General features: G+C 39.2%; 10 protein-coding genes across 12 annotated transcripts in view; 3 read left to right on the forward strand and 7 right to left on the reverse strand.

The window, feature by feature from the left end:
• The window catches only part of gbe1b (glucan (1,4-alpha-), branching enzyme 1b), a 77,631-nt gene extending 29,376 nt beyond the window's left edge, over window positions 1-48,255 (reverse strand). The window contains exons 1-12 of the mRNA XM_034113146.1: window positions 47,977-48,255; window positions 38,382-38,551; window positions 35,864-35,979; window positions 33,562-33,687; window positions 32,192-32,327; window positions 29,564-29,654; window positions 27,699-27,908; window positions 16,925-17,040; window positions 15,743-15,870; window positions 14,463-14,561; window positions 4,707-4,817; window positions 4,455-4,626 (exon numbers count right to left, since the gene is read on the reverse strand). Of these exons, the coding sequence (XP_033969037.1) occupies window positions 4,455-4,626; window positions 4,707-4,817; window positions 14,463-14,561; window positions 15,743-15,870; window positions 16,925-17,040; window positions 27,699-27,908; window positions 29,564-29,654; window positions 32,192-32,327; window positions 33,562-33,687; window positions 35,864-35,979; window positions 38,382-38,551; window positions 47,977-48,074 (1,573 nt within the window). The 5' untranslated portion in view covers window positions 48,075-48,255. The remainder of the gene's footprint in view (window positions 1-4,454; window positions 4,627-4,706; window positions 4,818-14,462; window positions 14,562-15,742; window positions 15,871-16,924; window positions 17,041-27,698; window positions 27,909-29,563; window positions 29,655-32,191; window positions 32,328-33,561; window positions 33,688-35,863; window positions 35,980-38,381; window positions 38,552-47,976) is intronic.
• Window positions 48,256-86,131: 37,876 nt separating this feature from the next.
• On the forward strand, window positions 86,132-212,514 carry cadm2b (cell adhesion molecule 2b). The gene is made up of 11 exons (XM_034112967.1): window positions 86,132-86,413; window positions 173,183-173,209; window positions 187,644-187,793; window positions 196,700-196,852; window positions 197,414-197,551; window positions 203,865-204,023; window positions 204,316-204,406; window positions 204,588-204,766; window positions 209,028-209,054; window positions 210,914-211,036; window positions 211,145-212,514. The coding sequence occupies exons 1-11, from the start codon at window positions 86,353-86,355 to the stop codon at window positions 211,261-211,263; spliced, it is 1,227 nt and encodes a 408-aa protein (XP_033968858.1). The 5' UTR covers window positions 86,132-86,352; the 3' UTR covers window positions 211,264-212,514.
• Window positions 212,515-223,500: 10,986 nt separating this feature from the next.
• Window positions 223,501-227,744, reverse strand: rwdd2b (RWD domain containing 2B). 2 transcript variants are annotated; one of them, XM_034112964.1, is made up of 5 exons: window positions 227,551-227,744; window positions 225,581-225,833; window positions 225,421-225,488; window positions 224,132-224,506; window positions 223,501-224,032 (listed from the first exon to the last, which is right to left on the reverse strand). In XM_034112964.1, exons 2-5 carry the CDS (start codon window positions 225,791-225,793, stop codon window positions 223,780-223,782), a joined length of 909 nt encoding a protein of 302 aa, XP_033968855.1. In that variant the 5' UTR covers window positions 225,794-225,833; window positions 227,551-227,744; the 3' UTR covers window positions 223,501-223,779. The 2 variants fall into 2 exon arrangements, with proteins under 2 accessions (XP_033968855.1, XP_033968854.1); XM_034112963.1 differs by having other exon boundaries at window positions 225,581-225,825; window positions 227,543-227,744.
• Window positions 227,745-227,810: 66 nt separating this feature from the next.
• usp16 (ubiquitin specific peptidase 16) lies at window positions 227,811-234,225 on the forward strand. Its single transcript, XM_034113060.1, has 18 exons — window positions 227,811-228,079; window positions 228,206-228,272; window positions 228,376-228,581; window positions 228,652-228,755; window positions 228,842-228,954; window positions 229,054-229,295; window positions 229,377-229,472; window positions 229,580-229,710; window positions 229,798-229,885; window positions 230,116-230,197; window positions 230,319-230,410; window positions 230,501-230,554; window positions 230,647-230,814; window positions 230,909-231,614; window positions 231,807-231,901; window positions 232,070-232,156; window positions 232,272-232,419; window positions 232,510-234,225. The coding sequence occupies exons 2-18, from the start codon at window positions 228,212-228,214 to the stop codon at window positions 232,620-232,622; spliced, it is 2,586 nt and encodes an 861-aa protein (XP_033968951.1). The 5' UTR covers window positions 227,811-228,079; window positions 228,206-228,211; the 3' UTR covers window positions 232,623-234,225.
• Window positions 233,117-238,633, forward strand: LOC117468786 (transcription regulator protein BACH1-like). 2 transcript variants are annotated; one of them, XM_034113061.1, is made up of 5 exons: window positions 233,117-233,222; window positions 234,329-234,586; window positions 235,359-236,516; window positions 236,601-236,807; window positions 237,437-238,633. In XM_034113061.1, exons 2-5 carry the CDS (start codon window positions 234,347-234,349, stop codon window positions 237,818-237,820), a joined length of 1,989 nt encoding a protein of 662 aa, XP_033968952.1. In that variant the 5' UTR covers window positions 233,117-233,222; window positions 234,329-234,346; the 3' UTR covers window positions 237,821-238,633. The 2 variants fall into 2 exon arrangements, with proteins under 2 accessions (XP_033968952.1, XP_033968953.1); XM_034113062.1 differs by having other exon boundaries at window positions 237,442-237,750.
• A 6,087-nt stretch (window positions 238,634-244,720) lies between these two features.
• Window positions 244,721-269,383, reverse strand: LOC117468692 (glutamate receptor ionotropic, kainate 1). The gene is made up of 15 exons (XM_034112917.1): window positions 269,010-269,383; window positions 257,998-258,165; window positions 257,615-257,872; window positions 254,403-254,584; window positions 253,801-253,854; window positions 253,237-253,410; window positions 252,350-252,493; window positions 249,151-249,258; window positions 248,164-248,277; window positions 247,874-248,077; window positions 247,554-247,777; window positions 247,101-247,219; window positions 246,656-246,873; window positions 245,938-246,163; window positions 244,721-245,798 (listed from the first exon to the last, which is right to left on the reverse strand). Exons 1-15 carry the CDS (start codon window positions 269,092-269,094, stop codon window positions 245,509-245,511), a joined length of 2,568 nt encoding a protein of 855 aa, XP_033968808.1. The 5' UTR covers window positions 269,095-269,383; the 3' UTR covers window positions 244,721-245,508.
• Window positions 269,384-271,683: 2,300 nt separating this feature from the next.
• Window positions 271,684-273,724, reverse strand: LOC117468890 (claudin-8-like). Its single transcript, XM_034113258.1, has one exon. The coding sequence runs from the start codon at window positions 273,445-273,447 to the stop codon at window positions 272,356-272,358; it is 1,092 nt and encodes a 363-aa protein (XP_033969149.1). The 5' UTR covers window positions 273,448-273,724; the 3' UTR covers window positions 271,684-272,355.
• Window positions 273,725-273,799: 75 nt separating this feature from the next.
• On the reverse strand, window positions 273,800-276,118 carry cldn8 (claudin 8). The gene has a single exon (XM_034113259.1). It carries the CDS (start codon window positions 276,040-276,042, stop codon window positions 275,269-275,271), a length of 774 nt encoding a protein of 257 aa, XP_033969150.1. The 5' UTR covers window positions 276,043-276,118; the 3' UTR covers window positions 273,800-275,268.
• A 705-nt stretch (window positions 276,119-276,823) lies between these two features.
• zgc:110333 (uncharacterized protein LOC550497 homolog) lies at window positions 276,824-278,296 on the reverse strand. Its single transcript, XM_034113144.1, has one exon. The coding sequence runs from the start codon at window positions 278,224-278,226 to the stop codon at window positions 277,327-277,329; it is 900 nt and encodes a 299-aa protein (XP_033969035.1). The 5' UTR covers window positions 278,227-278,296; the 3' UTR covers window positions 276,824-277,326.
• Window positions 278,297-279,748: 1,452 nt separating this feature from the next.
• LOC117468830 (claudin-17-like) lies at window positions 279,749-281,483 on the reverse strand. The gene has a single exon (XM_034113145.1). The coding sequence runs from the start codon at window positions 281,181-281,183 to the stop codon at window positions 280,497-280,499; it is 687 nt and encodes a 228-aa protein (XP_033969036.1). The 5' UTR covers window positions 281,184-281,483; the 3' UTR covers window positions 279,749-280,496.
• Window positions 281,484-286,285: the final 4,802 nt, after the last annotated feature.

A 286,285-nucleotide genomic window follows, 5' to 3' on the forward strand; every position in this document is an offset into this window, starting at 1 on the left:
TCATCAACAAAAAGTTAGCATTGAGCTCAAATCACATTTGTGCCTATATCTCACACAGCAGCTAGGTTGGCTTTTTTTTGGTTTAATAAATAAATAAAATAAAATAAAAATTGGTTATTACTATAGAAAATAAGCACTTTTCTTAATAGTAGAGATTATATATAAGGGCTTGATAAAAGGAGCATTTTAATAATAACCTGTATGATCTTTAAAATGCATGTTGCCCTGTTGGTCTCTGTCCTTAAGATGTGACCACATTCCCTGATTTCAGTAATTAAGGTGTTCAATTGATTTATATCATAACCAATGATAAAGGCTATCTGAAATACAAAAAAAAAGGTTATGGCATTTATTTTAATTTTGTTGCACTTTCTATAGATTGATCATCCATGGTAAAGGGTGAAACAGTAACTACAGTAAATGTGTGTTGGAAAACATTGATGCTTAAATGTATGGTGCTTCCAATAAAGATATGATTAATGGGGGGAAACCATGTTTACACAAGGTTATGTCAGACAGATTTTCAGCAGGCACATCCCATTACTCTCTACACAGCCCTGCATCAGATAAGGGCCCGACAGTGGACACAGTCCCCTCAGTAATTAGCAGCACAAGAAGGAGCCAAGGATCAATTTGTTTTCCATTGAAGGGATTTTGGCAAAAGAAGATCAATGACGGAATCAGAGGGGAAGGGAAGGAGAGAGTAACAGGTTTCAGGGGAGTGCAAGGAAAAGAAAACACATAAAGCTGCAAACGTGATGCAATGATTATTTGCACTTGCTTGATTGATTTCTTGTTACTGTGTTAATGTACTCTCCCGCTCACAGTTTGCACATTAAATAAGCATTACTGGTCAAACAGCAGTGGTGGGAATGCCTTTTTCATCTAACACCACAAGCCTGAAAGCACAGTAAGCTCTCAGTGAAATTATCCATTTGAAATGTATGAGGACGAAGCGCTGGTTTTCAATTCATTGGCCAAGGCTGCAGTATAATGGCTGCCTGTTGCATTGTAGCAATCCATGAATACAGAGTGCAGGGAGAAGTTTTTTAGCACAATGATTTAGACTGTAAATCTGCAAGGTTATCTTAAGTCTCTGTGAGCCCTGAAAGTCAGGAAGTGCGAGCGCTTCCATTCTGTCCCTGCTGATGTAATGATAAAACCACTGAGGCGTTTCATTACTGCCACGCCACTTGGTGCTTTAATGTCATTGACACTCCAACATCCTTTACAGTATCCATCTCTCAGCAACTCAAATAAGGATGCTCCCTCTGTCCTCTCACTTGGTGGTGGTCATGAGTAAATAAATGGGTTTTTCTAGGCAAGGCACTTCAAATTGAACGATTTGCTCTTGCTCAGCACTGACTAAATGACTCCGTCGTCATTGATCCATTGACACGGCATGTCATCTCAGATCGCCTTGATTGTCTATTTCCCTAATGCTTGCCCAATGGCCTGGACACAGGGATGAACTCCAGGGCGCTGCGACTTTGTCGATTTTTAAACTTTTTTTCCAGCTCCCTGATTTTGTGTTCTTCAGAGAAAAGCTTTTAACTTTCATCCTTTATTACCGTTATCAAAATATGATAGCGCCATTCTCTTTGTCAGCTAGACAGCAATTCTCGAAAAAGAACAATATTCCTCCTTAATAATAATACCGGTCACCTGTACATAGCTGCTGTTCAAACCACTGAGAATAACCTGAAAGAACCAGACAAACTCGCAATTCAACTTTAATTTAAAGACTGATCTGCGAGTTAATTTGTCTGAGTAATTCTGACAGCTTTGATTTGAGGTAATGGAGCACAATTAGGTGTAATTGTTAAGTAATTATTTTTAAAAGGCTGATTTAATTGTATTTTCTTTGAGTTCTTTTCATACTACAGAGAACTTTGAATTGACTATGATACAAACAGCTACACACAATAACTGAAAGACTTGATGCATGAGATGTTTCTACAAAAGTAAAAATGGAAAGTTGTAATTGTCTGTTTGAATAAAAATCATAATTGAATTAAATAATTATTTACATCGCCACTTTAAAGAAATGAAAATAACAGAGGGAGTGGAGGAAGAAGCATGTGTCATACAGTATCTTGAAATACAAATTGGTAATAAAAGGCTTGCTGTTCAGACTGGGGAAACTGCATGACGCAGGATCCTTAACATCTTCCTGTGTTTCATTTTAACCTCTCTATTTGTACTTAATTTACAGGATAATACACATAAAGGTCTGATTAAAAAAACGCAAATGAAAGTATTTACAAATTTGAGGCCAATGAGAAGTTTGAACAAATGTGCTACTACTTAGACAATACTTTGACAATAATTATTCTGGTTACAAAGCTGATGTAGCCTTGCAAGAGAAAATGCTACTACTGAACATTAAGCAACTGAACCTCAGCTAAGCTTAATAAAGGCATTGAGATTTTATAATGAGTTAAGTACCTTTATCACGCTCTATGATTATTGCCTTATTTAGCCATATTGAAGCATTTTAATATGTTATTGACAGGTTCAAGGCCCTTTCTAATGTGTCTCTCTCTAAGTAAGTCATCAATTCAGACCATTGATACTATATACATGTATGTTGATTGACTACATGTAATAAAACAGCTAATGTGATCAAACGATGAAAAAACGAAATATGGATTTAACAACAAATAAGTGTATGACTATGATATTGTTATTAAATTGACATTTTCTGTAATGTTTTCAATTACTCCACCAACTGTTGAGGATTCTGATTGGCTGCGAGTCAATGTGGCTCCGAATCCATGAGACACGAACCACCAAGATTACAGCAGAGTGTTCCTTTAAGCTATACACAGCCAGAGAATCAGATATAATTATGATCGACTGTCCAACTGCCCACATGGGGTCTCTGACATCCTGTTCATTATGAGCTGCCCTGTTATGATTGTCCATCGAGTACAGCTGCTTTGATTGTATCCCTCCTACCCACACACACACTGAGCAGAAATTCAAAGTGTGCTTCATACTTTTTCATCAAATAAGGCTGGACATTTGTGAATACTGAATGATAATGAATCCAAAGAGGCAGCACAGGCATTGTAGCAAATATTTCATTGTTTGGACTCAGATCACCTAGTCACCAGGTGGAGCTAAAATGCTGTATATCAGAGTGGCTCCTCCGAGGAAATACGTTCCATCAACCAAAGTCAACTTAATTAATTTTATTATCTTTACCGGCAGGCCTCCATAAAGCATAGCACAGATGATGTGTTGAAAATGAGAAGCATCTCAACAGAAACTGAGAATAGGGATCAATTTGAGGAGAAAAATAAAATGAACACATCAGATCTTTGACTTAGCTGTCTGTATTTCACCATCAGCTCTGGAAAGTGAGTAGCCTACTAATGTCAACCTCACTTCAAATGGTTCCTTTGATGCTTAACATCAGCCTTGACGCATTGGTCGCAAGCTACTCCAGAGATATATCCATTAAATACAAATATAACAACTGAACCAAATAGAAAATTAGTGACAAGGTGTATTCAAGCCTTTTTGAATGAGGATACATTTATTATTGCTGAGTCTTACCCTGAAGCTGATATGAATAAAGATACACGTCAACATGGCACAAAAGATAACACCACTAACAGTAGTGCAAATGAACACAGTAGGGCTAGCTCATCAATTCAACATTTAAAGTGAAGCCTGTTCCTGCCGGTTGCCTGTGGAGGACGTGGATGGACAGGAGAATAAATGCGCATTTATATCTGTTCTGTGAACACTTAGGTTTATTTTTGTTTCTGCCTGAGGGGAGAGAATCAAATTCAGGAAGAATATATTACATGAGAGGGATCTGAAATGAACACTTTTAACAAAAATGCACCGAACAGGAAGATCATACCTGTTTCTAAACCGCTCAATGTCACGCACAATGATATATTATCACTTGATCACAACATTTGAATATACATGGCATATGTATATATACATACATACTGTATACACAGCATATGACACACAATGTGAGAGCTGAACAACACAGACACAGTATGTATATTTTAAGATAAATTGGAATTGCAATGTCTGTTTATAAAGTTCCTCTATGCAAAAACGTAATTACAGTATATAATGTATACGGTATATTTTTACTACAGGCTTATCTTTTAATCATTATTTAAAATAATATATTTGTTTTTAAAACATAAAATTACATAATTTACAATTACAAATAAGAGTGAAAAGAAGCAATTCGTCACATTTTTGCTTTCCATGTAATTCAAATAAGTAATACATAGTTATGGATTATCTTTTGTCAATGGATTAATTGTCTTAACACAGAAATGTCCCTCAGGACTTCTTTACCTGCACTGGAGAAGGACAATGATATGTTTTTAATAGACTGCTAAATTATGTATTCTATATGGTATACCTTTAGGTAGTGGTAAGGTTATTTTCTGTGTGTTTCCATGATCACTCACCTATGAAGTTGAGGTAGCCTTCTCCTCCCAGACCATGAGTGAGGAGGCGGATCATTTTGTGCAGCTGTATGCCGCGGTCGATGATGGGTGTCATGGGAGTCAGGGAGCTCATGTTGGTGTACATCTCCTTGTCCATCAACCAGAAGGCCAGAGTCTTATCCCCAACCAGAGCCTGGAGAGGAGGGAAATGTTTTATGACCCACAGCAAGATAATCCACACTATGAAGTGGGATCTTGTAGAAAATACCTTACCTGATCATGACTTTCTGCGTAGGCTATGCATTTCTCTCCATAGCGCCTGTTGGTCAGTGTGTGGACGATATTGCCAATATCCCAGTCCTCATCCTTACACTCCTTCAGGATCTACACAGTGACAGAGAGGGTTTATTGAAAAGGCCATGATAGATGTGTAGCTGAGAGATCCATTCAGGCTCTGACGGATGTCTAAAGCTTAGTATTTCAGTTCTGGCACTCTTTCTACCTTTCTTAAGTTTTCTCGGGGTTACACTTCTTTCTCAGATCAATCTCTGCTTTGACATCTCTATATCCGCACTGTGAGTTATGTCTACCTTTGAATGGTGGTAATGGAGTTTTTAATAACTTCACTACAGCCTATGGGTAGTAAGGCATCAGCCCTCTCCACCTGAGATGGGCAAGGTCAAAGCCTCTCATCCAAACGGAGGGATTCAACAATAAATTCAACCATGGAATCAATGCCCTGCCAGTGGACCGCCTACATGCACACTTCCTGCCACGGGAGGCATTTGTACAGGTCAGAAAATAACAGGGGCCACCTAAACCAGCATCTTGAGCACACAGTGCTGCTATACAGTCCTGATCACTCAAAGTTAAACAAGCAAATAAGAGCACAGGGCACAGTAAAGGTAACCACACGGAGATGATTTAATATGTGAGAGATCAGAGTATCAATATCATTCCTGAATGGAAAAAAACAGAGTTTATGCCCTCCAAGAACCACTGATGATTGACATGCTGGTTGGTGGGGGAGTTGGAGAGCACATCTCAGTGACAGGCCTAGAGTCTGCTCAGTGGAATTTGTTGTGACAGTTGATTGACATGGCAGGAAACCTTTATATTACTCTATAGAGCCATAATCCTCTGAGGAAAGAAGGTAATTGTCGATCAATATGTCTGAGATGAACTGGCTGGTCCACCTAAATGGAGGCTCTCCCGCTCTATATATCACCATCTGTTCACATTCACTCTGCCTAACCTTAGCCTTGTGTGGCCATATTAGTCATTGCCAATGCCACCAGACAACCTCAGCGAGGCACATCTCATCTACATGTGCTGCAAATTCTCGGACCTTTTAACTCCGTCTGAGCCAAGGACGTGACCAGGGCCAGGCTGTTTTACCCAGAGCAACAACCATTCGCCCTAGATAAGCTGGAAAGTTCCATTTTTGCTTTTTTGATGGCATAAAGTTAAGCCAAATTAAAACATTATATAATTGAAAATGTTTTGAAAAGTGTGCCTCTTATTGTGCTTTTTCCCTCTCTTTTGGGCAAATGAATAACACTTGAATATTAATGTAGGCTTTTTTATCCCAATTTTGGTGGTCACTACAAATGTTATGTTAAATACAGATGCTAAGGCCCCGGCTCCACGAGGACGGAAACTGGTTGAATCCGCATATTTCTCATGCGTATAGCCCTCTAAGCTCCACGACGCCGTAAGGGAAACGTAGAAACAGACCCCGCAAACGACAACGGGTCCAAAGGTGGATCGATCTGGGAACTGAGCGCTCTGGGGGGTCCAACGGGGCCGTGGAGTCGCCTATACGGTCATTCGTTTTCATAGCCCCGCCTCTCCCTGCCTCTCCCCCGCGGGGTTGCTATCGTGCTCCAGTCGCTACTGACCATGCTACAGTTCTTTGTGCATACATCTACAGGAGCTCCTCCTTGAATTCAGATTATTTATCTTTATCTCGATATGGACATAAACGCGAGTGAAGTCTAATCTGACAGGACGGAGACACGCAGCTTCCTGCCGCTGTGATGCAGCGGGAGCAAAACACACACTTCAAGTCAGATCATCACCCTTAGCTATTTTAATTACCTCTCAAAACTACCTAAACTAGTTATAAATATGTTCATTTTTACTGTCGGGTCACTCATTACAGGATCAGCCTGCTGCATGAGACAGACACTGACGCTGTCAGAAGAGAGGAAAAAGAGATGTATTTGATGATTATATATCATTATATCGTCGTTATTCATTTGTTTTAAAGCTCAATAAATAACAATGAAGACCTTTGACCGGCACTTTTATAATTTGTCCCGAAGATTTAAACTTTAACACACGCTGACCGGCGAAAAACTCTGCCCGGTTCTGTCGGCCCCACCGCGGAGAATACACAGAAGTGCAGCCATGACAACCATTCTTCTTCGCTGCTTTTGTGAGGAGTTGCTGCTTTTGTGGAGGAAGTTACAGCGCCACGTACAGGTTCGGCATATGTACTGCAGCTTTTCCCGCGTTTGGATGTAAACGGAGCCGTCTCGTGGAGCTTGACACAATCCGGTGTATATTGCGTGGGGACGGAAGGTTTTTTGCGGTTGCATTTGCGTTACTCCGATGCGTTTTGCCGTATTTGTCCTCGTGGAGCCGGGGCCGTTTGACGCTTAATTTTAAGCACAAATTCAGACAGTAAATACATACAATAAACCAAATGTAAAGCATGACAATAGCAAAGGGGAGTTATGTAAAATATTTCCCAAGAAGATAGTAACAATGTAATGTACATAGATCAAATAAAAAAACAATATAGTATTTATTGAAAAGGTAAAATACTTAGCATATAAGTAAGTTAAAGTGGACCTATCATGCTATATTTGAATATTATAAAACGGACAAGTAAAATCAAGCAATCTGATTGGTTCTTAGCCGTGGTATACTGAGCGTATACCACGGGTAGAATTGTAAGTTACTTTTCACAACAATGGGGGGTTGGGGGGGGGGTTGTCGACCCTCCGCTTCGCGTCGGGCCGAACCACGCCCCTTAGCTGTGATATAATGAGCATATACCACGGCCTGTCGTGAGCTATTGCTTAAATATAGTGTAGGACCATACCTATATAAGGCATATTTATACTTTTTTTTTTCAAAATACCAATTTTTTTTTTGAGATTTGGGTATGGAGGAAATAGAGGGTTGTGTTTTCTGACACTTGGTGAGTTCCCTGGAACACCGGGGACACATATTCATGTATAAAAGACGTACAAAAGTGCATTTTGCATGATAGGTCCCCTTTAAATGTGTTAAAAAAATAGAAAAATAATATTTTACAGTTAAAACTCTATATTAAATGTTAATATTGGTAAAGGGCCGTACTACAGAGAGGTCAATAAAAGTCTTTGCATATCTAGTGAAATATGAGTCAAGGTTGGAAAATCGATTGAAAAAATGATAGAAAAACGTAGGAGAGATAATAAAGTAGCTACTAGATACACATAACCCAAAGATGGTGGAATAATATCACTGGGAATAGTATGAATTAATAATCAAGGCCAGATGGGTTGAGAGGTTTCTATTCTCAAGACAATTCAAAATGAATAGTATTGTGTTAAGGTAGACTCAGTTAATATGAGGATATGATGGACCATCTATTCATATAACAGTAAACATGTGCATACATTGAAAGTGTTTATTTCCTGCAGATCAACTGAAAATGCTACAATACTGTAGCTGAAAAATAAATAAATCCTCTAAATGCTGCCTCCTATTTTCCCCAGCAGCTCCAATATAAAAGCCAAACAACTGAATCTGCAGGCTATACCCCGGAGATCATCCCCGCCGCCTCCACATCCACGTACAATCAGACACTTTACACTTCCTTATGAATCATTACAATTCAATTCAACCGCAAAAGTGGTCTGGGAGCAATTAATCTAGGAGTGGGACTGTCGGAGCGAAGACAAGAGTGACTGGGTTGACGACTTCCCTACCAGCAGCTCACCCACATCAGCCCCGACCAGCCGAGCTCCCTGGCACCACTGACACTCCACTTCATCAATGATAATGAGCAGTGCACAAATCTTACTTTACAAGCCTGCTGTCAGGAGCCAACCAGAGTGCCGGGATTAATTAGGCAGAGCCAGAAATAAAATAAGAAAAAAATCTGGCGGAGCTGGATGAGGTCATGTCGCTGCCACTGACATGCTGTGGCTGCTTGAAGAGCCTATCTCTGAACATCACGTGGTGCTGGGAAGGATTCAGAGGCTGTTTGGTGTAAAGCTCTTGTTTTACATTCGGTGGCTGGCCCCGAGCATCCTTCCTCTCCTGTCTTTGCAAACACAAGTACAGGTGCTTTGTTTGCATTGCTATGGGGACATCCTCTTTTCACATATACGGTACTGACCCCAGAGATGGGCAGTGGGCGATCCTCAATCCCACGGATCAAGATAATGTCTCCCTATATTTATATTTTCAAAGGCTTCTTTGGAAATGAATGAAAACCCTGACCATGCAGATGTCTCCGCCGGAGGCTAAAAGTCACTCCTTAGCTCACCTCACAATTTTCCTGTAAAGAGTCTAAATCCCGCAGTTCGAGTTAAGAGCATACACGGAAGGTTTCAGAGTGCAATTAGCTAATAAAAATAAAGCGTGATGAAAACTGAAATGCTGCCTTTACAGGAGTCGAGGGGAGGGTGACTTTGGCCGAGGGGGGTCAAAAAGAGTGGGCGAGCCTCAAAGGCTGCCGATGAAGCCGCCTAGTTGTTGACATAAACAAGCTGGAGTCCATCATTGCCTGCCCGCAGCCTGAATTTTATTAAGTCATGTTAATTGAAAGTGTTTCCAGTATGATGGACAGAGCAAGTGTGCGGACCAGAAATTGATTCCCCCCCCCCTAAAACTAATAAGGAGAGAGCTGTGCAGACTGATATTCTCATTCAATTAAAAATAAATGGAGGAACAGAAACACAAATCGGGACAATTGACTCGGAGGTCAAGTTGAAGACAGAAGCGGAGAGATACCGGAGAACTCTCGGCATCGCCTTCTCCTGTCCTTGCCGCGACCAGCGAGCCCTCTACTTCCTCCTACTCTAATTGTTTCAATTACATCTCAATCTATTGTAGCTGGAGGGAAGGGTGCTTGTTAAATTAGAGGGCTTTTGTAACATTATCCATTAGGAGTGACAGCATTTTATGGTCATATCAGATCGAATCATCCAAACGTGTGCTCTACGCCTTATCTGGTCCTCATTAGGATATCTTAATTTCTCACAGCCTGTTGTTCCTAACAGCCTTCTGCAGCCAGCAAATTAGTCATATCAATCAGTCATGCTGGGGACCAAACACAGCGTGAGGCCCTGCTTGAGGAAATGGGAGAGATTCATCGGTGCACACATGTGGATCTATAAATAAGCACACATCCATGTTGCTCTTTCTCTTTCCTTCTGTTTCTTTCCTGCCTGTCTGTCTTCTTGGAAGCCTTTCCCTTCTGGCTCCATGTCTCCTTTTCTGCAACAGACCTCTCACTGGAGGCTCCACTTCAGCCCATTCAAATCCCTCCCTAATTGACACTCTGAGAGAAGAGGCAAGGCTAGTTCTGAGTGCACTTCACTGACTACGCCAAGGCATGTTCATACGAATGCTCCCCTGCACGGAAATACATGCATTTTTCAACCTCTAGCTCGCCGTCCCTCCAGCCTTACAGTTTATGTGACGTCATGTTTCCGCAGGGAGTCCACACATGTAATTGAAAAAGAAAACCTGGGACGACGGGAAGTATCTAAACGAATATTGCATAGCAGGCAATATTGTTTGAAAAAGTAAAAGCAGCAATCTCTCCAGAGGCGTCCCGAGGATAATCCTGTGAAACCTCTGGATATGGTGGAGGAGGGCTGCGTCTCACAGCTTTCGCAGGCAACACAGAGGAAGGTCAAGTCTGGGACTATGCCTCCCTCTCCACCTCTCCTTCCTCTGCCCCTCTCCTCTCCTCCCTTCATCCTCGCTGCCGAGTAAAAACCACCGCTGTGAGAGACAGACTTGATTAACGATGCATAGACATCCCCCATCGAGAAACACAAGAAACTGTAGTGCAAGAGGATGCACGCGGCGCCGAGGTCACACACTCTGCTTTCTCACAAAAATAATCAGTAAATATAACTTTTAATATGGGGCTAGTGTATAAAAAAAAAAGGCAGAGCTTTATGTAAATCGTAGAGAAGATAACCTATTTAGGGCCTTCTACAAAGAGTATTTCCCCTCAATATCAAACAACAAAAGTCCTCTACTTGCTCTACACATACACAGACAACACACACGAAAAAACATTCCACTTTCCAGCCAGCCCAAACAGACAGACACATCTCCAGAGATAACCTGCTGCTTGCCTGCTTTGCTACAAATGTGCTCTCTAAAGTATTACTTGCTTATTTTATAAAACCACAAAAGCGTTTGGCAACGAATGTGTGACATTTTTACTAATACAGGCTTTGGGGAAACACCAAGGGGATCAAGAAAATAAATTAGGAGTTGAACCGATCCAGAGCACAGCAAATCCATGGAGTTCTCCAATAGAGGCAAACATTGCTCCAAAACAAGGTCGGAAAGAAGCTCTGCTCATGTACGGCATGGTGTTGTGCCATTAGACATTACAAGCAAGTTTCAGATAAGGAAATACATGTTTATATTCTTTATTTATTTCTGCATATATGGCTCAGTATGAATGCACTTATGTCTGTGCTACTCCTCGAATCAGCATCACACAAGGTATGGACTTTCATATCTGGTGGCTGCGCAGTTATCAACAATGTTTTCCCATTGTGGGCCATTAAATACTTTCACAGTGGCAGTTTGGGCTGAAGAGCGAGCTAAAGGGGTGCTTCAACTGTTGTTGTTGAAGGACGGAGAATATTTGGCGCCCAGAATTTCCCATCTAGTCTGAAGCAGCGGTGGATATTAACGCATCACTGATATTAAATATTCAAGTTTTTCTTGCTGTTAAAAAATAAATGTATTTGTACTATTGTCTTACATTAATACTGCATGATACTGGGACCGCCATGTAAATGTTCTAAAAATCTCTCAGGTATTTAGATATTTTATATGTACGTATATACCCCTTGTTTACATTTAATCTGAAATAGAGCGGAGTAAAGAGCTGATAACTGATGTTAACCTTGAACAAACAGAGAAAAATTGACAGTTAATAAAACTGGTCAGCCCAAATTCCCAAAACAGCATTTACCTACAATACTTCACTCTTCCAAACAGGTTTGTCCTAAGTACATAGTATACAATATAAGTTAAACTCAAGGTAAAAGACCATGTTATTAATATGTCAAACAGTTATGACTCTACTGCTATAGTATAGGACAAACACAACTAAATTGAAGCAAATAAAAACAACGATAAGGTAATTTAAGAGAGCAAAAAGAATAAAAGCAATAAAAAGCAGACTTCACATTATATTCTCGTAAAAGCTTGTCCATTTCAGCTTTATGTACTGCTATGATGTATCTTCGTAGATCAAACTAACAAAACTCCATTCACACTGAGGTGAACACAGACTGTAAAGCTCCATAAAATTAGCACATATGTTCGGTATAATAACCCCTTCACAAATAACACTGTAAACATTGATAAGTTGAAGCCACTAAATGAATGTCTGGATTTTAGGACTATAAACTGTCATTCTCAATTGCCATTGAATATAATATATTGCTGCAGGTCTCCATTGAAAAAGAGATCAATGATCTCAATGGGATTTCATCTGGATAAATAAAGGTTTTGAATTGAATTGAATTGAATGTCAAATTCATAATGTTTCAATTTAAAATAACATTTTCCAAATTTCTCCACAGCTTACTGTGCCCGCTGTTAGAGTGGAAAAGTTGACCCTTTATTCTTGAATTTCATTATAGCTCAAATGATCCTCTCTACTTGTGAATGAGTGGAGTCTGATAAACGTTCAGGGAGGTTGTTGTGGAGAGTGTCCCTGATCCTCAGCTGTTCTGATTGTCTAACTGGTTGGGAACAATTAACAGAGCATTGAATTCAAACAGAATAATGACTTTTGCTTCTCCATTATGTAAAGCCACCCCAAGGACAGACATTACAGACGGAAATGTGAATCAAAGTGAAATGTAAAAGGTGAATGTCAGCCTATTCAAATCCTACACAAAGAAAACATTAATTTCATCTTGGAAGAGTGACTAGATGACCTTTAAGTTAACATGGGAGGGCTTGTCTTTCTTTTACTGCTTTTATTTTTAATAACAATTGTGTCTCTTCCATCATTTATTCATAACTCTGTGTCTGAAGGGATACATAATGACCTTCCCATTGCATACACAGCAGGTAGGATTAAGAAGGGGAAACAAGAAAAATAAATTAGCACTGCTTTAGAAAAAGCACAAAGACCTTCCTCAGTTTGATTTAAAACAAGAAAGAGAAAAGCAATAAACCACTTTCTATTTAATAGCTAAAGATGTCAAGGAAATAAATGTGGCCTGTCTATATTTGTGATATGATTAACTGTGAATGTGGCATTATGACTGTAGAACTAAAGGTATTTTTACACGTTTCTTTGAAATGGAATTTTGTTAGCTCCAAAAAATATAGATATATATCACCACTTTTTTCATAGTCCTTGTAGTCAATATGAATCGGTTTGGACTTGTATTTATATATAACCTTTTTTTAATTATTATTCTACTCTTAATATTATATTTTTTATATGCGTTTTTTAACATACTTTTTTTTAAATAATAACTTATTACTTAAATATTATTAATGTGAAGCCCATTGAGCAGTTGAGGCAGGTACAAGAAAATGAAAGTTTTATATTATAGAACATCAGAGTTTAACAAGGCAGTCCACAAATATTATAAAATAGGCGTGTGGCACAGTGGACTAGTGCGTTGGTGTTTGGATCAGGAGAGCACAGGTTCAAACCCCACTGCAGTCAGCATGTCGTTGGGGACACTTCACCCCAAATTGCTCCTCTGGGGATTGTCCACAGTATTGAGTATGGAAGTCGCTTTGGATAAAAGTAACATATATAATAGTTTTATATATAATAAGAAAATAATTAAATCTAATATGTTATACAGTATCTTTATTATTGAACCAAAGGAATTAATTTCAGTACAGCAAGCAATCTATGCCCAGTACTATCAATGTTTAAATGTAGTGAACGCTAAATAAAGTCAAACACCTTAATATAATATTATAATATAAAATATATATATTTCTTTGGCAAAGCGTAAACACAAAATGAATATTATAAGCTTCACAAAGATGGTCCATGATTGTACCATTCAATAATCAATTCAGATTATTATGCAATTTAGTCCATTGTGCAGGTTGTTGTAGTTTCTTGTCAATGACTGTATTGTGCAGGTGTAAAGAAGAACCTTTCTAAGGATAGAAGCACTTACAGTGAGCTCCTATTTGAACTACAGTATATGTTAAATTGAGTTTCTATGTGTATTCAGGCAAGCACAACAGCGTACAAACACAGGGCAACCTCCTCCTGTCACTATATTCCTAGACATGTTATGCTCTTGATAGCTTCTTAAAAAGGCTCAAAAGCTTAGCAACTGGCTCAGTTGTAATATAGCACAAGAGTGTTTAATGCCTCCTAACATGCCCTGTCATTGACTTTGTCTTTCATCCCCGTTTACAGCCTCCAGTTTCTTCCCTGCGGTATAAAATGTTTTGATTCCTTTCATCGGTGGCCCTTTACGGACTTAAGGAATAGAAATACTTGAAGAATGGACACATATTTGAACTTAAAAGACCCCTTCAAAGGTAGGGAGACACCACTTTTTTCTTCTTGTTTACTATGTCATTAATCTGAACCAGTTACTTTGCTGCGTAAAATAAACTGAATGATTGAATTGAGGAGAATCTAACCAGTGTGACGGTATTGACAAAAGTTATATGGAGCCCAAAAGTTGACGGTATGTCTGTATTTATGAAACATTTTTTTAGATATTAAATAAACTTGGAGCCTGAATAAGAAGTAAATCATGTTACCTGAATCCACTTGTCAGGAATGGCCATAGCCAGTCGGTAATCAAAGCCAAGTCCTCCCTCCTCCACTCCCCTGCAGAGAGCAGGCATTCCCGACACATCCTGCAGAGAAGTCACACTATTTGATTTCACATCCTCCCTTTATGTGCACACGTTTTTTTCCCCCCATAAGTCTGCCAAGATCACACCAACACCACTCTAAAACTCACACATTAGAGGGCAACAAATCCTACATCACAGGCCAAAAAAAGAGGGACATCCCATTTTATTTTGCTTTACTTCTTAATTACACCTAAGCATAAGTAAGTAATCTATGCCTAACTACTAAGTAGGGATGGGAACGATTAATCAAATAATCGAAATTATTCAGGTAGTCCAATATGAGAATATGAGTTATGAATATTTTTATTGTAATTTTGGTTTGTTTTTGTTTTGGGAGGGGTGCCTAAGTTGATTACATATGATCAAATGTAATAATTCAATGTATACGACAGTGCCATAGCTAAGTGTGTTAGGTCTAAAGGTGTGTTTAGCTCCGCTCACCGGTCCCTCACAGCGGGCAGAGCTGCAGGTGCTGATCTCTCTCTCTCTCAGGTCCGGTTATACTTCACTCTCGTTTATGTCCAAATCCATCAGATCTAGCTAGTTCTAGCTAATGATATGGCTGCTGCCCCTCCCTATACGCAGATCACGCAGACTCAAACCTCATCTTATGCCCAAATTCCAGCTGAGAGGGTCTTCTCTACAGCTGGCCTGATTGTGAATCGCCTCCGCACCCGCCTCTCCCCTGAGCATGTAGACATGCTCATATTCTTAAACAAGAATGAGTATTGAATAGCTGCATTCTGTGCATAGGCCCTGTTATAGGTTGTTGATCTCTGTTGTAATAGGGTTACGTTACCCTAACCCGTTATGTTGTTCGTGTATGATCCATCTTTCATTTAAAAACCAAGTTAAGTTTTAAGCATGAAAGCTGTAGGCCTATAGCTGTCAACTGTTCAAACTGTGATCACCAGTTCAATACATTTGACAAATTCGACTTGGTTTCTATACTTATTTGGACATGTATTTATTTATTTTTCTAAATAAAATTCTTTTTTTCTTTTTCTTTTTTTTATAGGATATGTACATTTCGATTAATCGGTTAACAGTTTTTTGGGGGTCGAATATTCGAATATACATTTGCTTTCAAATTCCCATCCCTACTAATAAGTGCTCTTAATTAAGAGTAGCTTTGGGCAGTGTCATTGCAAAGTAAGTGGATGCTGAAGGTGTGTTTTTACCTCTGCAACAGTGATGCAGTCGGGATACAGGGTATGAAGTATGTGATTGGCAAGCATCAGGTAGACCAAAGCGTCTTCATCCACCTGTAGGCCAAAGTACTCGCTATAGTCCCCTGAGAAGCCTGCGCCTGAGGAGTAAACACCCACACATTCAACACTCATCATGTTTTCCACTTCTAAAAAACCTTCATTCTTTTTTTTTTTAAGTGTTGATACTGTTTTACTTTCTTTCTAAAAAGTCCTCAACAATAAATCATAAAAGTACTGTAATGCTCTTTCAGTTTAGAAACTATGCGTTGATTCACTCTCCTCTCAAGTGCTGCACAGTAAGATGCCACTTTAGAGGTTGTAAGCACAAATACCAGTACTGGTAAGCAAATACAAGTACTTGTAGGATATTAAAAGAGAGTTATGATAATTTTTTTTACATAAAACCTTGAGGATTATTTCAGGTGTTTTTGTCCCTTTTTATATATCTGTTGCTCCCAGAACAAGAATTCAAAATGTATGCAATCACCACAATGCATTAGGTGCATCAAGAAGGCCTGACATACATGCTTAATGCATTTCCTTGCAAACAAATTCATAATAAAAGTTGAACATGTATTATATATACTTGAATCCATGTTAACATTAACAAGTTGTCTTGATTGATTCATCCTTTTGCTGGGACATTGCTATGCCAACAACTGTTCATCCTTTTAAAAACATGAAATCATCGCTTCATTTGATTGGCTTTCCTCAATGAATAATTGCTAGAAATCTGTCAATCAGACAGCATTGTAGCAGAAGAAATGGCACACTTCAGTCAGAAAATTAACTCTATTCAAAAAACTTTTTAGGAACATGTTTTGTCGACAAGGCTCTCGTGGCTGTTCTGCCTAGTTTATTTGTATTTTTTTCACTGAACTGCATTTATATATAAAATATAACTTGGAAAATGTTTTTAACCGTGGTTAATTCATGGGGCAAGAGTTACACTTTTGTGACCTTTTATTTTTTTATTGAAGCAAGATTTTCAGACATGATGTCTGGGAACTGTCAAACCTCTCAACAAAACTCCTTATTCTTAAGTCTCTGTCTCTGGTACATACGACACTGCATGTTTCAAAAGAGAGGATGATGACATGCTTTACACACACTTCAGTCCTGAAATACAAGATGCAAACAAACCAAACTTACCCATGCCATGGTGATGGTACAGCATAGAAGTAACACCATCAAATCTGAAGCCGTCAAAGCCGTACTCATCCATCCACCATCGCAGGTTTGACAGAAGGAACCGCAGCACTTCCCAGCTAGCAAAACACACAAACAGGCACACACACACACACACACAAACACTCAAGGTCAGATCAACAAGAAGCTGTGAATTATTCACACATCTCATCATGCACTTTACACACCAGAAATTAATTTTCACCGCTACAGGACATTCCCATATTGATATCCAAAGCTCCATTATGTTGGAGATGGAGTGTCAGTGACAGGAGATGGTGTTTTCATTAACTACACCATAGAGAGGGCGCCATCTGTCACGTATCCCGTTGTCAGGATTAGTAAATCAGTGGCTTATATTTCAAGTTTCCCCGATTTCCATCAGACCACTCGCATGACCACTGGGCAAGCATTTAGTATAACCCGGCCCATCCTGAGGTATTTGAATTGATAGGATTTCATGCCACAGTTGGGTAAACACCATGCAGGGGATTTGAGTTCCCTGTCCTGAGGATGAAATAAATCAGATGCTTACATTCCCTTTGGCAGAGATGGCAAAAGTACACGCACCCTTTATTCAAGTAGAAGTACAGATACTCATTTAAAAAGATACACTGGTAAAAGTAGAAGTACTGACTAAACGTCTTTACTCAAGTAAAAGTAAAGAAGTATGGGCTTCGTAATGTACTTAAATAAAAAGTACCCATAACTACCAGCTGTTTTATAGAGTAACTGACCTCACTTTATATTAATAGAACAATAATGTCATTGTTAGCTAATGCATTAATGAATGCTGAACAACGGCAAAATGCAATCAATAGGCACGCAGTGACTCTAAATAATAATGATCACGCCACCAAACACAGATTAAAACTAAAGTAACAAACCTGTTGTAAATAAAAATGGTATTGGTAGAAAAATAAGTAGTGGAGTAAAGTACTGATACCAGAAAAATGTACTTAAGTACAGTAACGAAGTATTTGTACTCTGCCGTTTGGCAACCATCTTCAATGTATGACGAGCTCCTCTGTCCTTCAAGAGAGAGCGCAAATGCTCCAACAAACCAGAACAAGCTACCTTAATATGAGAGCGTAATTTCATCTGGGGTTTCTATGGCCCATGGTGTTCTAAAAATCATGAAAATGTTCTCTGCGCCTGTTGGCTGAGCAGCGCTGGAGGAGGCTGGAGGAGGTGGATTCCATAAATGGCCCTGGCCCCCGTTTCTGAGCAATGGGAGAGTCATCGGGATGTGAGCAGCCACTCAAGGCAAAGTACACTACGCACCTCACCTCTTCCCACTTTAGTGGTGGGTTGCCATGGAAACACCATTTAAAACTTAAGATTTGGTTGTCTCTCTGCAGTGTGCGTAATGAGCACCAAATTAACATTGTACACATGGACGCCGTGCTGGAAAGCAGCAGCGAGGCACAGTGGTTTCAGGCCAATGACACATGCATGACACTGATTAAATGTGAACTGTGCTCTCCGTACACTCAGCTCTAACCATGGCTGTAATGATGTGTGTCTGGTGTACCTGGATGTATCGAAATACATTTTCTATTTTTGTGAGAAGATGCTATCCATGGCATTTCTATGAAATAAATAAAGGATCAGTTAAAGCAATACAGGACTTGGACCCTTAAAGGTAGGGTAGGTAAGTTTGAGAAACCGGCTCGAGATCGCTAGAATTTGAAAATACACAACCGGAGAAAATCTGCCACTTCCTTATAGAGCCCCTCCTCCAACACACACGAACGCGCACATGACCAATGAGGGCACGAGATAAGTTTGGGCACAGATGGAAGGCTGACAGGCAGGTAGGCCATCCAGTTATTTTAGCCGGGCCGGCTAAAATGATTGGTCGTGCTTTTTACAGTACTACAGCTTCCACAGATGACATTTTTTAATGGATTTTTGTCAAAGCACTTAAGATATTCATTGCTATCGGGATGTTAAGAGCATTCCATGGAATATAACACAAAGTGTATCTCGAGCCAGTTTCTCAAACTTACCTACCCTACCTTTAAGTTATTTCTCACAATTTATTTTTGATGTGATTCTAAAAAATATAAAAAAGAATACAAAACATCAAAACGACAAGTCAAGTTGAGGTCTTTCTTGGAATTGCCTTATAGGAAATTGTGAAAACTATTTGTAATATGTACTCTCCCTGCGTAGATATAATGGAGGGGTCCACAAAATGATGCTGTTGACAAAAGGCTGAATTTGAATGATTTGCATAATTTTAAATGTAAATTGATAATGAATGATTTTTTCTTGCTTCTTGAATGTAATTGTAGCAATTTACAAACCTCATTCAGACCCTAAATTACAAAAGTTAGACACTGAATGTTATTTAGGTTTATTTGTTTCAGTTGTGACACCACACTGAGGGGCAATCCAACATGTTTTGCTTCAATGATGCAATTTCATCATGTCAGAAAGTCGGTGAAGCAGCGAGGAGTCCCAGATTCATGCTTCAACAACGCTTCAATAACATCTCAAAGTACAAAAATCCATCCAAACACTACACAATCCTCGCTCTCAACAACACCTCCTCTTTAAATCGGATAATTGATTCCCCCCTCTGAATGCTCCGACACTAAATGCTAAAGATTACATTCTCTATGGCAAAAGACAAAATCCCATGTATTTTTGGCCGAGTAAGCCGTGACACAAAAATAGTAATACATATGAATGCTTTGTCTCCTGTGCTCCATTCCTCAGGGATGACCAACCTCAGCACTGTTTGACAGGTGTGAAGCTGCATGTTACATTGGCGCTTCCTCCTTCCCTTGAGGAAGAGCACAAGGGAGCCTGCTATGATCCGATATAGCAGCCTGGCTGGGTGGTCACGCAGACCCTGTGATAAATAGATTAGGTCCTCCACTCCACTGCGCAGAGCCAACAAAGGCTCAGACACAATGTATCCTCATGGGATGGAGATAATAGCCAGTGAGAGCCAGAGGCCCAGGATGAAACCATACTGCCACATTAGGACCCACAATGCCATTCATCATCAAGTACAATTACAGTGGGAAAGTTAGATCTTTATACTCGATGCAATACGCTGCTTATCTATGCAGCTCAATGAAGTTATGATTCGGCCTGTGGTGTCGATACAAAATCAAATTGTATCTTACACTGTCCTCATGCTAAAGCACAGCAATGACAGTGCAACCCGGTTAGGGAGCTCTAATATTGCTGCTTGTAGAGTAAAATAAGGTAATCTATCATATGTGTCGTTGTTTTTTTACTGCAAGTACACACTACTACAAAAGCCCCTGACAAGTCAATACAAATAACAGGTTTTTTTCACCTCACCTTCATGCTTAGTTGCTCCTTATCAGAGCTCATTTCCGCCTCCAGCTGAACATGACTGTGACCCATATTGTGGTATTTGTGTTCTGTTGCAGCAGAGCAGATATGGAAGCATTCTGCCTTTCCACATTTCAATTTTGCATAAGGGGTCAAGGCATTTGTCATGATGGCAGAGAAAAAGATTTAAGTCCCTGTTTTCACAACATCACAGGTAACTGCAGATAAGACCAAATAATTTAAAGAAGCTGACAGGTCATTCCACAAGAAATGTGATGCTCAAACAACGATGCTCGACAGCCAGATGGATGGTGTGCATTTGTTGCACCAAAAAGGACAAATAAGGTGCCTCATTTAAGGCATTACAAACTTTTCTCCAATCCCTGAAGCCATTAATGCATCCAGGACAGAGAAATTGACAGGAGCGACACCTGAAATGAATTCACATTTATTGGTTGAGGTTTGAATTATTTATTTATTCAGTCATGGAATAATTCATCCAGCTTGTGGTGGGTACATTAAATACACATATGCCGCACCGCAGGTCCTTGAAGGATATGACTTGCTGATGTTGTATTATGTATTTTCTATTACTTTTGTGAATAAAGGTAGACATTTTGAATCGTGTTAGGTGTCACATATCCTTCCTTTAAATCGGCCTTAGTCTGGTAAAACAGGGTTCCTTCATCCTATCAGCAACTTGTGTGTCTTAAATACAAATATGTATAAGAAAAACAGCTTTATACGGCTGTATCACATAAGCAGTGCTGTAGGCAGTCTGGTGATGCTGGCTGCCTGGCAGGGTAAACTCTCATCTAGCTTCCTGACAGACTGTCCCTGTATTGCAGTGCTTTGTGTCAGATATCTGCCATTTGTCTGGCATTCTTAAGGCTGCCTGGCATCTAGTTGCTTTCGCTCGGCATCCTGGGATATTCTGCTGCCTGTGAGACTGTTTGTTTAGCAACCTGTAATTAGTATCACCTTGTACTTGCTGCCTTCAGAATTCAATTGCAGTGTGGCAGGCCAATTCTGCCCCCACAGAGTTTTCCCTGGAGGGCCATGTTTTAGTTTTGGAGGATATCTTTCAAGGTGGATGTTCTCAAAAAACCATCTCTTTTGAAAAGGAATGACCACTTTTTGATATAATAATCGGTATGTATCCAAAATTATAACTGGACATTTAGTTAGCTGGATATAAGAGGTTGTCCCGAAGTATTTTATCCCCTGTGCAATACATTTATAAAAGCAAAATAATGGCATCGGGAATCACTTGCGGTTTATACATGTATGTGCTTTCTTTAATTATTTATTCGATTTATTGGCTTTACCTGCCCATTCAACTTTTGTATCTTGTATTCTGTATATTTGTATTTTTTGTGTATTGTGCCTTTGCTGTACCTGAGCAAGGGGTACAACAATCCCTCCGTATTTTCCCCAAAAACTTGACTAAAGCTGAGATTTGATTAGCTATAGCCAAATAAAACAATAAATAGTGATTGTTATGAATTCTAGTGTTGCCCACATATAAGCATTAGTATGTATAGAACACATATTTTATGGCTGTTGGACAGTAATGGATTATTATTTTGACTACCCCCACCATGGCCACATGACCAGACCCACCATGCAACTCCCCGGTCCCAAATTTAACTCATTCTCATCTGGTCACCCTATGGCTGGCTAACACCACCATCTCAAGTTGCAATATGCCAACAATTTGCTTAATTACAAAAATAGATGGATCAAAACCTTCTGGTCATGTGGGCGGGTGCAGCCTTACAGGCTCAGCTGAGGGAGTAACAGCCCCCAGGGTTGGTGAAATAGAAGAGCCACAGCAGATGACATTTCAGTTTTAGTGGTTAGTATGGGATTTGAGGCCAATTGAAGTCTGCTTGCTTTCTAGCTTCATTATTTGGAAATAAAACATTCACTAGCCAGATTTCGCAAAGCTTGAAAACCATGTAAAAATTATTTCTCAGTATGATGCGAAATAAATGAGAAAATTACTGATTCAACTTTGGCTCTTATTTAACATCTCTCTCCACTGAAAATTAATCTTATTTAAGGTCATTGCCTTGTGATTAAAATTGCAGTTAGCACTTAAACATGTCTTTATTGAAAATATAAAATGTATTTTCAAGAGGTAGTTCATTTAATCTCAAACGCTGACTGCAGAAAGGTTTTTGCACATATTACTGCATGGTACTTTTTTGCTATTTATCACATAGTTTTAGAGGGCTGAGGGGCATGAAGGTGCAAAGCTGCTATATGTTCCTATCCACTGGCTCCATCCAGCACCTAGTGGAAGCACCACAGGGAGCTCCAAGCAGCCACCATGCACACCTCCAGCTAAGCTGAGCTCATTAGCTGGAGCTCACCAGAGGGGAAAAACAGATTTTCTCCTTGCTGTGTGACTTGATGGGGCAGGGGGAATAACTCATGGGTACTAAATACTCAAATGACTGAATTTGGACTGAGTTGACATTTCAAATGTGAGTTTATTGACCGATGAGACAGCAGCCTGGCCACAACTACAGTCCAAAGTTGGCCCAAGTATGGAAGGTCCAAAGGGAGGATGCGATCAATTTTCTTTAAAATGAAATCCTGACATTTATCATTTCGAAGATTCTTTGCTTTCCTAAATGACTTTACTGGTTCAGTTTTATTATTTCTATCTATCTAAAGACTATTTATCTGGCACACTGTAGGCCCAAAATCTAAGAATAAAAAAAGAAATAGTTCTCACACTGTTAAAAGTCATGCCAATGAAGAAATATCTGCTCCATAATTTGTTCTAGTTAAAGTGGACCTATCATGCTATATTTAAATGATATATTGTAGGGCCATACCTATATAAGGTATATTTATACGTTTCTGTTTTCAAAATACCAAACAGATCATGCATTTTAGCCATGCCTCATTTCGCTCTATGTGCTGTTTGCTGTCTACTGGGCTGATTCTGTGAGCTGCAGCTGACCACGCCCCCCTGCAGGAGAGGGTAGCCGTGCTCTGATCAAGTCAAGAGGGGGAGGAAAAAAAGATCTCCGTCCTCCGTGTTTTATTATATTGTTATAGGCCTATAGAGTCGTTATTCATTTGTTTTAAAGCTCAATAAATAACAAAGAAGACCTTTGACCGGCACTTTTCTAATTTTGTCCGGAAGATTTAAACTTTAACGGACATCTTGACCGGCAAAAGAAACTGAAACTCTGCCGCACGGTCCCCTCGTTCCTTGGAAGAGGCGGAGAGGTGAGTGTTTGTCATCTGCTGGTAGACTAACCGGAGAGAATTACAGTGCTTGCCTCGACGGGGAGGGATTGCATTGAATTAAAGCAGCGGGAGCAAACGCTTGCCTCGGGGAGGGAGAAAAAGAGCCACAGCGGAGAATAAACAGAAGGGTAACCATGGTAACTCCGGGCGGGAAGTCTTCTTTGCTGCTTTTGTGGCAGACTACAGCGCCACTTACAGGCCTGGCATATGTACTACAGCGTCTCCAGCGCTTTCGAGCGGCAATGGCCGGCAGTGGCCCAACCCCACATTCCCCTGATAGGTGGAGAGTTGGCCCAATAGCCGTAGCGCCACTTTACTGACGTCAGTAAAGTGTTCAAATCTGGATCAGTTTTTATCAGATCCGTTGCAGCCCCTTTTTTAGAGATTTGGGTATGGAGGAAAATAGAGAGGGTTGTGTTTTCTGACACTTGGTGAGTTCCCTGGAACACCGGGGACACATATTCATGATAGGTCCCCTTTAAGATAAGTGTTATTGTACTGTAAAACAAAGACTACAATATTATACATGACTAGCTTTTCATAATGAAATGTATACCCCGGGATAAGATCCTTTTTATAGGAGTGAGAGTAGGGTTACATAGATACAAAAATGTACTATGATCAACGGATTTAGCACAATATCATACATGAGAGAACATAAATAATTTGATTCTGCTTTATTTGAGCCCTCATACAGTATAACATACTTTCAATCCAAGCAGTGCTAATCTCATTCAGTGAGTGTCTATAAACTATCTTTTGTCCTCATTCATTTAAAATCAAAGGCAGCACAGACTCACAGAAATATTCACTATCTATAATGCCCCATCCCCACATCATTAACAAATATTTGAACGTAATAAAAAGACACGCATAGAATAATCTTGTCAAAGAGAGAATTATTGCTCCTTGGTCCTCAAACTCAGAGCTGATGTGTCAGCATGAGAACACGGAGAAGAGTTAAGAAGAGGTTTTTGTTTTTTTAAAGCCTGGCCCTGGGCCTATTTTTCATATCTTAAGAATTCACACAAAGATTGATGAAAAATGGATGCAAATGATCCTGAGAGAGGTGGGGGGATTACAGAACAAGCCCACATCAAGCTTTTTAGAACTCACACATCTGAAGGCCCTGAGCTGCAGAAAGGCTCGGCTCCTCTGGCTGCCAACCCCCCGAACACGCTGAATCAACCACTGGCTCCATTCACTCGGTCACCGTTTCAAGGTGACTTTGACATCTTTGAAAAGGTTTATGAAGGAAAAAGGTGCCAACAAATAGTGAAAATACCCATCTGTTTGTTTTGAGCACATCCTCATACGGAAATAAAAAAGTATTTATCCAATGGCCAATTGATTTACAAGTAAAATACCCTATTATGTTTCAAGGACATTTTTCAGCTGAAATGCTCCAAACTAATAATGTAATACTGTACCTATTCCTCCATTATACCAAATGATTCATCCATTTAAACTATTTAGTTAGCGGACACAAATGCTCCTTATGCCTAGAACCTCCTGACAAACACCAACCAAAATGGCAGCAAGGGTAAACGGCTGCAGTACGTGTCCTAAAATGCAGACACATTTCACTCAGGCAACTCCAGGTACCAGTTGGATAGCAGGTCTCTATCTAAACAGCATTCTCTACAGAGTGAGCTGAATGTTTTATGAGGCAAAGTTGAAGAGAAACACATACAAACTAAACAAGAAAAAAGGCTCTCCTTGATAAAGATGCAGAAGTGAAAGTGGAGCAGAAGAGGCAGCATCTTCGCCTCGATAGCCAGTATCAGTAAGCTTCTGTCAACCTAATAAGAACATCATGGTCGGACTGTGATGGCTGATAGCGCTGCTGCTTGATTAAAAGCAGCCTGTGTTTCACACTAGGATCAGGGCTAGCCTCTGAGTTTCATTTCCTTCCAGAGGGGGTAGCAGAAAATCTTGACACGAACGACACGACCAAACAAGCGGTGGTGAGAGGCAGAGAAGACAAATGAACCGGCTGTGACATTGCAGCGCCCCTTTGGGCTTTTACAAATGACTCTTCATATGCCTCCCAGTCGCGGCACATGTCTGCTCCGTATCTAATGAGTGCTTCGGATATGAGGAGAGTTCAATAAGTAATGAAAGAAGAACCTTGTTCTCTTATTATAGCCCCCTTGCCTGACACTAAACATTGTATAATGTATTAGAAATTGCTGCACCACGACACGCGCTTATTAAAAGCGAGCTTGAAAAGAGGCATTTGATACACTCAACAGTGGCTGTTCCTCTTTAATGTGCGCTGGGATCATATTCTGGGTACAGAGGCAAGAGAAGAGACGCTTAATTAACAGGGCCTACAACAACACCAATCAATATGTTTGGTGTACACTAAGCACCAGCAGAGCCTGCAGACTTAAGGCCTTTCAAGTTTTCCCTCACACTTTTCTAATTAGCTGAAAATATGAGCTTTGCCAAAGACTGCCAACACTGAAACATCAAACCATTACTCATAATGCATTAAAATTCAACACCTGTCTGGCCCAATGTGTAACAGGTAAAATCAAGAGCATTTGAGGAAACTTACATTCACCATTAATAACCCATTCTACGCCTTAGGAATATCAGATTAACAGCGAATCTGACTGCATGGCCATTTTGGTGAGCGATGTAATCTGTCATTTTTAGATCATGTCTCGCTTTTGACCTTGAACACATCACGCTTTATCAGATAGTCTGAGTGAATACAAAGAGTGGTATGTCATCTCCTATTTGGCCTCATTTATCAATCTCTTCATATGTTGCTAATACATTTTTATTATAAATTGTGAAGCCCCTAAATATTAGGGCTCATTCATCAGCCTTGTTTTCAAAGGTAAACATATCTGATGCAGCAACGGTGGCTTTTTAAGTCTCTTTCATGAGTTTAGTATCATATGTAACATTTAAATGCAGCTTTTAATCCCCACAGTATAATGTGGAGTTGAAATTGCTGTAATCAGTGGGCAGTTTCCTGGCTTTTATATTCTGGACCCCACTAAAAGGCTCTGAAAAAAACTGAATGTCGGATTTAATTGCAATAAAATTAGAGTAGCATCAAGTCAAATACAAAAGGAAAGAAGTCCCGCCGTGCTGGTGTAATGAAGGTGTACAGTGACTAACACAAAATAAACAGCAGGTACGTTAGAACTGCTACTGTGAAGCAGGAAGAAATTAGAATGTGATTTTTTTTTACATAGCACAACTTTCTGTATTACAAAAGAGCTTATGTAATAAGAAACTTCTATAAAAGACTTCATGATGAGTTGTTATTGCTCAACTTAAATTGCGGTTTGCAATACTAATGCCATAAATACACTTCATGCAAGTTTAAACCATATGCTTTGATTCAAATCACCAAACCTATCCATGCACAACATGTTTTGATGCAGATACCTAATACTAAAACTAACAGTTGGTGTTGATTATACATCTTAATGTGAAGTATTACATGCATAAATGTCTTATTACATTTTGACCAACATATCTCATATAAGTTTATTTTAAAGTTCAACCTTTTAAAGGTCCCCTATTATACTGTTTTTCTTCAATATATTATAGGTCTCAGATATATACAAACATGTCTCTGAAGTGTTTGGCTGAAATACCAAACAGATCATGCATTGCAGCATCCCATAAACCCCTCTGTTTCAGCCCTGTTTCAAAAGTGCTGATTCTGTGTCTGTTACTTTAGGAGGAGGAAGGAGCCACTCCCCACTCCCCACGCCCCTCTGCGTTTAAAAGAACAAAATGGTGCTCTAGGTGGAGATTCAGGTGATAAGGTGGGGGGGTGTTACCTTGGTTGGTTATTGGCTAATGGTTACACAAGCCAAAAAATCGTTATGACATCATAAAGTGGCCAAAATCTGACAGGTTTTTATATAAATGGATCAGGACAAAAAGTGAGCGAATATTTTTTCCTGAAACGTTCAGAATCTCTTTACACAGAGGGGACACATGTTTATGTAGAAGAGACATGAAAAAGTGGATTTTGCATAATAGGTGACCTTTAAGGACTGAACCATCTCGTGCATGCAAACCAAAGCCATACATACTGTACGGTACACTGCAGGGATGCATTTAAACAAACCTAAAGATGACGTCACAGTAAACTGTTGAATCAGACGGTGGGTACCTTGAGTAGTTGAAGAGGCGGCTGTCCCACAGCTTGTGCTCCCCCCTGGGTGGAGAGTGGAAGAAACACGAGTCGGAGCCGTCAAAGCGGTTCAGGCCGTCCTCCGTGTTCTGTGAGGCGTGGCTGTGAACGACATCCAGCAGCACCACGATGCCCATCGAGTGGGCCACATCTATCATCTGCTTTAGCTCCTCCGGGGTGCCGTAGCGACTACAGATACACACATACACAGATTTGTATTAGTCCTTAAACCCTCTCCATTTCTTGGCCTTAACCTCAAACATACCTCTAATCCTTATCTTGACCCTATATCAGAATCTTCATGTCAGAGTTACCCTTAGAGGACGAATAACTTCCTGACAACACTTAACCACTCAATCTATTTATAAAGCCTAACCAAAATACTAGACCAAAATACCTCACCTGTCTCCTAAAATAAACCTGGTTTGTCACTTGTGCAAGGTGATGACCTACACATATGTCCTTGGCTTTGAGTTTATTTGTCATTACATTTGCATCACAGTGACAACAGGCCAACACTATTGGATAAAATGCACCCACTTGATTTACATTTCGTCATTAATATGCATATTTTCCCTGAATGTGGATTCAAATGTCCAGATGTCTATCTATATTCAAACAGAATATTATTCTGCAAATATGATCTTCCTTTTAAATCATTTTTTCATTATCATTATCCATTCTTTCATCATCATTTTCAAAATGTGTAGATCTTATGTTGTAATAATCATCAATTCAACTTTTTGATTCAGTTTACATAGTGCTTTTATAATGTGTACAGATTATATATGTTCTTATATGGCATTGCACGGCTCTACGTGCATCTGCTAATTGCCTAACTGGGAATACGATTAAATTAAATTATAACAACAGTAAGCATTTTATGGATTTTGAATAATTGGATATCACTTCTATAGCATTTAAATACTATTTACAGTGTCATAAGAAACACACTATTGAATTCACAATACACTCCACAGAGTAACAGTATGTATGTATATTCACCTCCATATACTAACCTACATATCTTTGTGTACACTGCTCATATTGTCCAAAAAAAGTAGGTCTGTCATTCCGACAATCATTATATCAGCCTTCTTGCAAAACAGGACACAGCGACAGTATTACCCCGCTTCCCGGTATTTGGCTGCTCGGGTTTTAAATGACACTGAGAGATCGATCATGGGTGAAATTACACTATATACATTACACTCTGGGTTTAGGCTCGACTCTAAGCAAGGGAGGAGCAATCTCTGAGAGAAGATAAATACTCAGACTAGTCCACCTTTATCTACTCCTTCCACTCTCTGGATTAACAGCAAATGTATTTACAGAGAGATTATTGCTGGTGTCAGACTTCCTAACCTTGATTTGAGGTGACTATTTTCTATAAAGTTGGAAGTTGCTCGCTCAGTTTTTAAACCTCACAATAACACACCCATTTCTCTGTAACCATTTCTATTAAAGGGCATTTACTGCAGGTAACAGATGTTCTGCATAATTATAGTCCTGGTTAAGATGAACGGAATCATCTCGTTACGTTGTTTCAATAAAGAAGACCAGAAACGATGTCTCCCGGCACGGTAGCACTGAACTCCTGATGGAATGTTGCCTTTCGTATAATTTAAAATGCACAATGGCTAAAATGTACATGCATTGTTTCTTCTGAATCTCTCGATTGTGGTGAAGGAATGGCGGACTTCACCACAAGTGTTGAAAACTATAACTTAGACTTGAATGGCTCACGCTGAAAGAAAGCTTTACACATTTTATTTGTACATAACAACTTTGCAATCAAGAGTGAACAAAATATATTAATCATACAGAATTGTACACACAGTTACCTGGAAGCAGCAAAGAAACTTGTGATCTGATAGCCAAAGCTTGCATAGTAGGCGTGCTCCATGATAGCCATCATCTGAATACAGTTGTAACCTGCAAACAGAGTGAGGAGGGACATTACAAAAATATTCTTATTCGTCTAAGACTTCCCTACTAGAATATTGTGACCTGACTTTGTCTAACTTATTGAAACATTCAGATATTACCCATGGCTAACCAACTAAATGATCATAAAAGATGTGTTCACAACGTGTGGCAGCATGATACAATGTAGACATCTTGGTGTTTTTTGTTTGTTATTTAAAGCATTGTATCCTTTCTATTTGGATAACCTTATTTCCTTTATTAACTGGAGGGAGTGTTATTCTCATCATCTTCTCTTTACTTAAGATTTTTCTTAGAAGTAGATGGGGCCCACCCCCACAAAGGCAGTACTCACAACAGGAAAATATTGCATGTTTCCGCCCCTTTGATTCAGATTCCCTGCAAACGTTTGTCTCTTCCCACAAGTTTGATCAAAATCAGGTCATTAGTACATCAAGTACGCTGTTGGTTAGACACAAAAGCTAAACAAATAAGAGCAATCTGTTTATGAAAGAAATCGGTTCTGATGTGATTTGTCTCATTAATATGATACAACCAGCATGTGGTAACCGTAGGACTCAATACTATTTGACCAGTGTCAGTCATACTGTATAAGTGAGCTCCAGGTGTCCTTTTTTGACACAAGCTCTAGTATCCTAAATACAAGCAGCAGCTACAGGGAAACACCAGCTATCAGAGTCAGGAGGTCATGTACAACATTTCAAACAACCCACCAAAACTGCTTCTATGAATAAGAGAACAACAGGCTTTTAAACTCTCACTGAGCACTCCATAGGGAGGCCCTGCGGTTCTTCCCTGTTGTGTGGAGCACATTTATTTATTTATATCGCATCTTCTTTTCAGGCTGGAGAGACAGAGAGAAAGAAACGCTGGCTTCTGAAATGGTGTGACAAAGCACTGGGGTGAGCTGAAGTTTTTTATATTTATATATACGCTCTCTCCACAGTGGAGAAAATGAAAAGGCAGGCAGAGGCAGCCGTCACGAGAGACAGTTGAGTTTAGCCTCCTGGAGAATCCTATTGTGCAGATTCGCTCAGCTGCTGCAGGTGGATGTTTCGACAGAATTTACTCTGGCAGTTCTCTTTCCCACAAAACAGGATGACACTGCCAAGGAAACAGCGTTTATCAGATTGCTCCTGGTTTGCTATCTTTACCTTTTAATAATGTGTGTACAGCAGGCTGCTTTAAACGCTAAATAATGCCACATCTCATAAGAGCAGGATTGCAAAGCAAAACAGGGATATTTTCCTTAAGGCTGAATTCACATTTAAATCTTGAGCTTTAAGGAAGTTGAGTAGGTATTAAGAAAATTGATCACACATCAATTGTTTTACTCCAAGTCAAGTTTAAGTACATTTATTGATTTAGAGTTAACTATTTTAATCTGCAGGATGCAATATGGAGCCTATCATTGAAAATGTAGTAAAGTATTTTTGTTCAGTCAAATCTTAAACATTCTGTCTTCAAAACAGTTTAAAAAAATGAATAGCAAGACAAGCTCACAATTATGTTAACATTTTAAGTATAATTATAGCAGCAGCACGTTTCCAATTCAAGCATAATTTCAATCCGTTTATTAATGCATGTTCTCCATATATTATAATTTAACAAAGATGAGATAAATATTATCTTGAAGAAATATGAAGGAAAATGTTTATTTAGTTGAGTTTATGTTCACAATCACCTCATAATAGTTGTTTTTCATCAGATAAAATTCAACTGAGTCAAATGGCAACATTCGATAAACGGAATTTGACATTAAACTGAGAACAGCTGTAACTGTCAGTCATTGACATATTTAACAGATGTTACACCAAACAATAGGCTCAAAGTTAAGTCCAGACAGCCAACATCTCTGAAGGCTACACTGAACTAAAGCAGATAAAGAAAATATATATATATATATATATATATATATATATATATTAACATGCAAATTGATTACAAAAGGATTATGATTTTTTTTTTTCAGTCACATTTTCCAGCCCTAAGTACAAGTCTAAATGATGCGCTCTTCTCTTGGAAGATGGAAAGTAGACAGATTATAAATAATAACTTTGGTTTGGTTCTTTAAAAAAACATTGTCCAATCATCAGTGAGCCCTTCAGGTCATGCGAGTAAAAAGGATGTTGACTTGCTGTTGTGGCATTGTGGGAATGTGACAGCTCTACCACAGAAAATACAACTACAGGATAAACAGCTAAGGACCAGTGTTGACAAAGATGGCACAGGACACTGGTAGTTATACAAAAAATGGCTCTCAAACTACATTGCTGGCTCTGATTTAATATGTACGGAGGAATACACAAACACCTTTATGGTTCACTTACTCTTCGCACTTGACTTGAGAAAGTATAAAATGTTCTCAAGTTGAGTAAAAAGAAAAAGCTCTGGCTGACACTTACAGTATATGAAGGGGATCAGAGCAGGATGATATTCTTGCAGTTTTTAAGGACTTGAGTATCCAACTAAATAATAGGGAAGTCAAAGGGAAGAGAGTAATCTCAGGTGGTCTTATGTCTTACCGGCGTCTCTTATATGAGGCAGCACGTTGGTTGTGAAGTTGGTGTACGTGGCAACCTTTCCCTCGGGTGAAGCGATGCCCACGTGAGCCTCATAGATTCTCAGGCCCTTGGGCTTCTTTGGCCGAGGGTGGATTTGCTGGAGAGGGAATCAAAATCATGACAGCCATTTTCCTAAAAGTACCTTGAAATACAGTCCATTTTATGAGTAATTATGAGCAAAAAGGTCAAAGACACAGTGTGGGTTTTCTGGGTCTCATCCCACCACAGGGGCTGGAAATGGTTGTGCCCATGTTCAAATGTCTATGATTCAGCCTGTCTCTGTTACACAATAGGAAAAGGATTTGTTTTATACATAGACCAAATGTCCTGATGGCTACCCACCAGACCTTGTGAACAGGCTATTTGAAGTACATGATTGAGCCACTTGTAAATAAAAGGGAATAAACACCCAGTAAGAGGGCTTCTCTAATTAAAATGGTGCCAAATAACAAGCGATAAAGAAAGTAAATAGCCTCTTATTATTTTGCTTGTCGACACTTGTGATGAGGGCATCTAGTAGCATTGAGTCACATTCAGACCCTCTCAGCATCAAGCAGCCCCATTAAAGTAATACTTTAACCACAAATAACCTTTTGTCTATCAATTACTCACCCTTTGTTACCTAGAAAACTGGAAGAAAGCGCTTTTCATGCACTTATCCGGAGAATGTTATGCACACTAAGCGGAGGAGTCTTGATGAATGGAAGTGAATAGGGTCCGCGTTTAACAGTAGCACATTTGTATCAAATCAACCCTTTTAGTATGATCCAATTGTGATTTATTCAGTATTATGGTCAATACTTTCAACACATGTTTGCTAAAATCTTTTGCATACAGTACACAGGCATTCGGATACACGTTTTCTTTAAGAATTCAGGGTATCAAAGGGTTAGTAAATAATAAACAAATGGTCATTTTAGGGATGAAGTATTCCTTTAAGAAAAGGCAACAACAGTATATGATATATAATGCTGATTTTAATGTTTAAAGTGTTTGTTCCACACTGTAAGAAATTAATTGATTTAACGTTTTTACCATCAAACCAAGAAAGTTTTGATGAGGTTTTTAAAATGAAGCCTCAATGTTTTCACCCCCCAAAAAATCTGCTCAAATTGTTTTCAATGCTGGCAGCTCAGAATGCTCCTACTAACAAAACATGAAAAATAAACCAATCGCTCTAAGATTGATTGCACAGCACTGGTGTTTTTCAAATTCAGAATTTCCCCCAGGGGTTTATATTTTTTAGTTTGTTCTTTTCAGAATAAAAAAAATTGAAATATGAATAGAAATTTTAAACGAAAAACATAAAAAACATTCAAATCAAAACTCACAGTGTAGGGATTAGGTGGATCCCAGTGAACCCAGTCGTAGATGACAGTTTTCTCATCTCTGGTCACATATTTAGCCCAGGGCGAGATGCGGTACAGACGTTCATCTTCCTCAGTGTGAACCACCACCTGGGAAAAGTAGACAAATTAGTTTTATGTTATGGCAAGGGCACTTAAACAATGACAGAGAGAGGGGACACTTTACATAAGAGGAAGGTCACACACACGTTGTCTAATAAGCAGAAAGGATAGGGTCCGCAATAACCATCATAAAGAATGGAGGACTAAATAAAAATAGCATTCAACTGAAAAAATATGATTGCAATAATGCTAAAAATGTATCATCATTGCAAACTGGGGGAGTTTGCAAAAAATACCATCTAGTTTAAGAGGCCTAGCCACAAATCAACAGACGCTGCAATGTCTTCTGGGTCTCCTGTGTGTTTCAGTCCCCGGACATTTGCGATTTTAAAGTCAGCATTTATTTACATCTTCCAGCCATGAAATGCTTACATCATAAAACTGTGCTGCTCCTCCCCATCCATTACACAGAAAATATGGTGCAGATCGCTCAACCAATAAACCAAACATCTTTCAAAAGTGCCAACATGAAAACCACCCGTCTTCCAGGAAGCTGCTCCCTGCTCTCCAATGCAAAGCTCAAACCTATTATGCTCCCATAGAGCACCGAAGACGTAATATGGTGTAGAGGACAAAAGGCTACAGTATTGACCAGAACAGTTGTTGTGGTGAATCTGGATTCAATTGTAATTATGGATTGTTTTCTTTTTTTCCCGTTGGTTTTAACACAGTCGGGGAGCCAGGAAGCAATTTGAAAATCTAAATCATTATCCTTTGCCTCTCATCTATTATGTCTGCAATTTAGGATTGGAAGGGGTTCAAATAAGAATAGTTTGTACATCTAACTAAAAAGTTACTTTCCCTCCATCAGTCAAATAAGAAAGGAGAAAGCCAGCATGAGAGTTGGAAATATCCGGCTAGAAATCGATCCTGCAGTGTTACCCACAGTATGTGTTCGCCCTGATTGGTCCCCTGCAGAAACAGGCATTAGAACACAACTAATTCTGGCCATACCATTGTAAAGTAATGACCGCTCCAATGCCAGACCCCCCTCTGGGGTTTTTTCATTATGGTCAGGCCACCTGGGGTTTAGCTGCCTGGCTCCCCTTATGACATGCTTCACAGTTTATAGGATTAAGAAAAGATAGTTGGATAAATGGACTGGCAAAAAGCCGGACAGAGTGGTGGTCCTTCAGGCAAATTGACCAGCATTAGGAATATTAAAAGACAAAAGAGACTGGTGGGCAGGCAAGGGGGGGGGTGCTTGAATAGGAAGAGCCAAGCAATATGCGAGAAGTAAGGTGTGAATTTAAAAAAATAACAAAAGGGAGCGAATTGTTTAGATAACACCTCGGATCTCTAAAATCTTGCACGCTCTCAACAAAAGTAGCTCATTGTTAATACTGTACCTAGACAAATGCTTGTGTATGGAGATAAATTGGACCCTGAACAAAGGGGGATAGAAGGGCAAGCTGCTCTACATGAGAGTGATTGGAGCTAGGCTTGTGCTTCCACGAGGGAGTGCTGTGGAACTAATTCTAAAGTGGAGCTCACAGCAAGACAGCCATTCACAGGCAGCGGGGGTGCACAAGGAAAGGCCAGGTGCCAGCTTTTCCATCTGCTTCTTATCGTCCTCAGACTGACCTCCGCTGACAATGGGAGCCGGGCAGCCTGTCCAGGGCGCAGAGGAGCGCCAACGATGACCCGGTCCCAAGGAGACTGGTGCCACGGTGCCACGGTGCCATCCATCCCACGCCTGGCAACGCATGTCAGGATTAATTCTCATGCACACCGTTTGCTTTGGAGACAATGCATAATGGGGAGGTGTATCTTTTGCATTTTACCCTGATGAATTATTTACAAGAGCTAAAAACCAATCATGTACCCCCACAGCGGGGGGAGTGTTCTGCTCAGACCAACGTGGCACGATGTCCTGAGGGATACCTGCCGCAGACAGGAGATGAAATAACTGCCATACGTCGGGCTCCTCAGGTGTATCTACCCTCCACTGTGCACATTGTGTACATACAGTCTTCTCCCCTGTGCGCGCTGTAAGTATGACATGCTGTTGACGGCGACCTGCCAGGTTTTCACTTGGTGCATAAGACACCGTACATAACAGGGAATCTCCCTCGCACATTGCGATGACAATCCCCGTCCCACCACGGCAAGATGACACCCTCTGAGTGTGTGAAACTAGGCACAAAGATGTTCACTTCTCTACCTTCAGTTTGGAGTTGTGATCCACAGCTGGAGAGTTGTCATGCTTCGGAGGTAGAATCAGTTCCCACTTGCCAAATTCTTGCTTGGTGTAGGGGTGGGTGAATTTCTCCCAGGCATCTGTAGGGGAACACAGCAAGGAATTAATCACAGTGAATGTATTGGTTTACAACTTTGCCTATCATCAATTAGCTCTAAACTGATCAAAGAAATCACTAGGATTATTGATGGCAGAGCAGACTAAGCCAGTGCATGGATACCTTGTGTCCCTTTGGTATCCTTATAGGAAATAATCACAGACATTTTTTGATAATTAGTTGTTTTTTTCTATCTTGTTTATTACCTTGCGAGTCATGAGGTCTTGACCCCAGGATGAAAACAACAATTTCTTGTCTCAGTTTTGTACTGCTAATTTGCTCATAAGCCTGGCATACTTTGTATATAAAAACAACAGCTGTGCTGTGGGCAAAATACAATATTTTGGCATCAAAAGCATTTTTATTTTTAAGTCTGTAGTCTGAATAGTGTTGACCAATAACAATTGAGCATATTTTGTTTGCATGTCATACGATTTAGCTTTTTTGGTCAACAGTTCTAGTCACCACAGTGGCTCTATTTCAATATTCTCCTGTGGGCCTCTTTATTTTTCTGACCTCTACACTCTGTCTTTACACAATGTCTCCCTCTCTCTCTCACATGTTGTTTTTGTAGTTTTGCAACAGCAAGTAAAGCACTAGGCTCACTCATCGAAAATTCAAACTTAGATGATCATTGAATTGTATCTCTGAGGGAATAAACGAATGGTTTGCATTCATAACCTGCTGATACTGCATTACCCATTTTGATTAACTGACAGGAATATATCAGACATTAAAGCAGACGGCTTGGCATGACAATTTAGGACGCCATTTTTTTCCGCCAGCCATATCTGTTTGCTATTCATGAGCAAAAACAACAGCAGGACAGAAAATGAATCACAGGAGATGCTCCAGGAGTGACCGGGCACAACACTTTTTACAGGCAGGCCAAGTCATATTTCTTCACAATTTATTTATCTCCCTTTGCTTAAACTCCTCTAAAAAAAACAGTGCATTATGCATCCAACTTGCACCATATTCATGAATAGGGCTGCTGGGCTGTTTCCACATTTACTATGAAATTGAAATCAAATAATATGACTGAGCCGTGTCAAAATGTAATCTCTCGCAGAATTGAATGTTGGAATTGAGCTGCTGCCCAAGGTCCTCGGAAGATAATTAAAAAGGGAAAAGGAACAGGAGAAATATGGAAAGAGGGAATGGCAGCAACAGAACTAACTAGCACAAAAATGTGTAGGGACAATAAACAAATTGACAAATCTCCGGTTTGCACACAGTATCAATCTGAAGGTATTACTATTAGCATTTGCTTTCCTTTATCATCACCTGCAGGGCGCCAGTTCAGAAGGGATGTGGCACAGAGGCAAGTGTTTGTGCGCTGCTGTGGCATGGCCAATGGAATCTGAGTTATGTGCACAGCTCTGAATTATTTCACCAGCCTCTTGTTATTCTTTTTTTTGCTATTATACATTTGTTTTGTTATTGTTGTTTCTCTGTTGAGGGTAAAATATTACTAGTGGCATGTGTAATAGATGCATTAATATATTTGATAAAGGAAATACATGACACCGAGGGCTTGTATTACCTGGTACAGTATATATATATTTGATATATGAGGGCAGGTCTCATTTAATCTTGGTAATGACGACAAAAATAAATGATCTTGCTGCATTTTCACCGCCGATATTAACTGGAAATAACACTCAAAAGACTATTAACCTGAAATTACTTTCAAAGTCGGGGCCGAAGGGAATAAAGATTTCAGTGCAAACTCAGAGGTTGCACTCTCTCAACAACTTTGCAGGCGATGATGAAATAACCAGCTACTAAAATATTAAAAAACACATTCAAAAAGAACCCCCTTCAGTATGCAAGTTTATCCTTAGTAATCAATATTTTCCACATTTTCTACTCCCAGGTTGGTTCATCAAAAGGGCTGATAGCCTTGCACCAGGGCCTTTTCTTAATTTTTTGCCCCTTTGTGTTCAAGAGTTTAGAAATTTCCCATTTCCTATTTAGTGCACTGTGAAGATATGCAACTTTCCTGTTCGCACTGAAATGTCTTTGTCCATTTTGGTCCCAACAGCGTATGTAGCTCTATATTAAAGTGTCATTTCCTTTTTAGTTATCCGATTCAACTCTGCAATTTGATTGCTATTATGCAATAAGGCATATTTATGATCTATTAGCTTGCTGCATGCTTGTTTTAAAAACACTTGCTGTGCCAAAAACAAATTTCTTCAAGAAAAATAATCACTATTTTCTAAAAAATTAACTGAAGAAAATATCTGTGGGAGGTTTAAGCTTTAGTTTTAGGGTGTTATCAACAACACATTTTGAAGGAAGTTTAACTTCAACCAAAGAAAATGCAGCCAACAGCTGACATGTTGTTCAGGAGCCAACAGCTCTTCTCAGGATACTTACTGAAGTCCCCGGTTAGGAAAAGGGCCTCTGCAGCCGGAGCCCACTCCCTAAAATGCAGGCTGTTGTCCGGCTGCCGCTGCACACCGAAGGTCTTGTAGCTTTGTGTGAACTGGTCATAGCCTCCTTCTGTCTCCTCCAGCTTGGAAAGCTGCTTCTGAAGCTGCTCATACCTTCAAACCACAGGGAAAACACACACATTATGAGTTACATGGAAAAGCCACAGGTGAATACACAATCTGTACAATGAAGTCTAATTGATTTAAGGTGGGGTAGGTACGTTTGAGAAACCGGCTCGAGATACACTTTTTGTTATATTCCATGGAACGCTCTTAACATCCCGATAGCAATGAATATCTTAAGTGCTTTGACAAAAAATCCATAAAAAAAAATGTCATCTGTGGAAGCCGTAGTACTGTAAAAAGTACGACCAATCATTTTAGTCGGCCCGGCTAAAGTAACTGGATGGCCTACCTGCCTGTCAGCCTTCCATCTCGTGCACAAACTTATCTCGTGCCCTCATTGGTCATGTGTGCGTTCGTGTGTGTTGGAGGAGGGGCTCTATAAGGAAGTGGCAGATTTTTTCCGGTTGTGTATTTTCAAATTCTAGCGCACTCGAGCTGGTTTCTCCAAAATTACCTACCCCACCTTTAAGTAAATGGCTTTTTGATGACCCCTGAAGAACCTATATTGCATTTAGGTCTGTCTGTTACACATGGGGGGGGGGGGGGTTGAATTAATAAAAAATTTAGACAAGTAGTTTACACAGCTTTCTTTCCAAACTGACTGTTACAGTATATATCAGGGTAAGGACAGTGGGTTCAGGATTTGATTTATTTATTATCAAAAACCTTTATAACTTTAAATAAAGATGATATAATATTGTGAACTATTAATAAAGTGTAATAGCTCACATCTACACACATGGTACACCAATGGCGTTTGCCTCTTAATAATTGTTAATGTAAATTATAAGTATATTGTTGGACACACACACACACACACACACACACACACACACACACACACACACACACACACACACACACACACACACCACACACACACACACACACACACACACACACACACACACACACACACACACACACACACACACACACACACACACACACACACACACACACACACACACACACACACACACACACACACACACACACACACACACACACACACACACACACACACACACACACACACACACACACACACACACACACACACACACACACACACACACACACACACACACACACACACACACACACACACACACACACACACACACACACACACACACACACACACACACACACACACACACACACACACACACACACACACAGGGAAGAAGATGTTCATCAGTTATTACCAGTAATGCTACCAGAAGCCGCCCCTCTATTCTGCCCTGTCAGTGTTATCACTTATCACCCATTAACAGCTATTCATAACAATACAGTTAGTGGTGAAAGCAATTTTCAAGATCATTGGTCACACTACCATGTCATTCCAACACAATCAGAAATCTATTTCACCGAGTGATTCATTATTTACACTCATTTCTGTGTCATTAACTGTGTTAAATTGAAGGGCTTGCCCATTTTTTTTAAATAGTTATGACATTTTATAGTAGAGTTTTCTTTTAAGGCAATAACTAATAATCAATAAAAGTTATTTGTCTTCAATAATGATGATTGGAGCAGGCTTTCTAAACTGAATGGCTAAATATTATTATAAATAAGCAAGTTTCTGATAAATGTAGTATTTGTGTTTCATAATAAATAAGTCACAAAGATTTTGAAACAAATTCAACTGTATTTGTTTTCTTTTTGCCCGTGTTGGAAAATGGTTCTTAGTTTGCACACATTTAAAACGTTTCCAGAACTTTGATGCACATTCGGTGAAGCAGTGTTTGGTAATGTGTCCACACTAACGTTATCTCTAGGAGGTCCTTCCTCGGGATGCAAACCTGCCTCATTCCCTCAAGAACGTGTGGCTACAGGCCTATCCTGAGAGATAAACCTCTGTCTGTTACCTTCAACTGAGAAGGATAGACTAACTACTTTGCAATTTATCTCACTTAAGTTCCTGCAGCCAGCTGGTGTCCATATCAGATTCCCCCAGGCACAGAAAGCCTCTTTCTGCCAGCTGAGTTAAGTGCACTCTCTCCCCTATAGCCCTGAAGCCAAGCTCAGACTGGCCTGTGAATGCCCTGGGGCTGGTGATGATGGGCTGAAGTAACAGCGCCATTTCTCAGCAGCTGCTCCCTGTGTCGAGCATAGTGGATACAGACAGAACTTGCCAAATGTAAACCTTTAAAGTCCAACCAATGGTGCCACATGCTTCCTTTGCCACTCTGTCACCATTTCAAGAATATGCTGAAAGGAAGGACAGTGGGAGGATGCGCATAAGGGCAAAACACCGCTGCCACAATATTAATAGGCATGAAAGTCATGCCTATGATTATAACAAGTGAGTTCCAGAAGGTTGGACCACTGGGAATAGTGAGACAATTCCTGTAAAGCTGCAGCAAGCAGGCAGGATGAGACCACACATCAATTGTGCCAACAAGAAATATCATCATTATGATAACAATGTTAGTTGAAAAGGAAGTATCAGTAGGAAACTGCACTTTAAACAGCAACTAGTATTGCCTTTTGTGTTCAGTTAAATTTTGAATTTGTTCAATGAAAGAATATGTTAACAACATCAATTTGATGTATTTAAGAGTGCAGCAGAAAGGTAGAACATAATATACTTAAATATCTGTTTCTTTATTTCAAAAATACCTGTTGCAATACCTTTTGCTTTTTTTCCTAATTTAGCGCAGCCCAGAAGCTATTCATTTCAGGGGGGGTGACTTGACCAGTTAAAGCACATCATAGTCTAAACTTTGATTTATTTTCTAATTATTGATGATCGGACAGAATCTGTCTTCAAGTACACTTTCCTGTGCCTATATTTTGATTTTTTTATTATGATGAAGTTGTCACTTATTTCTTTCCTCCATGCCTGCACTCTGAGTTTACGTTTTTCAACAATATCAAGCGTGGCACTGCACATGGTATCCATAGGCAACCTTTGGCTGTAAAACACTCTCCCATCAAGCTGCAGAGAGCAGAGTCTCAGAGTGTGACCATTTCATCACATATGGCAGGCCTTTTTTCTCAAGCGCTGGCCCTGAATACCTAATAGAAGCAGGACAATGTTAGAATAGAATAGCAGAACAGGAACTCAATACATACCTGTTCTCTTGAGTTAGAGAAGAATAGAAGGCAACATGCACACCACAACAACATTTTTCTCACTAAAAGTTGTGTTTTTGTCTGACTTCAACTCCTGAAGAAAAAATATTTGCACTTTAGCAAAATGAGTCACTCTGTTAACCGGCTTGTTGCTACCTGTGTCTGTCTGTCGTTTGGAGCTGGGTCAGAAGCCTAAAGTTGGTTCATCAGAGTTTTTGTTGAAAATAGCTGCCTGCTGTGGCTATAAACAACACTGCAGAAAAACTTTACCAGAAGAATACAGTTGCGGGCTGTAAAACCAAACAATCTATAACATTCCTTAGATCTGAAAGGAACATCACTACAAGCTACTCCAAATGTTCTTAATGGCAGATTTATGAAATACACAAACGTATAAGATCATGACCCAATGTTTGAAAATAATGTTCTTATCCCCACTTCTTTATGGAACAAAGCAATTATTTCAGTTTCACTAAAAACACTGCTGCTCATCGTCAGGGAATTCACGACAAGAGACCCAAACAATCCATGTAGCCAAAAATTACAATATAGTCTCGTCCTGTTCCCTTTTCAGTGGTAATAGAGCGGCAGGAGATTATAGATGTGACTCACAGATAACAGTCCTGGCTCTCTTATCTCCAGGTTTGGAAAACTGTTCATTATCAATGAAGATAGAACAAATATCATATGGCAGAAATAAGATATTACCCTTACAGATATTATTAGAAACAGATCAATTGTAAGTGACATAACATCTAGAAACATTTCTGCTTCTTCTCAAACTATCAAGGTAGCCCAATATTCCTTGTAAATTGAAGACAGTTCATGTTTATAATACACCATTTTTTTTACTTCTGTTTGTTCCAGACATATAAGATAAGGAGAAGTGACTAAAAGTGGGACTTGTGGAGAAAGCTCAGGTGACACTATTGAGAAAGCTATTTAGTTAGCAAAAGCTCTCCTGAAAAATCAAAGCTTGGGATGGGGAGGTGCTTGGGAGGGATGGTTAGTAAAGATCTCATTGATGATGAGAAAGCTGAGGCTCAGGAGGGGGCTCAAGATAGCAACTCAGCTGGGGGACACCCTTTGGAATAAGAGAAATAAGGCTCAGTAACAGCTGGAGTTCTAACTTCAGTTCTGAAGCACGGTGAAGAGCAGAAGAAGATCCGACAAACAAACTCTGCAGGAGACAGAGCTGGAGAGAGAAAAGAGGATCAACATGACGTCCAAGCTCTTTCCATGCCTGGACCTGGCAGTAGAAAACCAGAAGTACTTTCCATCCCTAACCTTCAGTGGCAGTAGGATCTGTGTTTTCATCCAAGATCTTTTGTAGATTACAAGTAGTGTTCGTTGGGGAGTTTTTCTTTCCCATGATTCTTACAAAACATGGGCTGGGTTGAGCATCTTCATTCAATGGATGTCTTTAAAATTGGATAAAAAACATTCTTGACTTAGCCTACAGTCATTTGTCTTAAAGTGCATCTATCGTGCTATTTTAAGGGATATATTATGGGTCTCAGATATATATATAAATATATATAAAAACATGTCTATGATGTGTTTTGGTCAAAGTACAAACAGATCATGCATTTTAGACATCCCTCATATCCCTCTATTCCAGCAATGTTAGAGAAACGCAGACTTTGGGTCCTTAGCTTGAAAAAAATAAAGAAAAGGAGGCGGAGCTAATGCCTGATCAGAATTCTAGAGATAAAGTTAAATTCTGCTGTGATAAAATTCCATCCTGTTCTAAACCACATCAAGGATTATTTCTGAAACAGTATGGAGCTCAAATGCTTTTTCTCTTGCGGGTTTATCACAAGGTGAGTTCCTTTTTTTAATTTCCTGCTTTTTAAACACATGTGCTCTCCAGTACAGGTTAGCTTTGAGTGTTAGCGAGGCTTGCTAATGTAAACAAAGACGAGATTACGTCCAAAACACGTCAGGCATTGTTTCTGATAGCAACTTTCTGTGAGTCCACCATCTGAAATTACGTCATATCGGCAGCAAATTTGTATCCGCTCGTTGTACCCCCGTTTTTTAAAGATTTGGGTACGGAGGAAAAGAGAAAGGGTTTTATCTTCTGACGCTGCGTGAGTTCCCCGACACACCGGGGACACATATTTATGTATACTATAAAGACATCAAAAAGTGCATTTTGCATGATAGTTCCCCTTTAAATCAAATAATGCCTGCATATCATTTCCTACATTGTTACTGAAAAGTGCAAAGGCTGATGTATGGAGGGAAACTATGAAACTGTGGTGATTAGGAGCAAATAAATATAAGGTGTTGCTGCACTACAGAATATAAGCATGTTATATTTCTAAGCTAATACAATACATAATCGAACACAATGAGGCAAAACACCAACTCAGATTTTTCATCCACTGTAAAACTATGTCCGAAGAAACTTTTGATTTGCATGGAATTCCTCAGGTCAACACAAGTTCACGGAATACAGACTGGTCAGTTTCAGCCAATTCATTGGGATGCCACTCAAACTTCAGCCAAAAGGGATGTTTTTCTTCCTTTTTCACAAAGTTCATCTTATCTTCAACAGATGTGAAAGGAAACATTTTTGTTTTCTTTTACATAGCTTAGTTATATAACATTTGGTTATGGTTTACAACTGGTAATGAGAGGAGATAGACATCAAAAGTGAGTCCAATAGAACTTTCAAGGTCACTGTACATTTTGCAAACTAGATGAGAAACACTTGTATGGAAATGTTTAAGCTTTTGAAATTCTTGTTGTGGTCTAAGAGGGACCGCATTAATCAAATAGATGGATTTGAATTAGAACAGGTGGACAAATCAGAGAATATTTGTGTCTGTCCATGTTTATATCTTTCAACTTTAACTCTTCAACAGCATGTTTTCAGTTCATGAAAGTTAATTGTAACTTTCAATTGGTTTCCATTAAATGTATTTTTCAGTGTTGGGTTGTAATTGGCTCCACCTTGTCCTGTCACCTCTAGTTCCAAAAAAACGAAATGTTGACAGCCAAAACGCCAAACCTGAGTCAAATAGATGACGTCAAGTTGACCAATATAATACAAAAGAAATATCAAATGTGTATGTGTATATGAAATGTGAATATTAAAAATAGTGCTGATATTTCTCTTTAATTTTGTTTTATATACCGACCTTATCCACTATTTAAAATTCCTCCCACATAGCATTTGAACTTTGTAAGCTGTTTCTACACTAAGTGTTAGACAATCGGGCATCTATATTTAGAGTAGGGTTCAGGTCTGTTGCTTTGTGTGTGACTGAGGGTGACAGCTGAAGCACAGCTGTACGACAAAGTTTCTCTCTCTCAGTTCTCAGCTTGCCAAAAGGGTTTCTGCATGACCTAACAACAAGGTGACTTTCAATTAATGCCATTAATGTCCTTCATTAATGATGCTAACGAGGGTACTAAACATTGAGGTTAAAAGATGAAAAGCTAAAATTCCCTGCTAACCTTCAATATTTGTTGACCCTCAAGCAAGGCGACAGGAAGATTCATACGGCCAAGGCTACCATAAAAGCAGGTTCCTCCTATGAAGGAAATGTAAAATACTTTTTCTACTTATCTTGAATTCCTGTATTTTAGCTTGTTACTTGTCAGAGCATGTATGGGCAGTCATCATTTCCAAGTCAGTAATCAGTTTTGCTTAAAATATATTGCATCACCTTCATGACTCAGACCTATTGCTGTAAGTTTACTTTGAAATGAGTTGTGATGACATACTCAAATCTTTGCTAAGAAAACTCTATTTGCAGTAATAAGGGGCAGTCTCAACTCTCACTTTTTTCATTTGGTCCAATTTAGGAGATACACGGTGCCATAAACTGCAAAATCCTAGCAGCACTTCCTGCAGTTTGCGCAACAGGAAGGGTAAATAATGAAGCATGTCAACAGAGCACTGCTCTATGGGGCTGTAACCTGCGTTCAGCGAAAAAGGGTTGTTTTCCATTTCAATCTGAAACTACCATCCTGATGAAATAAAATAAGGGATGTCTACAATCATGCAATAATTTATTAGAATGGGAGGCTTTCAACATATGCTGGAATCATTTCAACAGTCCGTCCATACCGGCTATATATGGTCCGAACCAAAGTTCAACAAACCTGAGATGCGGGCAGCCTTGAGCAATGACATGGCGGTTAAACCTAAATAATCTTTCTTTTTGGTCAGAGGTCTCTTTCTGATAGGCCAGCTGAATTCTTAACACTGTGCAGCTCGGCGAGGGGACTCAGTGTGGCACCTTAGCCTGAGAAAGCTCACGATTACCATGCCTGTGTTGGTGGTGTGGTGTTGTGGTTGGGCCTGAGGACACTGGGGGCTTATCAAGAATTAACCTTCACACAGCAGTGCTCCTATATGTAAAATAATTGATGTGCAACTTTCATCAGCGTGACAGGTGTTTGAGACACGTCTGAGGCTCTGTGAAGCCCAGCGATCCCAAGCTGTGTCTGAGTTGGAACTGACACGCTAATCTCTCTGGAAGACTAGAGCCCTGCTCACATGCTTCAAATACAAAGCAGGTGGTCCCTTACCTGCAACATTAGAGATAAGATCTGACATGGTAATGCAAGTCAATGGAACGATATGGCCCCTGGGCAGAGCTTTTTTAGGCCTTGATTTGGGGGCTGCCCAACAGTGACCAGATACTGTAAAAACTCTAGCAATGTGGGCTGTAGATCATTATAACTACCTTTTTTTTTTTAATGTTTAATGTGATATAAAACTGAAAAAAACTGATAATCGAATAATCATTGGAGCTTTTTTTTAAGGGCACTCCTTGACTTTGTATCAGGTTAAAACAACAATTTACAAAAATGAAAAAGACCAAAGAACCAAAGAGATAGTATGAATAAAAAAAACTGCACAATCTATTGACTTAGAGTGTTTATTTACTTTAGGTGATTAGACAATAGAGGTCAATACAGTTAAGGACATGCGTCAGGTCTTTTTAGGTCTCTGTAAGGTGCTGCACTGATTTAAGCATATTTGCATTTCAAATGTGTTTCAATGTTCATAATAAGTAGGCAAACTTTCCATACCTAGTTTCTTGTTAATATTCCCTGTATTCATTTGAATACCTTTGTTCTACAGAAAATTAAAGGACTTGAGAAAATCATGTTCACATGTTTAGTTTCTATTAAAAATATTTGAGTAATGGTGGTGAGCCACAATCTCTCTCTACTGTTTTAATATTTAAAAAATCATGTTACTGCACAAACAGGGTTACAAAGAAAACGCTTAAACATGTATAGGACAACTTAATATAAAGGGAATACAATTATATAGGCTCTAACATAAGTCACTTTAAGATACAAGAAGTGTTTTGATCACAATGGTTATCCTCTCAAGTAGGATTTTTGTTCATTCAGGCACTGTGCGGCTCCCACTGACAATAATAAGAGGGCTGTTATATTATTTATCAGAACTTCCCGCTTTGGTTTGTGCATTACTGGCATAAACACTTCACTCAATTAGGAAGATGCATCACGGAAACTTCTGGTCTGGTCATAAAATCTTGGAGCCTACTTCTGCATGTAGTTTGATACCATCAACCATCATTCTTTGGCAACTGCAGAGAAAGTGATTGCAATTTGTGCTGGACATAATCCCAGATTAATAATACCCTAGCCCCATACAAACAGATAAAGTCAGCTACTTAAGACTTCCACCCTAAGAATGAATTTGTATGGAGGCCAAATAAAGGCTGAAAACATATTTTAGTATAACTGATGCCACGATAACAACCACGCACAACGGAAAACTCATTATAATGAAGACCAGAAGGCAAAAGGCTGTTGTGATGCTGGACCACCGCAGTGCACAGGCTCCAGCATCCCAAAATACAACAGGCGTGGATCAGACTGCGTTTCAGCACAAAGCAGCATCTCGCGACGCACCGTACACGTCATCTGACTGCGAAACACATGGCCTACTCCTGAACTGTCAAACGCAGGAAGTTGAGACCACACGATTTGACTCTTCAGCAACTTGTAACATAAAATGGTAGCGGTTCATTAATGTTGCATAAACTGAACGTCCGCCCAACACTTGTTATGCAGAAGGCAGGAAACAGGGAGGCAGTGCATGAGAGGGGAAACGCAGCTTCAAATGCGACCTGTCCTCATACAATGTCAAACCTGAATCCAGAGGGCGGCTGTCTGTTGTGTTGCAAAAAACATCGCTTTGTATCTGTTAGTTGTGTGTTTTTAGTTAAAGACACGAGTGCTAGCGTAAACATTGCTTCTGCTAGCTTTAGCAGGGACTGATTTGGGGACAAGCCGTGCAGAAAAGCGCCGTTTAAGCCGTGTTTTACCTCCTCTTGAAGTCCTTCTCGAACGGTTTTAGATAGGGATCCATTTGGACTAGGTTGCTGAACTCAGGAATTGCAACATTATCCTCTAGTTCTGCCATCGTTCCTCCAGACCAAACCAATCGAGCACCGACTGCTGCTGGCTCTGGCGCTCTGTGTCATGAACAGAGGACACTGGAGCTCGGTGCGACCTTTTATTGTCGGGAGACAACAAGGACTCAGGCTGCTCTGTGTCAAGCCCGTCCCATCATAAAATGCTTTGTTTCCAGTGGGTTAGGGATAATAAAAAGAGTCGGGCATTGCTGTGATACAGTGTAACTTTAAGATGACAGCAGAGAAGCATCTGGCGCGTCAGAGGAAGATGACTTGGATTTGAAGATGTGCCGATTTCCAAAACTCTGCTGCCAGGATTTAAATTTGGGCTAGGAAACATGATCACATTACACCGATTACTTACGATGGCATCCTGTTGCCTTTGAATTGATTTCAAGATATTATTGATTTCTCAAGTCAAGTTATTTTTCAGATCTTCGTTCCTGCACCGTGAGATCCTCGAATAGTGTTCATTATTATTAATATATTAATGGATTTTCAATAATAGGTGAATTATTAGATACCTTACACTCATATTGCATCTTGTATAGGGCTAATTTCATTACATTTAGAACACCGTTAGGTAGTTTTATACTTGCCAGAAGGGTTACTATAGTGTCATTTTATCTTAAACTGGACATAAAATATAATAATAATAATGTAATTGTTTATCATAATATGAAGTATTTACCTGAATCAATAAAGTAATTAAGAACTAAATAAATAAATGTAAGATCAAAACTGTCTTTGATCGACAGCCTGGTCCATGACCTACAGTAACCTGAGACTCACTGGCTAAAATGTTGTGAACTATAAATACTCACAGTCCCATGATGATAAATTATGATGATGTTAAATTGACTGCAACTTCACTCTCCTAAGGGGATAACCCTTTTTGATTAGAATGACCACTTAGCTGTTCATCTTGTGCTTCCCACAGGACCTTTTCAGCCCATCTGTTAAGTCTCTAAAAAATTAATTTAAATTAATTATTCATTCAGTGTCAGTTTAAAATTAAACACATGGCTTACTACAAAACTAGTCTCATAGTTATATTTAAAAACCTTTTATAGGATAGACGAATGTAAATCAATGATTGAAAACATGACTTGAATGTGCAATAGAGAATTGTTATCAGAAAAAACTGCATTGATTTATGTATCTTGTTATTCAGTAAAAAAAGAACTTTGGTAATACACGAGGGGAAACAGACGTCATGAAGCAAGACCCCATTGATTCGAGCAAAGTTTAATTCAGACAAAGTTTGTTTAATGTCAAGGCCTGCTGTCTGTTACTCAACTGGATGAAGCTGCCTTTATCACTGAAGCAGACTGTGTGTGTGTGTGTGTGTGTGTGTGTGTGTGTGTGTGTGTGTGTGTGTGTGTGTGTGTGTGTGTGTGTGTGTGTGTGTGTGTGTGTGTGTGTGTGTGTGTGTGTGTGTGTGTGTGTGTGTGTGTGTGTGTGTGTGTGTGTGTGTTTGCGTGCGACAGGCTTCATTCCTTTCAATATACACGTCTGTCTAAAATTCAATGCTTTGATCTTATTATCTTCTTCACCGCAGTGGCAGAAAGAAACTAACTTTCCTTCTTCTTTTTTAAAGTTTTTATTGGTGACAAATGAAAACCCTCAATAAACAAAGAGCCCTGTTTACAAGTATGTTTTTTTTTTACATTTTCTTTTTCCCACCCACCCTTCTGGCAGAACTAACTAAATGGCTTGGAGAAGGATAACCTTGCTTACATTTAGATTGAATCCCTCCTGGTAAAGGCTGATAAATATTCATGCTGACTGAAGGAAGTGTGGGGCTCTTGAAAGGGTTGTCCTTGTCAAAAAATAAAACTGTCCCAGACAAAGGTCACAAAGAGATTGTCATTCTAAAGAGCCATCTGTTGGTAATAGATGAAACAAGTGTGTTACCAGAAGGTTATGTCAATAAATGCTGTCTCTGTGATTCACAGCTAAATAACAAAAGGGGTGTGTGGAAAGACAATGCCCAATGACAAATGCTGACAAAATACATTTCATTTAATCTAAAGACTGTTATTCATCTAATGAGCTGAAGGAAGTAGTTTGTTGTGTTTATCTCTTAGCAATAAGGAAAAATGAGCAGCAACTACAATTTATATTACCCAGTCAATCTGTTTTATTCAGTTAAACCATCTCCTCAGCTATAATGCATGACATTCAGCAGTATTATAGATATTTGTTTACATGCCAGAGGTCAAAGACAGACCATTAAATCACACCGCTTGTCAAGTTCATATAATATCCTCGCTTTACAGTTGTTGTAGATTATCAATCAGTCCCTAAAAGTTAAGATCCCTCTGAAATTACTCTGGCTAAAATATATTAGACTCAAAAATCTACACAAGGCAGTTTAGCTGTCAATTAGTCAATTAAGGGCTCATTCACACTTCCCTGATGGTACATATAAGTGACTGCATAGTTAACTCAACTATAGGCTAACAGTTTTAGTTAAGTTGCCTACACCATTCTCAATGTAATTTACAACAGGCAACGCTTCATGATATATCACAAAAACATACACAGATACAAAGATGGATAATATAATATTGAAGGCAACATATAGCTATAAAAGAGGTCAGGCAATATGATCTTCATGTTGTCAGAAAATAGATTTCAAAATGGAAAAAAAAATATTTACACTGTCAACTGGAACTGAGCAATAGAGGTGCTTGTTTTTCTTGATGTTATTTTGTCGACCACCTAAAATTGCTCGGTCAAAGATCGCTTGTAAGCTTAAAACTCTTTTGAAACAGCGACTGAATCAAACTGAGATTTGCAGCTATTAATAATACAACCTGTGAAATCATTACAGATTTATGTGCCAAGCCTCCATTCCTCCCACCCTATTCACCCAAATCTCACCCCTACAAATTCTGCCTTTTCTCTGTTTCCTTTTCCCAAGACACCATGGTTACAGCCAAGGCTGTAATTTATTCATTCAGAAGAGTTTTGGATGATGTTGATGATGATGAAGTTTTAAGCATCTCTCCCTGTGGTACTGAACCTTATGTTCCATCTGCAAAATCCTGTTATACTTACAAAGACTATGACAGATGCAAAACACAATTGAAATGCAAGTTTCAACTGCCAGTGTGACTTTAATTTAAGCCGACACAAACAAGCTTCTCTTAGAACTAAATTGATCCAAGGATACAGTCGTGCTACACTGATATTGTGTAATGAATAAATACAATTAGTATTTCAATACCTGTGATAATTATTCATCAAAGGATTATAATGCATCCAGGCTGAGAAAATAACTTCCCAGAATGTTCAATCACCTTGATACACCTCCAAGGCAAAGAAAAGGCAGGTGTAAGATAAAGGAAAGCATAAGTTGATGAATACTAAAACTGTGGTTCTAAAAATGTTTATGAGGAACATAGTGTCATATGAAAAGACAAAGAATGGTGAAAAGCAACGTACTGCATACATCTCAGCAGCACTTTATTCTAGATGCAGTGGCTCCAACATTGACTCCATGCAATCGTATACTGAAGCTGGGCAAATCCCAAAAAGAGCATATTCAATTAATGAATCAATCAAAGTTTATTTATATAGCCCAATATCACAAATGTTACATTTGTTTCAGTTGACTTTACAATTTGTACAGAATATGACTACGACCTGTCCTTGGACCCTCACATCGGAAAAGGCAAAGCTTCCAAAGAAACCCCACAGTTAATGAGGAAAATGGGAGAAACCTCAGGGAGAGCAACAGATCAGACGTGCAATAGATGTAGTGTATACATTTAAAAGATAATACATTTACAACATAGGTAGTCTAAATGCTTGAAGATGTATCAAGGTGGATTTCAACAATACTGTGGGAGCCATCACATTCCCTCTGCAGTAACTGGATAAATACAAAGGAAGATGGAAAATTACAAAACTAATATGTTTTAAGTACAAGAAAACAAATAATGATGTTGACGATGATGATCATGATGATGATGAAGCTTTGAACTTTTCACATATTTTTGTGGTGGAGAAATGATTAAATGTTGAACTTATTGTCTTGCTGCATGTGAAATGTGTTGCACACTTTTTTTCCATGTTGTTTTTTGAAAACTTAGCAAGACAAATATCTCATTAATTTTGAAAATATGCCTTTTATGTATTATTCACATGCTCTTAGATTTTTGCTTTTCAAAATATCTTTGCAACTGGGAAACTGACAGGTTGATGTTGAAGTGAAATGCTTAATCATGTGCAATATTATTTAGAGTAATTCGAAGAAAATGTAATAGGCAAGCAAATGAGAAAATAAAAATAAAACCTCAAAATAATTTAAAAATTAGACCAGCAGTTATACTGTAAGACCCTGATATGTGTTAATGTATTTATAAGATAAAATAAGTGAGAGCCATCAGTTGTTGTAACAACAACACAATCTATTTCCAAACATCATGGTCACATGTCAAAGCAAAGATGGTAGATCAATATGATGTCGATATCCATGAATAGTGGACACCTCAGTCTCTCATTTGAATTCATACCAATTTGATTCCCTGGTAGAACAACATGCTCTGAGGATTGCAACAGTGATTCTGTATGCATAGTACTTTGAGTTTAGGTTGATGTATTTTTGGTCAGGGAACAACCAGTTTTAATGCAACAGTGGACACTGCGTCACAGCAGTAAGTACTGAGGAAAGATAATTTCAGAGGCAGCTTTTTAAAACAACAGACATCTCCCAGTTGTCAGACAGGAGTAGACTCAGTTCTTCTCTTTGTGAATTGAAAAAGGAGGATTTATTTACATCAATGCAAAATAGATCAATCAAACCAAACAAAAGCATCAAGCAATAGTTCTAAAACTGCATCCATCCAACAGCATAATTAGTATACATTACCTGTGTCCCAAATTGCTCTCGATTTTCGAGTCTGTGAAAACGAATTTTACCTAATTCCTCATCAGACAATTAGGTTCAGAGAGTTGAGCGGTTTATAGTCCATTACACCTTAAAATATGCACTTCACGATGCGCTTTCTTTGGCACCAATTCCTCTAAAATTGAGCTATATAAATGAAACTGCAACTGTAACAGGTTTCAGTGACACAAATGGAAATGTATGATAATTGAAATATATTAAATTAGGTATAGCAACATGATCCAGGGACAACCTCTTTCTGTTGGAGTTCAAATTATATGTCAAGGATAAGTGTGCTGAAATATTGCAACTCATATAATTCCTCTGACAGAAGGACATCACTTCTCAATGAATGCTACCAAGTGAGAAGGTTAACACTGGCAATAAAGGGAGCCAGACAGAATGGGAATGAAGCTAATGAGAGGCGATAAGATTCACTCCAGCCTTCAATTTCAAGGATGGAGGAGCTGGGATCTCGGAAAGGACCAGAGACTGACACACGAGAGAGATCTTTAATGAGAGACATTAGAGAAGGCGGAAGCAGTGATATCAGTCTGCATGTGTGCGGCAGAACACATAGTGTGCTGACTAAGCCTACCACCAGGTAGATAAATCGTCTTTATAGAGTTTAGATTTCAACATGTCATTGTAGCTCTATCATGACTCCTGGTATACAAATACCTATGTGTACTGAAACTGAATTATTCAAAGATTCAACAGCTGGTAAACGCCAGGCAAAGGACTCGAATGCATGACTCAGGATTTTGGTAAAAGGTCACACTCTTTACTGGCCAAAACAGAATTCGGTACACAGGTGGTCAATCAGAGAAAAGGCAATCAAAATTCAGCAGGGATATGATAAAGACAAGGTCCGGTAAACAGGGAAGATAAAAAAAATATATACACATAGACAGAAGGAAAATGTTCAGGTATTTTCGAAAAAAGTGTTTTTTCTCTTTCATTCTTGTGAGAAAAAAGCTGTTTACACAGGCCCTGTCAAAAATAAATTACCATCCAAATTAATTTGCAAAAACATAGTTAAAGCTTTACTTTATTTAAAAGGGTTGAGCCAAACACACACAGGTCTAACCCCAAATGATGGCGGGGTCTGTATCCTGCGAGTATTGTATTCCCCCGTGCACAAATGAGTGCGATGAAAAAAGAATCCTGTCATGTTGTTAGAAGCATCATTATGTTGGCCATGTCTGCCATTGCACAGACTGTCGCCTCATTTGTGACGCAACACAAAGGATATAACAAAGCACATGTCTCAAGCCAAAAACATGGCCACACAGTCAGTTGTGAGCAATTACATATAGAAACATTCTTGTTATAACTAATTACAGCCGCCAACCATTTCAACACATAGGAGGAAGTGTGTATCTAATAATGGACAAGAGGGATAGGCTTATGCTCATTCTTCAGCAAATGTAAGTAAAAGTACAAATACATCCTTAATAAAGCTTCTCACAACAAGGTTTGTGGATTGTAACTAGCTAAGATTTCTGGAAAAAATCCTTGCGGTTTAGATTTTCTAATTTCAAAACAGATTCCAAGTGCCAGTGCCAGCATAGGTAAGAGGTATCCCGTAAGGTGCTTACGTAGGTTGAGGACACGAGGAAGTAGAACCTTTATTGCCACACTCAGGCATTCCAGGAATACTAATTTATGAATTTCAGACTTGTCAGCCCCTTCAGAAGTGGTGGATTGTTAACACCTGACCTCACCATATAACAGGCCAAATGGTTTAAATCAAGCAGCTGAGGCTCAGGGGACGGCGTCAAAGAAAGAGGGTGAAGAGGGCAAATTTCTGCTGGGAAGTCAAGGCCCTTTTAACAGAAACAAGGAGACGATTGTCAAATAAGGTTAGAGAAAGATAATTACACTGGCCTCTCAATATAAAGTATAATACATATCCTGATGACTAAGTCAGTACCTGCTGTGTTCATTATTAACTTGCAAGGCACACTATGAGAATAAAGTCTCCCTCTTGGCTTCAGTACCTTGACAAACACAATCCTAGCATGTCTGGAACTTGCAGATGGCTACACTGTCTCAGTGTGTTACAAATAAAAAATGCTTTGATCAAGTTTAGTCCTTCTCCTGTAACAATAAAAAGGCCAAGGGGATACGTTAGTGTTATAATAGGCTATACCTAGTTGATATCAGGCTAAAATAACTTAGATAAAGTATATTTGCTCACCAACATTTCAACCCAGTCTCACGGCATTTCATGTTATAGTCACGAAATGTAATCTATTGATTTTTTTCGTGTCACACAGAACGCTTTTAAAAGCAATGTATTTCTATTGGTAGTATGTTTCGTGCCTGCACCACGTCTTTTTGTCCGGTCGGGTCTTGGAAGACCAGAAGCTGTGTGGTTCATAAAAACATTTTATTACTCAATATCAAGCCACGATTATTGTTTTTATATTAAATTCTATAATGTTGGACTTTTTTTGCCGTCCGTGAGGAAAATAAATGGGGCTCAGAGCCTCAGAATACTGAAATATGTATTTTTTCAATCTTTTTGTTCCTTCTAATTTGTTATTCTTTTCTAAATATAAGACAGCCACCCTTTAGTGGCTGGATTTCCAGGGAATATATCGAGAACGAGAGGAGGTATAGTTGCAAACCATCGTGACTTTATTTAGCAAACACCACAAGTATGGGCTCAGAACAGTCTCATAATGCACACATGCACACAGAAGGATTCACACTTGTATTTCATGATCCGCAAAAGGATTCACACTTGTATTTCCGGATCCACACTTGTGTTTTTCAATGCACACACAAATGTGTTCCGTTTCATATACATGTAAATAAAATCCAAATACAGAAAAAAGTTTTACATAATGTATTTTTGATCCTCACATATTTGTCTTCCGTTTAAAACCCCTGCACCTACAAACACAAACCGCTTTCTGTGCATGGATCGCTGTGCATTCGTGTGTGGGTTTTTTGAGACTCCCCTGACGGTCACCCGATTCGTACTTGTAATTTTTTCTATCTATAGCCAATCAGATGTCTCCTCAATTCTAAGCCAATCACATGAGCCGTTCATGACACTTCATATACGCATTTTGCGCTGTCCGGAGCAGGGTTTCCGCGGACAGAATTGAATTTTACCAGACAAATTTGAAACTTACCGGTCATGTTTCAATAATAATAATAATAAGAAGAAGAATTGTGTAGCAGAGTTTCCGATAGCAGGTAATTACCGGACTATAACCGGATATGGCTAATAACACGGGAGTAAGGATCATCTCTTTTCCTCTCTCCCTCCCTCTCTCCTGACAGCCCGTCAGTTTGTCATGCAGCTCGCTAAAACTTCACTCGCGTTTATGTCCATATCGATCAGATCCAGCTCTCCTGATCGGCCTTTATAGAGAGCACCGATCAAACTATTAAGAGTGAATATCGGCCGATAATGACCGGCGGGGCCCCCCCCCCCCGTTGACAGTTCACTGTCTAGCACTGGCTTCGTAGTGCACTGATCGATTAGGCTAAGCTAACCTGTAGCTGCTCCCTCCACACTCACAACAACTTCATACAGACATAAATAAAGCAGCTTTATTCGCCATACAGGAAACACACATTTAAAACGGTTTTGCCTGCCGTTTTTATGTACACAAGCATTCATTAATGGTTCGGAAAGTGGCACTGTACCTTAACAATATAAAGGCTTGTATTTGCGTGCATTTCCTGCTCAGAAAGTGGCAATGTACTGAGAGTGGAAGTGTCCTGAGATTAGCGCCTGCAGGCAGGCTCCATGGACCTGTCAGCTCCGGACAGCGCAACTTGCGTACATGAAGCGCTACGTCATGAACGCAAGAAATCTACCCTCGTGGGGGCGCGCTCATGTGATTGGCTTAGAATTGAGGAGACATCTGATTGGCTATAGATAGAAAAAATTACAAGTACGAATCGGGTCACCGTCAGGGGAGTCTCAAAAAACCCACACACGAATGCACAGCGATCCGTGCACAGAAAGCGGTTTGTGTTTGTAGGTGCAGGGGTTTTAAACGGAAGACAAATATGTGAGGATCAAAAATACATTGAAGTGAATTGTTCTGTGTGCATGTGTGCATTATGAGACTGTTCTGAGCCCATACACAAGAGAACAGCCAGCCAACATGTAGATGTTCACTCCTCTCTGTACAGGTTCACCGCCCTCCTCTGACTGAAGACTGGCTCATTTTATAGAGGTTCTTCAGAGGATTTGATTGGGAGAAACCATTCACAGGTACACTTAATAAATACACATGTCATCATAATGGTTATAACGAATATCTATAATATTCTGTGCATGCATGATTAGTGGTTTATAGCCATCTGTTCATTTAACCCAAAACCCACATTATAACTGACCATAATAAATATAAATACATTCACAACTAAAACAGAAACCCCTACGCCCATCTCGCCACTTGGTTCGTCCCGGAACCTTCTTTGGTCAGTGTTTGTTCCACCCGAGGACCTTTTGGCCGAACACAATGGAACGGACACAGGACGAAACAGCATGGGTAAGCGATGGACGTAAACTTTACACAGTGTTCACTTCTACAATTAATGCAACTTAACATCATGATATATATACACGCTCAAACATATTATTTGCACACAATGATTAATCTCAACCGCTGTCAATCTTACACAATCATAAACACTTTCAGCGCTCTCGTTAACTCCCCTCTCTTTTCAGGTGGAGCCTGGGACCCGACAAGCATCTGCCAGACGACATTCCAATTAATGTTTTCATGTTTTCAATTTTAATCATTTAATAAATACTACATCAATAACTAGTATAAATTATATAAAAATGTGCAAATATGCAATGCCAAACTGTACTGTGCAAATCACGCTAATAAAGTGCAAACTGTTCACTACTAAAGTGCTGAGTGACATTATTACTGTGCAAAAGGAAGTTGTTATATAAAGTGCAAACCCACATGTGCAATATTACAAGGGCCCTCAACAATAACACACAATTATCCTTGTTTGTATTTATTTGTTTAATTCACTGCATGCATGCACGGAGCACCCGTAGCGTGGAGATCATCATATCATTCCGTCTTATATTACTTAAAGGGGACCTATCATGCAAAATGCACTTTTGTACGTCTTTTATACATGAATATGTGTCCCCGGTGTGTCAGGGAACTCACCAAGTGTCAGAAAACACTACCCTCTCTCTTTTCCTCCATACCCAAATCTCTAAAAACGGAGCAGCAACGGAGATGATACAGATTTGAAATTGTTCTGACGTCAGAAACGGGGAGCTCCGCCTATATGGGCAACTATCCACCTATCAGGGGAATGGGGGGTTGGGCCACGGCCACGGCCATTGCCGCTCGAAAGCGCTGGAGACGCTGTAGTACATATGCCAGGCCTGTACGTGGCGCTGTAGTCTGCCACAAAAGCAGCGAAGAAGACTTCTCACAGAATCAACCCTTGCAAAAACAGGGCTGGAAAAGAGCAAATAGAGCGAAATGAGGCATGGCTAAAATGCATGATCTGTTTGGTATTTTGAAAAAAAAAATGCACAGACCTGTTTTATATAGGTACATATATTATTCAAATATAGCATGATAGGTTCACTTTAACAAAAAATAAATAAATGGCTCGTTCGCGGGCGCGAGCCGGCTCCCGTCGTTCACTTAAAAGAGACCGACACATCACTAGAAAGTAGAAGGTCAATGATAGAAAAATAGAATATAAAAAATCAAGAAGATACTGTAAGTGATCTCTACAATAAAACAGTTTAGTGCCGGATGTACAAAGATATTAATAGGAGGATGTGCAAAACAGACAAACTAATTAACCTTTATTTAAACATTATAGAATACTTTAGGTTAAGGTCTTCTTTTAAATAAGAAAAAGGCGTTGGGGGTATCTACAGATAAATATTAAGCCTGACAAAGTACTTAACGTCTAATATATTGCTTTCCTGCAATGTTAACTATGTTGAAGCACTTATTTTAACTGATATTATACATATTAATTATACTCTTATAAGATGTATGTAGATAGTATAAGAAATGTGCAGAATACGACAGTTTAATGGTGGAGGCATACACACATATTGATAGATGTCTTGTAATGCACTGTTGAGGAACCTGCGACCCAAGTTTTCCATTCATTGCATAACTGCACCGTAGTTGTGTATATGATTTGCCAATAAACCTTAGAAAATCTTGAAATCTTGAAAGGGATGTGCAAAATAACCATTATATACAGTTTTTAATTAACTATTAGTAGAGAATAACGAGTAATTAATATACTTTATAGAGATCTGCAGATAAATGTTTAGTCTTTTCAAGCACCAACTATCAAATATCTCGCCTGATTGTTGGCATTTGACAATCACCTTCCCTGAATTTTACTCAGGTGTAACTAAAGTCTGATTTAAGGGTTGTTCATATTTCACATCATTAATCAGAATCTGCAAAGTAACTAAAATAAATGTAGTGGAGTAAAAATACCAAGTTAACCTCTGAATTGTAGTGGAGTAGAATTACAAAGTAACAATAAATTGCATGTTTTACATGCTGCTGTGTATTACTTGGGATCAATAAAGTATATCTTATCTTATCTTATCTTATCTTAAGATGATCGATGGCTATTGCCATATTTGCAAAATGTGCCTCTGAACCTTGACAAGTGCATGTTTCAAGGCTTATCAATTAACAACAGGAGGGGTCACAGACTATTAAATAAAGCTCTTCTGACCTGAGCTGTCATGTGGGTATATATTAATGCTGCCCATTATGGACACAAGCAATTTTCACACATTTATTAATTATATGTTTTAAATTTGATAACACCAATGTGTTTCCTATCCCCTAAACCTCCAGGGGTGTACACAGTTTAATACTGGCAACTTCTACTTCGAAAACGTCTTTTAAAACTACAATTCCCAGTAGAGACGTGCCATAGAACATGTTGCGAAACACAATAGCCAGCATCAGGGCTCTGGCCAGCATGTGCAGTTCTGGGGGGTGGGGGGGTGACTCATTCAAATCCTATTTTGGATAGTCTGCCGTGGTTTCATTCCATTTCAAAGAGCTGTTTGACGCTCGGCATAACCTTGGCGCACTGCCACTCCAACATCCAATCACAGAGACTAATCACCGGGTTTGTCAAGCAAAGACACTGTGGCCGTTTCTCAATCGCGAGGATATTGGCTTCCAAGCCAATATTTCAAGGATGCTACGTCATCGAGTGCCGCCGAAGGACTGTTCCAATCTCCAGCATACTTGGAATTCCACCGAGGCCGCGTCCTTGGTTTGAGGGAAATTTCGAGGCTGCACATGGGTAGACTTTGCATCCTTAAAATCCCCACAATGCTTTGCGCATGGACCAATTTCCCCAAATCTGTGGCGGAAGATGTAACGCGGGGCCTCTCATATGACACACACCTGCACACTTGCTGTTCCACTCTTCGTTTTCCGAATGCCAGGAAGTATTCTTGCCTTGCTTCTGAAGCAAGATGCTCGGCTCGGCTGTGCTACCAAGCCAGCATCCTCACGATTGAGAAACGGCCTGAAGTCCCAAACGATAGCTGAGGATTATGGGTAGAGTTGTCAATGTTGTGTAATTAATACTGATAAACTGATGTTTTTAGTGACAGTGAGGGGAATACTTTTCGGTTTTACTATGAAAACTTCGAGACCGGAAATACTGTTTTCACCCCAAGCTGTTGCAATTTTGTTGATAGTTTATTTTGAAATTCAGTTCCTGACGGACGGCAAAAAAACCAGAGATTATAGAATCAAACAAATAAATAAAAACAAGGATAATTGTGTGTTATTTTTGAGTAAATAACAGTGTGTTATTTAGAAAAGAATAACAAATTAGAAGGAAAAAAAGATTGAAAAAATACAGATTTCAGTATTTTGAGGCTCTGAGCCCCATTTCTTTTCCTCACGGACAGCACAAAAAGTCCGACATTATAGAATTTAAAATAAAAACAATAATCGTGGCTTGATATTGAGTAAGAACATGTTTTTGAGAACCCCACAGCTTCCGGTCTTCCAAGACCCGACCGGACAAAAAGACGTGGTGCAGGCACGAAACATACTGCCAATAGAAATACATTGATTTTAAAATCGTTCTGTGTGACACGAAAAAAAAGGGGAAAATCGTGTTGGTGAACACGAATCAATAGATTAAATGTCGTGACTATAACACGAAATGCCGTGAGACTGGGTTGAACATTTAGACCTTAAACCCTGATGAAAAAGTATATTCGATTATTAAACGTGTCATATTCATAATTTGTTCACAATATAAGTTTGTGTTTACACGACCTTGGAAGATCAAGCCATGAAACAAAAACAAAAATATTTTTTAGGCAAGTGGATCCACACCTCATTATATGGTAGCCAGATGCTTTTAATCAGATCACCAAAAGTAATTAAGTAACAGATCTACATAATTGTTCCTGCATGCTTTCTTTTTGTCTTTTTACAATAAGGACATAAACAGAAACCTTGGTGTGGATGGGTACATACTAATTGGCAGCCTTCTGATCATGTTGATACTCGAAAAATGTTCAACTGTTAATGTGATAATGCAGTACAATTGTTAGGCAGTTTTCCCTTCAAAGTTTCTTTACAAGGTTTTTTTGCTTTAAATGAATTCAAAAATGTAAGAACAAGCACATAATGTCCTCCATTAGGTTGAATGGAGGCTTGATTGCCATGATAATCTTACATCAATTGAGTAGAGTGCCCATAAGAACGCGGCCATTAATATGCTGTATAAACTACTTCATGACCTCTTCAGTTTGAGGCAACTGTTCCGACTCAGAGCATATTACTCCTATAAATAAGGCTCCCTCTACATTTGAATATTTCATATTACCTGCAACACAAAGGGAGAAAATGGTGTATTACCATGATTCAAATGTACCATTAAAGGAAATTAAATAAATAAAAGTCATGCAGATATTCAATTTTCTTGTGGAGAGGGATCAATCAGTTTGAATGAGAACTGCAAAAATGTGCCTTATTGAATGCACATTACAAATCTGCGCCGATTCTCTTCACAATGACATAATATTTTTGGTGTTACTTATTCGCACATAAAAGTAGAGAACTCACTTTTGCTTTTTTAGATTCATTTTGAACCAAGATCAGACATATTTCATATTCATCCATCAGGTCGGTCTGCGTACTGATCATTGGCTGTCGGCTTTGGATTAACAATTTTTATAATTCATGTAATTTATTTTGTAAAGTTGAATGTAAACTACAGTACCATACATGTATCTTCTGTGAGAATTATGCAGTTTTACTTATAGTCAACACTTGAATGACTTTGTTATCAGATTAGCCTACTGTGATGTAGTGGGTTATAATGAAAGGGAAATAAAGTTAAAGGTCCCATGACATGCTTTTCCGGTTATTACCCGTCCCCTTGTGTGTTATGTAGCTTTTTCTGCATGTAAACGGTCTGCAGAGTCACAAACCCTCAAAGTACACCCTGTAGCGAGTAAAACTCTAACACAGAAAAGACCTATCTATGCTGCCCCAGAACGCCTCGTTGGAGATTTTTCTTTTTCCATTTTTCTCTTCCTGAGTATAGTGAAGTAACGATACCCAGGTCCAAATGGACCAATCCGCGAAGCTCCTCACACACACACTCACTCAGCCTTATATTTTCTCAGCCACGGTACTCCGCGGAGCTTCGCCGGCACACACACTCACTCAGCCTTATCTTTTCTCAGCCGCGGCTCTGTGGATCTCCGCACACACACACACTCACAGCCTGGCTGTGAGTGTGTGTGTGTGCTCAGGCTGAGTTCTGTGGTGTCTCGCTGTCTCGCAGAACCCACGCAGCAACCAGGAAACGACACCAGTAATCCAGCTCACACTGTCCGCTCCTCGAGCCTCAAGGGCGGAGCAGCGAGCCCTGCAACGTCCCGTCAATACGGCACCCAGACCCCACGCAGCATTCTCATCTGTTTGTCATTACTGGTGTCATTTTCTGGTTGCTAACAAACGCCATTGTAACACATACACACTGATGTTCCGCTGTAACGGTGGTGGACTCATCAGAACAGAGTGGGCGAGCTGACCAATCAGAGCACAGTGGGCTCATAGGGAGGGGGGGGCAGGAGTTCCAACAAGCCGTTTAGGACAGAGAGTGAACATACTATACAGAGATGCTGTATGAGAAACCAATGTGAGTTTGGAACATTGAACAATGTAAATCTATTCTAGTATACCTCAACAATGGAATTATGATCAGTAGAAATGGCCAAGTCATGGGACCTTTAAAATGATGTGTAATTGTTCCATTATCCAACACAGGATAGAATGATTCATGTTAGAAGTATTGCATTTAAGAAAAAAGGTTTAAATCTTTACTAATTTTAAAAACTGCACTTTTCATGTATGTAGTTTAATATCTTACGTTTATGTTGCTTTAGTAGTAGGCTCCACATTGTTGTATATTTAAACGTACACCTAGCTTCAACGATAGCTGAGGATTATGGGTAGTTCGATGTTTTAGCCTATCAAAACCTCTGAAAAAAGAAATGTGTCTCTCAGAATCGAAAGTGAAAAACCTATGGGAAAAACACAAAAGCATTGTAGACAATTTAAACCAATTAATGTCGTGTAATTAACAAGGCTAAACTGATGTGTTATAGTGGATGAGTACGGCAGATATCACTGTGAAATAATTTGACAGTGAGGGGAATACGGTTTTATTATGAAAACTTCGAGACCGGAAATACTGTTTTCACCCGGTGAGGGTTGACGCTAACTTTACATAGGGGGAAAGACATACACGTTCTCCTGGCAAGACCTCAAATCATCTTCGTATCTATCAAACTATAGATCCTACACATCCACTGGACGTGGATTCTAAAAGTACAATATACACTTCTCGCTAGAAATCTAATCAAAAAGCATTTTAATGGCCAAACTATTCTACAATTTAGGATTTTCCAGAGAGGGTTATTTGTGAATATACGACCCTCCGGAGCGTTTTGCAATTGCCGCAAATTGTTGTTTCTTACACGACCACTAGAGGTGCTAAACTGTAAAATGTGACTATAGGTCGTAATAAGCTGCTGAACAATCAACCTATTTGGTCGTATGAGTTGGAGGACTTGTTGATTTTACTCTTAACCAATAGATTTATGCGAGAGTTCTTTAAATCATAAATGTATAATGCTGAGCTCCTGTTAAGTGTTTTACAAGGTCTATTGTATACACTTAGTTTTACTCATTGATATTGAGCCACACTGATAATGAACTTCTGCTTGTCGAAGTTGATGAGAAGAGACTGTATTGTCATTTCATAATAATGAATAATAGTGAATTTATAATAACTGATTGAGTTGTTTTCTCAGTCCAGTGCTTGTTGGTTGTGATGAGTTTAAGATTTTAATAATAAGCTTGAAGATTATGAAAATATTGTCTTTTTATTTCTTGTTGAGTGCCGTGCTTTCAAATCCTAAGAAATAAGTAAAGGTAACACATTTGTTTTTTGCAGATGTTTCAATACAAATTCATAAGCATGACCCGTCTAATTGAATTCGCTTTTTTTGTTGTAAAATTGTGCTATATTTTTTTTGTTACGCCCTTTTAAAAAAAACAGCAGATGAAACACAAAGAGCTATTCAGCCGGAAAAAACATCAAGAAACCCTCAGTTATATTCTATATAACACACTCTACTTTAAAAGCTTTAGAAGTAATCAAATGGCGACCATAAAACTAACTCAAACAATAACCATCTAAAATAGAAAAGGACATGGAATTATACGTTTTCAGCTTTTTGATCAAAAGAACAAGAACTATAGAGCCTTCAGCCCCATAACCGGCACAGCGGTTGACTATATGATGTATATTTTCCTTTCTTTCTCTCTGAAAAGGCACTTTAATAACTATACATTTAAGTTTAGCTTTTTCACTCCCACTTAAATACCTCACTCTGTGGCCTTTGCCTAAGGAGTGTTAGTTGTCAGCCATTTTCCCTTTGTCTTCCGAATGAAGGATTAACTTGAATTGCCTACAAACATGGAAAGGATTTCCGTTTTGCCATTTTATTTTTTGACAAAGGAAACTAGGTTGCACAAGGCAAAATATGGACTATAAATAAATACACAACTCCTCATTTTGGTTTTCATCAGACGGGAAGCAAAAGAACGAGCAAGACCCATTGCTGGTATAATAACAACCTGGTACTAAGCACACAGGCATCTTGTTAAAGTTATCTTATCTTAGCCAGCGCCATATAGATAGATTATATCTATATTGCGCTGATCTTAGGTATCTGAATGGTGGAGGTAAACAATTGTGACATCACTTACGCGACTCTGGGATTTGTAGTCTTTCTAGTTACGTATTTTTCATAGTCTTATATTTCAACAGTTTTACGACAAACTGTGACTTTTTTGACATGGAAATGATTTTTTAAGATTGACAAACATCATATGTGTAATTCATGGCACAATTCAAACGGGATCGAAAGATAAGTTTTCTCTCCCCATTGACTTCAATGCATAACTTTTCCGGAATAAGGTCCCATACCCCGGAAGTAAGTGGGAGGGACTTCGCCACTCTATACAGTACCTAAAACAAATGAAAATTGATTTTGACATCTCTTCCTATCGTATTGTTTTTTTAAACAACTTTAAGACTCAAAAAGGTGCCAAGACATTCAGATTCAGAAATAAAATATCTCCTACACAACAGGCAAAACCTGAGTTTTGTTCAAAAAAATAATTTTTTAGAAGCTGATTTGGACATGCACTGTTGAGACATTGTAAGGATAACATTACAATTCAGAACTCTACAACAAATCTACATGAATATCTACTACTCACCCTTTGGAGTGTTGCATGTAGAACCCAGCAAGCATTGTGCAAAAAACTGAAACACTCCCTTTACAGGTCACCTGTCAAATTGACAATGGTAAGAAAACTGGAGCAGAAATCCATAAGAAAAACTATAGAGAACAAAACATAAGAGGACATGAGAACCCTAAAATAACATTGTATTGATGCCATTATTGATGTCTTTTATTTAGTTTAGTAGGTTTGATATTAGCTAATGTCTTGTTTAAGTTACTTTACCCCAATAAATAAATACATTGCTTCTGTCTTCCGATAAGGCTTTGTAGTTAAGGTAACCTTGGAGACAAAATGCTTGTTTAGCCATTGCTTATTATTTCTAATATTATCTTTATTTGTTTAAAGCACGTTTAATTGTAATTGGTTATCACTTCCGGCAATTGTCACAGGGGTGTGGTTTATTGGTATTTAGGTCACCTGTTGGATGCCGCATTTGTGTTTGATGCAGAGGGTGAACTGCTCTGACACTTTCTGTTGACCGTGAGGTCCTGACTTGGATATTGTTTACTTTTGTTTCTTTATTAAACATTGTGAACTCTGACTACAGTACGGACTCTTGTATGGAACGCGTCAGTAAAGAGCAAAGTTGAGCCTCTCAGCGGCATAACTCATTGGGAGTTTTGCCGCTACAGTGGTTATTACCTTGACAGTGGGTGAGTTAGTTTGTTTTTCGGTCAGTGCGTCTGTTGGTCATCATAGCTCATTTGTAAGGTCTCATCCTAACATCGTTGGTATTACAAAATAAAACATAAATGTTAGCGATAATGCACCGTCAGTCAAAGACAACAGTTTTCCTGGCAGCCGCTGCATGTGTTATATCCCTAATATTAATATATTAATATAGAATATTAATGTTATCTTAACATCTACAATAACTAGGAATACAATTTAATAAAGTGATCTTGAATGGAAGAACACGATCAAACAAAGGAAGAATAACCATCCTAGGTCTGTTATATGTACATAATATTACTAATAGTTAAACATTGTGACCAATTTTTGATAAAAAGGAAGCTGTTATTTCATAATTTGTGAGAACACTTGTAGGCAAATTAATTATTCATATGGTTGGTTAGGCAAATAATTCAAATGTTATGATTTTTCATATCTAGTATAGTTTGCAAAAAAGGTTTGTCAAAGTTTGATGAATGGATTTTATTTCTTCTTTAATCTTCTTTGTTGTGTACTAGGGCAACTTAGAATAACGTTCTTGCTGCATACAGCATCAGAGATCAAGATCAGAGGAATATCAATAGCTTTTACTGCTACATTTTTATCCCATGAATATTTAAACACCTGTACGCCAGTTTATCAGTAAACTTTGTTCTAGAAGTACATTTTGATAACCTCATTTTCTTTTTTGCACTGTTTTATCAAAAATGTTCTATTATTGTCATTTGTTTTTCATATGCAAACCAAAATTGTCTCTGTCAGATGCGTTGACAGCGTTTGTCAATCATGAGGACTCGGATTTGCGACATCCGTCAATCAAAACTCGATAAGGTTATTTTGTAGAATGCAAAAAGCCTCTCCTACAAACCACTATGCCATGGTCTCTATCAGATATGAAGCAATGATGCAGGAAGTGTCCTGGTGTGTTGTTATTTAGCTTTGTGTTGTATGAAGTTCCTGCAGGTCACAGTTGTTCCAACTGATAAACTAAACAATAGGGTTTTGAAATGTTTTTATTTACTAACAATAGAACTTCTGAATGCAAGTTCATAAATAGAACTTCAGAAGTTTTCTAAATGGTGTAACTTGGAAATAAACACATTTACAGTATGTGATGATGAGAGGTCAAACATTTCATTAAAACAATTAAATTAAACACTTTAGTTGCGTCTTAATAAAAAACAATCAGATCAGTTGAAATCCCTTAAACACTTGTCCGCATATAGACATAGAGGCTGTGTGTGAGTAACTGCTAACAGCGCAATTAAGGGTGATGCCATTGTCCAACAGACGAGGTGAGAGCAGCCCATTAGATGTCAGTCTGACTTTGCCTCCTCCTCGCAGTGCCCTGATAGGGCTCTTTTCTGTGCAGACCTTGTTTTGGAGTAATGCCACAGATGGTGATGAGCCTGTGTAATCCCTGTAGATTTCCACGGTTTATAAACAGCAAGACAAGCAGCAGGTCCCTCCGATCAGAACAAACACTTCTAAATCAGGGCTGTTTATCATGCCTGTTTGGGGTGGAGGTTGTAATTATTGCAAACAAGAGCAAACATGCAAAGAGAAATGGATTTCACAGATCTAATTGATTGGGGGAAAGAGCAGCCGGTTTAGATGCTTGTAGCCCACCCCCCTCCGCGCCACAGTGCTGCATTAGTCTATTAGATTTGTTGTAGTTGATAGCACCTAAAGTATTTATCATATCAATTGAGATGTTTTCAAAGCAATACAGGGTGCATTTCATTTCCTACAGTAGGGCTGAATTTGAGAACCTTAAGCACAGTTGGAAATGGCTCATTGCTATGTACTGCACAGAAAACAACAGATTTCTGGCTCATAATAGCAGAGACCATGAATCTAACCCGGCATGCACAGACAGGCAGAGTATATGGAGATATCTGACAAGTTCCTCTGCTAAATGAAATGCTGTGCACGCTGAAAGCAACATCAGTGTTTTCTCTCTGTCTGGCAAAAGAATCACTGCATTTTGATGTATTGCCTCACCCCTGCACAAGAACACATTCTTTCTGTCAGGTGAATTTCTTCCCAATTTTCCCAGCAACAATTGGAACATAGGGAAATGTGTTTGATCCGTGACATGTTGACATTTCATTTGGAAAAATCAACCAAAATCGGCCAAAAAAAAACCAGCATGAAATGTGTCAAATGCAACTGAGTTTTACGGGAATGGTTTTGGAATATCTATCAAGTAAATGAGATATATCAGAGCGCCACACAAATCACAAGAGAACTAATCAAGTTTTGTTTCCCTTGCACTGTCAGTGAGAGGTAATACCCAGGGGAAATTATTATTATCTGCAAGGCTAGTTGTGTTTTCTGGTGCTTTAATGTGAAACATTTAACTGTACGAAAATACAAATTGGAAAATCTGTTTTGATCGACAGTATGTGACATTAAGAATCCCTTCATTGGCCGTGTATAGCACTAAAATGCAGGTTTTATGGGGTGCTTTTGTTGTTGTGCTCACCTTGTTTTACATGTACAGTCAGCGACTACAGAGTCATCTAAAATTAGCAGCGCAGTTTGAGAAACAGCAGGTAGTGCACCCTACTAATATACTCTAGAGGTGAATTAGCCATTAGCTGAAAAAGGCTTTTTCACCTCTAAAGCAGATGTTTTTGTGAGGGTGAATAAAGTAAATGGAACACTGAGAGGAAAATGTGTTGATTGGACCAGACTGAATCAACAACGGTGTAGTAAAGCCTCTGTTCAATATTTCACTTTTGAGTAAATGTAATGTATATGCCCAGATGTGATAAAGGCATATTTAAGGCGATATAAAAGAGATGAAGTTTGACTTAAAATTGTAAGTCAAGGTGATTTTCTTTCTTTTGATAATTCTCAGTGGGCTTTTTGCCTGGCAGGAAGCCACCCTGTCCTCTCTGGCATTGCGGGCCTGCATGGCCCCTTTCTTCAGTCCAAAGAGGACATATTCAAATACTCTCTTTAAAGAAGTGGTGCAAATACATCCTAATGCTGCTGCCATGACAGCTTTCATGTGTGAACACTGAGCCATAGTTGGCACAAAGCAACAGAACCTGATCACCCGCTGTGGTGTGACATCTAAAAGTTCACTTCAAATTCTGGTATTCTATTAATTTGTCTTCGGGGTAGTTTGCTTGACCAAAAACATCATTATATAACTGAGCCTGAATGCATGTTTGCTATGTACCATCATTTATTCATATCAGTTTATTTTTACTTTGATGTGAGCAAAGCTTGTAATTGCGTATACCTCAGTCATCATGTTTCCTTGATGAACATTTCATCTGTGTATGAATTATGTATTAGTTATGCATAATGCACTGATGGAATCTAACTTTTTCTACAAAACAAAACTTATGAAAGTTCATTTATTTTCAATTGAACTTGTTTGTTACTTCCATATGTGTGATGCTTGTATTTAGCAAACTTACTGAAAGCCTTTTTCATACACCATGATCATATTTGCAAACAACTCTCATTTGAATGTTGCAGAACAAGCAGACCTTTCTGGTAAACGTGTTGACCGCAGTGCATTGCTGCGCCCACATCACTCTGTTTGGGTTGAGATGTTTTACAGCAGTCTTTCACTGGTTTGCAAGTGTGTTAGTCATTCCTTCTGAAAGCCTTAGGCAAGCAGTAGAGTTCTTAATACACAGGAGTGGATACTGGCTCCAGTAGAAAATGTGTGGAGGCCTGTCAAGAAACAGGTACAGTAATGTGCTGTGGGAGAAAAAAAGGTTGTGTTTTAAATTAGACAACATGCAATCTTCTTTTGCACACACAAGAGGAATATTGTGCCTGCTGAGAGAGAAATGTGTTCTCAGCTGTCTACATGGTGCTGAGTTGACACGCATCAGAACTTGGTAATGGCTTTTAGTCAAATTATGATAAACCTGATAAAAAGGGCTTGCGTAGAGCTACATTTTGGGTAGAATCTGGTTTTAACAATAGGCTCTACAGAAAGTAGCACTTATCACTGGCACCATTATTTATTTCCCCTGCATTAAACCGCTCAGTAGTACGATAAAATTGTTTTTTAAAAGGGAAGGCAAAGGAAAATGCTGATCCAGTTTTCTTACTTTGTTACAAATTGATATTTCTGTCTATACAGTCCATACAGTCTTTTCCAGGGACAATGAGTTAATTATCGCATGTTACAGTACATGGTAAATGCAATAATAATAATAATAATAATAATAATAATTAATTACGTTTATTTAGCACTTTTCCAAGTGTTCAAAATGCTTTATATTACATGTGTTTGTTATTCATTATAATTGTTTATTTACTTTTTCATGAAAATCGTATCATGATTATATTATGTCATGTTTAACATTATTTCCAATAGTAAAATAATATAATTTTGAAAATATGATTCATACATCTTAAAGGGTTGTTTTTCCATTATTGCTTTAAAAGCTTATAAATTGTCCTTTTAGATGTATGGTCCAAACAATGTTTAATCATTATTCATGTTCAAGAAAATGAGTTTTCATTTTTACATTACAGTGCCAGATGCCAATTTCTGAACAGTCCAAGATGTGTGACTTAAATCACATACTGCAAATGCCAATGCCATACTGCCATACTTATCAAGACTTCTGTTTTGCAGCTCTATTACACTTCAGAGATGTGTGTGTGTGTGTGTTTGAGAGAGTGTGTGTGAAAGACAGAAGGATGACAGCAACAGAGAGGGAAGGAGAGAGGGAGAATATGATATCAATTCTGAGATTGACTCAGTAGGGAGAGGAAGTAGAGGTAGAAGCTGGCACGCTCAGAAGATTGGCAGCAGGGAACAGATGGTCAGGAGGAGAAAGGAAACATGACCAGGATGTGTAGTTATGCAAAGATAAGCAAAGGAGGTGCCGAGAGTGCTGATGAGCTATGAGACGCTGGCATCATAATTCTGTGTATAACACAGCCATCCAAGTATCAAAACTTTTGCTAGCACTTGCCGTGTCAGACTGCTAAAGAAGTCGTGCAAAGCTTCTCAATGGTGTTACCCATCACTTCTCATTTGGTGTATGATGAATAAAGCTGATAGACACCAGATGTGGTGATTTCTTTTTTGATTGATGGATGGATGGAGCTCTTTAGGTTTCATATATTTGCAAGTAGTGCATCATTATATTTGACAGATTTAACTAACATCAGTAACATTAAGGTTTGTGTTATAACTGCTAAATGTTGTATTTCCTTTCTTTGAAGAATGTGAGGCAATGAAGTGGAATTTTATTTTCTTCAGAAATCATAAGAATCATGATGTCGGAGCTTGAATCTTCAATTGAAAATATGAAATGGCTTTATGGTAATGAGACATTTCTTGTCAGGGAAGCCAAATGACAAAAACGGCAGCAACACGTAACGGAACTGAGACTGGGGTCTTAAAAATCTCACTGTTAATCTTTCCCAAGTCAAAGTGATTCTGGCCCCAATAACCAATTGAGAAATCCACCACGGGCAGCTAAATCCTGAAATCAGCCCATTTTCCATGCAGTGGTCTGTGTGAACACCAGCTGCTGCAGGCTATCGTGGACGTGAGCCCTAACACAAAGCACTCTACTCTGCATAACCAGGGCACCGGGGTTTGTTTGTATCAGCAAGGCGTGAGAGGTGGAGTGAGGAGCGCTTGAATATGCCTCCGTACGGGTCCCAGGGGGCCGGTGTGTGCCCTTGAAGAGATGCCCAGTTTGTAAAGACAAAAGGCCAGCATTATTGAATTATTACAGCTCCAAGCTCTTGGAAGTGTGCGCTAAGGATACAGTAATTACCATGCACTTCGCCTGGCACAACGATGACTCATCTTTTAATAGTAGTAGGAAATAGGGTGGGGGGTTCTGTTTTGTGTCAGTGTTTATTTAACTTTTCATTTGCAATTAATCAGCCATACTTAGGTTCTGCCCGTAGTTCTGTGATGTGAGTAATACAGCAGTGCACTGTGGTTCTGTGCTGGGGAAACTTGTAAGCACTTCCACATTAAATGGTGCTGAAATGTTTTACTCGAGCGCAGAACACCCTCACAACCAGAGCTGTAATATATGGAAGATTACTTGAAAACTGAGGGCATAATAGGGCTGCTAGGGATTATTGTGCAAATATTTATACACCAGTATGGTCCAAGAAAAAATCGCAACTTTCATTATATATTAAAATACCGTTTGAGGTTCCATTTTCAAAAGTGATATTGAGCAGCAGAGCGTTCTGTTATTGTTTGAGTAGAGGACATGGTTGTCCTGGGGGTCTATTTCCACTGACTAAATTACCCAGCTAACTTTCAGACTAAAACCCAGAACAGGTGCTTTTATGGTAGTCCAGATGCCAGAGAGTGATCATGTTTAGGCCTTAGTTTATGATCTGATTTGGGAGTCCTCCTCCTCAAAATGTATTGCACTACAGATTAGATAATTACTAATTAGTTATTTAGCTATAATGTTTTAAACTTATGGAAACACCTACAGCGGAGGATAGCTACTTTGTAATGTAATCAATGACAGGAGTTCTCCTAGACCCATTTGGGACCTACGACCCCCCATGTTAAGTTGTAATTCAGTCACATAGCATATAGAAAAATAACGTATTTTTTTCATTTTTTTTACCTATTATCCATAATAGGATTCAATCTTTAAAGGTAATTTGGGATATCCAAAACGGTATAATGCTTATAGGGTGAACCAGGCCCGGACTGGCCATCGGGAAACCTCCCGGTCCTCCCGATGGCTTGGCCTGTTAAGTGTCCTGCTGGCCTGAGGATTTTTGTTGTTGTTGTATGTATTGTGAACGCAACGCTGCCTCACAGAGGGTGACTGGCTGTCTACATGATGCATACATGCCAACCTTTCCAAATCCAAAAGAGGTAGGTTTGCGCGTGGCAAATGTGCACGCCCAAATTAGGTAATCAGAAGAAATGGAACCACAGTAATTACAGGTATAAACCATGTATATTGCATCACTTTTTGCATTTTTCACAAAAATTGGTCATACAATGTTCAGTCACTTTAGTGCTTGGTATGTAGCAGACTTGGCTTTCTTGAGAAGTTCAGGGTCTGGTTTCCAGTTGCAGCAGGTGAATTCTTTGAAGATGTTTATCTTCCCTGCCAACAGACCTTCGTGTGCTTGATACCTTGATAAACTCGTGATATGCTGTCCACTTGGCTTTAAACACATTGTCCCACCGCTTGGTGGGCTTCTTCTTCTCGGGGGTTCTATTCATCGCGGAATTTCCATATCAAAACCTGTAGCTGTGTGTATTGTTGAACATCTCTGATGTGAATAAACAACACTTGGGCGCCAAGACCGAACACTAATCACATGATGAGCAAATCCAATTTCATTGGATAGGAGCCAAAGTCGAGTCCATCTATGGTGCAGGTGCGCCAAGGGGCATTTTTATTTTTTATAATTTGGGAAGATTGAAATCGGCAGGGAAAGCCAGCTAAATCGGTAGGCGGTAGAAATATGTCAAAAGCGGTAGACTACCGCCCAAATCGGTAGGGTTGGCAGGTATGCATGATGTGGCCTGCCGACACGGCCACTTTCATACAGATCATACACTAAAGCCCTCGATTGGTCTATGTGTGTCATTCAAGCTCGGGAGGGTGTGTGCATGTGTGGCGCAAGCAAGCGAGCGAGAGAGAGAGAGAGCGCGCGCACCGGTTACATGTATTGTTGTTGTTAGCATCTGGTGCTAGCTAGCTGCGCTAATGGATATAAGGAGCTGTTTCAACAACAAGGTGGAGGAGAGTCCTCTCCTGTCAGACTGAGAGACTGATAACTACAGCTCAGGTGAGGTAAAGGACTCTCTGAGTGTTTAGAAAGTTAACTTAGTCTAGGTTATCTCTGTGGGTCTCAAACGGTTTGGTCACCATTTATGTAAACACATATTTCCATTTGAGGGGGGAGTGATTAGTAAAATATGCATGAATAATAATAAAAAAATGTTAACTAGGTGAAAAAAGGTAAGATAAACTTTTAAAACTTGTTGAGAGCTAAAACAAGTCTTTGCTTCTGCCGGAGCAGGAGGGAGAGGAGGGAGACAGGAGAGGCTGATTCAGGAGCCCAGACACACTCACAACTATAAATCAACTAAAAACAAATAAATAAATAAACAAGTTTCAATGTTTTTTCATATTGGATATGGTATGTTATTGGTTATGGCAATGTTCTTATGATTGTATGATTATTTAAATGTATACAGTTCTGTTTCATATGGGTGTTTCCATAGATCTCTTTATTTTCCTCTCAAAATGCACCAAATTGATGCATTTAACTCCAAGATTTAAAAATAAATCTTACCGGGGGAGCATGCCCCCGGACCCCCCTAGAGGATTTGAGGACCACCCCCACTTAAAATATGTTCACATGAATAGGTTCCTAAATAGATTTGCACATTTTTTTTAAATAGTAACCCATGTCCATATGTTTATTTCTGGGTAGTAGATTTAAACTATAGGGCTATCCCTATGGGCAGCAACGCTGTAAATATTGACAAATAAATCCAGAAAAATGGCACAAAAAAAACTGGTAGCGGCCTGGCTGTGTGTATAATTCCCGGCCTGACAAATGGCGCATTTCCACTGCAGTGCGTAGCATGGTTAAAGCGTGCCGTGCCGTTCCCGGCCCGTTTTTTGTTGCGTTTCCACTAGGGGTAGTTCCAGCTAACGGGTACTGTTTCACAGTTTTTCTGGGCCTCCAAAATCGTGGTTCTTTCCGGGCCAACAACCGGGCTGAATATGCTAAACTAGTGAGAGAATCGCTGGCAAGGGGGCTACAACTATAACAAAATGAACATATTTTACGGTGATTTAATTGTAATACACGTTTCAAAATGATAAGCTAACGTTGTATATGCTCCGACCGTCCACACTCACAACAACGGCCTATACAGACATAAATAAACCAGCGACTGTATTCGCCATGACACAGGCAGTCTGTGGTTTGTACTTGTTTAACGTTTGTCTAGTTTCTGAACAGGTATGAGAAGCTGTGAGCTCTGAGTGCTAACAGCTAACGGCTGATGTTGATTTTGTGGTTCGCATTGAAGATGACGTCACGGCTCCGTCGCCTACACTGCGTTACCATAGTTACTGCCACAGCTACTAAACTGTAATGGAAACGCAGCATTTGTTTGTTTGTAGCCTTTATTTAACCAGGTGAAAATCCCATTGAGATCAACGATCTCTTTTTCAAGGGAGACCTGCAGCACATTGGTTACACATAAAACAACAGAAAACAAAAAGGACAACATAATTACAGGGGTATAAATTACAACCTATTCACAATGACAGATATCTAATAACATTTCATCCAGCCGCGCTTTAAAATGATGCAGGGGAACCAAAATGCTCAGTTTCAATTTTCTTTGCATAGTGTTCCAAGCTAGAGGAGCAGCGCACGTACAAGCTTTAGCACCTAAAACAGTCCTAGCACTTGGCACATGTAATAAAAACACATCCCGGGATCTCAGGCAATAGCTACTTGCCACTCTCTGTGAGATCAGAGAGCAGATATAAGTTGGTAGTTTACCCAACATGGCTTTATAGATGAACATGTACCAATGACTGAGCCTCCGTACAGTAAGTGAAGGCAGACCTGCCTTGGCATACAGGGTACAGTGATGAGTAAGTGCTTTACAGTTAGTAACAAATCTCAGAGCACTGTGATAGGCGGCATCTAACTTTTCCAGGCAATGGGCAGGTGCATTCATATAGACCAGATCCCCATAGTCCAGCACAAGTAAAAAGGTCACAGTGACTAGCCTTTTCCTGGCTTCAAATTAGAAACAGGACTTGTTTCTAAAAAAGAAACCTAGTCTAACCCTCAGCTTTTTAAGCAGATTAGTGACCTGAAGTTTAAAAGTAAGACAATCATCAAGCCAGATACCTGGGTATTTATAACAGGTAACCACTTTGAGTACTTGACCTTGCATACAATATCCAAAGCAGTCTCTGGAGTCTTTTTAGCTTTTGAAAAGAGCATTACCTTGGTTTTCTCAACATTTAAAAGAAGCTTAAGCTCAGCGAGCTGAGTCTGAATAATGTTAAAAACAGCCTGTAATTTAACAACCGCCTCCTTAATGGAGGGACCTGCACAGTACATCACGGTATCATCCGCATAAAAATGTAAAGTAGCTTCATCCACATTTTCACCTAAACTGTTGATATATATGGAGAATAAAAGTGGACCTAAAACAGAACCTTGGGGAACACCATTAGCAATGTTCAACCACTCAGAAGACAGCCCATCAAAGTGAACACATTGGGACCTTTCAGAGAAGTAGTTCACAAATCACCCCACTGCATGAATGGATATGCCAATACTGAGTAGCCTCTGCTTTAAGATGCGATGATCGACGGTGTCAAACTCTTTGGAAAGGTCAATAAATAGGGCTGCACAACTCTGCTTATTATCTAAAATACTCGTAATGTCATTCACCACTTTCATTGTCGCAGTGATGGTGCTATGTTTCTTTCTGAAGCCTGACTGATGTTTAGACAGGATATCATTTTTACATAAAAACTCCTTTACTTGTTCACTCACTAGGCGTTCGAGCACCTTCGCCAGAACTGACAATTTAGAGATTGGCCTATAATTATTTAAAATAGTTGCCTCCCCTCCTTTTAGTAAAGGCAAGACATAAGCTGACTTCCATACTTTTGGAATTGCATTTGTGCTGAGGGAGAGGTTAAAAAGAGAAGTAAGAGGTGGAGCAATAAAATCTGCAGCTATCTTTAAAAAGAAAGGTTCTACGTTGTCCGGGCCAGCCGGTTTCTTAGGATCTAACTTAGATAATGCTTCATGAACAACATTAACAGTAAAAGGAGTAAAACTGAAAGGGTTTTACAGACCACATTGTTCAGAGTCACGGATTGGGGTGTTCACAGAAGCAGAGTTAGTCACAGAATCAAACATAGAACCGCAGGACACAAAATGCTTATTAAAGCAATTTAACAAGGTGGCCCTATCCGATATAGAGCCAGATGCTGTGGTAAGGCACAGAGGTAGCTCATTTCGGATCTCACCGGTGGATATCGATTTTATGGTTTTCCAAAATGTCCTAGGATTATTTAGGTTTTCTGTGGTAACTGACAAATAGTACTTCGACTTAGCACTTTTGACATTTGAAGTGAAGCTATTCCTTAGCTGCCTAAAACGCAGCCATTCTACCTCTGAGCCTGATTTCCTAGCCTTTGCCCAGGCCTTGTTTCTCTGCAGGAGACTGGACAGTTCAGCAGAAAACCAAGGATTGTCTCGTCCCTTTACTCTAAATGTACACAGGGGTGCATGTCTATCAATGATCTCCATAAAACCAAGATAAAAATAAGACCATGCAGTTTCTACATCAGCACACAGATCGATCAAAGCCAAACAGATCATGTACAAAACCCTGCTCCACAAAATGTTTTGTGTCTCTCTTAATGACAATACGAGGTTTAACCTTTTGGACCTTAGTGTCCCTAATTGTGGCTACAACACAGTGGTCACTCAAATCATTCGCAAATACTCCCACAGATGAGTATTTATAGGGAACATTAGTTAGAATGAGATCAATTAGGGAGGATTTATTAGGGGACTTAATGTTAGGGCGAGTAGGACTGTCAACAATCTGAGTAACATTCAAAGAGATACACAGGTTTTTTAAATCCTCTGATACTGCAGTTAACCAGTCCCAGTTAAAATCTCCAAGTAGCACTATTTCCTTGTAGTCTAGTTGCGATAAAAGATTTGCTAGCGAAGACAAGGAGTCCTTGCCAGCTGAGGGGGTCTGGCCTACCAAGGCCTAACTATACCGTACAAAGCCGTGCGAGGCCCTGCAGTGGAAATGCGCCATTATTGTCCCAGTCCGGCCCTGGGGTGAACCATGATTAAATCCAATATTTTTACTCACCCTGCTGCCCCACTGCCGGACAACTCGATTGTTTTTTAAATCACTTTGTTGATTCCCCTAAGATTGGCAAAGAGATGCAATAGTCATGGAGTGATGCATTAGCCATAGCCCTAAAACCAAAGTATATCTTTGGGAAGCCCAAATTGTTATAGAGTATATGTGTTTCAAATGATCTGTTAATCAGAGGTATGCTGTATGATGCATTATCATGTGTAAAATGTTCACAGAATCTGTACCTGTTCTAGTTGCTTTGCTTGGAATTTTAATAATGACCTACAAGTCAACGAATTAAACCTTTTCAAAAGGTATTTCTCAGCGGCATTGATATCCTTTATAGAAAAATGCGAATGGTTTCATGAACATCTGATGAAGCCAATTTGAATGCTCCCTGTGTTCTGGCTGTTTAAGGCCTAATGTTACTAAAGAGGCTTTGGTTTGCCTTCAGCTCAGTCTGTGACATTGCCACACAAAGCCGAATCACTTTTGATTTTACTGTCACTCATCCAGCTGACTGATGCCTCAACTTGTTGGCAGCATATGGCTGATATAAAGAACACATTTTTAGTGTAGATAGCAGATCAGATTAGAGGAACATATGGCTTTCAATTTTATTGGAAAGCAGCCGTCGGAACCTGCATGTACAGCAATCATGACATGGCAAACTGCGTGAAGGCTGGTTGTGTATATTCAATGCTGAAAATACAGGAGGTGCATGCATCTCCAGACAACATATTTGAGGAGTTCATAATTGTGCAGCATATACTGACATCCATAGAGTGCTGACTTGCATGATCTTTGGTACAGAAAATCCATTATCAAACGGATAGCACTTCCCAATGTCCCATCAATAAGGCCATAAATGGATGAAATTGTATTCCCATAAGCCGTCAATAGCAAACATTCTTACAGGGATGAGGAAAGAACATAAAGCTCTCATTATAACAGGTTGTTAAAGTTCAAGCTGTACAAAGCTTTAGAGAGCAGGTGTTATTTCCCACTGGAGCACTGACATTTTAAAAGATGTATGTGTCAGAAACACTGGATTTAACTGGCTCGTATGTAGAGTACTACTACCTTCAGTGCAGTGGCGGAAAGGCTCAGTATTACTATTATTACAACCTTAAGTTAAAGTAATTGTGTAAAAAAATGCATGCCATGGCGATCTGCTGTTATACAAGTGATACAGGAAAGATATCATGTATTCAGAGAAATGGTCATAAATGCTCCTTTAAAGCTTTGTCTGCCAGTGTCTTCATCAGCTACACATGCTGCACACATCATTACACAGACGCATGATGCAGAAAAATGACAGTCATTTGGATGTGGACAGACATATTAGGGATTATCTCATTGTGATGAAGTGGTTTAGTGCTTATTAAGATATTCTATCTTTCTTAATGCAGTCATTTGCTTCCTCTTTTACATGATCAGGCACATTAAAGTCATCTTCAAATTAAAGGGATATATTGGCCACAAATGCCACAGTGAACTCGCAGGTAGAATGTTATGCATTTGTGTTAAAACAAAACTTCCTGCAAATATACCTCGTCCCTGTTAAAATTAAAATAGGTTTCACCACAGGGGAGAAGTATTGCTTAAAAATGTGTCTGATGAAAAATAGATTCAAAAGTTATAATCTCAGTGACAGCATTTGCATAATGTATCTATTACCAAGGGATAGGAGGTTGACCAGCCTCTCCCAGTGATAATCTTTGTATTCCTAATGTATAAAACATAACTGAAAGAACCCCTCAAGGTGAGGATCAAACTTCAATCTATTTATGAGTGATATTTTTTATTGAATCTTATAAATGCATTAATAAAGCATCTTTTGGGAGCTCATTAGTAAGAAAACTGAACATTTTAATCTTGGTACTTTTTCATGTTTTTTAATCACAACAACGTGCAAGCATATTGGGAACACTTGGTTTAAAACAGCATTTTAAATTATGCTCAGGACTTTTCCTGTTCAAAGCAGGTGGATTTAAAGTGATCTTTGTCAAGTTGTCCAAGCAGAGCTTGGTGAACTTAAACCCAAAGTTTCCATGTATAATTGGTCTTTGTTTTTCTGTTCTCTGATTAAAACTGAATTTCAAATGGGAATGTGTAACAGCACCGTGAGAGGGTTTAAGCTTTGCTCGTCCAGTGCTTCTGCTCATGAGGAAATGATATTAATTATAGATGTTAGAGCTCAACCATGACTGGATGTTTTTAGGCTGACGCCAATATAAATATGTGAGGGTTCAAAAAGTCAGATAACCATATCAGTCGAACTAACATCTTTTATTTAAAAGGGACCTATCCAGTGTTGTAGTCAAGTCACCAATTCACGAGTCCAAGTCACTCTCGAGTCACCACTCTTCGAGTCCGAGTCCAAGTCCGAGTCACCAAGGGAGAGTCGTAGTTGAGTCCGAGTCCAAGTCCGAGTCACCCAAGGAGTGTCCGAGTCGAGTCCGAGTCCGAGTCATCATTACCTGTGTTCGAGTCCGAGTCCAAGTCCGAGTCACCCAAGGAGTGTCCGAGTCGAGTCCGAGTCCGAGTCATCATTACCTGTGTTCGAGTCCGAGTCCAAGTCCGAGTCACCTAAGAAGAGTCCAAGTCAAGTCCGAGTCACAAGTCTTCATGTATTAATCTTCGTGGATATATGTGTTGAAATGTAGCTGCTCCTCTACATTGCTTTTATCCTGTCATGTTATACTAATCTGTCTATTGAACTGCTGTGAAGCCAGTTTGGCTACAATTCTTGTAATAGGTGCTATACAAATATAAAGCTTATTACTAATATTAATATTATTATTATTATATATAAATAAACTATGTTTAAAATGAGTTACCTTTTAGAGAAGTGATTATATTTGTAAGCCAATATTTTCCTATGGTAAAGTTTTCGTTTTGCACTTTTATTTTGGTAGTAATAAGATCGGGACTCTTATTTTGAAGGAACTTTTACCGGTTAAATCGGTTTACTGATAAAGATTTAGCCCCAGAAAGCACATGGCTACTTAGCATGCAAAATGACGTAATTCTGCATGTTAAGTAGCCATGTGCTTTCGTGTTATCGGCTGAATCTTTATTTATTGATTAGATCACGTTACTCTGATGATAGTGTTCAAGACAGCCTATATGTCTGAACTCGATGTTTAGAGTAATGTGTTACGGAGCCTTCTCTTCAATATTGTTTCCACATAGAGCATTTTGCGCTGCTCTTTTCCAATGTGGAAGCAGAATGTGTGAAAGCATACAGCACGATGCGGGGTGTGTCTCTAGACATCTTTAGACTGGAATAGCGGGGCCCAGTACGTGAACTCGCCTCGCAGCCGGTGCACACGCCAGGATAGAGGACATCAGACTCCATAGAAAACTTGCTCGAGTCCGAGTCCAAGTCGGAGGTCAATGTACAAGTCGAGTCCGAGTCATTGTGGGGGGAAAAATTCACGAGTCCGAGTCCGAGTCCAAGTCAGCGTACGCGATAATTCACGAGTCCGAGTCCGAGTCCAAGTCATCGTGCGCGAGAATTCACGAGTCCAAGTCCGAGTCGCGTCAATCAGTGCGCGAGTCCGAGTCGAGTCACGAGTCCCGAAAATCGGCACTCGAGTCCGACTCGAGTCCGAGTCCAGGACTCGAGTACTCCATCTCTGGACCTATCATGCAAAATGCACTTTTTGATGTCTTTTATACGTGTCCCCGGTGTGTCGGGAAACTCACGCAGCGTCAGAAAATAAAACCCTTTCTCTTTTCCTCCGTACCCACATCTTTTAAAAATGGGGGTACAACGAGCGGATACAGATTTGCTGCCGATATGACGTAATTTCGGATGGTGGACCCACAGAGAGTTGCTATCAGAAACAATGCCTGACGTGTTTTGGACGTAATATGGTATTTTTTTTACATGAGCAAGCATCGCTAACACTCAGAGCTAACCTGTACTGGAGAGCAAATGTGTTTAAAAAGCAGGAAATAAAAAAAGGAACTCACTTTGTGGTAAACCTGTCAGAGAAAAATAATTTGAGCTCCATACTGTTTCAGCAATAATCCTTGATGTGGTTTAGAACATGATGGTGTTTTATCACAGCAGAATTTAACTTTATCTCCGGTAGAATTCTGATCAGGCATTAGCCCCGCCTCCTCTTGTTTTGTTTTTTTAAAGCTAAGGACCCAAAGTCTGCGTTTCTCTAAACAGGGCTGGAATAGAGGGATATGAGGGATGTCTAAAGCCCCGGACACACCAAGCCGATTTTGGCCGTCGATGGATGTCTGGCCGACGATGAGCGTCCTGTCGCCCTACTCAGATTGGTGTGTCCCGCACCGTCGTGTCTTTTTGGCCGTGCCGACACCTTTTTGGCCAAAGGCTGTCGGTCAAATAAATCACTCTGATTGGCTGTTCAGCTAGCGAATCAGTGCATGAGAAGCGAAACGGAAGTGAGGGACCCAAACAAACGATTTCATTTAACTCCGGCTCTCGACACAGGTTCGGGAAAGCCCCATGAGCTTCTCGTTGTAGAGTGAAAATGGAACGCACACGCTATTTGTTGTTTGTTTATATCACGCAGTCTGTTCTTCTTCTCTCGGTGTATCACGCAGTCTGTCTTCCGGTTGTTGCCTCTTTTGAATGACGAATACACACTACCGCCGCCTGCTGGTAAGGAGAGTTATTGCCACTCATGCATGCGCAGTTCGTACGTGCTACTTGGCCGTCGGCTGAAGTCTTTGCGATGTGTTCCAGTGCGACTGTTGGCCAAGACGCAGGAGACGCGAGGCGACACAACAGTCGGGTCCGTCTGTGTCAGTTATTTGGTGTCAGCCTAACAGGGCTGGAATAGAGGGATATGAGGGATGTCTAAAATGCATGATCTGTTTGTATTTTGAGAAAAACACATCATAGACATTTTTTATATATTTGTATATATCTGAGACCCATAATATATGCCTACAAATAGCATGATAGGTGCACTTTAAAGCCTTTATTCTAACCAAATTATCTAAGAATGTCTACCAAGATAAGTACGGATCATAACATTTTGAAATTGAAAGTTAAACTTTTAAATGGTTTCTGATGGACATTCTATCTAATCGAAAAAAAGATATAATTACATTAAATATCTCAGACTAGTGGGTCGACGCATAATGGATTTTTCAATGTTTGAGGCTAATATTTAGAGAGCGGAAGGGCTAAGGCTGATATAAAATAATGATATACTTCTTTGTTTGTTTGTTTGTTTGTTTTATGAAGAAAAGAAAATACCTTTTTTTACCTGGTCTTCCACTATATTCAAAGGTCTGTCAAACATCTATACCGTTAACGGTTATGCATACATGTATTGAAGCCAATTATCTGATGTCTGAGTGATTTATCAATCAGTCTATTTCACAATCTAAGCAGAAGGAAACAGTGCTGCAGGCCATGCACTGTCTCATTGACAACAGGAATTTATATTGTCTTCAAAGTAAGGAAAAGGCAATATCCTGTATTTTTCTCTAAATCTTGATGTTACAAAACATGAGAGGATATATACACTGTACTGTAGCAAGGTTATTATTTTTAAATCATTGTAATTTAGGTTTCATTGTAAGATCGTTAAATGTTGACTCTGAAGATAAATGTTATCCAAAATGTTAAATCTTGTAAGGGGATATGGTATTGTCAACAATATTTATAAACAACAAATAGATTGACACAGCCCATGTACTGATCCAGTGTGCAGCACTTCATCACTCTCCATTTACATAAAGCATTCAGCCTTCACGTCTGCTGTCATTCAGGCCCATCCTGAAATGGATTGTGCACCAAGTTTGTCCGGATGAGTTGTTTTTCAATCAGCAAGGAGGATTAAATGCTATCAGTGACAGGTTAATGCATATTAATGTAATTCACCTAAGCCGAAAGTATTGTCTTTTGCTTTTGTTTGGATTCTTTGTTGGAATTAAACATAGCGTTTTATATTTTAATATCAAGTGGAAACTATTGAAATGATTAATACAATTTAAAAAACTGTACTGTGAATTGTGACCTTGTTAAATTTAACAAAGCACATCATTCGATATTATGACACAGAGCACAGAGTAAAAGAGATAAATGCAAATTATAACATGCTCCTCTGCATTACAGATCGGTGTCATCACCTTTCTGCTGAACCCACATGGTCAATAAATGCTCACTTTTTAAAAGGGACATGAGTGGAATTCTACTCTCAAAGATCTAATGAAAGGATGAGAAAGTGACCTTCATGACACACATGGGATTGATTCTTTAGCACCATCCTCATGGTAATTGGCTTTGTATAGTTCTGCTCTGAATTATAAGTCGGTTTTATTGAGAATGTATGACACACAGAAGTGCTCAGTCCTTCAGGGTTTACAGTTCACAAAGGCAACAAAGGTTTCCCAGGGAATAGAGATGTGTGTTGTTCCAAGTTAAAAGGCTAAAACGCAGCATCAGCATACGAAAGTGAATGAGTGCACGTCTTGGTAAAAGGCCCTCTATTGGACCCATTCTGATTAAAAGCTGTAATGGATTAGAATACGCCGAGAACCGCTGCATTTATTTCTTGGTTGGCAATGAAAATGAGTGATCCAGCTGATTGCTTGTTAATGACCGGCCAAGCTGCACATGTCATTTACATTTATTCCTACAGCGAGAAATCTGGGGGTTTTAGCAGCCTGGAATATATATTTTCAGCAGCACAGCTTTTTCTCAGGTGGTATAGCCAGGTCAGCAATTTGATTTGAAGTGGGAGTGGCGTGGAAGGCCACCATGCTAAATTGAACCAAATTCGACCGGCAGCATGTTAAACCATGTGTAAAATCCCTGCGATGGGCTTAGAAAAAGACCCCTGGCTGCAGCCGCTGCTTTCCCCCCCCACCTCTGTCTTTGATGGTCACACTCATTCCTGTGCACCACTCATAGGAGCCTTTGAAGGAAAAGGGATGTCCAGGAGCCCATTAGCCTCCTCTTGGCCTGTGCACTGATTTCCTGACACACACCCAAACACCAGGTCGCAACCTTTGGAAAAAAGCTTTTTTTTTGTTTTACAAATAATAGCATGTCTTCTGTTTTGCTTATTGTATTTCCAGGTCTCTGAGAAATATACTCAGTGTGTGGATGTAAAATGTTCCAAGTGATAATGAGTGTCAATTTTGCACTGACACTTATTTTAACTTGTCTTGTGTTGACTGCAGGCTCATAAAGCTGTTGCGGTTCTGGGGCGGCTGTTCAAAATTGTCTAAAAGTGTAAAATTAACTCTGCTAGCTGTGGGCATATTTTAATACATTAAATTGCTGTCATGGTTTTTGTTCTGCTCTCTCAGACTCACACTGTCAAATAATATAAAATATCGGAGTAGAGAGCATCATTATTGCTTCATTTTTCAGCCTTGGAGAGGGTTTGTGTTGGGCCCTCATGACCTTTTTATATATTTTATGATATTGTTATGATGGGTTTAAGCTATTATCCTGCAGGGGCATTTTGTTCTGCTGTGACATTTTCTAAATGATCCTCCAAAAACTGATCAGAGAATTATGTTCCCTCTCCAAAATTCTGTTAGAAAGTGTGTGACACGGTGTATTTGTTTTGACAGTTTATCAGAGATCAGAACTATTTCTAGGTGTTCTCCATTGACAAAGCGTCTTCATTAGTCAAAAAGCGTGGGCGGGACTCTTGCTCTCTGCAGCGAGTCAAAGAGAAAGGCAATAAAGGGAGGCAGGAGCTGCACTTTGCCGACGAGCATCTCTGCCGTCCTGCTACACTGGTAACCACTTCCCCTGGATCTGCGAACATACACAGCGACTTCTCTGGAAGAAAAAGGCAGAGTTCATCAATGTAACTCCGGTCTGTCCGAAACTGCGCCGTGTACCTGGATAAGTCCACCCCGAGGAGAAGAGACAGAAAGAGGACAGAAAAAAAAAACCGGAGCGGAGTGTCGACGTAGAATTGTGAAGGAAAAAAGAGAAGAATATGATTTTCAAGCAGCACTTTGTCTTCATCCTTTACAGCCTCTGTGCAAGCGTGTTTAAAGGTGAGCGCTGGGTGATGCTGCTGTGTGGACGGGCGTGGTGCGAGGTGGTGGCTGCGTTAAGTGTAAACATCATATGTGATCATGTCACACGTGAGTCCCAGTGTTCCATAGAAAGAGTGTTGCCCTAAAATGTTGTGCTTTTGGCCGGGGGACAGATGTCAGAGCCGGCTGTGCTGGAATGCCTGGAAGTTGAATTGTGCGGCGCAATGGGCAGCAGAATGCGGCTGCAAGTTTTTGTGTCGGAGACAACTTGAATGATGCCTTTTCTTTGGTATGAAGTGGCAGATAAAACACCAGGCTGCAGATGAGTTCTCCTGTTTGCATGGTCATCCAGTTATGTCCCCTGTAGCGGACACAGGGGTGCACGAGAGGTTACAGCAGCTGGTGGCGTGCGTCTTTTTTATTGTGTGACCGGTCCGGTATCATTGGGTGGATCATTTTAAAGTCATAATGTCTGCTCTATTTTGTCTGTTTAAGTCATTTCACACATTACTTTCAATCAGTGTGATAATCATTATTCGATGGCATCATTTGAGTTGAGCTTTTGTCTTGAGCAGTGTGCGCACTGTGTTTATAAGTGTTGAAATGATCTGTGTGCGCGGACGCATTTTCCAGGACTGTCGGTATGCAAGCCATGCAGTTGCTCATTCAAAGTTGGGCTGCTGCGATCAGACGCAGGTAGGGTTGCGTACAGTATGTGAAGCCTCTCTGCAGCCAGGCATCAGTCCCTTCCTCATGACAACTCCCTCAACTCCACACAGACCGTCCCGCTCTTGGACATGCTTGCGCAGCCACCGCCCTGTAGGCGACCAGTGCGCAGATACATAACGCCTATACAGCAGGGAGATTCCTGGCAGGAAGGAACTACCAAATCAAAGCAGAAACAAAACATCTCTGCTGATTCCAATTTCCCAAGATTTGTGCCAGATGTCATCATGGGAAAACACGTTTTCTCATTGCTGAATCAGTCAACTGTAGAAAGGAGACAATAGTATTGAGAGTGACCTATGACCGGAGTGTTAATGATAATTCTATTGATTGAGAATTCATCTAAAGTGCTTCTGTTGAGGACATGGCTTTCAGAACCTTACACACCATTAAAACCAGTAAGAAGCATACAGGCAGAGTCTCTATGGCTGCTCAAGTTATTCCCATATTCCATCCATAAAATCAGAAATCAACTCTCAAAATAATCCTTTCTTATCAGATTTTCAACCACTTGTTTTTTAATCCGAGTCCGACCATTAGGCCTACTTAATGAAGGAAACTCCAAGTTTAGCTTAACTCAAATGGCAGCTTAATACGATTTAACCTTATGGGATGTTTTTTGAAATCCTATACTTTTCCCCTTTTATGGATGTTGCTTTTGCCTGTCTTGCCAACTATCCCTTTGGTTTCTTTCAACCCGACACATTCATTTCATCTCAATGTGTTGAGCTCAATGAGCAGTATATCCATCTGCGACCTGATGACACATCCATGTGGCGCCATGCCCTCTCAACACGTGCCCCTCTGTGGAGTGGATTGTGGTCAGGGTTAAATTATCAAGCATGTTTAATAGGCTATTAACTATAAACTGTGACGACGTTGCACAACAGCCAATCTTTTGGGGGGTTTTATTTGAAAAGCCCAACATATCTTTTTTTAGAAGATTTCCTACTACATACATTATAAATGAACTTACAAATACATGTTACTTGCATTAAAGATCTTTGGATGCTTTATTCAAGGAACCTCCATTATCTGGGAAAATGATAATTGGACGTGAATATGATTATCACATTATAAGGAAAGACATTAATACAATGGTAAATATAAGTGATGTTAAAAGGATGGGAAGGTAATTTGGCTGCATAACAAGTTTGTTGTTTTGCAGCAGCCCATGAGCCCATCGAAACGTTGCTTCTTTCCTAGCATTACCACACATATATAACAAATAAATGGACTTCATTAAGTCTATGTTTCCAACTGGGTCTGCCCAGATGCTCCATCTCAGTTTTATCTTGACTGAAGAATAAGTTTCCACAATAATGAATGAAATATATAACAAAATGTTATATTTAAATGTCAGATGCAAATCTTGACTTTAGAATGAGAGCAGAAACTTGGAGTCTCCCATCTGTGCAGACTGAAGGTGGCTTGCTCGTAAAATGGACAGCATAGTTTATCGCTGTGCTCAACTAATCCCTTCACCCTCTTTATTCCTTTTAGTGAACATTATAAAATGCTGCATTTAATTCCTCTTTCAACATTTGGCTGTATCAGATGGCTTGCCAAAATGGTGCACTCCTGCTATAAATACTGTAACTTGGACAGCAATAGTTTAAAGTCTGCAATGACTACATGTTTGCTATAATACTAGTAGCATTGTTAGCTAACACAACAGCGTGGAAATGAAATGGACATGCAGTAGAAAGCTTCGTTTCGCAACATATTGACATTCAGGACATCCTGCCAGAGACATGAGGCACAGTGACTTTTACCATTTATTCCGAAAGCTGTGCAAAGATGGTCTCCATTTCAAGGGCAAATTTAAATATTGATGCTATGTGGCTTACGTTTTGACACATTAGGATCACCAGTACCCTTAAATAATGTGTAGCAAGCAGCACACCTCCAACAAGCGTGCACAATCCTTCAAATGTGCTATAAAATGGTCAGAATGCATTACAATCAGGGGCTGCTGCAAAAACACAGAGGTAGAGAATGATTACACATTATGTGCCAGATTACATTTTTTACACAAAGATCAGTAATTTGAGAGAAGCAATGATTTGAGGCCAAATATAATTTTTTTGCAGGGTTTACACCTCCATTTAATAAACTACGGATGCATCTAGATCTATTTGAGATATTGTGTTCACTAACAGACAAACAAACCACCTAATGGGCCTGAAAACATAACCTCCCCGGCGAAGGTAATAAGGTCCATGCGTCTTCGGTGCGATCACAGCCTAATAGACAGTTAAATTGCAGTGTGCAGCATCCCACACTGCAGTGATACTGTAGACAAGACCTCAGCCTCAGCAGCTCTGTTCATGCTCCATAATGCCGAGCGTCATTTCCTGCAGGCTCATCCTTCTTAAAACAACTACACTATTAGTATTTTGCCTAAAAGCAGTGCTGGACTCTTATCTATGGCTGCAGCCTATGGAGCGCTTCATTGCCTACATGTTTAATATGCTGTAGTGACAGAATAGATCTTTTGTTATGTAGAGTTACTGTAAATCTATTTATTGTCTCCTCTCTGAATTGTAATACCCTTAAACCTGGCATGGGCCCCATTTGGAACTCAAGCCCCTGTGTGAGGTGATGATGTTTCCCTGCACCAGAGTCATCACAACATATTTCACCAAAGGCAGCTGATGCTGACACCCGACAGGCTGCCAGAGCCAGTTAACAGGTTAATTGGCAGCAGGCTAGTAATGCTAATTAGCCACGTGGCGGCTACATGTGGTGTGTTTGCAGACCGGTGGGCTGGTTGCATCAGAAATGTAAATGGTATGATCTGTGTTTTTTTCTTTGTTGGCCACAGTGTCTATGGTTTGGTCTGACATTCATTCTACTCAAGTGTTTCATCACCTTCCCTCTTGCGGAGCACAAAAAGCTCCCATAACGCCAAGGGAACTTTTCTTTTGTTTGAGCACGGAGCCTTTCATCATTTCTTATCTCGTCAGACTTTTTGGCAAGTACAACCTGCAGGTGACATTTGAGCATAAGTGTGTGTTTGACCATAACGTGTGGGGGCAGTTATGAGGGCAAAGCTGAGAAAAAACGAAAGTGACTCTTTTTTTATTACAGCATTTAATCTGGTTTCAAAACCAAAGACATCAAAACTACAGACAAAGAGTCAAGGATGTTAAAGATAAATAATTCCCTCCTTCATAATATTCATGAAACATTCTTTCTTGATTAAGGAGGGATTTGAGGGAAGTCATAAAAAATACAAAAGTGCCTTGTGAAATGTTTAATTTTCCTTCAAATATTGGCCCAAAAGTATACCCATTCACTTTTATGGTTAGGACCCTTACTCTGTTTATTAGATTGAATTCCTGAAGGACATTTCTTCATGTGTATGCCCACTGTCGAAGGGTTGTGAAAGCTGAAATATAAAATAGGCTATATGATTTCTGTCCAGGCAAGAAAGCATAACCGAGACACTTTGATTCTTGATTCATGAAAATATTGTAAATGAAACTGTTTAAATGTCATAATAGAAATATGATCAAACAACTGCAATTCATATATATATAATTTTTTTAACAGAAAGTCAATGTTGCAAACACTGATGTGCTGGAATCCTGAAAGGTCTTTCAAAAATAAGTATGCACTATACACGCATGCATATTAATGCATATATATCACACCATACAATGTGTTGCATTATTTAAATGTTTTCATTTGAATTCATCAGGATGTAAATCCCAACAGATTAGCGGAATAAGCTGAATGTATATGAATTCAAACACTTTTTCTGCTCTGTATGCATACGGTTAGCGGATTGTGAATATTATGTGGCAAAATCCAATCAGTTTTCACCAGCATAACAAAAGTTTAAAATTGTCCGAAAGCCTCCTCTAAGCTTTTTAGAGTCTGGCCAGAAACCACATAGCTTATTATGGATTTCACTTTTAGCGTTTTACAACCCTCTGACAGTGGACATAGACATGAAGAAGTGTTTTACCTGCACAGTGGATTTGTCATTTTGAGTGTATTACAGGATGGCAGCTGGTGCCTCCCTGCTCAGTTATTTTATATAAAATTGGAGTTCGGTTTCAGTTTCAATCTGAGTCTATTGAACATTTCTTTAAATGAATACGTATTGCACCAAAGAAAAAACACAAATATCACATATTGGTGAACACAGGGAGCCTGTCAAATCTATGCATGGGTGCCTTTCCTGTGGGTTGGAATAATCAGGCTGCAGGAGCAAGCTGGCAGAGCTGAAGGCAAGGTATGGCAGAGGAAGTTGGTTCACAGTCAAGGATACCCGCTCCTCTCTGCTGAGGGTTAGCTTATCCCTGCAGAGCTTCTCCCAGCTGCCACGTGCAGGCCTGGGTGCTGTGCTGTACACCACTGCAAATAAATAATCCAGTAAAGGGAACAAATGTGCTCCAAAAGAGCCACTGCTGCCCAGCGTGCTTCTGTTGACAGATATACATCTGTAGGGATAAGCCTCAAGCCAGAGGCAAATGTGCTCAGACAAGTGGGGAACGGGCCTATAGATTAGCTTCACGCTGCCCCAACTACTCGCCGTGCTGTCAGTCTCCCTTCGCCATGCTCTTTGTCATAGCTCTCTTACACACCATGCCCCCTCGGAGTGGGTATCAGCTTAGCAATGATGCTGAAAGACTGTGAGGGCAATTACAATATCAAAGATTATATCGACCCGTATGTGAGAAAAAAAGAGGAAGAGATTTTGTTACTTTCCCAGAAGCCTTTCTAAAGATACCCATGATAAGTTTAATGCCAGAATTGGTCACGCTGAGAAGTGGAAGACACTGCTTTAAAGCAGTGCTTACATCAATCTGAGGCTCTGAGGCACCTGTGTTCACACAAGGGGAAATCCACCATAAAACAGAATTTACATGTATTCCTCTGGTCTCGGAAAGCTGAGTCAATATTTACATGAGCTGCCCAAGCTGAAACACACAGAGCCGAGTTAGTTGTTTGTCATCAAGTAGAAACAGAAGACACTTTTTTCTTACATCACAAGGAAAGCTTTTGTTCCGTAAGTTTTGACCTAGCGTGAGACTGAGTTAATAGTTTGGGTAGGATTACATTATTTAATTTTGCAACCACATTGATCCAAATCATCCATGAATGGAGGCTGATTAACATAGTTGGAAATATGTAATGCTGCTAATTGTGAGACTGTTCATGATGAATATATTTTCATGTATTTCAGGACTTTCTATTCTTGTATTTAGTTTGTAGGCGTGCAAACTACAGTATGGTGGGGATAAAAAGGAAAAGAGAATAAAGATAATAAATCATGACTATTGGTAGTTAATTTTCTTAAAGAATAACAAAACATTATTTTATGATTTAAAAAAATAACATTCTTGAAAAAGTATTATTACGTTAATGACAACAACTTACTTCTGTTAATCCTGCAAGTGTACTGTATATGTGACCCGCTCTATCGAAATCAGTCGGAAGTCGCAAAGGCTCATTTCAAAATAAACGTGGATGTGCGTAAAAAAATAGTTGTTCGGGTGTTTTGTTTGATTTTAAATAAACAAAGTCTTGGCTTTCAGAATATTAAACTTGTTTCTGCAAATTCAGATGATAAATACAACTATGAAGCTTGTAACGGCATAATTACAAGCGGAGAACGGAGTAACTTTACGTCACAGCAAGCATAACAACAGCCGGTGTTTCTCGTGAGTGTTTTCCCCGGGAAACAAACACAATACACACAAACGCAAAAATACACAAACACACACACACACACACACTCGCGAGCTTCCCCCAGACCAGTAATCTAAACGAAAATATTTTCCCTCTGTACTACTTTGATAATTTGCTCCGCTAATAATCAATCAGATCGATGGATTCCAGAGAAGAGGAAACTTTGAAGGCCTTTTTCTCAAAATGATGACTCGGTGACAGTCATTATATAATGTGACATATTTTGCTTAATATTTGGAGTACAACAACAATCCTGATATCATCAGAAAGCTAGGAATCTCCTCTTTCCAACAGTGTATACAACTCAAAATGTGTCTTCGGGTCAATGCGACTGATTTCGATAGAGCAGGTCACATATGTGAATAATTGCAGCCATAATTCATTGTGCTTAGAACACAAAACACTGCAGTTGTCTAACGAGTAAAATAAATGGGAATTATATAGATACTTTTATAAATAGCACTTGAGTGAGCCAGAGTTACTCACTGTATTGAACACCATTATGTATCTTTTTGTGTCAGTATTTGTCTGAAAATGTCAAGGGTTTACCATTTACTCTGTCAATCACCTAACTTCTTAACATGTTGATGCAATGTAATACGTAGCCCATCACTTAAGGGTTAAAGGTCATTTAAATAAATCAATAGTCTTTAAATATGCAGTAGAATTGATTCTACTTAGGATGTACTGTTAAGAAATGTAAAACAATCTAGACATGGACGTACAAAATAATATGCAATGAATTAACTAAAAAACATTTCTAATTGAAGTTTGGATGACTGAGATTCAGCTGTGCTGTCGGAAAGGTGGTGGGCGTTTGTACCGTGAGAGGTTTATGCATTGTTTCCTACATTTTGGTATTGTGCCCGAAATGAAGCCTATGCTTCATTTTATGCCCGTTTGCAGAGTTGCCCTTTACCAATCTCTCTTGGCCCTCATCTCTGTTGAAGTGGGCTTTGTGCCCGACTATGGATGAGCCTCTGAATCTCTTTTAGCCTGTGTGATGATCTCCATTTTCTCCTCTTGCTGCAGCCTCTATGAACAAAGTTAATATTTTTTGTTCAGAAATGACAGCCATACACCATTCCCTGACCCAGCGGGCATGTAATCTGTTTGAGTCGTTTTTTCAGAGTGGATGTGTTACCTAGAAGTTATGCCACCTTTTTGTTTTCTGTGTTGTTTCTGGGGAAGTGGAAGGCATCTTCACAGAAGTAGTCCTAATTTTGCTTAGAACAAAACACAAGTTTGCTCAGGCCAGTGAGAGAGGTGTTGAGATTGTAATGTTAAACATGAAATATTGGAGGCAATAGTATGTGTTTACCGTTATAGATGTCATTTTCTGCTTCTGCTGCACGTGTTTGGGAGGTTTCCAAGAAGAATGATCGAATATTGAGGAACGGAAACCAACACCTGGCAGCCTGACCAGGAGTGACTGTGTTGTTTTGAATTATGTCAGGGTCTTTTGCCATTGCACAAACAAAGCTGCAATATTAAGTATAACCCATTAAGCCTTTGTTTAGTGTTGTTTACATTACATTCAGATATGGTATCGACATGCGCTTTCAGTACACACAACCTTTCCTTTCTGTGGTTTTGTCTGTGTGAAGCTTCAGTATTAAGGAACATAATTCCTCAGTGAGAAGGCAGCTGTGGTCAAGCTTTAGAAAATAACACTTGTATAAAAAAGTATTCATAGTTGATACATAATTTAAAATTTTATGAATGTCTTTATGTTTTGTATACACTTGCTCTCCACCAGTTTAAATGCTTTTATGTTTAAGTGTTAACACAGTAGTTCAATCAGTCTCACTCAGGCAATAGATTTTGCATCTCTGGGTTGCTGTGCTCATAAAGGCCCTTCAGTCAGGCTGGACCTCTGAGCTCTAGATAAAGGAGACTCTGTTCATCTTTGGAAATTTGATAGCTTGCTCGAAAAAGTCATGCATTTTCATGGACTTGTAAGAAGCAATTCATGGCAATGTGGTTATTTATTTCTGGGTGTAGTTTGGCATTTATGGCTATGTGATTTGATACATATTTTGCACAAAATGAAAGACCCTAAAAAGAAAACTATAGAACACATTTGACTTGTGAGAAGAGAAGAGATATGTATATATCAATATATATTTTTGAAGATACATCATATTTCTAACTTGCTGAATCCCTCTGAGGGTCATTTGGAGCTGTAGTCTATCCCAGAACACACATTATAGAATGAAGGCAGGTGCACCTGTCACAGAGCCTCATCATCCACAGACTCACAATGACATTCATGTTGTAAGGCAATTCAATGTCTACGGTCCTCAGACTTTAATGTCCCTTAAATGTTAGGAAACCTGCATTAGCTTAGAAAAAATGATGCATACCAGACACAATAAAACTTAACAAACAGGAAGCTCATTTAAAGTGACCTTAACTCTGGCAGAATGTCAGAGTATTTCGTGACATTTGACCATATGCTTATGGTTTTTCTCTATTCCTCAGTGTTGTTAGCACTGCGAAATAAGGAAAGCAACTGTTTATGTGCCTGAGAGCATCCTGGCAACTAAAATAATGCACAAGTCCAACCTGTTTATTTTCTTATAGCAATTATATTTGACAATGGTATCGAGCAAACTTTCTTGTAGTTGTTAGTAGACTAATTCCTACTACATGCGCTGTCTGGAGGCAATAGAAAACACAACTGATTATCTGCATTATTAAAACAGTCCCTGAATGTTTTTGTTGTTGTTGGAACAAAAAATAAAACCTTGTTTTGAGCATCATGGAGCATGGCTACTTTCCACATACTTTGTATCAGAATATGGATGAACTCAATAAACACCTATATTATGCTGGATACACCGGTATATCATGTATTTAAATGTACACACATTTGCAAAAGTAAATGCATTTTCTCGTAAGTGAAGATATAGAGCTTTTGCTTCAATGTAACAACTGGAAAATTATCTGGTTTGCCATAGCCGTCCAGAAAAGAGGTAACTTTGGAATAAAAACACAAAAAGCAAAAACTTAAGCTCATGCGTGTTTGTACCATTTTATTGACTTCCTCTTTAAAGGCTTCCGGTCTCTAAAGCTGGAGTGTAGATACTGAATGCAGGCATATTTGCAAGTGAAGGTGGGGGATAAAAGCATTGAAACTCATGTCCTCATAAAGAGGGATCAGCAGTCTGAACGGGAGCTGCATACCGATGCAAGAGATGCCAGTGCTCAGAGCCAGAGAGCATGCTTTGCTCGACAGAGAAAAAAAAGGCCTTAAAGCCGCTAAGCTGAGAGCAAGTAGGGGAAAGGAAGAGAAGGTGTGAAGCAGGGACGCACACAAACCCTAAGAAGCAGAGGATGCGGGTGTAATGTGAGATATATCTGCCATTTCCTTCACCTGCTAGATGGTAAATGTAAAAGGGGTTAATGCAGCTTTAAAATAAAGGTTAAACCATAACATGTATGATAATAGCACACCGTCTTCTTCACACAGATTTACCTTTTAATTGAAGACATAAATCCAAGTCGCAGTGAGTTCCCTGTGAGAGGATTCATACAATTAGTAAAGATGACCTCCTCTTCAAAGAGACTAAGTGCATTAGGGGTGTTTTTTATGGGAAGGGTTTCACCACCTGCTGACTGCTGCATTAGCGTGACATTCTGAGGGTGTGTTCACACACGGTTTGGATGTGCCGGGCTGTATATTCTAACCTAAGATAATTATTGTTTCAGTTGTGTTTATTATTCTAGGCAAGAACTGTGCCTCTCAACTGCAGGTGTGCAAGTTAAGTAACCACTCTGAGAATTAAGATGCAGTCATAGTACAGCATGATGCCTTGCACATGTTTCCCCCGATTTTTGTGAAGCAGGAAAACGTTTTTATCTTCAAAAAGGAGTCGGAAAGGATTTTACATCCATTATCTTCATTTGATAGGACTTTTCTTAAAGTGTACAATGAAAGAATATGTATCTTTATTTCAGTAAGCACTACAAAAAGCCTAGTGACGTAAACATATGTGTAGGAAAGATAAGTCAGATAGCAGACTTTCCAAATAAGAAAGATTATCTTTCATTTTCCCAGAATTCATCGCAGCATACTATTGATCTACCTGACTGTATATGCGTGCGTGGTTGTTTTGTCAATTGCAGCCTCATGTTCAACAGTATTTAGGGAACATTTGGTCTAACACCCTGGAGACTATAATGATACATTGAATTTACTATGTCCACTGAAATAAAGAATAATGGTTACAGATGGGTTAAATGAATAAGGCCTACTTTAGTTAAAGTGTTTACTGTATGCAGTTAATTAATTGCATATTCTCTGACAGTTTGCATTATGCTAACTTAACCTGCTGATTTCTAAACACAATTTTGTCCGTTAAGTAGGCTACATGAATTGAAAACATTTTGTATAATTAAGGAGGCAATTAGCATCTTGGTTTGGATGTTCAAACTGCAGGGTCAGCGTTTTAAGTGAAATAACTCCAAGCGTTGCTACTTTCTGTTGAAAATATAAAAAAATGCTTCTTCTTTTTTTAGAACATTTGACTTAAAATGACCAAAGATACCCAAAGCCTTTATGGAGAGTATACGAAGAAAACTCATTGTCACAGTCAGACCTGCTAACAACAAGGCAATTCTAATTGATCACTGCCCCGGATAAACATCTGGCACTTTCAAATGTCTCAAGATGCCTGGAACACATACACCACTGGATGAGCAACAACTCCCTCCAACTGAATAGCAGCAAATCAGAGGCCATTCTGATTGGAACACCACATCAAACACAAACAACTGATATCCCATTGATCAGCATCAATGGCCACTCCATTCCCCTCTCCCCACTTGTAACGAGCCTAGGTGTGAAACTGGACTCATCCCTCTCATTCCAAGCACACATAAAGACGGTTTGCCAAGCCTCATACTACCACCTGAGGAACATCTCCAAAATGCGACACTCCCTCACCAAACCGGATGCAGAAAAACTGGTCCATGCCTTCATCACCTCCCGCATTGACTACTGCAATTCTCTGTTTGCAGGCATTCCAGCAAAAAACACTCAGAGACTACAATATGTACAAAAAACTGTGCCGCCCGGATACTCACAAAAACACCCAAATGACATTACATTACATGTTACTTGTTAGATGCTTTTATCCAAAGCGACTTACATACTCAATACTGTGGGCAATCCCCACAGGAGCAATTGGGGGGGAAGTGTCTTGCCCAGGGACACAACGACATGCTGACTGCAGTGGGGTTTGAACCTGTGCTCCCTTGATCCGAACACCAACGCTCTATCCACTGCGCCACACGCCTCCTAAATCAGAGCACATCACCCCCATCCTTCACTCACTCCATTGGCTCCCTGTAACACACCGGATCAACTACGAAGCAGTAGCGTGGCGTGGGGAATAAATGAGGGGAAGCCAATAATACGTCCTTTTGTTGGGGTGGGGGGGTGGTCAATGTAACGCTGTAACCAGATGAGTGATTACAGCGCCCGGTATAATTTGACACACATTTGTATCAGACAGATGCAGGACTTACACACGCCTGCTTTCTAACCGACAGGTCCGCACCAGCCGAAACTCCAATAAGCATTCATTCACAAACTAAATCAGGAGACCTTTAACGTTTTACGTCCAATTTGCTCCTTTATTCCTCGCTGTACACAGCTCCAGTTTGGGCATTGGCCTGTCATCAGATTTAATTTTAGTTGCTGCTGTAGCGGAAGTTTAGTACAATGATTTTTGATTAAATACTCCAAATCTCCATCCTCCATAATTGCACTTGCTTCAGTTGCTTGCTACTTTCTAACGACGGTGAGAGTGGTGCAGTGACGCTATCTATCTATCGATTCGATTTATGATTAGAAAATTATAAAAGTAGGGTAGACATGTGGATATTATCCGGCTGAACAAAACGTGCATTTATCTAACAGGTTCGTTTTCCACAGACCTTATTTCCAGCTCTTTTCCAAAATCCTATGGAGAAATCCCATTGCTTTTTTGTCGAGGGAACCCCATGGAGGGAACGCGAGCGCAGCTTACTTCCGGGTTTTAGGACGTGTCACTGCACCACTAAGTTGATGCGATTTGATTGGATTGTGAGGCAAGGGAAGCCAGCCGCCTCTGGCTTCCCTTGGCATGGCCCTGACTAATCACAGGTTGGCAGGGGCATGACGTGAGCCTTGTCTGATTGGTCAATCCCTCAATTTTTTTTCACCAAGGGAAGCCAATTTCGGCTGGCCTCCTCTCGCAACAGAGAGTGCAATCTACTGTTTTACCATAACATCTAGAGGGGCGCTGTTTCACTATTTGTAAAATACTCAATGAGAATGGGGGGAGATGGGCCGGCAGCAACACACAGCAAAGAAGAAGTTCCGAAACTAAACAAAGTGTTTTTATTTATTTATTAAAATTATAACTACAATCCGAAAAAACAGGAGAAAACGCCACTGCTACGAAGTCCTCATAATGGTCTTCAATGCCATCAACCACACCGGCCCCACCTACCTACAGGAACTGCTAACCCGAAAACATTCCCATACCTCACGCACACTCAGGTCAGACAGCTCCAATCTCCTGGCTGTTCCACGGACAAAACTGGTCAGCATGGGAAACCGTGCTTTCTCCTCCTTAGGTCCACGTCTTTAGAATCAGCTTCCAGAGAACATACGGACCTCGGCATCACTCTCATTTTTTAGGAAATGCCTCAAGACCCACCTGTTCCGCACCGCATTTTACTGACCGTCCTTTATTTTATTATTTTTTTTATTTTTTTTAAACCTCTTATGCTCTTAACCTTTTATTTTTTTTTATATTACCATATTTTTTTCAATATGCTCCTTTAGATATATTTTTATTTTATTTGTTTTATTATTTTCTCCTTATAGCTTTGTGAAGCACCTTGAGATGACGTTGTGCTATATAAATCAAATGTATTATTATTATTATGAATAGTGCTGGTTTCAGGACTAGTTTAAACAATAAGACCACTGAGAAGAGAAGACAGTAGTTTCACTCTCAGTATGAACTCTAAGCCCAATCCTGCCTTCACCAAAGTCAGCTATATGTCTCCTATCTGTTAGAAAATGCCACAGGAAGAGATGTGCTATTTTGGATGGTGCTTCTGAAATAGCAGGATATAGACGTAGGATGGACCCTACAATAAGGTCTTATAATGACCAGGCTGGATAGACCGTGCATTTTGTGGGCTCAGGGATGATTACACATTTAGTATCCTCCAGTACTCCAGGACTGTGAGGACATTCGGTGTGGACCAGGTGACCTTAACAACTGGAGCTGTAGCATCCCCCAGATAATGACCACTCTAAACCCCAGGAGCAGGCCTCATCACCCCATAAATACAGGGACCGTATGGACTCACCGTGGAAAGCTGCCGACAGTCACTTTTCAAATGGACACACACTTGTAGGAAGCCTTTGTGCTGTGAAAAAATACTCTGTTGGCGAGACTGTGATTTGTGGAGGCTGTGGTTTAGTTACAATGGCCAAACGGCAGATGTCTCTGAAAGTGTAATGCAATTTTTCAGTGTGTTCTCATCCTGAAGTAAACAATACAGTCAGATACACTGACTACAGCTTTTGTTGTTGTGAAGTATTAAAGTGCCGGATAAAGTCTTATTTCTATTTTCCAACAAGGTTAACCAATCTGAGTTTGGACACATCTCTCACAAAACTGTGGTAGCAAAGGAGATGTTAGGAGCTACGGTAGCAGAACCACATGACTCATTGGTGTGGGCGTGTTATCTTCCAAAATTATGCGTAGAAGAAAATAACATATTGGACACTATAAAACCATCCATGATTTTCAGAGCTTGGAGATGAAAAAAATGTAGATCCTCTTTCTTCTGAAGTAAAATAAAGTGTATGGAGTGTTATCTATCCATAGATTTAGCCCTGATTCAACAATCACTATGTGTGAAGTAGCTTGATGTAGAAGTAGACTCTCTGGACACAATTGCTTTTTGTGATTTACACCAACCAATTCTGCAATGCTGGTCTTGAAGCACCCGATATGATTCAACCAGGGATTACCAATCTGCAATCTGAAGGTTGCCTCATATCTACAAGGTCCCTGAAGATACCAAGTTCTTTATGATACGAGGTGAATTACAAGGTTTAACATCGATACAATTTGGTGTCTTTTCTTTACTTGCATCAATATCAAGTTTCTACGTTGTTTTCATGTAGGATATTATTACATGACTATCATTCCACCATAATCAATACATACAAAGTTAATAATAAACACTATCTTGACAATCATTAACATTCCTATAATCCACATTTTGGGATCAGTTTATTGAAGGAGTTAATAAAGGACAGAGATAGGAGATACTTCATGTTTGCATGTGTGAGCGTCTACATTGGCATCTGTGTCATTTTGGCTGTGTGTGTTGCAGTTTGTGCATTGTTAGCAACCTGGATAACATCACAGCGACTGTAGTCAAGCTTACATTATTGATGTAACCTTGTGCTCGACTGAACACAATGCAAACTGGATGCAACAGTGCGACAAATACACTCTCTCTGACCTTGTTTACACCTTCATATATCTGGATTATAACATCTGATCACAGTTCTTTGCATTGTACCCCTGGATTAGTGTTATCTAGATTGTGCCTACACTTTGACTAGATTTCAATGGGCAATCAAGGAAGGAGGGGCTTGATAAACATGGTGCGTCCCACTTTTCATGGCTTTGAAATATCTTAAGGGCAACAAGAAAATGGAAAACAATATATTTCATCACTGAGATTTATCAAATGAAAAAAGCAATAATGTGAACAGTGCAAGTGTAACTGATGATAGTTGTAATTGTGTCTGACTTTAAGCCGTTTTCGGTGCTGTACTTTTCTCGTTTTTCAAACACAATCAGTGAAACACAATCAGGATATTTTAAGATATTATTTTTCGAAACTGCACCAGGCTGATCCTGAATTACTTACACATTTGCCAATGGCAATACAGGGAGCAAAAATAGGAAATATGGGTTTTCAAGATATTCTTAGCTCCACAAAGGCTTTATCAAATCCCAGATTGACAGGCTCCAGTGGGATTTCCACATGCAGTAGCAACACTGAAGCTCCAACCCACTGTCATTTCTTCATACGACCAGGGTTAACACAGAACATTTTGTTAATCTGATACACATTGGAGAAACATACGCCTTTCCGAGGCTCATGGAAAGGAAGGTTTGAAATTCAAACACTACTACATAAACAGATGATAATATTGCCTATCTTAAAGCTGAATACAGTCTTTGCACAATCATTTTAAATAGTAATTGAATTTCTAAAGCAAATAAGAAACTCCCTTTTGAATTGTTTCTTAAAAGGTTGGCTTGTTGTCATTGTAAATACTGATCTACAAAACTCAATAGACAAATAAATAGTCCTAGTAAAGTAATGAAAGCAAGCTATATGCTTGGGAGTCCCAGCAGCTTCTACTGAAGCCAGTCCCCAACTCCGGGGACTTCCGGCCGGGGACTTCGGGTGGCAGTATACGCCGTGAAGTGGTTTGCGGCCTGCCAGTAAACCCAAAGCAGACGAAGAAGAAGTGACGTCAGCGGCTTCATTTGCGTAATCTTCCCTCAGGGACTTATTCCGGGGTGAACGCGATCGTCTCTTAGTTCCATGGGGGAACTAAGTGCTGGGAACTAAGTACGGCTAAAGGTACTATTTATTTATAATCTTTGTCATGTCTTTTTTCAAATCCGTACTTCTTGCGACGCCACTTGAACAATATTTGTATCCTTTTCAAATGGCATGCTATTTGAAGCTATTTGATGTAACAATCTTATATACTGTGAGTCCCTTGCCATATCATGAACTCCTTGGAGTAAGATGTTAGAAAGACATTTGTTTAAAAAAAAAAATAATGGTTTGAGGAACACCATTGAGTCGCTTTAGAATTTCACCAAAGAGCAGAGGTAAACATCTAGGGGTTAACCTTAAAGGTCCCATATTATACTATATTTGAACAATATATTATAGGGCCATATCTATACAAAACATGTCTCTGAAGTGTTTTGCTCAAAATAACAAACAAATCACCCATTGTAGCATGTCTCATGACATCAAGTCCGCAGCAAATCTGGATTTTCTTTTTTGAGATGTGGGTAAGGAGGAAAAGAGAGAGGGTTGTATATTCTGACACTTTGTGAGTCTCTGGGACACATATTTATGTATTAAAGACATCAAAAGTGCATTTTGCATAATAGGTGACCTTTAAGTTAAAATATGTTACATTATATTAAGCAGAGTCTTAGATGTAGTAAATACACATACACTTTATGGACATTAAATTGGTACTATCATACTGTTGTTACAGATACAGCTCCACAAGGAGAAAATTGTGTTTGAGATAACTACTTTTCTGTAAAGTTCTTGTTCCTGTTAATTGAATTCCCAGAGCAGAGGCACAACATCAAGACGTCATGGTATTGGTTTTATCCTGCAGTACACACAGCTCCCTGCTGTTTGCCTGGTAATGATGTGACATTTTAGGAGGGAGAATTACATTTAATGCATGGAAAGCAGCTCATTTTGACCTATAGTTCCAAGTAGCAGGGGGTGGTCTATATTGCATTCATATTGTGGCCGTTGCAAATTATGAAAAGCTGTCAAATGTTTTGTTTTAAGAGGGAAATAGAGTTGATGCATTATTGCTGTGAATTAACAGAAACCATGGAAACAGCCCTTGTTAAATGCTGTCATGAAGTAAAAGAGCACAGCTCTTAGAATCCTTTCCAATAATTGGCTTAATACTTCAACATTATAACACATCTCTCCAAAGAACAGAGATCAGCCACAAGCACATCCCTGCTGGAACCAACACACTGTTTGCTTTAACTATTCACTGTACCATTATTTCCACTTAATGGTGTTCTTACATTCATGCCATACTGACCCAATCATGCTTTTAATGAATACAGTAGATTTCATATTATTTGTACGCAGAACTCTCAGTTTCAGTAATTGGAGATGTTGAGCCGTAAGGAGCTTTAAAGAATGGTAAGACTACTAATTTGCATTAAAAGGACATTGACTTTAAAGTGAACTTCTAATGGTTGGAAGGTTTGAAAGAACAGTATAGCAAATAACTGATCAAATCATAAAGCAGAGCTGCAGCAAATTCTCAAAATAAGGAGGATGAAAAAAATACAACAGCCTTTTTCCCACTTCACATTTTACACATATAGCAATAATTAAAATGATGGGTAGACTGTAATGGAAAGGGTATTGAAGTAGAATGTTATTGCACATTGAAAAACAACAGATTGGGGCTGTCATGAAACCACAAACATAAAACAGTTTTTTTGCTCTTTTCGAAATTGACACAGTAAGTAATTGTTCTCTAAGAAGTGTTATATCTTTACATTTATACACCACATTGAGTTAAATGTAGCAGCCTTGGTCTGATGGGCGTTGTGTCGTACCAAATTATACCACACTAGATATACCCCAACATGCCTGATTGAATGAAGAGTTGAATAATGAGTCTTTTCATTTTCTATCAAAACTATTCATTTTGTTCAAGTTATTAACTAGCACTTTATGGTGTGCTTGTCTCAGAAATACAGTGCTTTTGTGAAAATACATGCGCATATAGTGTGCAATTAATTGTCTACAAAGCTACTGATTTCTTTATCATTTCAAAACCTCTTTGTGATGTATTTATTGCTATTTGGTATGAATTACATGTGAATATGAATATTAGATGCCTCACGGGCATGTCTCTCTTGATACGGTTTCTGAATGTTTAAAACACAAGGGCTTTGAGTTTAAAAACAATCCCTTCAATGCGTAGTCAGCAGCATACTATCTGGGATGTGCTTTATGCTTATGATCAAACCTTTTAAAAAAACAAAGCATTTTAAATTACCAGAAAAGTCGAGCTTCCTGTCATAGCAGATGAAATACTGTCAGTACGGGTGTGAGAGAGAGAAATAGCCCCTAAGTCCGAGATGTTTTTATAACTTGTTTTTCGCTTTATCAAATTATCTTTTAATTTACACTAATTTCCCCTGCCTGTGCCAAACACCCTGTAAGAGCTGCAGTGTGCTGCTTTCAACTGCTCAAACTGTAACACCGTATGGAAGCTTTCAGCTGTCATTTGTCTTCCACTTACCAAGAAAATGATTAGTTGTTTATTTTTTTATAAATGTATATTTATATAACCATGCTAAGAAAATTATGTCATGGTTATTCCATGACATTTGACTTATACTCAAGGTAGCCCTTCTCTTTGTGATACATCAGAGGGAAGATTATTATTTGTATCTTTCATTAAAGATAACAAATCCTTCTCTTTTTCCTACTTGTACCGGAATAGCACCTTATACCGTATGGAGTATACTTTTTCAATGTGGGGTGCTCAAATCCTTCTTCAGGTTACATTATAATCTAATCAAGCATGTATTTCTTTTAGTATATCCTTAAGCAAGCTGGCAGGAAGGATTTATTTTCAAAATCTCTTGGCTAGTAATCACGTTACACCTCTCCTTCCATCCATCCTCCATCAGAAACTTTAAAGATAAACTGATTTACCTGGAAGCGCCCCACGTTTTTAAAAATACATTTACAGTAATGCACTCTCTAGTGACTTTTATTCAGCTGCCACTGTGAAGGGGATGTTTTCACTCCAGTAAAGACATCTTCCATCCACAATTAAAGTTGCAACATTTGCAGAAATGCAAATTCTCAAATTGGATTACATCTATTTTCATATCTGCACACAGTAAACGTTCGACTCTGAAAACGATACCTCTGAAAGTTCGGATGATCCTGACTTCGTTCTTACATTTACACTGGCCACCCACATGGCACTTTGGGTCGGGACATTTACTTTCTTATTGGCTTGTTCAGGAACTATCTTACAGTGAAGAGAGAAACCCTGCAAGGAGAAGCAAACTCTGTTGTGGCGAAGCTTTTACAACCAAATAAATGGTTATAAAAGCTTTCCACAATTGTAACATTATTCTTAAAAGTGGGTTTCTTACTGTAAGTGCTTTTCGCTCTGACTTGCATCGTCTCAGAGGCTGCACAGTAGCTGCCTTATAGGCCTGTTTGTGTTCCGCAGTTACGTAATTGGCCTGCATTCACAACAGATTACAGTGGGGTGCTTGCGGTTTTCATTCGAAATCCATCAAAAATGTATGTTAGCCCTAGATGTGGGGATTCATAAGTTATCATAATAGTTAGAATTATAATTCTATGAGGTACTCGAAGGTTTTTCTTATCCCCCGGGGAGAAGTGATGATTAAATGATATGCTTTTATTGTATCATAGACTGATGTTGCTTTTTAGATCTAATTATATAATCTAAACATTAGTGCCCATCACATCATAGCTTTAGACTACTGTACAAGCTAGTTCATTTTGAAGACATATTTTTCTCTTAACTTTCTCTTTCACACTTAGCCAGCGTTCTTCAGAACCTTATATTGAAAACACTTCCAAACAGATCAATGTTAAAATAATGGCCTCATGATTTTTTTATTTTAGATGCCAACTTCCTGTCTCCTCTAACCCACTCTGTGACCACTCGTACAAATACACCCGATCACATCCAGTAATAAAGGATTTGATTACGATTGTTTGTCAGAGCACTCGGCAATAATAAAAAGTGATTTGAGTGACATCTCAGAACCACAGGAAATACTCTTAATCTGGTTGCTGTTTCATGAAGGAGATTTGCAGGCACAATTGCTGCGTCACAATTCACAAACGATTGTCTCTTCTGGAGTTCAGATAGTGTTCTGCTCATGTCTGGCTTGCAGGTATTGCATTTGTTTAAAAAAGTGATAGCAAAGATGAAATGATGTTGCAAAATCGAAACTTGTTAAAATTGAAATGGCCCTTGATTAACAAATGGACACAAATTGTACAAACAACAATAACTAGATGGTGAGTTTGGCTCTAACTTAACACAACCTAGGGAACACTGAATAGCTTGAGTGGACACAATAGGATTTAACTAGATATGATTCTGCAGCACCTGTATCATTGGCCAAAATGTGCTTACCTCATACATGCGGGTAGTATGTTGGCCAATAGGTCAAAAGAGATCATATCCAAACTGTTTGTTAAATGCGTTTATGCTGGACACAGACAGTTTTATATCTAAATTGAATGTTACATAAATTGTATTGAGGGTCTTAGAAATGCTCAGAGCAATACCTGTTCCTATGCTCGTTATTGCGACTCCTCTGAGTTTCATGAGGGTGCTTACGCTTATCAAAGAGTGAATTATCAAGCATGACATAAACAGGCATAATTAGACCATCAATCAAGTAAATTAGTTATGGATTATCTCTGTAATTGACCCCTTGGTATTACCGGGCTCACAGTGAAACCTTGAAGATTGAAAAAGTGAGTTGGGTGGCCATGATTTATAATATATAGTAGAGGTTATCCTTTTGTATATGCTTATTCAAACCCATCAAATGCAATTGTTACCGCATTGTTGGTAATGTGGCTTTAAATGTGGCCAAAGGCTTACAGAATTGCTTGAGAAAGAGAATGGATCAACCCTGGCGCTTAGAAAAATCAATGATGAGATCATGAAAAGGGGAAGGAATCTGTTTTAAGTGATGAATCAAGTGATGAAGACTGTGAGATGTATATGCCAATATGACACTTTCAGGATCCTGGAATGTAAATGCTTTCTGGCCGGGTTTCTCTGAGATTTCTAAATGAACTTGACGTACTGTATCAGAGGAGATAACAACAAAGGAGCTGCCAATGTGCGGAGGCGATTTGCATTGAGGCACTGCTGGGCCTTCTGCTATACCTGAGTGAGCTCTCAGACAGGTTTCCAGACACCCTTTGGTGTAGCAAGCAGCAAGCCAGTGATTGTGATGTCTTGAGATGTTTACTGCAGAGCTGAGCCGGAGAAGGTGGGGTGCTGGTGTGTCTCAACCTTTGTACAGCCGCCATGTGTCTGTGACCACTGTTACTCCAAAAATCACTTGACCACAAAGTTGAGTGAGCAGCATTTTGAGATTTGGGCACCATTTTATTTAAATGTCACTGTGTTTTTCCAGCTGTGGTGGTTGTTGAGGTTTCTGTATATCCCTTGTGCACATTGAATCGACAACACATGTTTTATATCACAATAGGCTACATATGATGATATAAAATAATACAAATAATAATAAAATAAAGCTTTATTTATATAGCACTTTTCATACAGCACGTGCAGCTCAGTGCTTTACAAAATGGCACACATCACAAGTTAAAAACAAACAACAAGAAATTCCCCTCAGATCAGATTAAGACCTTTCAGATACATTCAATAAGCAACTAGATACACCATTTTAACACGTTAAGAGACACATTGTGGTAAAAGATCGTACAAATAAGATACAATAAAATAAATAATGATTCCTCTCACAAGAAAAATACACAATACTAAGTGAATCGACGAAACAATATAAAACCCTATAAGATCAAAGTAAACATATATTTAAAAAAAAGATAATAGTAATAAAATATTCATAATTATAATAAAGGTTAAACAATTAAAAAAAGACCAACTTAAAAATAAATGTTGCTATTAAAACTGTTAAATAAAAGTGCATATACCATACATTTATTTTGTCCAGATCAGTTCATATTTGGGAATCTTTGTTTGACATTTTTCACCTTAAACTGAAATTCTCCTCTAAACCATCTTATTGAATTCACAGCTCAATGCCATTTCACCAGGGAGCAAAACAAATCTAAATTTGGAACACAGAGGTCAGGCCAGAGAGGATTTAAGGTGAGCCAGCAACCATCAGAGTGGAGTTTAACAGCACGAGGCACCTATCAGTCAAGAAAACACGACCCCCGTCACCACTCTTAATGCATTAACTTCTTCAGAAAAGAAAAAAAGGCAAAGTAGAAGAAATGCTATTAGCTATTCAGAGCCTTACTTCTGCAGAAAAAACTGAAAAAACAGTTGACTTTGTACTCAAAGAGATAAGTTGGAAGGTTTCCCGTTCACTTCAACACCGTTTTATTCCGAGCCAGCATCTAGCAGCCATCAGGGAGCTGCATCTTAAGGCACTTCCACATTAATTTCAACATTCATGGTTCCATGGTTGTTGTTGGCGCTCTAGGCTGAGTACGGCATCTGTGGACCTTGGCATTTCTTCTTGTCCTACCACAATTACTGAAAGCCTCAAAGTTTTGTGCTTGGGCAAGATTTTTAAATGAATGCATTGATCATTATTGTTTTTTCCCCCTGAATTTTAGCTGCATTTACATCATTTTTACAGTGGACAATATGCCATATTTGTTTATGCGTTAACCTGGATTTCGAATTTTGGGCTTGAGTTGCATTTGCACAGATGTTCAGTGCATAGAGGAGTAGTTGTTCTTGTGTTTGTTACAAATATTCCCCTGGAATTGTTTCTCTGTATCAGTATGTGGCCTGATAATTGTGTTACTAGAAAATCTACAAATCATATTTAGACGTAACAGTAGCAGCAGGAGCAAAATCAAAAGTAGTGCAAGGCTGCTCCAACATAAGCTTCTTTGTTTTGTTTTCAACAATATGCCTTCGTGTCGGTGTTTTAATTATTGTCATTTGTTTTGCTTGTCATCCTTTAATAAATGCATGCCTAAACAAAACTACTCTATCAATCAGATTTTCAGTGCCATCGGCAAAATCAAGCTCTGTTTTTCAGCATCTGAGACACTGTCTGATATTCAAAACCAAATGGCATGAAGATAACATTTGAAATGTGTTACTCGTCATGATGCATCTGTTTTAGGAAGGTAATGCCGTACATAAATCAGAATGAATGCCTCAATAAAACCCACACTGAACACTTTTCACATCTGTTAAGACTGACCTCAAATAGACAGAAGACAGAACCCAGTAATGACAAGAAGGTCTGACAGATGAACCACGACACAAAACCTATTATTTATATTTCAGACTTTCTTGTTTAAAAGCATTCATTTCAAGGTGTGACCTATTTTCCATTTTTTAACCATTGCATTAATTTGAGGTGATAGTGGACCACCAGTGTCTACAACATTGGATGACTGCTGTCCTGTGTTCCAGTTATCTGCGTAGTGATGTGGTGGAAGGGTGTGTGTGTGTGTGTGTGTGTGTGTGTGTGTGTGTGTGTGTGTGTGTGTGTGTGTGTGTGTGTGTGTGTGTGTGTGTGTGTGTGTGTGTGTGTGTGTGTGTGTGTGTGTGTGTGTGTGTGTGTGTGTGCAGAAGCCTGCAGGGAAGGCCCATGCTGCGGATATCTGTCACTCACGTATTCCAAAGAGCTTATCACAGAGGGAACATTTTCTGCTCCACCAGTTATTTGAATTGAGATTTTTTTTCTGTCCGTCTGCGTCGCACAGATTCTTACAGGATGAAATTGACAGTGTTAATATGCAACCTCATATTGTAAGAGATATTGAATACCAGATGGGTCGTCATTTCAAGTTGAAATACCACACTATTTTAAAACACCTCACATTAGTGAAAAGCATGAATGAGCGGATGATGTCGGCTGACCTAGGCAGGGCAGAAGGGATTCTAATTTTACAGCATAATGAAAATGGCACTTTTCAAAGGTTACAGTATTTATAGAGCTAAATTAATTTTCATTTTTGCCTTCAGTGTAGTTGGCATAGAGTGAAATGCTTTTGATGTTTAGTGTTCTCACAGTGGGCATTAATGTCAAAGCCGGGTGTAGCAGATGGTAAGGAGATGCCTCAAGTGAAAGTCCCTTAAAGGCTTCTGTTAATTGTTTTTAAAGACGTAACACGAGTTGCGGCTCTATGCAGAAGCTTTTACTAAGGGTGACATCTTTCTGAGTTTGATTTGAAAGTAATATGACTTTCTGATTGAACATCACATGCAGTCACCGTAATCCTGTGCATTATAATTCAAGTTTGGACTGTTGTTCTCAGGTGTAAACGTTGACTTTGGGATTCTATTTGACCATGTTTTGATATAATAGTAATTCTTTTTTTTCATTGTCTGTCTGAATATTCCTTTTATTGACCCTAAAACGATATGGCCTGTCTCTTGAAGCCCCCCCCCCCAGTGTTTCCTGTTACTTTGCTTCTGTGCTCTTGCCGTCTCTGCACCACTTTTGCAGCCATGGGAAATGACTGTAGTGACACCTATACAGTATATGTATAGTTATGACTTCACAAACCTTACAAATCTGTTTGACTCTGCCTAGACCTGCTTCCAAAATAAACTAAAAAGGTGGACTGAATGTGTGCTGATACAACAGCATCATGATCCTGATATCATATTAAAGAAGCATGTTGTACATGGTTTACAGGTTCCTAAATGTCCTCTAGTAAAGTACAAATCAACATGGTCATTTCAGTATTATGCTCCCTATGTTATGTGGTCTTAATACAGTATGTTTGTCAGCTTAATATTCTTTCAGCAACAAACCAACTAATTTCAAAATATATAATATCTCTAATATTCACTAAAGTTCATCTGATATTCCTCAAATGCATTTTAACAGTGATGAAATAAGCTGCCTGCAGGTCATCACCCATAAATGCATGAAAGAGGTAAAACGGTGCTGATGTGCAAGGTTCATAGGGTCTGGGCTTTTGAAGAATTGTCAGATATGATGTCTGTCAATGCAATATCAACCCTTACTTGTGAGATATTTTTGGCAAATAACATAAAAGCAGTATCAAATTGCAATCTGACATTCATAATATGTGTATTTTATTTCCCACTGCTGCTTTAATTCATTGCCTGCCACACATTGATTTGGCCTCTGTTTGCACTGGCAAGCCCCATACTAATTCCTCAAGTAAGATATTCAGCCATTGCCCTTTTTAACAGCCCAAAGTTTCCTGACCAACTTCGCGTTAATAACCAATCGGCCCCAGAGTCCAGTGTTGTGTTGTTGTCTGGAATTTATTTGTCCTCCCATAAATTATTCAGTATTTTGCATCGACTAACTGCCATACCTTTAAGGTTGCATACCAAGACCTTGGCACACCTTGCATGTTAATATGGCCAGACTCACAAGGTGAAAGACAATCCCAAAATTACCAACGCTTTAGTAGAGTTATCCAAAGACTCTTGGACAGAAGTTTTGTCAAGCATCCTGATTGTGTGGCAACTTCCTGTCGTGCCAGGAGATCTGTACATCCATTTGTATGTCATGCTCTAAGCCTGTTGCTATCTGAGTCGCTTTGTAACAGCTTGTTTGGCACAACGTCCATTATGGCACTGTGAAAGGATCCTTTGTTGTCAGGCCAACATAGTGTGAGGAATCATGGCCTGTCACCATCAGGAGGTCAATGCAGATCCTCAGTCCATCTGTCTATACACATCTACTGTGAGGACACATCCCATTCCCTCTGACACCCAATGCAATTACAAGCGCCTGGCAGATGAATGGCAGCCAGCAGTCGAGATTAAACAAGCTCCCAGTGAACCATATTGCTTACATTCGATCCCGCTGCTATTCAGGAAATGAAGTTGAACCCGTGCATTGCAGTTGTCATGTTGTTGTGGGCACCTCGGATAACCATCTCAACTTTCCTTTTCTCAAAGGTGCAAGGCTATTATAGTCGCTGAAGAAAAACCTAAGACAGCATCTGTTTTGCTTGAGGAGGAAGTAGACTTTAGTTTATAGAATAGTGCCGTTCTCTTCATGCTTAAAAAAAGAAACATGTACAGTAAAGTGAGTAGGAAGTGTTCATGGCAGCCTTGTAAAATTGATAAAAGTAAATGTTCGTTCTGTGTCTCTCTTGTTCTTTTGTTTTGAGAATTGTTGGAAAGGACACGATTCAAGATTCAATAAGAAGGCTAAATAAAATTCACTAAAAGCCAGCCATCAGAATAACTATTTAGGTGAGTAAAATATTCATTACACAATTACACTGCTACCATTGGATGAAAATAGAAAAACAGCATGGATTTTGTTCACCACAATTTGGATCCTCTAGATTTGACCTGTTCACTCAAACCACAAAATCAATTTGAATCTTGTTCCAGACAGCTGCTGTCACAACAGTACAGCTAAACTATTCCTATTTCAGCAGCTACTAACAGGAAATATTCTAGGTCAGGGTAATATGCAGTCATGTTAGATAAGTGGTAATGAAGACCTTCAAACTTTCAAAAATGTAAATGGCTATCTCCTGCTACCAGAGAGTGCAGTTTTCTATGTGACGTAAAGACCAACCGATCAGCAGGTAAGCAGTGCTTTGGAGTGTTTGCACCTAAGCCATAGCTGTGAATGTACAGTAAGGTGCTGATTGAGTTATTGTACACATGTGTATGTGCTGTACCTTAGGAAGGTGAGGTGATGAGACACTCTGAGTGTAAAGAAATTACGCACACTGCAGTGAATCACAGCAAATTAGGAAAACGCTTGAGTTCAGGCTTTATATTTGTCACACAGTGGGATGTGAAAATGATGTTTTGTGTTTGATAAAGTCTTTCAAAACGTGAAATTACCATCTCTTTTATTTCTATGTGAATTTTCAACAAATAACCAACTTGCTTAGTTGGAAACATTTAACTCTTGTTAATTGTGGCAAATTGTATTGATTATGTGAGATAAAGCAAGACATGGCAAACTATTTGTAAAAGTATTTAGTCAAAGTATTAAAGTTTAGATGAGTTTCTCATATCCAAATTTGATTATGTCGTAACAATAATTACAGGTAACAGTATGGCAGAAATGTGTTAATATAGATTATTGCTTTAGACTGTTGATTTCTCGAGAATAATTACAGCATCCAGTAATTCAGTGAGCTGTGTGAATATACTGGAGAAAAAGGAATCCTCTAACTTTGAGAGCCTTTAAATGGAACTAGTGAAAGAGTATATCTGACTGACCATTTGCAGGCTCAATGTGCTGACATCAGCCATCTTGCTTCTTTAAACTGCCTATTAGCTTAGGTACAGCAGTGCTGAGTTGCAGGCTGCAGGCTTGCAAGTTTTTCAGAGCAGGATTGCAGCTCACGCATACTCACCTCCACTCGCTCCATACCTCAGAATCAAACCACTAAACACCTGGGAGCTGCCCAATACAACTTCAGTCTTAAACTACTGATCACCGAGCAGCTTCTCAGGAGCAGTACAAGGTTACGTGCCTTGCTTAAGGGCAGCTCGAAGGTAATCATTAAGCCGATTTCCCCAAATGATACCTGAATTTCAACCAGTGACCTTCTGCTCATAAATCTGCCGCTGTAGTTTTAACCTAAAATCTTATCCTGTATTTTAACTTGATATTTTCTCATCCTGGAAATTGATGAAGCACAAATATGTTGCTTGGTGAAATGTCATCATATTATCCAAAACACTTTTAAGTGTTATCTAGGTTGCAGTTTACTTCAATAGGATGTAAGGAAGCATTTAGCCGAGACCCTTTTAAAATGTTTGCTGTGATCTCTGGTGCACTCACAATTCCGTTTTGTGTTTATGAACAGAAAAGTATAAGAGATGAAATAGCAAAGGCTGTTGGTGGTGATAAGTGTTGCACTTATTGAAATTCTTACCTTAAGATAGCATTAGATGAAAGGTCAGAGGATCACCAAAGTTACTATGATTCATCCCGAGAGGAACAGGAATACCTCATTGAGATTTTGTGACAATGAGACTGTTATTGCGAATTATGTTTAACCTTGCAGTTAGCTAGCATGGTAAAAACAATGTTATGTTTTTTTCCCAATCCACTTGGTTTATTATCTAATGTCATCAAAATCAGACTACAGCTGGCAAGTCAGAGTCTCTTTTGATGGTGGTACTTAGAGCCTAGTCGTTCCATAAAGCTTTAAAGGGCCAGTTCATTCTTTAAAGACATACATTTCCTTTTATTGCTAGATAGCAGGAATCTTTTACATTCTGGCTGCCACCCCAATACAGTAGAGGTAGACACAGCTCAAAGCATGGGAATACTCAACAACAATGTGTCTTTCTACAATCAGTGTAACGGTAGTTTTCCGTGGGAAAAAGTACGACGGATACAAACTTATTTTCACCTTCACTGTATCTGCATGACTGCATATTGTTGGCGATAACAGAGAAAATAGATGACTTTTGTAATTTAAGGGCGTTTTCTCCGAATTATTTTAACTTTTGCAGATTCATAAATCTCCTGAGGCCTGGATGTGGAGTATAGCTGCAGCTCATAATCCATGTATGTTTGCTTGCCTCTGCATGCCACTGCCAGCTTGTTAAATGTGTTCAACAAGATAACCTACAAGAAATTGCAAATAATCCCCACGGGAGACCAGAACTCGGCAAAGAATCACACTTCCTCAGATAACAGGAAGTGTTGGAGGTGGCAAGCAAAGGGATTATCAATTAAATCTGATCTCTCACGCTCAATCATTACAGCAACATGTTGTGTGTGCATTCTCCTGCACATTGCTTTGTAAGAATCACTTCAACTCAGGAAGAAAGTCATTATTAGACAGTTTGGGCATACAGGCTTTTTATTATTAAAGATGATAAACCATTAGAATGTGACATTTTCAGCAATTAGAAAACGTTGCAACTGATGGAAATGGGGATTTGTAGGTCTTACACGGCCACCCTAACAGGGAAATGTGGGATACAGAAGGATTTACGAACAATTCAGAGAACTTGAGGAACTATAAACTACTCTTTGAACTTTCTAAACAAGTTTGGCACTCCTCTAAACATACTTATCCTCACAAGGTTAAAAACTGGATGGATTCAACGTCAGGCAAAAAGCTGCTTTTGTTTTCTGCAGATGTGATTTTGTCTCCATTATGCAGCACCGGCTGTGAGCTCCGGAGTTTGCTCAAGCAACCTTCAGCACTTTTAAGCTCAAAGTGCCTTCTGTACTCGAAGCGAAGGACAGTTTTTGAACAAAATAGACAGGTCTTAATGTATTCTACCAATAATGATGCAAAGCTGAACTCCAGACATACAGGGTCTGATTAGCTCTTAACCAGCCCTCATTGGGCTCATAAGAGCTGTTTTATCTGTTGTAACTTTGTTCATGCTGCCCTTCTTGGCCAGGTCACTCTTGGAAAAGAGATTTTAATCTAAATGAGTCTTTTACCTGGTTAAATAAAGGATAAAAGTATTAATTGGACTTCCAGTATCCGACTACTGTGTCAAAGAATAAGCATCATATGTATCTATAAACATCTACCTGCAAGACTTGGTCCATTACAGGGGGTTCATATTATGAAGTGATGAGTGTTCATTTGATCAGACTTGAATAATATTTGTAATATATTGTCAATCATTTGGGATTCATTTTGTACACCTCTCGTTGTTTTAATGCGAGAGATGCTGAGTCTAGGAAAAGCCAAAAATACATGACTTGGGGTACAATGTAAATGACCTGAGGATGAAACACTCGATTACCATTTATTTCACCGTTATCAGTTACCAATATTCTAAAATAGCATCATTGCAGTCGACAACAATGGGTTAAAACAATCCTAATGTATTTTTAGTATACCTAGGCTTTGCTATTCATATGATGTACAGCTGAAGAGGAATATGGGAATAAAATATAACGTGTGGAGGTAATATTCAAAACTATGGAAGAACTGTACTCCGGCTTCAAAGTGCGAGAGTGAATAATGCTTCCTGCAGAATGAAAAATGACAGAATCCTACATCTAACAGTTCTATGGACTAAATCATTACGTTACCACTCACAGTACTCATTTTCTAAGCTAAGGTTTCCTCATCATCTCTGGACCAAACAGTCGTTATACACAAATCTAGGATTTTAGGAGTGCACAAAGTTTTCCATTCTGTAACCTTGGCCTCCATCAGCGCCTAAAAATCCCTGTATAATCCCCCAAATTTTACGTTAAAATGCAGTTTTGTTTCAGCAAAAGAATGAGCGTAGTGTGAGTAATGGCTCATCCCAATGCCCAATAGAGCAGTCCCTATTTCCGTTGAAAATAAAAGTCTTGCTACTGTATGCACAATTTCAAATGTGTACTTTATGTCTGAAAGCCCGGTCCCACCCAACAGTGCCAGTCCATATAAATTACACTTCACACTGACAATAAATAGCATTTCATTAGGGCTCAGACATTATCATTAAATATTAAAAGGGAGTTATTCAGTGAGCACAAATGCACTCACAAATCCTGTTACAGGCTCCAAACTGCTGGCAACATAAAATCAACTCCCACACACATACTGTACTGTATAGTCAGTATGAAATGGCTCATAAAAAACTGGTTCAGATGTCAGAGCGGGAGTGAACTCTGTAATTTATATCATTAATTGTCTGCTCTGTTGAAATGTTTTAGTTTGTTTTAATAACTTAAAGCATACATTATTATACAGATGAAGTTTCATCAATACACAGATTTGAAGGTCTATTTGTTATACTTTTGTGGTAGTGCCAGGTTGATAATATCTACAGAGATATGTGAGAAGTAACTTTAAATGATTACAATTTAAAATGAATTTAAAGAAATTGTATTTGGCGTCTTTCTTTGCTCGTCTTACATCAGAGTGTATGACATAGAGCTGTAAACTCAGGTAAGCTTTCTAGGAATATGTATGCTAAAAGCACGGCTGTATAATTAGGTCTCATTAGCATTTTGATTTAATGTAAATGTTGTTATTTTTATAGCTTCCTGTGCATTATACACATCATAATGTAATCACAATAAGTTTTCTTCTGTGATGATGATGACTGATAGCATTGATTAAAAAAGAAACCTTGTATATCAGACATTGCTATGGCAGTGGAATAAAGATGAGATCAGTGTTGTGCTGCGGGTTTATTTAATAGAATGTTTAAAGCTAAAGTTGTCAAAGTCATCATGTTAGTTGACTTTAAAGTGAGTGAATGGATAAATGGATAAATGAATAAAGATGCACTCATGCACCTTTTACTGTGATCAAATAAGAAAAATAACTCAAGTAAATCATTGTAAAAAACAAAACAGGAGGAGCCCAACAATGAAATGTAAAGTGAGGAAAGAGAATGTCAAAATAACATTTGATACACATTATATAAATATCTTAAAACCTAAAATCACATAGGCATCTACAGGACTAACTAACTCAGATAGTAAACCACATCTCACAGTATGCTCTGTATACTCTCCTCTATAAAAACAGCACCTAAAGGTATAGGCTGAGACTGGATAGACAGTTGCACATTCGAGGATGAAGTTCTCTCTTTGTGCTTATTCTACATTTTGGGAGAGACTCTCTAGGCTGCAGAGTTTCAGCTAGTGTGGAATTCTTTGCAAACTTTTCACATTGCTTCAATATTAAACAGTGGTGTGTATTGGGAGTTTCAAAAATGTTACATGAAGCAGTCACTCCCAAGCAGGGAGTTGCCAAACACCACACACTTATTTGAATATTTCACTGTGAGACTGTCAGAAAATATTGCACTTGCAGTAATAATAAGGGTTATGTGCTGAGCTGAACATCAATCCTTAATGCATATGATTAATAAGTCTATAACTATATATATCTATACACATCTGCTGGGAAGAATACATAGCTGTGATGATGAGGCCAATCTATTCATTTGAAATTATAATCTTAACACCTGGTTAAGTCTTCACCAAGTTGTTGCTTCATTAAAAAGGTTAACACTTGAGTTGTTATTCCTGCACATTGTACAATTTACTAATTTCCCACCAGTATCGATTATTTCCTCAGATCAGGTCTGTGCTGATAGCCAAAGCCCAGTTAATAATATCAATATCTGGCCTGACAAAGTGGGATCTGTGCATCCCTAGATACAGTCCTAGTTTCACTAGTTGAAGCCCCCTCCCATAATGCCCCGTTCAGCTGTCAGATAATTGGATAGTAAACTAGATGCGGATAAACAAGATTATTTTTTCTTTTTTAATTTGTCATGCTTCTCTGTGGTCAAAGTCAACTGAACTGTCAGGAACCTATGAGCTCATTTCCATATTGTTTGGAGTTGTATAATGACTCAAAATTAGCTTCTAATTAAATTTGAGGAATTCACACTTCAGTGCAGACTCTGTGTGTGTGTGTGTGTGTGTGTGTGTGTGTGTGTGTGTGTGTGTGTGTGTGTGTGTGTGTGTGTCTGTGTGTGTGTGTGTGTGTGTGTGTGTGTGTGTGTGTGTGTGTGTGTGTGTGTGTGTGTGTGTGCGTGTGTGTGTGTGTGTGTGTGTGTGCAAACGTCTGAGTGTGTGAGGCGTCCACTGAAATTCATTTAGTAGTTCTTCACGGAGGAGGCAGAACATAATGGGTGATACACTCAAGCGAAAACACATCATCAAGGATCAGGTTCACTTTGAGCGAAGGTAAGAGTTGTTTATCAGATAAATATTGAAGCTACAAGAATGATATTATTTGGTTCGGCTGTTTTTTCACAGAACCAGTGACTGATTTTAATGTGATCACAATAACTCTAGGTAATAATTCAATGACACTTTTGTAAGTTTGCCCAAAGCCACCTCTGTCTGACAGTGAAATACATCTCCTACTTATTTGAAAACCAGTTTACAAGTTCGATACAAAGAAACTGTGTAGCCAGGTTTTAGTTGTATCGATTCGGTTGTTTCTACACCCTCGGCATTTCAAATGTGTTTTTTCTCCACTTTGTCATAACATGCCAGCTACTGCGAGGTGCCTGGTCTGAAAGATGACTTGCAAGTTAACAATATCCAAACATGTGGAATGCAGCGAAGTATAGATTTAGTTTGTCTTTTCCTCTCCTCGTCGTTTCTTATATGCAGACTCTAAATTGCATTTTTCACTATTCAACTAGCTTCTGTTGTCCCGTTTTATTTATCTTCTTGTTGATTGTTAGTTGCACTTTAAGCTCATAGGCAGTTTGCTAATTTACTGCACAATGTAAGTGCATTCCTGTAAACTATTCAGCTATTTCGGCTTCACCGAGGCAGATGGTTCCATTTGTATGTGGTCGTTAAACCACATGTCCTCCTCGCCAATCGGTTATTTGAATTTGCATTTAAATGTGTTTGACCTTGAGACTTTGCACACGCCGCCTCCTCTTTGTTGCTTCACACCTTTAATTGGCTAATTATTTTGGGTTTTGTGCTCAGCCCGCTTCATTATACTTTGTGTTTGTTTTTGCTTTCTCACGGGTTGCTGGTGAGAGGTGATTAGGTATGAGATTTGTAAGTGTCGGATTTTCTCCGTAATTGTGTTTTCAAAGATTGCGTGAATTATCTTGAAATTTGGCAAACAAAGTCAGAACTGTAACTTTTGATGAAGTGGTCGGTCTGGTTTTGGCCTGCCCTGCTGTAAAAGTAATCAGGTTGGAAGGTTACCATTGTCTCTAAATTGACAAACTGACTGCAGTTGGGTCTTTTGGAATTAAACAAATATAGTAAAAAGTGTCTTAGAAAGTCTTGAAAGGGCTCACGGCAGATTCGTTTTTGCAGTCGACCACTGATCTCAGCACAAAGACAGAACAGGTTGCAGGTAACAATGTGAGCCAAGACTGAAAATGCTGTGTGAAATTAAACAAATATTGGTGCATTGTTTTAGGCTTTTGAAGGCTTTAGAGGCGGAGGTGCTTTGTTTGCTCATCAACAACTCGAATGTGTCAAATGTTACTCACAGTAATTGACAGTTTGTGAAACATACTCTATTCATTTGGTGATGTAGCTGATGGATGATGACATTTGTCTTGTACATAAGAAGGAATTGCATGTGACAAATCATGCAGGAAGAGCCTGTAATGAAGAAATATGTAGAAATACAGAAAAATACCTTGTAACCTTAAAGCTCAGCATTATAGCATATCTGTCTGAGTTACAAAGATGAAGCCATTTTAAGGGAGGACAAAAGCTTATACTTGTTAACTAGGGCACATGGACAGTGCACTGAATATATAAGATTTAGTTGGATACAACATAATTCCAGGAGTTACACTGCCTGAACATAAATTCACTCCATAATAACGTATAACTGCACCAATGAACAACTGAAAACGTAATTAATTGTAAAAAAACATTGTACCCACCTGTCCTGCGGTTCCCCTAAACAGAAAGACATCCTTTAAATCAGGGGTGTCAAACTAAATTTCATCGCGGGCCACATTCGCATAAAGGTTGCACTCAAAGGGCTGGTTGTAACTATATAAATATATAATATATATATAAAATAATGTATTATATTACATTATTGCCTCTGAATTGGATTATTATCAGATAGGATAATAACTTAGTAATTAACTACGTCTGAAAGCAGAAGTCCAGGGCATATAATTGCAAGTCTCTTCAGTGCGCATGTCACAAAACGAGATGCATTGTGGGACATGTAGTTTATGGGCAACCTGCTTCTGTAAAGTGGCATGTAACCGTATAATAAACTTATTATATTCTTTGCAAGCTCTTGCAGGGCCACATAAATTGAGGTCACGGGCCGGATTTGGCCCCCGGGCCTTGAGTTTGAGACCCCTGCTTTAAATGATTAGCTTGTTGATGCATCTATCAACTATTTTCTGCAACAACGTTTTCATTCCACATCAATCAAGGCTTTTGAGTCACCTTGCAAGCGATCTGCTCCTTCCCATCAGGAACATTAGCATGCGGTGATGATCCCTGCAGCCTTATATGCCTAATGCCATTGAGCTGTCGCATCACAATAACAGTTTGTCATTTTGATCAGCCAGCCTTCCACCTGGCATAAACCATGGCCGCAATGAGAACTGTTTACATCCCAGTAAGCCGAGGACACTGATGAGAAGACGCGTAAGCAATCAGGTTCGTTTTAGGTAACATAAATATTCGAAGCAGATGGAAATTGGCCTCTCGAGGATCAGTGATGAAAGCAGTTGCAATGGCTAAGTGCAGTTCAGGGGGAACAGGTCTCAGTCAGATATAGACTCATTGTATACCCATCATATCTGTCTCTCTCTGAGTAAGATCTGAGCACACAATACTGGTTTGCAGAGCTTTCAATGCATATTTTCTGCTTTTATTGACGCTCATTCCTACTTGATTTAAGGACATACAAACTGGTCTGGGCCGGTTAGTTGACTAATCAATCCAACGTGTCATCTTACTGTTAGTTTGTAGGATCTTTAATCAATTAATGTGAACAGCTTATTCACATGGCTGTTAAAGCCTATGTCTTTTTTATAGATTAAATTGCTCAAGTGTTTTCTGAGTGTGTTTTAGTTTTACACCAGTTAACTAATCTGAATTCAAACTTCTATTGAAACATCAGGGATATGAGTTGTTCCTGCTAACATCCCTTATCTACATGCATGCCCTGTTTCGAATCTTTCATATTTGTGTTCAGGTGTTGGTTAGGATTTCCTGATAAGGTGCTTACATGCTACAGCTTTTGAATTCAGGGTTTACAATAAGAAGGATAGAAGCAAATCCCTGCTCTGTGAAGGGGATCCTTGGAGGCAGCCACAGTTAAACAGCACTCTGCTTGTGTTGTACACACGGGTCAGACTTGACCATTACACAGATATCACGAGGGTATAATATGCATTTAAATATGTTCATTTAGGAATTAAAATGCTAATAAGCAGTCTTTATGGTGGCTAAAGGACAAATGTTAAACCTTCCCCATTATGTGAGGAAAGCCATGGTGAAGAATAACTAAAATTTGAAATGTCAAGGCACCTCTTCATCTTATTTCGGCTTGTATTAGACTTTTATTAGAAAGCCATCTCCTGAAGGATGGCAATTTCCAGCTGCATGGAAAGTCCTCTCAATGTTCTCTTTTAGTTTGCTGCGTTTTGTGTTTATTATTCTGATTGTATAGCACATTGTTGCTTTCTTAAGGCTTTATGCAATACAGACAGGATATCATCATCAAGGTAAGGATGCCTTTGATAGATTGGTTGATGCATTCAGACCGAGTGTTTACTTTCAATGCTTCTCAGTATGGAAGCGAGACCATCTGGTTGTGTGGTAAAACTAAACGGCTTACCTTTCAGCAATGCAGGAAGATTCCAGGAAAAAATAATTACAGCTTTCGGAAATTACTTTTCACAGACAGCTGACTATATTCGAATGTTTCAGATTTTGCTCCTAATTACACCAAATTTTAAATTATGTTTTTACCCCCTGAAATTCAATATTTGAGGTGTATAACCTTCCCAACTTATAAAAGCGAGTTTAGTTACGCTGCAATCTGTTACAAGTGGCACAGTGGAAGATGGCATTTAGTGGCTTTAATATTTAGCGCCTGAGATAAAGTTAAATAGAAGAGGACAGACATCAAATATAATTAGATTCATTGCCTGACTTAAAATCGTGTCTGAATCTTGATTTTGTTCAGTGTTCATGATTGTTTTTATTAATACTCATCCAGTGATATAAATCATTACAGCTACTGGCCCCTGCACTGTCATGCTTAATAATATCACTAGGACTGAATTTCTCTCAAAACAGACATCAGAATGTTCAACACTAAGAACAAGCACTGTGAAGAAATGCAATAACAAAAGAGTGATCGATGTGTAAGCCATGTCACATGTCCACATGACCATGGAGGAGATGCTCGGTGCCTCTTTCTGCACCAGGTACTGTATGAAGAAAACATTATACTTCATTTCAATAGCCTTTGCCCTACCTGCATTTTGGTGTTGTGTTATCGCAACAATAAAAGGTGCAGACCGTTTAACAGAGGGGGGGGCATGACCCTATTCTCAGAGGATCCACATCCACAACATGAAAAAATAATGAGTTCAGCTCCTAAAAAGGCAACCACAGCAGAGTAGCATTATGAAGCTGGGCCCACTATGGATACTGGCTGCTCTTTAAGACCAGCGTCGCCACTCTGAATCCCAGAGCTCTTTATTCAAGTGAATGTAAAGGATTAGCAGATGAACACAGCCATATAATAATGTCCTGATATACACAAAGCCCCCTCTTGTTTATGAGATCAGCTGGTTGTATGAACAGCTGGGTTGTCCTTTTTAAAGAGAGTAGAATCGGACATGAAAAAGATCTTGAAGAATGAATAGAAGAAAAAAGGGGTTAGGAAAAATGTAAGAAATGTTGGAATCAAGATTCATATCATCTAAGATTCTGCAACAATCCATTCACCAATCCACATCTGTGTCAAGCATTTTTTTTTTAACAGTGTTCAGTTTTCTAACCCTAACCCTAACCCTATTATAAAATGCAACTACCCCCCGTCTACTAATTTTTATTTATGTAGCATATTTTTAGCAGTATTACAAGTAATCTAGTAGGTTATCATCAACTGGAATTGTCTGTCTTCTAGATTTTAAAGCAGTACTCAAGCATTACAAAAGCTTTACCAATGTAACTTTTGTTGTATTGCTGTACATGATAAAGAGACACTGAAAACCGCTTGAATTCTTTGTATTATAGTGTCAGAGGTTGATGGCTAGCCGAGTCACAACAGGTACGATGTGTGCTCTGAAATAAATCTGATGTAGCCAAGTGAATTATTGGTTTGAAAAAATGGGGAAATGTATTTTTTTCCCCACATGATATTTCTTTAAGAATGTTCCACAGTGGCTTTTTGTCAAATGGTTCAGAGAAAAATAAAGTGCCGACCTCCATCGTCTCTTGAATTATTTCCTGTTACCGTGTATATTTTTGCACAAGGCGTGCACGTAATTGTATCCTTACAGTATTGATGGATGAGACGCAAGAGTTAAAGTCTTATAGATCTTGTAGGTTTGTGCGGTGTTATTTTAGCACTCTCTTCCGGCTTTCCCTGTTCCTTTGAGTAGACGGATGAAGGTGGGTATGGGCACAGAGAGGCCAATGGAGTGTGGCTTGCCTCAACCCTGTCACTTTGATAGAGTGAATACATTGTGGAAGATAATGGAAACTTTCTATTCAGCGAGGGCTGGAATAAAGAGAGCCTTCCTACTCATTCATCAACATTGATTACTGTACAGCCCATGGCCTGGAAAGAGCATGGGAGCACTACTTCTCACAAAGACTCTGCTGAATTGCAGGTAGAGGAATCAGAAAACAACAAAAGTGCAATACTGGCCTTTTAAGAAACATCACCCCAATTTGTTTTAAGGTGAAACCCAACCAGATCTACGGCTCTGAGCTTTTGGTTTATAAGGTTGTACTGTATAAAGCATTGCGGAACAACCTGTAATCATTATTGCTACAGGTATTTATAGGCAAATATTTTTATTAAATATATCTGCGCAGCACAGGAGGCCAAAGTTCATTTATTGCATGACACCATTAAACACTGATACTATATTATGTTAATAAAGTCACAGAGAACACATTACATGATATTAGCACTTCAAGCCAGTGATAGCTGCTCTGCCTATTCCATCATTGAGATCTTGACAGTATAGTATTCACATTAAGTTTTTAAGATATTCTTGCCCTAGATGACTTGTTACCAACACACATTTGGCACTTTTGCTTGATAAATGACCAGGGTGGATTTGTTTTCTGCAGATCTTTTTGCACCGTTAGTCCCACCAGCAGGTGACACAGTCTAGACATTTTAACTCCCAATGTTTTAAGCCCTTGTCTGAAGGCTCGTGTGCTGCAACCCTTGTGTCTTTCACTTCAGTCGGTCTCCTTTCAAGCAAATTGAATAAGTCGGGTTGCATTCAACTCTTGTAGTGGCGTGTGTGGGGGGCTGGCAATCTGAGCTGCTGAATGTGAAGTACTTAAAGTTTCAAGTGACAATCACAAACAATCTGAGGACATTTTTCTCCTCTGCTGCTTAATGAAGCCAAGGCAGCGGCGATAATTCTCATAACATTTGAGGTGCTTAGTTTTGTCGACACGCTCCATGGTGCTTGCTTGTGAATATTTTCCTCCTCCACCTCCCTGTAGCAAATACTGTTGGTTAGAAGGCTCACCCTATGGCTGAGCCCCCTGTTCCGCACCTAATTTAGAATGTATTCCGTCAGCATTACTCAGGTGTCACGTCATATCAAACTGCGAGCTGGTTATCCCCTAAAAACTGTTTAAGCTAAACAGATGTTGTTTCCTTATTCATTTGTTTGGGGCCCAAGACGACAGAAGCTGACTGCTGGCAAAGCCTGCATCAGTGGGCCGCCCTCTCAACTCCCCCTGGGTGATGTTCTTCAGTCCATATCCTGTTATATTCAGTGGAAGTAGTTGAAAAACATGGAAAAGGAAAGATAATAGCATGTTTATTCACACATTACACAACTAAACCCCTCGGCACACAAGGACTTTAAATTAAAGCATTTCTTTTAGCATACTACAGTCTAAGGAATTGCTATTTTCTATCAAGTGGCAGTTAGTTTGATAACAACCTGGCGTGTTGGCTTAATATAATTTCACCACAGTTGTCTGGAGCATAGTGAAGGCTATTCTCCGCCACGGCTCTATGGCCAGAGGCCTGTGATGCATACTGAACAATTCAGAGAGCAACGCTATTAAAATACAAACAGGAATTCGGGCAGTGCTGTGAATTAAAACAAAAGAAAGAACCACCATCACTCTTCCTTTATTTCAACAGTTAATGTAAAAGGTGCAATATAAAAACTGAATTCAGATGTGAAAACTGTCATATACACGTGTCACATTCATTTTGTCCAGTTTGATAAATGCTTGTCAAACTGTTTCATTATTACAACTCTAGGCTTTGTTTGTGCTGACTCACTTCTTATTGGAGAAATTAAGGTACAGTACTTATGCTTTCAGTATTTAAAGGCTTGTTCACTCTGCATTTACAATGCAAGGCTGGCCTCGACAGATATAATTACACACAGCAGAAACTGACAAGAAAGGATGAAAGAAAGCTACATACATTTCTCCCCCTGATTTACTGCATGGAGTTAAGTTCCAAAGCTCCAGACTCTGCAAGGTAAAAGCTTTCTTGGTGACCCGTGTAATGCCTCTATAATAGTTAACAATCAGAACATTAAGAAAACTTGATGAATAACCTGTTGTGTGTTCAAAGGAGATCAAGACCCGTTTGCTCAACCTGTTGAGCTGAAGTCTCAGCATGATGCTGGTCCATTCGAAAAAAAACTTTCAGTTTTTCCAGGCAATTCTTCAAGATGCTTTCATTGGTTTTCAATTGAGAGGTATGGCAATCTCACAGCAGCATAGTTCAAAAATAACAAAGAACAGTACCAAGTACTATGTACTAAAGAAGCTACAGTACAGTTGCATTATTTTTTATTACATCATTTAACTATTTAAAAAGCATAAATCCATTAAATAAGACCAAGTGGTCGCACATTTATTGAAAAGTTCTTGATTAAAATGTCTCTGAAATATCTGAATAAGGTACAAGCGCAAACCAGCAGGCAGTGCCCTCAGCAAGTAAACAAAACCGTGAAAATGAAAATCAAGAATGATCTCCGTTAACAGCTGGTATTTGCATGCAGTACATGCATCGGCCTGATTGGTTTGACTGTTCAGCATAATGCAAGTACTGCAAGTTGGCAATTCCCCCCTCCATGAAATAGTTTTAGAGGAGATTTTGGCCAGATGTGTCTCACCAAGCATCCTGCATATGCAACGATTTGAATGAGGCTCTGGCAAAGTGGATGTCCGTTTCCTTGCACACAAACACTAAAAAAAAAGAAAAAGCTTTGGCACAAAACCTTTTTTAAGGTTTAAATCTCAAAAACATACCTTTTATTGAGAGCAACACAAGCACTCTCAGCTTGCACGAGTTAAGCCAGATCCCAAATATCTCTCCCTTCGGCACAAGAACACTCTGCCGCTGTAGTTTTTCCTGCCATCCTTGAGATGATGTTGTGATATTAAGGAGCAGAGAGAGATATCTTGCTTCCTGTTCCTCTCTACGGCTCAGGCTGTGATGAACTTATGAAGTCTTATCTGGATCACCGGGATATAGAGATCAACTTGCACTCTCTGGCACGATGACATAAAGAATTGCATTTGACCTTCAACGTGTGGGAATTCTTCTCAATCCAAAATGGAGTCAAATTCATTATAGATCAGTCTTAGTGTTAACTCATACACTGTTTATCTCAACACCAATAACCATTTGAAGTCCTTGTGTGTATCATTGATCTTTATTATTTGATGAAATTGCAATAACAGGCTGCATGATTTCCAATAGCTAGTGAACGGGGGTGCTGCAGTCAAATTTCAGCAGGCTGCTCCGGGCTTATTAAACATGTTAGACACTGGGTGGGTAGACAAATATGTCCTTCACACAGAGGATTAGATATTATCAGCGTGTGTTTCGCACAGGCAGCCCAGCCCACTCAGTGTACACCTCAGACCGCATAGTAAAGCAAACAGAGAAGCCTGGAGTCAGGCGTGGCTGCTGGCAAGCCGATGAGGAAGAGCAACGAGGACGCTGGTATGCAGGTAGAGAGGGCAGGGAATATTCCTGTTTATAGCCTTTTGATTAAGTCCTGTCTCTGTGTGTGTATGTGAGAGAAGGAAACACTTTTAGATCATAGCTGTTGTATTGATTTATTTGTCCCTTATGTGGATCACTACTTAATTATTCATACTGAGTTCCACCTTCATTTTTCGTCAATATCATTATTTACATGCTGCCGTCATGATTTTCTGCCATAACACAGGTTTCTCACTCAAGCAAGATGCCTTAAACAAAAACAATTATACTACTAACAACACAGTCTATAAAGTGCTTCGTTTATGAAGCAGAACGGCAAATGTTTGCAATTTTACAGACGTCACAAGTTACACCTATTATTCCCATTGTTTGTATATGCAACATAAAAAACACACTCTTGCATTTATCTGCTAACATTTATTTCGAGCTAATCACCTGCACTTGAGCCAACCTCACAGTGGATTTCCTGGAATTCGGTTGGCCAGGAAACAAGGGACTGTAATTGATGGAGCAGGTCATCCAATCTGGGTAGCAAGCTGGGCTAGTCTCCATAGATAGCAACATACGGCAAGCGCACTTCAAAGTTAATCATGGCATTGTGGATGAATAAGGTTTGCATGGGCTTGGTAAAGCATTGCTTTGGACATATTTTCAAGGTTTGCAGATAGTACTCCTTATATGTTTTCAAAGGCAATGAACTCTGAGTGAACTATCATTTAATTACAATCACTCATCAGGTATCTAACCAGTCCATTACGAACTGTGAATTGACCTTGCAGTGAACTGGTTATACTGAAGGTTGAGAATGGTTAGGCTTTTACTTTTATATCGCCGTAAGAAAATAAGCAATTAGAATAATCAAATCTGAAAGCTATATTTTACTTCCACCTCTTCAACCAACTACATAATATACAAACAAAAATAATAAGCCTCATTATAAAAATCATTATTCAATATAAAAAAATCCTGTTAAAAAAGCAAATAGCAATAGAATATGAATGATGTATTATTTTGGGAGTCAATATGACAGACCTTTTGTTGTTTTTGTATTGATTTTGATTTAGATGTTTGGCAATGATTCCTTTTTTTGTAACGTGGTTGTTTCAGTGGTGTTGTGAGTACATGCATGATCGGTTAAGAGATCAGAATACCTGAATAATGGTGTGGGTGACAGGTGACAACAAGGCCAAATTCTACTTGAAGTTGATTAATACACTTTTTGTGTCTGCAGGGCAGGAATTACAGAAGGTTCACCGCAGGGCTTTTTTTCTTTCCAATTAAGTTTGTTTGTTGCGGTGGGATCTAGGTCTTGCTTGTCATGACCACCCACTGGAAATGAAACTTGTCATACTCTTTTCAGTTCCACATCCACTTGATGAGATAAAAAAATAGAGTGAACGTAGGTTCAAAGACTTACTAAGATAAATCTGTCTGAACTCTCCCATTATGTGCCAAGTGGGACACAGTGATTAAATCTGCTGTTGACTCGTGGGTTTATCAGCAGTCACATTGCCCTTGGCGAGGCCTCCTGTTGCTTGACTAAAGCATCGCTTGTGGCCATGTTTGTCTTCCTTGAAAATATATTAGCCTCAATAATTGAGATGGCATACAGTTGGCATACAGGCTCCGACGTCCTATTTCAAGGCTATTTCCCAGCACTCCACCAAGCAAATTATATTTATTTCCCAAACTTCATAAGCCCTCAGCTTTCAATCTTGAAAGGTGTGTATTACATACTAATGTATTATAAAATGACACTTACCCGACCAGGTATGGGTTTGTCGGTTGCTGCACGTTTTAGCTTGCCTTCCATCAAGTTTAGACCAGGGGTGTCAAACTCAAGGCCCGGGGGCCAAATCCGGCCCGCGACTTCATTTTATGTGGCCCCACAAGAGCTTGCAAAGAATATAATATGTTTATTATACGGTTACATGATACTTTACAGAAGCACGTTGCCCATAAACGACATGTCCCACAATGCATCTCAAATTTGACTTTTTCTCAGAATTTGACTTTTTTTGTCCAAATATGCCTTTTTTCTTAGAATTAGCCTTTTTCTCATAAATAGATTTTTTTTTCAAAATGTCACTTCTCTTTTTCAAAATGTCACAATCAATGTTTTTCCAGAATGTGGCTTTTCTTTTAAAATCATATTGTGACATTCTTACTGAAGAGACTTGCAATTATTTGCTCTAGACTTCTGCTTTCAGAAGTAGTTAATTATGAAGTTATATTAATTAATGATATAGTCTTAAAGTTACAACCGGCCCTTTGAGTGCAACCATAATGCTGATGTGGCCCGTGATGAAATTGAGTTTGACACCCCTGGTGTAGACAGTCAGTAGTTACATATCAACACTAGCTGCTGATATATTTCCTCTCACAAACAACTCTTGAAAGGTATTCATGATTAAGTTCATCAGTCTGTTTTCACTGGCTTTAGTCATTTAATTGCAGAAATGATTGTTGTTGAGAGTACAACACTGATATAAGGTTGGTGGCAGACAAAATATGACATCTATCTTACCTGATTGTTGGAAGCTTGTTGAACAACCCCATTATAATCAGGGAGATTGAGCAAACTTTAGATTTGTCTTTGCTCTGCTGCTGTAAGCTCTGTCTTTTATTAAGTGTGCAGTTTGACCTGAAAATCACCAAAAATCAGGCTTCGAGGGCTCTCGAAAAGCTCAGGAAAACATGTTTAATTTGAAGAAGGCCGCTTCTCTACAGCTGAGGTAGAGGCGCAGATCTTTATCGACAGAAGAACTGAAAGGAATATGACTTTTGTATACAAATTTAGCTTCACCATTTTCTTCTCTTCATTAAAGCATGTAACACTTTATCACATTGATGGTCATTTTCGCACTCAAAACACAGTAAAATTTGCATTAACATTTTAATAACTTATTTGTACTTAAACTGAATTGTTCATAGTCCATAGTTAAGTTGGAGAAATGGAGATAGATGCAATGGTTACATGATCATTCAAGACAAAGATGTTGTTGTTTTTGTATATTTTGCATCAACAATATATATTTGTTTCATTTAACAAAGACCAGGCTATATTGCACTTACTGGAAATGGGTATACAAAGCTGTGCACTTTTATGCAGTTTTTCCAACACAGTTGATGTAATTAAATGATCTTGTGATGTTCTTCTGTCTTTATTGCTGCTGGGCAGTCTGCTGGCAGTCCAGTGATGAAGCAGACAGTTTTGAGATGATATCACTGTGCAGAACACCACTTTATGTTCTGAATTTAGTTATCCAACTACGGCAACATGACATCGCTAAGGCTCTGCTCTCACAAAGTGGATTATTATCTGTTTTATCTATTTGCCAGTGTCTTAAACATGTGCCAGAGAGTGCATCTGTCTGTGCTGTCTTATATTTGGATCTAGTGGCTGACAGTTTAGTTACAAGGGCACTACAGCAGAGTATCACTGCAACCCTTTTCAGACCAGGCAGATGTCATAAGCCAAAGATTATGCCAACCAGCAGTCTATGAAATGGCAGATGGGTGGAAATGTGTGAGCATCTGATTGGCTATTTGGTATAACTGTTATATTCCTAATTACTTATTCTCTTGGATCATTACAACCTGATGTTACCATTGAGCAAGAGGTGCTATTGATAAATGACTGACTGCTGGAATTGGTGTTTTGTTTTTTAAATGGAACCCGATTTACATAATATTATTACATATTATGACATGAATGAAAAAGTTAATAGTTGGTTGTTTATAGCCTGATATACATCACATTGTCTTAAATTAGACTATTCAAATAAATGTATCAGCATTTAACTGATGTATGTTTGAAACCACTTTTGGATTCCTTATTCAATTATGGCTGAATTGTCGGGGGCTATGAGAGAATGATACTCCACTGATGTTGAATAATTAGATTAAGACAATAATAGGATTCAATATATTTCTTTGTCCTCTGTGGCAGATATTTTAATAGGAGTTGAGACCCTACCAAGCCATTAGCCAGATGGGTGAGAGTAACTTCATCTCCAAACAATGTCTTCAATGAAGCTAATGACCTAATTAGCTTCATAATACAGGACACACCGTACAGTGAGTCACAAATTATATGTTTTATTGCAGTTCTCAATTAAGTGTAATCATACTTTTTTGTGTGACTGCAGTAAAACAGTGACACTTTAATGAGAGGCCAAATGACACATCCTGAACAAAATACACACATTTATGAAATATTGATCTAAACTAGGAGGACTATTCTAGTTGATGGCATTATGATCTGTCCGACAAACTCTGTCAGTAAAGATAAAAGCCTCTAAAATAAACCTCTCAAATTAAATTGTATAAACGATTTCAAAATAAGACTGATTACGAGGTGATACCCTCCTCAGTTAATCTCCCTTCTCTGTGTTAAGTGATTTTGAAAAGGAGCCTTTTCCATAAAGCATCTCGAACCCCCGTTGGTGCCATCATGGAGTTTGCTCATCTGGCGACGTAACATGGATAGTTTGTGTTGAGATACAACTGATTAGCTTTTGTTTACTGAAATGTAGTCTGCTTTGACATGCTGCTCTGTTGATTCAGGAAGTAAAGTGTGATGGGCTTGGCACATGGTGGGAGACGGAAAATAGAGCCTGATGATGTCGAGGTTTTGAAAGAATCACAGTCAAGAATGACTCAAATACAGCCTCAGAGATTTTACAGGTCCAAAAGACTGGCGAGTAGACCAGAGGCCTGTACTACGAAGCCAGTTCAACATACCAAAATCTTTGGTGTATATCTGGCTTAACTAAACCTAACAAACGCTATCTCGCTAAACGGTCCTACGATGCTGGTTATCAGCTCAGTAACTCAAGCCAGGGTTTCTGTTTTCGGCTAAGAGCGCGTTCACATGAAAGGGGCGGGGTTAGCAACATTTGACCAATCAGAAATCTGGAGAAGCGTACTGACAGCATTAACTTAATGTGTTGTTTAAACACTTCTGCTTATTTAGCTGTATCTGGCCGTGCAACACACACCGGAGTCGTGCACTTACAGTTAACCCTTAAGTAACCTCGCTAACCCCAAATCCTGCTTCGCAGTACACGCCTCTGGCTAATAACAAAATATACTCCAACAAATAAACTGGGCTGCCTAAAAAGTGAGTGACTAATAATAGGAACACATGAGCAGGAGGTCGGCTGAGTGCAGGGTTAACGAGGACAGGTGAAACTAATCAGGGCAGAGCAGACAATTAAAACTGGCGGGAAACCACAAAAGGGCAAGAAGAAAGGGGATTGGAAACGATACCAGACGTGAGTAACAAGATAAAACAGAAACACTTAACATGAATGACTGAAGCAAACAAAACATAACCTAAGGGCAGTGCTCATAACAGACAAAATATGCCATAGATGCAGCCATTTGCTGCTTTTGAAAGCAGCCTGAGCATTACTAGTTGTGCTTGATAAACACGCTGGTAAATGGTTGTTTGTGAAGTGTCTGAGATCTAAGTAGAAGAAAAAAAATACAGAACAGACCAAATATCCTATAATATAATGTACTTATTGGTAACAGATTGTTTGATGAAACAGAAATGATCAGAAGGTGAAAAACGGTGTACCTCCAAATGTTCACATAACATGCAGTCTGTTAGTATGATTTTATTGGGGCATTGTTGCCTTTTTTGATATTGTTAAAGCAAACAGGAATCATGGGGGGAAAGAGAGGGGTTAACATGCATCAAGTCCCTGTTTAGACACAAACTGGGAAAGTTTCACGTGTGTCAGGTGCACTAGGTCACAATGGCACTGTTTTTCCCCTTGTTTTATAAGATTATTTACTGGAGAGGAGACTTGGCCTACTGTGTGTTAACGCCTTAATGTGTCCTTGAGTTATACTTGCCACAGCCATTTTAGTCAAATACCTATTTAGAAGCAAACATCCTCAAACAATAACTTACAAACAAACAAAGGGGTGAACAGATGCAGCAATCTTTTTTTCTAGATTATCAAGTGATATACCATCAGGTGTCGTCGGAATGAGCTCAGCTTTAATTGCAGTTATCCAATTAAAACACTGGAGGTGCTGCAGGACGCATCTGTTCTGTACATCTGGAGAAAAAGCAGTAAAGAAGAGATAGTGTGCCTGTGAGTTTTGCAGCTAACAATCAAGCGGCTTACAATGACTGTGATGCTAACTGACAGTGGCTATCTATCCCATTTATGAGCAGAAAGGATTGTGGGAATTACACATCTTTACACTCCCCTAACAAACACCCACAGCCTTGTTTGACATCACCTCGTGCGCCCTGGTGCTAGTTACGAATGAATTGTGTTTAACTGGGGAAATGGCGGTTACATTTGTGAAACATTTGTGTGGAGACATTATTGGGCCTTGCGGGCAACCTGGATGCTCACAGAGTAGGTGTCATTTCCAGTTGAAGCGGCTATTGTGAGATGCTTTTATATCCCTGTGGATGCTTTGTAATATCCCTCTCTGCTTCTGTCTAACAAGAGAACAGCTGCCCAAAAGATATGCTGCAATTAAGAGTTGTTTCTTTATCAAGGTGCTACAAACATGTGCCATAGAAGAGAAAGTTATACAAAGCTGACATAATTGAAGTACTATTTAGGTTTGAGGTTAGTCAGGTTTAAGTCAGGCTTTAGTTAAGATCATTTGTTGCTAGGTGTTCATTTTCCATTTGCTGATCAGAGAAAATTAAGAGTAAATAAATATGTTGTTTCATTGTGTGAAATTTGAAATTCATTTTTCATGAATAATTGCCTGTACCAGACAATGTATCATCATGCTTTGGTATTTCCCTTATATATTGAAAGCACATGCAAGCCACATCCTTTGCCCTTAGGCATAAATATAAAATGATTGTCTGTTGAGGCCCTTTGATTAACTGTTGAGCTGTCCGTCTTGTTTCCCTGCCTTTTGTTTAATGGGTGCGAGGATTGTCCCTGTGACCCTGAATAACAATACGAGGGTGAATGAATTATCTTATTTTATATCATTCATTTTCACATCTGGATGAACCAGCTATGTACAGAGTAAGCGCATTTTGGAAATGATGTATCATCCTCGCAGTGAATGACAGGACCTCCTTTTCAATCCCATTAACCAAAGTCTGTGACTGATGCGTTTGCGGTTGGCAAGTAAGCTTCTTGGATTTGTATCTGTCTTTCGTCCTACTTCATTCTTCAGTGTGCCAAATCTGTTGTTGCTATAAAATGAAATATCTAATTGTATGACAAAAGGCTGTAGAGGTGTTACCTTAAAGGTTCCCTATTATTCTCTTTTTTATCAATATATAAGTCTCAGATATATACAAAACATGTCTCTGAAGTGTTTGGCTCAAAATACCAAACAGATCACCCATTGTAGCATCCCATAAACCCCTCTGTTTCCGCCCTGTTTCAAAAGTGCTGATTCTGTGTCTGTAACTTTAAATGCAAATGAGCTGCCACTCCTCAAGACCCTCTGCAGGAGGAGATTCAGGTGATAAGGTGATAAGGTGGGGGGGGGTTACCTTGATTGGTTATTGGCTAATTGTTGCACAACCCCAAAAAACATTGTGACATCACAAAGTGGTCCAAATCTGATCAGCTCATTTTCATACAGGTTTTTGCAGTGGCTCAGTCAGTAGGGGCTTGGACTGGGAACTGTAGGGTCGCCGGTTCAAGTCCCCGACCAGACCTAAAATATGGAGTGTGGACTGCTACTTGGAGAGGTCCCAGTTCACGTCCTGCCCTGCCGTGGTGCCCTTGAGCAAGGCACCGGACACCCCCCTTCCCCCCACACTCCCATTGCTCCCCGGGTGCTGTACAATAGCTGCCCACTGCTCCTAGTACTAGACTCCTGGTACTAGGATGGGTTAAATGCAGAGGCCAAATTTCACTGTGTGTGCTGTGTGCTCTGCATGTGTGACCATTAAAAGAGGGTTTCATCCCTCCCAATTCTATTCTATAATTATATTCTATTCTATTCTATTCTTCTATTCTATATAAATGGATCAGGACAAAAAGAGAGGGAATATTTTTTCCTGAATCTTTACGACTCTTTTAACACAAAGGGGATATGTATTTATGTTTAAAAGACTTGAACGAATTAATTGTGCATAATAGGTGAACTTTAAAACTGATCCTTCACTACAAACAAAACACAGTTCAGCCCTGACATTAATCATTGTTTTTCTAGGGTCCATTGAATTTGTCTAATTTATATTTTAAAATAATTTATGAATACATTTACATTCTACCCTTCTACAGTGTGAATGTTGTCCCCCTTTTGAAGAGTCATGTAAATGCACACAAAATGAAGCTGTTGAGTGTTATTGCTTAAAGATACTTTGTGTATTTTTTTAATTAAGTGTTAGAGGTTATTTGTATTGTTTGAATGGCTTGAACATCATTATCCTTAAGGTTATTATCTTTGTAATGTATACTCTGCAGTTTGGGATAATGCCATATTTTCTGACTGCCAAAAGCCATTGATGTTTTCTTTCCTTTCACTTTTTGCCCATAAGTAAAATTGCTATGATTGCCCCGCTTATGTCTGTTGAGATGCCACAGTTTTTTTTGTATCAATGTTTGCTCTTTATTCTTTTATTTCAACTATGGATCATAAGTTGTTTGTTTATATATTTATATATTTTGAAAACACGATCTGTTTGTTTTGACAGATGCTTGTTCTGGGGCAGCGGCCAACGCTCAGCGGGATTTTCTGGATTGTCACAGAAGACTTTGTTTATACTTTGTTGTCGGACAAACAAAATATTCATTTGGCACATTGGTGGATATTTATCTCTCCTCAAAGATATGTATTTGTTCGACTTGTGTTGGTTGGGGGGGGATCGCAGGACACTAATTTCTGTCTGGAACAGTGCTTTGGCCTACTTGTTACTTTGGCTGTGGAATAAACCCCAGATGTAGCTCTAGTGCTGTTTTTATGTTGGAAGGCCACTGCAGAAAGATGATTTAACTTTGGATTCCTGGGATGTTTGGATGATATAATAACAGTGGGCATAACTCAAAGATATTGAGGACGTTTTAATTTGCTTTAGGGCGCATTGGTTTAGTTTATGTGTCTGAGCTGATGTTTTGTTTAGAGCAGAAGAATGACTTGTGGGAGATTTAAGCTGGCCGATCAGGAAGAATCCCTTAGGATTTGACAAGTCATGCCCTTCATGCAGGGGCTGTTAATTATGTGTTTAATCATTTAGGATGTCTTTACTTTCAATCTTAATAACTCACCCTTTCCCCTCAAGCACTTAGCAAATGCAGTAGATTAGCAGTCATGTTCAGAGGTATATCTCTAAAGGTGATGGCAATGTCATTTTTCACCGGGCAGAAAAAGATTTTGTGTGGACTTACAATGGAAGCAAAATGCATGCTATTTACAAAGTGCAAAGAAAGGTAGAAACAAATCTATTTAGTGTTGCTGTGACAGCCCCGAGTGACCAGATGTAATCCTCTCAGAGAGCTAATGAGCTTTTATCACAGAAGAGGTTTGTTCCTTTCTTTGTGTGGGGATGGAGCTGCAAACGAGTATGCTGTTCTCCTCACTGACAAGAGTGTGTTCATTCAACTGTTTAACATCCATGCAAAGGTCCTGCCTGCTCTAAAAGCCTCCTCACAGAGCAACTACTCACACATGATGCTGAGTTGATTGAGCCTTAAAATTAGACCGATTGTTATTAATTCCCATTTTCATTATATTTCCGCAATTAATATTACCCTAGGCTTCTCAAGCTAAAATCTGAGTTCATTAGTCAGGGGGTTTATCTTCTTCATACTTTAGTCAAAACTCAAATTTGAAGTTACCCCAGAGAACATCCAGAAAATGTGTTGCAGTGTTGTGTGTTCCCCCTCATTTTCAGACTGAATGCTGCCACATCGTTTGAGCTGTATTTTCTTAGCTTTGATAACGTTCTATTGTAACAAATCTTTTTATCCACGCAGATGTTTGCTGCAGCAGTCAGTAGTTAGCAGTTCACACAGCCCTCCTCCGGCAGCTGGCTTTACCTCTGAGGACTGGTTCAATCACAGGAGGCTTTCATGTGTCAAAGAATTTGAATAGTGACCTCTGTGACTCAGTGGCACGCTGGAGATGTGTTCTGCAGGTTGCAACGCTAATCTTGGCTGAAGTCTAAACAGGGATTTATTAGCATTGCTGAGTACATGCATAACAAATTCCCATCTCAGCCACTTTTTTTTTAAAGCTTTTGAGTATTCTGGAAGTGTCGGGAAGGATATTTGGAGGTGAGTTTAATTAGAGCACAACTCCCCTCTGCAGTGCTGGCAAAAGAATGCATAATAGCTTAAAGACACAAACCTCTTTATAAGCTTGTCATGGTTGTGATTTCTTTACTCTTTACTTCTTTACTGTCCTAGAGGATGTGTGTAGAAGCTCAATTTGTTTTTGTGTTATGAGGAGGACATTTAATAGCCTTTTTCACTTGTAGTATAAGTTCACTTCAGGTCTCCCTCACTGTGTGTGGCTTGTATGTAAATGCAGTGTTCAAATGTGAGTGAAAGCGATTGATTTTTCTTTTCCTCGAGGATTCGGTCAACAAGAGCCTGCAGTCTGACGACTCAAAGGATGGGTAATTGTTGGTCACATATATCTAGCCTAAATGTTGGCACCTCAATCCTCACTTCCATGTAATGGAAGTGGCCAAATAATAATACATTATAATGCAGCTGCCATAGTCATTGCAGCAATGACCTTATGATAATATAGACACATACACATTGCATTTTGAAATGAGTTCAAATAGCAGTAAATGAAACAAGAAAATGTCATTATCTGAACAAGGTTATTACCAGATTAAAGAATAATTAGTGTTCGGTGTGAAAGTAGGTGATAATAAATGTTCCCACCTGTTTTTAGTCACAGTAATTTGCCCAGTCCTCACAGAGCAGCGTTGTTTTAACTCTGAGCTCCACTAAACACCGATAACTGTGGAGATTTAACATGAGCATGGAGAAGACTGTGCAATGAGTGTACCTGTGAGAGAGTGAATGGAAATCATATTCCCAGATTAGTCAGTGAGGATTAGAAGCAATGAGCTCCTTACTGATATATTGAGATGGTAGCAGTGTGTCGGTTAGACAGAACAGTCTATTTCTGCACATCTTGTGTCAAGATACCGACACCATTGTAAGCTCTCTGTCACCGTCCTGATGTGTGGCTCTTTTTAAATAAACAGTGCTGTGAGATTTTCATGATTAGGTGTGAGAATCAAGATGTTCTGGTTACCTCTCGGATTAATAAGATATCACAGCCAAGGACATCATTTTGTTTTGCCACCTCTTCTATTTTAACATATTAATGGTGCATTCAGTGATATTTATTCCAGTGTTCTTGGCTAGGTCTTAAGTCACTAACACTTTTCTGGTAGCTTCTCCTGGTTATGATTTCTTAATTGTTCATTTTTCAGGACTTGCTCAGGTCTCCTCTCCAAAGCAAACGGTGATTAAAACCGTTTACAAAAACCATTGCTGTAACATTTTTAGCAACATTTATATTTCCTTTTATCTGACATGTATAAGTTATATACATCACCTGTAGAAAATATGTTTCTGTCTTATCTCTACTGTAAACAAAATACCTGAGTATGGAAACACAAAGGTGTTTAAATGTCAAATATATTTCTGCACCCACATATATTTATTTTTATTTTCTTCTAAATCTTATGCCTTATGAAGAGAACGGATGCTGTATTGTTTCCTTCATTGTTATTATAGCGATAAAAATGAAATGATAAAAACCGGAATTACATTTTTTTTTCTTTTCTAAATGTATTGTTTGCAGTTTCCCTGGAAACTTAAATGAACTGGTGAACAGTGTGTCACCTTATTTACTTAGCCACATGAGGTAAATATAAATCTAGAGGACCTTTTATTCTCAAGTCCTGTGTTTGACAGGTTTCCAAATGTTTTATGTTACATGTAACTCATTTTGAAGGGGGATTGAGAGCGCTTTTGTCCTCCGAAGTGAAACTCAACATGTAAGCAGAGCAGAAGGGTGACCTCTCTCTTGATGTGACGTTCAGGTATGAATCAGACAGCCAGCTGTGACGGCTGATCATGGAAGCCGTCAGCCAGTGAACTTTTCAAGGCAGTCCAGGTTCATCACCAACTGTTCCAAGCAAGATTGATGCTGGGGCTGCATTGAAGGATTGCTCTCTGGTGCAGTCATTGGGCACAGAGATTGAGGCTCACCCATGGCAGAGCAATGGTGACATGACTCATCACCGGAGAATTATATGGAGAGAAGGGAGATGGAAAACACAAGGCTCCTACTCAATCAATCTGGTTTACTGGAAATGTTTGAATGAGCACCAATGTTGAGAAACAGCGTACAGTAAAACAGGAAGCACCCAGCTGACTTGCTTTTTATTCACAACGCTTCCATTTGTTCTTCTCTAATGTTTTTTTAACTGAACGTAGCTTGATGTGCTGAATTGCATAGCATCCCAGTGGTTCACAAACAAACCAGCAAAAATAAAGGCTTAAACAAGCAACAACAAAGCCGGAATTCCCAATGGATTTGACTATTTTGTCCAACTATGGACGATTGTAAACCCTCGTTACATTCTAGGGATTGAGAAAAACAAGCAACAGGGGCTTGAAAAGATGCCTTTCAGCACAAATGTGGCAGAGTAGCAGAAACAGGATTCGGACACATTTGCTCTCCCCATCAGGCTTGTTTAACAGTGCGTGGTATGTGGTGGAGTGCTGCAATGTCATTGTGCCACAGAGAAATGTCAAATGCCGTGTTAATATTTGGTTATGGTGCATCCATTGTGTGGCTCTTGATAAGAAAGGCATTTGTATTCCCATCCTCAGACTGATAGTTTGTTGTGCGACTTTTATTCAATAACAATCTTTCATGAAAGATAAAGGTGTTGTCATTCTGTACCGGCGTAGTTTAAAAAAAATGGCACAAAGCCATATTCCTAGCTTCATTTATTTATTATTTGATGTTCCATCATTCATTACTTTCATCCCCCTATCGTTTTATTTGACTTCACAAAAGTGCCTCGTACCGAATCATTTTTTTTGAAGTAGAGATGGTCTCTCAAGACAATTATTTTACCAGAGTGAACGATTAGCTCTCTAAACAAATTCCTCTACCTATTCCCACCAAGGACGACTGAAGGTTATCCATCTGTCTGGCTCTATTTTTCCTGTGCTTTGTTGTTGAGTTGCTTTTCCAATATGTGAGGCGAGTCATTCCGTTCAATACACCGCCTGCCCCGGCACTCCTGCTCGGCACAGTGATAAATCACAACACAGAGAAACAGAACTTTATTTGCATTCAGCTTCCATCCACTTCTGAAGACGTGGATTTGGAATTGAATTTTTCCCCCTCCCAGCTCTCTCTTTCTCTTCAGTAAGCGGCTATGATCTCAGAGCTCTGAGCTCTCCAGCTTGTTTTGGGAAACCTGATTCCGCTTGAATCTGTTAAAGCACAGAAAACATTTGCATAGCAATATAAATGCCACTTGCAGGTTACCGTGTTCTCGGCTCAGTGGCAGGAAATCAGTTTTAGTGCAGTAATCTTTCAATCTAGCAAAACATTAGAAAGTGCATGGTCATTTATGTCGCCACAAATTACGGAGATTATTGTAAGAGGAGAGAGCGGCGGGGGCAGGCCTAGAGGATGCAACCCGCCACCAGATTTTGGAAGATAAACAGTGGGGCATGTGGCAGGATGTTGACTGGCTCCCTCCTGGCTTTTCAGAGCTGCAAAGGGAATTTATCACGTCAAAGAGGCCATAGCCTCCAGCACACACCAGATTGCTCCGTCTGCATACGTACTCACACACACATACACACTCTCACAAGTGAGCCTGCTCAAGGGCTGGCCCCTTCCACTTGACCGCTCTCGGTGGCAGAGAGGGTCTACTCCCTGTGACAGTGGCACTCTGTTGTCCTCCTGGAGATGGAGCTCATCCCCTCCAACCTTCCTTTGCTGCAGAGAGCGTGCGCACATCTTGCCTCGTGTGCTGTGACCTTCATGTCATACAAGCAGAGGTGAAAGCTGAGCCATCCTGGCACGACACCTTCCATCAAGCCTTTGGCCGGACGCTGTTTCCTCTATTTGCTTTTCCTGAACGAATTAGAGATCATTTTGCATTCATCTGTGAGTCAAATGAGTGAACGATGTCGCGGGTGTAGAGCCAGGCTAATCTGCTTTGCTCGATCCTGTTTGAAAAAGACTGACAAAGTGCTGATAAAGCCTGAACAGATTCAAAGCAGGTTAATCTGAAGAGGCCGCAATATTGTTCCCACCGGATCACATTTCAGTTTGAGACACCGTTTGGACATGGGAACACTGTGATCCCCGATGTGCTAACCTCTTTCAAACTTACACCAGGACTCATGCAAAGGACATGCCCTTTATTTCTCTAGTTTCATATTCACCCAGCGTCGAAGAAGAACTCAATTATTAAGACTTCATAAATGATTTGAAACATAGAACATATTGCATTATGTTAAATTAAACATCAAGAATAAAAATGGTGAACATTTTAAAAGTGTGGATATATCTCATGCAGACACGTAACTGAGTTGTAGTTATTGCTCTTCATTGTGCCATGTATAAGCTGCAGGGATTTCCCCAAAGCTAGACGTTCTCAAGAGACGTCTAGCTTTGAAACTACACACCTCCGTGGCAGGACTGCACTGTTGGCTGCTGCATGTATTTACATTATATCACCGCAATCAAGGACAGAAAGTTTGGAGCAAAAGTTTAGAGTTACGAATACAGAGGGCTTGAAAGATTGGAGGTAATGCCACACTTTTATGTTCTTGTTTTCTGCACTTTTTGTGGATTTCAATATTGGGTTTTTCACGTGAAAGGAAAAGCATTCAGCTCAGATTGTAAACCATTGGTTGTTTATTTTATTTGGAGTAACACCAGTGGTCGGTGATCATTAGGATTTTTAGATATCCCCTAATTGTCATTTCAACCATTCAGCCAAACTGTCTCTTACACTTACAGCTGCGGCAATTTATGTTGTACGTTGAAGGATGTCAGGATGCTTCACAGAATCATTATAAAGGCATGAAATCAGTCCGACAGAGGAGTTAATGGTTGCAGATCTGCAGTTTGCCTGGCTGTTTGCTGTTTGGTGTAATTACCACTCTGAAAGGTTTCTGGATAGGATTCCCCAGTCTCGGCACAGTAACACTGGTTATAGGACTTAAATCATTAACATCTCCACCTTCAAATACATAGTTGTATGCACTGCTGACCTTAGCACCATTAAATACATTAAGCTAGTCGTGATTAGATCCTGAGTGAAGGCATTATGTGAACAATTGATTTGATCCTTTGAATAATCATTCTGACTCTGTTTAATATAGTCAATACAGTGGGCAGTAATGAGTAGCATGCAGGATTACATTAGAGGTCCTTCGACATTTCACTGGGTCCAAGATTGCTTTGGGCACAGACATCCCTCCTTGCTAGGCCTAATGAAGCATTGTGCACTCCTGTGGCAGCCTACTTAATCTCCCCACCATGGCTGCATTGTTTGAGAAGAAACTCTGTGTTGGGAGGTTGGAGGTGTGAGTGTGAGCCCAAGTTCCCATCAGGAGTCCACAGAGTCAATATTAAGCGCCATCTGTTAAGGTGTTCAGTCAGAGGTGCTTTAGTTGTTTCTGATTGTTGAATTATGTCAATACTTCTCAAACTAGTGCCAGTTTAAAATATGTGAAATGTGTGTGTTTGTTTTCTGCTGCCTAAATGTTATTATTGAAGCATTGATGGTACACAATATGAACAAATATAATTTTGGAAGACTTGATAAGGAGGTACATTTTAAAGATTGTATTTTTAATATTTAACAATTTAACTAAAGTCGTTTTTTCTTGCCATTTTTCAATGAGCAACGTTATTCTTTTTATAAATACTGTATATATATAGTCAAACGCAACTGGATTTGCCTAGATTATCAAAAAGGCAAATCTAGTACGAACACCTCTATTGCCGCTTTAAAAATATGTTACCTCTTCAACCACTAAGACTAGGCAGCACATACATTGAAATAATACAATTTACTTTCAATTTTCTACAATATTTACCAGTTTCTTTGTGTATAGAGAGTACGCTGCAGTGCCAGTTGCAGCACTGCTTGGAGGATAGATGCAACATAGACCCTGAGAAGAAGGAATTTGTATTGATGGCTACCCTTTGTAGGGTTGGATCTGCTCACTTGTCACAGTTTGCCTCATTGGAAGCCAGCAGGACGCATCAAGAAAAAAGTTTGACACCTCCTTTGTCTCTGAAAATGCCGAAGCCTTGACACGGCTGCACAACTACTGGTTTTTCTTCCTCATGATTATAGACTCAGCGAGTGCTTACCCAGATGTCATCACACTGTTCTGTTTATGTTGGCATGTTGAGGGGTGAAACATTGTTATTATAGAAATGCATTACCACCCTTCATTAAACTGAGACCAAGCGCAGGCAGGATTATGTAAATGAACCCCGATATGAGAATCAGTATGCCCAGGACATAAAGCCAGCGGTGCCAAGAAGAGCTGGCTGGGACGCTCTCACTTGGAGCCAAGAGTCTCTGGCTCCAGCAGTGGAGAGCATGTGTTGGTCCCGATGTTGGAGTTACTTTGCATTTTTGCTCCTGACAGTCTTCATCATCCTTTTGGAAATCGTCGGGGTAATTGGAGAATATGTCAGCACAGAGATAAAAAGGTACTCATTAACTTTTCTTGGAGAAAGCCTTTTTTTCTCTCTCATTATTGTTCGACACAATTCAGTGTAATGGTCCCTTTTTTAAGAACAATCACAATTGTAATCAATCAAGTAACGACCTCAGCCAGTGCATCTCCCTGTTCTTTTATCACATCAGACTGGCTGGTTACAATCATTTGGCACACATACATTCAGACACAGAGAGGGAGGGTGACACCCAGTCATTAGCAGCATATTTTTGGATAAATCACTTCTGTTCTGTTTTTGGAACTGTTGCTATTAATCTACACGGCTTGTTATCTCAAAAAGTCTCTGTGATAAGCCGAGCAAAGGGACCTTGAATACATACTTTTAGATGCAGCTGTATTGGACAATTCAAACAGACGTGATACATTTTTTACAATAACATTTAGTGCTCTTCGTACACTGAGAATAATCCCACCAGCTCAGGAAAAGAACAGTACCTTCTCATTAGCTCCAAGAGTCTGCTCACATCCCCACACAATAAAGATGAGACGGCTTCCTAAGTGTGCACCACCAGGCACATTTTTAATATTGTTGCCATAAGGAGGAGCCTTCATAAGAAGCATCAGAATCTCTGAGTTTGTGGCTGCCCAGGGAAGTAAAGCTCCACAGGGCTGAAGGTAATGGCCATATTGCCCGCAGTTCTACCAGGGGAGGGATGAATGTTGCCGGAGGCCACTGTCAGGAGAGGACGGCTGAGCGCAGCACTTGTCACGGCTCTTGTATAAGAACCACTTTGAGATCCCTACACCCAACAGCGAGCTTCCATAAGTATTGGCGGAGGAAAATCCTGCTGATTTTTACCGTTGCCGCCACAAAGCTCTGATGCCTTCTCCGTGAAATGATGATTAGATGACAGCAGCTGGAGACATGCTCCGGTTTGAAAATTAGACCGTATCAATTATTCAAAGATTCACCTGGCTTCTTTGCTTTCCGGGCCCTAAGATTCAGTGACACTCCTTTCAAATCTCTTTGGGATGTTCACAGCGTGGCAGAGGCAGCTTGTATGGATGGCTGTGTAAAACAAGAACAACATTAACTTTGACTGATGTCCCGTGTATCCATAATTAAACCGAACATCATCCCTAGGGCTAGATATATATCAGAAAAGATGAGTCGGGCTATGGGCCTGTGGAACAGCATGAAATAATGCCCTTGGCTGTTAGCACTTTTTCATGGAGCCACAGATCACAATGTGCAGACCCCATGGCACCGCAGACCACCACTGGGCAGTGGACATTATTACGGAAAGGCCTGTGGTTCTAATGCGATATAGAGTTTACCCTGAGGGTGTGCTACACAGACAGAGGAGCTATGTTTCCTTTATGGTCAGTCTGTCAGTGATGTATTGTACATAATTCTAAATGAGAGGAAATGTGTGGCTTTCTTTAATAGCCTTTAGCATCACACAGTGCTTTACTGATGTCTTTTTAAGTGCACAGGCTCTTTCAGTTCCTTTGATATCAAATTGTGTGTTTGCAGGTTTGTGATGAAAGCCAAAATGTATCCCATCACATTTCAAGTCGTTTTGTCTCCGCCACGGTAATGACAGCATGCATTATATTCAATATATTTAGGTTGTTTGCAGGTGGTATTCACAGTCTGTCTTGATGGGGACAAACTCCTTGCCTATAGCATTAGAGAAGGAGAGAAAATGGTTTTGATGGACGCATCACAGAGAGCTCCAGAGTACTGTCTGAGCTCTCTGCGAGGGGATTATACAGAGGTTAGTGTAAGAGGTGCTTCTCTCTTCAGCAAAGCACTTAAGAGACCAAGTAAATGTAGTAGGATGTATGTACATTTTAATCACAGCAATATTGGCCTGCTCTTTTTAGTTTTTGCAATGCCTTTGTCAGATTTCATCGAACCTTCACTCATTATAGCATTAATAAAAGGGCTAGGTTCGAAAATCCCTAGAGTCCTACCATTTATTAATATATTAATGGAGGCATTTGGTATTGAGAATGACAGCTAAATCTAAGGTCAATGAGAAGAAGGAAGGGGAAGCTGTGAATTCGGTGCAGCTGAACACTTATACTCGATGCCAACATATTGGGCAGCTCTGGTTGCTCTTTCTGGAAGTCTCCTGGGCCCCTCCCGGAGAAGAAACATGATCAGATTTATAGGGCAACAGCTGCCACCCTTCTTTCTTCAAGCTACTTGGCTGCAGGGAGATTTGTTAGTATTCACTCTCATCACTGATAATCTGATACCCATCTTTGACCCAGCAGTATAATGATGATAATTCTTAAGAGTGTCAGCTTATCCCTGGCTGCTTCAGTAGACCAGTTAATTTAGGAGTGTGGCTTCCTACCCTCATACAATAGAAAGGCGCACAAGTGTGCAAGAGAATGTGTGGGTGTGTGTGACAGTATGGATATTCGTGATGCAGCAGGAGGATTTGAGTATAGGTGGGTGTAAAAGTGGGGTCACACACCGTAGCAAACTTGAAGCACATTGATTTTTCTCCGCAAGGTTCATTGACTGTACGTTTTTTCACATGTAAGTCTGTTGTTGATTCGGTAGAACTGGGTGGCATTGTGTTTCAGTCAATCCATACACTGTTTTGTCTGTGAAAGGAGATCAGACACTTTCAAAGCAAACTTCACAACGTGTTCCTGAAGCCATCAAGCTTTTCAAGTCCTGTAATGCTACTTCGAAGCCATACTATTTTAGTCTAACTTTAATAAATGTGTGTTTCTACTTTAACTTTCTTGATCGGCTTCTATACTTTTCCCCCCTGCCTCTTGTTGTGTATGCTGTAATTGCAACCATACATTGAAACACTAAACTCTGCCACCATCTCCACCATACAGTATATTGCACTATAGAAAAACATTACACATTTTTTTAAATGTGCATACAGTTTAATTGCCAGCTACAAATACTAGTCTCTTTGCAAATGAAGGGTGTGAAAAAATACAAAACATATTATCACCTTGTCCAATATGATGCATTGCTTTTTTATCCCAGTGTCCAACATTACATGATGTACAAATGTGCCTCTCTAATAATACATCCGACTTACACATTAATCACTTTGTTATAATACGATACGATACGATACGATATACTTTATTGTCCCCGTAAGGAAATTTGTTCTGGACTCCGTCCTGCAGTGCATCCATGTACATATACAAACATAGTGGACATTAAGAGACATACACATATCATCACTCATACACCGTTTGAACAAACACAATACACACACGTACATACTGACAATGGCGACCTATTGCACAACCCTCATGGCCAACATTAAAAAAAAGTACATTTCATTAATCAATCAACTTGTTTTATAATTATGTTATATAACACTCAATTCCAAGTTTGAGAAAGACTGACATAAGGAAAAGATCTCAACACTTCTTGTGGTTGTGCACTTGTTAGTAGAAGTGATTGGACATAGAATAGCAACAATTACAAATCCCTTCAGAAAAGTGCTGTCAGCCTCGCAGAAGGAGGTCTGAGTGTAACCCTCACATAGAAGTACTCTGAGTGGTCTGTATGGTTGGAGAGCTTGAGGACTTGTTGTAGGGAGTCACAGCTGTGAGTCCTGGGAAGCCAAGGCTGGATAGTTTCAGTGAAAGAGAATGTTCACGCTGAGCCGATGTACAGTCGACTGAAACTCCAGCGGTTTCTGTGCTTCTGTCTTCTGCTTCCTTGCCAAAATTGGATACTGTCCTCCTGTCATGAGTCATTGGTTCTTTTCAGAGATGTTAAACCTGTTCAATCTGGCTTCTTCTCGAGTGTGGATGAAATTGAATGAACAGAACATTGGTTTGGCTATAGTGATACTGTAGCTCTACCCGGAATGATATCCTTTTATTGTGAATAGAAAAGTAAAAAAACAGTGTTATTACCCAAATGTTGCTGATTGATTGAAGATAAATAGGTCTTGGACACTTTTAACCTGCCTTGATCCTTTCCCAGTCCCCAAGCCTGCCTACAGCATATCTAAGACACTCATTAGCTCTCCTTTTTTCAGCATGGATCCTGGCCCAGATGCAAATGATGTAGTAGTTCTTTCAGGCTAAGCTGCTGGTGTCAGAAATAATGGTATTGTAGGTGTGTGGGTAAGAATAGTGCGACAAGTGCACTTTCTTTCTCTCCAAAAGAGGAATAATGAAGTACATGGTCCGCGTATCCCAAGGGGGGATGTAATTTCGTTAGCACACCTGACAATCTGTGATGTGCATTCCTTTCTCAGGAGCACAGAACATGATTTATTTGCTCTGCTATTTTTGTCTGACCTAATTGGACATTATTCGCATCACATCAATGACAGGTGTAAATGTATCCAAGGAATTTCAAAGTTAAATATAATTCCCCAAGGGCTGAAAATATAGATGTTAAGGCTTTACAGTATGAAATACTTTATGTTTGCTGTCCTTGGTATGTGTTATATATTGAAGCGCTGTCAGCTAAACCCTGAACACAGAATCATGAATTAAATGTGAGACCACGTACTGTAGATAGAGACAGAGAAATATTGTGAAAAATGTCCTCTCAGCTTTGCACCTTTTGTTGAGCTCGATTACTTGATCCCAGCCCGCTAACCATGACCACATGTGGCCGGATAAACTGATGTTCCGTCACCTGTGGCAACCAATCATTGTAAACTCACAGTCCTCTTTTGATGGTTCCGATGCTGTTCCAACCTTCACTTTTACGTGTAGTTCATGTGTAAAATGTTGTTTGAACAGCAATCTGCGGCCCAATATTTGCTGCCCTGTAAAACCAGAGCAATCTCTCCTTGCAGCTCGGTTATGGGGTCTTCATCTCACAACAGATGTGACAGTAATATGGCCCAGATACGTGAGCTGCTGCTATTATAGGCTGGTACACACTGAGTCCTTGTAAGTCACACTTAACCTCATCGGGGAAATCATCTATTACCAACTCATCTTGTGACAATGATTTAACTTCACTTAGAAAATATATATTATAGGGATAATATATACTCCAAAATAAAAAATATAATTTTTGGTGGAGGTAACGTTGAAGCAACCGCTTGAATTGGGCATGTCTTTGTACTTTGCTAGGTTCACTATTTGTAAAATTGTGTTGGTACTTAAGCCCATCTTAAGCTCCAGTGCTCAAAAAGTGTTTTTCTTTTCAACAAGGAGAAAGTTGCTATCCTATTATGTGCAATACATTCAGCACGAACCACTTGCTCAACAAAAGAATGTCTTTTTATATTTCGAACAGATTTATTACCAGATTGGATGAGTAACATCCCCTTACAGTTTATATTACACTTTTTTTTCTGTGGGTGGCTAGGTTAGTTAAAGCCCCATTAATCATTGCATGTTAACACTGAATCAAATGACATTGTGAATTGAACACTAACAGCCATCCCCTTCACATAACCAAGAGGCTTATCCCCTTATTCCCTTTTTTTTTGGCTCGCACCTTTAGTTTTACACCACATTTGTTGATAGGGTTTAATCTCAACACTCACACGTGTCTTATTTCCCACACATTTCAGCAGCAAGGTGCTAAATATGATAACTGTCAATTTAGCTGTAAAGCAGCCACATAAAGTGTTGATGTAGTCAACACATGATACTCCTCAACAACATAAATGTTCACTCTGTACCAACATAACTTGATAGACTACTTTTAATCAAAATCTACGGATTAAAAAAGGGAAGGTAATCATTTTATACAAATAATGTTGCTCTGTTATCTCAGCTCACCTTAAAACAACAAACTCGTTATATAAATTATTCATACTTGGCCCAATATAAGATGTATCATCTTCAGGATGTTTTTCAAAAAATTTAAATTGTTTTAATTTGTAACCAAGAGCTTACCAGTGTTTCAAACTGGCCTGATTGGAAGAATAACTTCCATTACTCCATTTTGTAATTCGATAGATTTTTCCAATCTGAAAATGCCTGTGAAGTGAATGTTACCTCTTAAATGAAATCAAACATTAACACAATCTATGATGTATCATCAATAATGTATAACAATTGAGACATTTGTGGGGCACTTACTGCTCTTTCTATGCTAGATATCCAGCTTTAGTGTGTATGTGGTTGGTATATGTTCGAGTGCTGAATCCTGGCAGTTACTGCCCTGCTGAAGATGTGAATCCATGCAGACTGCATCCATTAGGAATATAATAGGCTATCATGGAAGAGGCCATCATCAAGTATTGGCATTTATTATATGATACAGATTACATGAAACTCAAGCAGGTGGAGTTTGGCTTGTTTAATTAATACACGATCAGTAGTTAAACTGTATAATAAAACATTGAAGGCCGTCTCAAGGCTGAGACGTGATTATGTTGTGACGTTCTGCTGAATTCCAGTGGAAATTGGCAGCTTTGACATTTGGAAAATAAGAGGGATGAGCTTCTGTTTGACACTTTCCTGTTGTCAAATCATAAAGGAAACTCTAAGTCTGTGAAGTGGAATGCAAATAATCAGAAATGTATTTTATGTTTACCAAGCTTTTTTCCCCCTGTGTTGGTGGTGCTTGGGAGGGGTCGGGGTTACATCATCACTTAGACACTGTAGATTTTAAAGGGGCAATATGAGCCACTTTTTAATCTTACTTTTACAAAAAAAAAGCTTTAAAAAATATAACAAAGTTTATGTGTCGCTATTCTCTTTCTGGTCCTAAAAGGAGTATTAGCATAAATGTTGTAATGTAATAGTTATTTCTTTAAAGAAGCCATATTCACATTTCCAATGGTGTTATCTTGTATTCATGTTTTATTTTAAGTTTGTGAAGTGGCTAATTTTACATCAGAGCGGATTTACATTTAATTTTAAACACATTTTGAACTAATTTGTTCATCTCCAATTAACCTAATTACCTTAAATATTATATTTACCAAATATGGTGTAAGTACCTAACAGATCCAAACTACACTGGACGAAGATACAACCTTACATTTCCAAGCTCACAAGGTTAACCCCTGCCAACTGCGATCAATCCGTCTTTGCGGAGGAAGAGTATTCTGTCTGTCCATCTTGTGAGGAGTGTGATGAAGGGTTTAGCCAGGAACATCACTTAGCCAACACCACACCCCGACTCTGGCCTCTCTACAGAGGCTGAAATGATACTTCAGCAGCCGTGTGTGAACAGCCCCTTCCCACACCATCCATCCATCACTTCAGACACATAGCAATCAAAACACATTAGTCCAAGGGGATTTTATTTTAATTGGGAAGAGGTTGCTTTGAAGGGGGGTTAATAACAGTAGGGTAAATGTCACGGCATGCCTTTTCTTTGTCACATTGTAAACAAACGCATAAAAAATAGCCTGCACCAGGGAGTGTTTTGTTGTCAAGGGCATTCAGTGTGGCTTGACTGGGATGACTGCTGAACTGACAATGCTGAAAAAACTGAAGCTCTTTCTGTCAACATGAGGACATGAACAAATCTGATGATTGCTGGTCTATGAAGGAAGTATCAGCAAGACTGTCATGGATATCAGTTATGACGGTGCAATATTACACGTTGCATAGGAGACAGACAAACGGGTGAAGGAGACACTTGTTTGGACAGGGGGTTCAGATCAGAACATGTTGGTGGTGTTGTCTTGAGGATGTGAGAAGCTTGCCCTGGAAACTTCAGTCAATAGTTATGTATTTCCTGTTTCCTCTGGAGTAAAGAGTAAAGCCATGAATACATAATTAAACAAAGGCGAAATAATCTAGTACAAACAAAACCCCCTGTTAGACCCATTAGTGTGAGCTGCTTGGGAAAACCAGAAAACTAACTGCACTTTCTCTACAATGGTTCTGGATGGAGAATACGATCTGGTGGCAAAATAAAATGCTCCTAAAGCAGAGAGTGGCTTTCTAATAGATACCTTTCTTTAATACTAAAACGTTTCCATGTGAGTGCAATAATGAACATACCAAGCCTTATCTTAAAGCAGTGTCTTCACCCTTAGACTCTAGCAAGTGGTGGATTAGAGAACTATAATTATCGAACATGGTGAGGGAAAATGGTATTTATTGGCATTATCTCAGTTCATGATGTCAGCCTTACTCGATTAACTCCTCGAGTGAAGAGTGAATGAGGTTATGAGCCTTATCAGGTGGGATTGTGCCTGTGAGCTGTTTGCTGTTTGCCTGTTTGCCTTTGTCAGTCATGAAGACCTACTTATTGATGGCTGGGGTCCGGGAGGCTAAACCGATATTACAGTTTTTAATGGCAGCCGTGCAGATAGTGTGCTCCCAGTACAGCGCAGTGAAACCTTTTCTTCTTCTTCTTCCTGCCTCTAAGGCTAAGCAAACATGCATTTAATCAACTTCAAGGCTTAGTGCTGAAGAGTAGCTTTAGTTATCTGTTAATGAAAGCAATGAAAATACACATAACCTGGGTCCATAGGCAAGGACTGACACTTTAACACATTCTAAAAGATGTTTGCAAAGCTATCATCCAAACTACTTATGTCCCCTCTCTAGTGTCGGCATCATCTGAGGTGGACAAGCTGAAATGGAGCAACACAACCCGATGACAGATGAGGTGTTTGTTCTTAGCTGAACATATCTGTGGCCATCTTAGCAAAAACAACAGATTACAAATGATGGATGAACGGAGTTGGATGCCACTTTGAGTGCAGGCTAGCAAAAAGTAGAAAATCCATTTAATAAGGATTCTGGAAAGTGTCTTCTTATCATGGGGTGACATACTATGAAAAGCAATATTGTGTGGAATTTACCTGTATTAGGAATGCTACAACACACCTATGCTGAAGTGATGCATTAGGAAGACACAACTACAAGGGCAAATAAGTACAACACATTTTCAAAGAAAGAATAGATGTTTTGCTGGCGACTCATGTGCAGGACGGTTCATTCCGCAGAATACAGGAATAATAATGACGGCAGATATCTCCCTATAAGGATCCTGTTTGGTGAGAAATAAACAGCTGATCTCAGCTGTTTGATGCCCCGGTTATCTTCATACATATGGATCTCTCAGCTACTTCAGAGAGCATTGTTGTAGCCCATTTGAATCATTGTCAGCCTTTCCTTTCCATGATTGGAACAGTTTTACTCCTGCTGGGAGATAAGAGGAAGTTTAGCTCAGTGTGTGAAAACGTGGTTTGAATAAATAAATCATTTGTTAATCATCAAAATAAATGTAGATGTGTCCTTGCGGTTAGCCAAGAGAAATGTCAGCCTCTTGATCTCATGGGTCATTCCAAACTATATCCTTATACAACTACTTTCAAAGACCTTTCAGTAACTTTAATCTGTGTCATTTCTCTTTCTATTTGCTGTGACATGTTGCAAGACTGGATGCCCTCAGAGCACAACTTCGATGATAGCTTGTGATGGCCTGCCCAGGTGCAAGAATAACATTAGACTTGCCGGACAGGTGGCAACGTGAGAAAGGAGGGCTTGGAGGCTCAATAATGAGGGCTATGCCAGCTAGCCTCCCATCTGTTGCCATGCACAGAAACTCTGATCCATTAAATTGCGGCATACTCAAGTTTTGTCACAGATGAGAAAATGGCTATTCCTCCAAGGTGTGATCTCGGGATTTCTAGTACCTTGAAGCCATTTTAACTCACCTGTTAAAGCACATATTGTAATGGTCCATTTTGTGTCGTTTAGCTGAATAATGTTTGCATTGATAATTGTTGTACCCATGAAGAATACCTTCATTTGAAAGCCTCAGTATTATTTTTAACATAGAGCATATCATTTTGTTCTACCTATACTTGCCCTGCAGGGAAGCTTCTTGAAGATCCCACTCAGCCTGTGTACTCACTAATTAGAATATGTGGCAGTGCTCAGAGGGAAGGTGGCTCATAGGCAATGAAAAGCAATGAAGCAAGAGATAAGAACTCCTTAAAAACACTTCATATCAGTGCTTCTCCTCAAACCCATTTTTCTTCTTAGGATCAGTTCACCCAGGTTGCAACAACCCCATTAACTATGATGCAGGTAATAGGATTTTCTTTTTTGGTGCTCACAGCTTTGGTCTAGCAAAATATTTAGATTATTCTTTTATTTTATTAATATTAAAAAGAAATATCTCTTTTCACACTTAGTTTATTAACCTGTATCAGCATATTTGTAGTTACGAAATGTGCTTTATAAATGAAGTATATTATGTTTAGTATATTATTACTTTTGGTTATCAACAGAAGACTTTTTAAACTGTTTCAACATAATTCAGTAAAGATGCACATGAGAAAGCATATTTCAAACCATCAGCATATACAGTAATACCAAAACGGCATGTCTGCCATTAGGAGAAAATGTCATTTTTTCTCATTTGGATATATTTATATATATATATAAATACTGTATATGGCATATAATAAGAACTGTGTCCAACCAAACTTGTTTCCCAAAAACATAAGAAAAACACAAGATCCTTCTGAAAAAAGCTTGAAAGAAATCCTGCTATGAATTGCCCACCTATAGACGAACATTGACGCGTGTAGGTCACAGGGGGAGATTTTGCACATCATAGTGAATACATCTTTGAGCGGATACATGCTCTGTATACTGCTTTTGTCACTTTGTAAATCTACTTTGACGATTACACTGTGGAAGTGTCATGAATAATCCACTGTATCCATATGGAGGAATGTGGATAAGTACTGCCTTGGTTGAACACAAACAATCTTTTCCTTGAGCGTTCTTGTTTTTTGTTCCATGTTCTTCTCTCTCTGCCTCTGCCTATCTCCGTGTCAAACCGTGTCCTTTTATTGCACTAAATCCAGCAATAAACATAAAAGTGCTGTTACAGCAAAACAAGAGGCTTGTGTTTTCTCTCTTTTGAGGCTCTGCTTAGATATTGTTTTATAAGGAAATGAGAGAGTCTTCTAGGGATTAAGAGTAAAGTGTGGCACTGGGAAATCAGTTAACGGGAATGATCCTGTTTATGGGGATGTTTGAGAGGTGAGCAGTTTCCTTGGATTTCCCACTCTCAGCAAAGTGGTTGCCAGATCTCGAGGTGTGCCTGGTGTCAAAGGAAAAGGAATTCCCAAATACCCTTTATCAAAACCAGCCTGGGCACTGCACTCAGTCCATCTTCTGGCTCATTTCCAGCAGACACATCGTCTTGTCCACAGCAGGGCGTGTCTCTGGTCGCGGTGGTTATTACCCTTCACATCTCCTCTCATCCCTGAGCTGACTCCACCAAGATCTGTGTGGAATGGTCTGTAGCGTGGTGGTTACTTGATTATCCTAAAAAGAAGAGGGAAACACATTTTCTATGTATGTTATCAAAACAGTGACATTATGTCATCATCGCACTTGAGTATTGATCAAACTGCTGCATAATGGACCAGTTTGTGTCACAAGAATAAGTGAAGAGAGTTTCTAAGTCAGTCTCCTAAAGCAACAGTCACATTGGCAGTGACACAAAAGGGGAGATTGAAAAAGAGTAATAAGGCTTCTATAATTAACCAAAATTGCTTTTTTGTTAGCTTAACTCCTCAACTGCTTCAGATATTGGAAATCCCTAAACCATACCATTACTGTTTGGGGTGAATACTAGATATTAGTATTATTATTATTATTTAAATTGCTCCTCGTTTCCACATAATAAACAACAGTTGATTCTTGACAACTTGCTAAATTGAATAAAAGGAACGGGCAGGAAAGGTAATAATTATAAGAAAGAAAACATTAAAAAAAAATGCAACCTCTGACCACAATAATAATTAAATCGTTTTTTCACCAACCTCCAAAATTGATTTTACACTCCCATTAAAGACAAGAAATATGCTGCCTAATTCCCAAATCATATTTAATGTTGTTTTAAGTGAATGTAGAGGAACAGCAGGGATTGAGTCAGAAAAACAACAGAAGCTCAATGTGTTCATGCTTATTCACTTTTATTAGTGAATAATTACAGCACTAAGCAGGAAAATAAACCTATATAGGCTATACTACCTTAGTGTATCTAAAATCATAGGTAACTGTAGACACAAGGACAATTTGATTATTTTAAATACGCAGTTTTGTTTGTTCTTTGGTGATAATGGCTTAATTACTTTAAACTGTGCAAATGTTTGTACAATTATTTGACCCATGTTGTGTGTATGTTCTCACTGCATTGACATACCTGTCATTCACCAATAGCTTATGGAAATATTGTGAAGTAATATTCAATTATAATAATATCAAAATATGTAGTGGCACCATAAGCATGACTAATGGATTTTAGACTGGGGCCACAGTAGCTGTTAATTGCATTACTTAGCCTAATGCCGTAAAGCATTGATATGAATGAAGCCATTAGTTTCACCAGGTTAATTTGTTATGGTGTCGTTGAGAAGCACCATCTTTTTAACAAGGAGGATAACGGCTTATTAGAAATGTCTTCATTCAGAGACACAGATAGCATAACTGGCATGAGGTGAGGAGATGAGGCTTTCTCACCCTCGGACTAGGGCTGCACGATTTGGGGAAATAATCGAATTGCGATTTTTCTGACAAATATTGCGATTGCGATTCAATTTGCGATTTTGTTTTTAAGCGACCCAAAGGAAGTTTATTGTAAAATGCGGCCATATCTCCGGCTAGGAAGGTCGTATCAACGTGCTCCTGTCTCTAGCACCCCCGCAGCCTGAGCTACGAGTGAAAGAACTACACTTACTTGAAACTTCCGTTGGGTTGCTTTAAAGTCAAGCTTCAGTTTAAGATTCACCCTGTAATAGATGTAAAACATGTGATGGAGCATTACTAACCTGAAGAAGCCTGGCTTGGACCCGGAGGACCTCAACAACCACCGGCCGATCTCAAACCTCCCATTCCTGAGCAAGATCTTGGAAAGAGCAGTTGCCGCACAACTGCAACACCACATGACATTTCATGAGCTCTATGAACCCCTCCAGTCTGGCTTCAGACCCCATCACAGTACTGAGACTGCCCTCATTAAAATCACTAATGACCTCCTCATCGCATCTGATTCTGGCCTCATCAGTATTCTCATCCTCCTGGACCTCTCGGCTGCCTTTGACACAATATCCCATAGTATCCTCCTCAGCCGCCTGTCAGACTACCTTGGCCTCAGTCACACAGCTCTTGCCTGGTTCGAGTCCTACCTCTCTAACAGGACTCACTTCGTTACCATCAGTGACTGCAGCTCCCCTCTGGCCCCAGTTAACCAAGGTGTACCTCAAGGCTCTGTGCTTGGACCCCTCCTATTCACCATCTACATGCTCCCACTTGGTCAAATCATCCGCCAACATGGTCTCAGCTTCCACTCGTATGCCGATGACACACAGCTCTATTTCTGCACCAAACCGTCCACACAGCTCCCACCTCTTTCCCTTGTCAACTGCCTCCAGGACATCAAAAACTGGATGTCATCAAACCTGCTAAAAATAAACAGCAACAAAACTGAGTTCATCATTGTGGCTCCCAAGGCGCAGCTCCAGAAGGTTGGTGACCTGCTTCTCACCATTGACGGCTGCTCCATCTCCCCGTCCACTGAAGTCCGCAACCTGGGAGTCATCCTGGACTCCACCCTCTCTTTCCAGGCGCATATCAAATCCATTACCAAATCCGCCTTCTACCATCTCAAAAACATTGCCAGACTCCGCCCCTCACTCTCTGACTCAGTGGCAGAAACACTCATACACGCCTTCCTCACATCCCATCTGGACTACTGCAATGGAGTCCTGTACGGGGTTCCCAGCAAAACCCTGGCCAGGCTCCAATATGTCCAGAACTCTGCCGCCAGGCTTCTCACCCACACTAAGCCATGGCAACACATCACCCCCACCCTCATCCACCTCCACTGGCTGCCGGTCAAGTCCCGGATTCACTATAAAACACTCCTCCTCACGTACAAGTCCCTCCATACCCTCGCCCCCCAGTACTTAACTGACCTCCCCCATCCCTACACCCCCTCTCGGAGTCTGCGGTCCTCAGACACGGGCCTGCTCTCCATCCCCCGCTCTCGCCTTCGTACTGTGGGTGACAGGGCGTTCAGTGTTGCGGCCCCCACCCTCTGGAATGCACTTCCTCCTGAGATCCGGAACGCTGCCTCACTGGACATCTTCAAATCCTCACTAAAAACACACCTGTTCACCGTGGCCTTCGGACCCTAGTCCTTTCCTGGTCCCCTGGCTTCCTTTATTTTATTTTATTTTGTCTTGTTTTGTTTGCTCCTCATTGTCTGTTTTGTTTTGTCTGTCCACCATGTACAGCGACCTTGGGTCCCGTGAAAGGCGCTTTATAAATTCCATTTATTATTATTATTATTATTAACCTGACTCAGATGGTTTGTTTCACCAAACCATCTAGGAAAGCTCCATTGGAAGCCATTTGGAAAGGGCAGGCACTTTCAAAAATACTTGGCAGGTGATTGGATCAATCTGTCTATCACCTTCTATCATGGGCCACTTCTGATTGGTGTGGATGACTGACACACAAGAACAAAAAAAAAAGGACAAAAATAGCAGGCTTTGCGATATGATAATTGCATCATTTCAAATCGTGATTTCGATTTAAAATCGATTAATCGTTCAGCCCTACCTCGGACCACAGAAAACTAGAAATTTGAAAAATAAATCTTTAAATGAATCATCATCATAATGAATATTGTATGTTGTATGAATGCTAACATTCTATAAAGTATCCTCAATACATCCAGAAAACTCTAATTACCTCGTTGGCTTTGTCTTTTTTAGCAAGGGAAAAGCTAATAATAATTATGTCAAAAACTTTGTGAAAAACTAAAATGTTTAAAAATGGGCTTCTAGGTAATTTTACAATTCTGTAGATCCATCAAGTTGATCTAATAAGCATTGCTGGCACCTTTTGCTGAGTTCAATGTAACTTATTTTTAAAACTAGTCGGGGGAATTTCATCTCCGACTTATACAACTCTAAACATGCTTAGCATTCTGTAATATTAGTCCACATCAAAATAATTTTTACTTGAATTAACTTTCATCATGTGTTGCTCAGAGAACAGACATCCATCACTGTCATGGACCTCGTTTCTGTTTCTCCTGCCACCATCCTCTGGCGGGCCACTGGTCCAGCGGCAGCTAAATCTTGTTGTAGCCAGGTGAGACCAGGTAACACGCATCATTGATCCAAACAGCCTCCTAATTTCCTCCAGCTGCAGCTTTTATAGGCTGTGTAAAGAGATTTCAAACGGGCACAAGATGTGCTGAATGATGGACCGTTTGCCTGAGACCTGATGTCAAATCTTATTAGAAAAGTGAAAATGTTTAACTTTAAGATTCATTTAGGTCAGTCCCGAAAAAGAAACATATATATATATATGTTCTAACTGATTTTAAAGCAAAATAAAATCCTGTTGTTTAGGTGTTTGTGTGCTAATCTTAACTGTGAACAGATGATCAGATATTTGGTTTGTTTTTGTCGCCAAAGCCTGGACATAAAGTATTTAATGACTTCCCTTATAATCACACTAAGTTTATATCAAATTAAGAAAACGCTATGCGCCCTTGTGGTCTGCATTAATCACATTAACTAGATATTTAAAATGTGTTTTTTTAATGTTTTCCTATTTGTATTTTGTATGTATATACTGTATACATATATAGGTATATTTATATTTGTTCTATATTTTAATCTTTGGGACGTTGAGAAACTGCATTTACCACACACATTGATAATAAAGTTGACTTTGACTTTGACTAATGCCACTCTTCACATAGCTCCTGTTTTAGTTTAAGTAGTCATTTTTAGTTTAGTAGTGCTTGTTATTACAATTGTGTATGGCTGCGGGCCCTAAAGTATACTATGTGGTTTTATTTTGAAATTGTGGAATTTCTGGAGTCTGGCTTTCGCGGACAGATTCCTTTTTATTGAACATTTTAGTTATACAGCTTAGGATAATAGGTAATGATTCTATATAACCTTTTAGGGTGTTTTGGATGAGAAGTTGTTGTGATCCGTTATCTCAAAACAAATTGCACATTGTTCTTTAGGACCTGGAGAGCAGAGAGCTGTTAGTAGAGAATAGGGATATGAAAAAGAGATAAGAGATTAATGTAGCCTGATAAATATTTTTGCCTGAGCTTGAGTTTTATAGCCATTCCTATAAAATAAAACACAAGTGAGAAAATGTGATGATATTAAGATTTTGGAATAGCTCTGTTACAATGGTGCCAAGTCAATAAAAGGGCCTTTGAGGAGAAAGTCACTGAAGCAACTGCGGGGGATTACATTCCACTTTGCCCAGAGAATGCTCCTGGTCAGCTTCCCTTTCGCCTGGAGCACCCGCCTGCTGGTGCTGCTGGCACCGCCATTGGACAGGTGACCACCTGCCTTAAATCCTTCCCAACAGGCTCTCAGGTTTTCTCCTGCAGTAGGAATGGTTGACATGTGGCCTTAATGCTGAAATGTTGGATATCAGGCACTCTTTGAAAAGCACTTCCCTAATGCGTCTAGCTTGTGTCTTTGAAGGGTTCACACTCAAATTGTTTGAGCGCCAAATAGCAGAGCCCATGTCAATTTGCCCCGAATCAGTTTCTTTAGTCAGTGAGCTACAAAAATGATCAGCAAATGGAAAATAAATGTAATTTTAACTATGCATCACATTTAAGAAAAAGTATGGTTTCTCTCCTAGGGAAGATGCATGAATTAAATTCCATTGGCTTGTTTACTGTACATGTTGGCTACTTCTCCACTAGCAAAACTAAAGCTGTTTGTTTGCAGTATTTCATGGGGCTCTTTTAGTATTTGAAATTCATATGGGAACCTCACATTATATTATTCGCATGTACTCACCAGTGCTGTCATATAGACATTTGTACATCAATGTTTTGAATATGAGCTCTTCCTCGCTAAAACATTCAGTGAGGCATGAGAAGAGGTCAACCCCCCCCCCTCATTATATAGGATATATTGAAATCACTTCCTCCACCCCTGAGCTCCAAATGCTCCTATTCCCAGCCAAGAGTGACAAAAGATTGTTTTTTAAAAAGCTTATTCACTAGGTGGAACAATTTAAATAGAAAGTCAATACTGAAAATGATCAGAAGATTGTCACCGATTAAAAAAAAAACAATTCTTGGATTAAAAATAAATGGTTATGTGATGCATTCATCAAATACTGATGGCGTTTAATGGCAAAACATATTTTTGGTTTCAATAATTGTTATTCTTCTTCAATTCTTAAATGCCACTGTGATATTGTTTGATTCCAATTTGTATTGCCAATGTCAAAAAACAAAGTCATTATTCTGGCCGCAGTTTCAATCTGCATTTCTTTCTTGAAATACTTAAAGTGTTAAGTACCCTTCATTGTAGCATCTCCAACACATCATATTGTCATTCTCAACAAGTTTTACATTCAGGCTGATGTTTCCTAAAGAACAACGGTTTTTGCGAGTGGGGTGATTTATGAAGCATCTATTTCATATTGAGGTGTAAGTCGATGACTTCTAAAGGCTTTAGGGTGACACTTTGAGACTGGGAACAGATTCATCAAAGTGGATTATCTTTGCCGCCCAAAGTACTCTCCAGAGGTTGACCTTCTTTAGAATTCCATCACTGGGACATGGAACACCAGTGTGAGTGTGTTTTGAAAGATAAGGGACTGATATGCCAGGAGGGTGATGAAGTGAGTGTATGTGCAAGTGCTCCTCACATGTGCTTACGTTGTGACATAGCACCATCCTCAAAACATTTGTATGAATACATTTAGTTGAAGGGTTTGTCACAAATGACAACCTGCTCTCTCCCAGCTTTCTGGCATGTAATAACCTTGAGAACGTCAACTCCTCTTCGTTCCTCTTTGCTATCTGTATTTTTTACCTCCAAGGCAGGAGACCTGAAGGCAAGCCTGACACCACACACCAGTGGCCAATCTAAAGTGAACATGCTTGATCCAACAGTTCATTCAATTATGCATTTTTGTTCCCTCAACACAATTTCCATAAATGGCTTCAAACTCACTTTTACTTGGCTAGAATCACTTTATTCAACTAGGTGAGACCAAGCAGTCAGGCTTCCTCCAGGGTTTACACTTCATGTAAACACCTTCAAAAGTAACTAAAGCCCACTTTCACTCTCAGCAAAGTCAGCTATAAGCAAAAGTGGTTATTTCTTTGTTATGTTTGTACAATTATAACATTAATGGATCCGATTATTGATGCACACCACCCACTTTTTGCCTGTATACTTATAGAGTCTTATTTTTCCCCATGAGAGTCTTTTAGTTAAAGCAAACACCCTGCATAATATCATCATACTGTAAGGTCCAATTCAGACTGAATTATCTCTCAGAATCAGTGCATCCCAGTTGTGCACTTCTATAGTCAAAGTTTAGATCGTTTGAATAGTGTTGAGAAATAAAACATGTAATCATATGTGTTTACGTAACCTTTTCCCAACATTAATGTTCCACCTTCATTCTAATATTGGGGTTTGGATCTATCCAGTACCCTTGTGTGTTATTTGAAATCTGACAGTGGCGCCATCATTCTAGACTGAAGCCAGGGGAGTGTGTGTGTGCCATTTTCCTGGGGGTTGGCAGATAAAGACTTGGGAGGTTTGAGTCCTGGATAGCCTTGAGCGGGGACCCTCATCTGCATGCACAGGGCTTCTGCGAGCCAATGGTGCAGCCACATAATGTCAAGCAATTTTCTGTAACACAAGGACATTTGATTTATAGTAGAGCGGGGAGTAGAGATGGACACTCCAAAATCACTTTGAAACATCTGAGTTTAAATCAAATACAGCTCAGCTGGACTGAAGCATATCCTCATGGCATGGTATCATGCACCCTGCAGTGCACACTACACAAACCATCTTACAGGTAATGCCAAGTAATGGAGGAACTGCATGCACTGTGGTTGTCTTTGTTGTGGTGTGTTTCCCTTATCAGGACAGCTATAGAAGTAGGGATTTCATTGGCTAGCATACAGGGTTCGAGTTATAATCTGAGCTTTATGGGAGTCTTTAAAACTAACGCGTGCGCACACACGCGCACGTTCACACACACACACACACACAGTAGCAGCCCTTTACTTACTACAAGCTTAAATATGAAAAGGTTCAACTACGCACACCACATAACACATCATCTCGGTTTGCGCAGCACGCTCACAGGCATAGATTGCGCAATAATGTGTTGCACACCTTGGAGGTAAAGTGCAGGCTGATTCATTCAAGAGAGAATACGATGCCTAGTTATTTTGGAAAACATGTTTTTCTTTTAGCCTATTTACCTCGTTAATGTAAATAATACTCATTACATTGACACATGCATTATTTGTGATTAAAATAATGGCTGTTGGTAATGTATTAGCGACCCCCACAGATGTATGATTTCACTGCTTTCATGGGAGCTCAGACCCCTCCTTATTGGCTCCCACATAACTCGAAACCTGCTAGCATACATGGAACACATTAGTGTAAAATATAACTTCTACCTGATTCGTATGATGGGAAGCTCATGTCTTTTAGTGCGTCCACTTTGAATCGTGCGTCTAAACTTCATATTCATTAGTTTGTTTTATTAGGCTCCTTGAAATGAACAGACACAATATGAAATGTCAGCATCGTTTAGCTTGAAGTACCGACCAGAATTCAGACAATACTGTGTTTACAGGTTGCATTAATCAGATTTGAGCAAAATAGCACTAGTTGTTATGTTAGATAAAAGTAGTTCAGCAGGTTGTTTTTTTATTATGAAAAGCAAAACAGAAGTCAATCAAACACAATGTAAATTGGTGTCATTGTGGTAAATATTTTGGGTATTTTAAAGAAGGCCATTAAGTGAAGTAAATGTACAATTGTTGATATCAGGAAGCAGTTATACAAGAAAAAAGGAAATAACATCTGCCTACAGTTCAGGTTTTACTCACATTATACATTATGTGCGAGGAATGTATGTTACATTTATGTTTTACAAATACCAGTGTGACATGTAGTGTAAGGTCTTATTCATTCACTGCTGCTGCATGTGACAGCAGTGTGAAAACAGGTTTTCTCAATTACTCTGGCTCGCCTTCCTATGTTTGTGTTGCTCTAACAGGAGGGCCACTCGCAGGCTTTCGTTACACGTAGTGCTCCGATGGAAACACAGTAGAGACAAGATGAGAAAATTGAAGAATGAATTGGTTTGGGGCGTTGTCGGGAGGTACACTATTTGTGTGCCTGTAATGTTACCTTTCATAGTGCTCTGGAAGAGTGTTTAAAGTGTGGTGTTCTCATTGGGTCAGCAGCAGAGATGCAGGCCTCTGCTGCTGTGTACGCTGCCAGGAGAACGGAGCGCCTCTGTGTGTGGACGAGTTGGCTCTAAATTGGGTTATTCATTCTGTATTACCTCTGAAAAAACTAACAGCTCAACCTCATCAATAATAGGTTAAACACTGAATAATTAACAGAACTCTGGACACAGTAGAGCAGGCTGTGTCACCTTGTGTTCAACACTTTGAAAGTCTAAAGTTGCTACTTATGAAACCACTTACAGTTTTTTGTTAATCTATTGTGCTGAAACATTTGAAAATATAAAGTCAATCCTCCCTCACACAAAAAGCCTATTTTTCATTCAAGAGCTACGCAAAGTGGAAATAATACTGTTACTCTATTGTAAGTCATATCCTGCACTGGATTTGCACCTCTTTTACTAAAATATAATATTCATATTCTCCCTCTTTGCTCTAATAAAATTCCAGTGTTCACTATATAAATCTTCGGTTATATACATGTATAAGGTTTCGCATCAACGTGATGCTGGAACAATTGTTTAAGCTATTAGTTGTTCAACGGAAAGATAATTAAATGTATTTTGATAATCCATTGGTTGTTCAAATCAAAACAAGCATTTTGAAAAAGTTTAGGGAATTGTGATTTGTTTGCAATGTGTATAACCCGTACAGAGAATAGTAATAAACCCAACAGATTATTAACAGTTTAAGTGATGAAAAAAATAATTGTTAGTCAGCCTATTAGATCAAACATAAACTCCATCTAAAGAGGGCAGATTTTCCTCTTTGAAGCCAACCATTTCAGTTACTTCTGTTTAAGGGCCACCAACATGCACAGCCGCCCCGAGCAGCTATTTAAACTGCCTTGTGACTCCACTTGTGGGTATGTTTGTGTGTGAGCTGAATTTGATGAAGTGCTTCCCTGTCAAAGGGTTACTTACAGCCGGCCTGTCTCAGGAGAGTTAGTTGTGTGACATTGGCAGAGGGAGAGCGCTGACCCCTGTGATGGCCAGCTGAGGGACAGAGGCCAGCTCTCACTGTTAGAGGACAAACGCCTCGGTGGTCGGTTAAACTAATCACCACAGGGACCCGCCAATATTGCTTTGTTACAGGCCTGCATCCCCACTTTAGAAATACGCTTGATAGATAAATGAATGGACTTCACTCTGCTGCACTCTGAGCCTCACACAATGCAAATACAACTAACTAGCAAGCTTATCGACTGCCTTCATTTATACCTCTGGTGGCCAAACTGTCCGAAGTCCCATCTTCATGCCTCGTTGTGTTTCTCTTCTTCTTAATGGTATTGTATCTCATTATCGTTGACATGCGTTTATCCATTTCATTATTTTCTTCCTGCACATATTGCACCCAACCCTGTTTATCGTGCACATGCTGTCTTCCATTTTATCTAAACATGTTCTGCTTGTCTTTACTGAGGTTGTTGGGTAACGCTAGGCCTGCTATTCTTCCCTGGGCTTTGCTTGGTTTGTTATGGAATATTTTGCATTGCCTTCATTTTTTTGTCAGTACATTAAACAGTATTATTGGAAGTATGGTTTGTGAAATCTGGTCACAATGTACAACCTACCTTGACTGGTGTATGTCTGCTAGAGACTGGCTTGTACATATGGTACATTTTCAGAATATGTATCTTACAAGCAGGCTCTCGAGTTATTTCCAGAGTTAACACTGCATTGCATACTCGGGTCATAAGCAAGTGTGTTTTATATCTCAATGAAGGGACAGTGAAGCAGTTTTGTAAAAAGAAAAACTAACATGTGCTTTTATTTAACCTAGGAATGTCAGGTTATTTAGATTAGATCAGTTATTTCAATTACGAAGATATATGAGATCTTAAAATGTAACGAAAAAGTGCAAAACTAATACTAATAATCAATTTGTTTACAATGGAGCAGCCCCAAAGCCTCAACTAAAACACAATTCTAAGAACATCTGAGAGTTCATAAGGCTTATTAAACAAAAAATGTAATATGAGAAACCATTGTTTTTCTCATTCCATTACAATAACGGCTGTTACTTATTGTATTCAGGTCAGGTAATCATAGAGCAAAAACAGGAAGGTGTTTTCAGGTAATTCTACGTAGGGTTGGATTTATTAAATGCACTCATGCATTTAACCATGCGATAAATGTGTTACACACATTGACATTCTCCCAGAGAAGTGTTGTTATGTGCCCTGCTATTGATTTTCAGTGAAAGTCCTCTTACGAATGTCAAAGCGTTATACTTTTCAGATCGAATATATTGATATGCTTGCCATGTGCTTGCAAACATTTCCAGTTCACGGCAAGGAGAATCTTATCATGGTGTCTGACTCTGTCAACACTATTAAATTGAGAGGGAGTCAGAGATTAATAACTTCAACGTAAGGAGAAATAGGAAGAGGCGCAGGCTTGGGAGCAAACAGAATGATTAATGAGTGTCAAAAACAAAGAATTTACAATTATGTTAAAGTGTGGCATACATTACTTGTTAACCCTCACCAGTTTCCCCATTTGATTAGAGCCTGTTGAAGGATCACCAAGTAATAAACCCTATTTTTAAACATAAACATTTTGTTCATTGTGTGGACCTTAGATGAAGTCTGACCTATTCCAAATCAGAGATAGTTTTCCACAAAGCATATTCCCTCCTCAGCTATGGGTGTTGAAATGAGAGGCGTGATCACTATCTTTATCGACTGTTTGGCCTGGCTGTGTAAGAAAAGAAAAGATGTGTAACATGTACAGTTGGTCTTGTGGAGGCTGGTTTATGAGAAAAAAAGACAGATTGCAGGACGATCTTTACCACCAACATGTAAACACACACACACACACACACACACACACACACACACACACACACACACAGAGAGCCTTTCAAATTTCAAAGCCTTCCCTTCAAACATGTCATTATTGTTATGATGGATGCCTAGCATTTCCTAAATATCAGCAGTGTGGAAACATGAATCCAGCATTGATGAGGATGTTGAATACAGATGCAACTTTGAGCACTAGAAAGATGTTAAGAAGCCAACATTTGACAAAAAAACTGAATCAAATGTGGTTTGCATAGTATAATAATAATAATAATACATTTGATTTTTTAGGCGCCTTTCATGACACCCAAGGACACCGTACAATTTGTTAATAAAGAAAACGCTAATAGGCAACAGAACATGATAAAAACACAAACAGGAAATCATGGAGGAGACAATCAAGTGGACACAAATGAAACATATAATGTGAGTAGGCAGATTTGAACAGGTGGGTTTTTAGTTGGGATTTGAATATGGTGATTGTGTCTGACTGTCGGATGTGCGGGGGGAGGGAGTTCCAGAGTCTGGGAGCAGTGCAGGTAAAAGCCCGAGCACCCATGGTGACGAGGCGTGGGGTGGGGACGGTTAGCAGACCAGCAGAGGAGGAGTGGAGGGAGCGAGAGGGGGTGTACTCCTGAAGAAGGTCAGCCAGATAGGGGGGGGGGGGGGGGGGGGGGGCAGGTTATGTAGGGCTTTGTAAGTGAGCACTAGGTTTTTGAAGTTGATACGGGATTGAACAGGGAGCCAGTGGAGTTGGATGAGGATGGGGGTGATGTGTTCTGAGGCCTTGGTATGTCTGTATGCAGTGGCGGCCGGTGGTCTTTTTTTTTGGTGGGGCTCTTGACGTACCGTAAGTGACCTACCCGGGGGGTCCGGGGGGTTTCCCCCCGGAAATTTTTTTTCGAGAAATGACCCCTTAAATGATGACTTCTGGTGATGTTAGAGGGGGGGGGAAAGGAGAAATCGAGGCTTAAAAATATGAGAAGACTGATCAATACCTCCATAATCTTCAGTGTGGAAAATATTATTTATCAACCTGAACATCTACTACTTTACCAGGAATTTGTGTTCTCAGAACTGGTCTGTTTTTTTCTTTCTTAAAACTGTTCATGTTTTATGAACCAACACCTTCACCAAGTAGCTTTACAGTGAACTGCATGTGAGATATAAAATTAATAGCATCTTTTCAGTAGCATTAATTATAAATATTTAAGTGGTTCAATACAAGTCACTACAGCATTTCAAACTGAACTGTGAATAAATGCAATTTAAAAAAAATAACCACAGCACAAAATGTCATAAATTGTGTTTTTTCTTTGTTTCTCTGAGGATTATTTACAAACAGGCTTATTTACATATAGCAATAACTCAGAAATGAAAAAGCTACATCGTCTAACACGAACAACCAGTTAGCATAATGATAATATATGTGTTATGTACAATGTAACTGGCAAGGCTGGAGCAAGAAAGAACATAAAGTTTGCAAAAGGTTTAAATAACTTCAAGTATCTGTCTTCAGATTACGTGGAGGTTTTAGTCCGATGGGAAGCAGATTTTAAGCGACACCGAAGATAAACCAAAAATGTGGTGGAGCTGCAAACCGTGTAGTGTTGCTGGGACAGAACAGGAGCTATAACCGTTGGAAAATACATCACAGACAATGCAACAAACGTGGAGACAGAACAATCACTTCTGTGATAAATGCCCACTTATTAATAAACTTCTAACAACCATGGGAAACCTCCTCTCTACATATAAAGTGATATCCAAGCATGGGAAACAAAAGACAGCATTTACCTGTTTGCATCCAGCTAGCCAAGCCTTTCTTGTGTACCAGCTACTTGTGAAGCCTCGTGTATAAATGTTGTCTTTTTCACGAGATTGCTGCGATATATTCAAATCGGGTTGGTCCGGTCCAAGGTCTTTAAGCAACAATTTATCTGCCAAACTTCTCCTTTCGAAAGGATTGGAGATTAGCTCTTGAACAGAATTAGCCGGGGACCGAGGTCCGGAGACTCCACCTGCACACGAAGCCATCCTCATCAACTACTGCGTCAACCGGATACGAGTCACTGTCCAAACTACTCACAGACTGCACTGGGCGCTGACATTGGCGCCCGGTGACCGTCATCTTTGACGACGCTGATTGGCTGAAATTATATTTTCGCGGCATAGTTTACACGTTACAGATAGCAACAGTCAGCTGCTGGTGGCTGCTGCTGCACTGGTTGAAGGCTCCTCTCTTAGCGCCCAGACGAGAGAAGGTGCATGGGCAAGTCCAGGCAGGAAACATGTGACTTATCAGTAACTTTAGACATCGTAACACAATTTTAAACGAGATTTTATTGTAGATTATACATTTTACTGATACCAATTATATAATATTTACCTTGTTCATTAAAAATAAAAATAAAAACATATATATTTTTTTAAACATATATATTTTTTTTAATTTTAATTTTAATTATTATTATTTTTTTTTTTTTTCAATATGGGAAGAGGTGGGGCGGCGCCCCTAGCGCCCCTATGGACCGGCCGCCACTGTCTGTATGTCACTGGAAGGGTGCGACAGCTTACTGTTAGACATGTCCCACAATAGGCAGGGTATGTTAGCACACAGTGCATTGTAGGCCAGCAGTGGAAGAGAGGTCAATTCTACAAGAGGAACTTATTTCTCAAGGAGCTGACCGGTGCTCTTGTCAGTCAACCTCTGGATCCACAAGAAACAGCAAGTTGTGTGCTTCCTGGTCGGTTCAGATATGGTCAAAATTGTTAAGGAAAATTCCAGTCCTGTTTCTCCTGTCAGACGCTAAAATCGAGGAGTGTAGCCATATACTGGCATTAACGTTAACTATAATAATTAATACATTCAATATTGATACCATGATAATTATATACATATGATTATATTGTGTAAACAATCTATTGCCTCTTTAATCATTCATTTTTCTTCTGTTCTCGCTTCTCTCTTGCCCCTGATTCCTCCTAATGGTCCAAATAAACAAAATGCACAATATATAAAGTTAAAGATACGTTTTTTCTCTTAAGAGTTTGTTTACTCTATATCAATATAGTAACCATATGGTGAATTATGTGCCACTGTTTAGTGTGTGTATGTATTTAGTAGTACTGACATTCTGACATAATCTGAAAAGAATTAACAAATTGTTACAAACATATATTGTATTATATCTGGCAAAAAACAAACAATACAAACGTAATGAAATAAAACAAATAATGGTTTAACTTTAAATCACAACATATACTAGTGTAGATGTATTGAAGGACCATAATACATACACACCAGTTCAACTTTTACAGAGTAATCAGGGGCGTTCAGATGTTATCTGTGATAGACTTAAACTTCCCCTAGTGTGAATGTGTAACATCAGAGGCCTGTACTACGAAGCTGGATTTTCGCTTAGCCGGCTAACTTCAGGGAAATCTCGGGCTTTCCGGTCCTACGACGCTGGTTCTCTTTTTAGCAGGCTAGATTTCCATGGTAACTTATGCTGAGCGGCAAACCTGCTCCGGAGCAGGTTAGGTGGCAGGCTAAGAGATCAACTCAGTGAAAGCACCGCCTGCTGACCAATCAGAGCTCCGTGTGCGGAGTTTAAAGCTATCAAGTCATATTACAGGATAGAGGAAATACAGAAAAACTGCCGTTGCAGGAAAGACGGCCGGCCAAAATCAACTGACTGTGTGAACGTGAAAATTAATAGAATATCCCCTCCCATCTTCAGACCAATCTGACTATTATAATATTAGCGTTAAGAAAGCTTACTTAAATATCTGCCACAACATAAGTAACCGGATCAGAGTAACATTAAGTACAGTCCGCGGCACTGTGAGTGCAGACGTCGATGTGTCCCATTATCATTCATATCATATCACATCATAATGTATCATATATTTCCTTATTTGAGTCAGCTTCTTGAGCCGTATCTGGCCGTGCAACACTCACAGTGTCACATACTGTATGCAGAAGTATTATTTTAAGCAACACATTAAGTTGACGAAACACTCGAGTCAAATGTAATTAAAGTCAGATCCACTCGTGTCTTGGACGGGGCAGTGATTTCATAAACCTGTTAATGTACGCATTCAAACACTTTTTCTTTTACCAGCTGTATTCACCTTGCAGGTGCAGCTATGTGGCTTTTATCCTGGATAAAGTGTTTAAGTCATGGATGTTTAAAGTTTAACTTCTTCATATTTGACTAATATTAAAGTTCACTTTTCATTCAGGAAGTATGACGCTGCGCTGTCAGTACGCTTGTCTGTGTTTGAGATTGGTCGAATGCTCCACATACCACCCCTTTCATGTGAACGCGCACCTAACTAGATAGGACACGGCTGGCTTGAGCGATCCACTTGATAACCAGCGTCGTAGTACAGTTTAGCCAGAGCGCGTATGTTTTGGATTGGGCCAACCGGCTAACTCAAACATATCCAGGTTAGGTTGAACCAGCTTCGTAGTACAGGCCTCTGGAGTAAATGTTGTCAGCTTTGAATAACTTGCATTCCTAAAGAGTTTGATCATGAAGTCTTTAGTGTTTCCATGATTTATTTTTTGTCTGTACAAAAACCAAGACAGAAATATGTCCTCTTTGATGCGGAGGGTGCTTATTTGATTCTCCTCCTCTAATTTTGTAACCTGGGGAAATCAAAATGTCAATGTTGGATTTTGTCTTAGTGTTTAACTTCTTCCTCCTGGTCCGTTGTTTGTTTTGTATTTTTTGTCTTGAGTGAGGCAATACGATAATCTTTCTCCAGATTACAATTTCCTCTTGTGAACAGACACCACGGTTGAAAAGGTTTTTTAGAGTGAGTGCATTCTCTTGGGTATGTCGAGCAACACATACATTTACAATTGTTGTATCCATACAGTCTTGATAAATCACCTCTAGTTTTACACAGGACAAAAACGGCAATCTCCTGGTGCAGTTTTGTTAGACCCAACTAGACTTTTTTCCAACGTGGACTTTCCATGCTCTTTATATTTCTCCGTCAACAATTCTATGGAATAAATACAAATTGATTTTGTGGGATGATCAAGAGTTGAAGCGCAATACAGTTTGCTGGTAGAGGCAATGCAGAACATGTGTGTGTAAAGTATTTTCCATTATGTTTTCCAATAACTATCACCACATTATATTGACTCCAAGCTATAGATGCCTATTTTTAGAATTTAAAGGGGGGGAGGTATGTATTCATGTATTCTTGTCTCATTTGAGTCTTGTGCTGATGCATTTTATATGTCATGACATGGTAATGTATGAATCCTGACTATACTAATCCCATTTCCACGCTTATAACATTTCATATTACACTTCATGTTACCATTGGTTGAACAAATAATTATCATGCTATCAATGTGGATCCTTCATACTGTACTATCTAACCTGCTGTTTCCTTGCTCTACCCCCTCATGCTATCAGTGGCTGGGACAAAAAGCAAAGCGAAAGGTGAGTTATTGCCTCCATTTTCTTGCTACATGATTTATGTTGCACACAGTTCCCAATAAACAATGTTTGGATCGCCCTTTTATCTCCCCCTAGAGCCTGGGAAGCATTAACATACGCTGCTTTTTGGAAAGCTTTTCTGGGCGTTTTTTTTAACCTTTATTTCTCCAGGAGAGGTCCGATGAACATGCTTGATATTTCTCAGATTCAACCTGCTTCTGCTTCACATATGTATAGATTCACATGTTCTCACCAGGGAGCTGCCTGCCTCACCCAGCCATGCCTTTCCTCTATTTGGCCGCTGTGCAGCTCCACTGGAGCAGCTGGGGGGTTGTCCCTGGTTCAAGGACACCTCAGCGGTAGATGAGGGAGGAGAATATTTCTCATTTGCTTTCCCATCCCACATTTTCCCAGACACACTGTGCAGGCAAACCGAAGACCTTCTGACAAGCCTGCTTTTCATACTTTTTATTTTTCTGCTGCTCTTCAGTACTTAATGCTTTGTCCTGATATTTGGTGGCGTAGGTTTTCGCTTCATTACCATTGAATATTATCTGTTTCCTATTAGATTTGTATTTTCATTATGCAGTGAGTGGTGAAATCATAGGAAGTTTTTTCTTGCTACCCACCATCAAAAATGACTTCTACCTTTTGAAAAAAAGAAAGTATCCTGCCAGAGAATATTTGATTCATACACTGTCTCTTTCTTTCATGTTTTATATGCATTTTCTCTTGTTGCCCATGTTCTTCCTGGCTGACACTGTACAGTAGCATAAATACCAAAGTGTCTGTATGGTTACGGATGCCACTGATCTATAAAACAAATATACATGCTAGTTGCTATGGCTTGTTTCTTCAGATGTGCAGTTTTTAAACTGTTAGAGATTTGAAGAGCCTTCTACAGTCTTTCCTGTTTTGTACATTGAATCAAGATTTAGCTTCCTAACAACCCTAACATCATAGACTCTGGCATTTTTTTGGGCAGTGTTGTTGTTTGTTGTTTTTGGAAATGACTTGAACCAAACCTGATTATCGCTGCTAATGTTCATGAATGAACGCAGATGTTTTTTTCCTTTATTATCCCCACTTTTTGAAAATGCTGTGTTTTGTAATTACAGGAGTAATTAGGGGGCTAGTTTTTAATTAACAGAAGATACACATTCAGCATCCCCACCTCTGGAATCTCGTTCCACATTGAGAAGCCTTTTTCAACAGCACTTTCAGCACTCTAATTACAACTAATAACTTTTATTAATAGCTATGAAGATAATGAATTGAACCACATGTTTCAGTCTTGAATATTGATTAATGGGTTCTGTCAACTTTGCCAGTGCATGCTAATAATTACTTTGTCACAGTGAAATTACTGATCAAAAAGAAATTGAGGAAAAAAGATCATCCTACACTGTAGATGTCATTAAAATGGGAATCATGCCTCTGGGTTTATTTGGTGAGACATTACACATATATTTATTTCCATCTCTGAGGACTCACCTCAGTTTATGAAGTGATGATTTGACAGCTGCCAGTGCAGAGAAAATGGTATTTAATCTATTCAAGTGTAAGCGCTGTAAATGAAGGTAAACTGCTCCATGAGAGAACTTTTCATGGTCATCAAAATGTTTTTCAGATCGAAACAGCAAGGCAACTTGTTATAATGATTTTTCTTTTTTTCTTTTGCAAATGGGAGAATCATGCAGCTACTTTATTAAACCTTAATTGTCAGAGGTACAGTAAATGATGAAGATGAAATTAAAGAGTTTCATTTTTAGAACTGTGTTATGTAACCATGAAAGTCATGTTCAGGCAGTTTGAATGTAAATCAAACAGCTTTTGTGGATAAGGTCATGATACATTTAAAGAGGATAGGGCAATGATTCTCAGCGTGATAACGGTTAAGTGAAAACATATTTTTTAACCACATTATTGATTGGGCTTTGTGGAGATGGAACATGAATGCATATTTCTCACTGAACAGTTTGTAGTATTCAAAATGGTTAATACCATTCCTACTCTCTTGGCCCCTCGACATTTTAAAGGAAATCCATCCTTGTGGTTATTGCAAAAATATGCTGCATAATTCACAATCAAGCTTATGTTTCACCATTTAAGCATGTATCAGTCTGTTAGCATTTTTCTAGAGTTAGGTTGATCACTATTAAGAGCCTTTCTTGTTGAAGTTGTCTGGGTGTTGCCCTTTTTTTGTAACCGTGTACTGTATGCTTATTAGTATGTTTGCAAGCACCATGATTTGACAAAACAACATAATCCCAAAGTTTATTTAAGGGCACATCACATGCTCAGTCGGATAAGTAACACCAGTTGAACATGTAATTTCTTGTTCCACCTGGAGATAGAACTGTATTCCTAACCCACTTTCTAAAGCTGATGTATTGCCACTTTCGTGTTCCTGCACAGCGGGGAAAAAGAAAGCAGTGCTAAGAGTTTCTCCCAGCAAGGATATGTATTGCCAGTCCTGTGTATTGTCCACCCCCTGCCTTCCCCCACTGTGGCAAATCACAGGGGAGGATGGCGCTGAGTACCACCTCTGAGTCAGGGGAGGTTCACGTTTGCTCAGGTGTTACTCAGTAACAGGCACCAAATGTCCTTTTTGATACAGGGTAAAGCTGACAGACAACTTACTCCATCTTGGTTATTTCCTCTCTAGCAGGCTTCATCGGGCTCCGTAACAGCTCAATCAACTGACTGCATCATTTAAGATCACACCATCGGTGCCAAATATGAATACAATGCAGAGTTACCATGCACTCAGTTGTCATGGGCTGGGTCTTCCCAACATGTGCATCGTGTCCATCTGCTGTCCACTGCTCTTGTTTACAGCTGATAGAAGCATTGAGGAAAACAAATATATTCCCAGTGCAGATAAAGGATGCATGCAGCCGGATGTGTCTTGATAAGATTCAACAAAAAACCCATTTAATGCAAGAAAGATTCCATATTAGATTTGAGAAAAACCCACAAGAGAGCCACCAGGAATGAAACCATCAGTTGAGGCAGAAACTTCAGCTGGATTGCGTCTGAAATTTAAGAATATTCACAAATGACACATTGTCTTCTCCAGTCTCTTTTGCAGTCACATTTGTTCTTTATTGCCTGATGCAAATGGATGCGAAAGAGAGTGACGTGGAGTACATTACTAATCTGGACAAAAGTAATCACAGCCTTTGCTTTTACCATAATTACATATGGATTTTCTATGAATGAATGAATAGTATTATTGGAAGGCCCTGTATTCTAAGATCTGAAATGTTCCCTGATGATTTTAAATTGTGACATTATCTGAAGCTGACTGAGTTGGAACCAGTAGTTGCTCAGTTTTCAAACATGGATCACTTTGGACAGGTAATTTAAAGATTAGCTGCAGTAAATGGATCGGATCTAGATTTAGTGCTAATTAGCCGCTGCCCTTAAATAGTTGCTTAAATCTCTGTAATCAACTTGGCTGATAGCTTTTAAAATACCCCCAGCTTATTGAGTGCCTCAGATCAGCAGGTCTGCCATGAACATAAGAAAAATGTGTATTGGTGTTGAACCAACAGGGCCTAAATTACACTCAGCGTAAATGATCGTTTTTGGTGACAGATGTGACCTTTCTGTCATTGTAGAAATAAATTACAAGAAATGTGTTTTTGCCCATGTTTCGACTGTTCCGAAAAGGTCACTGAAGGTGAAAACAATCAGATATGAGGGGGTTACTTCACGGGCCAGTTGATGAAAGAAAGCAGCCTGTCTTATCTACTCTGATTCACTCTCAAAGCCTTTTCCTTTATCAACACGTACAGCTTAAAGAAGTTAATGAATGTGTCAGAGAGCATATTATATTATTCAAATGGCGCCTTGGTCAGATTCATCATTCTGCATCATCTTTTTATATTATTTTTAATGTGCACGTATGCATGAATATAATTTCATTCCTAAACTTGTAATGTCTGTTTAGAGAGGACATACTATATCTCAAGTTCATACTGTTTTTTTTTCTTTTCTAGAAGAACATGTTTTCATGCTTAAATGTTCAACAAAACACATTCTCATGCAGCATCTTTCTGTCCCTTCAATCCCCCCTCTCGAAGAAATGTGTGCTCTGATTGGCTGTCAAGAAACGTATGACCTTTGCAAAGGTAAATCTTAGGTAAAGGTCAAACTTTAGCTGATATTAAGATAGGGTGTGATATATTCTGAAGAACGTTTGTGACATTGGAAGGGCAGACACATCTGATGTTTCTGTCTGAGGCAGCCCACATTATACTGACTGAGTGGTCTAATTCCATAGTTTGTGGGTTGGTACAGTAAGAACAGATACCCAAATGTATGTGCACAAGCCTTGGAAAGTCAGGTAAATGCTTTTAAATCTAGGGTTTTGCATTGACCATGTCATCTTATTTTCTTTTCTTGTTTATTTCAGATAGACAAATATATTTTGTAATTTTGTTCACATAATTTCCTCACTTGCCCTGTTCACACATGCTTTACATATTCGATCACATGCCCCAAATAAATTAGTAATTACTTCCAGCTTCTAACAAAGCTGTTGCAATCTCAATTATTATTTAAAATTGCGACAGACAGTAACCACGAGAGGGGTTTGCATGTATTAGTGTTGTGCATACTTGCAATATCTGGTGGTTTTATTTGGACTCTAGTGAATGGAACATGTTGTTTACATGATATGCTTCAAAGAGTGTTGGTGCACTTCAGTTACATACAGTATACAATATTAATGTGCTGAAAAATGCAGTATTGCTATCTGTTTCCACCAGCAGATAAGCTGGAGGCAGAGCTGCCGTTAATAGCAGAAGCTGTTTTTGTTTTGAAAGTAATGACAAGAATTAGACAGTACGAATTCTTGAGAGTTGAGTAAACCATTGTGTGAGCTGATTTAATTGAGTTGCAATGGAGGGTTGTTTGAATTTTTAGTAGTCACTATTAATCTTAGACATTTCATCCCCTTTGAGGGATAAGCTGTATTAGTTTTGGCAAGAAGACCCCATACATAGTATACTAAGCAATAATACCAATACCACTCTGGAGAAGGGTGTGACAGCCAGCCATTATCTGGACAGCTCGAGACAGACACTCTCAGGACTGATTATGGGTCTTTTTCTGAGCTACTGCCTCAAGGTTGGGGGTTGAGAACTACTTAGTTTTATTCAATTTGTTATTAAATGTTCACTAGTTCCTGAACAGGGACATATTATCCTCAACCCCTATGAATCAGCCAGGTCTCTAGAGTGTGCATTTCTGTGAGAGAGCAAACACAAGTCACAGTAAGTCAAACAAACAGAAGCTGCTATTAACAGGGAGGAACACACTGAGATTATCACGGTTGAATCCAGTCTGGCTCTGTGGCAACAACAACGTCCAACAGTGAACGATCAATAAAGCCAAATCAAAGTGTGGGTTTGTTCATTTGATCAGCTTCTCATCATTGGGCTTCTGTGAATTGAGCTGTAGAGCAAAGTCCTCCTAGACTTGACCCAACATTTTATTATGAAGTTATATATAATGCCAACATAATGTTCAGCTGGTGATGTACAGTATATTGGCCAGAAAATTCTTAGAAAAACATCAATATTAAAACAGCAAAAATAAATACTGCATTTCATGCAGTACATACTGTACTAATATATTTTCATTGTATATTTAAAATGTTGAAAATTGTGTACAAACTATATTTACAACAGCACAATCTTTTTTAATCATGCATAGTTTGCACTACTTTTACATTTGGAAAGCACTTAGGCTAAAAGAGAGTACTAAAGCTACTAGGAAATAACATCTCCTAAGTAGAATATCCTAAATTGTGCTGTGAAAACAGGAGAAATTAGGAGCTGCACATTTTGTTTACTGTTTATGAATGTGTATTTGTTCTGATTTAAACTTGCTTCAGCTTGCATTTTAAGTAAACACTTGACTGTTTAAAATTGTATTTTCTTCAAATGGAAAGAAACATTTTGACCATTTTCACACCATTACCTCAATGTTTACCCAGCACCTTTCCATTTTTTTAGATCCCAAGTTGCCAAAATAAATAGGAGTTTATCTGCAGCGGGCAGTTTGATTGAAAAAGATTTGATGTGTTACTTCAGAAAACGTCTGCAGCAATTTGAGGATATAGAAGATAAAAGCATTTTGAAATGTCCTGGTATTTTGGTAATATGTTGACATATGAGCTAAACTTGGAAGCCACGTATACACGGTGTCTCCTTGTTAGTTTCACAGTTCCCTCTGCTTGCCCTCATGTCGCTTGTTTGGAAACAAATGCCAAAAGCTGGAATAATGGAGTGCCTGTACTGTAGATATACCTTACACTGTTGTGTTTTATTTTGTGTGTAACATTGTTTACCGTTCTAGCAACAGCATTTCAAAATAGTACTTCAAATATTGTTGCTGATGCATTCACTGCTATTTCTGCTAACAGAAATTAAGAATTGCCTGCAAAACAAGCAATTAAAACAATTACAATTTGAATCTGAAAATGAGCTTCTGTACATTTGGGATTTGAGGGGATGGATGGTGCTGATTTAGCAGTCAGAGCCTGTCTGGCAGGACATTTTGCAGCGTAGGTGTCCTGACAGTGAAATTCAGCCATCTTTCATCTTGAGCCTGGACCTTCAGCAGCCAGCAGCCCTGCCTGTGGTGTCAGAGCTGCTCTCTGACTCAAAAGGTCAGAGATAGCTGGGGGCAAGGCCTCGACAAACCATGACAAATTATCAATAAAATCTTGATATGAGATTTAAAAAGAAAGAATGGCTGCCAAAGCGGGTGTCATATGGCTCCTTCACTTAGACCTGGCCAAAAGCCTGGCTGGATGTCGAGTTGTTTGCTAAAACTGGAAGAAAGTCATGTAAATGTTATATATACATGCCAATTCAAAGGTTGCCTAAAGTAGACATTCTTCTTTAGACCATAGAAAGAAAGCATGAAAGTGATAACAAAAAAGAAGATGTAATAGTAATAAGCTATATAAAAGATATAAAGTTTTACTCTCTGCATTACTAAAACTATTTTATTTTGTCAGGATTCCTATGTTGAAGAAAAACCTGGCTAAAATGAGGATTTGCCAAGATTCAAAGTTTAATTGACGGTAGAAGGTTTTTAAAAAGAAAGTCCACCTTTTTAGAGTTTAAATACAGAATATTATAGTAAGTTGTTGTACTAACATACAGTAGATGGCTATCACTAACTTAGTGCTAGAAGGATCCATCCATGATTCTAACTTGTAATTGAATGACAATAAAACTGGCATTAAGTCTTAGTGTACCAAATGTAACTAAAGATGAGAAGGAATGGGTCATGTTTCCATAGAAACATTTTATATTTTAGTTTCACAACAAGCTGGAGTATTACTGTACCAAGGAAGACACTTTTCTTCAGTGTCACATCTCACATAAAATGTTTCTTAAATTTGAGCAGGATGTCTTCAGTGCTTGAGGAAATAATTGGAAATGTTCAAATAAATGTTTATTTAATAGCACATAGGAAAGTCTTAATTATTTTTAATGATCTCTTGTTAGATTCTTTGAGGAAGAAAACGGGTATATACTGTATGTCTTTAGTTAGTAAAGAAGGTTGAATCAAGGTTGGGTTCCTTCAGAAAAGGCTTCACTGGATTGTAAAATATGTGACATTACCATTATTCCTGAAGCAATTTACAGTGGTGTTACAACCTATGTGACCTTTTGAAGAATTTAGTAGGTATAATGTCGGCTGAACTGATCTAGGAGTCATGTGTGAAAGTGTCTATTAGTCCTTGAGGAGAAAGTGACTGAGCCAAGGGAGGATAAGTTATTCCAACACAAGTGAAAGAGGAGTCACACTGGGAATCCAACAGGATATTGAGAGCAAATTGTAAGGCACACTTTTACAAAACTTTTATACTGAGTTGGAACTGAGAGCTGTCTGTATTTGTCTCACTTGGGAGGCGGCAAGCTCCATTATTTCTTGTTCCTTCCACCAAGGAATGCACACCACAAGAGGATTCACGTTTTAAGTGGAATATTTATACACTGCAGATGTTCAACTTCCTTTTCTCCCAACATGCTGGCAAATAGGCCACGCAGTTTAGAGTAAGCCAATTAATTACAATTTTGTCAACTCATAGTAATTTCAGTGATTAATGACTATGTTCTCAAGAGTATATTGTCTCCTTAAATACCTTGTGACCATTATTGCAACATGGCTGGGTTTATTTTTCCACAATTACAGTTTTCAGCATCACAAGATTTACTGTGCACACAAATGAGAATTAATTTTCTTTAGTTTGTTTAAGATTTAGCATAATTAACAGACAACCATGACAATAATTGCACATTTGTTACTGTTACTGTTCACACGAGATTCAAGATACTTTTTAAACTCTATCCAGAAAAAGGAACCTTTATGTAGAATAAAGTCATTTTATTTGTAGGTATATCAAAGCCTACTAATTTGTTATCGGGAATAAAACACATTTAATTCATTTGCATTTAAGAACTCTAGACATGATTTCCATATTGCCTAAATTATCAAGTCAACAACGTATCAGTCTTATATGAGACAAATATGTATGTGCATTTATGTTACACAGTAATTTATTAAAATATCACATGTAATAATTGCTTGGATCAATGGAGCCCTACTGTGAACGTATTGGCAGCTTTTTCATTGCAATACCAATACCAACAAATCAATTTCCAAAGTGAGTTTTCAGTGTAATATGTTTGATTTGTGGAGACATCCTTTGTCATTTCCCGGCACCCTATGACATTGCCATGACTCATTAGCATGCAGAAGGGAGCTCAGAACCTCCGACATCTTTATTTGCACTGACGCTGTCGTAGAATCAGGCGCCAGAGGTGAACTTGGTTTGACAAACTGCCTCGAATTAATTTCATATGAATATTAATAATTGTTATTAATCCATAATGAATGGAGGCATTGGCTATTTCTTCAACTATTTTCTGAGTTATTTGTTTTCTTTTTATCCTGCCTGCAGTTTACAGTTTATTCTGCAGTGGTGTGCTTGACTGCTCTCCAGCCATTCATCAAGGCACTGCTTTCCATTATTTGGTGCAGTCAGCTGAAACTGAGAAAGGCTTTTGGGGTGGTATGGCTCATTCTTCCTACTCTCTGTGCTCCTCAACAGAGATGTTCCTTGTATTTTTCACCTTACCCCCTGGATCACTGGTCATTAGAGGAATAGGTTAAATGATGTATGCAACATGGTTTTAAGACCGGCTTTCCCAGCATGCCTTTATTTTCCATGGGATCAAAACAGAACCAACAGATTTCCACATCATCATCAATAATAATAAAGCACTCTATTTACATTCATCGGCCAGCTCTCTTAATCCTCCCTTTAAGATTAGTCATAACGATTTATATCACAGTCAAATTCACATTTATACGATTCCCACCCAGCAACTATGAAAATCAATAACCTAAGTATCGTATTCTTGGCTTCCAATATTGTCAGACTCAGATTCCATCAGGCTACGATCTGTGCTGCATTCTGATAACAGCATGAAGAGCGGCTGGTTGAGATGAAATGAAATAGTTTATCACTAATGCACATACTCAACAGCCAGCCATTCTGGACATCTGTATTCATATTTATACTCTACACCTGCTGCACATCCCACGCTAAAATGTGCAGAGATGAAGGGCGGACAATTACATCTAGCCTTTGTTTTAGCGGACAGCTGTGTCTGTGGTTTCCCCTTGTAAATCTAATCAAATCATTAAACATTTGTTTACAATGGAGATGCTATCCTCTCTTCCCAATTTCTACCTCATTTCAGCTCTGCAGGTACATATTTGATTCATGAGGCAGTGTCACTTGATTCTGTATGAAAGTTAATGTCACAGTGGAGAGATGTGTCAGCAGCATTCTGACTGTGAAGCACAGCAAACAACTTGACTAATCTCATCTGTGCTGACATTGTGACTGATGATCAGCGAGCTGGTGGCCCACCTGAATGTGCCGGACCATAATCTCCCGGCTCAGGGTGATATTGCCAGTTTCAGCCTTCACTGGAGTGGGCTTTTAGCTTTGGCACTAAGAAGAAGAAAAATACAGCAGCTCTCAGATCTCTGTGACCGTCATAAAAAAGAAAAACATTGTGAAAGGGGAAAGCACTGCCAAGGGACCAATTATAGCTTTAAGGCTTAGGCCCGTAAGCAGGCTGATGGTGGACATGTTTTGATTAAAAGCACCTACAGTACACACAAAAACAAATTGATTAAAAGCTTCGATTTTTATTGATTTAGTTCAATTTATATGCAAAAATAAGTTCATTTTGAGTTCAGGGTTCATCACTTCATGTTTTATTCTTTACCTCCCATTCCTCTAAAGCAGTGGTTCTCAACTGGTGGGTCGCGACCCAAAAGTGGGTCGCGGACCCGTTTCGAGTGGGTCGCAGATGTGTGAGTGAAGTAAAAAAAAAATGATTTTTCTTTTTTTTGTTGAAAGAAGTCAAACATTTATTTTTGAAGGCCCGATTTCCAAACGCTGTGCATGCAGTGCATCTTTGCTGATGTTTTTTCGAGTCTTCTGGCCAATCAGAATCAAGATTGTTGCCGGAACTACTCTTTATACATCCATGGGTACAACTTCAGATACAAATGAACACGTAATGAAATATGACCCCCGGTTTGATGATTGACAGGTCACAGAACAATGGAGGCTATCTACCCTTACCCACAATTTAAAGTAAGTCACACAGATTCTCTCCTCTTTACTCTTCTCTCTGTGGGGAGCAGCAAGTTCATCTGTCAGAACATAGTGAAAAACAAACAATGGCATAAAATATTATTAATTTGTCGGGTAGTAATACATTTATTTATTTTCTTCTCAGAGTGTACCAGAATGCGTAGTTTATATGTTAGTATTTCTAAAAATCTCCTGGGGGAGATTCCCCCCAGACCCCCTGCTGGGGTTGGGTTTTCAGCATGTGTGCCTTTTTATGTTATACAGTTGAGCTTTGATTCCATCATCTCATTAAACCTTTTTTAAAAGCATACTTTAGTTCTGTGAAGGGATATAAGGGCACTGTACTTCACTTTTATTAATATTGTATGCTGAAAAGCGTATATATTACAGCACAATAGAGTGGTTCAAAATTTCAGGTCACGATCTATTGACAAAGGAACAAGTGGGTCCCGAGGCCTGACCAGTTGAGAACCACTGCTCTAAAGCCATAGGGATGGTCAATTGAAAAGAGAAAGAGGCAGAGAAAATACTGATGTGACTTATCACACATAGAATTTTTCTTTTACTAAAGCACTTCATAACACTTCATGTTACCAACATGAAAAAAAAAGCAAATGGTATTCATGTTCCAGAGGGCACCCGCTACTTTCATCAAGATATCTCGGGTTACTCAATCCTCACCTCAACTATTCACAGCCATGGCATCCTCATGGCAGGCAGGTTGAATGTCTAAAAGCTGTCTGTAAATATGCGCACGCTGTCAAACAGTACCTGGCCTTGATGGAAAAGAAGTAGTTCCCTCTTATTCAGTATAATACATCTAAGTGCATGAAAAGCGATACAGAAATGCCCAGCATTGAAGTCCTTTAACGTGTAGAACTGATATGCTTTGTGTTTTAGAGTTGGCAATATGCCCTCCCCAAAGGCATATTGCAAAAGTGCAGGTTTATTCCTCATTACATCACTGCACTTCACTGAGTCGTCTTGGATCATCAGTGGAGCAGACAACCTTCATACCTCCATTATTCCTCAGAGATGTTTGTTCCCTTTCACTGGCAGGCTTTTACAGAAATCACAGCCATGGCTCAACATAATCTAGACGTTTACTTTGAAGCTTTTATTGTATCTTTCCTGGCCTTAAGTATTTATTGTTTTTGTCGCGGTTAAGCCACCATGTATAGTCTTTATTTGTATATATATATAAGCCAATAGTTTTCTTTGGTAAATAAATTACACAATCCAAATGTAAATTGGTGTAGATATGCTCAAATCACACATTTAGCGGCTTTCATTTAAAAGGCAGTGCCCGTTATTTGTGGAGGACATTGTATTGCATCTTAAAAGCAGTTTATAATACATCTCAGGTATGAAAAGTTCAGTATATCTTTCAACGATAGATATGGCAATTGTTAGACACCAAAATGTATCATCTTAAAAGTGCCAAGACAGATGTCAGTCAAACAGTCTGCATGCCCACACATTTTAAAACAATTAAAACGCTTGTGCAGGTGTACAATGTTAATGTAAGATCTTGAAATCATTATTGATATATTTTTAGGTTATTTTTGTATTATTGTTCTAATGTTTTTTTACCTATATCACTCTGTTACTGGAGTAAAGCACCATTACAAATACTCTTTTTGTTATTACAAAAATATGATCTAGTTATTACCTTTAATTATGGCTTTACCCCGTACCAAGATAATACAAATGTATTATCCTCTGATTACAGAATGGTAAGTCAATGTAACCACGTCTTTTAGTAAAAATATGCCACAAGTTCAATTGAATATTGTCAGTGAAATATCCTTCCTTGCCGAACACACCTGAACATATTTATATTTAAGTGAGGTCAGAGTAGAGGGTCACACAGCACTACTCAAAGTAGTTTATGGTTACGTTTCTTTCTGGAATATTGTTTGGCGCTGTACTGTAGAAGTAAGGCCCTCCAATCACCATCTCAAATAAAAATGAAATACAGTCTGTAGTCGGCGCTGGGGATTATGTTTCCACAGAAAGGACAGCATTTGCCACACTCTAGGCTGCTACAGAATGTCAAGACTGGAATTTCATGAATGTATTAGGGGAAGCTCAGTAAGCTGCAGTGCACTGTAACCTGCACCGACACTTCTTTTAAAACGATGCTCAAGACAGGGCCTTGTGACTGATTATGTGAACAGCCTTTATTGGCCTTGCAGGGATAATTACATGGAATTTCAAAAAGCGCTTTTTAATGAAACCGTACATACCCTGACCAAAACTTGAAGGATTGTGTAGTATATTCCAACCCATATTCGTGACTCTTTGGATTTATACCTTTTATTTCTTGCAGTGAGCCGTATACACTGGACACAGGCTGAAGAGATGGTCGGGTAGATGATATGACAACAGAGTAGAAAGTTATGCAAGAACTGACAACAACACCTCTGCATAGTTCTCCACATACAATTAATTCCCATCCATTTCCCTTTTTAAAATGACATGCATAGCTGATTTCCCTCGACAATTTACCGACCCAGCCAACTGCATTTCAATCATTGTAATGATGACAGGATGAAATGTTTTTTGTTGATGTGATATTGTGTGATTATATGTAATGAGCAGATAAGTAATGTGCACTGTTGGAATCATTTTCCTGGTACTATTTATAGTCAGCCTTACCTTCACCTATAGCTGATAATGGTCTCCATCAGGACAATGAAGGTCAAGGAAGGTCCACAGACCTCTGGCTGGCCCAATCTCCTCTGCTCCACCATTTGAGCTGGACTAATGAGGCAGACAGCTGCTCCCTTAGTTGAAAAGTCCCCGTGGTGAAGTGTACCTGGGAGAGGCAGAGACAATGTCACCTTCATATCAAGGCACATTACAAGAGGAAAACAAAGCAGATCTGTGAAATCAGGAGAACACATGGTCAAAGATTAGCCATGGTCAGTGATAATGCAGCGGATTTAGCTTCAAGCATGTACTCAAAAACTCTAACACGGTTGCTATTAAAACTGCTGTTATCCCTAAAGAGGCCTTTCTGGTCAGCCTCATTTTAAGCCTCACTTGTGTTCGCACAAATAAAGAGTATTGGTTTTAGACATCTGTTTCTGAAGCTTGCCAGAGTTCAATAAAACATAAGCAGGATTCTACAATGTAATTAGGGGACTTTGCTGAGGCGACAAGTACAAATGCGGAATAAGAAGGTAAAATCCAGCAAGGCTGGGTGATTAGGCCTCATTTGGATGTCTTCTGCACACTGTGACGAGCGGCTGTTTCAGGGCAAGGCAGTCGCTCGGATCGAAGGCCCACAGTGTCTAGGATTATGTGTCAATTTACCACCCAGCTGCAGCTCTAGACTCTACTGCAGAACATGACTACCTCTAATTAGGCCATGCTACCAATTAGAGCCCTGCAATAAGGCAGCGAGGAAGGCACTCTGGGAGAGTAAACCCTACCATTGCCTCCATTGTAAAAAAAAAAAACACCATTGTTTTCTAGCACCAACAGCTGTCCAAGGCTGGAGTCCATGTCAACCAGGCCTCCATTAAGTTATATTTGGTTTACAGGGATGTAATGGAGACATTCATGTAATTGGGCGTGAGGGTGATGGGAAATGAACATTGAAATATATCAAGTCTGAATGGTACATTCATGTGATTTAGTAAAAAGACAACCAGTCCAACACAGCAATTTATTCACATCATGGTCATGACCTCAGACTCTGTTTTTATAATCCAACAGGTGGACAAGGTCAGTTCCCCATAACTCAGAATGTGACCGTGGTAGAGGGGGGCTCAGCCAACATGACCTGTCGTGTGGATTACAATGATAACACTTCCCTCCAGTGGTCAAACCCTGCACAACAGACCCTATTCTTTGGGGACAAGAAAGGTGAGTAATATTCCTGAGGATAATGGCTGTAATGATAACGTGATGAGATATGATAAAGATGTCTTAACCACACTCCATTACAGCAGAAGTCTTCTTCATTAAGTTTTCAAATTTGGAATGAGCGAAATTGTCTCTGCCTGCCTGCGAGCACACAATTTGACTGAATACAGGAAAAAGGCAGGATAAGAGGGAAATGCATTACTCATAATGTAGACACAGACTTTTAATGAATTTATGTCTCCATTGATGTCCCAGGGCACACACTAAACAGAAATACGCTGTTTTTTAATTGAACTTTTGTAATCATGCAACACTGACAGTGTTGTCTACAACACAGTAACGCCTGTGGATTGTGAGATGATTTGGCTTAATTAGCAGTTTAGCTGCCCTACATTTGTATTGCTGTTTGGATGTCACTGGAAAAGGACAAAAAGAAGCACACTGTTGCAACCTCGTGAAACAAAGCCCAAGCCAGAATGAATTATAATGTGCTCTCACCAGCCAAACCCAATTTAAAGGTGACAAAAGTCTGGAGGTGATAAATTGGAATTGGGGTGAAAGGGAGTATAACAGGACTGGTCTTGTAAGAGTTGGGTGTGTTCATATTTCAGTGTTTCTCACAGCATATTAGCCATTTCCTTTATGCTGTAGCTGCTAATACAATATCATTGGTTCAGTGATTGAAGATTAGCTTTTCCTTTGAATAACAATTGATAGGAGAGAGAGACGCCAGAGTGAACCAACAGAAAGAGACTCACAGTCTGGTTTGAAGAAATACTTTCCCTCTCTCGCAAGTGATTGGATTTAGTAATGAGGTCTAAGGTGTTTTATTAGAAGACATTACTTCAAAATACAATTAAATGAAAGTTAACCAAATCTTAAGAAACTCTTATGTGAATGGCATGTTAAATGTGTCCTAAGCATCTGGATTCAAGCCAAAATCCTTATTATATTTACTTCTATGTCTTCAACGTACAGCACATATTTGACTTAACACAACCAGTTTTAAAAATCACTCAATTCTATCACGAAAAAACGTCTAAAAGATGTAACACATCATTCAAATAACATTGTTTGGTTGTTTCATTTGCCTTCAATAAAGCAATCTATCTTTGCTTTATTCATATTTCTCATCTCCTGTGAATGCAAAGTCATAATCTGTACCTTTACCCAGAATGCCGCTGTAATAAGCATTCTAGGGGGGTTTGGAGAGCCCAGTATGTTAGAGCCACTTCGCCCTTCTTGGACAGCCATTTATATTGCATGATAGATTTTTTTTTCCTCAGCAATATGGATGACAAAAACAATGCAGTCTACTCAGCAGAGGTTGCCAGGGCTAAGTATTGGAACACTTCCTCTCGATCTCCTTTTAAACAGCCAAATGAAAAGCTTTATTGGCACAGTGAATACGATGCTTGTGAGGCCATCAGGAGAAATGGGAGGTGTGGAACAACACAGGCTTCATGTGGGGAAGAGAGTGGGACACCTGGGAAGAAATCTCTACTGTGCCAAATCACCAGTTAATTGCTTGGCAAAGGGCTGCAACTGTCCTTCTTCCCCCGTTTGTTGTGCCTTCTTGTAGAAGCCAATGAGAAATGTTAGAGTCACACTTGTGATAGCTCTCAGTCCGACAACTAACGGCAGACTGCTTGAGGTTGAGGCAGGCTGTTTCCTCCCTCTGATGAACATCTGGTCATAGACGGCTGTCAGTGAGTAGATTAGATTAATGCAGCTATGTTGCATTCTCTTGTTCTCAGTGTTTAGATGTTGCTATCTTTTTTTACCTGCTGTTTAGATGCATCCTTTCTTTTCCCTGTGCTTGTTGTCCCTGTCTGTTGTCTTTGTTGTCCACCTCTCTGCTTACAACATCCCCATGGGTGTTCATGACAGCATGGCCATATGTTAGCGTTTGATGCACATGCAACTTTCTCTCATTCTCTCCCCACAAAGGTAGTTTGTCATTGTGCATACGTGACCCCAGCCTTACCACTCTAATGTGTGAGTTCAAATGCTCAACATATACTGTACAAGTAATGAGGATCTGACTTTTCTGTCTTAAATTAGACAAAATGCATTGTAAGGCATTTTTTGAAATCTATTCTCCCTCAAGCTAGGTATTAAAGATAAGGGGCATTTGTCTGGATGGGATTGGAGTATGAATGAATATAGGATGGAAGGAAAAGACTATTAAAATGACCTTTTACAGTAAATTCATTTAAACAGCTGTGAAGTGGAGTAACATCTGTAGGAAGTTTCATATTATATATTGGGTCTGACAGCTGCTGGGTAAAGTAAGACAAAATCTGATCTTTGCCCTGACTATAATTTGCTCCATTTTAATTCAGGTCTGACAAATGAGAATATGAAAAAGCCCCAAAGAGTAGCTATTAGAGCCAAGGACAAAAGGGATTTCGGTGTCTTTCTAGAATTGTAATGACCCTGAATACCTTAAGTCTACTTCAGTGTATCAATAAGAAAAGCAAGCATGTGTATGTTTTGCATCAAACATTATTCATACACAAGTGCCAGTAATGCAAGCTTTAATACCTGATGATTGGTTGTCAGTGCTTTTCAAAGCTGCTCATTTTCTGATCTGCCAAAATGGTTTGGTGTACATTTCGGCCACTTAAGCTACCTGAATAATGTTTGGAAAATAGATTGGTAAAATAAGCATTGACAATTGGAAGGGGAGCAAAAATGAACTGCGGTCTCTGATGCCAAAATCTTTCTGGCAAGGACAATGTCCAGCAATGACAATGCGACAAAATTAACCTTTTTTTTTAGTGCATGTTGCAATTAAATTACCATAAGGAATCACAATGCTGCACTATTAGTTTGTAAGCCGCTGGGACTCCTCAGGTAGGTAAGTATGTATAACATAATCCCAGCAGTGCGTCCTACAAGTTGTGACCTTTAATTTGTCTACACAGCAATGTCACATCTCATGACAGACTGGGATAAGAGTTGCGGTTGCAGGTGGGAAGGAAATAGTTGGCAGGTAACAGCTTAATAGCTTAATGTATCTTTGGTGTGATTATAAACGGTGAGAAGGACCTCTATATCATCCTCTACCAACAGAGGATCAGTCAAACCTTGTGGAGCTCCAAGAGAGTGTTAACCTTGCTGGATTCCCAAAGCCGATCCATATGGGTTGGACTGTCTTCGCACATTTGTCTAAAAGCTGAACACAGCCCTCCTCTTATATCATGCCAGCTGGCTTCTTGGCACGTTCCACCTGATCCATTATGTATATCTGAGTCTTGGTTGATTGTTTCCACCTCAAAGGCTTCAGACTACAATATGGCAAAGACCATAATGCAGATTCCTTCACACTACCACCACAGATCTGAGAAAACAGAGATAGATCACCTTAATAGCCGGGGCAACACATCTTTCATACATTAGACCAATTAGCGTGGACTGTCGAGGAAGCAGCTCTCAGCTGGGCTGCCACATTGAGGAAATCAATTTGGACCATATGTCTTTTGTAGTATATGCCTTTTATACGTTGCCGGGGTTATGAATTATTATTACTGAGCAGGACAAATTAGATCAGAGCTGTCCTTTGCTGTCTTCATTATGAATTACTTCTCTTTTGGGTTCTATGGGAAAATAATAAAACGTATGTTGCAATGCTGTAGAGAATGGTAATGACATCCTGAAGGCATGCAGGATGGGAGGAGATACTTTTGTCGGATACGGTGAATATGAATAATGCAATTAATGGGAAACTACTGCCGGTTGCATGTCAAAGGCAGATAACAAATTGCTCATTTGAACTACGGTAAGTGTTTGTAGCAGGGATACGGAGCCATATACATACATGCTGTGGCAACTAATACAGCCGTTTTCATCATCTCAATTCAATCTCACAGAGGTTTATGGTTCATCATTCATGACATTTAATTGGGGCATTCAGCTTGGACCATAAAGGTCACGAAGCAAAATTGATCTTAATTGGCTTGTAATAATCAAAATGCTGTTATGTGCTAAATGAATGCTCTAATGTGAGCATTAAAACATTCATTAGCTTGAGAGAATGAAAGATAATTACCAAGGACGCAATTACTGCACTGAGCACCAATGAAAACACATTTTAACGTCCATTCTAGTAAACACACAACATTTGATGGTGGGTCTGTTTGAAGCAAGTGGACGAGGCATTTACGTGAGTTCAGTCTCAAGTATCTGTATTTAACTATCTTTTCTGGTCTAAAAATGATTAGTAATATTATATAATATAATATATATTATAATATTATTACCAATAGTGTTATTGTTGATGTTTATGTATGTGGCATCCAATTTTACATTGGTATTTTATACATATATCTAGAAAGCAAAAAGAACAAGTCTTATACAACAAATACATATACGTTTTTTAACGTTCAACACACTATGAAATTGTTTTATTTAATGGATTTGCTTGGCCATGCTTTCCCACACTTTTTCACATATCTTTGGGGGAAAAAACCTTACACAAAAGCAATGCTAAAGGAACATTACACAAGCTGCAAGTTGTATTCTCAAGTGGTTACTTTTCAGTCACTGTTTTTACTGGAAAGAAATGTAAATGGGGTCTCATGGCCACAGCTAATGTCTTTCTTCAGGGAGTAATGGGCTTTTAAGTGCAGTGGGTTACCTCCAGCTTCACTGAAATGTGAATCGACCATTATGGCACAATACACTGGGTTTATTAGCACTAATGTGAAAACCTGCTCTTCAATATTCTATACTCAGCTCTGTGCCACACTGCACTTTCATTTATAATGTTTATTAAAATAATGAAGAATATGGTGTATTGAAATGACTGTAGAAGGTTGAGACCCACCTGGATGTTTAGCCATTGATTTGTGCTGTTCATTAATGTGTCTGGTGTATGAGTAGAGCTAATTTGAAACCAACAGGAATATGTTAACCTACTGGTATTACATTTAGAGTGTTCGTATTGTATGAAAAAACGGAGATCAAGGGCAGAAAGATTTCCCACAGTGAACACTCTTATGTCAGTGGCTTGAAAAATGGACAGACAAAAATACATTCCGTCTCATGAATTACCACTTAAAGAGGGGACAGAGCACTGCTGCTGGGAGAATTCCTCCTGCTTTCCTTACCTTCTTTAAGCGCTGAAAATGAGTCCAATCTGAGTATATCTGCTCTGTGGGATCTCTGAGAGGGCGGGCAGTAACAATGGCCCTCTGGAATAAGGCCCTTTCCTTCTCTTAATTGCAGCCACATGTGCGGTGGAAAAGAGCCCCCTGCCTGCACCACTAGCCCTGGAACACATCCAGAATCGCCCACACAGTCACTGAGTGAGCACCGCCAGCAGCAAACACACTCTAATTGCAAAGAGTGGAGCCCCTGGCTGGAGAGCGGGGGGTGCGCCAGGACCCTGAGTTCTCGCTGAAGGACAGTTGGTGCTTTCACATTCCAGGACTGGCTCAAAGTGGTTACAGGCCATACAAAATATGTCCAAATGGGGACACTCTGCGTTGCGGATGAAACATATTTTGGCTGAACCCGAGAGCCATCAGCTGGTTTCAAAGACTAATGGATACAGTAGATGTAAAATCTTCTTTCTCTATCTGGACTGTCACGAGATACTTCATTGTTTTGGATTAGAAACATTGGTTAACATCTGTCTGCTGCTTAATGGAGTGCGGAAGTGAATGCCATATGATAAGTGCACTTCCAGTTCCTCTGCCTCCAGTTTCATCTGAGGACAGAGCTAACATAGCAACCAAACAGACTGGCAGCTCTTCTATTACACATTTAAAAAAATGCAGTGCAAGTTGTTGAATCTATTGGTTTACATGTTTGAACAGGTTATTGGATACTTCAAATTCAGAGAACTCATAGCAAAACTGACCTTGGTTGTTAAATCTGAATCTGACAAACTACAGTATTCTTGGGAGACTTCAAACTGGCCTTCCTCTGACATGAGGGGTAGTGCAAAGGGATGTCAGAAAAACAAGGCAAACATTACTTTGCATTAAGGGGCCATAGCAACAGTATCCCTTGCCCTGAGGGGGAACCGGTGTCAGTTTGACTGATTTGAGACAGCCTTGGTAAGGCTTCCATCACACGAGATCTACTGCACATTAAGCTGCCATGCTGCAAGGCTGTAGCATACACAAGGTCATGGTGCCGATTTATGCTTTCTCCTAAGCAGTCTGAACAACGCAGGAGCTATCTAGGGTTTGTGGGAAATGAACCTTTTCATCACATTGATTTCCTAAAGCACCTGGAAAAAAGCTTTGTCAGCCGCTGGCATTTGGGTCTGATTGTGACAGATCTGCCCACAAACTGGGCCTCTAGCCTGGATTGGATGCTGGTAGTATGGTTTCCTGGCCATGTGCTGTTTGAGTAATAGAAAGCACTTGTCTTTGGGTTATTCAAACCTTTGTACAGCTCTTTCTATCAATATGTCATTGATTCACGTGCTGTGTAGTGCCAGTGGCTGTCTAAAAGATGCATCAGTCAAGTCCATCTTTTGTAAAACTGTCTCAGCTACTACTTGCATTACACTGTCTGAATTAGTATTTCAGCTACTGACATTTAGATGTAGCTCTGTTTTCATGGTAATGTGATATTGTTGAGCAGAGTGAAAAACAAGGTTGAAGCTCATCTAATACTTCAGAAATTTCACTTTAAATTATCAGTGATCTGTACTATATTTGGTCACTGTTTTGTAGGGGTGTAAAGGATCATAATTCATATGTTATCCATACTGAATGGTTGCTGGTTTACCCTGTTTGTTTTCTTTTTAAAAATCAAAAAAATCGTTATCTTTTTTCTTTCGGTGCAATATAACTTTAACCAAAACATGGCTGATTTCCCTCAAGAAATCCTTCTTAAGAAACCACCAGAACATTTATCGGCATCTCGGAGATGTTTGAGCTTTGAGGTTACGAAGAAGAATAGTTGGCCTGTTTCTCCTCGTCTTTTCTTTGTGCGATGCAGCGATGAAGAGACACGCAGGGGAAGTACAGTATGTCTTCTTGTCCAAAGCTTTGATCTTCTCAGCCTGCACTTCCATATCTTTTGAGTTCCTGTACGATGTTTGTTTAGACCCCATCACCTTTCCAATGCATCCACCAAAGGCATTGCTGTTTTCCGCCAGAGCCTCTGGGCATTTCCAAGCTCTGTAGTGAGGATGCTTAACTACAAAGAACATCAGGCAGCTTTGTTTCAAGATGCAGTTTTCTACAGTAAGACTAGTTTGTATTAAGCCCCATAGCACATAATAAGCTGCTTCTCTGATGGCAAAGCTTCTTGTTAAATTTTAATTCTGGCTTGAAGATTGTTTTTATTTACTCTTTATAACAAAGAGTCCCTTCAGGGAAACTTCTTAGGGCCATCAAAATCTCCTTTGCCAATTCCTTTTTAGCATGCGTGTGATTAAATGATAATGATCATCAATTGATGTGGTGTAATTGAAGCTTTGCAAATAAAGACCTATGTCTGAGTAAATCTAATAATCATTTCCACCAATCTAATTTAACTGTGTATCACATGGCTGCTGTGCATGTTCATCGCTTAAGTCACATACATTGGAACGGAGCAGGTGATTAATGATTTTCATAGAGATTTCTTCTTTATCTGATGTGATTTTACATTGGTTACGTTGATTAAATCCTAATCAACACCCACCACTTCTGCTGCATTTTGACCCGTGTTGTACAATCCAATATAGTTCAAATTGCTATAGATGAAAAAAGTGTCCAGGGAGAGAGCTGCTCAGGCCTGGAGGGAGTAAAGATTAAGAATGTGTAATTTATTCAATGAAGAGCACTTTCCTCCCTGCCCTCTGTGGTTGGTTGCATGTAGGAGTACGTGATTCTCAATTTGAAATTATATAGGAGATGACAGGTGCGAGATTAGCTTTTTTCAGCTGTGCTGCGTTGTTTTCCCAGCTTTACAGTGTTACAGTCTGAATGAGCAGTGGTGAGTGTGTCCTAAGAAAACACTGACATGTTTTATTTCAAGCTGTGTTTAAAGAAATTCCCATTGTGATGGTCATAAACTCACAAGTCTTAGTAGGAGTGGTTCATTTGTTTTTTACGCTACCAGATACTAGCAGTATAGTTTTTGTGTTTTACCTTACATTTGCACTGAAGCTAGGCAATTTGGATGGAATATATACTTAAATATTCACAAGAATATTTTAATAATATTGATGTTTATCAAAACACTGCCAATCATTAACAATTTGAATCTAAAATAATGTAATTGAGGTCCAATACAATAAACTGCGTTTAATGGTTATGTATTACGTTTCTATTTTCTTAGACTTTTATTAAAACATCCTTAAAATCCCTTGTTTAGACAAATGAGTCTGACATGTATACAAAAAACAAACCAAAACACAATGTCATTATTAATACCTCTTTGAAATACTGCTCTGCCCTTATCTACACTCTATTATGTTAGCCTACAGTTACAGTGGACAATACAAACATGTGGTTTGAATGAGACCAGGGTATGCTAGAAGACCCAACCCAAAGTCAGTTGCTGAAATGGTTAGAGTGAGTTTAAAATGATTAGCTGCATTTGTTGTGGTTAGCTAAATATATATTTTATTCTAAGATTATAGGCTTGATTTGCTTTGCTAGAGCATAGCAAATAATGCTCACTGACTTTAAATAAGACTGGCTGGCAAAAATATAAATGTAATGAAAAAGTTTGAATCCATTGGCCCCAGTGTGTGTTTGCTGCATTTAAAAACGATTTGAAATAAAAGAACAGTGCTTTCCGCCTTGATCTAGTAGGAGTCATCAGAATTACAAATAGTATTTCTACAAGTTAATTGCCATTACTGTATTCAGCGGGAATTTGCCCATTGGTAACTCACTTGTCTGTCCTTTTACCGTTCGCTCTGTAACTTTGTCTGTTTCTTTACACAGCTCTGAGGGACAACAGAATCGAGCTGATACGAGCTTCGTCGCAGGAGCTCACCATCAAAATCGGTGACGTCAGCCTTTCAGACGATGGCCTGTACACCTGCTCGCTTTTCACCATGCCTGTCAAGACCACCAAGGCCTTCCTGACTGTTCTGGGTGAGCATGTCCATTTTGCACCAGCCTCCAAGACTGTGGCTTACTTTACACATTCTTACAGCATGAATACACGCACATTTTCAACTATGGTATTTTGCTACACCAAATCATTGGTGCTTCGTAGATTTTTTTAATTTCTGCATTACATTTGACCCTTATTTACTCAAATAAAGGATCACACCAAGCCTGCAAGCTAGTAGTGTTACTGAATGTAGTTGTCTGCCAGTCAGGACAGCCACAAAAAAAAACTCAAAGTCACCTCTACGATGACCTTCACACACACAGGAATACATTTGCCACAGTAATGTAAAAAAACAATTTTGGATATTTCCCTTTTTAATTATGTTTAGTTTCCCATTCATCACCTGCTTTGTTTAGTCTGCTGTTTTTATCATACCCTTTTTTCCTGCCTTGAAAATCATCAAAATTATTTATTATTATGCTACTGAGAAAAGGAAGCATGAATATCTGAATAAAGTAAATTATTCTCAATCCTTTTTTGTCACAGCCTAATTCATGTATTCAGTATGTTCTTTACATTTATATTTCCATGTTTCACAGGTGTGCCAAGCCGACCAGAAATCACAGGATTCACCAAACCTGCCATGGAGGGGGACATAATCACCCTGACATGCTCCACACTGGGCAGCAAACCAGCCGCCAATATCCGGTGGTTCCGAAATGACAAGGAGGTTCAAGGTAGGCATGTGGTGTGGATTTCACAGAGCATCGTATCCTCTGTTACCTCATGTACCCTCTCTGAGACATCATTACTGTCAAGTCAGTCTGCTTCCTGCGTTCCTTTGTGTTCCTGCATTGTTCACTGGCCGGGGATTTAGCACTGCCTATCAGCCTGGCTCACAGCCAGCATTGCTGCTGACTTTGGAAGCTGTCCAAAAGTTGCTGGATTGTAGCAGAGCCATCCACATCTCCCTACCTGACCAAGGTGAAGACATACACCTCTTATTGATTCAAATTGTAAGGTCAAGTGTACATCCACAACAAGTTCTGCACAGCATTCTGGTTTCACTGTTCGTGGCAATGAAGCAATGATATACTCAGCTGGTTTCAAAAAGAAAGAAGTTTGCATCTTTTACATTTACAATGATGAAGAAGCTACGAGTCCTCACAATTTAGAAGGTGAGACCAGCAAATGTTTGACACTTTTGCTTTGTATAATGACTTAAACCTTTGCTTTGTTGTCAGAATTGTGTAGATTTAGTTTTCTGTGGATTAGACTCAGTGGCGTAACAAGGTTGTGATTGGCCCCGGTGCAAATATTGTTTTTGTCTGGTTTCTGAAGACGGCTATCCTTACACTGCTGAGTGGATAAAGAAATAGCTGTATGTTGTTGGAGACTGTGTTAAGGAGGTGTGTTTCATAATTGTTCACCTTCAAAGAAACACGGGTGTTAATTAAACCGTATAAAAATCTCAGTACCTTGGAACTGTTTGCATGTGATGAGTTGATCTTGCTGGGCATTTGTTCCGCAGGTGGCTCTAAGGTGCTTTATTTTTCAAACAGCCGCATTAGATTAGTCAATTGAGTCAAGGAGGATACAAGAACGCTCTAGAATGCAAACTCACAGAGGCCACATAACTAGCTTCACCCAGATGGAAAGAAAAAACATTGACAGAGACAATGCATTAGGCAGCAGATGGAGCAGCGTAATGTGCGCTGATAACCCTAAACCATGCAGCTGAAGTTTTTTTGTGCTTTCTCACAGTGTGCCTCACAAGCTTACAATTTCTTGTACACCTTTATTTCAAACTGTCTGAAGCTCCGTACTTTGTGTTTTTATAGAATTTATCACTGTCTTATTTATGGTTTAGAAAATTCACAAGAAGACAAAAACATTAGAAAAATAACGGAATGGGATGTTTTTCCTCAATTTGATGGCAGTGGTAAGCTGTGTGGAGCTCTTTAATGTAACAGAGCATGCTGCAGAGACTCAGTGTGACAGTTGCTCTTTATTGAAGATTTGCACCAGAGAGCTTTTCTTGGTGGTTCTGTCTGTGTCTGCCCAACATGGCATGATGATTGATGGGAGAAGGGCCAGGATATGAAGTTTTCTTGTTGAAATGACATGCACGTAGATCCCTGAAAGGCCAGTAGAGAGCTGGCTCACAGCGTCACGACCAGACTTGCTGTCCATCTCAAGAGGCACTGAGATGATCTTTTTTCTGTGGTATGTCTTGAGGTAAACTTCAAAATACAACTTCAAAGCTCAACGTATAATATTGACATGCACATCAAACAAATCCCAAAACATAATAGCAGAGTTTAAGGGGTGGCACACATGTACTCAAGCTACCGTATTTCTGAGGATAAAAAAACAAAAACGTAATACCTCCATCCTGTTCCTAGGACGGCAGAAATCACAGAAGTGCATAAAGAATAATTAAAATGAAGGCATGATACGCTACTTTTTAATTTAATGTATGTTATGAACAATAATCTGTTTGTTCAAATTCCATATTTAAAAAACCCAAGTCTGCCCAAAACTGCTGCCTGGTATTTAAATGTGCTTTTATTAGTTTTACCTGCACACAGTGAGGTGTATTAAGTCGCTTGGGCAAACAGACCCGGTGTGACGCATCTGCAAGTCAAAGAGAGATGCAGAACAAAGCAGAGACTGGAGGGCTTGACAAAAACTTCATTTCCATGTCAAAGTGTCAAAGAGGAGGAGTGTCAATCAGTGCCCCTGATCCAAGTTTTTTGGAGGTGTTGCTTTAATGCTTTCTTTAGTGCCTTTGTGCTGGGAGCAGCATGTTTTGCCATTGGTTCTTCTGAGGTAGATCATTGCCGCCAGTGTCTGCTGTCAGTCAAATCTATCCCCTCTGGGGGACCAGTCTACAAGGCTCCAAGATAACAGCAGGTGTAATAGCAAAAACATGTCATATTTATTTCATGCTCTGATGATTTGTTTTTCACCAATTTATATTAGAAGCACACACCATTACCAACCTCAATATGCTACTGTCATCCAGTGTCAAGTCATTTGTTTGCAGAGTATAGAGCCATACAAATGACTTGGGTCGCTGAATGACAGCTATGCTTCAAATGATAATCTATTGAGGAATATCCCACCCACTGACACTCTCTTTGCATACATAAAGTGTCCTATATATTCCTATTCACAGTGACACAAAGGCACATTAAAATCCACAACAGCTCCAATATGGGGACACATTTTGTATTCAGTTAGGCAAGATATCAAGACATTTGAACCTAGAAAATAACTTTATTGTTATTAGTTGGAGTAGAAGTATCTTTATAATTTTCATTATTTGAGTATTAAAGGTCCCCTATTTTACTTTTTTTCAACAATATATTAGAAGTCTCGGATACATACAAAACATGTCTCTGAAGTGTTTGACTTGAAATACCAAATGGATAATGCATTGTACTATGCCAAAATACGCCTCAGTTTCAGCCCTATTCAAAAAGTGCTGATTCTGTGTCTGTAGCTTTAAATGCAAATGAGCTGCTGCTGTCCACGCCCCTCTGCAGAGTGTTTAGTTAAAAAAACACAATGGTGCTCTAGGAGGAGATTCAGGTGATAAGGTGGACGGGTGTTACCTTGGTTGGTTATTGGCTAATGGTTGCACAACCCAAAAAAACATTGTGACATCACAAAGTGGCCAAAATCTGATTATTTTGACTGAAGTCAACATCATTAATTCTCTTGGTCTGCTGACTTTTTAGTAAATTAGACGGTGTTGTTAGTTTGTTCTCTTTTTCTGAGGTTCAAATTGTTTACTTCAGTTCTTCAGTTTTATGTTATCATCCTCATCAAGGCCATGTTCAAGTGCCTCATTCACTGAGGAGCCCCGCATACGCTCAGTTCGACTGCAAATATCAGTCGAACACCTATGGACCTAACTTTTAAGAAATAACCCCCTCCATGTTTTCTATTATATACTTCTCTCAGTTTTAAGACGGGGGGGGGGGGATTCTGCGAAATATTGGAGGATTATAGAAACACATTACAGGGATATACATGCTGCAGGACCACAAAGTGTTTTCTCACATTTATTGCCTAAGATGGTGGGTTTGATGTATTTTTAGACAATACACACTCACTCTTCCTGTTCATCCCCTTCAGAACTTTGTTGGAGAAACATTAAGAAACCAATAAAGTTTAAGAGCCTTGAAACTGTGGAGGAAGTTAAAGAGAGTTATGGATAGTTTATGGATTTTCACATAGAGTGGTTAAATGGAAGATACAACTTGTTATCAACCGCAGCATTGTAAACAAATAAATGCTAAATAACCCTGGGAATGTATTTGGGTCTTTTAAACAGCTCTGTTGAATTTATTTTAAAACACATGCTAGTCCCAGATACACTCTGCAATGATTGTCATAACAGCAATACAGCACCCAAGGATCATATGCTTTAAAAAGGGACCTGATCTCAATACACGTTTCTGCTCTGAATACATAAACTAACATCAGATTCATTTGTTAAAAAGTAATGTTTACAACTAATCCACAGACAAAAATAGAATGTTTTTTTAGGCCTATTTATGAAGCTATTCATCTCATTTAATTTGTATCAGTAACAAATTGTACATTGTAAGGTTTTTTTTCCTGTTCCGGTTTTGTTGTGGTAGCTACTTTGATGTTTATTTTAAGTTAACACTGAAATATAAAAGCCTGCAGGGAATAATCAAGGAAGCCATTTCAAACAGCTGTGACAACTGCTTTATCAAATAAATAAATAAATATGTTACAGGCATCTAATAAAGGCTTAATGGATAAATAAACAATACCATCATAGGCTATTAGTTCCAATGAGTGGATTAAAACCATGTGTGAGCATTGATAGTATTGTTTATAAATCTTTAAGTATTTTACTGCCTAAAACAACATAGATTGGTCGAAAATCAACAGTTTTTACAGGAAACATTAAAGAACATTTAGTGTGCAATTATTGCATAGTAAATCTTTCTATATAGAGACAGGTGCCTAGAAGAGGGATGTCTAACTCAAAAGTAGCAAATTGGCTTCTTAACACCGTCCTATTTGCAAAAAAACTAGATCCTGATTAGGCTTACCATGTATAGAAATATCTTTTTTCAAATTAGAGAGTGTGGAGGAGCCTCTTTGCACCTTGAGAAGGTAATTATTGGTCAGCAGGCAGTAATCTGCAAATGGCACTCAGCAGATGGGTATGGCCTTTAAAGAAGCACAGTCAAAAATAGCTGCTTGAGAAAAAAATAAATGTGCTTTTGTTGAATGCCTCTAAGGCCTTAATAAAATAACCAAAAGCTCAAATTGTTACACCTATTTCCACAAGGCTGAGAACAACTTGACGCAATGATCATACAACAATAATGCATCTGAAGTGAAGCAAGAAACCAAGTATTAATCATAGTATACCATAATAGACGCACACTTTTGGAAAAATAGGATTCTGCCACTGAGGTTCCTCTTTGTTAACTCAGATGGAGACGTGGTGATTACTGGAGCGCCCCCACTCGCCTGAATGTAGATCTGCTTGCCTTTTGGGGTTCAGGTTCAGAAGAGGTGCACCTGAGCACGTTCCCATTCTTATGAAAAGTGCCTCTGCATGCTCTCTGGCGATGCTAGCAGCCGCCTTGAAACAAACTGACAGCTTCTTTTACCACAGCTCCAACGCTGCAGGCGACTTGATGAATGAGAGAAAAAGCTGGAGAGATTTGTGTTTGTCGCCACAGAGATGCTAACTATCTCCCTTTGTACTTCAGGGGAAAATGCATGGTATATGAATTTCCTGTTTGTTTAAAATCATATGTTTTGTTTGAAATTAGATCTCAAAATTAATCTTATTTGTGTTGTATTCATCTCTAGAAGTGGCATGTTTTATTTGTACTCTTTTCTATTAATATTAATACTTTTAGTTCTAAATAAGATGAATAATTAATTTGGTTGTTATACTGAAGAAGAATTATCATGAAACTGCCGTTAAATGTTAAAAGCAAAATAAAAATGGCAAAAGCTGTTGTAGTAAAAGCAGTCATAGTAATAGAAGTGGTTCCAAATGAAAAGAATAATCACTATACACATAACAAAACCAAAGACAATCAAAACAGTGGAGCAAATGGCACGGATCAGCCCAAAGAGATGATGATATCGCTGTTCTGGGTTTCATTGCAAGGGGCTATTTGTATTTAATAGACCAAGTGATTGAACAATTTGTATGCTGCGTGTGTGTGTTTGTGAGTGAAGTAGTGGTGTGAACATACATATGTATTGATTGCTTGCAGTGGATGGCAGAAAGTCTGAGGGATGGAAGAGGTAGAGGGGGGAAGAATATAGTGCCTGCAGGATCTAAGGCGGTGAGAAGGGTAGAAGCTCAGTGAAACTCTTCCTGACTCCTTCCTGAAGTAATGCCTTTGTCCTTTTTTGCCTTGTTCAGGTGCATCAGTAGCCTTATGAAGCTTTCCTGAGAAAAGCGATGCTAACACAAAGCTTTGACAGGAGAGCAGTAGCAAACCACAAAGAAATGCTTCCAATTATAAGTTAAGAGGTATCTCTAAATGAAGATGGCATTGCAGGGAAAGGACAAAAAAAACAAATCAAGATCTGAAGTAGTATAAAAGGGTGAATGTGTGGGCATGAAGACAAAAGAGAGGAGAGAAAGGAAAGGTGTCACTACAACTATGGAAACTCTGCACTGTTGGAGAGTTTGTGTCTGTTTGTGTTGACTGGGATGTTTGAGAGATGGTCCTGGAGGAGCAAACACACCCAACCAACCGAGTCAATGCTCTCCCTCACTATTCACTCTACTTTGACTTGACTTTCAAAGGCCAAGGATTCTCTCCCTCAAAGGAGATGCAGAGGAAAAACAACAGCAACAACAACACTGCAACTGTCGATGTCAGAAAAGCAACATCTCCATGTTTTAGTTAACGTACAAGCTGATTTCAGTTTTTCACTGTCTTTCTAAAAAAGGAAATAGTTTTGTATTGATGGAACTGAATGAAATTAGTAATCCACACATGTTCATTTTCTGACTCTCTACAGGCAGTAAGGAGCTGAATGCCACAGGAAAATCCTTCACAGTGCGGAGTAGTCTCCAGTTCCAGGTGGACAAAGGGGAGGATGGGGTCGCCTACACCTGCAGCGTGGAGCATGTGTCTCTGTCCAACCTTTACACGACAACCGAGGTGCTGGAGGTCCACTGTGAGTGCAGTCATACACCCTGCAAAACTGGATTAGGTGTGAGATTAGCAATGAGAAGAAAATACAAGGATTGAGATTACCTTTATGTCTGCAGGTTTAGCTTTGCATTTGCTCAGGATTAGCGCAGGATTAGTTTGCAGGTAAGGGATTAGTACCAAAGTAGAACAGGGATATGGGAGCTGCCCAGTGGGTAAAGAACTAACTACTGTGGCACTTTGTCAGTGTTAAATTAAAAGCCTCTTATATTCAGTTCTGTCGTACCATTGGATATTTTTTGTTCCCTTCTTTACAGATGCTCCGCGTCTGGAGATCTCAAAGCCAAAGATAGATCCACTGGAAGGGCAATACTTTAAACTGGAGTGTGTGTCCATAGGCAACCCAATGTAAGTTGGCATTTATTTACAAAATTCTATTTGATGGTACTTTCTTGCATGATAAATGGGATTACAGAATGTCCCTTTTCTTCAGTTTTTCCTTCTGTATCACTGTTTATTCATTCAAAATTAAGAAAATCATTTGCAGAATGATGAAAAACAACCATTGTTTGTATTTTTTCTTGACCAGACCTGAACCAGTGCTGTGGTCTAAAGATGGAGGAGAGCTGCCAGACATTGAGCGTATGATTGTGGAGGGCAGGGAACTAACCATCACCACACTAAATAAAACAGACAATGGCACATACCGCTGCGAGGCCAGCAACCACCTGGGGACCAGCACTGCTGAATACAAACTGTTTGTATATGGTGGGTACAGTAATGGTTTGTCTTGTTATGGATGATCAGTTTTGCTGTTGCTTCATGCTCAAGGCTTTGCAGCACACTGTGTGCTTACTCAAAGAGGGTTAGTGTTCATTACAAATACACAAAGCCAGCAGAGGGCTCGTCACTCCGGCAATTTAATTGCTAGATATTCAGCCAGTGCATCATAGATTAAAAAGATTTCTAATTAAAAATAGCATTATACCAAAGTAAGTATGGCTACATAAAGAAAAAAGATTTTCAAAAGAATCAAATAGCATGTCCTCGAACCACAATGTTTCTATATCAAAAGGCCTGCTTCAAATCATTTTGGAAAATATGGGAAAAAAGCAGTACTATATTATCGCTGTAAAACCATGCAGTGTAAGTGCAAAATGATTTCATTGCATGACCTCACAGAAATACTGAAGTTTCTCAATGCCAGATTGATCTCTATAACACTTTCTCATTGTTAGTGTATGTTCTGGCAGACCCATTATCATTCTGTTTCAGAGGGAAAACACTCTGGCTTGTTTGTAATGCTTTAAACCAACCACAAAGGTCTTGGTTGATGCTAAGCACAAAATGCAGCAACGGTGCCATGCCAAAACACACTGGAAAAACTAAAGCTGTAAAGCCCTAGCTAGCATGTTGATGTTTTGTTATTGTTCCTGTTCTCATTTTTGGTTTCTCTCATTTCAGTTTCAGCTTTCCTGCCCTGATTGAACTCCACCTGCTTCCCATCCCTAATTAGCCTCACCTGTGCCTCATTATCATCTCTCTGTCTACTTAGTCTGCATCCACATTCCCTTCAGTGCCAGTTCGTCTACGTTATTTCCTAGCGTTCCAGCAGTGTTTTCCTTGTGACCGATCTCCCGTGTATCGTACCTTGGCTATAAAGACCTTTTTTGCATCCTAAGCCTCTGTCTCTGAGTCGTGCTATTGAGTCCTCTACTTGTGTTCATTCAGTCGTTACAAAAGCGTTGACTTGAATTAAATGTATTATGGCAGCAAATTACACATGATTGAACATTTCAGTTTTTTCAGTGTAGTAACATGAAGACAGCTTAATGGAGGCTGTAAGGAAATACAAAAAACATCTTTATTAATCATCATATAGCCATATATTCGTATGTCCACATTGGAGAAATTAAGGCTAATGGCAAATCTTGCTTTGGAACTGTGAATAACTCGGTTTACCTCAATGCACTGTACGTTTTGCCACAGGTTTAATGTTGGTCTCCTCCTATGAGGAAACTTCCGAGAACAGCCTGGGAGAGAGATTAGCTAATCCAGAGACAGTGGAACAGCCGAGAGAATAAAGACAGCATGGCGTTGAAAACGGATCATTAAGGCCTCTGCTGCACAAACATTTATAAAGTTTATCAAATACAGCCAAGTAAAAATCCAAAGCAAGTGCTGAATATTAAAATTCAACATGGATTTAGTTGTTCTCTTTTCTTGCCAATTAAACAGTCCCACAGTTTGTTTGGGAGCGACTTATCACTGCTCAGATGCTGGACTTTTTTAAGCTCACAGGCAGTTAGTGGACGCACTGCAGCTTCTTTGTTCGATTTTAAAGGCAGAGGATTTTGGGGAGAAAAAGCCCTTCATTGAGAAAAAAAGCGGAGGAAAAGAAGGATGACACATTCAGCTTTTGTTATGTCACTCTCTTTTTTCAGCATGCTTATTGAGGGGTAGGTGGCGGTGTCAGACTTGTCCATATCATCCTATCATATCTGGGAGCCATTTGCTGGACCAGAGTTTCAATCCTTGCATTTCACAGTCAGAATTGTTTTAAGAGAAACATTCAAATATGTTGATTCAACCTGGGTTTTGAAAGTCATAGTTTATACGTATATATGTGCTGGTAGCTGTTTAAAATTCTTGGCGGATTAACAGAGGAAATAGCAACATTTAAAAACCCTTGGCAGCCCTCTCACTAAATACCCATGTTGGTGGGAAGTATGAAAAATGTAGTCGAGCCGGTAAAGGATGTGCGAGATGGGCTCATTTCCAGCGATGACGACAGTCATTCTTCAGAGCTACATCGTGTCTGGCTGAATACTAACCGGGTCTCACCGGATCATCTCAGCCTCTAAGCGTAATTTGCTAATGACAGGAGAGCTGAGAAGCAATAAATGTAATCGCTTTGCCGCAATTTATCACCGTCTGCAATTATGCTCCTTAGTACGCTGTATTAAATAAAGCAAGGAACCACTGTATGAATTACTCTGGGTGAGATGTAAGGGAGGTAGTAACAGATAGTCGTTTAGTTAAATACATTTAAGAAGTGACTGAATCTGATTGTGAAACTGCAGCCCTCACATTTTACTTCTTGATCACACATGTTTACCTCAAGCAAGTTCTACATTCCCTGTGTGTGGCCAATTTACCAACCAATCATCAATTGCTTTGAAAATGAAATAGATGTAAGACATATGAGTCCTTCGTGTATGACTCATCCTTTTACCAGAGATATTGCTGAAAGAATCATTCAGAGCTCAAGTCATTTGTGCTACTGTATGTCATCATCTGTGCATTTGTTTTCATTATTTTGCCTGTATTCACTGAGCCGATGGACCAGAATGATCCACTGCGCTAACCACGTGCAGTAATTGATTTGTGTTGTTTATTTTTGCTTTAAGTTTTCTCATATTGAGCCAGTTCCCCATGGAGAGGTTTGTTTTTGCTCCCCCTCTGTTCCGAGTGCCTCCATCTTCTGCTCCCCTGACTCCCTCTCTAGCCTCTATTCTTCCAGTACGCTAATGCCGACATTCGCCCATCAGGCATAGGCAGTCACAGCTGTGTTTGCAGGTACGCCTGCAGCCCCTCCATGGCCCCGCCTCAACGCTCCATGCACTCACAAACATGACGCTGAACACACAGTTGATGATTGATGAGCTAACAACTGTGCTTTGAGCTAGAAAATAGCATTGTTTTACTGGATGAATTCAATACCCTGTCACATTTGTTTCTCTGTCCTGTTTTTTTCGAACACAGCTAGCTGTTCTTATTATTTGTGTAACCGTTTCTGATTAGTTATTATTATTGGTAGCTGACAATATGCAGACTGTGTAGGAGAACATTACCACACTAGGTTGTTACTGTTCGCAAACCACTGCACAGATTACCATCTTCGCAGAAGCAGAAAATAGAAAGCATTAGTGTTTATACTTTTGTTCTTAGGCTGAACGATTTCTACCATTACAACCAAACAATAAGAAACATGCAATTACCTTTGAATAACATTAACCAAAATCGCACACTCCATGTGTTTACTCCATGAGTTCATCTCCCCTAATGGAAAACCGTGTTGTAGTGTTTGTATGACATGTATCTGAGCCTTAAGAGCACTCCGAAGGTAACACATGCTAATTGCCTTAACAGTCCTAACAGCACTCTTGTTGTGATGGAGAAGAGAGAAATGTTACTTTAGATTTGGGTTGTGGTTTATTTTGATAATCAACATGACATCTAAAGGTGACCCGTGGCATTTTTATGGTAATTTAGTCTTTCTCACAGAAACAAATGATGTGGACCCTTGAGCTTAAGCAAACATATGCAATGTATTCCTTTCAAATACTTGAAAAGCCCTTTTTGTGTTAATATTTTAAATGTTGTGTTGTTTACATTCTTATCATAAAAACAATGCTCTGTATTATTACTGGTGATAACAACAAAAAAACGTACTCAGGGTACTTTTCCATTGTAAGTACCTTGATTTTAAAAGCTGTGACTCAATATTGCAAACACCTTTGCTATTTGCCTAGCCTTCATTGTAGACTGCCCAGTATGTGTTGTTAAGAACTCTGGTGCTGGTTTAATTTGCCCAGATATTTTAAATATTTGTCACTGAGATTCAAGCTTCAACCTATAGACCAATGTTGGTGACCAGAACATCACATCTATTATTAAAGCATAATGAAAGTAACTCTTTTTTTAAATCAAAATGTGTTTCATTTGTTGGTGAACTGACACATTGAGGATTGAAATAGCCTATTTAAGACACTAATAATTATCTTTTTGAAAGCCGTTCTTCAGCTTGTCCTGTCGATTGTCCTCCCCCCCCCCCCCCCCCCCCCCCCCCCCCCCGGGTCCATTTCCAGTAACTTCGGTTAGGCAGGTTGATAACACGCTGTCAAAGTAAAAACAGACCATGCTAATTTCTCATGTTTCCTGCAAACTTTGTGGTCACGTTTTTTATCACGGTGTTGTCCCCCTCGTCTTCCCTTACTGCTGTCAATGTCTGCAACCATGGCAACAGCCAAAGACTTTCCAGGGCCTACAACAGGTAAATATCCCACTGGACGATCATTGCAAGCCAGATTTACAGTGTGTGATGCTGGAGCAAGATCTGGGTCAGGACACATCACAGCCTCCACACAGCATGAGCCAAACCATCACCTTGCATGGATGCTCACTCTGCTGCTCCCTCCAGCCATGTCACAGGCTGCATAAGTTATCACAAAATATGTCTCTGGTCTGCCTTGTCTTTGCACAACGAAATAGACAGAATTATCTGAGTGGAGCTGGGCGGCAGATTGTATTCAGGCCAGTGTGTAAATATCTAATTTCAGATCTTGTGATTCTGTAGAAATGGAAGGGAAGGCAAACACTCTTTATGAGCGGTCTTTCACTCTTTTGAATACATGAAAATGTTTCTGTTTACCGTATTTTTCCAGTTATGTTCATGATTTATTCTATTTTCATAGCTTGTGTTTGCTGCAGTTTAGTTAGATATGGTATTTCTGAGATATATGTGCGATGTGTACATTATATATATCTATATATAGAGTTAGTCATAAGGTCTAAAGAACATGGAGTTGTATATTTGCAGACAGGATGGACAAAGGATGGAAACAATATTCACATTTCATGTTGTCGTAAAGTAACCAAACTTTGGTTTGAATTGACTCATTGATACCTCTGTGTGCTGCTGAAATATTTGTGATTTTTAGTTCCTGACAGTGTGTCTAGTTTTTACGTGGCAACCTAATGTTTAAAAAAAATTGTTAAAAAAATTGAAAACATAATTTTTCAGATTTGGAATTATCAATATATTTATATTGGAATTGAAGCTCACAAATCTATATAAATACTCATTTTGTCACACTTAGAGGGGGAAACATGTGTAGTAAGGTGTTTTTATGAATATACGTTCAGCTTGTCTCTTTCCTGTGTGCAGCATGCACCAGCAGAGTGTGATATGAAAATTGCTTATGCTCCTTGTTGACAGTGAAGTCACCCATACAGATCATTATATCCATCAACATGCAACCAAAATTGATTAATTCAACTGTTGTACCAAAACAGTTATCACTTCAAATTCTGAAGTGCCTGCCTGTGACCCCCTAAACAAATTCATTGTGGTTCTATTCTGCATGGAGTTTAATCAACTGCATGTTTCACAGTCCCATCTCTTTTTATTTTGAACATCCCACACGGGGTTGCTGAACATGAGGGTTGCATTCTGTTAAGAGAGGAATATAACAAGGTATGTAGGGAACATTGTCGCCGTCATTTTCCAGGGTCACTTTGCAAAACTGAGCACAAGCCATGGTCATTCATCAGCTTGAGATAATGAGAGCACACGAGGTGCACAGTAGAGACACAGCCACTTACAGGTTATTACAGGATGACACAAAAACATGCTCTTACCTGGGAGACCTTCAGCTCACTGCCCGGAGGACGCCTTGCTTGTGTTAAATAACACTTATTTATAAAAAACCTGATCCTCAGCAGCAGAATGTTGCAGTGGATTAGGGGGAAACAAAAGATAGCATGTGTTAAGACTTTGGTGAAATAATAAAAAATGTCAGTTGTCTTACATCTTGTCACTGTTACCAATGCCACATTTTAAATTGGAATTACTACATTACATCTTTTAAACCTACATCGATGCACTTCAGAGCAGTGATATCAAGGAGGTTGGTCTAAATTTGACAGAAGCTTTTTTGAGACCGTTCTGCTTTGTTCTTGTGTTTTAATCTTATAGCAACATGTAGAGAAATGTCTCATGACGATTGCAGGAATAAAATATTTAAATAGCTTTTCATTAAATGTCTACACATGCACTAGACAGAAGCGAAACATCTTGCAGAACTTTTTGTCTCTTTACTTTTTCCTCCATTTCTCTCTGTCTTGTTTCAGATCCTAATGCTTTAGGACAACATGGACCTGACCACGCTTTAATTGGCGGAGTTGTTGCAGTCGTGGTCTTCATCACCTTGTGTCTGATAATAGTTCTTGGACGATATCTGGCTAGACATAAAGGTAAAAGAGGTCACTTGAGCTACCATGAATAACAATTTTCTAGCTTGAAGCAATTGTAAACCTATATGGCATGTAGATAACTTGCTGTATCGCTCTGTGTGTCTACAGGGACGTATCTAACACACGAGGCCAAAGGAGCAGAAGATGCCCCCGACGCTGACACAGCCATCATCAATGCTGAGGGAAACCACGTGCATGCAGAGGAAAAGAAAGAGTACTTCATTTAGACCTCTTTTTCTTTATTTCATGACAACTCTTGACAGCAGACATGCAATTGTATGCTGCCTCAGCGTCATTACATGATCTGTTTTAGTTTATTTATTATTATGTCTACTTCAGAAAGCTCATGTTTGGATTATGCTTGTATTCAAAGCATTGGCTGACAATATAGCTTTCCCTATTCAACAATGTAAACCATACAACAGGACCATTTTCCATTTTAGTTTTACGGTGCCTAAATGCTGTATACTTCTCTGCATTTCTATCAACGCTCGCATTATGTTTTTTAATTTAGTCATTTTTTCCACTTAATTTACCTGTTGAGTACTTCTGCAGATCTTTTGAAATGTTGAAACACAAAGAGTTACGTTTCAAATCAAGTTCAAGTTAAATGTTTTGGTTTAAGAACAGTATAGGTATCCATTTATCTAACTCTAAACAGGTTAACATTTGGTTTTGGATGTTGCCTGAAGCTGAATCCATAACAGCCATACTGCATACATGAAAACACATAAAACTGACAAAATACTTTTACAAAACATAGAAGCACAATCTATGTGATTGTCTCTAGATAAAATCAGATCCCTCTTAGCTCTGTCTGTATATTTCTGCATTGAGTTACTTTCAGTTATCGCTGATGCTGTTGATTTGTACCAACGGAGAACAAGTTAGAAAATTAAAGCACAAAGTCTGAGGACTAACACGGAGGGATAACACTTGTCTCGGGATTCAATATGAGTCTAGTTGGAGAGATGGTGTCAGACAGGAGAAGACTTCAGTTATGGTCATGGATGGTTAACTTTCATTTGTGTTGCCCAATTGATGTAAGATCCAAACTGAATGAGTGGAACCTTGTGGGGGTTCATTATTTATGTTGACTTTTATTGAACAACTATGCTCAATGTGTGGATATTGCTGTAAAATACTTTGCTAACGTGAATTTTGGTGACCAATATTGTTGAAACTTTGGATCCCTGACATTACAATTTGTATATTAGCATATACAGTACTTAAAATATTCCACATGTCTTCTTTTTCTTTCTCCCATTTATCTAACAAGAGGTTGTTTTGCCAGGCGGCATGTAAATAATGTGTAAGTATTTAAATTTAGTAAAAGATAAAACACTGGTTATAGCTTTTAATTTCAGGTCTGTTCAGTCCCCATCACTTTGATGAGATTCTTTTCATATTTTTCAAGGTTTTTTCAAACAGGGATTCTAATAAATTGCTTAAAATGTAAAACAAGAAAGAAAAAAAAGGAATTCTGGTCTAATACTGTATATGTATTTATTATTATGATTGATTGACATTTATTATACTATATTGATTGATATTATTGCTGTTATTACTAAAGTAGTTGTCTGACATTAACTTTTCCATTTTTTAATTCTGTAACGTATCATAAAAAAACAATATAAGGATCACCGTTATGGCCTTTGAGTTTGCTGCAAACAGTACTAATGACATGATGAGGCATTGGTGAATCAGACATGCCCTCACTGTACTGTATATAGTCACTGTATCAAAGACATTGAACCACATTGCCAATGCTCATACATGTTATTTTGTTAGTTCAGTATAATGCTATAAATAACTCATTTTGTAAAAAGTTTTAATCACTGTAATTAATTTGCTTTTTATGGGGGATGTGTGAGGTTTGCTTTTTTTCTCAGTATTGAATATTCATTTTTCAATTATGCCACTGTAAAAGAAAGAGAGACAAAGTGCGGATTAAAATATGAACAACTTCAAAATTGCCCTTTTGTTGTGACTAGGTTTGTACTTTGAAATGCACTCAAGACTAATGCGTTTTGCCTGAGAATTACAGCGCTATTAACAACAGTCAAAATATGAGTCTGCATCTCTACAGTTATAAAACAGGAAGCATATGTTGATGGACAGCACTATGGCCAAAAGCTGCAATGTAATTGTTATTCCATGCAACTGTTGAGTATTACACAGCCTTTAGAATTAATAATATATGCAAAGTGTTGAAGGATTAAAAAACCATGATGCTCCTCCGGAAGATTGCCCGAGGCTCTCAGCTCGGCTCATGATTTGTGCATTAATACAGGGCGACAAAAGGAAGTCTTGAGTCTCCCCGAGTCCCTCCCTGTCTCACTGGAGACGAGTTCGATATGCTTGAAGGGGCTTCATTAGTTTCCGTAGATGTCAATGCAGCAAGGCTGCTGTTGCCTTTGTTAAAACAAAGGCAACAGGAAGTGGGCGGGGAGTGGAAAACTGGAGGCAAACCACTTTGTGATTTGACATTACGGTCAGGGATGTAGCTGTTGGCTTCTGCTGAAAGTGAAATGATAACACTTAACATAAATGTTATTGATCCCTGTGGGGATATTTTAAATTGGAACATTGACAAAACAAACAGTAAAAGCAGGAAACACGAATGGAATAAATGTACTAACAAAATAAGAAGAAAATATCCGGTAAGAAGACCGGAGCATTAAAATGAATGGGATATAAGTTAAGCGAATTGTGCCAAATATGGAAGGAGAGCATGGATCACTGAGAGATAGGTAGGTAATACTAGAATGCATGTTTCCTTATTTACATGACATAAGTATAAATGCATGATGTATATGTGCTAAGAAATGTGCTCATAAAACTACCATGAATATTTCATGTGCCTGTGGGAAGATTTGAAATGCATGTTTTCCATGAACATGGTGTGCAAATGCATTTTACATGCACAGGGCTAAATGTATGGGCATGAAGTGTAATGGTCTGGGGACGAGCCTTTTCAAAAACTACACATTTGACGAAAACGAATGTTGATTATATCTTACATTAAATAGTTATCCGCACACATACAGTAAACCCTAGCAAGAAAGCTCCTTTTATGATCCATTATCACTGCTTCAGTGGCACTGAGGAACTTCCTGAAGTTTTAGGATGAGTATGATAGCCTTGTGCAGATTACTGAGCTCATATTAAATATCTTGATATCCTTAAAGGGAGATCTCGTTCCAGCCCATGGCCATTATGATCCTCCATTCTTCAGCTCCGATTGACCTTGAGCATAATGTTGCCTCCCAGACTAATGTTGCCATTATCAACACACTGTCCAGCCCACCATCTGCCTGCTTCACACAACGCTTCGCTCTCTCTTTCCTCTCACAGAGACAGTTCCCAAAGCTCACTTCATAATCATTACCACCAAAGCTCAGCCAGTTCAAATAAACATCAGCTCCCCACTATCACACTCCGCGTTATTAAAAGCTCAGTGCTTTGTTAAGCTATGTAAATTGAGATAGACTGTCTTGAATAATGGCTGGCAGGAAATATTGCTTGGAATCCATCATAATATAGTAATTGGATATGGAGTGGGGAAAACATGGCATCTGCAATCGTAAATAGTGAGTAGGAAAATGGATTTTGTCTTTACCCTTGAAATGTGAGAACCAAACCCTGGGCAATGTTACAAACTCAGCATGACCTCTGAGGAGGCCTTGTAAGTCTTACTTAAGTGAAGAAACAGATCCCCACTGTACCCTGTAGGCAGGGTCCATATCAGTCCTCCAGCTCACAATAAGCTCTTATCATAGCACAACAGAAGTCTCTGACAAAATCCTTGAGGGTTGAATTGATATCTATAAAAAAAAAAACATTAATAAACTCAGATCTTCAGCACAACTTCAAATGTCAGTCCTGCACAATTGAACATTAGGTCTGGGTGTGGTACTCCATGAGCATTTTCATTTGTTTCTAGTCTAAACAACAAGGCTCTAGTTTCCTATTTCATATTAACTTGTAGATTAGTGACAACTGGACTTTGCATGAAAAGCCCCCAAACTCTGACACAAATAGTGATCCTTCTTGTGGATTAACAACACAATATTTCATGCAGAAATAATATTAAGTCCACTTGTTTTCACTATCCAAGCATGTCAATTGCCTTGTTTAAATCACTGGGCGGTTTGCTTAGGAAGTGAAAGGATAAAAGGATTTCAAAGATGTGGTAGGATTGCAAGGCAATGCAAAAAAGTGATGAATAAATGTTTGTTCTCTGGATCATGTTTTTAATTCCTGATTTAATAGTTATTAGGGACACTGTGAAGTTACCCAATGATTAACTCAAATCTTTAGTCAGTGCTGTATTTACTGATAACAATAATCATTGGATTCCCAGATGGAAGAAATCCCTCCAACTATGTACTTTTACTTTTATAATACTGTGTCATCTTTCATATTGCCTGCCAGGCAGAACAAATATTTGGGGAGAGTTTACTTGTAATCATTGCTGTGCACCAAAAGATGAGGTGCAAAGAGCAGTCAGTGGAAGATGAAATTCACAATTTTTCAATATCCTCCTTTTCATTTCAGAACTTTGTGTTGGGAGTCTGTTATCGTTGCCCAGAGAAGCCCAGGGTTGCATTGTTTGTATAAATAGTTTTGTTTTCGATTGACAGCTCATTCTAATGGAGAATTGGGGAGAATAATAATGGCGTGTTTGCAACACAGACCTGTGCTACCTCTGAGAAGAGCCATTGCAGAATAAATCTCACGTTGAGGCCATCTAGCATTGCAACCTTTAAGATCCAGAATATTTCAAAAATGGTCACAGCTATATTAGCTAAATGTTGTCTTACTTTTATATAAGCTCAAACAGCACATTACATGTTAAGCTAATAAAGGTGGAGCGCAGCTGAGCCTTCTGTAGCCCCTATTGACTCATAGCTACATTTACGCATCATCTGTATTAATGCTGAATCACAGGGCTGTAAAATATTATCTTGAGATGTGTTTTGCCTAATCATATTTGATGAGATTAAACAGATCACTCACACTTCCACTTGTGACAGGGCCGAGTACAAGTGAGAAGGAGTCAAATGATCTGGAACAAAGAACATGAGCTTGTGTATCCCCCTGGATGCATCACCATGCCATTAGTCTAGATGAATGTGTACAGTCAGATACAATTCCCTTGTTTGCTGCATGAGGGCTTCCACTTTGGAAGGCTCCGCTGTTTGAATCAGGCCACATGCAGGCCCGCAGATTGATGACTGAAACAGGGCTACCCACTGTATTTTAAACTCATTCATCCACAGTGACTCACATTCTCTGTGGTGCATCTTTAAATAGCCTGCCCTGGGATTGTCTGTCTGCCATTTGATTTATTCTATATTGTATTTTTAGATCTAATTAAAAACAAACTTTTCTGCATTGTTTGGCGGAATTCTGAATCTTACAGGCCCAGGAGATTACATAAAGACAAGTCTTATCTTGGATAGTCTTTTTTTCTTTGGAGGGGGAAAGGTAGTACCTGTGGCATAAGGTGTGCAATAAATAGAGTGCCATCTGTTTGGATTGAGCACTTGAGATTCTTCCAAGGAACTCACCAGAGACTTAATTAAAGTTGGAATATTACTGAGTGGGAGACTGATGTTTCTCCAATGAAATGACAGCTATAGAAATCGTAGCATTAGTTTGATAACAGAGATTTTTCTTTTGAGAGTGAAAAGATAGTGTTGCACTTATCCTTAGAGAACGTCATAAGATATGGTGTCCATGCTTTTTACCAGTGGTGTCTTTGTAGCCGTTCAATCTGTTAAAGTTCTGCATTTATTTTTTTTAATCCTGGATTCCATTTATGCTAGCATGGTTTGCCATTTCCAACTGCGCACATCAAATGGAAGAACAATAAAAGATGTTGGATGTCGAAAAATAAGTGCTTTTGGCTAAATTGTTAATTAGCCAGTGAATAAAGGAAGGTGCATATTTGGGAAAGAAAATCTTCCATTGGCTTATTGTTACCAAAATAAATAATACCTTGCACTGTTAGAAAACTTAAGTAAAAAATGTTGTGAATGTTTCTGAAAACTCTAGTTCAACATCCTATCTGCTGTCATACACTTGTATAATTTAACAATTGCTTTATTACTGCAGTTAGAAGCATGTTTTTCATATACAATTGATGCCCTTTGATACAAGATGATTGTGAGGTTTACATGAATTTGTCCGTGCAAAGAAATCTAACAACTGGATGATGTCCTGACAACATGACAAAAGATAATCATTTGTTTTATGGACAAGACAACAGTTAATATTAAGGAATTTAAAATAAACAATTACAACTACATCATTAATCAGCATACCACTACGGCATTATTTCTCCTGTGTATTGTATTATAGATATTTCATCTTCAAATAACAAACACGCTCCGATGCAAACAGAATAATAATGTGTAAACAGTGTATTGAAATGGTTCTGACAAACGGCTGTGCCTGCAGGATGCAAGCTGTCTGGATGTGGGTGGACATCAGGCGTTGGCATCAGCCTCATTACCATCAAGGTCCCCCTCTCCTCCTCTAGAGTGCTTATTTTTTTCCACTATTTATGTAATGGCATAGGAGAAGATCAGGTTAAATTATTCTGGTTTAAATAAGTGTCAGTAACACAACGTATGCTTTGGCTCAATACACGGCTGTCAGTTGTTGCAATACGCTGTTTATAATGTCTGTCTTGTTTTTTTACATCAAATATTCTGGGTTTCTTGAGTTTGCAAAAGCATATCATTAACCAAATTGGTTGAGTTTGAAGTAGCTGTGAACGATTCTCAAAGAGTTCAAAATGAGCGCTAAAGCCAGTAGTTTCCAAATCTACACACAGATGTTTTAAGCAGACACTACTGTTGATGCTTGTAATGCACACATGGTTTCTAGGAATGTAGCTGCGCAAGTGAGTTTTTCCTCCTCATTTAATACACTTGACCCTAGTCAGTTTTACATGTTTCATTTCAAACATGAAAACATGTTGGATGTCAACAACAGTGCGCCAAAACTATATAAGAAAATCTCTTCAGCATGGTTTAGAGCAGGGGTGTCCAAACTACGGCCCGGGGGCCATTTTGAATCGGCCCTCAGCTAATTCAAAAAGTATAATGAAATATGGCCCACACATTAAACTTGTGCTTGTCTTATATTGTACTTCTCAAGATATATTACACAATATTCATGTATTAAAAGCCCAATTTCAATTAAATTAATTAAATTAAAGTTGAAAACATTTTCTAACAAATCTAAGTTGATAAGAAAAAAGCCCAATAACTTATTTACATAGTAAGCTTGAAATATACGCTTCATATTTCCCCTTATCATAAGCAATCTGAGGCTTCTGTTGTTAGGAATGAGCTGCCAACAAAATAAAAAATGAAACCCTCTGGCAAGCTGTGATGTAGGCTGTTATTTTCTTAAAGCATATTCAAGTATAAAGCATAATTTACCTACATTTGATTGATTTTGTTAACTTATAACTTAACTTATGAGGCAATATACCTCACCTCTAGCGAGTGGCCCAGCCCTTTGCATGTTTTTCTGTATGTGGCCCTTGGAGAAAACTGTTTGGACACCCCTGGCTTAGAGGGAAGTGTTTAAAGGGAAGGAAATAAGCAGAAAACAAATCTCACTTCTTTAACCCTAATATAAATATAAATCTGTATTGAAGCACTTTGAAAAAATAAATCACACTAGCACATTGCAAGCATATCACGAAGAACTTCCCTTGATTTGTCGGGTTGTCGCTGTTAAAGATTGCATACAAAGAGGGGGGTGGACCAGTGGGATTGCTATGGCTTGAATACTTCCTGAGCAGCGTGCCAGTCATCACGATGCCAGTCAGTGTGATGGTGAGCCTCAGGGATTACTGCAGACAGACAGCTCAGTAAGACAACTGATTAAATAGTAGTGAGAAGAGAGAAAATGTTTAATTCAGCCATATTTAGTATTCATGGGATGGACAGCCATACAAGAGTTCACCTTGAGGGGTCATCAGGGGAGAAGGTCCAGAATCCCAAAGAGCTGCCAGGCCAAGTTTTCCCACAGCACTTTGAAACACAGCTGATTGTGTTTTTAATTGCTCTGATTATCAAGTTTACTTTGGCAGAATTGAAAATGGTAATGCAACACATAGCGAATTAAGAGACTGATATGCTCTGAAAGGGAGTTCTGCTGTGCAGCTCCTGTGAGATTGTGATAGATTTATCAGCAGACTTCAATGAAATAATGCTTTTCTCAAACGTTGGATCCACTGCTTTAAAATATTAAAGTTGTATGCATATGTGCATGCTTTTGGCATAACATAGAGTATGTTACAAAACTAAAGGGAAAGAGTGTGACCCTTTATTTCAAGCTTTACGCAGTTATATTTTATTTTAAATATAATTGACGGCTTATGTCACCACAATTACAATATCTGCTACGAATAACTTGTGGAGGAGTAGAGTGCAAATGTGCAACATCTAAAGACAGATGATTAATGCTTATCCAGGAGTCTCAACTGCCCATTGTTTGTCTTATTTGCAACAGGGTCAAAGAAGAATTATTATTGCTCACGTTGGCTACAAAACAATGTGGGATGAAGCCACAGCGGTGTGCAGAATTCTAAGCCTACGTTTCGGAAATTCAAATTCTCAAAACCTTCGGCTCAGTGTTTGCAGCTTCAAGTAATTCAAAACAATACTATTTATATTAGCTTGGCTCTGTGAAAGAGTGCCAGCTATGGAGACATGATGAAATCCCTCTGTTGAAATACCTCACCATGACGTTCAAAACTAATTCAATTATATGCATCACCAGTTCAATAGACCTACAGAATCGGGTTATTGTCTGAAATGATGAGAAAAGAAAATACCAGTAAATCCTTTGTGAATGAAGTTTAGTGTAAAAATTATTTCACAAAGAGTTGCCAAAATGGGCCTCAAGAACAAGCGTTATGATTTCTGCAGTCATTTACCAAGATGTTACTTTCTATGCATCAACCACAGAGCTTTTGGGTCTCCAAAGGTAGCCCTATATCATTAAGCCTTCATAAGCATAATACAAATATTTGATACATGATTTATATCAAACTTGAATGTAGTTTCAAGCAGATATATAAGTGTTTGTTATTAAACACTTACATAGCTGCTTCCCCTACTGGGTTATACACCATGTATTCAATGTTTGTGCTTCGTCATACTAAATGAGGCAAAACCAATTAAAGTGTCACCAACATGTTGAAGGGTTAAGAATGGGAACACACAGAACAAAAGGTTCACAGCAAATTGGAAACTATTTTAGTTGTTATGTCTCATCCACATGTGCAGTTTTCCTTTATTGCTGCATGTAATTGTATAAGAACGAACTATACATCATACACTGCTCTAGAGGAGGAAACATCCCATAAATAGACATTATAATTGCTTATCATACTGTTTAGGCTGGCTCATTTAATCAAGGCAACATTTGTAGGTTTTGATCGATCGATCGACCATCTCATTGCATCAAACATGGGGTGAGTATACATCTGTGGAAAGTCAATAAGGGTGATGAGAACCAGGAGAAATGATGTCAGTGGGAAAACGTCTCAGTTGATTGATTCAGAAGCTGATGTCATTTTTCTCACTCTTTTCATGATTCTGCTCCTCAATGACACCAGAGCAATCCAACCAGTGATAAAAGTATACAATGGTATCACCAACAGTCTTAGCTATTTAAATACAAGGGTGTTTCCCACTTTCGTTTAATGTAAATATATTTATACGCCACAGAACAAATTAACAATGAAAGGCTGTGATGCAGCACCGCCTTGCATCCTTTGTCCCTGCAGCTTTGCGATTATGACGTTGGAGTCGCAGAGACCCCTGATCAGAGGAAACGAAAAGCACTCAAGAGATTTCCAGATACTCTGAGCTAAACCTTGATCTGCAGAGTGGTCTTGGCATACTTCCATTAAACTATCAATGAAACTACTATATACAGGGTCGTCTGTTAGTTGAAGGACTGTGAAAACTCCATTCCTTGGGCTCTGTACAGAAAGGAAATAATGACTTAGGTTAGAGTATCGACTCAGTGGAATGTATACAGAGTAACTCTTAGCCTTTTCAGGTCTCAATTTTACTATCTAGTCACATTTGTATGTTGTTCGCTGTGTGGAATAGAGTCCCTGCTTTCTTTCCCTTAAGGTTAATATTTTATTTCATAAATGTGCCAAATGTTTGCTATTGATTGCACTGTTTCAGATTCAGATCAATATATTGACATGAGGATACAATAAAGTCTACTCACTAATAAATATAAGACTATATGATTTACAAAAAACTTTAATTTACATTGAGACTGGGACAGAATAAACAAAAAACAGTCAATTGACTTTAAAGAACAATATGGTAATGTCAACTGTTACATAATTATACCTTTTTTTTTTATCTGACCTTTTTAAAATCTTTAAACTCATCTGTGCATGGAATAAAACGAATTAAACAGTGGGGAGTTAAAACAATTCTGTCTTTATTAAAATAACTTGAACAACTTATTTCTTACAAAAGGTTGCCCTTCTTACTCCATTGGTCATTGCTTTATCAAGGCTATTATAAAACGATGTAAATCATTACATTTAATCATGACGGTTGATATTTTAATGTAGAAAGGTGTACACTTGTTTCATGCCAGCTCATTTAATGAAATTCCGACTGATGTCCAGCTAATCTAAACTCTACTGACGAGACAAGAGATGCTCAGCAATATTATGGCAGAAATACTGCTTGATTAACAATGTGTTAATGCATTTGAAGTATCCATCAAATTATTTGATACATTTGTGTGTCAATTTGATTTGTTTTAAGCCTTTACTGCTGGTGTTTGACATTTCTTGTTTAATATTTTGATATTTTAGTCTTTGGAATGTTAAGTAGATGTTCTTTTTTCACAACCATACTAAAGTGACGGATGTGTCAGCAGAGAGAGACACCTTCTCTATGCTGAATGTGTTATTAACCAAGTTGAAATAAACACAACATAAATTGTGTTCATTTTATCAGGAGCTAGGACTGTTCAGTGAAGACCATAAAGTACACTTATGATAAGGTATGGTTTGACCGATTTTGTTTCGAGGGCTAACTGTAGAAATACTAATCCTGGGGGACAAGCTGGAGCTGTGGACTCACCTGGGAGTTCAGCTATCCTCGATAAACAAACAAACAGAAGCTCTGATGAATCTTCTGAAGAAGTCTGTGCGAGTGGAAGTGAGAGGGCAAAGCAAAACTGTAACATCAGAAGGAGCAGGACTACTGACCAGCATTTCTCAGGAGAAAAAGAGGCCTGGGACTGAAATTAGAATGACCAACCCATCCTCATGGCCAAACACTGGATCTGGTATCTATTCATCAGTTACAAACTATTGAATAACACTTTTAAAAAGCTGAGTAATTATAAGAAATATGCACAAATGAGATGTTGTGAAAGTCCACAGTCCTTTTGCATTATACAATACATATTCATACTTTTAAAATAATCATTATTGTTCTATTGCATCATTTGAGATAAAAACTGGTCTTTTGGGATCCAGATTGTTTATTGTTTAAGGTTTACATATGTTAACATCCATAAACTACAGGTAACATCTAAAGCCATGTTTCCCAACTTTGATAATATAATGCTGCCATCTGCTGGGCATTGTAGACCCAGCATGTTTGAAAATAAGTTAAATCCAGTGCCTTTAACTACTGAACTAGCAGTCCAATCTGGATTTCCTGATATCATGCAACTCCATGTTGAGCTGAACTGCACCAGGTCATCTAAGAGTGATCTGGTACGACAGCCCGGATAACAAAAAGGCATAACTAAATAGGAAAACGGATTTTCACATGTCATCTGTTAATTTTTAACAAAGCCTGAACTCTGAAATGTTCCCTTAGGGTTCAAACTCCTATGAGTTACAAGTCTTCTGATAATGGATACGTGTATGTAGAAGGTATGAACTGATGATGGACTTTAAAAGAACAGTACACGAGTGCTTCCTGTCAGGAGATAAACTCACCTAAAAGTAACCTGTAAATTATGATAATCTTCCATTGAATCGCACAAGAACAAAATTCACATCAATGTTTATCTTGGTCAGGGAGCTCAAAATTACATTCATGTTTAATAACCATGCCTTTTAATTACTGGAGTGTAATCCATTATTATGCACTATTTATCTAAGAACGAATCATTTAAAGACAATTGGAGAGAGATTTTCCACGGTTATTTTATCTATAATTCATAGGAGTAAAATCAACAGATTTCATAAGCAGATATCTAGCATATTGTTGACTATGTTGTCCAATTATTAATGTGGTATCTAGACCTGCAAATCCTATAATAGCCTGGCAGTAATACACAGTGGTACCTTTTGAGAAAAGAAACACCCAGGGCAAGGTGTGATCTTTGCATGGTGTATTAAAATTGCAAATATATCTTGGGTCCTCGAGTAAACTTTCAGATAAACATCTTTTTATTGCTTCTTTTTGAAAAACATGCCTAACAGCTTAAAGTAAGTTTTAGTTTCTCAACATTGCAGAAATGTTGTTCAAATCAGTTTTTTCAGGCACATGTGACCACATGCTCAGTCCCTGTGTGTGCTTATTGTACTGTATGTGAAACAGTTATGAATCCTTTTTACATTTTTAGTAAATACACATTTCAAAAGAAGTGACTTTCGGCAGGCACTTGTCAAATTCTTAGGAATGTTCGTTCTTTGGGTCCAGCAATCACCTCCCTTCAATGCCAAAATACATCTGAAATATTTCACAACAGCCTTTCTCATTTAAGAACTGGTAGAGCTGCCCAAGGTCCATGTGATTACCTCTGTTCCCATGGGGGTCAAACATTGCCTCTTCAAAGCCTGTGAATTTGCGCCGGGAGTCTATACTTTCTACAGTCCTGTTGTCCCCGCACTGACCATCAAGGGGAAAATCCTCTCTGTGTCGAATCATGATCTTCTTCCATGTCAGAACCTTCACTCTGTGAAATGGGAAAAAGTTTGGAAAATCAATAAACCTTGGACCTCAGCAGGCATCTGGCTGTGACATCAGCAGCTAAAAATAACAGTATTCATGATACCTGGACCAGAACTCCTCGCAGGCAGAATGAAGACCTTCCACACACACAATACCAGGTTTCCCAGGCATGCTAAATCCTGACAGGCCCAGCTCCTTGGACCACTCCAAGATGTTCTTCCTCTTCGTCTTGTTGTAGATGTGATGACTGTAAATCCACAGACGGCTGAACGTCTCCTGTGGCCGTGGAGAGGAAGACTCTTTCTTAGGAGTCGGTGCTGCTGATAAGCTCTTGTTAATGAAAAGCTGCAGGTTGTCTTTCACCCATTCCACAGCGGAGAGCACACACACTTCCCCCAGGCAGTTTTCCATGAGATACGCATTGAGATCTGTGTGGAGCTGCGTCTGCTGGGTCCTGCTGAGATCTGCACACCTAGAGCTAGAATAAAACATGCTGTGAGAAGGATTCAAAGAACATTCAATGCCACATAGAGCTGGAAGTTTCCTACCTTGGGAGCAAAAATGACTAAAGGAAATCTTGAAGAAGCGAAGATTTGCCCTACAACATAGCACAAAATAACATACCTTTAGGAGTTTGATTTACAAACAAATACGAATGACCATTCCCACATATTTTCAAATATTTTTTGTTAGTTAGTTGAAGTCAACTAAAAAGATGTGTTTACTGCCTATTGCAGTATATTTCACTGTGATGTACATATGTATAACCTGTTCTCTATAATGATTCAAAAATATTAAGAATATTAGATTTGACAAATTGTGTCACTGGCCTTTGTTGTTTTACTGGCCACCTAAACAGGCACAGGAGGATAAACCACATTTCCCACATAAGCTGTGATGCCCACCATTAACCAATAGAGATTGATGCGTGTTATACTACCTCTTTAGCAGCTTGTATTAAGATGTTGTCAAATTAGACAATATGAATTAATGTTACTGGTCAAAATAAAGTGAAATCTATAAAGTGAACACATACAGCGCACAGCTAAATGCAGATTTCTTAGGCTCGAATAAAGCCATACCAGGAGAAAAAGAACCCCTTGTTTTTCTGACACAGTCACATAACCCTTTCCTTTGTGTTGTTAGTCTGTTGCCAATCTATGTCATTTTTCATCATTTCATTTTCACATTAGACCACATTTATAAACTCTTGTCCTTTGATTTGTTTCTTGGCTCTTGAACATAGTTTGTTGTTGTTTTACAATATTATGTTTCCCTTACTAGCAATTGCATGCACATTTGAAAAGTGTTATAAACAAAGACAATTTGTGATTTTGTTTATGAAAACTCCATCACCCTACCATATAATAAAAGTGGATAGTATTGGCTTACCGGAGTGTTATTTCTGGTAACACACTGGGATATTCGGATGGATAAGTACAGGATAGAATTACATCAGTCTAAGTGGATCAAAATGAGAAAATAATAATGTTTTAAGCACATATTCAAATCACTAAGACATACTATGACAGACAGCCGGTTGTTTTGTTACCCTCTCCATGCTTGCAGTGTCCAGCTTCTGTTTGATGAGAAAGTGGGGTCTGGAGGGAGGGGGGCAGTCTGTTGAAGCTGAACCCTCCACATAGTCCCTGAGCTCGGCTAGTGCTAGCTGGTCTGTGATCTCCAGCTCCTCCCGGGTGGGAAACATGCTGGTCAGCAGCTCGATCTCTGCCAGCTGAGACTCAGCCCACTCCAAGTAAGACATACTGATAAAGGCAAGCTACCGCGTCGATCTTCACTACTGTCAGTGGCGGCCGGTCCATAGGGGCGCTAGGGGCGCCGCCCCACCTCTTCCCATATTGAAAAAAATAAAAATAAATAATAATTAAAATTAAAATAAAAAAAAAAAAATATGTTTAAAAAAATATATATGTTTTTATTTTTATTTTTAATGAACAAGGTAAATATTATATAATTGGTATCAGTAAAATGTATAATCTACAATAAAATCTCGTTTAAAATTGTGTTACGATGTCTAAAGTTACTGATAAATCACATGTTTCCTGCCTGGCCTTGCCCATGCACCTTCTCTCGTCTGGGCGCTAAGAGAGGAGCCTTCAACCAGTGCAGCAGCAGCCACCAGCAGCTGACTGTTGCTATCTGTAACGTGTAAACTATGCCGCGAAAATATAATTTCAGCCAATCAGCGTCGTCAAAGATGACGGTCACCGGGCGCCAATGTCAGCGCCCAGTGCAGTCTGTGAGTAGTTTGGACAGTGACTCGTATCCGGTTGACGCAGTAGTTGATGAGGATGGCTTCGTGTGCAGGTGGAGTCTCCGGACCTCGGTCCGCGCCTAATTCTGTTCAAGAGCTAATCTCCAATCCTTTCGAAAGGAGAAGTTTGGCAGATAAATTGTTGCTTAAAGACCTTGCACCGGACCAACCCGATTTGAATATATCGCAGCAATCTCGTGAAAAAGACAACATTTATACACGAGGCTTCACAAGTAGCTGGTACACAAGAAAGGCTTGGCTAGCTGGATGCAAACAGGTAAATGCTGTCTTTTGTTTCCCATGCTTGGATATCACTTTATATGTAGAGAGGAGGTTTCCCATGGTTGTTAGAAGTTTATTAATAAGTGGGCATTTATCACAGAAGTGATTGTTCTGTCTCCACGTTTGTTGCATTGTCTGTGATGTATTTTCCAACGGTTATAGCTCCTGTTCTGTCCCAGCAACACTACACGGTTTGCAGCTCCACCACATTTTTGGTTTATCTTCGGTGTCGCTTAAAATCTGCTTCCCATCGGACTAAAACCTCCACGTAATCTGAAGACAGATACTTGAAGTTATTTAAACCTTTTGCAAACTTTATGTTCTTTCTTGCTCTAGCCTTGCCAGTTACATTGTACATAACACATATATTATCATTATGCTAACTGGTTGTTCGTGTTAGACGATGTAACTTTTTCATTTCTGAGTTATTGCTATATGTAAATAAGCCTGTTTGTAAATAATCCTCAGAGAAACAAAGAAAAAACACAATTTATGACATTTTGTGCTGTGGTTATTTTTTTTAAATTGCATTTATTCACAGTTCAGTTTGAAATGCTGTAGTGACTTGTATTGAACCACTTAAATATTTATAATTAATGCTACTGAAAAGATGCTATTAATTTTATATCTCACATGCAGTTCACTGTAAAGCTACTTGGTGAAGGTGTTTTAAGAAAGAAAAAAACAGACCAGTTCTGAGAACACAAATTCCTGGTAAAGTAGTAGATGTTCAGGTTGATAAATAATATTTTCCACACTGAAGATTATGGAGGTATTGATCAGTCTTCTCATATTTTTAAGCCTCGATTTCTCCTTTCCCCCCCCCTCTAACATCACCAGAAGTCATCATTTAAGGGGTCATTTCTCGAAAAAAAATTCCGGGGGGAAACCCTCCGGGTAGGTCACTTACGGTACGTCAAGAGCCCCACCAAAAAAAAAGACCACCGGCCGCCACTGACTACTGTTATACATAAACAATCACTGTATAATAACAGCTCTCTGTCCCAGCATTAAAATATAGTTTGCTGTGTGTCCTGTCAAGCGTTGAACATCAATACAACATATGTCAGCTGTATAGGAGTTGAATAAGCTAGTTACACACTGTACAACTTCAGTAATGCATGTGCTGGTGCTGTGGCCAGAGTGTCTGTACCGCTAGTGCATGAGCGCCGGTAGTTGTTTTACGTCGGACTTTTTAAAGCGACGCACACAGGAAACACACGTAACGAGCAGCCGAACAGCGGTATTATCACATTTTTTAGTCCCGTTGTCTGCATGTGTCAGCTGGCATTTTCTGCCAAATCAGCGGAGCATTTTTTTCGCATTTTTTAAACTTTATAACATTAGACCCCTTTATTTTCAAACCGTAGACTTCCATCGTACGGCTGTCATTAGTAAACCAAACGTAGCCTACTCTGTCCGGATGAGATATTTAACCCACACAAAGTAAACGAAACTGAAAACCGAAGGTTTTCATTAGGCTCTTTTGTGACAGTAAGTTGGCTGGAACCTAATTACTGACCCTGGTCATTTATATAAATGTAACATTGTTTGCTTCTGGCTGTGGATACACTGGCTGACAGCTGGGTCTGATTTCCATTCATTTCTTATTGTGCTTAGGTGAAAATGGGAAAGAAAAGGGGGAAGGACAAAAGCTCCAGAGAGGAAGATGACTTTGAGATTACAGGTAAATAATATCATCATCATGACATAAATGTAATGTAACATATGATAACCTGCAGGAGGCTGGGGGTAACCTTCCCACATTGTGTGTGTTTGTATCTTAATAGTTCCATCCTGTAGGCACATTAAGAAGGGATCAGACCAAACTCTTCTAAAGAAACTCTCTGGGAGTGGTGATTGGACAAGTTGCCAGGATTGTAAGCCTGAAGAAAATGAAGAAAACAAAGAAAACATCAGCACCACTGTGCCACCGGAATCTGAAGAGGAAAAAGAGATGGAACCCATGTGGATGTGCTTGAAATGTGGCCATAGAGTGAGTTTAACATTTAACTTGTGAAAGTGTATGAAGTGACTTTTTGCTAAAGATGCCTACTTTCTAACAGGGATGTGGACGGAACTCTGAAAATCAGCATGCCATCAAACATTATGAGACTCCTCGTTCCGAACCACATTGTCTGGTGATCAGTTTGGACAACTGGAGTGTGTGGTGAGTATTTTGCAGTGGTGCTGTCAAAAGAAAAAAGTATGTAATAAAACTTACTTTTTATATATCATGTGTTGCCAAACTTGCAGGTGTTACATATGTGATGATGAAGTCCAGTACTCCAGAACGGGACATTTGGCTCAGCTGTTGACCAACTTAAAAAAGCAAACCTCTGCAGATCCCATAAAGAGACCACAGAAGAGTAGGTCCCGTTGGAAAATTGAACATTTTTATGGACAAACTGTATTATTGGAATTACATTTGTATAACAATTTCCACCATGCCTTGATTGGTTATTTAGGAGTGAAGGAAGAAGCCTGCTTGTTGGAAGTTGAACAGAAGACAGAGACTGTAAAAGCAGAGGAAAAAGAGGACAAAGAGAACGAAGACAACAAAGAGAACAAGGACCACCCAAAGAAAAACGCCAAGAAAGAGAGTGTTGTGAAATCACAAAAGTCTGGCACATCTGAAGACATTGGTGGTATTTCAGTAAGAGGGCTGAGCAACCTTGGAAACACATGTTTCTTTAATTCAGTTATTCAGGTATGATTCACTTTATAGCAGTTAAAATGGGGTAGTCATAAATGCTATGTCATATTTAACTGCTGTGATCTTCTTTTCCAGAATCTTTCTCAAACACATCTCTTAAGACAGACTCTCAACAAAATGACGGAAGAGAAAATAGAACTTAACATCCAACCTGTTGCGTCCTCTGATCTGGTATGTAGCCATCATTCTTTAAATGTTTTACTATAAATATGGTCAATTTTTTCCTCTATAATATACAAGGTTTTTTACTTAACTACTTGTTTTAAATGTGATTGCAGGAGCCTCTCGTATTGCATTTAGATCGGCCCGGACCCCTGACTATGGCTATGTGTCAACTACTCAATGAGATCCAGGAATCCAAGAAGGGTGTGGTAACACCGCGGGAGTTGTTCTCACAAGTTTGTAAAAAGTAAGTGCGGCTAGCTTGTTTGCTTAAAATGTACTTACTAGCATCACGGCATTAATTGTTGTTCATTATCTCGTCTTCTCTATGCAGGGCTGCCAGGTTCAAAGGTTTTCAGCAGCAAGACAGCCAGGAGCTGCTGCGCTACCTTCTGGATGGGATGCGAGCTGAGGAGACCAAAGTATGTATTCAGTTTTATAAATTTCTCGCTTTATCAATAAATCAATTAAAATACATTATAAATCCCAAGGGGGACTTAGGTTTCGTGACAGTTGCACCATATTAGAATACAATAAATAAATAAATATTGATAAAAACATAGGTTGAAGTAAAAATAAACCCTACAAGCACTACTCACTGTTGATCATAAGGTCATTGTTATCGTTTTAAAGTTTGTGTTTTTCCCTGCAGAGAGTGAGCACAGGGATCATGGAGGCATTGAAAGGATCTAAAAAAAGTACAGATGGAGAGCAGCTGAAAACACTAGTTAAAGGTAAGTAACTGGGCTTTAAATTAAATGTGAGCAAACAATACTTTTTTGCATCCTACATTAATATACAATCTTAGTCCACCTATGGTTAGATGTAGTCCGTTGACATTTTTTTTAATTTCAGAGTACGAGAAAAACGGATTTCCAAAAAACGTTGTCGACCACGTTTTTGGTGGGGAAACGACCAGCACTATAATGTGTCAGCAATGCAAAACGGTATGCATTATGGATTTGTTTTAAACTGACAGATAACCTGTTGGTGTCATGTCAATGTCAAGCTTAATGGCTACTACTTTGCACTTACAGGTGTCTGTAGTCACAGAGATGTTTTTGGATCTTTCCCTTCCTGTCTCTGATGAGGTAAATCCCTTCAAATTCTTTCTTTAAAGGTTTTGCAATTATTTGTTCGTTTTTATATATGTGTGTTACTCTCTTGTTGCTAATTCTTACAGGCATACAGGAAGAAGAAACAGAAAAAAGAAGTTCAGAGCACCAGTGAATCGAGTCAGGATGGCAGAAACAGCCCTGCTTTGACTAACGGGAATGATGACATTCCCGAGGGGTCCGGCAGCAAGTACCAGCAGAAAAAAGCCAAGAAGCAGGCAAAGAAGCAGGCAAAGGTAACTCACTACATGTTTTTCCTTTTGCTTAATTCATCAGTGTGCAGAATAAATGAATAAATAGGCTGTAACGTTCCCTTATCTTGGCTTACAGCAACAGAAGAGGCAGACGAAGCTTGACGGCAGAGTCACTTTGGACTGTCTCTCATCTCCGAGCCAAACGGAGAGCGAACCGACTGATCCAGGTGCAGAGGACGGGGAAAACGCTGACAATGGAACAAATGAGGAAGCCACACTAATTGGAGAAACTCCTGCACAAATCAGCGTGTCTGAAGAGGACCAGAAAACCCTCGAAACGGATCAGGATGAGAAGAAAAAGGAAAAAGAAGAAGAAGAAGAGGATGATGATTTGGTGAATGAGTGTGACTCATCCGCTACGTCATCAGTAAGCAACCGCTTTACAGCCTTATCAGAGGAGCAACCCTCAGAGGAGCAACCCTCAGAGGACAGCGTCTTGGACAATGACAAAATATCTGACATGGATCAGGAAGTAGAACAGGACACAGAGCTAGTGAGCGAAATGGAGAAAGTAACCCTGGATGATGCCTTCATTGAAGATCCTCTTGCTGTGGATCAAAGCATGGAGAGTGAAGAAGAGGAAGCTAAAGAGTACACTGTAGTAAGTCAGGACCCAGATCTGGCTTTCCACACTCTGGCTACCAGGAAAGCACCTGAGAAACAGGAGTGTTCAGTCCAGTCGTGCCTTTTCCAGTTCACAGAAGTGGAAACTCTCACGCAGAACAACAGCCTGCTTTGTGTCACCTGCACCAAACGGCAGCCCAATAAAGAGAAAGCTGGAGGTATGTGTTATTCTGACCAATGTGTTGTTGTTTTTGTGCAGTCCATAACACAAATCAAGTAACTACAAACACAAAAAGCCAATTTAAATGTGTGTTGTTGGTCTTGTAGCTGATGTTTTTCTGCTCGACTCAGTTTTTCATTTGAGGGATCAGTGAAGTTCATCGTCTTGTACTTTATGCTTTTTTTTTAAGCATCCAAGAAAAATGTCTACACTGATGCCTTGAAGCAAATGCTTATCTCGTCTCCCCCACCGGTGCTTACCCTTCATTTGAAAAGATTTCAACAGGTAAGACAGTTGAATAAAATGTCAACATTGTACACCTTTTGCAATTATTATTCACACAGCGATGAACCAACTGTTTAAAGAGCAAGAGACGTTTGGTTTTTGATCCTTTTCTTTCTTTTGTCATTGAATGTGGATTTTGAACACAACTCTTTTGTTATTTTCCTCTAGAATGGATACAGTATTTGTAAGGTGAACAGACATGTCCAATTCCCCCTGATACTGGATCTAGCTCCCTTCTGTGCGGTTAAATGCAAGGTAAATATTGTGATTAGGAGCTTTTATTAAATATAGATATTCTTATAACCCTTTTAATAAGTGTGTTATTGTTCTTTAATAGTATGTGCACTAACAGAAAGTTGTTTCCTTACAGAACTTGACAGAGGGAGATAATCAGATTTTGTACAGTTTGTACGGCATCGTAGAGCACAGCGGGACAATGAGGTCAGGTCATTACACAGCGTATGTGAAAGCACGACCTGAGTGCCCTAAACTCTCATCCAATGGATGTACAGCTGAAGGTAGGTGTACTCGTTACAACCTATAGAATAAGTTGGTCCTAATGTTTTATGTATCTCCACTAACTCATCTCTTCCCTTCAAAACCTGCAGATTCAACCAGAGGATCCTGGTTCCATGTCAGCGACACAAGCGTTCAGCCTGTGAGCGAGAGCAAAGTGCAGGGTTGCCAAGCCTACCTCCTCTTCTATGAAAGAATCCTCTAATGAAACTGCGCTTCACTACTCAGGGAATCCAAACAAACCAACCGTCTGCTGCTGCTTCAGCTCCACAGTCCAAGGGATCTCAAAATGTTAACCAACTAGTTATGACTATGACATTAACTAGGCTGTGATGAGATGAAATTGAGTATACAGAATGGACATTTGAGAGTGTTGACATTTCAACACAGTCGTTTCACACAGTATTTCAAGTAACCAGGACCAGCTGTATGTTTCTCACACTTGTTTGAATGATGGCAAAGTGTGCAATGAAAGTCAACATGGACGTTTTACGGATTGTGGTTATGGATTTGTAAAACAGATTACAAGATAAACGAAAGTTGAGATAAATAATAACTTGTAAAACATATTTATGTTTATTTTTATCAATATCATCATAATGAAATGCTTTAAAATTGGAAAAGTTTTTCATGTCCTGTGTGCTGGCTTCCCGAGTCTTACACTGAGCATGCGCAGTAATTGCTTTACAGTATTTTTTCCTGGTCCCAGTAGTCACATGACGAGAGGGAAGCCTGGGTCCGGATGAGCAGAAACGTCTCTACTAAACATTTTTCTAATGCCAGTTTTATCAAGCTGACATGGCAGGTCAGTGAACCTTTGCCCTCTTACATTAATATTAAAACGTATCGTTACTGTTTGAGCATGCCTTTTATGTTTTTTAGCCAACAACAGGAAGATGTGTTCGCTCGGTACAGTAGTCAGAACATGGCTAACGGTCTTGGCCTAGCGTAAAGCCTCTCAGTTTGGATACAATTGTCGACCATTAACGTGACATTTGTATCTTATTAAACTCTTCCAGTTGTTAGTAACATTATGTTATCGTCGCAACTTCGGATACTTTTCTTTACGCCTCCACCAGGGAGAGTTGTGTAACTTGGCTAAACATGAGTCAGCATTTTTAACTTGCTACCCGAGTGAAAATGAAATCTATCCTGCCTGCAGTAATTTACAATTTACAAGTTAAATGACCGAGTTAACTGGTCATCTAACCTTTAGCTATCTGCATCAGCTGATGCATCATTAGATTTCTCTTTTACTGACTTCACACTGGAGCATGTAATAGCCTTAACACAGTAGGTCATATTTTCTGCTGCCTATAATAATAATAATGTCAATTCAAGTTTTTGTTGATAAGTGTTATTCAAACAATAAACAATACATTTGGTTTTACATATTAAAACAACCTCCCTTATTTTAGTAATGCTCAGACCAAACTTCTCAGATGGCTTATTTTATTGTTCCTCGAGGGGTCACCATCACCATGAAAATGAGCTTGGTGTTTTTAAATGATTGTGCAATGTTTCACCTCATGCTAGGGAACAATTATACTAGGGCTGCAATTATCACTTTAAAAAAAATACAATGTCATCCTATAAAATGCCAGTTAACTGTAAAAATGTCTATTTCAAATTCAAGGTGATGTCTTAAAATGTCTTGTTTCAACCTACCGGTCCAGATTCAAAAGCTATTTAGTCTACTATCATGTGTGGTAAAGAAAACCGGATGGTATTCACATTTGAGAAATGGGAACACATGCATTTTAGATTATAAACTGATTTTTAAACTAATAAAAAATGTTGAACATCAATTTGTGTTTGATCAATAATTAACTTATCACTGCAGCTAGACTTTTTGACAGTCTGTTGTGACCATGACTCTGTTGTCTCCTCCCTGCTCCCTCTGTCACACAGGCTGAGCTTGTTTGAACCATGTCGCTCCAAGCTTCTCGCATGTCAGTGTTCACCTTTCAGTCTGCAGTGCACAGCGCTAATGTTCTCCAGAGTCTGGATGAGCAGAGGCGGCGGGATGTCCTGTGTGATGTGACGGTGTTGGTTGAAAGCAGGAGTTTCCGGGCCCACTGCTCTGTCTTAGCTTCCTGCAGTGAATACTTTCAGAGCAGGGTTACAAATGTCACCAGACAGAACACCGTCATCTGCTTGCCTGATGAGGTTGGTGTTCAGCTGATTCATCCTTCAGTCGCTGAAGGATTTGGGGCAAAAGTTGACACTGATATTTTGTTTGTGCATGAATGTGTTGTAACTCGTCACCAATAATTGCCAATGCTGAATTCAGTTGCTCTATTCAGAATTCAAGTAAGGCAGGTTTGTACTTGAGTACAATTGTTATGTCACCAGTACATTATGTCCAAAGTTTGAATTAAGTCCTGGCCTAAGGCATCCTTGGAGGGAGTTTCTCTATGAATGGCCGACTTGTTAATTTGGTGAATTGCTAAACATTACATTGCACTAACCAAGCTGCAATGTCTTTGCCAGACCAGCCACTGAAACATTTCTGAACAAGACTAAGTTGTTATCACATGGACTGAAGCTTTTCTTCAAGATTTTCCATTAAAAATGCTGACACAGCAATATCAATTTTTTTCAGCATTGGTTGTGTATCATGACATTTGTTAATGTGCGGCCCTTTCAATACGATGAATGCCTGTGTACATTAAAAAGTATGTGACGACAATTTATATCAGACCCGTAAGCGATCAACTATTTTGAGCTTTCTTGATTTTAAGTGGCTTTTTTAACCACTGAGCTATATATTGTAGTACAGGCTATACTACATACAGCCATATAGATCTGCATAAAAACATCTCTTCATTAGCTGGTATATTTTCCAGAATAGTCTTTTCAAATGTTATTGTTGCTGTTTAGTTTGTGCTGTGAGTTTTATTGTACCTTAACACTTTTGTTTATTTCCTTTTCCCCACAGGTGACTGTTGAAGGGTTTGAACCTTTGCTTCAATTTGCCTACACATCTAAGCTGCCCTTCACGAAAGAAAACATTCATGCCATTCACCGCAGTGCTGAGATTCTAGGATTTAATGACTTGGAGTCCTCATGCTTTGATTTCCTCATCCCAAAGTTTACTGCAGGTAATAGAGCCTCTCCAGAGGTCAGGCAGAGGGCCTGTTGTCTGAATCGGGAACCCAGTGCCAGTTTTAGCCCCCGTGTAGAGAGCAGCCAACCAAAATCATTTGAGTCACACAGCTCACTGCCTTCAAGAGGTGATGAACAAACAGATTTCCCATCACAGTGTCCTCAGAGAGCACAGGGTCAGATGCACAGTGCGGAAGAACCCTTCTGTTTGGAGAATTGTGGGCCACAAATGGCCCCCTTATCTTTCTTAACAGAAAATGCTGTGTGCCCCATGTTGTCTTTGCCATGCCCAGCTGCCGACAAAGCAGATCACCCCACTCAGTTCTGCGAAAGAGACATTTTAGGGATGGGAGATGTGTGTAATCAAAGTGAGTTGAGTTTAGCAGACTGTGGCTTACCCTGTGAGCTGTCCGCCCCGGGGGAAGTGAGTCAGCCAGAACTCATTGAGCCAGCAGGTGATGTTAAGCAGAGTGTCGAGACGCTTGTTGCTGAAACCGACTGCAACCCCAGTTCCTGTCCACTTAACACATCAGGCGCGGAAGATTGCAGTGAGTTAATAGGGCAGAGTCAGGCTGGTTTTGTACAGAAAATAGAAGGTGATCTCTCAGACCCGGCAGTAACTGATTCAAACCACGAAGAGGGAATTGGGGAGAGGAGCAGCGTTGAGAGGGAGGTGGCTGAACATCTGGCTAAGGGGTTCTGGTCTGACATATGTCCATCTCAAGCTCAACCACTGCCCTTGGAAGCCATTGACCAAAACCATCTGTCAAAAGCATCAGACTTCCATTGGCTCAAGCAGCTGGACCTGAGCTCCAGTGTAGGAGACTGCCCCTTCCTCAGGGACTTTGGGACAGGTGATGACCCAGCCCCCCCCACCGACAGCCTGTCTCAGTCAGAGAAGAGCCCCTACATGTCCTCGCTCAACTCTGGGGACGACTCAGACCTGGACACAGACGGAGATACTGAGGCTAACAACAAACGAGCAGCAGAGGTCATTTTGATACACAGATTATTTGGTGATGGATAAAGATATTAATTTAAAAATAATCTAACTCCTTAACCCTGTGCTCTACAGATTCAGCTTCCATTCCCAGTGGAGCAGATCTCAGCGTTGAGTCGGAGTGCCTTCCAGCAGCTTCTAAGACAACATCAACTGACTCATGATCAGATGGAGTTTGTCCATGACGTCCGTCGACGAAGCAAAAACCGTGTGGCTGCTCAGCGCTGCCGAAAGAGGAAACTAGACGGCATACACCATCTAGAAATTGACGTAAAAAAATTAGTAAGTTGCCTTTTTATATGTCTGGTATTCTCAACAAGATATGATTACATTTTGTGTTTGTATAACCTTTGTCAACCTCTCGGGGTGACCAGTATAAACTACAGCAATGTTGATAGAAGTACAAGTCACAGCCTTTCACCTCTTGTCAATTTGACATAACAGAATAATAAACTTCTAATAAATATCAATAATCTGAGCATAAATACAATACTTAAATACTTAGATGACTGTCTCTCAATGCTACAACAAGTTATTTGGAAATGTACATAGGAGAAGATCAACATGGAAGCCTTTGCTGAACTGCTAACCCACATGGTTATTTAATAATGACAGATGAAAATGTGCACCTACTGACCAACTATCCACATAGTTTGAAAGTTCATTTAGATCAAGGTCTCCGAGGCGACACAAAAACATTTTATGAGTGAATGCAGCTTTCTCCTTTTTTCATAGATACAAAATGACTTTATTTATTTAGCAGCTACAAATAACAAATAATTTGCCAAGCTCCATAGAGTGACCCTTTCATTTTACAGAGTAATCGCCAGTTGTAAGCTTTGGTCCAAAAAATGCATGTTTTATTAGGATTTGAGGAAGTGAAATAATCTTAACTCTTGTTCTTTGTCCAGAAAAGTCAGAAAGAGCGACTGCTGCAGGAGCGTACTGAGCTGCAGCAGAACCTGGACGAGACGCGGCAGAGCCTGTGCGGGTTGTTTAAGATTGTCAGCCTGGAGTCTGGCTCTGATCAGGACCATCTGCAGCTTCTCACCAAGGTCTCTTTACCAGACGCCCCCGTCTCCTCCCCTAGCTATCTGGGGAAAGTAGAGGAGTACCAGATCCCTATCGAAATGGTAAGTTGTTCTTCAGAGTGTGACCCAAGCAAGCCGCCCGCAGGCTCTGAGCAAAGTGCTGCTCCAGATGCTGGCACTCAGACAGAGGAGGCCGGTTCTCCCCACAGCTGCCCTGCTCCCACTGCTCTGTATGTCTGTATGGACATCAACAACAGCTTATAATCGGACTTCTATTGTCATCTCTAATCATGCAGGATCATGGAGCAGGGGGTGGACTCTTGAGTATATACTGTAAGCCCCCTTTGCGATATATATGCTTTCATGTTTAATTCACTGAATGATGTTCTGCCTGATGTAGGTATTTAATGTGACATTCAGAGATGTCACTTTTATTTTTACTGTACTTCCATTATGCATTTCATTGTAGTTAGAAAATAATCATTTATAGTGATTTTAAAAGTGCAAACAAGGTTCAGGTTTTTCCTGAATGTTTCCATTCCTTAAAATGTTCCTGTTTTTCTCAGGGAAACTCATACCCTGACACTGTTTTGATGCTTCAAATATTTCTCATTGCACATCCATCTCATACATCTCATGAGTCATTATAATCTGAACACATTTTGTATTATTCTAGCATCATGCTGTTTCTCTGCAATATGTACAGCACTAACAGGTTGTTTCCTACAGTAAACTACAACAAGTTATTACAGCTAACACAAGTTCAGCATTATTTGAATATGCCAGTACATAGTTTGAATGAATAACGGTCAGCTTCCCCGATATTTGAGGAATAGTTCCTGTGACTTGGCAACTGTTACAGGGGAACATAGCAACTCATTGATGCAAAATGTGCCTTATGCAGTATTATAGTATGAATACAGAACGGCAATCTTTGTATATCTTTCTCTCAAGCACTGTTGCACATTAACCAAGAGCCCATATTGATGGCATTTTCTTATGCTAAGATCTGTATTCACGTTTTTTATTGAATGCTTCCATTGATTACAGATTTGAATAAACCACATTTTGTTACCATCCAGTGTTTTTCTTTAACCAGCAATAAGGAATATTTCACCTTCTATGGATGCACAGTACCACAGTTTGGCCAATAGATGGAAGCACAACTCAATTTAGCTCACCAGCTTATGTGACCATGAATTGACTACTAGAGCTATACAACAAAATGAATTGTTCCTTCTGAAATTCCTTCGCAAGATATTGAGCTTTTTTTGCAAGCTCAAAGCTTGATGTTGCAAAATGTATGGAAATGTTGGGCCACAATAAAAAATTAACCTTAAACGGCATGTAGTATCGCTCATGACAGTACATGTGAGCATTGGTTGAAATAATCAACAAAAAATACTGAAATTAAGAAAAAAAGTGTGGCTGGGGCTTTTAGTGAGGAAGAGCATGATGGTTTTTAACGACTTGCATTACTCAATTACAATACAGTCTTAAATTACACACAATTCCTGCTTATTGCACATAACGCTGCGGTTATATGAACATACAATAAGACAAAACTTCATCCATTCCCACGGGATATTAAGATTGTGTTGGGTAATACTACTGCTCAAATCTAAACGGAACTAAACTGTTGTCTACAAATGTTATGGATCTACAGCGCCATTAGGAAGATTACAGATGGAACTAAATTAGAGTTGAAATTAGAGTCAGACTCAGATAAACGACCTGAGCTCTGTAAAGAGACAAATTACCCAGAGACAGGACATTTGAAATAGTAAGGTGTATATGGCAGCCATCCATTCCTTTAACCCAGCAGTGCAAACTGATCATTAAGACTCGTTATGCTGTAGATGCAATGACGAAAACTAGTGAAATCAATATATTCCAGACTTACAATTATACAATTGGGTCTCTAAACTTTGTATTTCTTAAACGTAAAAATAAGCAGCACAACACAAGATTGGGTGCAAGTCATTACTCAATCAGATGTACACACACACCACCAAAAGAAAAAGAAAGGAAAGAGCCAGCTGACCTCCTGGTATTGTACCACACATAAACAGAATCAATGCACTTTTTTTTTTTAAAGCGGTAGCCCTAACCTCCTTTCAATGCCACGCACGAAGACAATTTTCTGCAGACACTTTTGTTACCAATAGGTGGTGTAGTTTTAAGTTATCGTCTGCCTTCATTCATGGTAAAGTGTAGCACAAAATAGTATTTTAAAAGAGAGAAGAGGTCCTGAAGCTATCATCTATCATCAAAGAACAACTATAGATACTTTTCTTTCAAGGTAGGACCTTATAATGAAATCTGTTGTGAAGCAATCTCATTATCTTTTTAAAAGAAACAAAAAGAAATGTCATTCTGTTTGGAGTGTTTCCTTACATCATTCATCATAGCAACCCAGGTCTTATGCAGAATATGCATTGTTTTTAGCACCTGTAAGTCAACATATCATGCACCAATATAATTACAAGAAAATAATGCATGCTGTTATTGCTCATTATTCCCAATCTCACTTTTGTTTCAGCTGCTCATTCTTGTGAAGATCCATGTTTGAGCTGAAAACATTACATTACATTACATTTAGCTGACGCTTTTATCCAAAGCGACTTACAATTACCAATTACAGGGACATTCTCCTTGGAGTAACTATGGGCTAAGTGCCTTACTCAAGGGCACACTAGTGGTGGTGTTCCAGGCAGGATTTGAACTCACAACCTTCTGATCTTCAGCCCACCTCACTATCCATTAGACCACCACTATAACACAGTTACAATCATGTATACCAATTTATTTTAGGTTTTTGTCTACTGTGTATTTTGACCTGTTTCAGCTGAACACAAGGGGAATCTCCAAGTGCTTGTTGCTTTTTGCCCATTAACATCATAGTACTGTAGCACTTAAAGAACGAAAAGCAATCTCATTGTGTTTTCCTCAGAACACAGTTTTCAAGGTTAAAGTGGTAATTACAGGGAAACACTGAAGCCACCAATAAAACCTGTACCCATCTTTCAGAAGTCAACACACACACACACACACACATACACACACACACGCTGAAAAACAAAGCTCAGCTCTGGACTCGACAAGTGGTGTTGCATCTAAAAGTCAAAAGGATTAGATGATGATAATGCCACAGAGATTCGATATCATGACACACATCTGTAGAAAATCCTCAAGTTGATGGTTGTCAAAAGTGGCATCACCTTCAAATACCAAAGCACTCCAAAGCATCATGAATTGGACCAGTGTATGATGTTCCATTAAAAAAAATTAGGATTTGTTTGTCTCTTTTATGCACAATTTGTATTTAGGAGCATTGTAGCGCAAAAAAGTAAGATTATCCTCTCTTGCGAGCTACACAGGCAGAGAAACTTGATTTGAGGAGGAAGCAGCTGTGCGCCATGGCAAGGTCAGAGGCCCATAATCCGCGGCCTCATTCATGCGGGATTAAAAACCTGCTCTGAGTTGTGATTAAGAACGCAGGGTTAGAAGATTAAAGACCAGCAAACAAAATGAAAGCAGTTTAAGCCCAATCCTGGAATTCATCAGAATACCAAAACCTTAAACTGTCATTACAACGTGAGATTAATGCAAAGCCCCTCTGAACTCTGTATCAATCTTGATATATCTTCTGTCAGAGCATATATTTCTCTTTCTTAAAAACTCAAGTCTTGATAAAGATCTCACACTTTGTCGTTTGTCCCCACCTCCCTCCTCTCTGTTTTTTTTTCTCTTTGAAAATGTAGATTTTTTAATCCTATTAAAACAATGTCAGTATGTATTGGCTCAGATACTGACAATAAAATGAACAATACTTTTTATTGTATTTATTTTTTATTTATTTTCCCTGTGTTTTTTTTCCTCTTGGTTCTCTTGCTTTCTTCCGCAGTCTAAAGACATGTAGGTTATGTTCATTGTGCTAAACTCTAAATTACCTGTAGGAGTGAGGTTGAATGGCTGTCCCCCTGCGCCCTGTGATGACTGGCCCACTCCCGCCCAATTTCAGCTGTGATCGCTCCAGCCCTCTCCTGTAAAGGATACGTGGTTACAGATAAAGGATGGATGGGTTTACGTGTTTTTATTTTACCTACTTTTCACAATGATTCCAGTCGTTATCCTCTGATAGGCAGACTCCACAGTACTTAGGTAGCAAGGATTAGGAAACAGGAGGCAAGCGGGAAAAACAAGGATTAGAAATTAAAACATCTGGAAGTTAGGTTGCCTGTGAATATACTAGAGCAGAGAATATACTAAAAACATTGACAAACACTATTCAGTGTAGCACTCTGACTGCAGACTTCACTTGTCCTGCAGGCTAAAACTGACCACAGATACAAATGTCATAAAGTAGTTCTTGTTAAACAAGAAGCAACAATTGAAAGTTACATATGTGGTTGCTAAACTTTTCCATATCCATATTTGAGCTTTTACATGTTCCCCTTGCTCTATATAAATATAAAATAGCTGCAGAGCAAGGACCTTTGTCAAAGCCTTATGATTGAAGAGCTAAGAAGTGGACATACATATAGTTTTGGAGTTTGTCTACCAGGGGTCAAAATCCTAGAGAAAAACACAATACTTTTGTAATCAATCCAAGCATAAGGTCCATGACCTTCTTGCAACACAACATAAATCTTATAAGCTGTTGAGCAACTGTATCCTAACTGATTAAATGCTGTAGTCACAATGAACTTCATTTTGGGGGCAGCGCAGAAAAGGGGGCTGTATCCCATTGACAGGATTATATAAATGAGGACCATAATACTGTAATCTCCCAGAGAAATGAGAGAAACCAGGGACATGCCGACCCCAGCTCGCATAGCACCCTGGTCTTTAACTGTCAGATTAACAAACAGCTGGTTGAACAGTGACAGATGACATTCATTCACACTTGCTTTCTTGTTTCAACAGTCCACGCTGTGTTGCATTTGCAACACTTGAAACATAAGGAAAAACGCCACTCAGTATAGGATCCATCAAATAAGTCATACTGTGTCAGGGTCTCACTATTTAACCAACATTTATCAATGTGGAATGTGGAAAAGCAAAAATGATGCCTGCAATTCTGCATCGTTTTTAATTAACTTTTCTGTATTGAAAGTTAGATTAGGAATTAAATCATTTTCTCTTAAGCAGCGCAGAAAATATCTTCAAAGGGGGAAGCCATCATCCTTTTAACAAATTCACATACGTTATACAGCATTTTCATTGGATTTGACAGAATAAACAGTTAGATCATTTGATATGGTTGCTGATTCCTTTGAGTGCAAACAGTGAACATAATTTACAAAGATTCTCAAATGTATCCAAAAGATATCCAGTTCACTTATGCATCTCATTTGAAGCTGGTGGCTAGAGGTGCAGCTCTCTGAACAATTTAAAACAACAATTTAAACTTAATATAAGATTGATCTTTATTAACAAATGTATATCAATCAATATAACAGCAGTAAAATCATGTTTTAAAAACTCAATACCTTAGATTTGTTTTCTCAAAGTGTGTTTGTATGGCAAAGGAACATGCTGTGTAATGCTGCTCTCTCATTTGCTTTCACTATTCTCTTCATTGTCATGTGACTAAAAACATACCCAGGTCCTCCATCACAGCATTGAAAGGAAACTGTAAAGTAAAATAGTAAAAGCAAAGGAAAGGAAGACACAGCGCTAAATCAACAGGTCAAAATGAAGAAACACACTGGTCTTAAAAACATCTTTAACATCACAGTATTGTTCCAGTTGATTGTTAGAGTTTGACCTGGCGTCATACTGTTTCAGTCGCTAAGACACATCTCTCAAATGGAAACAGCTGGGAGTTTATAGTTTTTAGAGCTCAGTATTGTTAACACCTGTAATCTTATGATTGTTGCTAGTTTCAAACTTGTGGTACCTGAAAAAGTCCCTCAAAGTTCATGATTTCATTTCAAAATGTATTATCTCCTTTTTCTTTCATGGTGGGCATTCACATACCGTTAAACTTTTCTAATTTAAACTTAAAGGTTTTAATACTAACATGTTTTTTCCGGCAATACTAATTAAATTATCAAAACTGCAGTGTCATTGTGAGCAAATGGGTGTTGCCAATAAATGCAACATTTGCATTAGATTCCCATTAAATGTTTGGGCTATCACAAAAAGCAAATTAGCATTATATTGAATCAATGTTGTATGTGTAATGCAAGAAGTAAGTCAAAAATCATCTTTGCAAAACTCATAATCACTAGTCAATCATAGTTGTTGTTCATAAATCCCACCAATCTGTCCTTAGTTACAGGTATTATTATTTCAAACCTGAAATGCTGTCACATCAAATTGAATGTGACAGAAATCCTATAAAGCAGAGGCAGAACAAGCAGAGCTCAGAATTAACTGTTAGATTTCGGGGAAGAAGAATTTCATTACATATGCAGGATTTTTATAATCTAATGTGGGACATGTGTGGCCTGTAAACCAGGAGTGTTTAATATGTGTTTGTAATCCACTTCATAATGAGGATGTTATTTACAAGCCTAAGCCTGAGTGAGGTGAATATGTGTCTGATTAGCACTGAGAGGAAGCTAAGAGAAATGGGATTCTGGGATACAAGAAGCTATGCTGAGACAGTGAGATGTGTCCTCAGCCAATGTGACCACCCGAGTTAACCTTTAATCCTAAAAACATCTCGCTAAATGTCAACTGCTGCACGATGAGTTGCTTTACATTCTGTGCAAAACCAACATAACTGTGGTTAAGACTAGTTGTGCTGCTTTACATTGTTAATTTACAAAAGTATAATAGTTGGTTAATTGTTGAGGTGCTTGCAAGCAACATCTATGTATGCCAAAAATAAGACCATGGTGATATACATTGAAGTATGTATGCATACAAAATAATACGTGATGATAAAGTATGAGTGCAGGCCAAAAACAACAACAAGCAAACCTGAGTTTACTGAACTCATAATAACCCCTGTTCTCAGATTACACGAGTGAAGTGTCTAATGAAAATTGTTCCCCAGAAACAAATTATAAGGGAATTAAAAAGGATCACAACCATCAAATATTCAAACTGGGACAGCTGGAATTTGAAATCGTGCAAACGTTATCCCACTTGCTAACCTCTCCACCAAGGAAGGGAAAAAGCTGTGCGTGCAGAGAAAGGGAGAAATCAAAGCCAAAACAAGCGGAAATAAAAGGTTAAAGGACGTAATGTTCTCACATAACTTTAGTCATTCTGAAACAATTCCAACTTGACGAAACATATACATGCATGTTTGTGAACTTGATATGATACAAAAGCAAAAGAAAACAGCAGACAGTAAGCAACTGATGGCCTGAGTGTAAAACAACTTGAATAACATTTTGTGGGAACACTCAAAAACAAAATGGAAACATGAATAAATCAAGTTATTATTTTTTTTTTAAATACATGAATACATACAAAAGTGGTAAGAAGAAGTTCTCTCATGTTTCTTTGCACTCTTAATATGAAAATTACTAAAACATTTTACAGAACCCTCCCAACCCTACTGCAGTTAATAATACGACAAACAAGCCTTAAAAAATAACTCTTGCTAACGTATTCACAATATCATGGCATGACAATTACCTTTTTGTTCCACACAAAACAATGTAACAGTTTTTTTGCAAAAAAAGCAAGGCCAAGATGGTCAAGTGTCATGATGTCAGAAGTCAACAACCATCTGTCATCATAGGAAAGGGTTTCAAAAGTATTCTTCCAATTAAGACTAAAATGTCCATGAGCTCTACATTAAAACTACTGAAAACACTAAACTCTTTATTAAAAACCATTTCTTTTTTGATTGTAACAATGCAGTTCAACACATTCAGACATATTTGTTGTTGGCCCAGTGATTACTGTAGTCCTCTGAAGACAACAGTAACAACATAAATGTGTAGGTGCGTTTATAACAGTCTTTGATCAAGTCCCCTAGTGTGTTAATACTTGTTATGCCATTCGCACTGACCAACACTCACCTCCTCGATGTCCAAGTTTTTTCGGGATTTGTAAATAAATTCTCCAATTGCTACAAAAACTGAGAGGACAAGTCCGGCTGCCAGCACAATAAAGATTCCACCAATGTTCTCCACCCCCAGAGCACTGGCCTCTTTGCTGTCCTCCTCTGGGCAGCCATTTCCTCTCCACCATTTCTCCTTCATCATGTGCAGCTTCCCTTCCTCCTGAAGCTGCAAGATGGCGATGGTGACCTTGTCTCTGTAAGGGGAACCTAAAAACAGCAGCCGGATCAAATCATTATTACAGTCAAAACCAGCGTCATAACCTTTGGGTTTTTTGTTTTGTAGACAGATAGGGAGCATTTTTTGGTTATCATTGTTGTTTTGTAGTTTGCTTTTCATGTCTCTTACCAATTGGGGTTCCCACTCCATAGCCCTTTGAATCTATCAAGCCTCCAATCTGTGTGAGGTTGCAGTTACGCTGGCTGATGTACTCGATGCTGGTCGATTCCATCAGAAGAGCATAGTCTGTGGTGAGAACCCTCTGAATCCCCTCCCGGTTGTTTTTCACCAAAGCCGTATTTTTCCTACTGCTCATGAATGCCCACATTTTTTCGTAAGTTGAGATCTTAGATTTCTGTTAAATAAGAATTGGGAAGTTTAGAACAATGCATTATGGTAGTCAAGGGAGCAACAACAACACAGACCTTTGCACAAAACAGACAATGTGGATGCATGGTCATTGGTTGAGGCTTTTATTTAATATTTCAAATAATTTTGGAGTCTAAAGCAACCATCCTGATGAATAGCAGGAGATGGGATGGGACAAGTTTGTACACATTTGCCCAAGTTGATTCAATTTTCTCTGAAGAACAATACATCCTTGAATCTTTATAGAAGATTTGGCCAGAGGCTTTTCTTAATCTGCATGCATGAGGAAGTTAACCGTTGACCCTCCTTTTTATCCCGAACCCAACCCATCACACAGCACTTGTCACGTTGCGGTAATGACTGATGGCTCAAGGGTCAAACTTGTCAGGATTATTAAACTCAAAAGTGGTGTTCTTGTTTGCATCCCCATTGTTGTAAAGGTACATTTACCATTTGCTGTACAATGAAAGAAGATTACCTTAAAAAAGGTCATGGTGGAGCCGTCTCTTACAGCACCGTACTCTATTTTCGTTTGCTTGGCCAAGTCATCTGCAGAGTCGATTGGTGAGTCCATCCTCTCCACAGTGAGGAAGGCAGCCAAGTTGGCAGTGTATGAGGAGATTATGATCAGCGTAAAGAACCACCATATTCCACCAACTATCCTCGTAGAGAGGGCCTTAGGCATCAGCTCAGATCCTGTAGGATAACAACACAAGGTACATTAGGAATTCCACAAACAAATACGTCAAAGATGGTACAGGAGGTGACAAAAATAGCCATGCCACTGATTATCATATTTGTTTAAAGGCAGGCCACACATATTATAATATGCATGAAGGAGATGGGTGAAGGTGATCTACCAAAGGGAAACTACTGCCAGGTCTGAACACAGCATAATACTATTATAATTGCAGGAAGTGTACCTTGCTGCATAAGTGCTCCAACTCCAAACCAGACACTGTTTATTAGAGTGAAGTTGTTTTCGACCACATCTGAGTCTGGGTTGCAGGGGTGAGGGTTGTACCACTCATAAGGAGTAAACCTGAGGAAGAAGAATCAAAAAGAAACAATAAATTATACAACAGACAAAACTCCTTCTGACCAAGGACACATCAAAATAAACTACTGTTGCTAGTTATTGCAGCAGTGTGCAAACAAATCTATAGGTCCTTGTTGCAGCCAAAATAAATGCTTGAATACAAATAAATCCAAATGGCTGAATGAATTCAGGAATTATAAATAGTTAGAGGAAATTGAAAAAACATTTTTGGCCAAACAATGTGACTTAAAGTGCAATAAACCATCCAAAAAAAAACAGACAAAGAATTGTATACACACAATAATCTTCATTAATTTAAATGTTCTTTATGCTTTACCTGGCAATAACAAAGAGCACACAGCTGACACCCAGGCATGCCAGTAGCACATACATCCAGATATCAGGAGACAGAGGGTTGAGGAAGGAGAACACCCCTGGATTGGTGCCGTTGGGTTTGTGGTAGAGGATGCTGATTCCCAGTGTCATGAAGGGTTTGGAGAAATCTATCACCTTTTCCCTCACATATGTGATAGTGAGAGGGGCCACAGCGAGGTCAGCCACCTGGTACAGAAGCATCAGGCAGAACCAGAGTCAGAAACAGATGGTACTGCGGATCATATGGATATTCTCTCACATATAATATTGACTGCTACTCACATGGTCAATGAGTTCTCGCACCATGCCGTTCCACTCCCCCTTGTCATTCTGAGCTCCATATTTGCCATCAGTCACCAACTTCACCTCATAGGAGAAGCCCAAAATGTTGGAGAGCTCTTTGAGCAGGTCGAGGCAGTAGCCCTCAAAGCGATCATTTCCATACAAGGGCTTATCAGATTTCTTATGCATGACATAGGGATTTTCCTGGAACGAGGCAAAAAAACGATTTTATTTGTTTTTGTCAAGATATTCATGAATGAATGCTGTCTGATAATAACTTGAGATCATACCAGAATAGTTGTGACAATGAGTGTCCTGTTGGCCATTGAGTCGGTCACATTTGTGGATGAGTCCTTGTTGCTTTCTGTTAAATTAAGGCCTGTTTGAGAGTTCCACACGCCAATCTGTAAAGAATAAGATATTTAAATAATCACACATTTGTCAAAGATAAATAGTTGCCCAGGTCAGGCTTACTGGAACAAGGTAAGGAATGTAAAAGGGGGGGAAAACAAGCACGAGGAATCAGAATACATTCAAAGTCCAAACAGAGATGAGAGAGTGGTAAAGGAAAAAAAGGAAAAGTTATAAAACACAACATCTGAAATAAAGCTTGAAATTCCATGTCCAGTGCAGAAATGTTGAACATTTCTTTCCACCGGTACCTACAACTTATTTTTAAGAAGAAGGGGAGACATCACAGAGGGCTGAAGGTAGAGAAAATTCATTTTAAAAAAAAGGTCATATTCGATTAGTCTGCTAGGGCAGCTAAAGTACAAACCTTTTTCCACACTTTATTCAGGCGACTGTTGCCCGCGATTGTCTTGCAGAAATAATAAAGAGAAAGCATTTTAATGGCAAGGTCCTGCACTTAAAGTCAAAAACAATGATGATGAATTTGCGATAAAAATACAATAAATAAATCTGGGTATAACCCTTCTTTGGTTTGAAATTACAACCTGTACTTTCAATTGTATTAACCAAGATTTGATTTCTTTGTTGTGAAGAAAAATAATGACCTGCCAAATTTGAGGGCAGCATTGTCAATGTGATTAAAGGAACATCTGCACACTTTCAAATGACAGCTACACAACTAATTACAAAAGGCTGTGTATCAAAACAGTTGCATTTTTTTTTCTTTGGCATAATTGTTACACCGGTTTTCAATACTGACACTGTATATTGTTCACAGTGAATAGCAGTGACCCTGTTTGTCTATGCTCTGCTATGAATGTCCACAATAACAGCCTGTAATAATAGACTCGGGTCAGATAGTTCACCTTCTCCAAGCCATCTTCCTTGAGGCTGATGACATCTAAATCAAATTCTTTCCGCAGGCCGTCCGTCTTGTTTACAATTATTTGTCCCGTCAAGCCGTTCCATTGTGCCTGTGGCAAAGAGAGAACAGAAAACAAAACCTATGAGTCCCTCAGCTTTTATTGTCACACACATAAATGCAAAGTCAAGCAGAAGCCTGGAAAATGTTAAACAATTCAAAACATGAATAATTGATGAGTGCTACGTTAGGCAAAGAACATTGACAATGGCTAACTGCATCTTAATGGACATTAGCATTGGCTGGATCCCCAGTGGAAATATGAAGTATCTCTGAGCATATTACATGGTGGACAGTGATGTAAATGGAGCAGGCAGCATGGCCTCTGTGTGTGTGTGGAGCGGCGGGTGGGCAGCAGGGCTCAGAGATATTTGAAAGCAGTTGATAATGAAGTGAGCTCAGCTGAATAACACGCAGGTTTAGTCTCTGTTACAGAGGGTTTAGAGAAATGGGCTGCATCCTTTTTCTTTATGTGAAGATGGCATATATGCAAATCATTATACCAACTGAAATTTGCCAATGTTGAGCCCTTGGCATTTTTGTCTGGCTGTGAATCAAAGCGTGCCGAAAATAGAATTAAATAATTTATTGGGGGGCATTTGGAGTGACACAAGCCAAATGCCACTGATGATCACATGGCTTTACACCACCACAAACTCATACCAATGTTTTGGGGACGAATGGCGCCTTTTGGTTTATCATCTTGTTCTTTTATCCTTCAAATCTTAAAGCTTTGGTAGCAATGCAGCCCTTTGTAAAAAGGAAGTAGCATTTATTTTACTCTAGTGTTGTTTTGTTAATTGTGTTGTATTGTACAACTGGTTCAGAATGCGTTTGTTTTGCTTCCTGTTGATTGAATAGATTTGTCTTCAGTAACAAACTCATTTCTGTTTAAAGAAAAATAAATGTTATGTATGAATTCAAGAGCAATTCATATAACTGAGTGTGGTACGTGGCCAGAAAGAATCTTAAGATTGAAGATTAAACTTGATTAAACTTAAACATCACATTTTCCCCTTCAATAAGTGTCATCCGTTTCCTATGCAAAGGTCTCTCACACCACATAGGTTAGAGGGTATCGCTTGGTGAAGTTGCTGTTTGATTAGACCGCTTCACTCAGTCCTATTGCACACAGCTGTGAGGCCTACTGGATTTATTCATGTCATTAAGTCCCTTTTAAAATCCCCACTAATCAAAAGGGTCTCTGTCTGACCATGTGTTGGTGTCATTACTGTACATGTAGTGATGACATGAATCTGCTCGGATTGGAGAATCCAGATGATAGAAAGGATGAGAATGACCTTCAGCACGAAGACCTCACTGATAATCCCTGAATAAACTAGACAGACGAGCTTTGTGAGAAAAACTCATTTGGCTCTTCTACTCCTCCCTCAGGACTCTTTACACCACCCTCACACACAAACATGCCCTGCGTGTACATTGTTAAGTTAAGGAGAATAGTCCAAGTGCACAACCTTGTTTTCTTGAGTTGTGAGTTTTACTTGAAACTCTCTCTGCAAAACCTAACTTTTAGTATTGGGCTAAATATGTGCTACACAGCATTGATTCCTGCAGGGAACATTGTCTTTTTGCCTTCCCTCCTCCATGAGAGCAGTGCAGGGTGAAACACAGAGCAGCACCCCTGGATTCTTGCTTAAGGGCACCTAATCCAGTTAACACAGTTATAAAACACAATCTGAACGACCGTTTCAGTGTTTTTAATGTCTATGATTAATTTAAACTATTCAAGTATATGATGCTACTGATAAACAACAATACACACATTTTAAATGTATTTTCCAACAGCCTGGCAGCCATTAGTGTCTGAACAGTATCAAATGCAGAGACTTCAAAATCCACCATAATTAACATAATGTCTAAGTTGAGTAACCCAATGATACCATGTATCATGGGTAAAAAAATAAGACTTGGCGGCTATGCTCAAGTCTCAACAGTATTACTGCTTAATAATGACTAATAAAATAAGGACAGACAATATGTTCACATTAACAGACTATATATACATTTCAAGCCTCAGAGGTGGACACAAATCGTCATGGTTTCTAGCAGCTATTAATATGAGTTCCAATACAAATCCTGTTTGCTTGCCACTAACCTCTGCTGTGATTTCAGTCCCTGATATGTAGTTAATGGGACACAAATATATATATATATATATATATATATATATATATATATATATATATATATATATATATATATATAAAACACCATTATGCTCCTTTTCAATTAATGCATTGTAATAAAAACAAGTCTTGTGAAAAAATAGTCTGGAGGTTTATTGAGTAGAAGACAGAGTGTAGGAATATGCGCAGTTAATCATATTCGCTCATATTCTACACTTCAATGTGTTTATGTATGAATGCTGATTACATGTCTTATTACAGACAATATCTGCCGAAGCTTCACATCACACTCTGGGCTCTTTCTTTCCATTGCCCTTCAATATTTTGTCCGCACTTGCAAATGGAAAGTTCATTTGTCCAAGGAACACCAACTAGAGAGTGCAACTTAATGAGACAGCCGTTTAAATTGAAATATCTGAGCAATGCTGACACTCCCGCTTCCACAATTAACCTGGTATATTTTCCATGTTTTTCAAACTGTCAGTGTTCGCATTTAAATTTACTTCTGTGTTCATTGTGTTTTCTCTTGGCTGCTGTTAGATCAATAGTTTATGCAGAATTGAATAATAGATGTGTTTTTAATTATCTAAGATCTACACTCGAGAAAACATTCAAAACAATGAGTATCTAGAGTTACATTTTGAAAAGATATATTATAAATTGGGTGCTAGTTGGGGCATACTTATTATCTCATGCATTGTGCAATAGACATTCATACAACTCTCAACAGTCAGATCTCAACAGTACCTGTCTGACTGCCCACTAATCTGAGCATCATCCCTATCTCATGAGAAAATTATTTAGAACATTATCTTCACCCACACGTTATTCCTCATCACTTCTGATCTGCTAACTCTATTGTTTTGCTTCTGCAACTAAGGAAATGAAATGGAGGCAGCACGCTGTGAAATGGATGGATGGATGGATGGATGGATGGATGGATGGATGGATAGAAGAAGAGGAATGGGTGTTTTCACATTCATAAGCCAAACTTACATCTTTGAGCATGTTCATAAAGCGCGATCCAAAGCGCCAGGGTTTGTGTCGGTGGCACTGAAGCGAGCTGACAGTGATCTGGGAGGTGCGCTGCGAGGCAGCAGCCACCATATAGACAGCATCATACATCAGAGCTGCTTCGGTCTGAAAGAGAAATGCAGCCGTCAGCATCCATCAGCAGGATAACCTCATGCACTTATCACATCAGGACTGCTGATGTTCATGCACATAACCTTATGGTTTCTAAAAAAGTTCAGCTCCAGTTTCACAAAACTACTCGTACAGGCAACCACAAGCAGCCACAGAAGTGTTTCTGACTGAAATGTGGGCATTGAAGGTCTTGTGCAGCTTCCAAAAATAGACTACATGTTCAAACATTTATGTATAATATCTCAGTCATTGTGTTGAAATGTAGCAAATGGCATTCTCTGATACAATAGTATAGTTTTTAGCAAAGGTTGAAAGGCAAAGTTAGAAAATGCGAAAGATAATCAAATGTGAGTTCAACTGAACTTTGTTCCTTCTGATAGTGAGATGTTTTAAAAAACGATGTTCATTCCTTACTTTCAAAATACGTAAGCAACTGGGAGGATTTAATGATTTATTAAATTGTGCTAACTAGCTTACACACATAAACCAAATAATGACAAACTAATGCTGTTCGCCAACTTTCCTCTACTGACAAGCTCAAACTGTCCATATATTTTCCATTTATTAAATATAGAAATGATTAACTTTCAGTGTCCTTTTGAGCATGTTGCTTAAAGTACGTGAACAATCAGAAGAGCAGCAGTGGGGACATTGTTAAGACGGGCTTCCCCACTGGGCCCCTGCCCTTGGAGAACATTTGGCATGAGGAATGAAAAAAGGAAGGTGAAGTCACTCACTGTCATCATCCCCTCCATCATTCCAGTCTCAGCTTTAGAGGGAGCCTGCAGCCGCTCCATGGCCCACCTCTCCACCACCGAGGCCACCTGTGGGCTGTCTATGTTGAGCAGTCTGAAGCCCGTCATGTTGACCCCACTATAGCGGTACGGCTCCAAGTCGAGGGCAAACAGGTCCTGTAGAGGTACAACATCATCAGCAAAGAATCAATTTGATTATACTCAAAATGACCCACAAGTGGATGTAAGTTACTAAGCAAAGGCAAAGGGACTGTTGATTAAAACAGAGGAACAATATACTGCATAATACTATGGAATTATGCCAAGTGCACTGAAAACATCCAACAATCTTGTTATAAAACAAACCACAGATGTTTGAGTTCATCTGCATAATCTTTGCATAACAGAATCGCTAGGTGCCTACACACATTTCAGCTTGCGTAGGATAATAAGATACTTAATTAAGACAATAGAAAAACTGTAATTACGAGCATATCCATCAGGTTTTTCAATTAAGTTTCAGAGAGAAACTCTTTCCTGTAAATATAATGTGAAATGTTTTCTTACCAGTGTGGTGAAGAAGAAGTGGTAATATTCAGTCATCATCCCCATGGACAAGATCTAAACAGGATGAGAAATGAACGGTTCATAGTTTCCCCCCCGACTACACAATCATGTTTTTCTCCAGCCAGCATAAAATATATTTTCTTTCAACCACATCCATACCAAGAGACTTGCAAATCAGGCATTCCAGCCATTTTCTGAATTGCCTCATTTAGTTTTGTTTGCATGGTTTGGATTAACAAGTTTCCAAGTGAGTATATGTCACAATTTGCTCATGGAGGCGTAGTGTTTCCAATTAATCTTACATGCAGCTTTTGGTTTGAAATGTCGATGTCTGGCTAAAAAATAAGCTCTGATTGGATCTGGAAATGATCATAAGATTTCTAAAGGGGATAGAATTAGACTAATCTTGCACATAGGGAACATTAAACAAAAAAGCACTGAAGAAACACCAAAATAACACAGAAACTTCTCTCCACTGAAGAATTCAAATTGGATTTCAAAGAGCACGTTGTATTTTGGGTGTTAAGATGTCAATTAAACCCCGAGGCCCTCAGGACAATGACCTCTGTCCAGTGTGGTGGCAGATGTTTGGGATAATTCACCTGTTTGAGAACATCAGCTGATGTTTGGTAAGAGCAGTCAAAGATGACGTAGAACTCCTTTCCCTTCTTCATCTCCTTTAATAGAGGACGGGCATCTTTACTTCCTGTTGGCAGCTGGCGGATCTTGATTTTAATGCTGTATCTGGATGGAGCTTTGATCAACTCTTGCAAACGAATCAGTCCTTAAATTAAAAGATAGCAAAATTGTGATTAGGGTCAACAAGCAAATATTTACAAAAAACCCAAATCTGGATAGTAGGTTACTCCAAGACAGTGGAAGTAAAACTATGTGATTAAACATAATCAGATTTTGATTGTCTTTGAGTGTTTAGGTTTCATGGTTTTGAAATTGCAAAAAAATGCATCTGCTTCAGTGACTGGGTTATTAAGCTACAACTTTACACAGTGCTTTCTAAAGACATAGCTGAAGCTAACTGAGTATGAGACCAAAAAACTGCATAATCCATCTGACAACAAATCTGTCGATAAACCGAGATGTGCTCTTAGATACGATAAAATTAGATAAGATAAAATAAGAGGAGAAGGTTAATTTGATGAATGTCAATTATACTGCAGGATTAGATAGGCTACAATTATAGCACATAAAATCTAGATTATTTAGTAAAAATAGCAAAACAGCCCACAAGTTTGAGATGAGTGGACTCGAACTCCAAACCTTTATGCATGGAAACAGGTGTATCATATTTGTGTTATTTTTTATGTAGATGTGATATGCCAGCAACTATTTATCCGAGAATATGGAAAATAAAGTCCCACAGCCCGCCTGAATTTAAACTAGCAATAGGCTAATGTTGCTAATGTTTGCTTGCAAGCTCTCCCGCTCTTGGGTTGGTATTTCCATTGTTAGCAGCAAATTACTGCAAGAGACACTAAAGGAAGTAGATGATTTACGTTTCGAAGAACGAGCACAACACTTAAAGGTAGGGTAGGTAAGAATGAAGAAACCAGCTCGAGTGCGCTAGAATTTGAAAGCACGCAGCCGATAAAAATCTGCCTCTTCCTTCAGACTTCCTTACAGAGCCCTTTCTCCAACACACACGAACGCGCACATGACCAATGAGGGCACGAGATAAGTTTGTGCACAGATGGAAGGCTGACAGGCAGGTAGGCCATCCAGTTATTTTAGCCGGGCCGGCTAAAATAATTGGTTGTGCTTTTTACAGCGCTACGGCTTCCACAGATGACATTTTGTTATGTATTTATTGTCAAAGCATTTAATATATTCATTGCTATCGGGATGTTAAGAGCAGTCCATGGAATATAACAAAAAGTGTTTCTGAAGTGAATTACCTACCCTACCTTTAATATCAGCAGTTTAACTAATTTGAACATGCAGTTTCTATGACCAGAGGGCACTAAACACTAATTTCAGACAAAACGCTGGTTAGCCTTAAACTAGCCAAATAAGCTCCACCTTCTCTAACCATTAACTTGAGGATAACCTTAAGTAATTAGGTTTTCTTCGGAAAATGTGATATCCATACTTTATTACAGAATGTGTATCTTATCTAAGATGGTTTTTGCAAAAAATGTAACGTGTTCACTGCCTTCCACTGGTCACAGTGAGGAATTGCAACACATTCAATTCGGGAACGTAATCGGAACCTAATTTCCGGTTTCCAAAATAAAATAAAAAATACAATTGTAATCAGGCATGTTTGGATACTTCCTTCAACAACCACGGGAATATGGGGGTTGCGTTCAAAGCATGTGTAATTGGCATCGTGAACGCAATCAGGACTTTAATGACCGAATGAAGTAGTCTGTTTCAGACTAAACATCGCTAGCACCTGATTTTAATCAGCATCATTAGTGAAGCTAGCTAACTTGGCGATGAAGAACTCCATGGCGGGAGTTTTGACGCTGCGACCAAAACATGGAATTTATTTTCAACAGCAGGATTACAATGTGCAGTACCACCGTACAACCATGCACACTTTGAGAGAATAATATTGCTCCCGAACATGGCTGCCCATGGATTTGGTGAGGTTGCAAACACAAAGTCGAAGCAGAAAATGATCTACTAAAGGTAAGAAATAGTCTCTAGTGTGCTACAGGTTTGAGACTGTGCTTTATTAGAAATAGTTCCAAACATTTGTTATTCATCATTATCCCTTGGAAATTATTTTCATAAACTGCTATTTACATGATCTTGTGATTTTGCTGTATCATTGGTGCTCACTGAATGGTGACAGTCTGTTTCCTGTAGTTTTTCAGGGTGTAGTGTTTGTTGATTTTACTGTGACAGCCCAACATCGTTTCATGTAGGCCTATATAGGATGATTTGTCATTACAGGTTCCTATGCAGCCATTTTGGCCTGACACTGGATACTAGCCCCTTTTTCAATAGGCCCTACACATTAGGTGAGGTTGTGTCTATAGTAACTATTAATTTCAGTTCAATATGTAGGTGAATACATAAGTAAAATAGTTCTGTAGTAAATCACATTATATTTTGTATGCTGATTAAGATGGGTGGGTGCCTATAGATACATTGAGATGTCAGCAATAACATGGAAATGTATTATTATTGCTGTATTCATTTTTCTGTTCGATGTGGATGTTTGCCTGACTTGGCTCACCCTGTGCATAAAAGTGGTATGTTCCAGTCAGGTGAGTCTGACATGGTAACATGGCCTTTTAATGCAGTTGTGAGGAGTTGGCAGCTTGCTGTTAGTTGCAGTTTTCATTTGCTTTGTGTTATTTTGCTTCTGTCTAATTTAGTTTTATTGAATTTCCCAGTTTTAACTTTTGAATAATAAATTCCACTTATTTCCACTACTCCTGCTTACCGACTTTATTCTCTTAACACTCCTTTTTCAAATTTAAATCATAGGTTTAAACAACAGTAGTTTTTTTACAACTACACTTTTTGCTATTCTTTGTAAACATTTTCCATTACTTCATTGCATACTATATTTAAAGCAAAAAGCAAAAATACATACGTGTCAAAACACATTTCAAATAAAATATTACATTTAATGTTGTCCTGACCTACTGTACACATCATATTCTTTAGACTTAAAAATATGTTTTTGAGTAGTACAGATCCTCCAACACCATAGTCATTTTAAATATATTTTTCAATAATCTTGAGAATTTTTATTTTTTATTTTAGTGCTTGTTCTGTTTTAATCACTGTTGACATATTCAGCTCTGATTTGTTTTAAAGCTTTACGAGTTGGACTCACCCGTTGCATCTTCATAAACAACAGTGACCGTCTTCCACTTGTAGTACTGCACTATGTCCAGCACAGCTCGGCTTATAGAGGTGTATTCAGGATAGAGGTTAATGTAGAAGCTGTCTCTGTTGTCCACTGAGGGGTGTTTCCAGCGTGTCTGGATGTGAGGGACTTCCAGGGCGTTACATATAGACTGGACCGCGCTGACTGATGAGCTGTGAGAGGGGCCGAACACTGCCCCAACACCCAGGGCCAACTGGTCGCACGCTGACGTAATGAACCGAAAGTGGAGAGAGGAAATAACAAATGATCAACACAAGGGAAACTCATAAACAATATATTTATAACAATATATAGATTTTTCAATTGAAAAAGCTAAATAATATCCTTACCTCTTCTTGAGGCTTCAAAACTGTCATAGAGGTTTATTCTCTGGATATCATAGGTCAATGTGGTGTTTGGCATTAAGGTCCGGTTCCTGTTTATGTTGGTGACCGCAAATTTAAAGGCCAGTTCTTCAACACTAACGGGGTCATTCTCAAGAGTCTCAAAGATGCCACCTGTAGGAAGAGAAAAAACAGGGGTGGTGAGAAGGGATGTGACTTTATTTTGTCTTTCATGACAGAAAAAACTTTGTTTCTATAGGTAAATACACATCTGAGTTGACAAATATGACATGTGGGGTACCTCAAGGCTCCATCTTGGGGCCTCTTCTCTTTAACATCTACATGCTACCACTGGCTCAGATAATGAAAAACAACAAAATAAGTTACCATAGCTATGCGGATGACACACAAATTTACGTAACAATTTCACCAGGAGATTATGCTCCAATTCAAACACTGAGTAAGTGCGTTGAACAAATCAATGACTGGATGTGTCAGAACTTTCTCCAATTAAACAAAGATAAAACTGAGGTAATGGTTTTTGGAGCCAAGGCAGAACGTATAAAAGTTAGCGCTGAGCTTCAGTCTGCAATGTTCAAAACAACAGATAAAGCCAGAAATCTAGGTGTAGTCATGGACTCTGACCTGAGTTTCAACAGTCACATTAAAACAGTTACTAAATCAGCCTACTATCACCTAAAGAACATATCTAGGATTAAAGGACTAATGTCACAGCAGGATTTGGAAAAACTTGTCCATGCTTTTATCTTCAGTAGACTCGACTACTGCAATGGTGTCTTTACAGGCCTCACTAAAAAAATCTATTAGAAAGCTGCAGCTAATTCAGAACGCCGCTGCTCGAGTCCTCACTAACACTAAGAAAGTGGATCACATCACTCCTGTTCTGAAGTCCTTACACTGGCTTCCTGTGTGTCAAAGAATAGATTTCAAAATATTGTTGCTGGTTTATAAAGCTTTGAATGGTTTAGGCCCAAAATACATGTCTGACCTACTGCTACATTATGAACCATCCAGAACTCTCAGGTCTTCAGGGACTGGTCAGCTTTCTGTCCCCAGAGTCAGAACTAAACATGGTAAAGCAGCATTCAGTTATTATGCTCCAAATATCTGGAACAAACTCCCAGAAACCTGCAGGTCCGCTGCAACTCTTACTACTTTTAAATCCAGGCTGAAGACTTTTCTTTTTGCCGCTGCTTTTAATTGAACTATTCACATCTTAAACTGCACTGTAACTTTTAACTTTTATCCATGTATTTTTTCTTTTAATGTTTATTTGATTATCTTTTCTTTTTAATGACTGATTTTAAATGCCATTTTTAAAATGTCTTCCATTTTTGTAAAGCACTTTGAATTACCTTGTGTTGAAAGGTGCTATATAAATAAACTTGCCTTTCATCGCAGGTTACAATATAAAAAAACGAAATAAGTATTTAGTGGTCAATTTTCATTATTGGGATTATCGCTAATATCCTCACGAGCTGTAGCACTTGCTGTCAAAAGTTTAATAAATAGCCTGATTTAAACAAAAATACAGGAATAATCAAACTCACAATGTTTATTTTAAATATAATCTTTCTTTATGCAGGGGGGGGTTACCTTAATTAATATTGTTTCGTTGATTCTCACTAAAATAATATCTCATCATTGATGCAATCAACATATTGTTCCCTTAAAAAAATGTAAGGTGAAGTAACATTTGAAAGTCATTTAAACAGGTTTTGAGTATATTTAATACACTATTGGCATGACATTACAAATTGCAATTATTCTGACCAGGAAAATATAGTGAAATAACATTTTCATATGTTCCAGTGCCTAGCGGTGAGATTTTTAGCCAGATTTCATAGCCAACACTGAATTGATAGTAGTTTTTTGAACGATGACTTCACTAGTTATTCACCTCCTATCGTAGCGTTGCAAGGTCACAATGACTTAATACTGACAGTTGCATAATGTGGCCCAATTCTCTATGTTACTTACACCGCATAATGCTACTAAGTGACCTTCTTGAGAACACAAGATTTAATCTCATTTAGAGAAAAGCTTGACCTTTATTGAACTCACCCAATTGACATGGCCTGAATTTCATCATCTGACACCATGCCATGTGAATGATTTGTTTTGGAAGACATGCATCACCTCTAGTTCATTAAAGACCAGCTTCTCAGCTAATAAATCTAAAGACTTAACAAATCCTATAACAGATTATCATGGCAGACTTTTAAAAGCATCCCATCTCTTTTCTCTTTTCTCAACAGTATTTCAGCTTGGTTCAACTAGAAACTGCTCAACTCTTTCACCTCATACTCATATTTTAATTTTCTTTTTCAATTTACTAGACACATAAGTCTTTTTCGAATAAATCATACTTAAACCAGCTTGGGATTTATAGTATCACACAGTGAAGCCCAAAACATAATGCAATTTACTGTGAGGAGGTTAAGTGTTACTGCTGCCAACACATTGCAAATGCAAAGCTAACCTCTGAGGTGTAACTGTTTTTAAAGAAGCTGCTTCATGTTGCAGTGTAAGAAGGAACAACTCCAAATTAAGTGATGCTGCAGTAGATTAACATCATCCAACATTCTCATCCAGAAACTGCACGTTATGTATTGTAAGGCTTAACATTTTTAATTTAGTAAAACAGTTATCAGCAGTGCAAAAGGGATTTCCTGTTCATGACTGTCTCTTTAGTAATTGTTTTATGTACCAACTTGCATGCAAAAGTAGCATAACAAAGCGCTTACAACCAGGTTTAACATGGACTTTTGGAAATCTGACAGCATTATATTGTAAGTATGCAACTAATAATAATTGTAATGATTGTTGAGTTGGTATTAGCTTTTCAATTGTGGGAATAACACACATTTTAAGAAGTCTTTGGATGTCTTGTTTCACTAGCATTTTGAAATTCCAAGCATAATCAGTTTACAATAGATACAACATATTTCTCTCAATATTGAATTAACCAATCCACCTTATAATTTCAGACCAATGGTTTCAGGTTCTCAGAAGATCGTAATGTCTACCAATATCAGCGTAATTGAAAAGGTCCCTAACAGTAATCTTAAGTATCAGCCCTTATCAAGTAAGAAATTAGATATATAATTTATTTTAAATCAGCATATAAACCTGCAATTTACTGCTGCATTACCTCCCATTTCACATTTCCCACTACATAGGACTATGCGATAAACACTGACGTATGAGACCACAACTATGTAATTTAAAGTTACATTTCTCTTTTAAACACAGTCAGATTTTAGCTGGCTGTGTTTGTGTAGGGCCACACGCAGGATGAGGGTTGTTTTAGAGTTGAGATTGAGAAAATCATTTAAAAAACCGTACGAGTCTTAATCCACGGCGCTGCTCCAGAATAATGACGCGGCTAGCATGCCATGGCCTGCAATATGGATATATTACTCCAGCCGGGCTCAAGTGCAACATACAATGTTTTACATTTCAGTTACATAAAGTGCAGCATGAATAGAATGAGGATTAAGGCCAAAAATGCATTGGATTGTCACCACCATGCATATAGGGCAGCATGACTCGTGCAGTGTTCTTATCCCTGCTGAACATGTCCCTGCACTTTTATATTACCAAAGCCTTTCAGATGTAAACAGCATTCAGTGATAGGATTTCTGAAATAATACACTCAGGGTTAAATGTTTTTTCTCACTGCATTGACATTCATGAGTGCAGACAGAAACAAGGCCAGTTCAGAACAGTCAGGGCAAGTCAGTGAATTTCTTTATTCTAAACAAATCCCAAATGAACTGTCTCATGTACATGCAGTTAACCTGGAAACAAAGCCTAAAGGAATATTCTTTTAAAACCACCTGTAGTTGTAAATCAATAGTCACATTAGAAAATTGAAGATGCCATTTTTTGCTACAATAGTTTGGAAATTACCTAAAACTGAGACTGCAGATGGCAATAGGTCATTGCACTCTCTACAGTGTTTGAAGAATTGCCTGTGAAATTGTGATTGATTTGGAACAAGAAAGGGCCTTTAAAAAGCTCCCCTTGAGACCTTGATTGTGAATGACCTTTTTCTTTGCTGTAGCATGGCCTCAAACCCCAAACTGAGAGAGCCTTGTCTGCACTCCGTGGTCACTAAAAGCATGCTTGAAAGTGCCAATCCTAATTATGGTTACCAAGTCTCAGTCAGCAGCTGCTAGGCCTGTTGAAGTCCCTAACTCTCTCACTGGAATATGAATTTTTATTGCAAAATACAATAACCTTCTTGCAAATATGTTAAGAAAATGTGTTCCATCTCGGCGTCTTTTGATTTCAAGGTGTTTTTGTCATAAAAGGGGAGATGAACACAAGTCCGACCAGATGGTAGATGTTTATTTGCGTAAAGTGCAGAGGCTGCCGCAAATGTCACAGGCCTTATTAAGGATTCAACAACAAAATAATCCGAGTGGCAGCAGCATCACAGCACCATTTCCAATCAGGGGTTTGTTTGTCTCATACTTGTATGGGCTGTGAAAGGCAAAAATAGCTGCTGCAATTTAGATTTTCTCAATTGTATTTTTGTATCTGATCTCTGGTGGCGGTCATAAAAACATGCATCCATCCCGTAATGCAGCTGAAATATGTACTTTACATATCTGCAAAGTGAATTAGGCTACATGGCAAATTATTCAAATGAACAAACGATGAATAATTTAAAAAAAGCAAAGTGTGAGAACTTGAAAACTCCTTTAAAATTAAATAAATGTCTGCATTTATCAGTAGCTTTTGATCATATATTGATTAGCCAATAGAGACAATTCACTGCCTCCTCAGTGAGATATGACTTATTGACCTCATTGGCATTTCTCCAGTTGGTAGACTGGTCTATAAGCTTAGTCGTCCATAAAAACAGAACTATTAGGATCTGTCAGACAGCACCAGCATCTGATGTCGGAATATGCCGCTGTTTTTACTTGTAAGGTTTTCACTTTGAAATTGGCTATATCGTCTATTCACTCTCAAAACCTTTATTGTCAGCAAAAGACAAATATATCTATTTTATTGCACCGTTGGCTTATTCATTTCCTCTTTGAAGCTCGATAAAGGCACACCCCAGAGTGTAAGAAAACCCATTTATCTCTCCTGTCATTTCAACCTGAGATAGGATCTTAAACCTCTGCTAAAGTAGGCTATAGTACAAGTTTCTTGATGTCCAGAGGGTGATCCACGGTGACAGCAGTTTGCAGCTCAGCAAGGAGAGGGCTGGTCCAAGCAATCAGTGCTGGTCAGAGGAACACTACTGGGAAATATTTATGTGTTTAAAGTAGCCAAGCCTTTTGTTAAACATGTCTTTGGACAAAACACATTATTATTAATGCACTTGGGATGGTTATACACACAATGTGAAACAGGAAACAAATTATCCATCTGTTAGCTTGGATGTACCAAAGCCCAGCTATAACTGAATACTGTTTTACAAACTGGTCGTTTGCTTGTGCCACAAACCTGAAACCAATAGAACAGCTGTACAAGAGAGCTATCAAGGTGTTTGACAGAAAGCCACATGCATACCACCACTGTACCATCCTTGAAAAACACAATTTCTTGAGTTTTGACAATTTTAAGTCTTTTAATAAAAGTATGTGTTTTTTGGACTGGCCCCCCCTCCCTTAGGGGAATTCATCCACAGAAAACACACTGGACGCTGCACTAGGTCAGAAACCAGAGGAGACTGTGGTCCACCGTAGACGGACCACTTTCGGTCAAAATGTACTTTCCATTAAAGGCAGCTCTTTGTGGAATAGCCTCCCAACTGAGATACGGGATTGTCCCACTTTGAACAGTTTTAAAGGTCAACTCAAAGAATGGTTGAGAAACGAACAAACGTGCGATCACCGCTAAATGCACTTTACAGGGGTATCTCCTCCTGCACTTGATGTAGCACTTTTATCTTCTCCTGCACTTGATATGTCGTAGCTGCTACATTGTACTGCCATGTGGTAAATGCTTGTATATGCTGCTCATGCTCTTTCTGCATATCATGTATTTATTTTTGCTATGTATATAAATGTCATGTTCTTAAATGTTGTATGTGAGGGACTACGGATGGAAATTAGCTAAAAGCTCAAATCCGACATATTTACATTTTGAAGCATTAAAGGTGGGGTATGTAATTTATTTCAGAAACACTTGTTGTTATATTCCATGGAATGCTCTTAACATCCCGATAGCAATGAATATATTAAATGCTTTGACAATAAATACATACAAAAATGTAATCTGTGCAAGCCGTGGTGCTGTAAAAAGCACGACCAATTATTTTAGCCGGGCCGGCTAAAATAATTGGATGGCCGACCTGCCTGTCAGCCTTCCATCTCGTGCACAAACCTATCTCATGCCCTCATTGGTCATGTGCGCGTTCGTGTGTGTTGGAGGAGGGGCTCTGTAAGGAAGTCTGAAGGAAGTGGCAGATTTTTTCTGGTTGTGTATTTTCAAATTCTAGCGCACTCGAGCTGGTTTCTCCAAAATTACATACCCCACCTTTAATTGTTAAAAATGTTCATCAATGTGCTCTTCAAATAAACGATAAAAAAAAAAAAACTGATAAAATCATCAGTTATTGTCATGCCCATGGCCACTATCAACCGTCCAGATATCTGGAGTGAAGCAGCAACCATACTCCACTTCATTTCTGGAAAATTGGTTTCAAATGAGCTTATATATTCATGTGGTTGAAAACTGAGGAAGGAAATCATCAATGTGATCTCTTACATGCATTTTCAATTAAGAAACTCACAATACATAATGCGCACATCCCAAGGAAAATAATTAAATCTGTCTCTAGCCAAGGCTTTCACATTTGTCGTCCAATGAGATTGAGTCAACATTGTTTTCCAAGGTGGCATATAATGAGTTACACTGGGGGCAGGTATTGTATTTTAAAAAGGGTTACTTGAGCACCTTGAAATCAAGCAACTGTTATCACAGCTCAACCCTTCTGTGGTCTCTCTTAGACCAACAATGTAATGCGTAACGCACATCTTTGGAATTTCTGTACTGTCATTTGGTTAGTCAACCACTACCGTACACATAATACAACTGTGACTTTGTTCTAGCTTTTCTTAAAATTAATAGCAACAATTTGCCAGATTTGAAGCTTATGGCCTATACTCTAATATTGAATTAATGTAAGATATCACAGTATGTTTTAACATTTGAACAGTAAAATAAGATTAGAACATAGACATGGATGTATTTGACTAAGACATCGATCCCGTTTTGTTTGTTTGCAACATAATCCTGTGGCCTGTGAACAGTCCTGCCTGAAGCTTTTTAGCCGCGCTGTGTGGTTGCATTTTGAGCGTAACTCCAGAAATGGGTCATTGGATCATGGCTCAGTGCACCTTTTATATTCAGCTCCACCACATTGCATGGAGTTGGGCAAACCAAAATAATAAATGGAATTCATTTCCAATACTGATGCAGAGAAAATAGGGAATACGCATTTCACACTTTCTGTTTGCAGATGACTCATGGATCAATGCACTCACTCAATAGACTTTTAGCAGGCAAATTGAGGAGAAAGTTAGAGCTGTCTGTGATCATATATACTCCAGTAATTGAAAGTTTGAGCTAAGAGATGCAGGTATAACTGTAATGTTAAAGCATGAATCCCTCGACAAGCTTGTCTTTTAAGACACACTGTTGTGCATTGTAGAGGAATAATGAATTCATCCATACTCTGTCTTCAAAATATAATAAAAACATCTATAATATCCTGCATATAAAAGCACATCTTCTTTTGCAAGGAACAAACGTCCTTGTAATTTGAACACTGCAGGTTCACTAGTTTTTATCAGGGCTTTATTATTATAATTCAATTTATAAAGAAGGGTTGGAAAAAGCATTGCCACAGGCCCACAGCTACCATTAATTACTTTCCAATATAATTTTCACGATCACTGAGCTTCCATCTCATCTTTAATAGGCCAGACAATGCTGTGGGGTGATGCACGCTTAGGAGGTCACAAAAACAAAAGATTCTGCTCGTGCCGCAGGCAAATGCTGATAAACCCTGAGGCTTGGCTTTTTATAGGGCTTCCGTTCCTCCCTTCAGTGCTCAGAGCAAGAAACATAACAGTGTTCAGGTTTAGGCAGCTGTGTCGACTTGTTTTAATCCAAATACCCCAAATAACAGGTTAACATTAAGGAACTGATCTTTAGATCCTGATTCTCATCTGTGCAGTTATCAAATGAAGGAGAGTCTTTTAAGGCAGAGAGGCACAATGACGTAGTGTTTTGCTTTCTCCCCTCTCCCCATCCTGGGCTTGTTCCCAGTGAGCGCCCCCCACCCCCTCCTCAACAACACCACCAGCACCACTCCAACCTGGGCCCATGCCAGACTGTGAATGAATGAGGAAGTCCTAACCAGTCTACTATCTTCGTTTGATGTGGAGCACTGAGGTTTCTCTGTTCAGAGGATAGCTGCTTGCGACTCAACTCAAAAACATTTAGACCGAAATAATTAAAATCAGGATTATAATCTGTATCAAAGCTACCTAATTTATTAAAGCGCTGGGTGTAAGACTCTTAGGGGGATGATTTTATTAACCCTTAGATGCACGAGTGACTGGACCCTACACTCTTCCATAAGTGGGTCTAAAAGGACCCGTATTAGAATAATATGTGTTTTTATGCAATTTTCATTCATTTCATTGTCATTTTGGTTAAGAAAAATCTCTTGTATAATATTTAGTATTATATTTTGGTTCACACTAGAAATATTTTATATTTAATTTTTCACTATTTATAATTTTAGAAATTTCTTTTACATTTTGAAAAAAAACGTTTTCCCATAGGATTCCATAGAAAATGCATGCGGGTCAGTTTTGACCCACTTATGGAAGCTTGGGGTAGTAATACAAAAACTACAATTTCTTAAAATGTAAATTAAAAATGTGAATGGCATGATATCCAAAACAAGTTTTTTGAGGAATAGCTGGAATATGAAATGATACATTTTTTTAATTACAAAGATACTTCAAGAAAACCACCTCACCGGGTCCAAAAAGACCCACTTATGGAAGCTTGGGGTAGTAATGCAAAAACTACAATTTCTTAAAATGTAAATTTAAAATTAGAATGGCATGATATCCAAAACATGTTTTTTGAGGAATAACTGGAATATGAAATGATAAAAAAATGTAATTACAAAAATACTTCAAGAAAACCACCTCACCGGGTCCAAAAAGACCCACTTATGCATCTAAGGGTTACAGGATATTTCTCTGGCTGGTAGCTTATCAAACCTTTCACATCATATGGGTTGTATCATTAATGAATCAATCAGATGTCACCAATAAATGAAGCATGCAAGCAAGAGGAAAAAGGACTTTAACAAACTGTAAAATCAAGTGGAGGCCAGACCACAAGCTGCTGCTTCTGTGCTCTCCCCAATGATGGGATTTGGTCGCTGCCTAAGTACCATATTTGGGGAAGAGACTTTCTGCATAAAGAAGATTAGTGTTAGTTGTTTAAGGGCTTGAGGGAGAAGATTTACCATTATGACCAACCCCAGTGCAAAGAGTGGAAGCCAGTCACAATCTGATGCCAGCACTTGCCAAGACGGAGCAATGTTAATTGAACGAAGCCACCCACCATATGGGAGAGATTATGATGTGTGTGGGTCATGAAGAGAATGACAAAGATTAGGTGGCCTCAGAGAGTGATAGATGATTTAGAGAGATTAACAATATAGTGCACAGATCGGGACTGATAGAACGGGAGGTGGCACCAGCCTATTAGCCTTCAAAGTTATGTAACGCACACGGCTCCATTTTAAAGTCTCTTTAGAAGTAGAAGAAATTCAGAAAAATACAAAGTTGCCCTGGGCATTGAGCGTAGCAAAAAGTCCTGAAGCCTAAATGAAAAAAAAATGTGATGCAATCTTCCAAACCATAAAAGGAGCAGAGAAAATTTGTAGCAAATATCAGCTCCATTGTTACAAAGTTACATCAGAAATCAAAGGGGGATAGTTGAAGCCGGAGCTCTGTTTGTCTAATTAAAAGTGAAGGCTAAGCTCTTGTCAACTCTCAAAGGATTTACAGACAATTTGCAACTCAGATCCACAATCACAGATGTCACTGGCCATCATCATGCATATGCATCAAGTCTAAATAACTTTCACTGAGACTGTCCACAATTTTCTATAGCTCTGTATCCATTTCACATTCCTCAGTGCCAAAAAACATTATCACACAAAGAGAATATGGTTTTAGATGCCGCTGTAGACCATCCTATAATCACTCATCTGCCTCTGACCTGCGCTGTCGACATGGTGGAACAGAGACAGACTCTGATTTTAGCCAATCAAAGTGGATTAACATGATTTAGGTAAAAAAAAAAAGGATATAGTGGTTTCAAGGGAACAACACAGAACTCTGTCCTTAGTGGACCTCCCTTGTCCTTACAAGGACATTCTACAAACATCATTCCACTATTGAATAACATAGGAATACAACTGTCCATTAGGTTTGTTACAGATGACTGATAATATGATTACATGATCCAGAAACAAGTTATATAGTGACGCAGCAACAGTTCAATCTAAGAAAGCATCACACATTTACCATGAACACACAGTGATTCCCTTTTGTCATTTTCTGGTTTATCATGCGAGGAGTTAAAGGTTATCCTCCTCCCATTTAACTTAGCTACAGAGTCTGAGCTGCACAATGCTATGAGTATATCCTAACATGACATCCACATGTATGATCTCAGCATTGCAGACTGCCTTTAACTAAATATAATGTAATCTTGCAAAGAAGCGTCGCTCTATAGACAATAAGATGTGAAAAATATTATACAAAAAGTCAACTTTTTAATAACACATAGTATACAATGAAAGATAGACTAGGTAGATGACCCCAAAGGGAAATTACCTTCAACCTGGGACTTGTCATCACATAATAAACTGCGGACTGTATATTAACACATGGGAATGAATTAAAAGGATAGACAGTTTTACCACTTACCTATTCTCAGGACCTGCTGCGAAGTGAGCCAAAACTCTGCTATAAAGTACAGCAGTGAAAATAACAGTCCCTTCCCTTTCGCCATGGTCCTCTCTCCAGAGTCAAATGTAACATTGATATCAGTTTTCCTGCCCTCTGTAAATCATGCTGATAACTTGCCAGTCCTTGTATCCGTAAAGAAAATAAACCGGCATCCGACCCGCATCCATCCCTCACACATTGTGATGAGAAAAAACAATCCCCAAAACACACACTCCACCTGCAGCTGTCACTGATCAAAACTCCAGTTTTCCCATTTTAAAAAAGTCCTTTCTGTGCCAGTAAGGTTTTGCTTCCCATATTCACTGTCCAGACATCCCTCTTATCATGTGTTTTTTTTTCTGGTTCACACTTGAATTGTAGGCAGCAACTGAGGAGCAGCACTGTGCGCCCGGCTCCTCCTGTCAAGCTTACAATAATGAAAACTGTCTGGTGTGATTACCGTTTTCAAAATAAAAGGTGAACTGGCAACCCCAACAAGAGACAAAATAAACATGTTTAAAATTGAAAAGACTTATAGATAGAAATTATACACATTTTATTAGAATCTTTAAACAAATCTGACCCTTAATTATACTTTTTCCAGTGCTGTGGATATTTATTTATTTAATTTATTTATATATTTTAATAATCTTAGTCTTATATTTTTCATTTTTTCCCTAAATGCACTTGATTGCTATATTCAATCCAACAGGGGTTTCTTATGATGCTATTTACCTAATCTCCAATTCTTTATTCATGTAAACACTTATATTTGAAATTGCAAAAGGATATTTGAACTATCTTCTACAATGGTTTTATTCTGACATCTTGCCTGCCATGTTTCCTGTCTCCCTCTTGCCATCTGTGGCTGACTTGACACAGCTGAGCATCCCTCCCGTGCAGGCGCTCAATTGAGGGCACAGCCAAGCCACTAATCCGCAAACATGGATACGTCCTGAAGATTAACTTCAAATCTGGCAACATTCGACCTCGACAACGTCTTTGCTTTGGTACACCGAGGAATGATTAAATCTTTGCTCCAGTCCTGATGGAAACGCAAATCTAATCTTCAAACTGGTCTGTGGCGCTCTCTTGAAGATTAACTACCTCAAACTGTTTATATGACACATTCTCATAGTAGAATAAAATGTGTTCACATGACCTTAAGAGGTTTGGGATAGAAGTTAAAAAGTTGTCTTGGTTGCTCAGCTGCAACGATCATCAACTGGTGTTAAAGCTGCACCCACTGCTCCCTAAGGAGGCACCATGGGGTGTTCGTTGGTTTTTGGGATTACTGTAATCTCACTATGATTTAATTCCCCAGAAATAAGCAAAATTAGAGAGAAAATATGTTATCTTTAGGGGCTCAAAGTGTAAAGTCTCTTCATGAGGTGAAAGCATTAAAGATAAGTTAAACCATAAAACATGTATCGTATAGAGAATATAAGCATCTTTTTTAAATCATAAGCTAATGAATGCAATGTTATAATATAATGTATCCTCTCCATGTTTGTCATTTCCCTGCCTGTACTATGACCAGTTTCTAAGGTTTGAAACGTATGTGTTGTTAAAGGTCCCATGTCATGCTTTTCCGGTTATTACCCGTCCCCTTGTGTGTTATGAAGGTTTTTCTGCATGTAAACGGTCTGCAGAGTCACAAACCCTCAAAGTACACCCTGTAGCGAGTAAAACTCTAACACAGAAAAGACCTCTCTATGCTGCCCCAGAACGCCTCGTTGGAGATTTCTCTTTTTCCATTGTTTACTTCTTGGGTATAGTGACGTATTTCGGGTATAGTGACGTAACGGCTCCGCGGACGTAACGTAACGGCACGGTCCATTTGGACCAATCTGCGGAGCCGTTACGTTACGTCCGTGTGTGTGTGTTCCTCACACACACACACTCGGCGGGGCGTTGCGAGGCTCGCTGCTGCGAGGAGCGGGACACTGTGAGCTGGCTCACTGGTGTGGGGTCGGCGAGACAGCGAGACACTGCGGAACTCAGCCTGGGCACACACACAAACTCCCAGCCAGGCTGCGGGTGTGTGTGTGCCCAGGCTGAGTTCCGCGGTGTCTCGCTGTCTCGCACACGGCCACTGGGCTCACAGGGAGGGGGGGGGGGCAGGAGCTCCAACAAGCCGTTTAGGACAGAGAGTGAATACACATACTATACAGAGATGCTGTATGAGAAACCAATGTGAGTTTGGAAAATTGCACAATATACATTTATTTTAGTATACCTCAACAATGGAATTATGATCAGTAGAAATGGCCATGACATGGGACCTTTAATAAAGCTTCAGCTAAAGAAATGCAGTGAAAGGAGGGCATTATCCCTCTGGAGCCTGCTCAGGGAGTCCAGGGTTTGGATGCTCCTCACATTCTCTGGTGCACTCTAGTGGTGAAAAGTCAGTGTTGAGGTTTGATTCCGGCCACAATGTTGATAGCATAACAAATCATGCAATAATCACAACACACACAGTATTTGCTGTTGATACAAAGCTGAGATATATTTAAATAGTTCAATAGCTCTTTACCATGTGTCTGTGAAGACCCATTCAGGTAGTCTCACCTTTTTACGTTATATTGTCTGGCATTTAAAGGCTTTGAGTTCAGTACAATTGTAACGCAAATGAAGAGCTTAAAACAACACATTTACCATGACCACAGTTTATTCAGTTGCAATTAATATTTTCTTATTTTTGCTATAGTGCAACACATCCTAGAAAACATTTTGGGAAATATGCAGGAAAACAAAAACAATGCATTTTGGACCACTATTGCTTCCCAATAAAAGATTATATACAAAACAAATATAATGAACTGGATAAACTGCATCTTAAAGACTGGACGTTCCACTTAACAATCGTCATTTAACATTGTTGTTTATTGATAAGTTATTAATACAAACGTATGACAAACAACTCTAACAAATAGCTTTAAATTAGTTATACCGTTGGTAAAAGACAATTAAAAATAACCCACTAAAACCATAACCAACACACATTCTTTAAATATAAGACAGATACAAAAAATGCAAAACACAGGGTCTTTCTATTTTGGAAAAGTAAGTTTGAAACAGCCCACTGGGACCTATACTTACACTAACATCACCAGCAGTTATATTCAACCTTGTCTTTTTTGTGTATTAATTGTAAAAAAAACAACAACAGATAGACAAGCAATTTAGTCTGGGCGTCAGGCATTAATTGACCCTCATCTTGCCTCTTATGTACAGCAGTTGAAATAAGCTTGTGATGATAAACTATAGTGCTTTGTGTCTTTAATGTTTAACCAGCTAATAAAAACCCACTCACAATTTTTGTCTAGATGTATACACCAGGACCGCTTCCACTGCGAGACTGTAGTTCTCTCCTTGATGATTTATACCCTATGAACACAGGAGTGTGTGGAACCGGATGAATACTGGACTGGTAGGACGCAGCAGGATTGCTCATATAAGTCAGGGAATATGGCGAGGTGTTCTGGCTCATGTACAAAGAGTTGCCCGGTGTATACAAGCTCTCAACATGGTTAGAACTGTGCATGGAGGAATGGTGAGCCAGGCTGTCTTGATATAACATTGACTGATTGTCAGGCAAACCTGGATTATAGACGACAGGAGGGCTGATTAATGTTCCATCATTTGTCATCACTCGGGGGATGTTTTGCATTGGCGTTGCAAATTGTTGTCCAACATAGCCGTTGGCCTGCAGAGAAGGATAGTAAGCATTTGATGGGAGGCTGGGAACACTCGAAATGGGATGATACCTCATTAGAGTCGGCCTGCTGGCTGCTGGCTTGTAACGTAGCAAGTTGGCTTGGTTGTACACGTTGAATGAGCCTTTCTCTGAAGGTCTACGGCGGCAGACGAACAACATGCCTGAGGCGAAAAGGAAGGCGCTGGTCACCCAACCTATGTAGAGAGCCTCTCCAAGCTCCCTTCTCTCGGCATCGATTAGCAAAGGATTATAAAAATCTCGAATGATGGCATGACCAGTCCACGACACAGGGATAATGACAGAGACACAGGCCATGAACTGCATACCACCTGCAACCTGGAGGATGATAGTTTTGGCCCGATCATTTTCCTGAATACAGGATATACAACGCATTCCTGCCATTGCCACAAGGAGCCCCAGTCCCGACAGGGCCAGAGAACAGCACATCAGACCCCTGGCTGCCTGTAAATCCGCAGGTAGGAACAGCAGGGAATCGTACACCTTACACTGCATCCTGATGTTGGCTTGTCTGTAGCAGTTCATCCACAAGCCCTCCCAACGGGTTTCCATCACAATTATGTTTGCCCCAATGAAAGCTGTCACCTTCCACATGGGCATCCCTGTAGTAGCCGCCGCCCCGATCAGGCCAAACAGCCCGACACACATTGCGGCTATCTCAGAAAATCCTTGAACCATTTTGCAGTCTTCACGAGGTCAGCTATGTCCACATTAGAGTAGCTCACGTTGAAATACAATTCTGATGTTCTAGTATAACATCACAGACTCTTAGTGGGAGACGTGTCTAAGGCAGCAAGGATTCTGTTATCTGACGCAGTTTTTATGCTGTAAGAGGTGGTTTGTTATGGGAACGATGCTGTGCTTTCCCCTGGTTGGCTCAGGGCAATGGGGGTAAAGAGGACCTCTGCTTGTTTTGTGTTTATGGTTCCTCGGGCAATAGTGATATATCTGGGCCATCAGCTACTCCAGCATTAAACCAAGATATCACAACAAGATGTACCAAAAACTACTCACAACTTCAGATTTTTTTAAATCACTTGAAATGTTTTTATTCCCTCTAATTATATTGCATTAAAATGTAGACGTAAACATATAGTACAATGAAGCACATTCACTCCTGTAGTACCTCTGTTGTCCACAGGGTTGCAGAAATGGCTTTTAAAGTAGTGAAACAGAGAGGAAGCTCACATCACACAGTGCAGTTGAGTGTGAAAATATTCAAATTTCAATGTAAAAGAAAACAACATGGACAAATGGGTTATTCATTTTGCTGTGACATTGAGTAACAGGGGAAAAAACAACCTCAACAAATATTTTCAGTATGGAACATCAATAAAATGACTGTAATTACAAATAGTGTATAAGAAATTGAGATTCTACAGTGGCAGCTTGCTCTTATACACAGTGAAAATGAAATGGGCTGACCTAATGGTTCAAGAGCTAATAAACTGCACTGCTGGGATCACCCTGGAGATGAACTTGAAAACGTCTCAAGCTTCAGTCTCAAGCTTTGAATGCAAAGTGACTTGCAAATTCTTTAATAATGAAATTACTGTGAGGTTGTCTCTCTCTGGCTTCTTCACAAACACTACGCTATACACACCTTTAACAAACAGTCTTAAACCTGCATCTCATGTTTACTCAGCCCTTTGTTCCATTTCAGTCAGCTCCCAAAAGCTCCAGGGCACAATACCAAAGTTAAACAAAGACTTACAATTATGTTTTGGTTGAATAGACCCACAAAAAGTGTTTTGAGTTTTAGACATGCATACCTTTTAGACACAATCAGTCACCAATAAATAATTTAATGTCCTAAGGGTAGTACCTGTGACTTCCTCATTCCATGTCTAATAGTGGGTTGAACTGGAGAAACTGGTCAACTGAGCAGGATTATATGAGGACACTGGAAACCACAAGGATGTGTGACTTAATGTGCATGTGTGTTTTGTCCAATGGATCAGGGATATACATTTGAATACGCAGCTCAAGCACAGGTTATGTTTTAAAGGAAATAAGTTGAATTATCTAGTATAATTATAAAAACTGTCTATAACTACATGGCTCTCTCATATGTACCAAAAATAGCATTTTAACAGTAAACAAATATACACCTGTCTTGTGTCTATTACCCAATGGTTATATACAGCATGCACATACAACATTGGGAACCTAATATACACTAAAAAGGGTGTCAATAAAAATATGATTATACAACACACATACAAGTAATGTAAATCATGTATTGACTTATACAGTCCGTGTTAAAATTGTGATTATAGATTGAAAACAAGATTGTGTGCTTTTTAACAAAAATCATAGTCCTCAGATAACGTATAAAGAAGTGTATTCACAGCATATTTATTGAAATGTGTTCTTTGTTTGCTTTAACCTATAATAGTTTGAAATGTATGATAGATTGCACTGCCAAGGAACGACATATCAAAAAGAAATCCCCTTGTATATATACACCATATCTGTGTTCATCATTACCTCAATCTGTTAGTGTTCAGAGATTTGCCACCCCCTTACAGAGGGGTGTCTGGATGAGTAGCTGTAGACGGTTGATGGATGTCTTGACAGCATCGGCTGAAACTGGGGTTGTGTTTGGGGAAGTAGCACCATCTGTTGAGGCTGCAGAGGCTGAGGAGGGTAGGCCATGTAGTCAGAGTTCCTCGAGTACACATACCTCGCTGGACCTTTTTCTTCCGACTGCAGATTGCAACAAATAAAAATGCATCCTCCAGCGAAAAAGAAAGCGGAGGCCACCCAGCCAATGTAGAGAGCCTCTCCAAGCTCCCTGCGCTGAGCGTCAATCAGCAGAGGGTTGTAGAAGTCCCTGATGATGACGTGACCTGTCCAGGACACAGGGATGATAACGCAGATGCAAGCCATTAGGACCATGCTTCCTGCAATGATGAGGACCAGCCGCTTAGCCCGGTCGTTATTTTGGATGCATGACGTGCACTGAAGCCCCACCATGCTGATTAGAAGACCAAGACCACCCAGTGCCAGAGAGCAGCACATTAGCCCCCTCGCTGCCTGCAGATCAGGGGGTAGAGCCAGGAGAGAGTCATACACCTTACACTGCATTCTGATGTCGGCCTGACGATAACAATTCATCCACAGACCCTCAAAGCGGGTTTCAAACACAATGATGTTCTCCCCAATGAAGGCTGTGACTCGCCACATCGGCATCCCAGTGCTGGCTGCTGCCCCGATCAGCCCGACCAGGGTCAAGATCAGAGCCACTAGCTCCAGTGCTGAGTTGGCCATGCTTTCCTCCTCTTATTCCTCCAAAGTCATGCGTTCAATAATGTGTGGACACAGTGTGACTATAGAAGGGAAGAAGTAGATGGAGTGTATTTGCATCCCAGTGGAGGAGGAGCAGGTCGGTGTTCACCTGTTCTGCCTCCTCCCGGTGGACAGAACACTAACATGGGAGGGGTGGGAAATGCAACCGGTTGCCAGGAAACTGAATACCCCAGGCCATTTATTTTCTTTGTACACCTACCCCAGGAGATTCTATAAGCTGCCACCTTGGGTATTCAGAAGTCTCGATTTACATTCTCAGATCACGTTTTACAGGGAAAATAAAAACTAAAATGGGGTGTTTATTTGCAAGAGCGGGATTTTTTAATTCATCAAATTGTTACTAGCTGTGACTTAATGTTAACGTTATACCAGTTATAAAAGAGCATTGAGAAACATCTTGTTTTTTTATATTAGTGTGTCTTTTATCATGGGATAGGGGTAATACTTGTGTACCAATGTGTCACTGTCAGTATTGGATTTCTTGTTTTGGTCCCTTGTGTGTGTCTGTGCTCAGGAAATGGCTAGCAGTTGGAGCTCTGGCTTGTTTGAAATGAAATATCTTGGCTGGTTTGCTGTGTGGGTGGACCTGTGAGGACAGTCTGGTTTTACCAGTTAGATAACATTTACACTGACGACAATGGAAACAACATACCAACCTTCCACTTACACACCCGTGAGCTAAATGGGTGCAGTTTCAGTAGGACACCTCATTGTATTAGGCAACAGAAGAAAAAAACACAACTTATTTTTGTTAACATTATCCCTTTATTGAAAACCACAAAAGCCATTTTATATGTCATCATTTTAAAAAAAACAAAAAAGGTACATTCACAACAAAAACTCAGCAGTAAACACAATCATACGGATGTATATTATCTGAAGGCCTAGTGCATAATTTGTTCTCAAAGAGCATGTCAGAGGCAGTTAGGACAGTGATATCAGTCACTTTTGTATTACGCTGTTACAGATTAAATACTTTTGAATGACTGATATGATTTAGTGTTAACTACACATATGTCAACAAACAATACATACAGTAATTCAGCACAATGCATGATGATCAAAACACAATCGGTTCAATAATGAATTTCCACCTCAGTAATAAACGTGGCCCTCTTTGAGGAAGTAATAAAAGATTTGTCCATTTCCAGTAACGGGCTTTGGTCCTATTAGTCCGTTAAAACTCATTCAAATGTGCCAAGTCTTTAAAAACAAAATAGTCCAAAAAGGTCTTGAATTTCCTTACTAGTACTGACTTGGTGTGTATGCCACAGACCCAGGTGGGGGTACTGAGTAGGCAGGCTGGTAGCCAGGCTGGTAGCCAGGCTGGTAGGTGTAAGATGGCTGGTACGAGTAAGCAGGCTGATAAGCGTATCCAGGCTGGTAGATATTTCCATTGTTGTATACAATCCTCTCATCTGATTCCTGGGTGCGGGGAGCGTGACGGCACAGCAGGATCACTCCCGCAGTGAAAAGTAAAGCTGAAGTCACCCAGCCGATGTAAAGAGCCTCACCGAGCTCCCTGCGCTGGGCATCGATCAGCAGAGGGTTGTAGAAATCCCTGATGATGACATGCGCGGTCCAGGACACAGGGATTATGCTAGTGAGGCAGGCCAGAAGGAACAGACAGCCCCCAGCCACAAGAACAATATGCTTGGTGCGAGCCCGATGGTCCACAATTTTGGTACACTTCATTCCAACTGCTGAAACGACGAGGGCGAAGCAGGACAGAGCCACGGCGCTGCACATCAGACCCCTGGCAGCCTGGAGGTCCGGGGGCAGAAACAGTAGAGAATCGTACACCTTGCACTGCATTCTGATATTGGCTTGTCTGTAGCAGTTCATCCACAAACCTTCCCACCGAGTCTCCATGACAATGATGTTCTCTTCTATGAACGCTGTTACCTTCCACATCGGCAGGCCCGTCACAGCTGCCACTCCAATGAGTCCAAGGAAGCCGATGATGAGGGCCACTACCTCACAACAGATGGCATCCTTACGGTCCTTCTTCTCAACTCTCTTTTTTTCCTCTTCAACAGACTCTTGATAATCGGCATATGTCTTGGCCTGCTTCTCATCGTAGTAAGAGCCTGCGTAAGATTGAGGCGGCTTGCTGTAACCACTGTAAGCAGTGTAAGCGGCCATTGCTACCACAGAGAGCCAAGGATAGACCTTTGGCTGTTCTCTGTCGGCTCTGGAAACAAATCTGAAGAGAAAAGCAAGTCAAGGAACTTATACACCCAGAAAAATATGCTAAGTATGCAATGCAATCTTACTGGTTGAGCTGCTTCACAGCAGATACATGGGAACACAACAGAGAGTGGCGCTTCTTTTTGAAATGCAAATGCAATCACCCGACAAACAATCAACCATTTGGTCTCATGATTAAGTAGATTTAATCAAAAACAAATTGAATCACTTTATGAAGTAACTTTTGATCCAAGCATGTTGTTCAAAGCATTTTTAGAAATATGGTCAAGTTTGAGACATTTCAACACAACTTTAATACTACATTGAACAATATTTTAAATGTATTTAATGATAGTTCGTAATCTAAACAGAAAACTTGCTAGCGAAAACGTTACTATAAACATGAAAATACATAGTCTAGAATCTCCTAACTGTCACCAGTTAGGATCTTATGTCGCGTTTCCACTACACGGCCTCGCTCGGCCCCGCTCGGTATGGCTGGGCCTCGTTAGGACTGGCTCACTTTATGGCGCATTTCCATTACAGTTTAGGAACTGGGGCAGTATCTATAGTAACGCAGTGTAGGCGGAGCCGTGACGTCATCTTCAGAGGACCCCAGAAAAACAACACAGCCGTTAGCTGTTAGCACTCAGAGCTCACAGCTCCTCATATATGTTCAGAAACTAGACAACAGTTAAACAAGTACAAACCACAGACTGCCTGTGTCATGGTGAATACAGTCGCTGCTTTATTTATGTCTGTATAGGCCGTTGTTGTGAGTGTGGACGGTCGGGGCATATACTGCGTTAGCTTAGCCAATCTCCATTTAGAAAACAAGCATTTTAAAAGGTTTTTCCCCTGCCGTCTGTCTGCAGACTTGACAAAGCATTAATTCATGGTTTTTACTAACCGTTATCAGTATGTTGTTACTTCGGCATCATTTTGAAACGTGTATTACAATGAAATCACGGTCAAATATGTCCATCTTGTAGTTGTTGCCCCCTTGCCAGCGACGCTCTCTCTAGTTTAGCATACTCAGCCCGACTCAGCCTCGTTGTCTCTGGCCCTGGCCCCACGATTTTATGAGGCCAGAAAAACTGTGAATTAGGACCCGCCGGCCGGTACTAGGCCAAGTGGAAACGCAACCAAAGACGGGCCGCTGACGTCACAGCCCTCTTAAACCGGGCTGCGGGCTGTAGTGGAAACGTATTGTAAGACTTGCTTGATAACATGTGTGGTGTTGCCAGAGCGGGGATCGGCTCACGTAAAAGGCGTCAGGGGTCTGCGGCGATGTCGGCAACCCACCTCATACCTCATACAATTAGTATGAAATCTAATTTTGGATACAAATGTTGTCAAACAAAGAGTCCACATAGTGTCTTTTTTTAGAATTGTTGAGAATCTGTTGTCTCTCTCAGACTGTAATCTGATAGGATGATCTCAGAGATGTCAAACTGTCTCCTCCTTCAAATGTAACCTGAGCCGTTAAAAAGGTGTTGAGCATAGAAACCTAAGTAGGATTGGTTTCATTGTAACATAGTGTCTATGTGCCAGCCATTTGCACCTTGTTACTGCAACACTAAAGTCTTCCTGGCCTGCCTTTAGACAATCTGTACAGTTTTGAAAATATAAATATATCTGCATTTTGTAATAATATTGAATATCTGAAAGGTAATACCAAGAGGTCTCAAAAGTGTTGTGGGAAATGGTAGAAAAAATACAATCACACAAGTGAATAAGGACAAAACACATTTATTTAGCTCTGACTTATTTTGTGTGACTATAGTCTTAAATTATTATCAAATCATAAAGATTAAAAGCATTTGAACAGTCAAAATTACAGTTGAGCAAAAAAAGGCATAAAAACAACATCATAGATTATATATAGACAGTATAGAGTTGTGTGAGAAATGTTAATATGTTAAACTGATTACTTAATAAGCATATCTATAGTCTAGAATAGTTTTATATACAAAACATATATTCAGGAAAGAATTTGGACTGAGCATACAACAATAGACATGAGAACCATAAAAGGAGTAACGGGTACACAATGTACATTTCAAATGTACAGTAATAATAATTCAAATGTGTAGATAGGTAGTAAAACATTTATATTCATACATAAATTGCACACTCTTGGCCTTATATTGTGACCTTTGTTCGGGTAGCATTATTCAAATATTCTGCAATCATGCGAAGTGGAAGATGTACAGTTCAGTTCTTTACACATATTCTTGATGCTTATAAGAGCTGGATGGCGTCCTCCCAAGGTACACGCTCCCCTCTTTCTGTATGCTCACCGCAATAAGATGCACATCAGTATAAGGCTCTTCCTCCTTTGATCTACGTTTGCCGTAGCTTGACAGAAGGATGACCCCGGTGATCAGCAGAATGCCAGAAGTGGCCCAGCCAATAAACAGGGCCTCTCCCAGCTCCCGTTTCTGAGAATCCACCACCAGTGGGCTGTAGAAGTTCCTGATGACGGTGTGGGCCACCCAGCTAACAGGGATGAGCGTGGTCAGAAAGGAAAGCAGATATAAGCTACCCCCTAAAGCCAAAGTGATGTTCTTGCTCTTTGGGTTGTCGCCACAGCAGTTGCTCTTCTTGGTCCCACATCCTGTGACGAACAGGGAGAGGACCACCAGGACTATGGACACACACATGAGCCCCCGGGCTGCCTGCAGCTCTGGGGGGAGAATCAGCAGTGAGTCGTAGACCTTGCACTGCATGTTGATGTCGGCCTGTCTGTAGCAGTTCATCCACAAGCCCTCCCAGAGTTCCTCCATGACTATGAGATTGGCACCAATGAAGGCAGAGACCCTCCACATGGGCAGGGCAGTGACAGCGATGGTCCCACACAGGCCGATGGAGCCCAGGACCAGGGCCAGGACCTCCAGCTTTGCTCTCATGGCTCCGCAGAAAGTGCTTGTGTCTCGTATCTTGTGTTATGAAAAGACTGCTCAACCAATCTTTTCTGCTAGGCTGTAAATCTGTGATAAAATCCTCATGCCTGCAATGTCATCCTACTGGTTTTCGTTGGCTTGACCTCTATTCCTACCATGGTTTCAGTGCCAATTTCTCTGAAAAACAAACAAGTGTTACAGATTGACCATCATTTCTCATCATGCATGACAAGCACATAATACAAAGAAAGAGTATGACTATGTTGACATGTGGAAACCCTGCAAGTTTAGTGTTGGTGACTAAAGTTTACACAGTTTTAAGTATGTTCTACGTCTTGGGCTTTTGAAACTTCTTCAAACTCAATTGGATTTTAAAAATAACACTCTAAACTTTATGTCTTTAATTATTACATGAAGAGAAATTACACTTACAACTTTGGAAGGACCACCTTTTCACAATCGTATGTTCCTTTACTGTAGTACATTTTTATGTTGCGCTCATCTGCCCCTAAAATGACCAGAGTCACTTGATGTAGCAAGTAATCTGACAACGGAACATTGTTAGGCCTATTTCCTGTTTATTCACAATCAGTCTGCAAATTATGGACTGAAATACATAGGGGGAAGAAGTACTCTACACGTGTTACATATATTTTACTTAAGCAAAACTATAATACTACATTGTAGAAATACTCTACAAGTAAAAGACATGTGTTAAATGTTGTACTTATTAAATATATGGGGCATTCTACCGAATTAGTACAAAGTGCGGTCCCACAACAAGAAAAACTATTTAACAAAACAATTAAGTATTCAGACATAGATATTTACTAAGAATATGTTATGGTCTATTTAAACACAAGGCATTAAATTAGATAGTAATAAGCTTAAGTAGTAGGGAAGTAGCTGTCCCCAACCCTGACATCTACATTTCAATCTCTGTAAATAACATTTAAAACATTTTTTTAAACGTAGTTCAATGGTGTATTTAGAAGATCTTTATGATTACATTCAAACAGAAGTTGGAATATTTAGATTTATTGTGGGCATCATTTTTTAATAAAAAAACTATACTCAAAAAATCATGTCCCCAGTTTTCATGTCACTACCGAGGGGTTTTAGTCCAATGGCTGAGCCTGGTTTTCAGCCACACCCCTGCACTTTTGACTGGGCAGTGACACTCATGGCTGAATGGCAAGTAGCTATATCCCGTACTTTTGATATCAATCTGTTCCAAAATCTGAAAATCGGCGTGTAACCTTAAGAATTGTCACTACCGAACACATATTATCTTCAATTAAGCAAACTTTTTCTGGGTTTTATGCAAAGTATTATGTTTTTATGCGTGTAAACCTCTTCAGAAACGTGTATGCTAGCCATGTACTTGCTAGCATTCTTTAGTTATGCTCAATTTTTTGCTAGAATCGTCACTACCGAAACACTCACTACCGAAACATATGGTTACGTTTCGGTAATTGACATGATGGTTCGGTAGTGACTAAATGGAATGGTAAGCAGGTAAATCCCACCATTTTGAAATAAATGTGTTTTAAAGTCTGAAAATCAGTGTGTTACTTTAAAGGTCTCTTATTATACTATTGTTAGGCATATATTATAGGTCTCAGATATATAAAAAACATGTCTATGAAGTGTTTTGCTCAAAATACCAAACAGATCACCCATTCTAGCCTCATTCCCCTCTATTTCAGCCTGTTACTAAAGTGCTGATTCTGGGTCAGTAGCTTCAAACAGTCACACTTCAACATAAGGCATGTTATGAGTTAAGATTAAGCAATAAGGTTGAGGGAATATGATACAACCTTGAGAACAAAATACTGTGGTCACTACCGAAACAGTGGATGTTTTGTAAAAGATTAAAGGGCCCATGTCATGCTTTTCCGGTTATTACCCGTCCCCTTGTGTGTTATGAAGGTTTTTATGCATGTAAACGGTGTGCAGAGTCACAAACCCTCAAAGTACACCCTGTAGCGAGTAAAACTCTAACACAGAAAATATCTCCCCAAAACGCCTCGTTGGAGATACGTCATTGCCCATTTGATAATTCCATTTCGTTCCGGGTACGGCATGATGTCAAGCCGTACCCGGAACGAAATGGACCAATCCGTGGAGCCGTTACGTTACGTCCGCGGAGCCGTTACGTTAAGCCCCCACTGATTGGTCCAAATTGACCACTCCACGGACTTCCTCACACACACATCTGTGTGCAGGGAGCAGGCAGCTCAGCTGATTTCTCCTCCTTGGCTGCAGGCTGATAACAGACAGTTGGGATCGCGGCAAAATTCTCTCTGCAGACCCATTCTCACAGCGTTTATCAACCTTTTTCTTACTCAATATCAAGCCACACTTATTGTTTTTACTTCGGCTGTGAGTTTGTGTGTGCTCAGGATGAGTTTGGCTGTGTATCGCTAACAAGGAAACAACACCTCCACGGAGCTCAGCGCGATTCACAACGTCCCGACCAATCAGAGCACACAGGGAGGGTGGGGGCTGGAGCTATTGGAGCTACAACGAGCCGTTAAAGGCAGAGAGTGAAATTCAGTGAATACAGGTAGTTTACAGAGATGCTGTATGAGTAACCAATGTGAGTTTGGAAAATTGCACAATATAAATCTATTCTAGTATACCTCAACAATGGAATTATGATCAGTGGAAATGGCCATGACATGGGCCCTTTAAGTATATTGAGTTATCAACTAAAATGATATGATACTGATTGGTTTAATGTATGTTCAATTTCAACAATCATCAACTCTGGAATCAATATGATCAGTATTATGCATTTTACAAAGAAAGTTTGCATTATGATTTTTATGAATTGTATCAATTGAACTTTGAAATTTGATAAAAAATTCACTTTTATTAATTTAATTGTGAAAACCCTCAAATATTTGTTAAAATACTATTTAGAGAAGGGAAGGTAAAACAATCTTAACAGGTTAATATAATACTTTTTTACTACAGTGTATGTACTATGTTTCGGTAGTGACCATTTTTGGTAGAGGAAGAACATTCCAATACAGTCTGAAAATACGATATAAAAATGTACGGTTCTTTTACCAGATATGTGTAATTTAGATACGGTACAAAATATATATGGACAAAGTTTTGGGAAAAAAACATACAACATTTCAAAACATTTCCAACCTGACTTTGGTCCAATTCAGTAGAATGGCCCATATAGTGGCGTGAAAAGTACAATATTTGCTTCTGGATTGTGGTGGACTACAAGTATAAAGTAGCAGGAAATTAGTACTATTAATATTTCATTTTTTTTACTGCAAGTACCTCAACATTATAATTAACTACATTATTTGAGTACATATTATTAGTTACCGGCCACCACTGATTAAATATGGCATTGTCCCAGTAAACACTAGATGCATGGCCACCCTTATGTATAAAGCATATGCCCGAACAAAACTAATTTGCTTCCCATGTCGATCTTTGTGCATGTGCTATTGGCATTATTCAAGTTGCACATTGCTATGGAGTTAGAAATGCAATGTAATAATGTTTTGTGAAGTGAAGTTTGTCTTTAAATTATTAAGTCTCAGATGGCTTTAATGTCAGTATCAGAATACTTAATTTATCCCGGGGTAAATTGGGTAAAGCTATACCTGACTTATCTGTTTTAACTTTTTTTTTTGTAAGTCTATTGATGCTGCTTCTGCTATGAAAATTACCATCTTAACGTACAAAGACAAACATGAAACATGACCAGGAAGATGGTTTGCTTGCAGATAAGGAGCAACAATGGGAGATTTCACATTAAAAGAGCCACTCCTTTATTTAAACATGAGTTGGTCCTGAGTTGGTCACCCGGTTTCTGGAGAGTACCTGTGACAGGAAAGGAAAGGGAGATACAAAAAGATCAGGCAGGAGAGGTCACAAAACAGGAACAGAAACTGGAAGCCTGTCGAGCAGGTTTGCCGAGTGATACCTTTGTCACATCACAGCTGCTTAAAATGTAAACAGATACACTCAAGCTGAGAAGCCTGAAGTTGGCCTGCAGCTAACCTAAAAACATCAGATGTGCTGTGAAGTATTTTCTTTAGATATTTAACCATAATCTGCTGGCATTGCAGTTCTACATTTAGATGTGAGATACATTGGGTTGAACATGATGATGCAACTCGAAGTAACAAAGTACACATTACACTGTGAGATGTGCTGTGGCGCAGATATAAATGTAGAACAACATCAGGCTGTGTGTGCCACCTGCTGTATGTAAATGTGTCCTGCACATTTCTGGACCCCAATACGTTTGAGATATTTGGAAAATATTTTAAAAGAAATGAACTGAGGTTTGTCTCCTTAATTTTACTGAAGTGTTCAACTAGAGAGAATCCTATAAATCTTTTATTTTGTTTCTTTCCGTTAACTGTCAAGTGGGAACTAAGTATTTTTTTTGTGTGTGTTTCTCTTATTTTCCTACCATACTGTTATGATTGGCTGTGAATAAGAAAATATGAAGGACAGACCACCTATTTCTATTTGGTTTTTTTTTGTTGAGAAAGGGGCAGGTATTTTCTTCTCCCCGCTCCTTTCCGGGTATGGTGTGTTTTTATAGAGACATGTTTTGTAAATAATTGTTATACATTAAGTTGTGCATACCATGAACGGAACAAATACAAATGAAAAAAGTGATCAACTAGAGAGAATCCTATAAATCTAGCCTTTTCTTTTAATCTGGGGTAATATAAGAGTCTGTTGCATCAAAGCAGAGCATCAGCAAGGAAACCCTGTCCCATCTCATCACTCTGCCATTCAGCCCTGCATCAGATACTGTCGCTGGCTATCGACAGCACAATTAAGTCTGAAGTGATCTTCCCCTTTTATCTGAAGGAGCCCCAGTGCTTTTGTGGTGGGGGTGGTGATTGACAATGGTGAGGGGGCTCCTGAAGCTCAGGTGACAGGATGTCCACAGAGCTTAGAGACAAGAGAAAGAAGAGATAGGGCTGTGGGTGCCATAGCTCAGTCAGGGCATATTTAGCTTTGGATCGATGATGAAACGGGAACAGACAAAGTGAAATTGTGTAAAGACAGTAACCCTGGAATTGTGAAACTCTCGATTGTTGAGGTTAGGT

The sequence above is a fragment of the Trematomus bernacchii genome, unplaced genomic scaffold, assembly GCF_902827165.1.
Source record: "Trematomus bernacchii unplaced genomic scaffold, fTreBer1.1, whole genome shotgun sequence".
Taxonomy (NCBI): domain Eukaryota; kingdom Metazoa; phylum Chordata; class Actinopteri; order Perciformes; family Nototheniidae; genus Trematomus; species Trematomus bernacchii.

Bases quoted from the DNA above. Each gene is read 5' to 3' on its own strand.
- cadm2b (XM_034112967.1), top strand. From the start codon at position 86,353: ATGATTTTCAAGCAGCACTTTGTCTTCATCCTTTACAGCCTCTGTGCA. The intron at 196,853-197,413 runs GTGAGCATGTCC...CATGTTTCACAG, and splicing joins GGCCTTCCTGACTGTTCTGG to GTGTGCCAAGCCGACCAGAA. The intron at 211,037-211,144 runs GTAAAAGAGGTC...GTGTGTCTACAG, and splicing joins ATATCTGGCTAGACATAAAG to GGACGTATCTAACACACGAG.
- rwdd2b (XM_034112964.1), bottom strand. From the start codon at position 225,793: ATGTCTTACTTGGAGTGGGCTGAGTCTCAGCTGGCAGAGATCGAGCTG. The intron at 225,489-225,580 runs GTAACAAAACAA...TGATCCACTTAG, and splicing joins ACACTGCAAGCATGGAGAGG to ACTGATGTAATTCTATCCTG. The intron at 224,507-225,420 runs GTAAGCCAATAC...GTTTTATTCTAG, and splicing joins TTACCAGAAATAACACTCCG to CTCTAGGTGTGCAGATCTCA.
- usp16 (XM_034113060.1), top strand. From the start codon at position 228,212: ATGGGAAAGAAAAGGGGGAAGGACAAAAGCTCCAGAGAGGAAGATGAC. The intron at 228,756-228,841 runs GTGAGTATTTTG...CCAAACTTGCAG, and splicing joins TTGGACAACTGGAGTGTGTG to GTGTTACATATGTGATGATG. The intron at 231,615-231,806 runs GTATGTGTTATT...TTTTTTTTTAAG, and splicing joins CAATAAAGAGAAAGCTGGAG to CATCCAAGAAAAATGTCTAC.
- LOC117468786 (XM_034113061.1), top strand. From the start codon at position 234,347: ATGTCGCTCCAAGCTTCTCGCATGTCAGTGTTCACCTTTCAGTCTGCA. The intron at 234,587-235,358 runs GTTGGTGTTCAG...TTTTCCCCACAG, and splicing joins TCATCTGCTTGCCTGATGAG to GTGACTGTTGAAGGGTTTGA. The intron at 236,517-236,600 runs GTCATTTTGATA...TGTGCTCTACAG, and splicing joins ACAACAAACGAGCAGCAGAG to ATTCAGCTTCCATTCCCAGT.
- LOC117468692 (XM_034112917.1), bottom strand. From the start codon at position 269,094: ATGGCGAAAGGGAAGGGACTGTTATTTTCACTGCTGTACTTTATAGCA. The intron at 253,855-254,402 runs GTGAATTATCCC...CATCCTGTTTAG, and splicing joins CAGCTGATGTTCTCAAACAG to ATCTTGTCCATGGGGATGAT. The intron at 245,799-245,937 runs GTAAGAGACATG...TGCTGTTTTTAG, and splicing joins TGGAGTGGGAACCCCAATTG to GTTCCCCTTACAGAGACAAG.
- LOC117468890 (XM_034113258.1), bottom strand. From the start codon at position 273,447: ATGGTTCAAGGATTTTCTGAGATAGCCGCAATGTGTGTCGGGCTGTTT.
- cldn8 (XM_034113259.1), bottom strand. From the start codon at position 276,042: ATGGCCAACTCAGCACTGGAGCTAGTGGCTCTGATCTTGACCCTGGTC.
- zgc:110333 (XM_034113144.1), bottom strand. From the start codon at position 278,226: ATGGCCGCTTACACTGCTTACAGTGGTTACAGCAAGCCGCCTCAATCT.
- LOC117468830 (XM_034113145.1), bottom strand. From the start codon at position 281,183: ATGAGAGCAAAGCTGGAGGTCCTGGCCCTGGTCCTGGGCTCCATCGGC.